Here is a 288,358-nt window from a genome sequence, read left to right on the forward strand (position 1 = left end):
AAAAAGTTGCTTACTTACACATTGAGCAGAGACAGACTTACATTATCTTTCATTTTGAGTCATTATCATTCATTTCATTCATTTTTGCTGTAAACAGCTGCCTACTGAGGCTGAAAATGACTATAAAATCAGAGGGAGTGAACCAGAACAGTGGCAGGCTAGAAAATGAAAGATTCTATCAAGCGCCATAAAATTGGGGGGAACTGCAGAGTCGTATAATAATTGGATAATTGGATCTTGGTTTCATCATTGCAAGTGACCTTACAAATGGTAACCGTTGTACATTGGTATCATACAGATATTGATTATAGCTGCTTTAATGCAAACTATCTGCAAAATCACACAGTAAAGTACACAGGGTGTTCACATCAGGTCAGTCTGTAGATAACTGATATACAGCATGACCAGAATAGTGCACATATTTAATGCTGCATATCTGATAAAGCAAGTTACTGTATGTAAATGAGGCATCACTGTCATTCATTTTCACATATCTGAATAAAAACCAACACCACAGGATAATGTTGTTGTGATGACTGATTTATTACAATCTACAACTCTTCATACAATTCAATCATTCAGTTTTAAAAGCATCACATTTTTCTCAATATTGGACAAACTACATAAAATCTAGTGAAGCACATACATTCTTTTGGAAATATGTGATCTAAAAGTTACATAATTATTGTTTTAAGACATCAATAGAAATGTGTAAAAATCTTTCACCAAGCATTTTCAAGGAGCAATAAAAATCTTCCATTATGCTAAAAAATGTGAACTGAGCAGCCATTCACAGCGGACATGATGGCAAAGTATAAGGACGGTATAAGTTACTCATAATAAAATGTAGTTCACATTTATTCAAAGGATGATATCACATATTCAGACAATGTATGGAGGAATGTTGGATGGCATTGTAGCGACACAGGATTAAGCTGAAATCATTTTCATTTCAGAGAGTGACATTTATGTGACAAATGAAAAAATATACACAATATATGATATATACATACCTTATAAGATAACCCACATTAAAATAAGAGTTCTTTCCAGTTTAAAGCCATCAGTAAATATTTCCCTAAAAAGAAAATCACAAATGATTCCCAAAAGGAGTTTCATGTTAGAAAGCAACATGTTGTGTATATCTTATTTTAAGGATCATACAGCTCTAACATATAATCTGTAGAAGAAAAAAGTTAGAGTGAATTACATTGAAATAAATGACCCAAAAGTAAATATATCTCAGTCCTGTGTCAGATGTTTGATCCCTAAACTGATAACTGAGTAAATTGGAGATAAATGAAGTACAGATTGTCAGGCTGGTTTTACAGTATGTGGCTTGTCCTGCTGTCATTCAGACGACACTTTAATGCTTTAAATGTTAATATAAAGAGGAGCGGATTATTAAATGAAGCATGATGATCTACGCCTCCTCATTTCCACAGGCATCAGACTGTAAGGGTCCACACGCAGACACACACAAAGGAAACCATGCCCACATATTCACAGGGCAAAAATAGCCAAATACACACATACATACACATTTTCAGCACGGTCCAGTTCTCTTTCATTGGCATATGCATCTTTCATTGTTAGTAGCACATTATACGTTTAATATCTGGGTTATAATAACATGAAGAGTAATATGAAGACTATATTTTACAGAACGGCCTGAATTTTGTCTTCTGCCAATAGTTAAACTGCTCTTATAATGTCATTATAATAATAAAAAAATGTCTTTCTTATGTCTCTTTCTGCGAAGTCACTATAATAAAAATCTGTGTGTGTGTGGGTGTGTGGCAGGTGATCTGAGATGCCCTATAGGTTGCTGAAGAGTTCATTTTTCTTGGTCCAGTCCATGGGTGGAGCTCTTTTGTTGGATCGTTTCTGGTGGGCGAGCTCTTTGACCTGCTGCAGACTCAGGTTGAGAGCTGGGATGGCTTCCTTGATCAAACCCTGGAGAAGATAAAACAGGAACAGCAAAGACAGGAAAAGCAAAAAAAAAATTTAAGAAAAACACGTTGCACCTTATGTTTTTGAAAATTGCACTAAGATTGTTACTAGTGACTTGTTTCTGCAACGTACCTCAGGTGGGGTGTTTGTGGGCGGGATGGTGAGCGAGGTGTTGGATGAGGCGTTGGATGGAGAGGGACTGACTGACAGCTTTGAGTCCCTCTCTGCCTCTTTGGCCCCTCTGCCATTCACCTGGGAACACAGACACTCATCAGCATCTCTTTCATTACACGCACTGACAGCTTAGGATATATATAGATGCGACCACGAGCCCATCTAGAAATGTTCAGCATGGGAGACACATTTGAAAAGTGCACTGGGAAACTATCATCCTTTTTTCCCCAGACTTGGTGCAGTACCACATCTCTCCACAGGGAGGCAGCCTTGGATTTAAGTTGTTTTTTCTACTGAGCACAAGTTTAATGTAACTTCAGGCTCCAGTGAAATGGTCTGCGCTTTTCAAACTCAAACTTTTAACAACTGATTAGTTTAATAAAAGTATATTCAGTGAAGTCTATGTAAAACTTAAAGTAAAGTGTAAAATCAATTAATGTTGATTTCTGAGTTTCTTTTTGTCTTTCAATAATTTTACTGTTTAACTTATCACATTTATTGATCTGTGAATCAATTGTATATGGAAGTTTGTACATCTGTGAATATGATTGGGGTGGAGGTCATTGAATCAGCAAAGGGAATGAAAACTGTGTTTTGAGAAAGTGTTGAGACACTCTTCCTGCTACTCTTCCTGGTTTTACTCTTCATATCATTCAGTGATTTTTCTGTTCCTTGTGTTTTGTAGCAGTTTGAATAAACTGATAAGATAGCATGGTGAGGCTTTGAACACCCTCTAAAAACCACATCTTTCACCTCATACACGACTGCTGCCCGACCTCCTGCCATCCCTCCTCCCCCTCAGCTCTTCAACCTTTTAACCAGCGTCTGTTACGCAACAATACAGGGAACATGTAACTTCACTGCTGCACATTCAGCCCCTGAGTAACGGGAAGCTGGGGTCAGGCGTCACTTTGCATATCTGGCCAGATGCCCAAGTGTGGAAGGCAGCCACAGTGCACACAGTAGTTTCTTTTAGTTTGTGTTCTGGGGTCTTCATACACGTCCGGTATTATCACGTCTTATCAACACTGATTTACATAAAAGTCTAGTGTGTTCACTGAGGAACAAGACACTCTGGTAACCTGAGAGACCCTCAAAAAGCATTCCTGTGATGTCACTGACAGCTAAGGAGGATGTAGAAAGTAAGCAAACACACACAGGGATACAGTGTGTGTGTTTTACAGTTTTCTACAGTACAGAATTTCAAGGGAATGGCTTGACATTTTGAGAAAGAACCTTTCTTTTGATGAGAAGGTTGATATCATTCCCATGTTCGTACAGTAAATATGAAGGTGACGCCAGCAGCCACTTAACTAAGCTTAACATTGTGTCCTACAGTGGTGGTAGTCATTCTGTCTCTTTTTGGATTACACCCAAATACTTCAACAGGATTAACATGAAGCTGCTACATTCTCCACGCCTCAGCTCGTAAGTGCAGCGTTTAGGTTTAAAGCACACCACAGAATGAATTGTGGGTTAAGCTACTTCATATACTGAATAATTCTTATTTTTTATTTACTCTCTGTCTTTGGTCACACCCTTTCAAATAATTCAGTTTATGGAGTTAATGGAATACTAGCTGGGTGGGGTTTTCTACACCACACAATACAATTAAGACCAGAGCGTTCAGACAATGACAGGAAAAGTCCGATCAGTCCACGTCTCTGTGGTTAATAACTCACTTCACCAGCCTCTCAGTTCTTTTATGTGGCAAACCACACCTGAGAAAAAAAAACCACAGCATGTTACTTTCAAACACTGCTCGACCTTGGACCGCTGTGCTGCAGTCTGTGCCACACGAGGAGCTGCAGACTGTTCGAAGCAGAAGGCTGAACTATTATTGTCCTGCTCTCTGCCAGGAAGGAGAGGCTCCATCGGTGAAGAGGGAAATGGCCGCAGTGGGAGATCGACAGTTCCTCGCTCACTTCAACTTCTACTTCTGGCTTTGCTCTAAAGCACATTTCCAAACCAAATGATAGCGCTGCACACTTTAAAGTGTCACCTTGTATCCCCCCCCCCCGAAATGATATTTTTGCTGCCGGTGAATCTTACCTTCTCCTCCATTCCTCCATTAATGACAGGTTCTGGCAGTGGACCTGCAGGCATGAAGATGACACAAGAATCAGTCATACGATCCGAAAACACAAACACTCTTTCTGTCTTTTCTCTGTCTGTGGGCATCAGTGTCTCACTGGTCCTCACTGTGTCATGATACCTCCAGTCTTACACCATCAGAGCAGAGAGCTCCACTCTGACAGATCAAGAGTCTTTCTGCAGCTCACCTTTCATTCCACCAACACCTACTCTATTACATAGCACAGGTATGAGCGGATCATCTATTATTCATACATGGTTCATCTTCTATGAGGTGCTCCTCTGGGTCCTCTCTACCTCCCCTCCTCCAGCTCCTCCAATGAAGCCACAGGCCTTTTACCTATTAAGATATCTGCAGTTTGGTCTCTTGTAGAAATTCAATGATGTTCCCATGCAGGCATGTTTTAACATAAACCTGACTCTGACAGGTGGCAGCTGCAGACAGACATCATCACAAAGGTCTGTCCCTTACCTTCCATCCTTCTGATCCTCAGCCGGAAAGTGTTTTTAGCTAATAATGAGCTATTATGGTAGATAGCAGCTGGTCCTTCAGAGTTAATCTGAGATTCGAGTCCTCCTCGGGTCTTTGCTGTGTGTGTGTGTTTGTGCCCCTGACTCTGAGAGGAGCCTCTCCAGGTCTTAATACAGCTCCAGCTCCAGGCTGAGAGGCCACTTGGAGCGAGCGCCTTGGAAACCAAACAAAGGTGCTGGCCAGCCAGGCTGCTGAGAGAGAGAGTGTGTCTGTGTGTGTGTTAGTGTGTGTGTGTATGAGTGTGAATGTGTGTTAAGTTAAGAGTCAGTGTAGGCAGGTGCCCTCTGAGTGGGCAGCATGTGAAGTGCAGGCAGTTACCTGGGAAACACCTCACTGGAATCTCTCTCCCCTGTCGGGCGTTATTATTTTTAATCCTGCACTGAAACACCAGAGGGTTTAAAAGTCCAGGAAATTATTATGAAACATCTGCAGTTTCATTCAGTGAAGGTACTTTACTTGAGTATTTCCATTTTATGCCACAGGAAATATTGTACTTTATACTGCACTACATGTATCTGCAGTGGTGACTACCTGGAGTCTCTTGTCATGTTTCAGATGGCTATGAGTTATCTTCTCTAGTTCGAGGCCAGTAGATGGAAATTTATCCAATATTTCTCAAAACCTGAGTTTCTCGACCCCTCACATTTATCTCTTGACCCTTAGGAGCTGACCCCTAAATTGTGATCTAACCTTAAATAAAGTAGTTCAAATTACAGCTGCACCGATTTGTCAATTAATCCATTCAAAATTAATCAGCAATTATTTTATTATTATTGTCAAATATCATTTCGGTAATTCGTTTATGGTTCCATGCTTTTTCTTTGCCACACATGAATGTAACATGAATATGTTTTGGTTTTGGACGGTTGGTGAGACAGAATAAGACGTAAAGACGTCACCTATGTCAGTAGGAAATTATCCAAGGGATTTTTCACTATGGTCTGATATTTTATAAACAAAATCAATCGATCAATAGAGAAAATATTCCGCAGATTCATTTCACTGCACGACCACTACCATGACTTTTCATTTTTTAAGTTTGTTTGCTTATAATTCTTCTGTGTTTTCACTTAAGTGGAATTTTTACTAGTAACCAAGTATTTCTATCTTCTTTTATTGGTCGGATCACTTAAGTGAACACTAAATTTATTGATAATGAACAAGGAGCACGGGGTAGGGTTAACTATCAACACTAACAAGTGTAATATCTCAAATATCATTATAAGAAGAATCAGTGTCCTTATTTTGACTAACAGCTCTCTCTTGGATACAGAGGGTTCCCCACTTAGCCAGGCTGTTGCCTTGCCAACAGCAGACAGCACCATGTCTGTGCAGAGTCAGACATTTGGCAAAGCAGAGAAAACATACACACCACCTGCCTGAAGATCAGCTGCTGGGGTTTGATGGGGATGGTTCTCAAACACAGGCATTAAACCACAGACTGTACTAGGGCTCCCCCTGGGGGGTTTGGTAGATATACCATGACCCTTGAGCAAAGCACTGAACACCAACCAGCCCCTGGGATGACCATGCCTCTTTGTTGATAGAGGGCAAAAAGATAATCCCTTAAATCAGTCACGTATGTAATTATTGAGCTTAAACCTGAAACTTATATACCCATGAATGATTACTTCTTATCACATGATGGAAATCACAAGATGCAGTTGAAAGGGACAGACATTTGCCATTAATTTGACCTTGTTCTAAAAATGTTTTCTCATGCTGTCCCATTACTGATTTAGAATTATTTTCAGATGTATTTGCAGTGTAATATATTAAAGCCTTTGTGAGAAAGAGATCTGTATTTAAACTTTCACACGTAACAAACAACACTTGTTCAGTCTGATCTGATCTATTTATGTCTGAAAGATTAACTTTCTCCACAGGACAGCAACATAAGGTGGGGGCAGGATGTGGCTCAGTCTCCCTGTCTATCTGTGTTTCTTGGCAGAGAAAGAAAGCAGGATAGTGTGGGAGAAATACAGACAGAAAGAAATAAAGGAGGAGGAAAAAGTAGAGCCATGAAACTGGGACAGACTTTTAACTTGTAGGAAAGGAGAGGAGACGACGACTAGTGTCTACGACACGTCTGTAACTACGGCTGTTGACTGGCAATGACCTTGGAGTGAAGTATTACGAGTTAATTGCAGTCATTCACCCCGTCCTCGCCACACAATTGCTGCTGGAACGTAACTTGTCCTGCCTCTTAGTGATGGTGAAATCGTCTTATCTGTGTGACCTCTCACCAGACAAGTGCTCCAAGGTGGGGGCCACTCTGCACCTCTTGTAAAAGGCGTCTGTGTCGGGGTCCACCACCAGCAGCCGGGTCTCACTCCCGCCGGCTTTAATGGCAGCCACTACCTGTGAGTGCGTCTTCCCCTCCACTGACACACCGTTCACCTGAGGAGAAGAAGAAAGGATTATTTGAGGTGTTTTTAGAAAACTTGTGGCATGACGGGAAATCCTTCAGAAAAGTCACTATTGTTTCTTTTTTTCGGCCCGTCTGTCTTTGTTCCCACACAGAAGTGAACAAACTGTTTTATCACTGTCAGGATTTCTTTCTCAATATTATCACTTTGTCTGCCAGAGGCTCCAGTGCAGGATATCCTGTGTGTCCACACCGAAATGCACGTACGCTCGCACAAACACACACACACACACACACACACACACACACACACACACTTTCAACCACTAACTTGCAAAACAAACTCTGTAAAGGGCTGGACAGCCGACTGTTTTCCGCCTCGTGTTCACATTTTACTTGGCCCTTCACTGTGTGACACTATGACAGCTGTACTTTGTGGACTACAGTAACTCAATATGTCAGGTGGTTCCCTTCCAGACCAGCTGAGCGCTGTGGGATAAAATCACCATGGGAAAGCATGTGAGAAATGTCTCTAAGGGTGTATGTGTGTGAGTGCGTTTAGGTCATAGGGTGGACCGGCATGTCTAAGCCAGTCCCACAGAGGAAGCTGGACAATAGCTGCTCGGCCAGTAACGGCAGTAACAATGGCTGTCCACTCCCCACAAAGCCCTGCTCCCCAGTGGGTGGTGTGTCTGTCTTGGGGCCCTGTTGGGGACTAGAAACCCCTCGCAAGACTCTAACCCAGACCTGAAAGTCTGTGGTTCGTTTAATCCCTCTGCACTCTCTGTCCTCATCCAGCTCTGATTCTTCCTCTTCGTTTTTCTCTACTTCTCATATTTTCCGTACAGTCGCTCACACTCACGTGCTGGGAGGCAGAAATGACATTCAGCTAGGGAGCGAAAGGAGGCGTGCATGATGGTCCACATTAGTGGACGTGCCGCCACTCTGGTTTGAGTTTGACCACGTGTTGAAAAAACCACTGCACTGAGTGAGTCAGAGACGTTCATTGTGAGTTGTTTCTGCTTCTACTGGCTAAATAACAGTGGGGAGGATCATTGGTTGTATATATCGTAACCACATGGCCTTGTGGTTGTCAAATCTGTGGACTGCAAGGAGAGTAAATAAAAAAAGACTAAAAACTGACAAAAAAAGTGACTGTCACACATAAAGTGAAAACTTTGTGAACAGTGTTATAGTTTAAACTTTTATCAAACATTTGAATGACTAACTTAGAGAAAACAATATGTTAATTAGTTCATTTTGAGCAGCCACACAGCATCCAGAACTAACTAGCCATTTGGAAGTAATTTGGAGATTTTTCAATATTTCACATTTCACATTTTTCATATTTTTTACATGCACTGTATGCCACTTGGACTCCCTTACGCACACATGTCTCTCTTTAGGCCAGTCCACACTGTAATGATGCAGGCAGGGCAGACCTCAGACCAGTTAAGAAGCTGATTGCTCCAGTGTGAGGCTGCTTGCAGTGACAGTTACAACCAAGTCCCCTTGGGGGATTTAAGACCCCACACAGCGGCTGTTAGTCCACATCGCATTCCTCTGAACACACAGTTAACTCTGGGAAAAGACCCGATCACTTCTGAGTACAGTATTGAACTTGCCCTTTGTTACATCTAGACTAGAAAATGTTTTACTATAATGATTTCGAGGTACAGATAAGGATGACATCGGTGCAGCTACGAGACCATGCCTACAAAGTGTGATGCAATAGTCGCACTTAAAAAAAAAAAAGCAAGAAGAATTTATGGCATTTGTGACTATTTTTTAATCAATTCAAGGTGGAAAAGCTGTGGTTATTTTATCACGCCATACTCTATGTATGTAAAATGAAGTACTAGATTACAGGAATCATTCTTTTGTTTTAACAGACTTTCTACGTCATTCTTTAGAGGTAGGTGAGGCCTGATTACACGCCACACCATTCTTCTCTATTTTTATCCCAATGAAAAAAGTTACTACAGTCTGTCTAGAGCGGAAGTATGGCAGACCAATCAGGATACGCTATTTGCATGGATATTTTTGGGTAACTCTAAGAACTGTAATCAGTTACTTCTCATAAAGATTACACTGTAACTGTAACTGTACTCTGTAACTATTTAGGGCAGGTGATGAAGCAAAGTCACTAAATCAAAAGGAAACTTCCTGAAAACTGTTCAGGATTTATAGAAATACTACGTACATACAAAAATGTGTAAGGACTTCTAGACTAGAAAATCATCTTACCAGGACAATAATAATGTTCCAAAATGTCCCTCTTCACACACCATACTGACTTACATCCCAGCATGCTCCCACAGTTCTCCAGCATTGACCCCATTAAAGTACCTGTATTATCCTGTCCTTGGCCAGCAGGCCTGCCCTCTCTGCTGGAGAGTCTTCATCCACGGCTCTGATGTACTGGCCCGGCCGCGCGCGCTCGCTGTGCAGGTTGAAGCCATATCCGTTAGACCCTCGCTGGATCACACACAGACGTGGCCGCGGCTCAGTACACACCTCCTGAAAGGAACCACAGAAGAAAACACGGGTTTTGTTAATACACAGTATGTGGCATTCAAGAAACATTACAACATTAGCTTTTAAAAAATACCTCCACCATGGGTGTCTGTTCAGGAAGAACGAGAGGCACAAAGATAACAGACAGCTCCAGTGAATCGTTAACCATAAATATGAAGCCGAGGTTGAACATGCAGGTGGCTGCTGCATGCTGATGTGTTGTGCAGTGTGTTTTTAACGATCATGAGTAAACTGGAGCTGCTGTTTGACTCCACGTGACTCCAGCTGCTCGCCAGGAAGGAAGAGGGTCTTGGAGGCATGTGATTGGAGGTCTGCTGGGAAGGTTTGTGGAGAATTTGGGTAGGGGGGCAGATGGGGGCTTTAGAGGAAGGGACCAGTTCCGGTGTGGTCCGCAGCCCTGAACGTTCCAGGCTCCGAGAAGCACAATGGAAGCTGGGCGTTGACCTCTGACCACCTCCCCTCGCCCTGTCAAGTCCAGTCCCTCTCTGGGATGGCAGGAAGAGTTAGAGCTGTATTGTCATCCAGGAAAAAACTCAATCTCGATCCCAGAACCTCCCTTCCGCTGTATGGATGAAGCAGTTTCTTTATTTAGCAGAGGGAGCTTTAATGGCTTTGTCTTCGAAGAGGTCAAAGCACAGTGTACGGAGCGGCATACAGGAGAGCACAGGAGACTTCGCTGGTCAGGATAATCTTTGTCAGAGTGACCGAATCCGACCTGACGCTCCCTCCCTCAATGGACAATGGACAACCTCTACAAATAAGTCAGAGCGAATGAGTCACTTTCTACAGAAAATACAGGCAGCAGGCTAATTGATTAAAAACATGACTGGACATAAATTAAGGGTGGACATTATAATAACTGAGGCCATCTGACTCAACATTTTCTCTCATACACAACCTCACACTAGCAATGAGTGATTTTCACTTCACTGTATTATGCAAGCCAATTGTTCTGAGCTAACGCTCCACCCACTCCACACCTCCCATCTCTGCCAAGAATGAACTTCTCTATTTTTCTCAGTAAATCACCTGGAAAATAAAAAAAGACTTTTCACTTTTGATCTTTGGTTCCATTTCCAGGAACAGCAGATGGGAAGCACAAGCATGTTGAGAAGAAGATATATTATTATCATCATTAATATTGTTTCCAGTTCAAGCTTTTAGAAAAGCAGAATTAGAATAAATAAAAATCATCTGGTGTGACAGCAGCAAACTGCACACATCACATCAGTTAATCAGTGTAGACGGTCTGTACGGTGGCCCCCCAGGGACAAAAACATACCAGAGAGCGAGAGAGCACAAATATTAGGGCAGCGCTTAATAGATGTTGTTGTTCTTTTCACCAAGTGGGAGATATTCCGATATCTCTGACTGAATAACCAAAAACATAGACTGACTGACAGACCATCACTGTCATCCCTTGAGATATGCTGCTGTCACGGCAACAAAACATATAAAACATTCAATATTAAGGCAGTTTTGCTGACAGCAGTCTGCTCTCATCACTGATGCAGATTGGCCACCTTCGTGTAGAACCCTGTCAAGAGCCTGCTGAGCATCAGGAGTGTGTGCTGAACATTTGTCCCGCTGATCAGATGTGCTCCTGATACGAGTTCTGCAGTCGCCGTTTCATCCCGCTGGTAACTGATTATACACAAATGGTCGCCTTTGATTGCTCGCTCTTCAGCTTTTCAAGTGTTATCTCCAAACTTCAGGTAAAACCACCTTCTTGTATGGTTACTTTATGCAAACAGAAGCACAGACTAAACAAAGAAGTGCTGTTTTTTCTGTGTTTTCTTCTGGCAAAGGCTGGAATTAACTAACTGAGCTTCCCGTCATGTATTCTAGATGTGCCATCGCAGAGTCTTGCATAAAGTCTGGCGCTCAACACAAAAGAAATAACAAGATGATTTCCTTTTTGAATTATCAAGACACTCATCGGGCGCTGTGGCTGCCATTAGGCATCCCTGCGCAGGGTTAGAGAGGGTGAGGGAGGCTCTGGCAGGGACAACAGAGGGGGGTTTGTGTCCGGAGAGGACAGGAGGGCAGAAGAATCTCCACGCGGGTCTGAAATCTGTGGAATCTGCTGAACACACACAAGGCATGAGGGGAACCAAGGACCCACTACTTGTCAAGTGTGTGTGTGCGTGTGTGTGTGTGTGAGCGTGCGCATGTTTTCTGCCGTACATTGCTCAGATGTCATGTTGACACATCAACAAATATACAAAAATGCAAGTTCTCCGTGAGGTTACAGCAGAAATCTGAGATACACAGTTACAAAATGAGCTGCAGATATACGGGCACATTAAAAAGGTAAAACCGCAGGACAGTCAGGGAGGCGTTCTTTAACTTACAAATTGATATCATAATGTATACAATCAGATTCACAGATCTGTGTTCCCAAATTTACACTGATACTACAAATAAGGAACATTTTTATACTTCCTCTCAGAGTCTGTATTTTGTTTAGAGCACTTTCCAGACCCTAAAGCGTCTGTGAGTACATCATATGCGGAGGGAAAACACAGACTAATTCATCTACTTGTGCTAACTCTTCAGATTTAGTTTGGTTATCGTATGCTTGCGGCAGGGCTGTGAGAATACTGGTCTCACTTCTTGTGTGATGCACCATGTAAAGCTCCTATTCATGCTTAGATGGATTTTCTCCAACTGATGAGAAAAAGGCTTCCGTGACCATCAAGCAAATCATTTCAATCACACTTAATGTGACATGACATCTCGTTTGGAATACCAGTTTTTCTCGTCTCGCTATTTCTAAGTTTATCACTTTAATATCAAAGTCACACAGTTTTCTATTGTGTGAAAAGTTCCTCTCTGCCCAGAAAAACAGCGTTTCGAGATCAACACGCTCTGTCAGTGACACAAACTTTCCCTTTGAGGAGGGAAGTGTTGAACAGGAACTGTTGACACATCTTCCTTCAGTACGCTTCCCTGTGTGCTGGCTCAACTTCCTGACATGAAAGAGAAATCAATATACAAACCCAGCCAAAGATATGTGCAAAAACGTGTTAGCACATAGAGGATAAAGTATTTGTAAAACGTAAATAAAAAGACATTTTAATCTCGCTGGAGAGAAAAGAATGACATCACTGTGTTTGAAATCTAATAAACAAACACTAGCACGACCACAAGGTAAATATGACACGGATTAACCTGCTGCTCCCCCCACATAAACACTAACTATGAGCTGACATTTAGTATGATCCTCAAACCCGAAACACACTGTTTATAAGGAGAGAGCTGGAAGGAGGGAGGAATGATGGATTGAAGATGGAGATTAAAAACACAAACAATGGGAAAGCTTCAATAAAACATTCTCCTTTAATAAGACAGATTTTTAGGTTATCCTGGCAGGACTGCCTGTGCATTCATTACCTCTGTGGGATGAGGAGGAGGAAGGAAAGAGAGTGACGAGGAAAAGTCGTTGTGCAGGGAGCCGAACAAAACCTGGAAACACGCTGCAGGTTACAACAAGATGGCTGAGTTTATAGAACATACAGATGGGCCTAATAATCTAATACTGGGCTGCACATAATAATTATGTTGATCATTGATTCATATGGGCCATATCTTTTTCTATTAAAAATGTATAATTATTATTGATCTATTAACTAAAAATAGTGAAAAATAGTAAGAAACTATTAAACTAAACTATGATGTGATGTATATGACTGTCTCACAGTATACTGTGTGTCATAATACCATCGTTACACTGGGTGATAAGTTTTACTGAGATTCGCTGCCCTAAAACATAGGTATAATTTTCAGTAACATGATATTTTGGTTGTCTAATGTTGAGCTGAGTTTGAGCCAATAATACTTTGCTTGGTATTAACTTATCCACTGGTGTTAATATTCATCTAACAGTAGCTACCATCACTGCCGCAGTATGAACATGACTTGGGTGGATACAAAGTTAAGTAACACTGGGCAGTCCAAGTAAAGTGAAACCAGTTTCTTTCATGTAGAAAGAAATATTGCGTCATATTTTTTTTTCCACTGAGACAAAAGTCTTTTCAACTTCACCCTTGCGTGTGCTGCTGTTAGACCACAGCCTCTTTCATTAAGACACACCGTCTCTCAGGCAGCTAATGTATCTGCTCTGCACAGACTTTGGCAACTAAAAATAAGAAGTTGCTTTGAATACCAATCACTCCAAAACAATACCAGGGCCCATCTTAATATTCTCTAAACACACCTCTGAGTCACACCACCGTCTCACAAAACTCACTACATCTGCTGCTCCAGTTACTCTTGTTTTTAAGATGCACAGTTTACAGGTTCCCAACCCAGAGGCTGATGTAACCCTGTTTTAGACATGTTTCTGGTTTCTCTCAGGAAGCAGCAATAACCAGGAGATAAGATACCAAGGCAAAATTCAACTAACATGAACTCTGACCAAACTGCAGCACCTCGAATCGCATGTTCTTGTTCTCTCTTGACTCGAAAATAAATCGCTGATCTCCGCAATCTGTTTTTGGTTAATAAAGTTCATAGATATTTTTGAAATGTAATGCTCAGTCCAAAAGTCCCTTTCTATCATGCAAGAGGCCTTTTTTTATGTAGAGATGCAAACCTGATGGGTCATGTGATAAGGGATGACATTGCTAACTACTGTTCATTATCTGTCACGCTCACATTTAATGAAGCAAGAGCCGATAAACAGACAAAAATGAGGCATTGTGCTGTAGACTAAGAGTGTCATATTAGCAGCTCTGCGGGGCTGTACATAGGCACAGCAGTGCTGTGAGCTAAATGCTAACATACTCACAATGACAGTGCTAACATGATGTTTAGTGGGTTTATTTATAGTTTAGCTACAGCCAGCTTATTAGCACCAAACAAAGTACAGCTGAGGAAAGTCAAGACAAGTCCGAGTCGAGTCCCTATCATCTGAATCAGAGTCCGAGTCTGAGTCATCAAGGTTGAGTCTGAGTCCAATTCAAAGATGGGCTCCGGTGCTCAACTTGATCAGAAGACCTAGCTATGGGTTTTAACAACCTTACTGTATGTTTTACTGACAAATGAGCATGTTGGAACAAGTCAGTGAGTATGTTGTGAAAGGGGATGTTTCTGCGGGGTCGTACACTGTGGTTCACAAACATCCGAGTTCAAGTCATCAGTGCTCTAGTCCAGGTCGAGTAACGAGTCCCGAAAATCAGGACTTGAGTCGGACAACACCGCCACCAACATCAAGAGGACTCAACCTCTGACCATGAATGTCTTTACAAGATGTAACAGCAATCCATCCAATAGTTGCTTTGATATTTCAGTCTGAACCAGTGTGGTGGACCAACAGAGAGACTGACATTGCCATCAAGTGCCATATGCTGCCAGCGAGTAAAATATATTAAATATCAGCATTTACATGAGCATTTCTCCAACAGAGCACAGGCAGACTGTCACCGTTTTTTGCTTCGAAGCTACTGACGGGTGAATGTTTGACAAGCCAGACTGCCTGATTTGCATCCCCTAAAGCTCTTCGGAGAGTATAAAAAGGCAACATATACCTCCATAATAATCCATCATGATCATCAGTCTCTGACTCAGCCACTGGAGATTTGCATCTGCCAGACTCATGCTGATTCAGTATGACAGAGGAACGCTGTAGCTGTGAGCGATTCAGTCTCTGGCGTGGAAGGAGCAGTCTGTGTGTGAAAGAGTGTGTGTGTGTGTGTGTGTGAGAGTGTGTGACTGTGAGAGTGATGCCAGAGGCTGCAGCCCTGCCACTCAGCCTGCCAGTTACTTCATATTTTCCCCCATGCTTGGCCAGACAACTGATGTGAAACTGCAGGCCTTAATAAAGAAGCACACATATGAGACATTTATTACTGCCGGCTTGTGTCATTCCTGCACAGCTCCTGGTCTCTGACTCAACTGCACGAAAAAAGGTCACAAGCTGAAAATTTCCTATAATTAAATAAACATATCACTGATGTTTTTCAGACGTTCTTCTTCTGTCCAAACAGCTGCTGATAACGTCCCTGAAGTTCTGCAAATCATCAACTGAAAGCTGTCACACTCAGCTGAGCTCTGCATGCAGATATGTCATCTAAAGCAGTCTCTCTTTCAACCCTCTGTATTGCCCTCTCTCCTTGGGCTGCTTACTTCATCCCCCCTGTTGCTCTAATAAGAGAAGGCAGCTCTCCCATGATTTCGGCCTGTTTGATCAGCATAAAGAATTACCGCCAAAGTGACACACTGCCAGGCACCACGGTTACTCAGTGACATGACAGATCGTTGGCCTCCCGGTCCTTGTGATTGCCATGTGTAGTTTTTGACGGAGATTAACGGCCTCAAGGAGAGGCTTAATAAATGTTTGACGTAAACCTGGTTCCTTTTTAACCAGTTTTGTCCTCTTGAATGTACGGAGTGCACCACTCCCTCAGGCAGGATGGGGGTGTTGGGTTTCAAACTGGACCATTTAACCAGCTGCGAGGCAGGCAGAGGGGGGGAACAAAGCACGGTACTGTGCCCCCCCCCCCCCCCCCAATTTCAGGATGGGACAAACTAGCTCTACAAAAGACACCGAAGAAAGGTTCTGCTCAGGGTTCCCATTACAATAGACTCTTTAGCAGGGAGGCCTGAAAATAGAAAAGTAAGTCATCACAGCAGGGGTACAGACACTGATAAGAACAAATGGAGTGGTTTTGATTATCAGACAGGAAGATCTTTGAAAATGATCTTGCATGTTGCGCCTTTGCTCAAGAGTTTTCGTTTTTAAAATCATGACTGCATTAAAATCAGCCCAACACTGACCGCCAACTTCTGTCCTATCTCTCTTTGTCCTATCTAGTCAACAAGTTTTATCTCCTAAGCCAGTCTTCCTGTCCCTGACCCCCCCCCCCACCCCCCACCCTTGCAGACCTTCACCAATGAGCTATCAAACTTTAGAACCTAGTTCCTCTATCCTGGTCATCACACTCAAGAATGATGCAAGAATATGCAAGTTGAGATAAGTTGAGATAACTTACCACAGAGGGTTGAGTCTCATAAAAGCAGAACCTCATTTTTATATTCAAGCGGAAGTGGAAATGTGATCACACTCAACGTTACATTTACATTAAAAGGGTTCATTTTATTCCCAGTGCCACTTAAGCTTTTCAGTTAAATAAAACCAATCTAATGTGTAATTAGTTAAGTTGATCTTCTAATTAAAAAAATTCCCCTCTTGTAGCTCTCCTCGTAATTAATTTAATGATTCTCTGCATTTCTCAGAATATTTTTTTACCCAGTTACTTCAACTTGACTTGTTGCATCCATCTTTTAGTGGGACATGTATTAGCAGGAGCAAAAGACTGATAGTTACCAAGAAAAAAGTCAGGCCCCTTACTCAAAGTATGCCTTGGAGCTGTGTTGCATTATTGAGACAACTCTCGATATAAAAACGTATATCTAATCTGTTTTCTTTTCTGATGGATGCTGCCTGGGTGACTGGTACATACATATCCTTGAATTTACCAATAGATGCAAAATGTAAAATGTAAAATGATGAGGCTGTTTCTCTTTGTAGCTGCACAGGAAACATTTCAACATCACAGTCAGTCATCTTCTTCGTGTGTGTTTGTTTATCAGAATCCAAAGAACGATAAAAAAGATTAGATACATTTTGTTGATGGTGATGGTAGTTTACAGCAAGTCTACAAGAGAGTGGCACGCTAGCAGCTCTATGAGGCTGTATGTTGGACACATTGTGTACAGATGTTTTTCATGTTCATCGTCTTACTTTTACAGGTTAGCATACCAAATGTTGGCATATGCTAACGGCCAAATGGTAGGCCCTTGCCATGCCCGAACCACCTCAACTGGTTCCTCTTTGAAGCTCCCTCCGGATGTTTGTACATTTGTATCCGCAATTTCAATCTTGCGGTCACTACCCAAAGATCAGGACCGTAGGTGAGGGCTGGAACGTAGATCAACTGGTAAATTGAAATTTTTGCGTTCCAGCAATGGTCTGGTACAACACCCACTTTAGTCATTAACCAAAGTACTGTTCAACTTTTAATAGTACCAGAGGCAAGGTCAGAGGATCAACAAAGTGCATGGCCAAAAATACCACCATCAAGGAAAGCAAACTATATTGGTTCATTTTAATGAAATCTTAAGTATTTTGTGATTGCTTTGTTCGCTGGATTTCCTTGGTTTGGTATTATTTTAGCTAATGTAAATATGCACATCAACATTGTACGTTTATTTGCTCTGTCTTGGTCATACCCAATATATGGTGCCTCTGCTATATACAGAGGGTGGAGAGGTGGATAGCAGGGGGGTGAGTCTATTTCAGGGTGAGCAGCGACTCATTTCCCCCTCCACCCCCGGCAGGGCGCGGCCCTCCGGCTCATTGTCCGGCCGGGGTGGTGAACCTTCAGCAGAATGGAGAGGGAAATGGAATGTGGCATTGTGGAGCCTTCATACAGCGTCCCATGAGACCCAATCACCAGCCACCACACACACACACACACACACACACACACACACACACACACACACACACACACACACACACACACCCACACACACACACACACACACACACACACACACACACACACACACACACACACACACACACACACACACACACACGCTGTTCAGGTTCCATTCCACCCCTGACCACACTGCCACACTGGCCTTGGCCTTGAGGACGGGACAGCGGTGCTGTTGTTTGAACTGACGTCACCGAGAAGTTTCAGTGAGAGAGAGAGAGAGAGTGCTCTGATCCGCGAAGCCGCTATCGATTATTTGTTCCACCCCCAATCAATAGAGCAATATAATGATCTGCTGTGATGTGGTACAACTTTATTTTTCCTTTGCTTGAGACGTAACTCTTGTGCCTTCGGGCAGCTCATCCTCTCACTAGTTTATGACTGTCTGACATTTAAACAATGGTACATACTATATGAATTTATGTTGTTTATTATTGTTTAAAAAGGCTGGTACCAGGGCATCCTGGAGGCTGCGGGAGTTTAAGATGTTGACCATGTAATCACAATGTCCACAAGTCTGGCCGTGGACCTTTGCTGCATGACCCCCAGCCTCTTCTGTCTCCCCTCATTTCCTGTCATCGCTCCACTGTCCGCTGTGTAATAAAGGCAAAAATGCCCTAAAAACCTTTATAAAAACCGTGTGTCCTAAATCTATCCCACTTACCCACACACAGAGTGTGTTCACACTGCACAACAAGCAGGCAAACAGTGCGCATAGTAAATACGGTAGGTTTTTGAGTGTGCTGTTGATGGACACTATTTATCCACAAAGTAACGGAGGAGCCGAAAGAAAACATATTTTGCTTTCTGTTGTTGTGTTTAAGTATGTTGATTCTTTTGTATACCAACTGCTAAAACAGTGTACTATGACAATTACCATATATTATATATTGTATAGAATTAGGATGTAGTATGAATTTGAGATACGCTGTATTTCCCATACATACCCTATACAGTACATTATAGAATTTGTCTTTTTAATTTTTTATAATTTTAGGTTTCTTTAGCTGTACATAACACACACACATACATACACACACACACCAACACTATGTCTTCTATGAGTTTAGAGGTGCTTTTATTTCTTCCTTGTACGTGTCTGTCTTGCAAAACACTGCAAGTAACATAATTGCCCTCGTTGTGATACTCGTGTTATCTTGGGCGATGTTTTATGATAGAATTGTATCATGAGTTTCCCTGTGATTCCCACCCAAAAGACATACAAAAAAAACTATTTGTCAAGAGGCAGATATTAAACTCAGCACCAACTAAACAGGGAATAAGGCCACTACCTTCAGTTTTTAGGACATATTGGGATAAAATACTAAAACACATCTCTTATATGTTACCTTTTCTTAATCTTAATTCCTCCATTACAGCACGGTGATACACATTATCTTGGTGCATTTCTTTTTATTACTGCTAAAGATAAAATATAATAAGATAAATAATGAATCACATCATCTCACAATCACGTTTTTCTAAAAATATTTGACTTAGTGAGAATGACTCAGGAGGGTGGGAGATATAGAAAAAACATTACAGTGTATGTAATTTACACTGTGATACTGATAAAATATATAAAATCCAATTTTAAGGATAAATATAAATGGCCTGTTTTTCATTACATTATATATCATATAATATACATCATATAATGCAGTCTTGGTGAATGATTTGCAACATTGCCTACAATGGCATAACTTTAACTTTTGAAGTAAATTTTTTTTTTTTAAGGAATACCGAAAATTATTATTTTATTAAATATTATATTATATAATAAATTTCAAAATCAATTTCAATTCCATTTTTCAAGCATAAAAGTTTGAGACCCTTTGTCAGATAAAAACAATTTGAATAAGATCAACTAATTGATTAATCAACTAATCATTGCAGCATTATGTGACTTCCTCTGAATGAAGGGGTAAAACAAAATCTCAGACAGCAGGAAAATGTAATATTTCATATCACAGTATTTAACATCACAAAGCTCAACGTCTTATCAGCCAGCTCATACATGTTACACACTTGAGATTGTACTCCTACACATGTTACACTTAAACCTCCACAAATCTGTGAGTGGAAACACAACGAAGTCCCGAACACCCTCCGCCCTGTCTTGTCATGCAGACAATTTCCCCTGAAACACGCAGCCCAACAATCAACAAAGAGGAGGGAAGGGAAGGGTGACTCCCAAGCTATCTCACACGCACATGCAAGTACATACAAACACCCACACAAAACATATATAAATGCCGCACATGCCCAAACGAACGAGCAAATGTCAAGCAAAGCGTGCGGCCAGTCTGAATGAATCATTATGTATTCCTCATCCTGTCAGACAACCACAATGACACACACTCCATTACCTAAACACAGCCGGAAACAATACCTGACTTTGTCACAATGGCTTTGATGATAACCAGCAAACACAGCAACTATCAGCTGCAGATATTGTTTACTTTGAACCATGATTCAGTGTCTGTTGCTGAAAGAATATCCTATTGAGCTAATGCCTCTTACATTTTATTATGCTATGAATGTTTTCATCGCCGCTGCTGCTCTTGGTCAGATACACAGTGAAGATGAGAGAGTTAATCTTGCCTTAATGTTACAGTTAGCTGTCTGACAATGAGCTGCTGGGCCTCTCACTGCAGTCCAGGGGGGTGAGAAGTGGATCAAGACAATGAGGTGGGGGAATCTTCCAAAAAAACAACAATGACAGGAAATCAGCACAAAAGTCCTGGGGTCTGCACACAGGCCAAGACTCCCACAGACACAGCAGCAGGCAGCCAGAAACACACACCCTGACTGTCCTGGCTCAAATAGTTAGGTGTGGTAATTTCTGCCTTTATAGCATGACAAATAGTCACCGAACGCTGACGTCTATTCTATTAACAGAAAGTCTTATCCACAGGCTATTCCTGAAGCCATTACATCAGGTATCAGTGAATGTGATAGCAGTTAAAGGTAAACTCTCAAAACTGAAGTTATTCTACCCTGCAGAACGAGGTATGACAGAACACAGATGAGAATGTCACATGAGTGTGATGTTACCCTCCCCGGTGCCATAAACTACGGACAAATATCCAAACCCATATCTGAGTATTTCCTGCAGAGGAAAAGACATTTCGCTGTCATAACTTTGAAAACACACAGCTAAATTCAGGGTTTGCTTCAGGACGACACACACACTAAACTTGACCGATGGCCACACATTTGAGAGTACACAAATACAGACCGAATCCTCACACACACAACAGCTCGAGGACGATTTGTTTAGGGAAAACGTGTCGTCCCATGCAGTTAAAGAACCACACTTTCTATGTAAAGCCAGGGAAAAAAATAAGCCGTCCATATGTGGTGAACACAGTGGAAGCTTTGAGCTCTTTAATAAGTAGGTTTTATATAAATGTGCAGATTAAAGGAGAGAAGTGACAACCAATGGGGAGATCGACATAAAGTCGCCTTCCTGTCTAATTTCAGGCCTCCAGTGATTTCTATGTAGATACTAGAAGGGAGTCTCATACACACACACCCACACACACACACACACACACACACACACACACACACACACACACACACACACACTCTTGGAAAGACCAGATCTCATCTAACCACAGTCAATTTCATCTGACACAACCACTCTTCCTCTCCTGTAATTAGTGTTTAAAGATTGGCTTATGTAAGCAGCCAACAGTGATGAGGAAGACTCCCAAACGCTTCTCACCCTCACACTCTCTGAATGAATCACTGGAGAGGTAAAAACAGTGTGATTAAACAAATGCAGCTCCTGGAAAATACATTTCAATGGGTTTAACTGCAAAATGAAATACTCCTCCATTTCTTGTTTTTCTGCTGTGCATTTTAAAACAAACACAGTGTGAAAATTAGCTTTTCCTAAAGTGTTGTTAGGAATTTGACCAAAAGCTGCGACTAATGATATTTTTCATTAATTCATTAATTAATCGGACTTTTATTTTCTTGAATAATCAATTCATTATTTTAAAAAAATGGTTCAAATCCAAGGATGTTCAGTTTATAACAATTGTTATCAATCAATTAATCAAGTGATTCATTTCAGCTATAATTTTGACTAGATTTTCTACAACCATCTCAAACACTCAACATTTGAGTAAGACAGAAAAGACACACATGTAAATTAGTTTCCACAAGTCTTCCTCTGGATGAGCTGATGGATGTAGATTTGCACTATGAGCTGAGAGAGAGAGCATCCGCTGCTACTTCACTGCACTCCACAACGGCTGAGAGAAAATTTTACTGCCTGGTAAATGAAACAACGACCTTTGGAACAGATGATGTGTTTTTGTGTGTTTTGTTCCATTATGACGACAGTGGCTCCTATTTTCTTCTCGGGCCGAGCTCCATGTTTTGACCTTCATCACTGCTCATCCATTTTTTCACACCTCCCCTGCACTGTCTCACTTTCGCCTACTTCCATCCTCACACATACATACATGCCACATGGATTGCGCACACACACACACACACACACACACGCACACACACACGCACACAACATCAGCGTAACCATGGCAACCTTGAGCAAAGCTCCTCGGTTTCCGGAGAGGGCGTTGCTCTTCGAACCCTCTTTTGTGTCGCTTCAAAGACGAGGCCAGACGGGCAGTGTGCGGACGTCAGTGTGACTGCTAAACCAATGCTGTGTGTGTCTTACAAGGCTGTACATGAGTGTGTTTGTCCTGTGTGAGCTTTGTGAGGGCTTTTGTGAATGTGTGCGTGTGTGTGTGTGTCATTGGCCGGGCCACAGGGCTCGGGCACAGGAATGCCGGACAGGATGTAGGGAGAAAATTCCAGAAAGAGTGGATGCAAAACAGACCCTGAGGTGCCTCTGACTGTAACATAGAGACACAGCAGCTCTAATCTGCATCCCTCGAGTCCAATTTACACTCTCACACACTCTATTGTGTCTTCTTCTGTCCCTAAGTAACTTCCTCTGCTTCTGAAATTGTGGTTTTCTACTCACTAAAGCGTTTACAAGAAAGCGAAATTCCCAACTGGGCTCACTGCTCATCATGGTTTGAACTGCTCTTTGCTCCAGGTGTGTAACTCTGGGAGCCTGTTGAAATTGAAATCCTAGCAGTGAAAATGCGTTTCTTAGGAGTGCTATTGTTTGTTTCGACGCCACTTCCCTCTGGGTTGCGTGCCAGTGTGACTTGTACTGCCACAGGTCCATTAGGCCATCTGCAGAGAGTATCGAGAGTAAACACAGGAACAATCGCTGTATATTCCTAGGACAAACAACACAGCCCAGCAGTGCTCGAGCGCTGAGCACAAGTGTGCGCCTTAAATACCAGAAACATAACTCCAAAAGGCCCTGCATGCTCTGCATATGTGAAAGCTGTTATTACACAGTTCTGGTGAAAAACAAAAGGCTGTAAGTAGGCAGTGAGTGGCCACCTATGACAAAATGTCAACCACTGCACTCAGTAATGACAGCGTGACATTTCAGTGAAGGAGACAGGACATTTATGTTTTCCTTCACATTTTTTCCTCCACATTACCACTGAAGGCTTTCTTGCAAAATAATGGTGAAATGGTCTCTGACAAAAAAAAAAAAAACAGAATTTGGATATGAAGACCATGCAGACAAAGTATTCTTACAAGATTCAACACAATTCACAGATTTTAAATTCCAGCTTCTAAAGTGTGAATATTTACAGTTTTTACAGGATTCCTCACCATCACTTTCCCTTTAAGTTCAAAGTGTCACCACCTTTCTGACCTCCCTGACCTCCTGGCAGCTTCAGCAAATCACAGCAGCAGCACACTGTAGCTACACGCTTGTCCGTGATCCCACCACTACCACATCATGTAGAAAAGCTTCATTTGGGGCTTGATAGAGAACAATTTAATTATTATTAATTTTCACCTCCATCAAACCACACAGTTGCCAGAAAGGTTGCTTAGTGTCTCAGAAATTCTGGACAGAGTTGGACAGCACATGGATGAACTGGATGTTCTGTTTCCATGCTGTTAGACACAAGACAGACAGAGTGACACAGAGGTAGATCAACAGCCAGAAGGAAGGAGAGATGAAGAGAAAAGACCACAGCAGGGTCTTATCTGCTTCTTGGCCAACGCTGCTGGCTGTGCACTTCTTCCCACCTCACTCCCACCCACAGTAATGTACCGAGGAGGAGAGTCAGGCACGGACAGAAACAGCCTCGGGGGTAAACATCCAGGATGCAGCGGCGAGGGGCACAGATGTTCCCGACTGGAGAGACCCCCTTCTCCTCTAGTGCTTTCTAATGAACCCACGTCCTGAGTTCACAGCCGCACAGACTGACAGCAGGGCAGACACAGCAACCAGTGGCCACTGCGGAGTCAGACTGTGCCCATAATGTTTTACAGATAAAGATCAAAGGTTGAAAAAAAAAAAAAATCCTACTGTGGGATTCATTTAGGGGAGATTTTCAAAAAAATGACACTAAATCATTTCCTGTTGTTTGTTGCAGAGTATTTCGCAATGTCACATATTTTGTTATGGTCTTTTTCTACAGTACACAACGCAAAGACACAACACCATGTGTTCTCTGGGTGTTTTCCCTGTCTTTTGTGCAGCCTGTCATTGTTGCCAACTTAATGCCTAACCTTGTGGCGTCACTGTAATAACAAAAGACTGAACGCTCTCACATTTTCAAGTGGTTGCTCTTTGAGACACAGGAAAACAGCTGCAGACAAACAATATCAAACTAAATAAGTTACTTGAGAGGACAGTCGAGGAACAGTTTGAGGTTCAGGACAGAAGGGTCACAGTCTAGTTTGGTCCCTGTTTTCATGAACCAGGCTGAACCAGGTTTTTTCTAATTGTCCTCCACCCACAGCAAATGTCCAGCCAGCTGACCCTGCCCCCAGCCTGGCAGCATCTGCAGCAAGGGGCATGTGGGTGAAGCTTCCAGTGTTGACCATGACACAGAGCACCCATTCTCTGTCCTAAGTAGTGCATTCAGCGGTGCACTTCTCATGTGAGTGTTTGTAGTGAAATGACTTGTTGTAAAGAAAAGTGCGGGGCAGGAGGAAATGAGAGGAGACATGATGCAGAAACTTTTCTCTGCACTTATTTGAACTCTCACCTTCTCTGAGCTGATGCTCAGCTTCTTGTCGACGTGCTCGTGGATTTCTCCGTTACTCTCCGGGACCGGCGTGGACTCCCTGGGTGTCATCTCCTGCTGCCGCAGCCGCTGCTCCACCACCGCCACCTTCTCCACCTCCTCCTCCGCCTCCTCCTCCACCTCGTCCTGCTTGGCATGCCGCTCGACCCCGTTTTCTGTCCCGTCTACCTCCCCGACCTCCTCCACCACGACCACCTTCTCCTCCTCCTCCTCTTCCTCTTCCTCCTCGTCGAAGGGTAACGGGACGCCGTCGGTCACATACTCCTTCAGACACTTCATGTTGTGTTTCTTCAGCAGCTGCTCCGTGTCCGGGTCCACCACTATGAGCTCCAGCCGGCCCACGGTGGCTCGTATCCGGGACACGACCTGCTGGTGGCTCTCGTTCTCCACGTCGTCCCCGTTCACGAACACCAGTCGGTCTCCGGCGCGGAGCCCCGAGGTTTCTGCCGGGCTGTCGGACTCCACTAAACGGATAAACTGCCCCGTCTTACCTTTCTCCCCGTGGAGGTGGAAGCCGTAGCCGTTGTCCCCCTTCTCCAGCGTGCACAGCCGGGGGCGCAGATACTGGCTTTTGCTCGGCATGGTAGGCTTCAGTCGCCTTCACACTGCTGCTGCTGCTTCTGCTCAACCTGTTGCTCGTTCACAGTGGAAATGACTAGAAGACCTGCTCAGGATGCTGCTGAGGAGGGGTGTGTGAGAATGAGTGGTACCCCTTAAAAAAAAAACACACACACACACACACCCAACCCCCGCCCTCTAAGGCAGATTAGTCCGTGGGAAACGGTGCCGGTGCTTGCCCCACTCTCCAGTCCACTTCCACAAACAACCAAATGTCTGATTTTAATCTTCACACCTGCTGTAATCCTCAATGGGAGCCCTCGCTATCAGGCTGTGTCTCCGTGGAGAGAGGGTCCTGACCTGGAGGACTGATCTGAGGCTGGTTAAACTCACTCAACAGTCGCTCCCTTTCAGTGTGGCGACGAAAGTAGAAAAGCCACTCAGGAAGAAGGAGGTGCGTTCAAGGAACAGCCCAGCCGACTGTTCATGCAGATATGGGACGAGTGTGGGATGAGAAAACACTAAACCAAAACAGTCTAGTAAAATACAGGATCTTAGAGTTTTCTCAAACTGCTTTTGCCATTAGTTTTATCAAACTTTTTGCATTCTTTCTCCTCTGTGAGCAGCAGCTTTTTTTTCTTTTTTTTTTACACATTGGGCACATACAGTATTTGTGCCCAGTACTGCGAACCACTCTTTTTGATGCAACACTTTCGCCCATTTTTTGAACCCTTTTTCATTTAGTTTAGTTTGCTTATTCTCTATAAACTCTTTAATTTTCCTCCTAGGTAGAATAAACTATCAATCCATTCATGTGTGTGTGTGTATAACTGTATCCATTGCAATGAGTCTGATATTCCACAGTGATTATGTTGTGACCTTATCACACTCAAAAGAATTTGATCTGTATTCATTTTTCCAGTGGTGTTTAGTCTGCAAATAAAACCAGAACTGAACTAAATGTATAGATGGCTGTTATACTAAGTTTCAGTTCTGGCTGCCAGTTTTGCCCCAGTGATAACAGTCACATAACTTAGGTATGCCCCTTTTGTCAAGTCCAATGTCCCTCTTCAGACAAGAATAAATTGTAATTATCAAGCACAAATTAGGCATTTTGCTAACCCCAACTACAGATAAATTGAATAATAATGATAATAATAGTAATAACGATCAGTATCAGTTTTAAAGTCCACAATCTTTTGATGAGAGTCGACACAGAGCCTTTTCTGGCCATTCAGAGACATAAGTGACATGACTGTGAAAACAGAGCGTGTTCTGGCAGGAAGCTGCAGAACCACAACTTTGGGCAGGATTTGACTTTTCAGCTGAGATTGCTTCCAGACCTGATAAGAGGACAGTGACAGGATATCTCAACACTCTCTGACCTGGAAATCTAAAGCTACTGGAGCATCAGTGCTGATAGCTACTGTGTGTTTGACAGATATAGCAGGCAGTTTAGCTGTTAATGGGAAGTTATCCAAATAATGAATTGAATATTTTTTCACAGTAAGGGATGGAGAATGTACAGGCACCTTAATGTGTCTGCAGTGTGACTCATAGATGTGAGTGGGAGAGGAGGCAAGCTGAATTCAGGTGTACAGCCCAGTACAGTGAATCATGAATGCTCCGTATAATGCCCACTGTCCTCGCCAAGCACATGAATACAAACCCACTGCACCCACAGTAGCAACACAAACTTCACGGTACAGATGTTGAGCAACCCTTAAAAAAACAGTGAACCTACACAGTGGAATAAAATAGACTCCAAAATATGTGTATTGTGTGTTACAACCTGTCTAATTGATAAAACACTTTTTTCCTGTGCCACGTACTGGAGAACAAACAGGGCAACTGCTGCCACACAGTGGCTTATTCACCTCAGCACATCCCACTGCTCCCACTCATCCTCTCCGCACACACGCACAAAGACACACGGATGAGACTGACTTCAATAAAATAACACCACATACATTACAAAATATACTTTTATATATATATAATATGATAACAAAGCACTTTTTCATGGCACTTTGTGATCACCGTGACGCCTCAGAAGAGGGACAAATGTGACATCAAGCAAGTTCGACAAGCAAACATTCATAATGAACATTGTACAAAGAAACGAGTTACACGATGCGGTGCGTGAACAAATACAGCTTCAGTACAGCCTAGACAACAACATCCATCGTTAAAGGAGACACAAGAATGTTTGGGAGTGCTGTCTGCATCTCTGTGTGTGAATGGCAAAAAGGCAAACTGCATGCTGAGAAAACTCTGAACTGAAGACATGAAAATAATGAAAATAATCTCTTTGTATGTAGCCTGGTGGGGTGATCCTCCAGCACAGTTACATGTACAGTACTTTGAATGAAGTTTCACTGGCCCTGAATTGAATGTACAGACAGACACACAGTGGTCGAGCACCCTCAAAACGTTGGCTTTATTCTATCTAACAGCAGTACAGATGTGAACAGACGGGATCATTTTAGCTACAATCTGACTGTGAGACTGAAGTCCACTTCTCAAACACACTAGATTATCAAAGGATAACGATGAAGACTGTAAGGCCAAAAGGGATTCAGTTCACAGCCTGGTAAAACTGGGATGAAACAAACTAAGAGCTGCATGGCAAAATGTTATATCCACATCAACAGTCGTATTGATTGTTCGTATAAAACTGCCGATTATCAAGAGCAGAATGATAAATCTGTTTTCTTTTTGTCCCTGCAGATGGATATAGCATTTCAGATTGTAACTCCTGACTTGTAGTTTGATACAACTGTCACCACAAAGACCACAAACATTTCTACGCATGACATAAAAGAGATTTAAATTCACATTTCATAAAAGGGATGGCAGCCAATCCAGATTCACTTCCATTCAGCTAAAAGCTCAGTGGAGAAGTCAAGGGGCGACCACTTCTCAGGTTTGGTGCTGGGATTGGCTTTTTGTAAGAGAGCAGACATTTTTACCTCGACCCCACTCCCCTCCCTCCCTCTCTTTCTCTTTCTCCTTCTCTATGTGTGTGTCTCTCTGCCTGGTGATCAGCATCAGCTACACCAGGCTACAGCAGCCAGACTTGTGCTTCTGGGACTCGATGTAGTCATGTATCTGGAACTTGGGCTCATTCGGCTGCTGTGTCACTCTGTGCTTCAGCTCCCTGACAAAGAGAGAAGAGAGAGAATAGAGAGAGAGAGAGTGGAAGTTAGGTACAGAGGAGGTGGATGTGTGGGATGGAGCACAGATAGGGTGAGCAAATAAAGAAAATGAGAAGGGAAGAGAAATAAAACAAGCAAGTGTGTGAGGGAGAGAAACATCCCTTTGTGCTTTTCAAAATGCCTCTGATGAATGAATCATCTAATCTAACTCGCATTTACAATACCAATCACATGAAGTGAGCCTGTGCCAAAGTAACAATCCCTTTCCTATTATTTCCTGCCATTCAATAAGAAAGGTGTGTTCACAAGGAAGTCCGTCAAAAAAAAAAAAAAAAAAATTACTCAGTTAATGTTTGAGATTTACATGGAGCCTCAAACATGCACAATCCCATTATAACAAGTCAACAGGAACAAACATCAAATTGGCTGAAAAAACATCAGGGTGCATTAGTTTCAGGAGTCAGTTTCAGGCTTGTGAGCATCAATGCTACGTTAGAGAAAAGTATAAAGATACACAACCCAGAGGACAAAACTAGAGAAAACTGCGAGACAGTTGCAGTATACAAATACAACGAAAATACACACCTCAGTTCTTATTACTCCAGAAGCATGACCCAAGCTAAATTGAAATTCGATTCATTTTGGTTTGTTTTGACCTTTCTATTACAAGCAGAAAAATGAGAAGGGTAAACTGATTAGTTCACTGTAGAGAACCTTTTCTTTTAAAAGGAGACGCAGCTTTTGAGGCGTAGAATATTTGTTCTGGAGATCACTTGTAGACGACTCTGGAAATAAGAAAAGCACTAATAACTACTCTGTATTATCCCCAAGTGTATTAGCTGTGGTTTTTTCACTCTCTTTTCTCTGTTAATGGATTCTTATTCCTCATGGATATCTCTTATTTAGGTGGGTGGTGGGTGTAGAGAAAGGTCTAATCTAAAACTTTCCACCTGTCGCTTCTTTCCAGCATCTTGTAACTGAAACATGAACAAAACTGTTATGAGACATAGATTTTTAACTCAAAATAAAGATATGACTGATCAACCAATCACGTCTCTAAGAATAGACTTTACATGTGCTTCTTTCAGGGATTTCTCCCCTCTTGTCTGTTATATTAACCACCCACATTTACATAAGAACTCTTTGTTCATGGTGTTGGGGGAGGGGTGACTTGGAATACTCGAAAATACTTTTAGTTTTTTTTTGTATATGTTCATTCAGTAATTCTGTAGAATTACAACATGAAACACACTCAAAAGTATGAGGACACCCAGACATCCCACAAATAATCTCTGAGCATCGATGTGCTGCTTTAATAGCCTCCACTCTTTTGAGAAGGCTTTCCATAAAAACCTGTTTTGGAACCTGGGTGCAGGGATTTGCTCCCACAGCCACAATAGCTGGATGGGAGCAAATCACAAGCGGATCAGTGAGGTCAGCCACTGATATTGGGTGATAAAGTCTGGCTCCAGTTTGTCCCAAAGACGTTGGATGGGGTGGAGGTCAGGGCTTTGTAAAGGCCAGTCAAGTTTTTCCGCACCACACTCAACACATTTCTATATGGACCTGGCTTTGTGCACGATGGCATTGTCATGTTAAAACAAACTGCTACTATACTGTTGTTTAAAATATCATGCTATGATTTAGTATTAGGATTTGTCAAAATAGGAATTAAATGCCCTATCTCTAACCAGAGTCAATTAGCCTTTTGCTAACTTAGACTGTCAGGATTGTGCTGGGCTGCAGGTAGTGTACAGACTTAAAAAGACTTTAAGACTTACTTTGCTCAGATCTCCAAGCAATCTGTTTTATACCGCAAAGACTCATACATGCACACACTACACTTTGTTGTCATTTTATTTTTTTATTTTTTTTTAATTTATGTATCTTTTTTGTAATATACCTTACTTTTTATTGCTGTTGTTAGTTGTTAGTTGTTTTCTGTTTATATTATTTCTTGTGTTTGTCAAGAGCCCAAAGGGTTAAAAGGGAGGTGTTGGGTGGGGCGGTGGGTTATGGTTATATAGTTTTTTGTAATGTATTGTGATGACTCCCAAAATTCCAAAAAAAAAAAAAACTTACTTTGCTATAGCAAGAAAGGCCAGCTCCACATTGACTCCTGTTTTCGCACTGGTCTCCATAAATGGTACACCATATTCCTAAGATGAAAAAGCATTAGAAGAGCAAGTGCTGTTGTGGAAAATATAATCACACGAGGCTATTATACATTACCTTGGCCAGCTTCTCTCCTTCCTCTGTCTTTACGACCCTTTCTGCAGCCATGTCCGACTGTAAGACAGCAGTGGAAAGTCATCGAGGCAGAGATGAAATGTCACAGATTCACCATGCCATTAGCTACAGTGATGCACCATCATGTCAGTGCGCACATCCCCTTATCTGGCTACCCTGCTGCCAGCTGCTGAGCCAGAACTCTCCTTTTAGACTGATGAGACGTCAGAAAGCCCACCTCCAGCAGAAGAGCAGGGCGCCCACAGACTGCTGCCACCAGTCCTGCTGCTCTCACAGCAAATGATCTGAGCTGCTGCTGTGTGACATCTATGACCCTGGAGAAGGGTGAGTTCCCTCTGCGCCACCAGAGGGAGCTTTCAGATATATTAGCAATGACTGCTGGTTGCAATGAGACATGAAAATTACTCTCCTCATCACCAGCAGCATTGTGCAGAAAACGGTTTCATGCATGGGAAGCTTGAATCAAGTGAACAGTAATTTACTGTTTTTCAAAGTATCCTTCCCGGTCATAATGATCATGTAACATTGGGTGATGGGTAAGACTTTAAAGCATTCATTTGTTCCAAAGCAACAATTCTGTAAATGGACCAAAATTATTTTAAATGCAGTATCGTTCTTTTCACAGGCAAGAGTGCACATAAAGAAACACAGATCAATGTAGACACAAAAGAGCAATTAATAGTGTTTAATGTGTAAACGTTAAACTAAGTGAGTGAGAGTTTGCATTAATGTGTGTGCGGCCCAGTGGAAGCATTTTCCGGCTTTTAAGCATTCTCAAGTCTGTCTGAATGTGATAAGAGTGTGTTAAAATTGTGCTAAGGGACCAGTTATCCTTCTGATCTTTTTATGTAACACAAAAAGGAAGCTTTGCTCACCTTGTTGCCGAGCAACATGATGACCACATCCTTCTGGGCATACTCGTGTATTTCAGTCAGCCAAGCCTTCAAAAGTACAAAAGACAGACAGAAACAGGAGGGGAGGAGAAAGCAAAATTGGTCTATAAGAAAAACAAATACCACCACTTAAAGACTGCATTTTCCCTCTCCTCCAGTGCTGTGCTGTTATTATCATCCTCCAATCAATCATGGTGATACTGAGTCATTCTTATCCTTGAACACTTTTATTGCTTTTCATTACTGGGAACTGTGTAGCCAAGCAAATGATAACATCATGTCATTTCCAAAAAGGGCTGTGAGAAAATGTTTGAGGCCCTCATAGTACTTTGCATGTAAATAGACAGAATGAAGCGTTAAGCTTGAAAGGGTTTAGGAGCAGGAAGTGAAAATGAAGAGAGAGTACAGAGAGAGAGATAGTAAAAGTGGGAGGTAGTGAAAGAGAGAAAGAGGGAGGGAAAAGTAATCTTACCCTGATGTTGTCAAATGACAGCTTGCTGGTGATATCATAGAGCAGAAGTAACGCTGTAAAAGGACATAGAGGAGCAGTTTGGTTTCACCTTTATTGTTATCTGCACCCTGTCTTATATAACACACACATCAACACCTACACAGGCTTTCTATGCACACTAATAAAAACTACATATCTTAGGCAGGTTGCTCCCTTACCTACACTAGGCCTTCCCACACAAACACAGAAAAACACAGACGCACACACAGACACACAGACACAGACGCACACACACACACACACAGACACAGATGCACACACACACAGAGAGAGAGAGAGAGAGAGCATGAGGAAGTAAAATGTAAAAAGCAATGGTTACCCTGGGCATCTCTATAGTAGGCGTGCGTTACGCTGCGGAATCTCTCTTGACCGGCTGTATCCCAGATCTGCATAACAAACCACAGTTACGCTAACGTGGGAAAACCAAACATCCTGAACAGTCATCATCACAAATCCTGCACACCCAATGACTAAAGCAGAAACAAACAACTTGATTATTGCTACATTCACATTGTTTTTTATTTGTTTCCTATAAATGAAATGTACTGAATCAATTGCGACAAATTAACATCTTGGTAATTTATCACTACTTGGTTAACTCATATACATAAGGCAGTTGGTCAAAGATGAATAAGCTAGTTCTGCTAAATGGAGGGCTAATTAGCCTAGCTTAGCATTGTAAAACCCTGATCAAACTTTGAAGCAAATCCTGCATTATTGTTCAAATTCAGTAACACATTAAGTCTAGGCCTGAATCTGAATGATTGACATTTTTTACATATAAAACTGATGCCACAATGCCACTGAGTATTAGACTATTTAAAATAAAACAGTTAAAAAACAAACAAACAAACAGCTTAAAATTACTTTAAAAAAACAAACCCCTGGCTGTTTCCTGGAATTGAGATACATTAATTTTGATGAGGCAATATATTGGCTAGGATAGGCTAGCTAGCCTGTTTCAGCAGACACCACCTCGCTCTTTCTGAACTGAAATTTTGAACAAACATCCTGGTTAATTATCTTATTGTTGCTACATTTGGTCGTAGAGAGTAAAAACAGCTAACGCTTCTGACTCTATAGCATTCACAATTTGGTGTGGTCAATACTGTCGATTCATAGGTAAATATTGACAAATGACAGATGGAAAGAACATGTCTCTACTGTCTTTTCTTCATATATATATATTTTTTTTTACAAAAGGCAGCTGCAGTTTTTAGGTTATACACTTTATCCAGTCAGCCTGAGGACCCTCATTTTTTAACCTTTTGTTACAGCTCTCTGCCTTTGTATGACAGTAGGCCTATAACGGTAGAGTCTGCTTTGGAATTAATCACAGGATTTTATCATGTGCTCGTGCAAGAGAAGAGAAGCTGAGGATTTACTCGAGCAAGCTGAGGAATCTAATTTTGGCACCTCCCACTTAGTGTTGAATGAACAGGTTTTAACGATATATAGGGTATGTGCCTTAGATTAACAGTGTGCTGGCACATAACCCTACAGAGTCCCTTACACTACACCATATCGCACCGAATGTACATCAGAGACTTTGATTGGATTAGCCGTGCAAACAATGACAAATTGGGTTATCTTCTATTTGTAAATTACTTTCAGATTCATTTTCATTCTACATAATCAACAAGGTGAATTCAGGTTAATAGATGGCTGGCAGAAAGATGAGCTGATAAGGCTCATGCTCTTACCTGGAGTTTGACTTTCAGGTTGTCGACATCCACCACTTTATTCTACAGAAACGAGAAGCGCTGTGAGAGACAATTCACCATATGCTTCAGAGACTGGAGTGATGTAAAAACTGTACAGAAATGAATGAAGAACATCATGGCAGACTAAAAAAGCTCAGACACAACATGTGGCAAAATAAACAAGACAACTAAAAGTGGCTTTGAATGCTGGCAGAGAAAGTAATTTGCAACACCCACACAACAACAAGGTCCTGGGATTAGACTTAATTACACAACAGTGAGAAAGACAACTGGCAGCAGAACAACTGACTCCCCCGTTAATTTCCTGCCGCCCCGTAGGGGTGCCCTCTGATTTCCAGTAGAGCAAAGATTGGCTCAAAATAGTTTAGGCACACGGGCTAAAAAGAGTAAATGTGGTGACTGTTGAATGGGCTGAAAGGGAAAAACTAGCAACAACAACAACAACAAAAAAAACTCCTGAGGGAATTATGGTTAAAGGTTAAACATGTAGTATGATAACATGCATGCTCAGACATAACAAGAAAACCAAAGATTCTTCTTTGTTCTCCTTAATAGGGGTAAGAATGTATTTTGGTAGTCTTGCATTACCGTGACCTGTTACAACAACGAGCATAGGTCACAACTGTATTTCAACGAGCAAAAACCACCAAAGAGAGAGAGAGGCTGAGATGAAGGAAGTGTGACTTGCAATGCAGCACTTCCTCAATCACTACATAGCTTCATATCAGTGACAGGTCATTACAAACAGCTCCTGCCCTTCCTGCGAATGCACAAAAATGTACACAACAAATGCAGACAAAGCTACACGGAAATAAAAGAAACCTGGGCGATGTGTGCAAAGCTGTCACTGGCAGCTAGAACTGCCACCTGCTGAATCCTCTGCCTTGGCAAAATGGACATGGTTCAACCGCTGCATTAGTTGCCATGGGTTTCCATTTTTCCCCCAATTATGACGTGAGAGGAGCCTGCATGCTGAGTAACTGCTACAAGGAAGCATGCCGAAAATAGACCAGCCATATTACAAGCTGCCACAGCAGCCTGGCTGCCTATCCATGCACAGAGGACAACCTCAGCATATTGACTCAACTGTTTCTGTTTCTCAGATGACTCCGTTTCTAAGCAGCTTCTGCCCCCTTTCATAAACAAGCAAGAAAACAAAAGGTAACTGCTTACATTAACAACCATTCTTCTGTAGTGTAAACCAGTTTCACATCACTTTTTTAATGCATTTTATGAATGGATTCTATCCGCAGCACCTGTTGCTTCTGCTTGAATGGAGCCAAACTGTGCTTTCGAATAAACAGCGTACATATAGCTCTACCCACCAAACATGCTGTATGCTGCCTTATGTCTACACCATGATCCAAAGAACACAATGCATCACTCTAGCTAATGCAACACAATTTCCTCTTCAACCCACCCGTACTTGACTTGCCATTAGTATAAGTGTTTCGCCAGGATTGGAGGAAAATGGGAGGTGGGGGCTGCAGACCACTCACTCTAGCCTATTTTCATGTTCAGCCCCAGTAGAGGAAGATATATGGTAGAAATTGGCTCCAAATAGTCAGTGTGCATGTGTGTGTGTGTGTGTGTGTGTGTGTGTGTGTGTGTGTGTGTGTGTGTGTGTGTGTGTGGGTGTGTGTGTGTGTGTGTGTGTGTGTGTGTGTGTGTGTGTGTGTGTGTGTGTGCATGAAGTGTATGTGACTATGTGACTAGGTAAGAGCTCGTCTGTGAGCAGTGTGACTCCTCCAGGACCAAGTTGAGCTGCAGCCAATCTTTCCAGGAGACAGGGACGTGGGCAGGCATCTGCCAAGACATTTATGAAGCCATCCACGGCGCCTTGCAGCACAAGTGGTCTGTGAACTTGACTGATTTGTGAGAGGATTTGTACATTTGGTACTATCATCGCAGAGTGACGAGGTGTTCGGCTCAGAGAAAAGGTGTTAATTGGTCTGATGTCACTCTAACAAGTGGATCCCTTGTTTCTCTCTGTAAATATCATTAGGTTGTTTTTCAGATTTCAGTATTGCCTCATAAATGTAACAAGAATACAACACAATTGACAAACAATTAATGCCTCATACAGAAATAATGAACAATATTATGAGTCATTCTGTGAGTCAAGACTGCTCAACAGTAACTCTCTCACCCTAAAGTCTATTCCAACGGTGGCTATAAAGTTGCCTCCCAGAAATGCCCCATCTTTAAAGCGCACCAAGATGCACGTCTTCCCCACGGCCGAGTCTCCCAGCAGCATCACCTAAAGCAAACCCACCACCGGAGAGAGGGACAACAGGTTACAGGTGGCCAAAACATGACTGACAGCCTTTACATGATGATAGAATAAGAATCACAACCCCTGAGAGGAGGAAATTAAAGTTGAGGGATGTATTGCGTAAATTATTTTGCAACTGAGTGAAGAAAAATATTTCACAACTGGGTTCTTGATGTTTGACTCAGATATTGCTGTTGCAAAAATACTTATCTTGGTAAGCTTCCAGTTAATGTGTCAGCTCATTAAAATGTTAAAATGATATGACAAACACAGCTACAGTATAGAGACAGTGTTGTGATCCACTGCTGGCTGAGCTGCCACCAACATGTTACATGCTGCCAATACTGGAGAGGGGATTCAAGATGTTTGCAGCCAACTCTGTAATTTTACTCTCATCATTTTTCAGCGTGCATCCTTCTCCAAAACTAATCAATGTAATTACAACAACAGGATGTGTAATTATACAATCCATCCAGCAGCAAGTGATGTAAAGCATATGTTATCCACACTGCGCTGGTGGCTTCACATGCAGTGTAAATGGACAGATAGCAATATAATTAAACTTCAATTTAACTTTTCCTTTTGTCTGAGAGTCTTTATAAAGCAGTTACAGGTGTGCCCGTGCTGCTATTGTAAATATCTAATGGGAGGGTTTGTAAAGAGCAACAAGTACACCCTCAGCAAATATTTGCATATCAGGCGGACAAAGCAACCTCGAGAGATTTCCAGGCTCATGGAGACTTAATACATATGAAACCATTAGGCTGATGACTTGGTGTCTGTCGGCAGTATACAAACAGTGAGCATGACCTGTTTAACAAGGAGAATGCATTAAGCCAGACTAATCAGCTGATAGTTGCTGCTTTTCACTTATGATCTGTGAGCGCTGCACATTCTCCACACGTGAAGAGTCAATATTCATGTTGTTTCTGCTGCTGCTGCTGCTGGTTGCTGCTGCTGCTGCAGGTACACCCAGTTGTTTCTGTGTCAAACCTCAGCCACAGTAAATTTAAACACCTGTTCCGCCGGCAGCACCGCAAAAATAACAACAAAATAAATTCAACTCACAATGCAAGACGGAAATACACACCTTGAAGGCAATATCATAATACTCGTTAATAGAAGCGCATCTCTCCAACACATATTTTGACGTTCCGTTTTTAGTCTGCTTGTCCGTCAACGATGTCTTTCTGTCTGTGGACATCGCAATGCCAAGTAAAGTGTGCAGGCAGGAGAGCCACACCACAGTTGTCTCCGAGATGTGTCCAAGAAAGACGCGCACGGTGTCTGAGAGATCTCTGCCTCTCAGTCCCAGTCTCCGCCAGCCTCCAGCCCCTCTGCTCGCATAGTACTGCGTTTGGCCACACAATGATCACCAAGCGCTTCCCAAGAGAAAAATAAATAAATAAATAAAAATTAAAAATCAGACCTTAATATCGCACTATCAAAAGGCGGAAGCGGACGATCAAAACTTAAAGAACAATCAGCTACGGCGGCGCGTCGGCGTCTACATCCACCGCCAATCAAGAAAGCTGTAATGACTAGCAGCCGGAAACATTTCTCAGATTTTGCAGAGCAGAGCGAGGCATCCTGGCGTGGGCAGATGAAGTATGAGAGGACGTCGACAGTTCCAGCAAACACTGTCTTTTCTTATGAGTGAAGCATCGGGCTACTGATATTGTCCCCCAAACAGCAGCACGGGGGTCGGTCAATAGCGCGGATGGCCTGCTCATCCGCTACAGGTGGTGCTGGATCACAGACAGGGTCAAAATGAGAGTGCAAGGAGTCACACAGGTCAACTGTGACCTGTTAGTTTAAATACACACGATGCACAATGTGAAATGAAGCCTAAATATGGATAATCTGTGCTTCAGGGGCGATAAAGGGATTCCACATCTCTGCTCCAAAAAAACAAACTTTTTATTTGCTCCTTTAAGAATATGTGAAGAAAACGTATTATAAATAAAATCATATTATAATAAAATAGTTCCTTTCTCTTGTTATTTTTGGCGCTTCTTTTGCCACCAATTTTTCCCTTCACAGCAAATGAACAATAAATACACTTCTATTCTTGTCAAGAACAGATGATTCTATAAATACCCCCAATCATTTCATTTAATTAGCATGCCAAACATTTCGAAAATGGTTTCACAGAGACTCAATTTCCAGATCAAGTCTGAAGATGAATCTTTTCCCTGCAGTGTTTGTCTCCCCCAAGTGTTCAAGTAGAGAATAGGACAGGAGCCTCTCCTCCCCACTCTCTCTCTCTCTGGTGGTAGTGACAGGCCTAATGACACATGGCCAGAGATCATTTATGTTACATAACTGACATGTCATTTTTCGTTCAAACATATGAACTCATCGCTCTGCACAGGCAGCTGCAGGCAGCATCTCGCCCTCTGACATGAGTATAATGATCAAACATGTGTTTGTACATGGAGTCCATTGGATGTGTGACTGATTTGATTCTGAACAGGGTTGCATAGAAGTTAGAGTTGTAAGCTGCACAACAGGGTGATTAACATTTGAGATAATATCAGCTAAACTGCCAACTCCTTGATATGCTGTGCTCTTGCATCTGCATTTTTACCTTGTACTCACTGCTTTATAATCCATGGTAGAAAGGAGAGAGACATCTCAGAATGAACAAAGAGGCTGAAAAAGCTTTAAATGCAAAATATATTAATTTATTCCAGCCGACTGAGCCTCGACAATAAATGCTGAAGAAACACCGGATACATTTTCACCTCTTGTGCATTTAAGACTATGTTTTGATCATCTGTGCCAAGCCCTATCAAAGTGAAGACAAAACAAAAATGATCAGTGTGTATTTGCAGGTGCCGTCCTACCCATGACTTTAAATCCAGTAAATGTGTGAGTAGAGTGATTTTTTTTCCCCGCAGCTCATTTTTCTAAAACCAATGCTAATACAAAATGGCAAAGCCAATTTTATACTCTCTCACAGATCTCTGCCTCCTCTATGCCGCTCTAATGGCAGTGACACCAAGCCAAAGGTGTCACCACCACAGCAGAAAAGTCATGCTCTAAATGAACCATACATCTTTCCTGTTTGTCTCCTTTTGCCTCCACTTGCCACACAGCGTAACCCTCTCCCCCTCCCCACATGTCACAAAGCAGAAAATCAGCGTGGTTTAAAACAGCTTTGTTACAAACATCCAGCAGCAAACTGCCTCCTGCCATGATATTCATTAGCTGTGCTCTCTTCACAGTAATTTAATCATAGCAGTGGAATCATTAAAGATAATAATGTTCCCTCAATCAAGCACCCACCCCCCCCCAACCCCCACCACAGAATGGTAAGGATTGTAATGAATGCAGTGAGAAAATGCACCATCCCACACTGGAGAACACCACTGATTCATGCTGCACTTCACTGACACACTGAGGGAGTCATACACTCCGCAGCACAGAAACAGAGACGATTTGCTTTGCTGTTATGTCACGACTTCAGTACAAACAGCCCATCACAGTGACAGTGTCCTTCTCATCACAGTGGTGAAGTCAGCATGACTTGGGGGGGGTGGGGGTGGGCTGGGGTGGGGTGGGGGGTTAGCGAGTGCGAAACAAATTCAGGGTGTGAGGGTGTGTAGGACAAGAAGTGTGGACTCACTGTGAAGCCTATGCCGACGGTGGCAGTGAAGGAGCCTGGGATAAACTTGCCCTGGTCGTACTGAACCAGCAGGGAGGTCTTGCCCACTCCGCTGTCTCCCACGAGGATCGTCTGCAGAGAGAGTCACAGAGAGAGGTGACATCACATAGGGCCTACATCCAGGCCTCACTGCTGCCTGTGTGCTCATCGCCTGAGGCCAGTACACTGTGTGGGCACATAGTGTTGCTTACTGTACATGTTCATCTGTTGCTCAGTGCACAGCCCTCTGGTCTGTAATGTAATGTGACAGCTGGACGTTTGCTTCACGTCTTCAGAAGGACAGGGCAATGTGCAGCGCTGAACTGGGAATGTACTGGGAAATGTGTGTGTGTATGTGTGTGTGTGTGTGTGTGTGTGGGCCTCCAACTGTATCACTATATCAGAGATGGCTGCTAAATCTCAGGCCAATGTTCTTGTTCTTTGTTTTCTCTTTCTCCTTTTTTTCACATATTCACCAGCAGTGGAGGAAAGCAACTAAGTACATTTATTCAAGTAACGTGAGACACAGTGAAGAATTTCATTTTCATGCTAATTTAGACTCATCTATAGTTACTACTGACTTTTCAGATTAAGATTTTATACAAAATGTTTAGTATTAAACCAGTGGTTCCTAATCTTTTTGACTTGTGATCACAAAAGCAGTCTCTGGTTGGTGGCCTGTCATGTTTCAGATGTCTATGAGTTATTTTCAGTTTCATTAATAGAGACATTTCACCTCTAAACTTTTCAGATGGGCTCATTTAAATAACTGTTTGAGACCCGAGGAGGGAAAAGTCTCCAATCTTTTACAAAAAAAGCAAAGATTACAGAAAGGTTAACAAATAAATATAAATTGATGTAGAACTTTGTTTTTTCTTCTTTTAATTATCTCATGACCATTGACATTTATCTAGTGACCCTCTGGAGGGGCCCAACCTGCATATTTGGACCCACTGGAATACTATCTATCTGTATGAAGTAGTGATGCATCAGTAATAACAATAATGATGTCTTTGATAAAGTCCTTAAATACAGGACTTTTATCTTTAAGCTGTTTTATCGCTGGTTTTACTTTAGTTAAGGATCTGAATCCTTATTCCAACACTTTTTACAAATCAAAGCTCACACACACACACACACACACACACACACACACACACACACGCACACACACGCACACAAGTAAAAACAAACAGCCAAAGCAGGCGTGATAACCATCATTTCTCATGGTCATGTGTCCCCCCAGCAGGGATCTACTGTTTTGACACCACAGTCAGTGCTGGATGTAGGCATCAATTTGCCTTGTCGCCATGGTTATCGTCTCATTGGGAACTGGTGGGTCCAGCCTGGAGCTCCTTCACAGCAGATGCTTGCCTCTTTTATTGACATTTATCAGCCACCCCCTCCTCCTCCTGCCCCTCCTTCAGCAGGCCAGCCAGCACTGCTGTTTGCCTCTTATCTGCAGTTTCAAAGTGCCCACATACAGCGCAGCATCACAGCATGCAGCGCTCTGCAACTCACAATACGTTCACTCCACAAGTTCTGCACATTGGGCTTTGCTCTCCCATTGAAAAGATAACTTCATGACAGTTTGAGCAGATGCACAGGATGAGAATTGGGTCCTTTAAGGTGAATGTTTGCTCTCACTGAAGATGTAGCTTTCTAAAATGCTGAGTGAAGCAACAGTTTTTCATACTGCAAATGCAGAAAAAAGCTTCAGAAATCCAGCAAATAGACTGTTATCTTTTCAGACAGAGTGTTCAGGACATACATAATCTTTATGTGGGATGCAGTTGTTTTATTTTTGAATAAGAAATGTTAAGCGAAGCGTTGTGCTGAGATCGCCTACTGATGTTCCTCCAGTGGGAGTGGAGCACAAACTGGCCCTCAAGTACAAATAACACAGACCAGAGGAGAGCTGCTGTTCGGATGACTCACTGTGTGAACGGGAAGTTTTGCAGTGTTTAGTTGGCCAGTGTGTAATCAACATATTACTATTTCATGGTTCCTTCATCAAATTTTGATAATAGCATGTAAACACTCTCAGGACTTACACTGTTAGAGCAGAGAGCAGGAGGAAGTTTATCTCCAGGAAGCACACGGGAACTGAGGAGGGTGTGTATGAAGTGAGGATGGAGGTGGGGGTTTACAGTGATGAGGGCCCTACAGCGAGGGCAGAGATGCTGAATCTGTCTCCATGGCAACATGAGATTTCTCTGTGTTGTTTAGGTTCGTCACAAGCGAGTCCCAGAGATCTGCCATAATGAGATAGTTGCCATGAAACTGCTGAGAGGAAACCCAAGACTCTCATATCTGTTAGAGTCCAATGAATCCAGAGGAGGGTAATGTAGCTCACATAGTCACGAGCATCCATCCTCAGGGAGATCCTGGTCGGCCAGCAGAGAGCGTATCAAACTGTATATGTATATTTTGTCCACAGTTTCAGGACGGATAACAGACCCAGACTGAGACATGTCTCTCAAGACTTGTCCACACACACTAATCCAAAGATTACAGGGTATTTCAAACAACTTATCATCTAAGAGCCAAGAGATGAAAAGGTTATTATGAAGCAGGCTATTAAACACAGATACCGTCACATTAAGCCTTCACATTAATAATTATTATTGAACCAAAAGGGATTTTTATCAGAGTTCAGAAAAATACATCATTCCATGTGTACCAAGTATCTTCTAGTACAATAATGAGCAGCTTTAGACTAGACAAGAGACATTTCTATTTATTTTCTAGTTTCTCATTGACACAGCTTCTCATAAGAGCGCTTAAAAGTTTTCTGGCTATTCAGATAACTGAGGGCCAACTGGCCCATTTCAGCCTGCAAAAAGCTGGAGCCATCTGCACCTAGTACACTGTGTAGTTTTCTGGCATGCTGTAACTGGGCAAAACGACAAAAATAACCACAAATTTAATTACTGAGGAAGCAGGAGCCTGTTCTAGGCTAGCACACAATGCACCACTTATTTTACAAATACTGCACAGATGAGTTTTTGGGGCGTCTTGAGGTTTATGAAGGGATCAAATCATTACAATTGCTGCAGTGGTGAAACAATAACATCCAACGTCTGTGAGTCTGTAGAGGAACGTTTGTCAGTAATTTGAAAGTGTGTGTTACCAGTGTGGGGTAAAAAGGAAAAAAGGTCAAACTGATCCTGCACATCTCCAGTGGAGACTTGTTGTTTTATTAAACCAGTTTTTTTGTTTGTCAGATATCAGAACAATTACTGTCCCAAAAGTATTCAATGCTTTTTATGTGATATTGGAACATGCTATGTAACCCACTGCCGTAATATAATCTGTGTTTGTTTGTGTGTGTATGCAGGGACCCAATTTTATTTTTATTATTTATTTTTAAAAGGCAAATGGCCATAATGTAAATTATTATAAATAATCATAATTTTAGGGTGAAGACTTGGTTTAAGGTTAGGTTTAAGGTAAGGGCTATGGCTAGGCATATCATGGTTATGGTTAGGGTAGGTCTCAATGTAAGTTGATGCAATGTCCTCTGAAGTGATGGAAACATGACTGTGTGTGTGTGTGTGTGTGTGTGTGTGTGTGTGTGTGTACGTGGATTTGTGCATCTGAGTGAGGAAGCTGCTGATTTGCTGCATGTGATACACAGAGGATTAACAAGATTTTAGTCATGAATACCAATGATGTACTAAACGATGGTGGTGTAACTGTGGTGAAGCTAATCCAGGTGAGGATTTTAATGTGAGCCAATCACCCACCCACACACACACACACACACACGCACACACTCAACTCAGAGGCATGATGCACTGTTTACAGAATTACATTTAAACATCTGCTGATGGTCAAACATCAAGACAGTGTTGTTGAGATTTATCTGTAAACACCAAAACTCATGAACTGTTGTGTTATTCTGTAAGAATCTAAGAAATGTGTGTTTGAACGCAGCTGTCATTTGGTAATAATCATTCTTGATTTTACATAAGTAACAGAAGTTGGTTTCATGTTTTATCATGGACTAAATATAAATGATGAGTTTATTAGGTACACCTTTACAATCCAATGCAATCCAAAACAACAGCGCTTAATGTCTTTGTTAAGCTTAGAGTATTCACTTTTGGTGACACTGTCAGAAAACTGTTGATTCAAGTATGTTGTCATTTCTGAGGTCATACAACCTGGAGGAGACTCATTAGCTGTAGGGTTTATTACAGAGATGTTCTATAGGATTGCATTCGATTGCACAGGTGTACCTAATAAATTGTGGTTCCCAACATGGCGCTTTTGCCATTGGGCTCCTTAAAATACTAAAACTAATCATTTGAGAGGGTAAAATCACTGTGGCTGACCAGCTATGGACTCAGAGTATAGTTAAGTTTGTCATGAGGGGTCACACTGAGAAGCTGCTTTATTTTAATGGGACACCAGGAAACCAGTGGTCTACTATGGAGCCCCAAAGTGTTCAATATTAAATAAATAAATAACTAAGCAATAGGTAAATAAATAAGTAATCATGCAGTAATTAAATAATGCAAGTACTTCACAGAAACTAAGTGGCTACACTTTTCAACAGTTACTCAGCTTGCTTGAGGGAGGCAGGGGCTGAAATGTGACAGGGAGGGGACAACAGCGCTGCCATGAAAAATTACTTTATTAAGTGTCATTAAGAAAAATGCCAGTATGAATTAAAAAGGGACTTTATTAAAACTTGAAAATAATTATATTGATAAAACAGTTATTAATGAATGATGAAATAAAGTTTCATAGTAATGAGATATAATTTAATAAAGTCACCAATTATTTAATTAATCAACACATAATTAATTACTTTTTACTTCATGATGCATTTATATTGATTTTAATATTAAACTTTATGGGGACCCCTTGGTTTACTGTATCTGGTATGGATATTAATTATTGTAGCGGGCATCATATGGAGTACAGTTACAAAAGTATAAGGCATATAGACTCAGATGGAGTGAATTACTAAAACCAGAGATCTTACAGATCATAATATTTACCAGGCAAGGTAACTCATTAGAAATAGAAGTTAAAGTCCAGTGCCTTGAAGATAAAAACTGGACCTAAAATAAAAAAAGAATATTTTGGGCCTGTGATTCTGGTTAATTTTGGCAGTCTGACTATTTTAGCCTTAGAATGAATTTTTGGACAACTCTCATCAAAAGTAGCACAAAAGAAATCACCTTATGCGTTAAATCCTCATTATAAGGGAAGGTGTTGGATGTGGGTGTCTGTCCATCCTCTGTGTCCGTGTCCACCGCAGATGACCCGTACGCGCTGTCCGAGCAAACCATCCTCATTTCCTCCGGCCTCTGTGTCGCAAAGGTATCATCCATCTCGCTGAGACTTTCTGGGCAGATGAGCTCCTGAAAATAAACTAAATGTTTAAACTTCTTCGTTTCCCCAGCCTGTCGCTCCTCAACTCTCTCCCTCCTTTTGTGCGGGTTTATATGCTCAACAAAGACGCACAATAACATTGAATCATGTGGATAAGCATGCACAAACCTGACTAAATATTTATATGAACGAGTTCCGGTTTGAGACCAACACGAAGGTGTAGCTTACAGTATTTATGAAGTAAAATCATGTCAAGCAGTTTTACAAGGAAGTATCAAGGAGGAAATGTTCAGCACCCTGGAGAGAGACTCTCCTCCTCATAAACATGTCCGACCCCCTCCATCGCTTTTTAAAAAACAGTATAGACAATGTAGACATGCAAAGAAAGGAAAATAAAATGAAATAGCACAACAAAAACCTTCATGTAAGTGTTTTTTATTGAGTCACCAGTCAGGATGCGTATCCTACGAGCTTTTCCAGAGGCATACAGCGACAGGCTAAAGTTCTCTACTCAGATAAGAGCCACAGAGCCCAGGATGACTCACCAGCCGCCAGACTGCTGCTGGTTATCACAGCAGCACGGACGGAAACCTCAACATCCCAACCCCCTCCGAGATAATCAAAAACAAAACAGAAGTTCTGCTTCAAATGACGTTGAACAGGTGGACTGTCATTTACAACACAAGTAGTCAGCAGTTTCTAATAGTTTAACAGGGTACTGGAAATGAACAGACAACACACAATTCCTCTCATAACGTGTAGAAAAATAACATCTGTTAAATGGATTACTCTGATCTCTTATCTCAATAAAACTGGGGCTTCACTGAAGCAGCTGTACTGTGCAAGGTAAACAAGGACACTTGAAAACTCATATGGTGGCCAACTATTATTTAAGTACATAAAAGATCACATAAAACTAGATAAAGACTAAGACACAGATAAGGGGGTTTACTGTCCTCTGAAAAGGCATCAATCTGCACATTTCTGGAAGCTATTATCCCGTATAAACCATTCATCTTTTCGGCTAAGTAAAGGCAGCTTAGATTCTCTTGATCACGGTAAAATAAAAACACAGTGTACCGCGTACCGTTTTTTGGTTGGTGGATTTGAAAACTTGAAATGCACCATAAGAAATGAAAAGAGAATAACCAACCAGTGAGGCAAACAGAGCGCACGCACGCACGCACGCACGCACACACACACGCACGCACGCACGCACACACACACGCACACGCGCACGCACGCACACACGAGTGACAATACTGCATTTAAACTAATACACAGGAGGTATAACATATAATGTCTAACCAGGTTTGCAGTTTGAAAGTTTTGCATTTAAAGGAAAGCATTGACATTTTGGAAAATACACTTATGTGCTGTGTTGTCTGGAAACATTAGGAAATGGCGACACTGTCTCTGTTCAAGGATAATAAAATCTGCCTACCAAGCATCTCTAAATCTTACAAATTAGAAATTAAAATATCTTGTTTGTTTAATCTGAAAAGAACCAGAGTAAAAAAAAAAAAAAAAAAAGTCTTGTTTTACGTACGGTTGGCAGGTTTCTGCCATGTTACTGGTTCCGACCAAGAAAGAAAAACAACCAGTTGTCATTTTTACACATATTTAACAAATAAGTGGGCTTTACAGGAGCTAGTGGATTTTGTTACCTGTGGACAGACCTATGTTGTTTCCAGTCTTTGTGCGAAGCTAACTTATTCTGCTGTTGGCTGTAGTTTCATATTTAGTGTATGGACATGAGATTGGTATCAATTTTCTCAGCAAGAAAGTATATTTCCCAAAATGTCAAACTTTTCCTTTAACGTTTCATCCAAATTCTCTTCACTTTGTTAAACTGGCTTTAGTTTAGCTAAATTTAGAGCCAAAGAGCAAAACTAAATTGTTTTTCAACTTCAACTAATGATTAGTTTAGAATTTTTATTGAAATATGACTTCAATAATCATTTGATAATAATCAAAACGTTGACGATTCCTGTTGATCGACCAATCGATTAATCGACTACTCATTGCAGCTCCAAATTATTTCAGAAGATTTGAGCATTGTCACATCAATTATCAAAAACAAACTCAACTCAAGGTCCACTTACTTGCTTGTTCTGAAGCTTTTGACAATACCACAAATCCTCCTCCGCCCAGCTGTCATGAAACAGTGCACCTGTTGAGTTGAGATTGTTTTATCAACTTTTTCACAGGAATTTTGAACGTAACCACATTGTCTCTGCAGCCTTGTTGCTGCAGCTGTCTAGGCACTTCCTATGACCAGGAAAACAACTCGGAGTGGCTTTTTTTTTTTTTTGTTGCAACAATGGACATCAAAGACAACCTAACACTTTAAACAGCCACATCAGGAAACTAACAGACAAATACATAAAAAAAATTACATGTTCAAAAATGATGTCACAGTAAACAGAACTAAAAATTAGGACGACTCGAAACCTAAGAACCCCACTCACTCTCTTTCCTTATTTCTTCCTAACCCAAGTTACTGATGTGTCTGTGCAACAGGGAGTCATGGTGCAGGTATTTGTCTTAGAGCCTACTGTAAAATGAAGACGTGATGTGACCTTATCCATGACTCTTTAACTTCTGCTCCTCACACTGTGACCGAGTGACCTCTGCGTAACATCACAGTCTTACAGTAAAGTGCACTTCAGCTGACTGCTCCATATGCTTACATAGTAATGCTTCAAAATAAGCACAATAATATGACTCAGAGGTTCCACTCTCCCTTGAAATGAAGATAGAAGCACAGCGAAGGAGCCTGTTGTTGAGTTTTGACAACTGCTTTCTGATTCTTTCAAAGCAGAGGAAAACTGAAAACTGTGCACAGGGTTGTCTTCGGGCTCCGTCCGAGACCGACCCCGACTGAAATCCTGTGTGCCAGCAAAATAACACAACAATACATCTGTCATCCATGGAACCATTGAGCAAACAATGACACAAGAGCTTTCCGCTTGCAATCTTCTATGTGCAAATTTTCCAGCAGTCATATCCTCTTCTTTTAAGTCTATATTACCAATTACTTCACTAAGGATATCTTGACTCCTCAGTGCAGGAAGTTTCCTGTTTATGTGCCCTTGAGCTCTGAGCAGACCTTGGGGACAATATCCGGTTCACACAGGTTCTGCTGGAGCTCTCCAGTGTAGGTCCAGCTCTCTCTCAGTCTTCCTGTGTATGTGTTAAAGTCTACAGTCCCTCCTCTCTTGGGGCTACCTGATCCGCCCATCACTTTTGACTGGGCCCAGTTCAGACTTGGGGTCTGGGGACAGAGAGCTCCAGGAGGTTTTGGAGCAAGGTCCCAGTGCTGGGCAGGATGAAGTCTGCGTGGTGCACAGGTCACCTGTGACCCAGAAGTTCCTCACACTGCTGTCCACCCAAGCTTCAAGAGCCTGGCCCACGAGCTGGGCGTTACGCTGGGCCTCCTGCATGGCAGACTCCTGGGGAGGCAGCTTCAACATGGAGCTCAGCTGCTGGAAACTCTGCTCCAGGTACTGATTCCCTGGAGGACCTACATGGAGCCAGCTGTCCTCTTCTGGAGAAATTGAAAAGGGGAAAGGGACTTTTAAAAGATCCAATAAAACACTGCAGATGAATTCTCACATATTAAAATTAAAACCTTCAATTACGCCTGGTATGTTTTTTTCTTTCTTTGTCAACAATCAAAATGTTTGTGTCTTCATTAGGAACCAACAGGCAGAGTGAGTGTGATACAATATCATGAGCCATATCATTTAAACTTACATACTGAAAGTCAAAAGCTCTAACTTCCCGTCTCACCTTTGCGTAGTGGCTCCTTATCTTTGAAGGTTAGCGGCATGACAAGAAAGCGAACTTCTGCCACGCGCTCCCATTGCTTTAACACCCGTACTACCCAGGTCCCAGGCCGCAGGGGGCGCTGCAGCGGCGGTTTGTACTGGGTGTACTCAGCATCCACATCCACTGTAATGTCGTATGATGCTGCCACCACCAGAGCTGGGTCAAGCCACACAATAGTGGCTGTGAGGTTGGGACCACGGGCCCACTTTTGGACTGCTAAGGGTTCATCCAAAGGCCCAATCACCCCACCAAAGTTACGGAAGATCCTTTCCTTAGGATCCCACTCTGTGCCAATCTGTCAGGGAGAAAGACCAAAAGATTCACAGTCTGCAGTGAGCTTTTTGAGGACAAGGTAATTGAATATGTTAGCACTTTCTGCACTAGCCTTCCTCCCAATATTAACATATTTTTAAAACTGATTAAACTTCAAAGTTCGGTTGTGGTCAGATCAAGCCCTGATAATACCACCCCAATTTTTATATATCAGGAAGAAAATCTTTCTACACAGCAATTTTCTTAGGCAAATTCATTTTTAAAGTTGCAGGATAGAAACTTTAACGACATAATAAAGAATAAGCATCTATCATGAGTCACACACCCCAAGAACAATGAAGAGTGTAAAGTAAAAGCTACTACCTCAGAGGGCACTTACTTCCAGATTCTTGAGCCTTTCAAACTCTTTAAGGTTCGTCTCGAGGACGAGGGAGGCCTGGGGCACTGCCCACATCTCCAGTGTCTCCCTGACCTTTGACCCCACAGCCTGGGCTTCCTGACGCACCAGGTACCCTTGGAAACGGTCATCATAAAAGTACAAGTGTACCAACAGAGGGTAGCCCACTGGTTCAAACCTGAGGTGACGAAATAAATAAATCATTACATTACATACATTTCTATGAAAGAAATGAATCTTTAACAAGAAAATACATTTGCTATATAAGTTACAGTAAAAACACAGACTGTCTACCTGCAGGCCTCCACATTGCTCTGAGTGGTCGCCAGATTCTTCAGGCCCAGGCGAAAGAAAGAAGTATAAGCAGTGAGAGCCACATCACTGAGAGAGCCGACGCCATCCAACTGCTCAAACAGGGACTCCCAGTATGCCTTGATGGCGATGGTGCCCGGAGCGTACTGGCCATAGAGGTGAGTGTCCAGGATGTCTATGGCCTCCTGGTTTACTGTTGACTCAAATTTACGGGCAAAGAATGTTGGTCTGGTCAATTGCTGTGGATGAGAAAAGAGGAAATAGCAAAACAACGCTGAACCAAACTAGCAGTAAAATAAACGTGAGAGTGAAGCTTTAAGCCGGAAAAAAAAAAAAAAAATGTTCATGAGCTGACTCTCTCACCTGAATACGGATGAGGTCTTGCGGTTTGAAATCATTGGGAGAGCAGCCACACCAGTCGACAATGTGCTTGTACTGGCATTTACAGCCCAGTTTACGATTCCAGTTGGTGACACGCAGGTTATTGTCCACCAGGGTGTCACACATATGACTGTTCCCCAGCACCGTGTGGAAGAAAGACTGGGGAGAAAGTGGAGGGGTAAATACAATATTTATACTGCACTCCGCAATGAAACAAAGGGATGAAGTTTCTGTAAACTGTCAAAGGTATGCATAAACAGTTTTTAACCCACTCTAAATTACAAAAGGTTACATCTGTATGGCACAACAGCGAGGAAACTGCTGTTCCTCCACAGAGACATTAAACCACACAGTCAGATAAACTCTAGTGAACCCTCCTCCCGTCTGGCACCTCTGCAGCACGCTGCGTCTGAAAGCTTAAAGTATTACATTATCTCCGCTGCTAGGCTCTTCTGACTTGGCAGGGGAGGACAAGCCTGAGACAGACTTGTATATCAAACTGTCTGTCTCAACTACGGGAGATAAACAGACCACCTAAGGCTTACTTACCTCAGCGGGGAGCAGAGCATAGGAATAGAACTGCTTCAGCCCTGACACCAGGTCATCCTGGGAGTTGATGACGTATTCCACGAAGCGGCGGGTGAGCGCAAACCAATCAGAGCCACCTGAGACCTCCAGGCCTTCTGGGATGTTGCGTTCCCCGAGACGCCACATGTGGTTGTCACACTCATGGAAGAGACGGTCAAGGCCCTGCTTCTTAATAAACCTTGAACACAGAGCGCGGTTGAAAATGATGGAAGAGCCCATGTGCAGCACTGATCAAAGTAAAACAAACCAAACTGTATTTAACAATGGCAGATGAAAAACTTGAAAACAAATCAGTTTATCTGGTTCCACAGATGCACAGATATTAAAAAGATGGAGTTAAAGTGTTCTCAAATTTCTGTCAAAAAAAAAATGAATAGAATTAACATATAATCAGAACTCTCTCTTTAATTTGTTAATTTGCCAAAAAAAAAAAATTCTTAAAAATACTTCAAAGGTTTGGATTAAATGTTAAGAGGTGTCACATTTAATTAAGCCAAATGCCAAGCAGAGCTGTGTTTTTAGCAGGTATGTTAAAACTAGCATCCTCACCGGGCATTCTCTCTTCCATGTGACTTGAGGAAGTTCTTGTCTCTGTGCTGCGACAGGAAAGCCACCAGTTCATCATTGGTCCTGTAGGAGGGTGTGAAGGTGAGAATTGAAAAGGAAAACAGTTAGGTCTACAGGGCTGTATGGAAATAAAAGGATGGATTGACTGTGGTGCTGACTGATAATATCCAAAAGTATAAAATTAGATGGACAGAATGTCTGTGTGTATCCAAGCAATCCAAGCTACTTCCCCTCGGGACAGTTCAGTAGGACAAGCAGCTGCTCTGATAGGGGTTCAGAGCTGCCCCTGAAATCCAGCCAAAACTGATCAGCAAGAACAAAGACTATTTACTGCCAGCTCTGCGATTCAGTGACCAAAACAATCGATTTAACGCTGCTACCAAAGTACTCTTTTCATCCGGCAAATGCTTTGGCTGCTACTATAGTATAATGTTGTTGTAAAAGACAGTCATTGCAGGACAGAAAGAGAAACAAGTCTCAACGCAGCACTGAAGGATTAAACCATCAGTGACAAACAAAAATTATCAACAAAAACTGGAAAAATTGTGCAAAACTTAACAACTTTGAGGAAATACACCAGAGAGCACCACAAAAATACAAAGGAGGTTAAGTATTTTGCACCAAACATATATAACATAGAAATACCTGACCACAGTAAAGGCTAAATGCAGCCGGTGCAAAGGTTCTCAGAGATACTTAGCGTGTTTTTGATATTTGATAATTCTACGGTGTATTGTGGAGTGTAATGTTACTGCACATGACTGACCAACCTGGTGGGGAAGTCTGTGGCGCTGAGATTGATGAAAAAATCCCATTTCCAGTCCAGCATGGAGAGCAGGTCCTGCATGCTGCGAAGATAGGCCTTCAGTAAACTGGCACCACCCCAGATGGTGACCATCCTCCAGGGCGTGGCACGCACATTTGGGAACTGCTGGGCTATCTGCAGGACCTCTCGATGCATGTAGCCGGATCGCTGGATGATTTCAAAGCAAAAGGTCAAAAAGTTCAAATGAGTTGTGTTTCTGCATCACAAATGTAATCTAGTTTTAGCTGTGTGGCAGTTCCCACAGATCTCCAGCTGCTACTGTGCCAAGACAACCACACAAAGCTGGCTCACGTTGAAAGAGAATTTGATCTGAGAGGAACAACAGCCACATGGTGCTTTGTACTGCAGGTCATGATGATAGAGAGTGAAAATCAAAATTAGCTGTTTTTGCCTTGTAGCAAGTTGACTTTATTTCCTTCTTCAAGTGGCTCTAGGTGACACCAAGGCAGAAAGAAATGAAACGGACAGTCTGGGGAAAACTGCAGAGCAGGGATTAAACATTAAGCGGGAATAGAGGATGAGATGGAGGAAGTCAAAGAGCCAAAAAGCTGTCAAGCTTTGTGCACAGACATTAAAAGTGGTGAGAGATATAACTATGAATGAGCATGTTTGACCATTTGTCTGAAGACTGCAGGAAAGCAAAATCTGTAGGTTCAAAAGACTGTTTTTTTTAATTTCCCCTTGCAGCTAAATAAGATTAATTACCAACTAATTAACGGGCATGTTTCCAAATAAACACAGCTAATAAAGGTTCTGAAGCGATAAGTGAGCAGCTTAAGAGAAAAAGACACTTAGAAAATATAACTGCAAGCAGCAATGTGGGGGCAGAGAAGACCAGTGGACAAGTTGCCATGGAAACATGATGTCATTACGTCAAGAGCATGGTTGTAAGCACTAACAGCAAGTTTTCATGTCAGGGGAACCATGATTAAAGATTTGACAAAATGGGTGCCTACGCTTTGCTACTTGGCACCCAATTAACTGCCATTTGCCCAATGGTGTTTAGTGATGCACAGACACTGTGCTGCTCACTCTGTCCTGTATTAAAAAAAAAAAGAGTGGACATTTGGTTCAAGGTCCTACAGATTGGACAAGAATCTATGGGTATCCTGGTTGTGTTCAGAAAGGAGAGCAGCAGCAGCAGCGAAAAGGCAGAGTGACAATCCTAAAATCACAGTCCTCACTTGTAGACAGCAGGAAAAAAGGAAAAGGGTTTGGGTAGTGGAGTGCAGAGGAGCTGGTAGACTGATTCTAGTACAACCTGACCTCTTTTACAGCCTCATCTCTCAAACAGGCTTTTGAGATTGTGTCTGTAGTGTGACTATTCCACTGACTTCTTATTCATCACTGCCTTCAGCAAGCCTCACCTCCGTCCCTTGGCAGCAGAACAGGGCAACTCCCCAGGATTCGTTAACCTTTCCGGCTACACAGGTGCACTGATAAATAACACCTGTTCCTGTGCCGTCTGTGCTCAACACACCTGAGGGTCTCTGCCTCTGTGTCACCGGCCATACATTTGTCTTTTGCCTTCCAACTGCACGTGATGGCAGACTTTTCCTCCACTAAATCCAGCCCCTAAGAATAACCACTCTTTACTCTATCCAGGCTAATCCCCTTTACCACACTGTGAGACCCGTGGGATAAATTTAACTTTCATAATGCAAGAAGACCTAACCGGTAAAAGCATTTGTGAGCTCAGTGTAGCCGGCACTGAGCAGGGAGCCAAATACACTGTTCAATGTTCAGCCTCAGCATGAATAAATAATACTGTATGCCAGTATGAATAGGGCAGCACATTTCAGAGAATATATAGTATTAAATGCACTGTGATTACCTTGTCCACATGGATGTAGTAGTAGTGGTCACGGTGGTATATGGCTTTGATGAGGCGCTTGAGCTGCCGTACAGCACGGCCGTGGACCATCAGAACAAAAGCCACCCTGACAGGGTTCTCCACTTTGGATAGGCTGTTGTCCAGCTCGCCAGCGGCCTGAACTGGATTTGATACACCTGGCCAAAGAGGACGGAGAAATAGAGGATTCAGGAATGTCTGGAGAGTTTCAAATAATAATAGCTTAAATGCTGGGTGTTGAAAAAGACATTGCTCTATGCGTAAAAATAGATTTCAGTAGGTTACATAAATTTTGATGTCTGAAGATTAAAAAGAACAGGACTAAAAATAAGGGGTTAACATTCTGTCTTTGTCTTTTGTTTTTTTTTGTTTTTTTTCCCGCTAACAAGCTTCCCACACACAAAGGCTGCCAACTAGGCGTGGGCTGTGTGATCTGTTCCAGAGCAACCCCAACACTATACTACAGTTGTGTACTCAAGCTATACACAAGTTCACTGGATAAAAAAAAATGACACATATGTGCAATTTGATTTCTATGACGTCTAACTTACTCGGTGTGCAAGAGAAACGGTGGGTGCAATACACATGGAGATATACGACATGTTCATTTTGTGGTTCAAATGTACATTACTGAGTCCTACTGAAAAAAATAAAAATTTACCCTTATCAATCTACACACAATACCCCATAATGACAAAGTGAAAACTGAATTTCAGGCAGAAACCTCCAGAAGGAAAGTTTGCAAAAAAGAAAAAGCACCTCAGACTGTGAGAAACTTCTCTCTGGTCTGATGAAACCAAGATTGAACTTTTTGGCTTCAATTCTTAGCATCGTGTTTGGAGGAAACCAGATATGATGCTTAGAACTGGTTGTCCTTCTGGAAGTTTCTCCCATCTCCACACAGGATCTCTGGAGCTCAGCCAGAGTGACCATCAGGTTCTTGGTTTCCTCTCTTACTGAGGCCCTTCTCCCCCGATTGCTCAGCCGGGTGGCCAGCTCTAGGAGGAATATTATTTCATTTATTTAGGCATAACAACTGTAAAACCACAATATTTCTAATTGAAAATTTTGTCATAAGTCTTTATGAAGAAAGAGTCAGTATGATTATATGAAATTATTTCTCAGCCCTAATTGGGGTTTAGAAAAATTGAGGGGCCATTTATTGATGTATGAAAACACTAACATGATTTTTATTAAAAATCTTTTAAGCCAAGAGGATAGAGAATTTAAATCAGTCAGCATTGTGGTTGTCTGGCAGACCAGACCAGATGAAGGTTTTTAGTCATCAGATATATGGATCTAAAGTTATCAGAGAAACAAGCTGAGCAAATATTAGTCAGCAGCTCGGCTCGCAGCCCCTATGACACGTCTGTTGTCTGCCAAACAGCGGCTGAGACACAATGATTTTATACAGTGAAACTGCTTTGAAACGTCTTTTTACAGGATTTGATCAACCAGGTTTGTTTTACGGGAGCTTGAGATCTCTGCGGATAATTCGGCTCCTGGTAAAAAAAACTCCTGAACAACTGATATTACGTTTAAACGATTGTTTGTTTTACAAAATGTCAGAAAATGGTGAAAAATGCCTGGCACAATTAATCAAAGCCCACAACAACATGTCTTTTTCGTCTGACCAACATTTCAAAACCCAGAGATATTCTGTTTACAATCACAGATTATTAAAGAAAAATTGCTGTTGCAACATTTTTCTGTTGTTCAACTAATTGATCAGTAAACTCAGGTATTGAGAAATGTATTAATTGAAAACGTATCAGTGAGTGATCAGAAATCTCAGTGTGTAACTGCTTGCACCTTTAGCATTATCACATCATCTGTGCAAACTTTAAATGGTTCTCACCAAGTTGGGGGCAGAACTGAGGAAGTGCGTCGGGCATGAGCTGACCAGCCTGATGCTGGCACACGATGTTGGCGATCTCCTGTCGGCACTGCTGTGACCCGGCGCGATGCAGGGCAGACAGAGCGTCCTTGCCTATGATATCACATTTAGGCACAAAGTCACTGCTGGGAGCTTGGTGTGCACCGTCTACGCTGCCCGGCTCCCCCGGTATGGCAGCAGCAGGTAGCTTAGCCGCCCCATCTGTGCCTCCTCGGGTCTCGCTGAAGTTGCGGCTGCTGGACAAGTCATGGGGAATGACACTGTCCATTCCAGCCCCGGTCATCCCCCGCTCCTGAGGAGACTTCAGCCTGATGCTGGGCTTTCCTCCTCGCCGGCTGGTTCCTCTCCTCAGCGCACTGGCTGCTGTGCCCCCTGTCCTCTCCAACCTGGTGCTCCATCTGCCCCTGTTCTTCCCTGACAAAGAGTTTTGTTTCTCCCAAAGTGCTGCGTCTCTCTTGGGGTCCTGACTGTTGTGGTCTGGCAGCTTAGACCGTCGTGTTTTTCTCTGAGGAGAGAGAGAGCAGAGAAGAAGAAAGCAGGACAGACACACAGAGAGAGAGAGAGAGAGAGGGACATAGAATAAGAATATGATTTAAATTCAGATCTGTTTCCAGTCATTCCATAACAACATTTTAGACAAATTCTACCTAGAAGAGGCATTGATTCACAATCCAAAAATGACATAAGGTAAACAAAGACCTCCACTGAGACAACAGCAGAAAGAGCCCAGAGGGAAGGATGTGTTTACTTGGTTTTGTTTTTTTCCCCACACACTTCTCTGATCTGGGTTATTTTTAGCTAAGCCTCTGCCTTTTTGTGGAGCTAATCTGCAAAAAGCACCGTTCTGGGTAGTCACACACTCAAAGACATATAATGAGCCCAGTGATTCACCATAGAAACCTCAAAAAACCTCTGTCTGCAGCCTTCGGCCAAAACTGCAAGAAGAATGCATCCACATGTACATGTAGGTCATGGGTTCGAAAATGCCTCATACGCACCTCAGACGTTGAGGAGGTGATGTAGAAAATTTCATCAGACAGCTGCTGTGTGTATGTGTGTGTGTGTGTGTGTGTGTGTGTGTGTGTGAGAGAGAGAGAGAGAAAGAGATGTGGTGAATGAAAATATATTTCATTCATCTTTCTGACATACAGATAAGAAAAGTATCGGAATGTGATTGACTGACTCCGGGGGCCAGAGACACAGAACTCTGTGTGGGCTCAAAACTCAAACTCTGTTTGCACAAAGGCAGGGGTGTGCATTTATTCAAGCCATGTATAGCTGTTTTTATTACTATGAGCAATAAATCTTCAACATTACTGAATATCGTCATGGCTTCATGATTTGCGTGTGAAATTTGCATCTTGATATCATCCACTGAGACTTCATATACTACCTAAAATTTCAAGACATGATCCTCTTACATCTGCTTTGAAGTAATAAAACCGTTCAAGTATCTCATTGTTGGAAAATTTAGCTCCAGAGTAACTTTCACACAGTTGTGGTTCAGTGAAGAAAGACATTATGTAAGGGAGAGCCAAACTCGGAGATGTGTTGAGCTATGTGTTTCCCCAACAGCAAATTAATATGAGCATAAATATAAGCTGGAAAGTTTTTCTTTTCAGTTCAAAATAGATATCAGCTTAATTTTGTGTTCTCTTCTAAAGAGTATGTAAAAATGGTGTAAAAATACTGATCCAATACAGGACACAACACAATCATCAGTCTAATCCGAGTCACTTCCAGCATCATGTCCCGGGTACACAGTTCGGTTTCAAAGCAAGAGCATGGAGAGAATCAGTCTTAACGAACACAAATCGCACCTCCAAAAATGGAAGACAGGCTTTGAAAAAACAGGTCTTGGGCCATTTTTAAAATCTTCAAGCCAAACAGCGTCACAGCTTTGGCACAGCAGATTACTGAATCCCACAAAAAGCCCTTCAGAATATGCACTTGGAGAGGAGGAAGAAGAGAGAACAGTGAGTGGGCTGAGAGCTTTCTGCCTCTGTCAGACGATATGGCCGAACACGGCTCTCTCGCCTCACACCGCTGGCATGTCAACAGCCCAGAGACGGTGGGAACAGAAGAGGGACTGGAGCTGCGTGGTCGGGACAAGGAGCCAGATAATACACTCCCAATGAACCATCTGCCAACCAATACAGCACAGTCAGCTACTGATTGCCAACTGCACTCTCGAACAGATTACAGTACGAGGCATTGTGGAGCTCAGTTACATACCAGTCATTGCAGAGCGAGTGTCTGTCCGAGAGTTTACATGCACTTAAATAACCTGGTTATTGTCAGATTTCTGCAGATGCCCAAAACGTCACCTGGACAAGAAAGATTTGTCCTGCACAAACACAACTTCTTGTATTCTAAACATTTACATGTTCACTTCCAGACACAAAAAGCATCAATGTGACAGCAGTGTCCTTGAATCTAAAATCTAATTTAAAGTCCAACAAAAACTGCACCTGAAACAAGTCCATCTAAAGAAGCAATGGCAAGAAATGTGGTTTTACAACAGCATATTATTGCAGTGCATGTAAATGAGTTTTCCTATTTCTGACTTTATCTGATTTCTAAGAATAAACCCATTTTTATGTGAACAGCCTTTACTGGAAAGCGGCAGTTTAACAGCAAAGCTAGAAAAAACAACATTAAGGATAAGACAAGTGCTTGAAGCAGTGTTCTCCCAATCATTCTGTCTAGCAGTGGTAGATGAGGGTCAATTTGACTTCAATGCCATATCTGTTTTGCTTTTGTTCTCAGTTTTGTTTCAGACACACATTTTCAACAGTGGCATATTTTCTTTCTGGTCGTGGCTCATAGCTGCAAAATTAATATAAACACTTCTGTGTGAAGAACATGTCGTCTAAGCGTATTTTCAGCTAACACTGATAAAGACACTACTTGCTTTTAGGCTGCTTTAGTGAATGTTCTCACACAGAAGACAAGCGTTCAGCAGGGGCTAACATTTTTCCTTATCGCTCGTTTTCAAAGCTTTTAATTAACGCCATAATGTCAAAAATGTATTGATTCAAAGGCAAGCTAGGCAGCCTCTTTACTTTCCAATTAAAGTCGAGTGAAACCATATCAGCATTGGCATCTGCTGAAGCGAGAAGCAGCAGCAAGCTCTCAGCTCTATAGGAGAGCGTGGGGAAACAGGCGATGATACAAGGATGACAGAGTCTTGTTCTTGTCTTGCAATCCTTTCATTCTTCTGTACAAGGGCTATATTATAACGCATATGGCTGTGTTCACACATGCACAGCAAGCAACCGATTAGAGCAGTTGTGAGTTAATGCGGAGACCACAGAGCATGGAGGAATCCAGCCACGCTCGCTCATGTTGCCTACATTGGCGAGTCTCCCTGACTCAATATGCACTGTTCCGAGGTGAAGTGATGATTTTCTGTGCATTTTTAAGTCTGAAATTTGATTCCGCATCTGTGAATCTGTAAACATGCAGGGGCCCTGCGTGCTTCCATTTGCATAGATGCTGCGTGTAGGGCTGACATACACACGAAGCAGCAGTGTTACATTTCCCCAGCCAGCATTCACACGGGAATGAATGGCACCTGTCTTCAACTTTAAAATATTAATTTAAAAAATGTAAAATGTAAATCAGATTATTAATAATATGAACAATCTGTTTGGTTTCTCAGTTTGGTTTTGGTGTCATGTTGAGCCCAAATCAAGTGCTACTGCATGTCCTTTCCCTTACAGCTATACAGTATATGCATTTATGTGTGGCACTGGACACCAAATCGCAACACGTAGTTGTGTTGAGATTTTTTAAAGGTGTGCACTTCTGCTCCTTTACAGTCCTAGGTGAGCTACAGTTAACCACAAACCCCTATAGACATATTTCTGTATCTTTGCTGAAGCATGTTTAAACCTGCATCTGATGAAGCAGCAGACAGCCTGGAGGCTTACAAAGCAAACAGGTGATAGAAGTGAAAATGAACACCTTTTCTGCAATGTGGTGAATCTCATGTCACATTTCCCGTTTTGTCACAATGTGTGTACTAGTGTGTACAGAGGAAATGGATTACTTCATAAAGGCTGGTGTAATTCATACTAACAGAGTTGCAAAGGGCAAGGCACTTGACTATTAAAATTTGAGTTTATTGATACAGCTTAAACCGAAGCAAATCATTTTACCGGTCAACACAGGGAGAGCACCGACCACAGAATCATGACCCTTCTTTTCCCTCCGCTGAGGACAGGGTAAAACTTCCCCCACTAAAGCCACTGTCACATCTGCTGCCTGTCTCCTACCCACCAGACACAGATCTGCAATCTATCCATGTTGGAAGGAATATTACACACACACTCATGACAGAGAGACAGCACGGTTCCCACTTCAGGTTTCAGCTTGCATTCCTGTGGCTTTATCAGTATTGGTGCAGCTAAAAAAAAAAACCCACTCGTGCACACGCACAGCAGTCCTCCACAGGTCACATCTGTTCACAACTCACCTTACCATATATAGAGGGAACAGACACTGCCTAAAGGTAGTACACTCCAGGTGTGCGAGAGAAGACTCAGAGATAAGGTTCCCACAGGAGGACTCGGCTAATGTTAAATAAATTATTTCAGTGGTATGTGAAGGAAACAACTCTCTGCTTAAGTTTAGCCTGTATCCCTGGGAAATGCTGCCTCCCTGAGTCAAAGCTTTGTGAAGGTCATATAAACAGAATAGAGATGCTGTGAAAGGCCACTGGTGGATATAAATAAGCAGAGTATAAATAAAGAAAGCAGAACAGATGCTGGATATCCTGGGACAGCTGTGTGAGGCAATCCAGCTCACATTGATGAGTTGTGTGTTTCAATGAATCACAGCTGAGTCACATACAAAGTTGCATCACTTCATAGACATTTTCCTCCTCTTAGCTGTGTAGTCAGGCTTTGTCTGTCTCCGTTTGCCGGGCATCACATTTTCTTAACACAACAGTGATTACAAATGAAATGTACACACAATCACCAGTGTTAAGACCGCTGCTGATTCTTAAACCTGCCAACTGCCATACAACTGGATCTACCTGAGCCACTAAGTTCATAGTTGTGAACATGCAGCACCTCGTACTTTGTGTCTAACCCTGTGGACAGAGGCAGACAGACAGGGCAGGGTTGGTCCGATTGAACTGAAATGTTTCTGAGAAGCGCTACCCCCCTCCACCCCCCAGCTGCTAACTTAGCTAGCATCAGCTAGCGTTACTGTATCATAACACACAGTGAGCTAAGCTAAGCGCTAACGGCAACCGAGTCACAGTCATACCAGAAATAATCGGAGGGACGGTTTCTCACCTCTGCCTCGCCCTCTTCCAGACTTCTCAGACTCCATACTACCAGCCCTTGGATCAGGAGGATGGTTAATGCGGCGGCGATCGCTAGTTTATATCGTCGGAGGAGCTTCTGCACTCGAGCGCTGGCCACCATCTTTTCGACTCGAGTCGACGGGGAACGCGTGCACGGCGCATTCTGAGCTGCGCGTGCACGCGGCGTCGCTCGCCATCCTCAGGTTGCACGAAGTTTGTCTCCAAAAGTTATAAATAACGCGACCCATTAACTTATTTATTTAGATATTTTTATTTAAAGCGTTCTGCTACTTTTGTTGAGTACACGGAGTTTGGTTTCTTAGCAAACTCCCAGCACTTCTCTAATGCAGGGCCAGGTGTACTGGAAAGGTCAACCGTGCAACCTCCTGGTGGTTCGTGACCACCAGGACGACGACCGGATTAACCTCCTAGCGGGCCCTAGCTGTCTGACCCTATTGACCCCCCTCTTTACTGCGATTTCATTATTTTCTCAGGAACCATTCAGTGATCTACAGCTGAAATTATTAGTTATTTCCTTGATTAGTTCATTGATAAAAAATTTTAATTTAAAAACTATTTTAGTTAGATTACTATTCAAGAGTGAAAATAACTCTTGGTTGCAGCCTTGCAGTTCTCCTGGAATGAGTTTTCTGTGTGTTAATTATAGGCTACTTGACACAAGTATGAACCAAAACAATTGAAGTCTTAAAACTAGATTTTGTGTCAGCGCCCCTTCACCAGATGAAGGATGGAGGACTCATCCTAACTGATATTGTTCTTCAGCGGTGCAAATTTATAATAAATTTGGATGAATCAAATTACGTAGTCAGAAAAGACTGAACTGACACAGTGAAGAGGCATTTGGGGCCCTTAAGGTTCAGGTGGTTGTCCACTTTACCTGGTAATCCAGCCTTGGTCGGGCCTCCAGGACACTTTGAGGATTTCCCACCAGATACTTCTGTTACACAGAAAAATGTAGTGTATATATTTTCTGATTTTGCTTTGTTGCAGTGTAATATGGGATGCTTACTCCTTTTAAAATCCTTCAAATAAAACAACCCAATAAGGGAAATTACTCTTTGGTTGAAATGCTACAACCTTATAGGTCCAGACTCAGGCCATAACTTGTTATGTATATTACATTCAGGGCAAGCAAAAATGTATATCTTTAAAAAATACAAGTCAGATACAGAATTTATTATTGCTATAATTCTGTTATTTCCATATGCCTTGTAAGGGGGCTTCTACAATACATTTTTAATAATAATGATTTCCTCTCTCTTAAAATTACAGAACAATAAACCCACTTATATACAAAAGATTTATACAGTGTTGTATTTTATCAACATTACCTCAGTTTCAGTTTCATAGGAACATGCCTGAAATAAGCATTCTGACTTTAGCATAATATTTCTTTGCTTTGGTGTGATTTATAGATCCATGAATGAATCAAATAAAAAAAAAAAAACATATTAGGTATATCAAATCAATTATAGATAAAGCCGTTTTCTGAAAACTCTTTCAGTTTGTTTCATGAAGGCCTTATCATAAGAGTTTTGAGACCCTAACAGTACTTCAGTTAAATCAAGGATTTTTCATCCTTTAAAAAAAAAAAAAAAAAAAATATATATATATATATATATATATATATATATATATATATATATATATATATATACACACAATGCGACCTTACAACGTAACTCTCACCCTTGTAGGCCTTTGTATCTCCATATCATCAGATATGGTTAGTTAGGGCTGACTTTCTTTTCTTCACATATAATATTTACAGCACACAGAGCTGCTTTTGGTCCGTTATATAATATAAAACCTGGGCCAAAGCCAAATCTGTGTAGCACATGGTGAAGAGATCTATTCAATCCTATTAAATGTGTTCTCTGCATTAAAAGGACATGATGCAGTAGTTCCATATCAGATGTAGAAAATCCAGCCTGTACACAATGCTGGATTTCTTTGGCTGGATTTTTACTATTGTCTTAGCTGTAGGCTACTTCAGGTAAGATATCATATTTAAGTGTCTAGCTAGACTATGTGGAGGATCAAGGTCATGGTCAATACAGATAGGCTAAAGATAAAATAAAGAGTCACAGACATTTCTCAGTGTTAATGGGTAGTCCAAGTTAAAGTTTACTTGCAGCTCCTTACCACTGTCCTCCTGCTGCCTTTGGTTACATTATCCTATCTCTCCTAATTTTAGGGCAGATCTGCAGTGCGTTATTTAGTAGAAAAGGAAGACATGTTTTCCATAGTTACCATCCATGAATACTAATGCAACATTTAGGCTCTTTGTCTGTGTAGAAATCATCCCAGGACGGGATCCCCACAGTCTCCGGGGTAACGGGACTCCAGCTCAGGCATCCAGTGTGTTAACCTACTGGTCTGGATGCAATGAATCAGACGGCGGAGGAAGCAGCAGTTGACATACTTCCTTAACAAAACTGGACAGTTTTGCCTGCATCTGGACAGTATAAGAGGAAATATCAGATAGTTGTCGAAATTTCACACGGAACTTAAGCCAGACGTGCTATTTTGCTGCTTTTTTTTTTGCTGAGTTTTTTTTTTTTTTTTTTGGGGGGGGGGGGGGGGGGGGGGCAACCCATTTAAAAATCCATGTATATTAGTGGTTCCTGCTCCCTGCCAGTGCCAATCCACAAACCAAACACTGCTGCCGTCCAGCGCAGAGCCAGAGCGACGTCACGCGGTTTGGAGAGGTGGACTCACACATCGAGAGGACAGAGTTTGAGATCTGACTCTCAGAGCGCATGTGGACTGTCACCCTGTCCGCGGGGACTGAAGAGACAATGACGAGGAGCGACAACAGAGCTGCTCTCCGTTTCTTCTCTCTGATGTGAAATAAAACAAATAATGACAGCCTTGGTGTTGAGGCTGATGAGCTCAGGAGGATTTCTGAACGGATCTTTGACAGTTTACACCGAAGACATGTCCACAACTGCAAGTCCAACTCTGCCCTCCTCACAGCTGACATCGGATCAACTCACAGTGGTCGCTGCGTCCTGTAAGTAAACCCATTAAACTGCCTTAGACATTAAAGACAAAGTCGATACCATTTAGAAAACTCCCTTTTAATCATAATATCTGTCTCTGTGGTTTGATTTCTACCTGCTTGCCTGCTGGATAGTATTTCAATCTAACCATATTGCTGCAGTATGATAAGGCTACTAGAATATTTTCATTTTCATTTTCCACATGTGATGACAGATTATAGCTAATTTGACTGCCACAAAGCACTCACATGATATGTGACACTGCATAATGACAGAATTAGTCTATCAGCTCTGTTTCTTTCATGCTGCCATTGTTCCTGACAGACAGGTAGAGCATAGGAGGGAAATTACCCTTTTGAGTGTTCAAAGTGTCAATAAAAACTGAGTAAACAGCTATTTCACTATAGATTGAACTTGTTAAAAGCGGCCCTGATTCTGTTCTTTTTCAAGTTGTGGCTACTGCAAGTTGCTGTCTGATTAACTGTGACTAACACTTCCTTCTCTCCTGCTTTCAAACAGTTTCTTCTCTCGTCTTCTTTGTGGTTATTGTTGTGCTGCTGTCCATTATTTACCGCAAGGATCCTCAGTGCTGCAAACTCCGCTCCTATCAGGGGCCTCATGCAGATATGGTAAGAAGAAAACAAAGAGGCAGAAAGTGCCTTTTGTGCTGAGTCGTCTTTCTTCTTTCTTTTTTTTTTTTAGAGTGACCTGCATGTTCAGTTTTGATCCCGATCCGGGACATTTGTTAGGATCACACTAACGGAGAGGACCTGGGCTCAAAGTCAACATGTGCACCCATAGTGCAGTGCCATTAAGAAGTGTCAGATTCAATTTGCATGGCTGTGGGAAAAGGACTAAAATAAACTCGATATGATCATTGTCAGGCAATGAATTTGCCTCAGTTGAACTAGCTGCTCTCCACAAATATCTCTGAGTGCCACAGTAACTCTAATGGAATTGGACGGAATTAGCACTTACCACACATATTGATACTAGTTCAGCACCAGTGTAATTAAATAACTACAAAATCAAATTTATTCTCCAACATTGACACAGCAGGTGAAGCAAAACACCCTGATCTTTTAAGTTTTTACACTAGGGTGTGACATTTTAAACAACACACATCCAACAGCACGCACCATATGTCTCTAGCTACTCCAGCTAACTGGTTGTGCGTCTGTAAAGCTGTAGGAGATGGTGCAGGATGAGGTGAAAAGGAAATGTAAACACTCCACAGAGGTAACTTTTCCTTGGTTGCCCATTCTCTCTGCTTCCTCTTCCTGACTTGTTTCTCACCCCCGTAAGTCCCAGGGGGGAAGTTTCAGTGTTATCTTTAGATTGCAGAGACACCACTCGTAACCCTCCCCACCACCACTACCCTCCTTCAACAGGCAGGAAACTCTGTTAAGCTGTGGTTTTAATGGAAGTGGTCTGTTGTCCCATTTAAAGAACTAACAGAGCGTTTCACTGGTACAAACTGTCTGTGCTGACCTCTAGTTACAGCTGCATCCATACACTGTGTGGCTGATAAGACAGCACGGCCTGTCTTACCTTACTGTCAGGTCAGAACAGTGAAATACAAATGACAGCTTGTAAACAGAGAGTGCCAGTCTGCATCCATGTTGTAGTTTCAGGGTTTATTGTCATTTGTTTATTGTTATGGGATATTTAATTTACTTAAATGTTGTTATTCCATGAGGGAAAAACACACACAAACACTCTCTCATTGTGTTCCTGTGGGACATTTTTATGTCCTCAACTTCATAGTCACATACCTTTCCCTGCTTCAGTTTGCACCATGAATAGTGGACAGACCCCACTGTGGGTGTTGGGGACACAAGGGGGACAATGGATCTCCTTTAGGTTGCGGCGTTGAAAAAGGCACACTGCCGCTGGGGTCCTCCCCCGACTTCAACACTGATTTTACACGGTTGTGCTTTTTCACACTGACTGAATCAATGGCTGGAGACAAAAGGACCACTCTCTTTTTTTTCTCTCTCTCCTGAAGACTTTTTTTTTTTTTTTTTGCTTCTTAAAAGTACAAACCAGTGAGGGAACGTGACCTTTGACATCACCTTTTTGGTGTGGTCTCTCTCTGTCTGAAATGATGTGAGGGTTATGGCAAAGGTCGCTAGAGTGCGTCACTCTAAGTGTGAGTGATGTCATTGTTTAAAGTGGCCTGGGAAAATGATAAATCTGATATTTTAATACTCCTCAGTGTGACTGCTGAACTCCTATTTCTGCTTCCTCTAAGTGAGAAGGAATCGCGTTAGTAGTTAGTATTAGCAGCAAATGTTGCCCTAACACCTCTTATCCTCTTGCTGGATTTAAATCTCAGTCAGGCAACAAATTGACTTTGTTGTAATGCCGACCCAAATGACATACGAGGCCATAATGTGTATTGGAGTGTGCTCGTTAAGAGGTACCTGCTGCAGTCACAAGGGGAATAGAGAGACGCTGAAAAGACCACACGGTGTGGTTTGTTGCCTAGGGACCCAGATGACACAGTGGGACATCACATTGTTCCCTACACAAAGGAGACTCATTTAGACCAGAGGCAATTACCTAGTTTTCCTGGCAGCCTTTTTTCAGGATTCCTGCACCTCATACAGTGAGACACTGACAGGTCTTGTTTTAGAGGGGGTGGGACAGGGAGGAGGCACGGAAATTGGAGGGTGGTCGTCTTATTGATTAGATAATTTATGGTATTGCTAAAACAGCCAGTGTCTACAGTGATTAAACAAGGCATGAACATTGGGCAATTGGGCTGAAATTAGTGTATTTCTGACTAATTGCAGACAGAACACCAGGGCGGTGCAGTGCAGATGACTTAGTTAAACTATGAACTGGTAAATGCTTCTAACTGAAACAGGTTGATTAACAACCCATGTTCGGAGACGCACTCGTTACAGTCTTTACTGCTTGTTTTACAGGGTGCTCCTCCTCAGTACTACAGCAGCAGACAGACACTGGTGGGATCTTCTTGTCTAGAGCAGACGCAGATCAATGATGACAACAACGCCCAGGTGAGAGAGTGCAGCAGTGAACTGGCATCATTCTGTATACATTATTGCAATAAACACACTCTCAGTTCCCTATTATTATACATACTATACAATACACATTGGGTAGCTTGGGCAGTGCCCACCTCTGAAGTAAATGTCTCAATGACTGCAGCATACTGGCTTTTATGTTTAGAGTGGGTATCAGTGATGGTGTACATTTGAGCCATTATTCACAAACCCTCAGCGTATAAAAGCTTCTGTTTCCTGTGTATCATAACCGTCCCTCTGTCTCTGGGCCTGTGTGTGTCTCAGCAGGCGGGTCAGCTGTTCTTCATCGGCCTGCCCTCCAGCTACAGCTTGCCCACACTGGAGGCCCCCCTGCCGAGGCTGCCCTCCTACGAGAGCGTTCGAAAGAAGGACCGCCAGAGGCAGATCCACATGATGATTGCAGACCGCTTCGGCCTCAATGGACCCATTGTGACTGAGGTGGGGTATATTAGGGATTAGGGCTGTGTCACAGCAATTGATACAGTCACAAAGACTGTCAGGTGCTGTTGTTAATCTTGGGAATAGAGAAGATATTTTACTCCTAGTTTCAAAGAATGCTAAAGCTCATTTAAACTCTGGATATTGTGGAGGCCGCTCAAATGTACTCTCACTATCAATGGAGACGGGTGAGAAGTAGGCGCTTTCTATTATGACCACGCTGTCATACAATATTGTAACAAGAGCGTGTTCAAAGATTAAACAGCATTCAGAGAGCAGTAAACAGGATGCCCTATCAGCTCATCTAAGGCTCGCTGCTGAATTGTGCTGGCAGCCGCGTTTCAAGGTTTTACCGCGTTGATCTTTCGCTGAGCTTTTGACTCACACAACGCTTGAGCAAACAAGGTAATGAGAAAAAGGCACATCAAACATAATTAAAGCCTGCATCCTAAGTGCAAACAGTGCCTGAGAATGCTGCTTTGTGATCCTGTCTTCTACTGTTTTTTTTTCTTCTTTGACCTCCCCACCTTTTCCTTAATTAAACAGTCCCCGGCATGACTGCCCATCTCTCTCACACACACACACACACACACACACACACACACACACACACACAAACAGAAAGCACATTCACACACAGAACTTCCCAGTCAACCCGTCACTAGTCACTGAAAGCCCCCTCCTCCCTTTTAGACTCTATTAGTAGAGTTTAAATGATGCCCCCTTAATTTCCCCCTGTCTGTCCTGTGGCCTGAGGCGGGATGGTAGTAAAAGTTTTTTCGTCCTGGTGTGTGTGTATGTGTGGTGCATGTATCAGACAGAGGGCAGGGTTGTAGGGTTGCTCTTGTCGCCTGAGGGTCCCCAAGCAATTAAAAGATAAGAGGACTCAGTCAGGGAGTGTGAATCTGCCAGATGTGATCAGAAAGATAATGCATTGGAGAAAAACATGTTCCAGGCGGCCGACGTGAGCACGGATAAATTGGTAATGTAAATACAAACATGTTCCACTGTGTTTTTGGGGGTAGACATCAGGCCTCAGGATGTTCTCCAAGCAACACACTCATCCTTGGAAATATCTTTTTTTTTTTCTTTCCAACTTCTAATACTTCCAGCAGAGTTTTCACTTTTAGTATTTATGCTGTGTCTGACTTCAAGTGTGTGAGAAAAAATAGAATAAAGGATCAATCATGATGATTGTACACTCTTCACGTGTAACCAAGTGAGCTGGAGGACTAAAGAAGTAAACCAAGTGAATGAATTTATTTATTGTAGCCTCACCAAATGAAACTCAACTTCTAGCAGTGTCAATTTATATTTTTTTATAATGTTATGAATCAAAACTGTGCAACATTGTTAAAGTGGTTGCTCATAGTGATGAACCCACAGAGAATCATCACCTGAGTCTGCAGCTCCACTTGGCTGTGCACGGCTCTATTTTGAGTTTAAGCTCATTGTTTAGCTGTCCACTACCATATTGGTTCACTCTCACTGCTCTCATAGTGCCATGAAGTAGCAGACAGACAGGTAGAGGCCAGCTGGTGAACATAGTAGAACATTTAGAAGCTAAACAGACATACATTTCCCTCAGAAGTTGGTAGAGACCAAAAACAGAGCTAAATGTTAATATTTGACTTAAGCTCATCAGGTGGACACAAACATGAAGGATCCAAATGATGCTAATGTTGTTGTGTCTGCTGGATGTGGATATGTAAATGAGCAACTGTTTGCTAACAAGTTTGCCACGTCAACTAAGAAGGGGATGAGAAACTGCAGGTCTTAAAACCAAAACAATGAGTTGGAAGATGCTAAAAAAAAAAAAGGTTCCCAGAGGTGAGGGGAACGACAGAGTTGGGTGATAATTCTCAGTGGGTTTATCAGCACAAGCAACACCTTTCACATGCAACATAATAATTGAATCTACTGTTAATTTGAAGATATTGATCAGTGCAGCTTTAAGGTTTTCTCTTTGCAGCGCTGGGTGAATCTGCAACGTGTCCCACTGACAATAAAATGAAATAACACCATTCATTGTAACACGTGATAAAACTTGTTGTTTTCACATGTCCTGCAGCCTCCTCCATCATATGAAGAGAGTATCCGCCAGTCTGTGGAGTTGCCGTACAACATCCTCTCATCCAGTCTGGACGTCTCTCCTCCTCAGAGTATCTACACCGACACAGGGCCTGACATTCAGACTGACACACCTCATCCAGTCAACCCAGACACTAACGGCACTGTTCTGCCTGTGTGATACTGATCAAGTTCTCAAGCTGCCTATGAATGAGAAAGAAACTCGATAGCTTTCATACAGATGAAGTCACCAAATGACAACAAAGGCTGAAGACTGATCATGATTGGATCCTTCACACATTCATACAAGCTGATTCAGATACCTCAAGACTGAGTTAATGTTGAGAGAAAGCTAATGTTGATTCATGAGCTGAGGGGCAACCAAAGAGGAGCTGCGCACCCCTCAGGAGAGGACACATTTGGCTGGAACATATAACTGTTAACAACACTTGAAGTGATGGTTTCTGTGCTGGTGGCTGGTACATCTTGATGAGGACAGAGGAAGAAGAGATTTGTGGACTACAGATACATACCAAAAAGGGAATCGCTACTTACTTTGCTGATTACACTTGTCAGTGAACATTTGTGTTTGATCTTTGCTCTCCTCTTTTGTTCTGCTGTTCCTCAGCCATAGACCTTACTGTCTGGTTTGTAAGGTTACCAAAGAGCTGCCTGAGGAGTTGCTGTAACACATGTCTCTGTACCCCACTGAGGCTATGTCATACTGCTCCAGCATGTGGTTCAGCCTGTGAGGGGGAGAAATAAAAAAAAGGTGCTAATGAGAGTGCCTTTGATGAAGTTATAACAAGACATTATAATAAGACAACTTATGTAATTGGTTTCACCAAAAGTGTTTTTACCCCAGTTATGTTTTTAGCTTCCTTATCAAATATTTTATATCATAATATCTTTTATTATTTTATGTGTTGAGTTTTATTTTTAACTTTTTTACTGTTCTGTTCTCCAAAAAGCTTCAAGTCCACAGCAGAGTGAATGTGAAATGAAAACAATGGAGAAATACCAAGTTCCTTGTCAAGACCTGTTTTGTTTGTCGTGATCCAGTGAAGTTGTTCTGCAACTTATCATGTTCACATGCAAAATGTTTGTCCTGCACATTGTCTTGTACTGTATTTATTTAAGAAAAACAAGTGACTCCACATTATTTCTCTGTGAAAACAAATGTAATAAAATCTTTTATTGTTTTGTTAATGGACTGTTATGATTACACAGTAGCAGCAGCTGATTATGATTTTTTTTAAACAAACATAAAGATTAGTCAGACTCATAGCAAGGCTGACCTTTGACATCTGATAGCCAGTTGAAGAAGTTTAGTGATATTTCCATAGATATACTGTGTGTGTGTGTGTGTGTGTGTGTGTGTGTGTGTGTGTGTGTGCGTGCGTGCATGCATGATTGAGTGAGTGAGAGAGAGAGCTTTGTTCAGTTTTTAAAATTTACTTATACTTCACAAATGCACTGTTTGTAAAATATGTCTGTTATTTGCTTACATTAATTGTCAGGGACTGAGTCTACAGAACCAAAAATATCAGTAAGTAAATAATTTCAAAAATAACACGCAGTTTGCTGCTCTGCTCCTGAAAAGTTGCCAGAAAGCCTGCAGCCAGTAGACTGTTTGTCTCCTGTGACTGAAATAGACAAAAATACCATTATCTGTGAATCACAGGAGTTTGTAATAATAAAACATACATTATTAGGCTATGCACTGTGAAGAGTGGGGACATTTCCTCGTCATCTCTGGCAATATCATCTAATAAAAATGTGCCCTATGCAACATGTTACAAACATTTCACCATCTGATTGCACGTTTGATGCAGTCACATGGGACCTTCTTCTATCAGACTCATAACGCTTTTGATATCTGTATTTTGACTTTAAATTCTGTTCTGTTCCAATTACAGTTAGTCACAAAACAGTACATGAACGTAACTTTTTGTTGAATAATAAGCAGCAGCACTACATTAGCCTGTTTCCTGTGTTAATAATATTTCACATATTGAGTCTATGATGGGGGCAGTATCTAACTTGCTACCATTGTGAATATATAGGCTACAGTATATCAGGCTCATACTGAAAAGTTCTATCTTGCTGGTATGGCCCCTGAGTTATATAATTATGTATTATAGAATTATTATTACTGATGTATAAACATGTAATATCATCTCAATGATGCATTTGATTGAAGTCCAGTTTATTGTAACAACTTTATTGAGAACTGTCAGGTAGCTCAGTCTTTCAAAATGCATTATGTTTTGTAAACTGAATGTTTTATATGTAAATCCTTTATCTGAAATATCCAGCAGCCTAACTAAAGCTTTGAAGTAAAAATATTTCCCTCTGAGTTGTGGTGGAGTAGAAGTGTAAAGTAACAGGGAAATGGAAATTACATCACGACTGCACTTAAAAACAGAACTACACTAAATGCACTTAGTTACTTTGCATTACATTAAAAGTCTCTGTGTTTACAGACGGATCTTTCCTTTAAGTGTGCGTAACATATGCACCTTACAAACATGGCGGCGCGCCTTGTCCACTGGAGAGTCGCTTTCGTCACTGGCGGAGAAAGCCGAACCTTCCCGACCACTCTGGTATGTAAACAAGGTCAGACACTGCAGCACACAGACAAAACACTGTCCTGGAGTCTGTGCGCTTCTGAGCCAAGAGGAGATCTACACTTTTCCACCAGCCCTCTGAGGACCAAGGTAAGCTGTGCGTCATGTGCACGTTAATACGATCATCCGTATGTTATTTGTATTGTTGTGTAGGACGCACTGAAGGGAAATATACGATGACATTATCAGGATAAATGTATGAAATGTGTTATTGTGTGTCTTGCACAGCTGCAGACAGATAAGTTTTCGACGTGCAGTCTACCTGTGTCTACAACACAGATTTGCCGCAAAGTCACACGGCAGGTGTGTGTTTACCTCATGCGCAGTCATCAGCTGGCCTCGAACTGGGTCGCTCTGACTGCAAAAGCTGCATGGTCATGTTTTCCCACGACATCAATAAATCCTTTCTAGCGGAGCCTTTCCTTTTTCATACTCTGGTTTGTTTTCTTGCGATTACAATATTGTGTCAATTTATATATGCAAATGTGACATTTTAGCCCTCAGCTCAATTTAAATCAGCATTACTGCATACATTGTATGATAACACAATATATGAACCGCATAAACAACCACTGTATATACAAATATCAGAGTGTTGCAGTTTTGTGGAGCTTGACTGAGCTGCAATGGGGCAACAGCGTCCTTTTTTATATTAACCAGAATAACTTAATTCATAGTCCAACCAGGGCTGTTTATGCTTGTGTTTAATAAAATGCAGATAACCATTAGTTTCTTAGAATTAGTGAAATGAATGTGCAGATAAGGTTTATTTGTGCCAGTGAATTCACCCACATCATCCTTAAGTCACGAGAACCCGTTTAGACTGGTCATCCTCAGTGCTTCAGCGCCAGCCAGACACAGACTGAGCTCGTGTATTTCTCTGCAATGGCGAGAAAGTGAGGGAATGACACAAAGAAAAATGAATGAGGAGAAAACAGAAGGAGAGAGAGAGAGAGAGAGAGGGAGGGAGAGAGTTGCAGCCGAGGCTTTGCACTGGAAGCGTGCAGGGCCTGTCACGTTTTGCAGTGTCTGCTTTTTATTGCTTGGTCCTGCTCCAGTTAATGATCACTGCTGGTCTCTGCCCCTGATGTGACCTCCTGGACACATTCCTCATATCGCACCAGAGATAATTTGACTTTATTAACTCAGGTAGTGGATCATTTATGTATTTGGCACTGCCAGCCAAGGCCAGGGACACAACATCCCTCACCTACTTAATAAGTTGTTGTGGTCAACCTCCGAGGTATTGTTTTCACTAAATGGCCATGTGAACTTTTTCATCATATGTTCAATGATTTACATGACATGCTGTAGTCTGATGAGACAGTGTCCCCTCTCAGAGACCAAAACTAATTATACATTCTGCTAAACCACATAAAGTCCAAATTTTAAAGGTGTGCCACTAGAAACGTGTCCTGAAATGGTTGACATATTCTGAAGTGGCAGTGGTAAATACCACCTTATTGTACACTACAAGCCGAGATGTTTGACTTCATCACATGAAGGACAATAGCGGAGCTTCTGCTGGTAAATAAGACGTAGTCATGTGATTATCTAAAGTCACATTTATTTGTGTTTCTCACTGTAGGACTCTCTTACAGACCAGCCAAGATGATGCAGTGTTTTCACTTCATGGTGGAGCCGGCCAAAAACTTCACGGCCAAGATAAAGGTAACATGTTTTGGTGTGCTCAAAAGGAACATTGTGTGTTTAATGTTCAAACCTGTTTTGTTCCTGGCAGGATGGTTTCTGGGTCACCTTGACGCTCAAGTGGGCAGTTGACATGACAACATTTTTGTAGTACCACACCATGTGACTGCACGCATTTCTCATCTCCTGGTTCTGTTTTTAACTAGAAACAGCTACAGTATGCAGAGAGTTGCTGATGAGATGAATCGAGGCGGAAAGGCTAGAAAGGAAGGGTGTCTTTATTTCTGCTGACAGGAACAGAGCCATGATGTGCATTTTGATCAGGCTGAGTGACCAGCTCCTTTCTAATTTGACCTTATTACTTTCTAAGGCACTTGTCAAGCACCACTTATGTCCTCCAAATGTCTTTTTCTTTTCTTTTCGCTGAAAACTTTTCCTTTTAAAAACAGTTTCCCACAGAAAATCCTTTTTCTTAATTTTTATTTCCCTGCAGGAATCACACAAGAGAGCAAAGAAGGACAAGAGGGAGCCTCTGGATGAGGATCAGCTGTTTGTGGTGGATCTGGCTAGAGACCTCAGCCGAGTGTGTCAGGTACAACCTCTTGAGAATACACCATGTACAACATAATGTATTCACCTGTTTGGAAACACCTGTTTGGAGCACTTTCAGAACTGACTTGTCTGTACTGAGGAGGTTAAAAACAATAATATATTGCTAACAATTCAATCATGAAATCAGATATGACATGAAAAAAAAATAACAATATTAGTTACAAACCATCTTTTTGTTGAATCTGGTAAAAAAGACCCTAAACTCTCACCAATCGAGTCATAGTGACCTTATCATCAGAAATAATGATGATGATGATTCTATTATATTTTATTTTCACCTACCCTGCGTTTCCCTACCTGTTTTCTCTCTGCAGAGGTCAGCAGTCCTGGAGCACATCTGGAACCAGGATGACACCTGGCCAACTCCTCTCTGCAAGGCTTTCATCCTACAGTGGGCCTCTATGCTGGAGAGCAAGGTGCTTATCTGTGAAAAAAAGACCAGGATATACATTAACCATGCTTAAGGTATATAGAGGTTTAGTCACTAAAGATGTGTATCTTTTTCTCTACAGAAGAGGCCTCTGCAGACTGATGGCTGGCCAGAGATGGATGAGGGCAAACTGCCAGATCTGATTAATGAGCAGGACCTGATGCAGGCCAAAAATGTGATTCTCAACTGGATCAAGGATGTGAGAGCTCAGCCTGAGGTGGGAAGTTCACATAGTTCACATGTTTCTTGTTCACCGGACTGATTTCTGCAGATTTGTTTTTACCCAATAGACACATTCTTTTCCCACTGATCATCTTGCAGCAAAGTGTGTGGCCTGGGGAACCTGTGGCAAAGGTTCTGGAGGACCTGCAGTCAGCCTGGCGTTGGGGCCGTGCACCCAATCTGCTGACTGCTATGGAGCTGGTCATGTGGACTTTAATGCTGCAGCGCCCAGATAAGGTAGGAGCCCATGTTAGAATACACACACATCTGCACTTCATCAATTTATTGTTCAGGTGTAATAGAAGCCCTCTTGGTGTGTTCCCACAGGACACCATCCCGCAGCAGTGGCTCATGTGGAAGCAGAGGACTCAGAATATTGGTTTGTAAATTAAAACTCAATTAAGTTGAAGTTTATTGTATATTTGTAAAATTTCACACCCCTATGAATCTGTTACTATCTCCTTTCAGGTGCCATATCCTACGTTCCTCAACCAGGTGAGTAACATTTAGTTAGCTCAGCATTTATAATGAAAACTTGATGTTTAAAACCACTGCATACAACTGCCTCACTGGTTTCAAGTTAGACTGTTAGACAAGTCTGCACAGCATTGTACAGTTTATGTACAGTATATAGGAACATCCACACGGCTCAATATTAGGTGTGTAGCGAAGAAGGTGGGTGTGTGTGCACATCCAACTTCAGCTGGGTACAAGCGCAGCACAAAAGAGAGCACACACAGGAAAAAGAGAGGTCGCCACACCCTGAAATATTCCAGCTCCCAAAGTTTGAATTGATGCATTATTTTGGCCTGCAGGGTCTTGGTCAGGCAAACATCCATGTGAACAGCAAACAAAAAATGATTTACAATTTACATGCACATAAAAAAAACACAAGTTTTTGAAAACATTTTTTAATTTTTTGCAATGAGAAAATTGTGTACAATGTACAGATTTTTGCATGTGTCAGGACTACTGTCTGGTCCACAGTCCTTTGTTTAGGACAGTGGCAACCTTTTCCAACTCATGGCCCACTTGAAAATCTCAAAAATGTAAGCAGCCCGCACCCAATGCTGTAACAGTACGGAGGCCAAATAATGCTGCTCAGAATACTTTTATTTTAATGAGAACGATCGAACATTAAGGACTGAGCTGAAGCAGGGGAAGCTTAATTTTTCTATTTTGTTTGACGGGAGAGATCAGTTGTTGATTCACTATCTGTCTCTTGACCCTATTTTCTTTCTCTCTCTCAGACTGAGATAACAAACAAGTATATGATGTATCCAGTGGCAACGTAAAATTTTCTATCACTGGCTTATAACAGTGACAGACCTTAATACAAGAAAATATTTTAGGATATGATAAGATAATTTCGTGTTTACAAATATAAAATTAAATTATTTACAGTAATTACAGTTACAAAGTTGCATCAAAAACAGTTTTGGGAGCTGGGAAATTTCAGTACAACCAATCTCTCATTTCTTCAACATTCTCATCTTCACAATATCCACTCTCCAGTCCATAAATACTGGTAATATGACCAATATCTCCAAACTGAGATACACAGTTTTTTGATTGTGTAAAACTAGCTTTGCATCATTATGTTGATGCATTCACTGTCATCTCTTACTCTGAAAGTCTTCTGTTTTTGCAGTGTGGGACTGGATCTCAGATGCCGCAGGTACAGGATTCATTCTATCAGTGTTTCAGCCAACGTAATCTCCTCTGAACCTGTTTGGTAATTCAGATTGTTACTTGTCCCTATAGTTGAGGTGACTCTGGATCTGGACACAGCCAACCCAGATCTGCTCATCTCCAGTGACGAGAAGAAGATGCGCTGTGGCTTTGAGAGGAAGGATGTTCCCAACTACCACCAACGCTTCGACGGCTGGTGGTGTGCTGTCGGGGTGGAGGGCTTCGGCTCTGGCCGCCACTACTGGGAGGTGGAGGTCGGTGAGCGGGACTGGCGGCTGGGCGTGGCTAAAGAGTCGGCCCTGAGGAAAGGCTTCAAGTCGCTGAACACCAATACAGGGTACCTGACCCTGCGGCTGGAGAGGGGCACTGAGCTGAAGGCGCTGACTGTGCCCTTCACTGCCCTGCCGCCGGGCCTCATCCCCCGCAAAGTGGGCATCTATCTCGACTACGACCACGGCCAGCTGTCCTTCTATGACGTCGACAAACACTTGCACATTTACACCTACAATGAGAGCTTCACTGAGAAGCTGTTCCCCTTGTTTGGTACAGTGGAGATTATCAAGGATCTGGTGATCAAGTCCCCAGCAGCTAAGACCCAATGTCTCTGCTCCACATCCTGCCTCTGGGGTTGAGCTTCCTTCTGTCACCTCTTCCTTCCAAATCCAGTAGACATCATGTTAAAGTATAATAAACCAGGTTATGTAATACTGTAATCAGAATCAGAGATCCTGATGTAAAAGACCATCAATAGCTCCAGTATGTGACCACGCTCTATGCTGCTACTGCTTCACTGTGATTGTTGCTGCCACTTTCTCTCTATAGAGTTATCATGTTGCCCGCGTAGAAGGAGTCTGTTGCGCTACAGTCCGTCCACTAAAACAGGTCGGACCTCTCAGAATAAGACAATATACTACACAGTTCAATGGGCCTCTTGTCAACAACTGAACCCATGTTACCATGTTATCATGTTTCCCTTTGCTCACATACATAATGTATTTTCATACATTTAAAACAAAGCCTATAGCATTAATGTACTGTATTGTGCAATATTAATCCTGCAGTAAGAATGCACTCTGTGAATATTAAATAAAGCAAATGTGTGTCTTAAATTCTAGTCTGTTTATTGGTGCAGGGCTGTTTGTTTGGTGGAACAGACAAAAAAGATGAATCTTAAATATATGGCAATGAGAACTGATGTGTGTAGTATATACACAAACCCAGTCCCTTCTAGTTCACACTATCTTGGGTAAATAAAGAGGTGGTGTCAGTTATCTGCCTCAGCATCTTCTCTTGTTTCTCTCTGCTCACAATAATTCCTCCTTTCCTCTCTTCCTTGTCTCTGCTAGGGTTATTTTATGTGCGTATATGTTTTATATTCCTAAATTACATCAAAACCTGTGGCTAGCAGTATTCCAGCTCAGATAGCATAGCAATGTCTGCTTGCAACTGAGGTAATTTATGAACTCTATTTTCTAAATAAGCTTTAGTAATTGTTCTGCATGGTTGTATTATACAGGATTTAAAAAAAAAACACTCCCATAGCATTCTGGGTGGAATATTTTTCTAAAATATTGACAAGTGTCTTCTGGCTCCCTTCACTTTTAACTCAGGTAGCAGACTAATGAAATGGGTTCACTTTGATTTCCTGGTCATTAAGCAAAAAGTGACTTATTACATGTGAACAGATGGTTGTTTGAAAGTTGTCTCTTCTGCCAAAATCACTTCAGTTGCATTATGTAATCCCTGATGATCATTCAATCTGGCAACCCAAATGTTGTTGTTATTCATGCATCATATGACAATCCTTTTTGAATGATCAGTAGCCTATTAAACCACCCAACAGTGTGTGAAGGTATTAAAATCAGCTTCACCTTGACCAGTTTCAGCATTAACATGCTGCTTGCATGTTAATGCTGAAGCATCGATAATAGCCTGATAACACACTGATGAAATATATATTATAGGAAAAATATATTTACATGTGGGGCATATTGTTGATAATTCTTACTTGAGTAAGGGACTTGCTTGGAATGGAGTATTTCTATAGCGTGAGATCTATATATACCTTTGGTGCCCAAAACAGGGATGTCCACGTACTTTTGGCCACATACTGGATCACATGCATGTGATCAGCTGAAAGTCGTGCACCAGCTGCACCAATCAGAGAGCTCTAACTGTGGCACCTGTTTTCAGCATATTAATACAAATATAAAACAAGAAGAGAACGTTTAATATACGTCATGAATGAATGCTAGGATATCACTAAACACATGTTTTTTTGTTTCTTTGTTTTCAACTTTTATTTTCCGTTTCAGGATATTGCAAGAATATGATGATGTCATCGGTGTGCGACGACGTTAGAAAGGGTTATATGAGAGAAAGACGATGACAACAAGTTTAAAACAGGCTTTAAAAACCCACTTTGGGTTCGACAGCTTCAGGTCTAAACTACAGGAAGATGTTGTCAAAGCGGTCCTCAGAGGTGAGTGAGTCAGCGGTCCATGTAACTGCTGTTTTAGTCTCTGTGGCTCTGTGCTAATTAGCTGCCGTTAGGTGGCTAACAGCAACAAGGAACCTTCATTAACGTTCAATAACATGAAGCTGAGTGTGAATTGTGTCTCACGGGAAGTGTTGTCGTTGTCACGGGGACAGTAATGTCTGACACGGTGTTGTTTTCTGTGTGTAGGTGACAGGGATGTGTTTGTGTGCATGCCTACTGGAGCAGGAAAATCCCTCTGTTATCAACTGCCTGCAGTGCTGGCTGAGGGTATCACTCTGGTTATATCCCCGCTCATCGCCCTCATTCAGGTCAGTCTCTATCCCTGGCTGTCCCGCAAACCTTTCAGACACCTGCCAGATTGTGTGTGCAGTGTCAGTTACAGTGGCAAGAAAAGGTGTGTGACCCCTTTGGAATGACCTGGTTTTCTGCATCGATTTGTCATTAAATGTGATCCAATCTTTATCCTCACACAAATGTAGACAAACAGTGCCCCTAATCACTCATCATACTCTTTTGTGTGCTTATTAAGCACACAGATTGAACATTCACAGTTCTGGTGGAAAGAGTAAGTGAACCCTTGGATTTAATAACTGGTTGAACCTCCTTTGGCACCAATAACCCCAAACAAACAAATAAGCCTTTAGTTGTTACTCTGAGGTCATTTCACATGTAAGAACAATACAATGATTTGTATGTTATTAGTTAAAATAGCTTGTGTTAGTTCATAATTGTAACTAAGATGAAGATCTGACCATATATTAGGGCACATTTATAAACAAATGGAGGTCATTCCAAAGGGTTCACTAACTTCTTTTCTTGCCTCTGTATGTGTTGCTCACTCCCTGTGTTTCTTCCCAGGACCAAGTGCAGCACCTGAAGGATCTGAATATCCCCGCCTGCTCCATCAACTCCAAGCTCCCAGCAGGCGAGCGCCGTCTGATCCTGACCGACCTGGAGAGCAGCAGCCCGAAGCTGAAGCTGCTCTATATCACTCCAGAGATGGTGGCCTCTCCCTCGTTTCAGCCGTGCCTGACAGGCCTGTGCTCCCGTGGCCTGCTGTCCTACCTGGCTGTGGATGAGGCTCACTGCGTCTCCCAGTGGGGCCACGATTTTAGACCAGACTACCTCAAACTGGGTGAGCTGCGTGCTCGCATGCCTGGAGTTCCCTGCTTGGCCCTGACAGCGACGGCACCCGAGAATGTACAAGAGGACATTGTTCAGTCCCTCAGGCTGCGCTTGCCCCTATCTTTCGTTACACCTGTTTTTCGCAGTAACTTGCACTATGATGTGATCTTCATGGAGCTGCTGCCGAACCCCTACGTTCACCTCCATGCCTTTATTAAGCAGGCGCTGGCACTGGACAGTGGGTCTAATGGACAGGTCAGTGGACTGGACTCTGTGAGGTCTCTGTGTTATATTTTTTAAACAGTAACATTAACATGTTGGAGCAGTACATAAAGGAACAGCTCATTTGAAAAGACAGAAACAAAAGGATCTAAAAATTATAGCTATGGTTGGACTAAGGTTTTCTCTATGTCATTTAAAGTCCGTGGATTCAAGCAAAATGAAACAAATCCTCTGTTAGGACATACTGATACTGTATTTTCTGGACAATACTATTACTATCTAAATACTACTGAGTACTGAATACTACAATAAAAATGTAGCAAAAGTAAGGTGATTATAAATAATAGAAAAGAATGAAATGAAACAAAAAATAAAATCTGTTTACAGACAGTTATGACAGTCTAGAATGAATAATTTGAAATAAAATATGAAGCATGAGAGAGTGACATGCAAAACTTAGATGTGACATGTGCAACCAATAATTAAATAATTTAACATTGGAGGTGGAAAGCAGCAGAAAGTCAGGTTTGATAACGGTACAGTTCACATTGTATGTCAAATCAGCTCTCAGCTCTCTGAATCTTTTCATCCCAGGATACATACTTGACATCCTGAAGAGAAGCCTGTTGTGACTATTTTCTTTGAAAGAGGAGCAATTTAATATGATGGATTTTAACATCAATCCTTATGTCAAATCTGAGGCATCTCCAGTGTGTAATTGTGACAGATGTAACATCTTACTTCAGATAAGTTTTGAGCCCTAAAAACTCTCAAATTCAACTCAAATCGGTGTGACAAAGATGCAGTATGTGCTGAAGGCAGAATATTTTACAACGGGACAATGAAACGGACTCAGTGCCAACATCGGCTCAGCTGTGATATTTAACAGTTGAGTATAGAGCCCTTTTCTGTATTTATGCAGCATAAAATTCTAGTTTGATGCAGAAGAATAATTTTTGGCTGATAATGTTTTCCCTGAGAATGCTGTTTTTCTCACACTATCTGATATTTGTGAACAGGGTTGTGGGATTGTTTACTGTCGGACCAGGGAGGGCTGCGAGACAGTGGCTTACCAGCTGACCAAACTTGGAGTCTTGTCTAAGCCTTATCATGCAGGTAGCAGTGTTTCTCTCCTAATGTGTATGTGTAGGATTAGAAAACATCAGGATTGGGGCTGATGTGTTTGACTTCTGGTTTTGCAGGTCTGAAAGCAGGAGATCGAACCGAGGTCCAGAATGAGTGGATGCAGGGGAAGGTGTTGGTTATTGTAGCCACCATCAGCTTTGGTATGGGAGTAGACAAGGCCAATGTCAGGTGAGGCAGTGAGGTTTTTGTTGCTGTATTGTTTTGTATTTGCTACAGTATTTAAGCTTTTATGTGCTGATGTCTCTGTTAATCCTGAAGGTTTGTTGCTCACTGGAACCTCGCTAAGTCTCTGGCCAGTTACTACCAAGAGTCTGGGCGAGCAGGTAGAGATGGACTGCCCTCCTTGTGTCGCACATACTACTCCCGGAGAGATAAGGAGCAGATTATTTTCCTCATCCGCAAGGAAGTGGCCCGCAGACAGGTCAGCACAGCAACAGAGGACTCTAAATGTAAGGAGTCAGATTAATGTCAAGGTATCTCAACATCTCTGAACAACTTGTCTATAGGAGAAACGGGGCTGCGCAAAGGAGACAGACAAAGCAGCCATTACAGACTTTGAAGCCATGGTGTCATTCTGTGAGCAAGAAGGGTGAGTGAAGAAATCAGTGCTCACATGCATGCAAGTCACTTTTTGTTTATTGCTTACAAATAAAAGCAAGTAGGCCAATAAGTGAAACGTCAAAACATGACATCATTACATAATGGCTTTGCCCTTTGCACAAATACAACATGCAGGTTTATACATTACACAACTCTGATCACGTACATGCTATTTCAGTTTGTGTACAGTGGAGGGCAGACTTGCTCTGTCTTTATGCCATGTTGTACAGAATATGCTGAGGAACACTTACAGCTCCCCCTCTTAGGCGGATCTTACCTAATTCCATGTCTGACTGCCAATTCTAATACCTTAGGAATGACACATGGTCAGCCTAAGAAAAAACATTAAAAAAACAAATTTGGCATTTTCCCTTCACGTCTAACTTTGTAACCCGCTGTTGGTCTTCTTCAGTTTCTTTAAACGATTCCCCACATCATATTTTGTCTGCACTGTTAAAGTTGCAATTGGGGTTGGCTCTGCCTTTTCCTCAGATCAGAGGCATTTTTGTTGCCCTGTAGAGCACAGGGATGCTCCAAGGAATGTGGATTCTCCTGAAAATCTGGCAGCTTTGGCAGGTGTGTCTGGCAGCCAGTCAGAACATCCTTCTCTGTGTTTGTCAGGTGCTTTGTTGTTCAAGGGTTGGGCCTCTTCAGCGCTCCTGAACACACCCGGTATGAGGCTCCACTGAGATAGACCTTTAATATTTACCTATGAATTACATGACCATGACTCTCAGTAGGATTTTTCATTGACTCTACAGGATTCATGGTGCTGCAGCGAAAGCCTGCATTTGTGGGATTTTTTTGTGTGTGCACCATCTCCTGTGCTTAGATGTCTGATGATAATGAAATGAAATTCTCCTTGTGTGGAGCACATTTGCTCAGATGTTTGGTCCCTTCATCTTGGTCTTGCGACAGCAGCAGCAGGTCACGCAGGTCAGCACTATCATGAACAGGACCACCACTGCAGGAGAGCAAATCAACAGTATCATGACTGGCTCAGTCTTAAAGAATTAAAAAAAATCAGTTATGACAGAGAGCGGCAACTCACAGATGAAGGTCAGCAGGATGGAGAAAGCTCCCACCTCTATAGCGTTGGCTCTGGGCAGACCCTGCAACTTTACCCAAATCCTGTTCAGGAGGTTCAGCGTCTCTTCTTTGGCATCCATCCTCGTGACGATGCAGAAACAGGGTGGATGTATTTACACTGAAGATAGTCAAGCTTAAATTTGGTTTACACAGTCTCATTTATTTGCCTGTGTTTAGTGTCATCAGGATATAACTTCCTGTTGCTTGTCACTGACGCCCTTAGTGGGAGGGGCACAAGCACATAATTTGCTGCTGTTTATCCATGAACATGATGAAGTTGTGCTGACTAACAGTTTCTTTACCTAATTGAGGTTTTGTGATTTTAAGAGAGAGTAGGAGGGTTACAGTGAGAGGAAGGCCGGAGTTTTACCGCCTCGGGTGAACTGATGTAAAGCATGTTTCTAGCCAAGTGTTTGTCTGAAAGTGAGTGTGTGTATCAGGGTAATGATACAGGGGGTGGGGCTGGTGGTTTAGGGCGTTCAGCATAAGTAACAGGTTAACCCTCTGTTAGGCTTTTGTAAGACAACATAATAAAAGTGACTGTAGCAGATGACCCCGATTGATAAATTATATTTCTGCACAGCCAGTGCTTGGTGGATGTTAATTTTAGACCTTGTTTAGACCCCCAATTTAGACTTTTCCACAGTAACTCTTTGTTAGGTTTAATAATGAACTTAATGAACTTAAACAGTGAAAAACCCCCTCAGACAGTACTCTGTCACTACAGTTCTCTCCTTATTTTAAAGAAGACTAGTTTAAATTTTCTCTGTGTGTTTGCACATAAGAAGTCTGTATTTTCAAACGCATTCTTGTCATTCTTCCCAGCCTGCAGTATTTCTCAGGTGCTTTGTCTCTCAAACACACACAAACAGATACAGACACACTCACTGTGAGAGGCACTTACCTATGAGAGTCTTTGTTGTTTTCAAACACTCAGCCAAGCCAACCCAGACTAACTGGTAAAGATGACAAAACAGAAGTAAGCAGACTAGTTGATGAGGAGGAGACAGTGATGAACATGACATTTTCCCTGAAGGAGTTACCTGCTGAATGTCTGACTGCTGTAAATCATCCAGAGGAGGAAAGGTGCTCAGATGCTGCCCAAGATTAGCAGTCAGGCTGAGATTAGGGTTAGGAGGGATAATGCCTCAGGTACAGATGATAGTCTGCACTTGGAGTTAAAGTAAAGTGAGACTACACACAAAAACAAATCCCAGTCAGTGCTCCTCTGTTGTCCTTTTTGAAGTTTTCCTTCCTTTTAGCCTTTTTATCTCTTCTGCTCTTTCTTTAGTTCGGTCTTTAGGGTTCCTCTCTTCTTTTTGTTGTTGTTTTTTTTTTTTTTTGGTAGTGACACATGTAGAGTAGTTATCTGCTGTGCTCCTCACATTAGTTTGTCTGCCTCCAAGGCTGTTTTCCCTCTGACGGTCCTGCCTGGGAGTGACTGTTGCTTCACAGACTCTTTGTGCGCCTCTCTGTCTTTCCCCACCTCCTTTGGTGAGACTGCTCCTCTCTCTTTCATGGTTGTGGAGACAGCGTTTCCATTTCCAGCAAGGTAGTTAGTATGTTGTTGAAGTGGCTCGTTTAATGAGCTGCTTCCCAAACACACTCTCTCTCTCTGTGTGGTTGTGGTGTTACATAATACTCGATCTGATACAGGAGTGTGAGGCTTTTTTATAGAAAGAGTGGAAACAATCACATGTAAAGCAGGGATCATAATAAAACACATAACATGCAGGAACAAGGTGAGCTCTTGTTAGAAATGAATAGGTTGTGTGTCCAAAAAAAACCTTAATGTGTAGGAAAATAAGACAGAAAATCACCTCCCAAATTAAGATTTAATTTGCTCTAATGCATTCTTTATATCAGTATAGAGGCTAATTGCCCTGTCTATTAGCAATGTCTATCTCTGATTGCCAGGCAGCTGTATTTTTTATGCCATGTGAAGAGGGAGCCGTGTTTGGCTTATTTCATAATAGAAACATTGATTGCGGTCAGTGTGTGATGGTTACACAACATCTAATAGATCAGTCATGCACCAGATAGCCTCACCAAACTACTTGTGTATGATGGAGAGGTGCTTGCTGTGTGCACAAAAACATCATTTGTCTTGACCATTTAAGTACAAACTCTATCATGTAGATAGCTTCACAATGTCTTGCATCTGTTTTGCTAATTTATTCTAACATGCAGGAGCAATGTCACCTTCCTGTCCTTACATGTATTTAGTTTGTAATACTCAGTTTGTCTCATCTACCCAACAGTTGTCGTCATGCTATCATCTCCAAGTTCTTTGGTGACAAGGCGCCAAACTGTGCCGGCGCCTGCGACTACTGTCGTAACCCTAAAGCTGTACGTGCCCAGCTGGAGAAATCGGCTGTCCTCAGAACCAAGACTGAGGCAGCTCAGAGCAAAGAGCCCAAAGGACGGTTTGGTTTCCAGTCAGACGCTTATGGAGGAGGAAAGAAAGGCTACGGCTTTGAGAGGCAGGAAACTTTAATGACATTTTCTGAAATGTTGATTTCATTCGTCCCACTATGGATGTCATATTTCTTCAGTTTGGATTCAAAGTAACATAAAGTAATGGTGAACCTGTAGATTAAACTAATGTCACACCTTGTAGGTTTGATGAAGGGGATAGTGGCAATAGCGATGAAGATGTCATAAAGAGGAAAAAGGAGTTTTCCGACCTCTTCAAGCAGCAGATGAACCTACGGAAGGTGAATCATAATATAATAATATAATATATAACCAACACACACAAACCTTTGTAGAAATGTAAACTTAACCAGGCTAGAAAAACAACTCAAACATTGTTTGCATTGTTTGTCTGTACATGTGTTCGCCAGCTGTGGGCAGCAGAAAGACGGGGGTTGTTGGGGCCCCTGTTAAGTGAGGCTTGTAGCAAATCGCTCCCACATGTTCAGTGGAACTGGCACAACACTGTAGAAAAACTATTCCTCAGCAGGTCCAAGTGGAAGTTGGCCACTTTTCAACACAGCAGAAATGAAAACAGGAATGTCATCATAATTGTATAGTAGTAGAAACAGAATTTAAACAACAAAGAAGTAATGATTGTAATGGAAATTAATGAGACCATTGTCACTTCACCGCTAAGAACTACATATAAATATATTAGGGCCCATATTGTATTAAGTGAGAATTCCATGTCTTCTTTGTATCAAAGAGCTCAGTCCACAGAGAAATACACACCACCTGTATTCAGAAACTGTGACTTAAAACGAGCCGTCAGGACTTCTGTAACTTTGTGATGTCACAACAAAGCAGTCACTGCTCTCAGCCATTCCCCAAGCAAAAGAGGCTCAGAGCCTCTCTTGTGATTGGCTCACTGACCTGTTGTTGTTTGAGCTTCTGAGAGAAGCCTGAGAGAGGAGATGTAAAACTACACCTGAGATGGTTTTTGGTACTTAAAACCACAAGTATGTCTTCTTATGGATCAACACTTCAAATAAAACACAGGAAAAGTGAAAAATACGGGACCTTTAATGACATTGAAGAGAATTACCAGGTTACGTCCATAATATAGAAATACCCACCCCTTACAGGCTTGAAAGATGGCAGTATATGCAGTAGTCATGTCTTGAATAAAGTATGACTGAACCATACTGAACATATGGATAGACAGATGGAGCGGTGGGTGAGGAATACTCTATGGACATTTTAATACTTATTTCTGCTGTGTCACAATTAGAAACAAGAGTAATTTACTCTTAAAGTCACTGTCAAGCTGACACGGGGTCTTTTTCAAATTCAAAAGATACATTTAAATTTAAATGCGCTCATTTGGCAGAGAGGTTCAGGGTGATGTTAATTATAAATCTCATCAGGAGTTGAGCAGTTATGCTGCAGAGATGGAGGAAGTGTGCCAGTTTCACTTCCCTAAAATAATACATCACCATACCAGAAGTGCACTGTTCGATTGGAAGTTTCTTTCATTTAGTAGAATATCTAGAACTAGCTACTGACTCCTGTCTGTGCTCGTGTGTCTTTAGGGAACTGAAGGTCAGAGGGAGGACTTTGTTCCCCCAGGTAATATAAATAAAGAAAGCAAATCATTATAAATGAATACTTTGGCCAATGTGTACGGTCATATAAGCAATGTGTCCCTCTGTGCAGATGCTGCCTGCCTACTCAAAGACGCCAGCAGCCAGAGGATCCCCAGGCTCACTGTAAAGGTACAATGGGGTACTTGAATGCCACAAACACATTCCTCATACCTTCTCCATTCATTAACAAGTCTATAGGAATTCAGTGACTCATGTGTCGCGAGATGTGAAGGGAGACATTGCAACTGAGCAATACAACCCCACCGCTGTAAATATACAGCACTTCTACAGCTTAGAAAAGGAGACTGCAGCAGATGAAAATAAAATACTGCCCCTGTGGCCCACCTATGTATTACAAGCGATGTCATTTTGCACAGTAGAAGTGGGAAGCTTCAGCATCTGAAATGTGGATATTTTCTGTTCTACTGAAACATAATTGATGTAATTAAAGAGCATATCTGAACTCATATGTCCACAAAGTTTAGCCATTTTTGCTCCTTTTTGCTTTGGTGTTGAACTGTGTGCAAACATATCACCCACTCAAATGTCTTTGTAATTGATTGAATTATTATAATTCTTCTGCTATTACCACCTACAGCCTTTATTTACACACCATTCTATCTTATCACTGTTTTTTTTTTTTTTTTTTTAATTATTCAGTTGTTAATTAACTTTATATTTCAGGCCAGAGAGCACTGCCTGTACCTCTTGGAAGAGGCGTTACATGGCCACCAGGGGGCAGAAGACACATTCAAGTAATTGTGCAGATACATGCTCCAAGAATCATTTTTATACATAGTTCATTTTCTTAAGAAAATTAATTGACACCTGACTTGGTCTTCATCTCCTCTCCACCTCTCAGCTGTGACACTCCGTCCATGGCGGTGGATCTCGAACACGAGGTCTTCAAGAACAGCAAGTCGTCCAACTTGTACAAAGCAGCCGTACTAAAGAAGGTAACTCCTGACTGTTCTGCTGTTCATGTAAGGAAAATATATGCCTTGACAAATCTCTTATTCTGAAGGTGTCAGAGCTGAAGAAAGGCGCAACTCCCTCAGCTGGAGGAGAAAGAGGAGAAGGTGACAAGACTACCAGCAGCAGTGAATCCAGAGAAATTGAGTCGAAACTCAAAGGGGAAGCATCCTCCTCCTCCTCTTTTTCATCCTTTTCTGAGGAGATGCAGGGGTTCACATCTGCATCTGAAGTCTACTCAGTAAGATCACTTTAGTAGAAACTTTCTTCAGCTAGTTTAGAAGCAATTAGTGTGGGTTCTTGTGGCTTCAGACTAACTTTCTGATATAAACATGTATCTGTTTTATCATTATTCCTCCAGCTGAAGCGTAAGAGGGTAGGGGCAGGCCAGAGGGGCTCTTCCAACCCCTTCCAGACTGCCAAGGATCTGCTGAAGTCCTCCATGTTGGACACTGCTTCTAACAAATGGTCAGAGAGTGGTGGGTTTTACAATGACAGCTCAGGAGGCTCTGGAGAGTCATCTGTCAAGGTGAGAATAAAAGAGATGAACACAGATACATCTTCGGCTGTAACATCGTCTATCAGAGCCAGAGCAAATGCAGTCGCTGCCTCCATGAACAGCCCGACAAAGGGGGGCAAAGCCATGAGCAAGAAGCAGCAGAAGCTGGCGGAAGCGGCAAAAAGTACCCGCAACATTTCCCAGTACTTTGCAAAGAAACAAACAACAGAAGAAAGCCAGGAGGAGCCGGGGGGACTTAATACTACGTTACCTCAAACTACCACTGTGATTCCTGAAGAATTCACCTGCCAGCAGGAACACTCACCTGTCACTGTGGACGCTGCAGAGAGCAGTCCTGTGGAATCAGAGACTCAGGATGTGATGCAAGAAGAAATAAAAAAAGAAGTAATAGTTATAATTGATGACAAGGAGGAGGAAACGTATAAAACAGAGACTTCAGAGCTGAAGCAGGTTCAAGACGCATCGGAAGATGATATAAGGTCTGCCGCAGAGTGATTTCAGCCATTTTATGACAACTTTGCTGGAAAAGTCCTCTTTCATCATCTTTGTTTTTCCCCCTCACAGACAAAACAAACCAGAAGAAGAAGCTAAACCTGCTCTAATACAAGGGGTAGGTGTCTGTTTCCTCTCCAGTCGTAAGATTTATTTCCTGCTCAGTAACTTATGATGATACATACTGTATATTTCCAGCTGACAGATGATATGAAAGCCAACAGAGAGTCGTCTCCTCCAGCGAAGCGCAGCCGCCCCACCAATGGCAGCACCAGAAGAGTAACCTTCAATCCTAACGTACAGGAGAGGGCCCTGCACCCGGTGAACGAGCCACCGAAGCCGGTGACGCTGAAGGAAGCGGCCGACATTGTGGTCCGCTACCTGGACCCTTTTTACACTCAGGGGAAGTTTGCCACCAAGGTGAGAGAGGCAATTATCATTTCATATTTGCAGAGAAGCAGCAAGGTGAAATGAAAAGACGGGCTTGACTTGTTTGCTGATGAATTCTCAGCGGTTGCTTTCTGTGGTTGTAGGAGCTGTTCAAGTCCTTTGCTCGCTACTTGTCTCACCTTCTTGCTGAAGGAAGGAGTCGGGGAAAAGGCCAAGGTAAGCAGGGGATACATCATTAAAAATAATAAACAACATCCCAGATTTGCACAGCTACAAACAATGGACTGTTTTCTGACTCTTGTATCTGTGTCCACAGTTAAAGCAGAAGCCAAAGCTCTCATTAAGAAGTTCTTCAGCAGAGTCCAGCGCTGCGAGAGCGAGGCGGACTGGAAGCACCTTAAAAGACCACACAGCTGTAAAACCACAGAGAACAAGGAATGACGCGAAGGGAAACGTAGCCATTTTTAGGGCCAAACACTTCCTCTTTGTCAGTGCCTCTTGTTTCAGTAATCTCAGGCTTCGTCACTGACGCCTGCCGACCAGGTTTATGGTTGATTTGCTGCTAGAGTTCTGCTTTTTTCCAAGCGGGTTGCTGCTACGGTAGTTTATGTCAATAATCGAGCAATAAAATATTGACTGTTAAAGCCTGCGAGAGCGGTGGTAGCACTAACATGACAAGTGTTCTTTATGTTTCACCCCATTATCTGAAAATTGTGTACATTTCAAATTTCTGCTGACCGAAGCATACAGTTTTACATCACTCCTCTGCAGGCAGCAATCAGACTTCATATCACAATATAGGAATGCTGTATGGGACTTTTGTGATACTGCATTCTTCTCTTTTTCCACCTGCACTTATACCTGCAGTAAAGCATGTTTCAAGTCTCTGCAAGTTGATTTTCATACAGAGCTGGAAAGTTTTGATGGTTTATCCTCTGGGGACCATGAATGTCTGAACCAAACTACATGACAATCTACCAAATAGTTGTTGAGGTATTTCAATCTGGACCAAAGTGGTGGACCAGCCGAAAGAACAACTGACTTCCATCCATAGAGCCTTACCACCATCATTGGCTAGAAAAACATTGTGCCAGTGGTTGACTCAAATGTGAAGTATACATACTTTGAAGTAAATGGGGATAAAGCATACAAAAACACTGGAACAATGTATGAATGTTTGACATAAACCAGTGCTATGTTTTTATTGCTGCTACATATTTTTTCTTTGCCTGCTGGACTACAGAACAGAGAGCAGGAAGCAAATGGACATAAATGACACATACTGTATGATGAAAAACTGACATGTATTTTCTTTTACTTATATACTAAGTTCAGATTTGTCATAGGTTGTCTCTCAGCTTTAGCAAGAGGATAATGTGTGCTGAAGGATGTTTTTTTTTGTCTTTGTTAGCTATATTGTTTCCAATGAGGGAAATGCTCTTTATGTTATAGTGCCTGTCAGGACTGTGAGAGGCCATAGCTTCTGTCTCAAGACAGGAGGAAAACCCAAAGAGTACTTGAGGCACTGATGGACACAGAGACTTGACTGTATAGAGTCTGAACAGCCATAGTTTGTCTACTCTTTGCTCCTAAATGTTTACAATAAAGACCATGCTGAACAGGAACAGACAAACAGTGTGAGACGTCCCTTATTGTGTCTTGATTAATAACTGCTCATGTCTTCTGTTGGACAATCAAACTTATTGGCGCTCTGGATGGGATGGAGAGGGAGAGAGGGAGGGAGGAGACGTCGGTGCCAGGGACGATGTCAAATACAGTCTATGTGTCAAATAAAGGGTGACGTCACCTCCATAAGTGCTAACTTCAGGCGCTCCATGTAATTTCCGACTTCTGATGTATTTTCATTCAGACAATTAAGTAGAAGGGTTGTAAATTATTTTAGATGATTATATTCACTGAGAAAAAGATTGGCACTAGTGTTTGTGGTGTTAGAGACACATTTTAAAACTAAATGCAGTCTAGTTTTTGATGTTGTCCCATCTTTGGCAGAGGAAATCCAAATGGCCAAAAGGTACTCACGGGAGATGAAATCAGCTATTGAACCCCTATTTTGTGAAAAAAGAAACCTTTCAAGATAGAATGTATATTTTTTCAGCTTGTAATTACCGATTATTTTGTGCTTAGGTCCACTAAATTGTTAGAAAATGTCTTTCTTTCTGAATATGGACCACTAAAACAGTATCAACTTAAATGATAGGGGTGTCCTGCATAATTATGTAATATTGAGGAAGGCCCTCGAGACAAAATCTAGTTTTTTGCTTAATGTTTCATATTACTAAACCAAAATGTTTAATTACCACAGAGCATATCTGGGGTCAAGCAGGACTACAGTATTACAGAGAAGGACAGACATGACATTAAATAAATAAACGCATGATTTTAAGTCAGTGAGCTTCACCAACGAGTGATGATGGAGTCAAACCAGTGTTCAGGTGTCTCAGATAGCAGTTATAAGACAAGAGGCAAAAGGCAGTGCTCTAGCAGCAGCATAAAGAGTTAAGGCGCCCACATCTCTCGCAGAATTTCCGACAGTGCTTGAACGCAGCAGCAGCGGCAGCGCTCGGCCACAGAGCGGTGAAGCCGGGCTGCCAGCCTGTGTCTGTAAGGCCCTGCTGCACATCAAAGACGGGTGAGACAAACAGAAGAAGCACTGTGGTCCTTTTTAGCAGCTGCGGCTCAGTCCAGTTCATTTCATGGCTGCAGCTCCGCTCGCTCGGTCTCTCTCATATCTGCAGATGGATCCAGAAGCAGGTGCGCTGCCGGGATTTTCTCCTTAGGTAATTGTCTCAAAGGGTTACACACTTGGGGAGGCAGCACCGCTGTTGTTTGTTGTCACTTCCGGGCAAGCCGTTTGTGAATTAGTAGATCACATCGCCGGTGAGGAGGAGAAGTTCATCAGCATCGATGCTACGCGCGGGCAGGATGGAGGAGTTTGTCACTGAGGAAGAGGAGCCGTGGTACGACCAGCGGGATCTGGAGCAAGGTGAGGCATCATTTCTCCTGTCTCAGGTTTGTGTGGCGCGAGCAAAGGGTGTAACAATGCCCCTTCCACAATATCCCTGGCTCCCTGGATTGGATTTTGGGTAAATGGATTCATGCAGGAGGGGTTGGATGGAAAGAAGGGAGGAGGTTACATCCATTTGTAAAAACACATTTCATGCACAAGTGCTCGCACTATGATAACTGTAAACCCACGTATCTGTCAGTCTCTGTCTATCCACTGAGCCTGGAGCTGCCTGCCCTCCATCTCTGCTCTCCTCTCCTGCCACTTATTTTCATCATGTCAGTGATGTTTCCCAGAATAGTCTGACTGAGTGACTCTTGCCTCTGATTCAATTCCTTCCCTACCGGGCCACATCTATAATATCCTAGCACTCCTCTGCTCTCGCTTTATCCTCTCTCTTTCTTTTTTTTTTTTTTTCCTTCAAATCTATCAAACACTTTATGTTCACTCTGCTGAGTTTGTGGGTCTGGATGGATGACAAAGAAGATGTGAAAATAGAGATCATCTGTGGGGAGGTAGTGACATGTAGGGTGTGCGTGTGTGTGCCTACCAAAGGTCAAAACAAGCCGGCCATTGTGGGAAGAAGAATGCAGAACATTTCCCCAATTTTGTAGACGTGGAAGTTTTTGAACAAAGAAAAGACTCGGCAAGAGCCACAACAGTGGAACAGGCCCCAGCCCTCATGTTCACTTGTTCATGTGAAAGATTTGACTATAGCAGGGTGGACGGTGATTGGTTTGTGACTATTATTTTTTAGAAGCACCTCGAGACAGGCCTGCTGTCAAGCCCTTAACCTTAAATAAACATGTGAGGCAAAAGCAGAGTTTATCATAATTATTGTGTTTGCAATTGTTGCCTTTTTGCTAATGTGAAATGTGATACAGAGTGTTATCAGCTCTCTCAGTAATGACTTAAATGGATGCACTTTCATGGGCAGCGCAGAGAAGAGATGAGATGTGTGTGTCCTCCTGTAGCGCCGGCCTCAGCATCACCCCATCTCCTGAGTACCTGCTGACCCAGAGAACTAAAGCAGCTTTGTGTCTCATCATCGCTTTGTACATAGAGAGAGAGAAGAGAGGCAGGTGGATATTTCTGTGTATGTGTGTGTGTGTGTGTGTGTGTTGCCATGCTATCTGTATCTCATCTCAGCATTATTCAGCAATGAGCCTGAAGTCATTAAGCCTCTGGTTGATCTGATTAGGAAGCCTCAGACAAGACCTCCTTAGTAGGTATCAAAGATTGCAGGCTTTGGGGTCAGATTGGAGGCAGAATTTGTGCCGTCAGCGCTCACCGCTCCAAACAAACGTCATTCTGCATACACTCATAGTCAGGCATCATTTCGCCCCAGAAATGATGCTGCTGTTATGTAACTTCTCTCTTCCTAGCTCTGCTGTTTAGTGACCCCTGTGTTCATTATGATATCGCAAACATATGAAGTACATGTGGGCAGATGGCGTGGCGTGGTGATGTCATGTTTGTGTTGCAGCTTCATCTGAGGAGGGCCTGTGATTGAACGTGAGAGTCACACATCAGAGAGCATTGTAGAGATGCATGTGCAGAAAGCAAATACACATGAGCATATGAACACAGTCATATACACACCTATGTAAAGAGGCCATGACTGTCTTTAAGGTCATAACAGTGCGCTTTGAACAGATGTGACGGCCTTTTTTGTGTTCATAGGTGCCTGGTGATTGATATTTCCTCAACATAGCTTCTTATCCGTGCGCATAATTCAGAAATTACGTAACTAAGATTCTGCATGTGACGGCCCTCCGGAACAGAAACAGTGCTGTGACTGAACTGGACCTGGGGGTGAAGGCTCTCTCTGCTTTCGACTCAAACACACACTCACTCAGCTCATTATCACTCAGAAGCTCAGGCCAGTGTTCTGTTATCAGTTCTGCATTGTTGAAACAGGAAATTACAGCATGTCCCTGCCTCCCTCTGCAGTATTGGAGTCAAATGTAGCAATGCACGCATGCACAGTGTGAGCTAATGAAGCTTGTTACATTTATCAGATAAAACCGAGGGTTTGCTACGCCACTCAGGCATGTATGATAGTTTACATGGAAACATAACACATGCACCAAAAGTAAAATATATCTAATATCTAATCTAACAAACGTGAAATGGAAATATCTAGTCCCTGGTGCTTTACACTTACAATGATGCATGTGTGTGTGTTCCTGTCACTGCTCACGCCACACACTGTGGTGATAAAACACTGTATTCATGTCCAGGGTGGATGTCAGTGAGTGCAGATTTTCAAAAGCACCAAATGTTCATCTTGTCCCCCTTCACTCTCACTGTTTCCTGCTGATGATGTCTGTCCTTCTGTCTCGGCTTCTTTCAGACCTGCACTTGGCAGCGGAGCTCGGCAAGACTCTGCTGGAACGCAACAAGGAGCTGGAGGACTCCCTCCAACAGATGTACATCAACAACGAGGACCAAGTGCAAGAGATAGAGGTATTGTCTCACCTTTTGTCTCGTGCATGCCCAAGTCAGTGCTATCCAAACAGATTTCATGCACATCCTACACAAGAAATACCTGGCATCAACTGGCCGCTCTTGATTTTGTGCCAAGCTAATTATCGTAAAATCTGGAACTCACAGAAGAGAGTACCAGAAGTGTTTGCTCTGTGAACATGAAATGATATGCGGAATTACTGAAACTGTCACCTCTTTACAGCTTTAAGACTCATTATTAGTCAGAAGTGTTGCTGAGGATGAGTGTGCTCAGCAACACAACTCTGAAGGGATCACATGAAACAAAAACTCACTAGAATCTGATACTGACATGAATCTACTGTATGATGCAGGAAAGTGCAAATGTCTGTTATACATTCCTCTGAAAATATATGTCAATATCTGTAGATTTACCTTACAGCTGAACAGACTAATTTACATCATATTAAATTTTTTGGGGAAACTCTTTTGTCCAAAGTGACTTATACTAAGTACATTCAACCCCCAGAGAAACAAGAACTAGATTTCATTACATTTACACTGATCAGTGGTTCCTGCCCTGTCACATGAACTCAAGTTCCTTTTAAATTGATTTGAAACTGGTTGTTGTTCAACTATTATTAATATAAAATTATGTATTGAGCTGTCAGTGTGTCAAGTTTGCATTTGTACCAATAATATATCGAATGGAAGCTGAATGTTTCAACCATTTATCTGTCACATTTACAGTAGCCATTATTTATGTGTCACGCCAGTTAGCCCTTTAGTTATTTCATACTCTCATATCTGCTCACAGATGTTAGTTTTCATGCATTCTTTATTTCAACATGTCATGTCCAGGTGTCACAGCTGACTGAGAACATGAATATATATTTTAATCCAATGTACCACCTGGTTAGAAATCACTGCTGAAGCTGTATTAAGTCACTCATCAAAGCACTTTAATGTTAAACCTGTTTCCCTTTCAGTACCTGTCCAAGCAGTTGGAAATGTTGAGGGAGATGAACGAGCAGCACGCAAAGGTGTATGAGCAGCTGGATGTGACTGCCAGAGAGCTGGAGATCACCAATGAGAAACTGGTACTGGAGAGCAAGGCCTCGCAGCAGAAAATAGACAGGTGATCCACACTGAGACTGTTGTCTTCATCATTTTCTGCTCTCCACTGTGGAAAAACACGTTTTTGACAAGGAGATTATTGTCATTATATCACATAAGTCTTTAAAGGAACGTTTTGAAAGCCAAAGAAACATAAACCAAACGATAGTACTCCAATAGTCAAGAAGTCGCTGTGTAATTTCTTTATTTTTCTACATTTTTGTTCATGATACAACAACTGTGTGATAACCTTCCACCACTGCAGCTATAAAGCACTTGTAAAACGTTTGCTGTCTTTAGCAATTTCATAATCATAATCAGGGATTAAAGTTCCTTGCAGATCAAAATACTGGACCAAAGGCTAAAAATATTTTTCAGTGGCTGCCTTTGTTCTTTCTAAATGTGCTCCTTCACATTCTCTGTTAAGTAACAGTGACTCATTGCTGCTGTAGGAGGATGGTATCTTGAGACAAAAGAGAATTGAGTCATTAATGACATAACAAGCACAAGTACAAACATTTGTGTGTGTGTTTGTGAACAGATTGACGGGCACCATGGAGACTTTGCAGGGTCAGGTGGACAGTCTGACAGCTCGGGTTGAGGAGTTGCGAACTCTGGAGGAGCTGAGAGTCCGCAGAGAGAAGAAGGAACGGCGCAAGACTGTTCACTCCTTCCCCTGCCTCAAAGAGCTCTGCACTGCACCACGGTGACTAACTGTTTGAAGCCTATTTTCTAATGTAGAACATGCATGTACATAAAGGCACTTGAGTTTGTCACTCCCAGGACACATCCACACTCTGCAGTCAGGTTTGGTTGTGATTTAATCTTGTTCACACAGATTAATATGTAGCTGCTTCAAGGGCGTAGGTTTGGTCTGAACATTGGTAGGTACGTAAAAACCCCACCACCCCTACCTAACAAAGGGATTGGAATTTTAATGCCGTCAACCAAACACTTTATTAACATATAAGACCTGAATTTAAATTCTGGAAGGCCCATACGCAAATAATACGGTAACATCATTCCTGATATAGGGACACGTATGTCATAAGTCATAGTATACTAAGGCATAAAAACATCATAGTATAAAAAGACATAAAAGGTCATTGTATAGCAAAGCTTAAAAACGTCATAATATAGTAAGGCATAAAAAGTCATAAAAATGTCATAGTATATATAGTAAGGTATAAAAACTATCATAGTATATTGAGGCATGAAACATCAACAAATGTCAGCCTAGTAAGGCATAAAGTTATGAAAACGTTATGGTTTAGTAAGGCATAAAACATCATATAAAGGTCAGTATAGTAAGGCATAAAAATGTCATAGTGTAGTAGGGCATAAAAAGTCTTAATGTCATTGTATACTAAGGCATTAAAACATCAAAAAACGTCATAGCATATATAGTATGGCATGAAACATCATAGTACACAGAGAATGCACGCAGGTACAGTGAGAACATGCAAACTCCATAGAGAAAGGGTTGGAATCCACAAACTTCTAACTGTGAGGTAACAGTTCTAACTACTCTACTATGATGCGGCCCTATAAAAATGCCTTAGTGCTGTGAGGCATGAAAAGTCACAAAAATGTCACAGTATTGTAAGGTACATATTGTATGTACTATACTATGACGTTTTTTGACGTTTTTATGCCTTACTATAGTATGAAGTTTTATGCCTTACTATAGCATGATGTTTTTTGACGTTTTAGTGCCTTTCTATACTATGACGTTTTTTTACATTTTTATGCCTTACTATACTATGACGTTTTTATGCCTTACTATACTATGATATTTTATGCCTGACTATAGCATGATATTTTTTGGCATTTTTATGCCTTACTATACGATGACGTTTTATGCCTTGCTATAGCATGACATTTGGTAGCGTTATACCTTACTATACTATGACTATACTATGAAGTTTTATGCCTTACAATACTGTGACGTTTTTTGACGTATTATGCCTTACTATACTATGACATTTTTTGGCATTTTTATGCCTTAGTATTCTGTGACGTTTTATGCCTTACTATACAATGAGGTTTCATGGCGTTTTTATGCCTTACTATAGCATGACGTTTTTGAAGATATTAGACCTTACAATACTGTGACATTTTTTGACATTTTTATGCCTTACTATACTATGAAGTTTTATGCCTTACTATACTATGAAGTTTTATGCCTTACTATACTATGACGTTTTTTGATGTGTTATGCCTTACTATACTATGACGTTTTTTGACGTTTTATGCCTTACTATACTATGAAGTTTTATGCCTTACTATACTATCACGTTTTATGCCTTACTATACTATGACGTATTTGATGTTTTATGCCTTACTATACTATGAAGTTTTATGCCTTACTATACTATGACATTTTTTGACAATTTTATGCCTTACTATACTATGACGTTTTTATGCCTTACTATACTATGATATTTTATGCCTTACTATAGCATGATATTTTTTGGCATTTTTATGCCTTACTATACGATGACGTTTTTATGCCTTGCTATAGCATGACATTTGGTAGCGTTATACCTTACTATACTATGACTATACTATGAAGTTTTATGCCTTACAATACTGTGACGTTTTTTGACGTATTATGCCTTACTATACTATGAAGTTTTATGCCTTACTATACTATGACGTTTTTTGACATTTTATGCCTTACTATACTATGACATTTTTTGACATTTTTATGCCTTACTATACTATAAAGTTTTATGCCTTACTATACTATGACGTTTTTTGACGTTTTATGCCTGACTATACTATGACGTTTTTTGACGTTTTTATGCCCTTCTATACTGTGACTTTTTTTTCCGTTTTTTGCCTTACTATGCTATGATGTTTTTTGGCATTTTTATGCCTTTCTATACTATGACTTTTTGTGCCTTACTATACTATGAGGTTTCATGGCGTTTTTATGCCTTACTATACCATGAGGTTTTTGAAGATTTTAGACCTTACAATACTATGACATTTTTGACATTTTTATGCCTTACTATACAATGAAGTTTTATGCCTTACTATACTATGAAGTTTTATGCCTTACTATACTATGACGTTTTTTGATGTGTTATGCCTTACTATACTATGACGTTTTTGACGTTTTATGCCTTACTATACTATGAAGTTTTATGCCTTACTATACTATCACGTTTTATGCCTTACTATACTATGACGTATTTGATGTTTTATGCCTTACTATACTATGAAGTTTTATGCCTTACTATACTATGACATTTTTTGACAATTTTATGCCTTACTATACTATGACGTTTTTATGCCTTACTATACTATGATATTTTATGCCTTACTATAGCATGATATTTTTTGGCATTTTTATGCCTTACTATACGATGACGTTTTATGCCTTGCTATAGCATGACATTTGGTAGCGTTATACCTTACTATACTATGACTATACTATGAAGTTTTATGCCTTACAATACTGTGACGTTTTTTGACGTATTATGCCTTACTATACTATGAAGTTTTATGCCTTACTATACTATGACGTTTTTTGACATTTTATGCCTTACTATACTATGACATTTTTTGACATTTTTATGCCTTACTATACTATAAAGTTTTATGCCTTACTATACTATGACGTTTTTTGACGTTTTATGCCTGACTATACTATGACGTTTTTTGACGTTTTTATGCCCTTCTATACTGTGACTTTTTTTTCCGTTTTTTGCCTTACTATGCTATGATGTTTTTTGGCATTTTTATGCCTTTCTATACTATGACTTTTTGTGCCTTACTATACTATGAGGTTTCATGGCGTTTTTATGCCTTACTATACCATGAGGTTTTTGAAGATTTTAGACCTTACAATACTATGACATTTTTGACATTTTTATGCCTTAGTATACTGTGACATTTTTTGACATTTTTATGCCTTAGTATACTGTGACATTTTTTGACATTTTTATGCCTTACTATACAATGAAGTTTTATGCCTTACTATACTATGACTATACTATGACTATACTATGAAGTTTTATGCCTTACTATACTATGACGTTTTTTGATGTGTTATGCCTTACTATACTATGACGTATTTGATGTGTTATGCCCTTACTATACTATGAAGTTTTATGCCTTACTATACTATGACATTTTTTGACATTTTTATGCCTTACTATACTATGAAGTTTTATGCCTTACTATACTATGATGTTTTTTGACGTTTTATGCCTTACTATACTATGACATTTTTTGACATTTTTATGCCTTACTATACTATAAAGTTTTATGCCTTACTATACTATGACGTTTTTTGACGTTTTATGCCTGACTATACTATGACGTTTTTTGACGTTTTTATGCCTTTCTATACTATGACTTTTTTTTCCGTTTTTTGCCTTACTATGCTATGATGTTTTTTGGCATTTTTATGCCTTTCTATACTATGACTTTTTGTGCCTTACTATACTATGAGGTTTCATGGCGTTTTTATGCCTTACTATAGCATGAGGTTTTTGAAGATTTTAGACCTTACAATACTATGACATTTTTTGACATTTTTATGCCTTAGTATACTGTGACATTTTTTGACATTTTTATGCCTTACTATGCTATGAAGTTTTATGCCTTACTATACTATGACATTTTTTGACATTTTTATGCCTTACTATACTATGAAGTTTTATGCCTTACTATACTATGACGTTTTTTTACATTTTTATGCCTTACTATACTGTGACGTTTTTTGACATTTTTATGCCTTACTATACTATGCCGTTTTTTTTACATTTTTATGCCTTACTATACTATGACGTTTTCATGCCTTACTATACTATGACATTTTTTGACATTTTTATGCCTTACTATACTATGACATTTTTTGACGTTTTATGCCTTACTATACTATGAAGTTTTATGCCTTACTATACTATGACGTTTTATACCTTACTATACTATGACGTATTTGAAATTTTTATGCCTTACTATACTATGAAGTTTTATGCCTTACTATACTATGACATTTTTTGACATTTTTATGCCTTACTATACTATGACGTTTTTTGACATTTTTATGCCTTACTATGCTATGAAATTTTTTTGGCGTTTTTATGTCTTACTATACTATAACGTTTTTTTACATTTTTATGCCTTACTATACTATGACATTTTTTTACATTTTTATGCCTTACTATACTATGACGTTTTCATGCCTTACTATACTATGACATTTTTTGACATTTTTATGCCTTACTATACTATGACGTTTTATGCCTTACTATACTATGACATTTTTTGACATTTTTATGCCTTACTATACTATGAAGTTTTATGCCTTACTATACTATGAAATTATATGCCTTACTATACTATGACGTTTTTTGACGTTTTATGCCTTACTATACTATGACATTTTTGAAGATATTAGACCTTACAATACTGTGACATTTTTTGACATTTTTATGCCTTACTGTGCTATGACATTTTTTGACATTTTTATGCCTTACTATACTATGAAGTTTTATGCCTTACTATACTATGAAGTTTTTTGACGTTTTATAACTTACTATATTATGACATTTTTTGACATTTTTATGCCTTACTATACTATGAAGTTTTATGCCTTACTATACTATGACCTTTTTTGACGTTTTATGCCTTACTATAATATGAAGTTTTTTTGACATTTTTATGCCTTACTATACTATGAAGTTTTATGCCTTACTATACTATGACGTTTTATACCTTACTATACTATGACGTATTTGATATTTTATGCCTTACTATACTATGAAGTTTTATGCCTTACTATACTATGACATTTTTTGACATTTTTATGCCTTACTATACTATGACATTTTTTGACATTTTTATGCCTTACTATACTATGAAGTTTTTTTGCCTTACTATACTATGACGTTTTTTGACGTTTTATGCCTTACTATACTATGAAGTTTTATGCCTTACTATACTATGATGTTTTTTGACATTTTATGCCTTACTATACTATGACATTTTTTGACATTTTTATGCCTTACTATACTATGACGTTTTATGCCTTACTATACTATGATGTTTTTTGACGTTATATGCCTTACTATACTATGACTTTTTATGCCTTAATATACTATGAGGTTTCATGGCGTTTTTATGCTTTACTATAGCATGACGTTTTTGAAGATTTTAGACCTTACAATACTGTGACATTTTTTGACATTTTTATGCCTTAGTATACTGTGACATTTTTTGACATTTTTATGTCTTACTATGCCATGAAATTTTTTTGGCGTTTTTATGCCTTACTATACTATGACGTTTTTTTTTACATTTTTATGCCTTACTATACTATGACGTTTTATGCCTTACTATACTATGATGTTTTTTTACATTTTTATGCCTTACTATACTATGATGTTTTTTTTACATTTTTATGCCCTACTATACTATGATGTTTTTTGACATTTTTATGCCTTACTATACTATGACGTTTTTTTACATTTTTATGCCTTACTATACTATGACGTTTTCATGCCTTACTATACTATGACATTTTTTGACATTTTTATGCCTTACTATACTATGACGTTTTCATGCCTTACTATACTATGATGTTTTTTTACATTTTTATGCCTTACTATACTATGACGTTTTTTTACATTTTTATGCCCTACTATACTATGATGTTTTTTGACATTTTTATGCCTTACTATACTATGACGTTTTTTTACATTTTTATGCCTTAGTATACTGTGACATTTTTTGACATTTTTATGCCTTACTATGCTATGAAATTTTTTTGGCGTTTTTATGCCTTACTATACTATGACGTTTTTTTTTACATTTTTATGCCTTACTATACTATGACGTTTTATGCCTTACTATACTATGATGTTTTTTTAAATTTTTATGCCTTACTATACTATGATGTTTTTTTTACATTTTTATGCCCTACTATACTATGATGTTTTTTGACATTTTTATGCCTTACTATACTATGACGTTTTTTTACATTTTTATGCCTTACTATACTATGATGTTTTCATGCCTTACTATACTATGACATTTTTTGACATTTTTATGCCTTACTATACTATGACGTTTTCATGCCTTACTATACTATGATGTTTTTTGACATTTTTATGCCTTACTATACTATGACGTTTTTTTACATTTTTATGCCTTACTATACTATGACGTTTTCATGCCTTACTATACTATGACATTTTTTGACATTTTTATGCTTTACTATACTATGACGTTTTATGCCTTACTATACTATGACATTTTTTGACATTTTTATGCCTTACTATACTATGAAGTTTTATGCCTTACTATACTATGAAATTTTATGCCTTACTATACTATGACGTTTTTTGACGTTTTATGCCTTACTATACTATGACATTTTTGAAGATATTAGACCTTACAATACTGTGACATTTTTTGACATTTTTATGCCTTACTGTGCTATGACATTTTTTGACATTTTTATGCCTTACTATACTATGAAGTTTTATGCCTTACTATACTATGAAGTTTTTTGACTTTTTATAACTTACTATATTATGACATTTTTGAAGATATTAGACCTTACAATACTGTGACATTTTATGACATTTTTATGCCTTACTGTGCTATGACATTTTTTGACATTTTTATGCCTTACTATACTATGAAGTTTTATGCCTTACTATACTATGAAGTTTTTTGACGTTTTATAACTTAATATATTATGACATTTTTATGCCTTAATATACTATGAAGTTTTATGCCTTACTATACTATGACCTTTTTTGATGTTTTATGCCTTACTATAATATGAAGTTTTTTTGACATTTTTATGCCTTACTATGCTATGAAATTTTTTTGGCGTTTTTATGTCTTACTATACTATAACATTTTTTTACATTTTTATGCCTTACTATACTATGACGTTTTTTTACATTTTTATGCCTTACTATACTATGACGTTTTCATACCTTACTATACTATGACATTTTTTGACATTTTTATGCCTTACTATACTATGACGTTTTTTGACGTTTTATGCCTTACTATACTATGAAGTTTTATGCCTTACTATACTATCACTTTTTATGCCTTACTATACTATGACGTATTTGATGTTTTATGCCTTACTTTACTATGAAGTTTTATGCCTTACTATACTATGACATTTTTTGACATTTTTATGGCTTACTATACTATGAAGTATTATGCCTTACTATACTATGACGTTTTTTGACGTTTTATAACTTACTATACTATGACATTTTTTGACATTTTTATGCCTTACTATACTATGAAGTTTTATGCCTTACTATACTATGACGTTTTATACCTTACTATACTATGACGTATTTGATATTTTATGCCTTACTATACTATGAAGTTTTATGCCTTACTATACTATGACATTTTTTGACATTTTTATGCCTTACTATAATATGAAGTTTTATGCCTTACTATACTATGACGTTTTTTGACGTTTTATACCTTACTATACTATGACATTTTTTGACATTTTTATGCCTTACTATACTATGAAGTTTTATGCCTTACTATACTATGACGTTTTTTGACATTTTATGCCTTACTATACTATGACATTTTTTGACATTTTTATGCCTTACTATACTATGACGTTTTTTGACGTTTTATGCCTTACTATACTATGACATTTTTTGACATTTTTATGCCTTACTATACTATGAAGTTTTATGCCTTACTATACTATGACGTTTTTTGACATTTTATGCCTTACTATACTATGACATTTTTTGACAATTTTATGCCTTACTATACTATGACGTTTTATGCCTTACTATACTATGATGTTTTTTGACGTTATATGCCTTACTATACTATGACTTTTTATGCCTTAATATACTATGAGGTTTCATGGCGTTTTTATGCTTTACTATAGCATGACGTTTTTGAAGATTTTAGACCTTACAATACTGTGACATTTTTTGACATTTTTATGCCTTAGTACAGTGGTTCTCAACCTTTTTGAGTAGCGACCCCAATTTATCATGCACTGCTGTTCGCGACCCCCCCCCCAAAATAAATAAATAAATAAATAAACCCACACTGTTATATTTACAAAAGAAGCACGTATGATCACATGACATGTAATAGTTTCCTTATTTTATTTTGAAACAATTTTGAATTTGATGAAAAACATAAATCAGCATCGATATCTTTTCAAACGAGATAACAGACAGATTTCGCCACATCCCATCATAGGCTACTGCTTATTATTAATTGTTAGTGTTATAGCCGCTTGAATGCAAACAAGTAACCTTTACTATTCTTTTTCTTAAAGAAAAACTATTAACATCGTAGGAAGTCGAAACAGAACAGCTTGGGGAGAAAAACAGCCCAAAACTCATTTCAAACGTTGTGTTGCTGAAACGTTAAACAGGAAAAAGAAGATAATAATTAATTAATTAATTAATAATAATAATAATAATTAGGCCTAACAAACTCCAAGTTCCAAAAAAATCAAATTTATAGTTTCACCCTCACTTTTGTGCCAACTAGGCTTCTCTTTTAATGTGATGGCTGGGCTTGCTTCTTTGAACAGAGCAATTGCATTCTTGGCTTTATTTTAGACATGGCCACACGCAGATCGCTCTCAACTCTGAGGAGTCGTGATCTATATTTGTTTTTCATATATGTCAGCGCAGAAAATGTCTTCTCACACAGATACGTTGATGCAAATGGAAACAGTACATCCATTGCAGCTTTTGACAGTGCTGCGTATTCTGTTGCTACTGACAACCAGAACTCCTCCAGCGTGTATGCCGTGAAAGCGGTCTGTAGTGTCCGGTCAGAGGTGAGCTCCAGCAGGGCGTCCTGCAGCTCTGATGGGAGGTGGTGCGCGGTGGAGGTGACAAAAGTTTGGCGTATCCAGTCGTACTTCTCCGGAGTGTCATCACTTGGGAAGTACTTATTAAAGTTTTCAAGCAGGCTTCTGAGGTGAGAGGCAATTATTCCTTTCATCGCTTGAATGGTTATATCGTAACTGTCCATAAAGTCATCAAGCTCGGGAAACATGTCAACACTCCCCCCTTCCACTCTCACAGCCCACCGCTCTAGCTTTCTCTTAAACGCTGTGATCTTATCAGAGAGAATAAGGACATTTGTGTTTGGGCCTTGTAGGGACAGGTTTAGGCTGTTTAATTTGTCGAAAATGCTGGCTAAATATGCCAAGCTCGCGACCCACTTTTGGTCAGTCAGATAGTCAGCAAGGGGGGAACCACAGTCCGATAAGAATATGCGCACCTCTTCACGCAGTTCAAATAACCTAGTTAAAACTTTTCCATGAGAAAGCCATCTAACCTCTGTGTGAAAGAGAAGTGCTTCGTGGTCTGATCCCATTTCGTGACAGAGTGTGGCAAAGAGTCTGCTTTGGAGCGGCCGTGATTTAATGAAATTCACCATCTTAACTGATGTTTGTAGAACGTCACGAAGCTCTGGCTCGAGGCACCTGCCAGCGAGAGCTTCCCTGTGGATCACACAGTGGAGGAATTTTACGTGGGGAGCTACCTCCAACACGCAGGCCCTCAAACCCTTCCTTGCCCCCTGCATAGCTCCAGCTCCATCTGTGCACACAGACACACAGCTCTCCCATTTCAGTCCCTCTTTTTGTATGTTACAGTCAAGTTTGTTGAAAATGTCCCGTCCAGTGCATGTTCCCTCCATTGATGAACAAAATAATAGATCCTCGTGCATTTTCCCTTCATAGCTGTATCTCACAAATGCCAGCAGCTGCGCATCTCCCGACACATCTGTGCATTCGTCAATTTGAAGGGAAAACCTTCCGCTCTTTCTCACTCTGTCAATGAGCTGATCTTTAATGTCATTTGACATCTCCTGAATGCGGCGCCCCATGGTATCATTTGACATAGGGATGGTTAAAAGGGTGCTGGCTATCTTCTCCCCATGCATCGCCCTCGTCATGGCAACAGCTGCGGGACGGATGAGAGTCTCCGCTATAGTGTGTGCCTTTTTAGACTGAGCCACCAGATACGCGACTTCATATGAAGCAGCAAGTGCCTTAGCGGGGACTGTAGAAAATTCACAAACCACTGATTTTTGTGTTTTCAGCTGTTGCTCCCTGCGCTGAAAAAAATCCAAGGGTTTGTGAACTAAGCTGCCGTGTTTGGTTTCCAGGTGTCTCTTCAGTTTAGCTGGCTTAAGGCTCTCATTCGCCAGAACCTCTGAACAAACAACACACTGGGGCTGTTCGATGTTATTTTTGGTAATGAATGAAAAACCATATTTTAAAAAGTCTGCCTGGTATTTTCGTAGCCGTGTAGTAGCCGGTGTCGGCCCCAGTGACATACGTTTTTCAGGTGGTGGTAGGCTTTCATCTTGGGACCCCCGCTGCTGATCATCTTGGGATGATAGAGTATTTTTTCTTTTCAGCCATCGCTCAATTTTTTTTTTTTTTTTTTTTTACAAATATATGCTAGCGAAACTGCTACTGTTGCTGCTGCTACCAAAACAATAACGCCGGCTTTGTTTATTTTTCCCGCTCTGTGTCACTGACCACTCTCACGCGCACAGTAGCTACAGATCATGCCGCTGATAGGCTACAATGAATTAGAGACAAACCATGAAGCAGTTATGAACTAAAAATAAAAAAAAAACTCCCTGTTTGAAATGATGTAATTTAATATTGGTATACTTGAATTTATTAAATGATTAAAATGATTTGGCGACCCCTAGAAATCATCTCGCGACCCCAGTTGGGGTCGGGACCCCAAGGTTGAGAATAGCTGCCTTAGTATACTGTGACATTTTTTGACATTTTTATGCCTTACTATGCTATGAAATTTTTTGGGCGTTTTTATGCCTTACTATACTATGACGTTTTTTTTTACATTTTTATGCCTTACTATACTATGACGTTTTATGCCTTACTATACTATGATGTTTTTTTACATTTTTATGCCTTACTATACTATGATGTTTTTTTTACATTTTTATGCCCTACTATACTATGACGTTTTTTGACATTTTTATGCCTTACTATACTATGACGTTTTTTGACATTTTTATGCCTTACTATACCATGACGTTTTCATGCCTTACTATACTATGATGTTTTTTTACATTTTTATGCCTTACTATACTATGATGTTTTTTTACATTTTTATGCCCTACTATACTATGATGTTTTTTGACATTTTTATGCCTTACTATACTATGACGTTTTTTTACATTTTTATGCCTTACTATACTATGACGTTTTCATGCCTTACTATACTATGACATTTTTTGACATTTTTATGCCTTACTATACTATGAAGTTTTATGCCTTACTATACTATGAAATTTTATGCCTTACTATACTATGACGTTTTTTGACGTTTTATGCCTTACTATACTATGACATTTTTGAAGATATTAGACCTTACAATACTGTGACATTTTTTGACATTTTTATGCCTTACTGTGCTATGACATTTTTTGACATTTTTATGCCTTACTATACTATGAAGTTTTATGCCTTACTATACTATGAAGTTTTTTGACGTTTTATAACTTACTATATTATGACATTTTTTGACATTTTTATGCCTTACTATACTATGAAGTTTTATGCCTTACTATACTATGACCTTTTTTGACGTTTTATGCCTTACTATAATATGAAGTTTTTTTGACATTTTTATGCCTTACTATACTATGACGTTTTTTGACATTTTTATGCCTTACTATGCTATGAAATTTTTTTGGCGTTTTTATGTCTTACTATACTATAACGTTTTTTTACATTTTTATGCCTTACTATACTGTGACGTTTTTTGACATTTTTATGCCTTACTATACTATGACGTTTTTTTTACATTTTTATGCCTTACTATACTATGACGTTTTCATGCCTTACTATACTATGACATTTTTTGACATTTTTATGCCTTACTATACTATGACGTTTTTTGACGTTTTATGCCTTACTATACTATGAAGTTTTATGCCTTACTATACTATGACGTTTTATACCTTACTATACTATGACGTATTTGATATTTTATGCCTTACTATACTATGAAGTTTTATGCCTTATTATACTATGACATTTTTTGACATTTTTATGCCTTACTATACTATGAAGTTTTATGCCTTACTATACTATGACGTTTTTTGACATTTTATGCCTTACTATACTATGACGTTTTTTGACGTTTTATGCCTTACTATACTATGACATTTTTTGACATTTTTATGCCTTACTATACTATGAAGTTTTATGCCTTACTATACTATGACGTTTTTTGACGTTTTATGCCTTACTATACTATGACATTTTTTGACATTTTTATGCCTTACTATACTATGAAGTTTTATGCCTTACTATACTATGACGTTTTTTGACATTTTATGCCTTACTATACTGACATTTTTTGACATTTTTATGCCTTACTATACTATGACGTTTTATGCCTTACTATACTATGATGTTTTTTGACGTTATATGCCTTACTATACTATGACTTTTTATGCCTTAATATACTATGAGGTTTCATGGCGTTTTTATGCTTTACTATAGCATGACGTTTTTGAAGATTTTAGACCTTACAATACTGTGACATTTTTTGACATTTTTATGCCTTAGTATACTGTGACATTTTTTGACATTTTTATGCCTTACTATGCTATGAAATTTTTTGGGCGTTTTTATGCCTTACTATACTATGACGTTTTTTTTTACATTTTTATGCCTTACTATACTATGACGTTTTATGCCTTACTATACTATGATGTTTTTTTACATTTTTATGCCTTACTATACTATGACGTTTTTTTTACATTTTTATGCCCTACTATACTATGATGTTTTTTGACATTTTTATGCCTTACTATACTATGACGTTTTTTGACATTTTTATGCCTTACTATACTATGACGTTTTCATGCCTTACTATACTATGACATTTTTTGACATTTTTATGCCTTACTATACTATGACGTTTTATGCCTTACTATACTATGACGTTTTATACCTTACTATACTATGACGTATTTGATATTTTATGCCTTACTATACTATGAAGTTTTATGCCTTACTATACTATGACATTTTTTGACATTTTTATGCCTTACTATACTATGAAGTTTTATGCCTTACTATACTATGACGTTTTTTGACGTTTTATACCTTACTATACTATGACATTTTTTGACATTTTTATGCCTTACTATACTATGAAGTTTTATGCCTTACTATACTATGACGTTTTTTGACATTTTATGCCTTACTATACTATGACATTTTTTGACATTTTTATGCCTTACTATACTATGAAGTTTTATGCCTTACTATACTATGACGTTTTTTGACGTTTTATGCCTTACTATACTATGACATTTTTTGACATTTTTATGCCTTACTATACTATGAAGTTTTATGCCTTACTATACTATGACGTTTTTTGACATTTTATGCCTTACTATACTATGACATTTTTGAAGATATTAGACCTTACAATACTGTGACATTTTTTGACATTTTTATGCCTTACTGTGCTATGACATTTTTTGACATTTTTATGCCTTACTATACTATGAAGTTTTATGCCTTACTATACTATGAAGTTTTTTGACGTTTTATAACTTACTATATTATGACATTTTTTGACATTTTTATGCCTTACTATACTATGAAGTTTTATGCCTTACTATACTATGACCTTTTTTGACGTTTTATGCCTTACTATAATATGAAGTTTTTTTTGACATTTTTATGCCTTACTATACTATGAAGTTTTATGCCTTACTATACTATGACGTTTTTTGAAGTTTTATGCCTTACTATACTATGACGTTTTTTGACGTTTTATAACTTACTATATTATGACATTTTTTGACATATTTATGCCTTACTACACTATGAAGTTTTATGCCTTACTATACTATGACGTTTTATGCTTTACTATACTATGACATTTTTTGACATTTTTATGCCTTACTATACTATGAAGTTTTATGCCTTACTATACTATGACGTTTTATGCTTTACTATACTATGACATTTTTTGACATTTTTATGCCTTACTATACTATGAAGTTTTATGCCTTACTATAATATGACGTTTTATACCTTACTAAACTATGACGTATTTGATATTTTATGCCTTACTATACTATGAAGTTTTATGCCTTACTATACTATGACGTTTTTTGACGTTTTATGCCTTACTATACTATGACATTTTTTGACATTTTCATGCCTTACTATACTATGAAGTTTTATGCCTTACTATACTATGATGTTTTTTTACATTTTTATGCCTTACTATACTATGACGTTTTTTTTACATTTTTATGCCTTACTATACTATGAAGTTTTATGCCTTACTATACTATGACGTTTTTTGACGTTTTATAACTTACTATATTATGACATTTTTTGACATTTTTATGCCTTACTACACTATGAAGTTTTATGCCTTACTATACTATGACGTTTTATGTTTTACTATACTATGACATTTTTTGACATTTTTATGATTTACTATACTATGAAGTTTTATGCCTTACCATACTATGACGTTTTATACCTTACTAAACTATGACGTATTTGATATTTTATGCCTTACTATACTATGAAGTTTTATGCCTTACTATACTATGACGTTTTTTGACGTTTTATGCCTTACTATACTATGACATTTTTTGACATTTTTATGCCTTACTATACTATGAAGTTTTATGCCTTACTATACTATGATGTTTTTTTACATTTTTATGCCTTACTATACTATGACGTTTTTTTACATTTTTATGCCTTACTATACTATGAAGTTTTATGCCTTACTATACTATGAGGTTTCATGGCGTTTTATAACTTACTATATTATGACATTTTTTGACATTTTTATGCCTTACTACACTATGAAGTTTTATGCCTTACTATACTATGACGTTTTATGTTTTACTATACTATGACATTTTTTGACATTTTTATGATTTACTATACTATGAAGTTTTATGCCTTACCATACTATGACGTTTTATACCTTACTAAACTATGACGTATTTGATATTTTATGCCTTACTATACTATGAAGTTTTATGCCTTACTATACTATGACGTTTTTTGACGTTTTATGCCTTACTATACTATGACATTTTTTGACATTTTTATGCCTTACTATACTATGAAGTTTTATGCCTTACTATACTATGATGTTTTTTTACATTTTTATGCCTTACTATACTATGACGTTTTTTTACATTTTTATGCCTTACTATACTATGAAGTTTTATGCCTTACTATACTATGAGGTTTCATGGCGTTTTTATGCTTTACTATAGCATGACGTTTTTGAAGATTTTAGACCTTACAATACTGTGACATTTTTTGACATTTTTATGCCTTAGTATACTGTGACATTTTTTGACATTTTTATGCCTTACTATGCTATGATGTTTTTTTACATTTTTATGCCTTACTATACTATGATGTTTTTTTACATTTTTATGCCCTACTATACTATGATGTTTTTTGACCTTTTTATGCCTTACTATACTATGACGTTTTTTTTACATTTTTATGCCTTACTATACTATGACGTTTTCATGCCTCACTATACTATGACATTTTTTGACATTTTTATGACTTACTATACTATGAAGTTTTATGCCTTACTATACTATGAAATTTTATGCCTTACTATACTATGAAGTTTTTTGACGTTTTATGCCTTACTATATTATGACATTTTTTGACATTTTTATGCCTTACTATACTATGAAGTTTTATGCCTTACTATACTATGAAGTTTTTTGACGTTTTATGCCTTACTATAATATGAAGTTTTTTTGACATTTTTATGCCTTACTATACTATGAAGTTTTATGCCTTACTATACTATGACGTTTTTTGACGTTTTATGCCTTACTATACTATGACGTTTTATGCCTTACTATACTATGACGTTTTTTGACGTTTTATAACTTACTATATTATGACATTTTTTGACATTTTTATGCCTTACTACACTATGAAGTTTTATGCCTTACTATACTATCACGTTTTTTGACATTTTTATGCCTTACTATACTATGAAGTTTTATGCCTTACTATACTATGACGTTTTATGCTTTACTATACTATGACATTTTTTGACATTTTTATGCCTTACTATACTATGACGTTTTATGCCTTACTATACTATGACGTTTTTTGACGTTTTATGCCTTACTATACTATGACATTTTTTGACATTTTTATGCCTTACTATGCTATGAAGTTTTATGCCTTACTATACTATGACGTTTTTTGACGTTTTTATGCCTTACTATACTATGAAGTTTTATTACATTTTTGCATGACATTTTTTGATGTATTTATGTCTCACTATACTATGATGTTTTTTTAACGTTTTCATGCCTTTCTTCACTATGACTTTTTAGGCCTGTTATGCATTACTATACTATGATGTTTTTGGACATTTTTATGCCTTACTATAGCTTGACGTTTTTATGCCTTTTCCAAAGTATGACATTTTTTGACATTTTTATGCCTTACTATACTATGACATTTTTTGACATTTTTATGCCTTAGTATACTGTGACGTTTTATGCCTTACTATACTATGACGTTTCATGGCGTATTTATGCCTTACTATACTATGACGTTTTTTGGTGTTTTTATGCCTTACTATACTATGACGTTTTTTCGTGTTTTTATGCCTTACTATACTATGACATTTTTTGAAGTTTTTATATCTTACTATACTATGAGATTTTTCTGCATTTTTGTGCCTTACTATACTATGAAGTTTTATGCCTTACTATACTATGACGTTTTTTGACATTTTTATGCCTTACTATACTGTGACATTTTATGCCTTACTATAGCATGACGTTTTGTAGCGTTTTTATGCCTTACTATATTTTTTGATGTTTTTATGCCTTGCTATACTATGATTTTTTTTGACGTATTTATGCCTTACTATACCATGAGATTTTTTGGCATTTTTGTGCCTTACTATACTATGAAGTTTTATGCCTTACTATAGCATGACGTTTTTTGACGTATTTATGTCTCACTATACTATGATTTTTTTTAACGTTTTCATGCCTTTCTTTACTATGACTTTTTAGGCCTGTTATGCATTACTATACTATGACGTTTCATGGCGCATTTATGCCTTACTATACTATGACGTTTTTTGGCGTTTTTATGCCTTACTATACTATGACATTTTTTGACGTTTTTATGCCTTACTATACTGTGACATTTTATGCTGTTTTTATGCGTTTTCCAAAGTATGACATTTTTTGATTGAAAAAAAAAATCATTTGATTGATTTTATGATGTTTTTTGATGTTTTTATGCCTTGCTATAGTATGATTTTTTTTTTACGTTTTTATGCCTTAGTATACTGTGACGTTTTATGCCTTACTATAGCATGAGGTTTTTTGACGTATTTTTGTCTCAATATACCATGACATTTTATGCCTTACTATAGCATGTCGTTTTTTGACGCATTTATGTCTCACTATACTATGATGTTTTTTTAACATTTTTATGCCTTTCTATACTATGACTTTTTAGGCGTTTTATGCCTTACTATACTATGATGTTTTTTGACATTTTTATGCCTTAGTATACCTATACGTTTTTTGAAGTTTTTAGGCCTTCCTATCCTAAGACGTTTTATGCCTTACTATATTATGATTTTTTATGCCTTAGTATACTGTGATGTTTTATGCCTTACTATACTATGACGTTTTTTGGCATTTTTAAGCCTTTCTATACTATGACTTTTTAGGCGTTTTATGCCTTACTATACTATGATTTTTATTGACATTTTTATGCCTTACTGAACTATGATATTTCATACCTTACTATAGCATGACGTTTTTTGAAGTTTTTATGCCTTTTCCAAAGTATGACATTTTTTGACATTTTTATGCCTTACTATACTATGACTTTTTATGCTTTACTATACTAAAATATTTTTTTGAAATTTTTATACCTTACCATACTATGACGTTTTATGCCTTACTATACTATGACTTTTTGTGGCCTTTTTATGCCTTACTATACTATTATGTTTTTTTTAAGTTTTTATACCTTACTATACTATGAGATTTTTGGGGATTTTTGTGCCTTACTATACTATACATTTTTTTACCTTACTAAACCATGACCTTTTTGACATTTTTATGCCTTACTATATTATGACGTTTTTTTGGCGTTTTCATGCCTTACTATACTATGAAGTTTTTAAAAATGTTTTCATGCCTTACTATACTATGATGATTTATGTCTTACTATACTATGACGTTTTTTGACTTCTTGTGCTTTAGTATACTATGACGCTTTATACCTTACTATACTATGAAGTTTTTTGATGTTTTTATGCTTTACTATAGTATGATGTTTTTTTGACGTTTTATGCTTTAGTATACTGTGACGCTTTATGCCTTACTATACTATGACGTTTTTTTGGTGTTTTTATGCCTTACGATAATGTGAGGTTTTTTTTATGTTTTTATGCCTTTTCCATAGCTTGACGTTTCATGCTCTAGTATTCTGTGACATTTTATGCCTTTGTATACTATTATTTTTATCACTATTATTTTGTCAGGTATGAGGATGGTTTCCTGTTGGCCAACCCGGGCAGTGTCGACCTGGCTGAGAGACGGCCGTTGGATGAAGAGAACGGGCGCCTGAGAGACATAGTCTCATCCCTTCGCTCAGCCATGGCCACAGAGAGGTCCAAGAGAGAGAGCGCTGAGCGGGAGTGTGCCGCCGTGCTGCACGAGTTTGAACGTCTGGAACAGCGTCTCTTAGGAGCAGAGGGCTGCCAGCTGCGGGTTCAGGAGCTTGAAGCTGAGCTCCAGGAGATGCAGCAGTTGAGGAAGTCCAGGATGTGTATGATTGGGGGCATGGAAGACGGCCTAGAGACACTGCTCAACAATGGCCCTGAGACAGACACCCCAGAGTTGAGCACAGGGCTGGAAGAAGGGGGAGAAGGAGGTGCTGGAGAGGGAGGGGCCACAGGGCAGCAGGGAGTCCCAGTGAGGAAAAGCTGCAGCGACACAGCTCTGAATGCAATCTCAGCTCGTGATGCCTCAGGTAGACGTCAGGGCAGTTACGCCATGCATGCCAATGGAGTGCGCAAACGGGGCATGTCCATCCTGAGGGAGGTGGATGAGCAGTACCACGCCCTGCTGGAAAAGTATGAGGAGCTTCTGGGGAAGTGCCGGCGTCATGAGGAGAGCCTGTGCCATGCTGGAGTGCAGACCTCGCGGCCCGTCTCCAGGGACCCCTCCATGAAAGAGTACAGCATGATCACCACAGGGCCTTCAACATCGGGGGCCATTGCCACGCCTCCCACACCCCCTCAAACTCCCTCCACCCCAGAGGCCCTGGAGGGGATCAGCAGGCAGGTGGAGCAGGTGGACAAACGGCTCAGCCAGAACACACCGGAGTACAAGGCGCTGTTCAAAGAGATCTTCTCCCGCTTGCAGAAGACCAAGAGTGACTTGAACTCCACCAAAAGCAGAAAGACTAACAAATGAGCTGGAGCTCATTATAACAGCTGCTGATACCACATGCACTGAAGACAGTAATTACTCAAGACTTATATAATTTACCTCAGTGTTTTGAGGGATTCTTGTTTAACATGATTTTAGGGGTGGATGGCTGTAGTCACATGGTAGGATAATGAATGATCTCTAGGAGGGAAGCTGCTGATTTGAAGCTGCCAAATGTTATAATTCTCCACATGGATGAAAAATCGTTGTCGATGTGGATGAAATGCCTTTTGTGAGAGACTGTAACTGACAAATTATCAGAACGGAAGGTCTTTTTTCTGACTAAGGACAATCTAGGACAATCTAGTATGTGATGTAGTATCACAGACTAGGAGTATTTGAGATGTACTGATGCAGAAATGATCTAATCTATTGCCATTTATTTTTCAAGTATGGAAAATAATTGAGCCAAATAATTAATATTAAAAAAAGAGAAAAAAACTGCCATTGGCTTTGAAACTACTTACATTTGAAGCATGTATCTGTCTAATAAACACTAAGTGCTAGAATGGTCTTTAAAGTAGGTAAAAGTAATTCACACTTGCTTTTGACCAGCTTGAGCTGCTTAAAGATGCAAGAGTGATATTTAGACTGTGTATTTTGAGTTGGTTGGATGGTATAAATCTTTCCAGACAGCTGCCAAAGTGTACTGTGCATAAGTGTTTGATGGAGTTCTGTTTGCTTACATGTGTTTATTATGAAGGAGATGAAACCTGAATGGGTGGAGACGCCTCTGTAGTGTTTTTACAGCATGCATTACAAACTACAGGGGACGAATGATCTGCATCTTTGTTTCAGGGATTTGTTTGATCATTTCATTGACAAAATAATCAGTTTTACACTGTGGTATCGCATTGTCAGTCATCCTTGTAGTAGTCTATTTACATTGTTCATTAATTAAAAAAAATGTATCAACCATGTTATATATTTTTTTTTGTTAAGTGCTCAGGGAGGCAACAATTCTCTATTATTACAATTCTCTATTGTTATAGCTAATCTGAATAAAACAACAGGACACACAGAAGCCCAGTCTGAACACTTTAATGTGAACACAAGATATCAGTAAACTGTAGGTAATACAAGTAGCACACAGAGTCAAACCCAACCCACAGAGAAAAACATCAGTCCATGATACATGACAGCTGAATGAATCTTGGACACCATTCACTTACTTATGGTGCGTATAAAAATGGAAACACTTTTATAAAGCACGGAGTGTTAACATTGGTGTCTGAGGACTGATGTCTCTATATAGGTTCAGAAGTCAATTACAGACAACGTTTCACCTCACTGATGTTGAGCACAGAGTGCTGCCAGGTCAGCAGGAGCAGCATGTGGTCGTAAGAGACTGGAGGCACAGCGGACATTGGTAATGCTGAACTAGAGAAATACAAGGTGAGCGGTTTAACAGTCCCTGTGATCGATTCAGGAAGGAACTAAGGTAACACCTCATACAAACTGGCAATATGGCCTCGGGTACTAGAGAGGAGACTGGGCAATACAAATCCATTAATACGACCCGGGCTCTGATTTAGAGTTATTGTAAATGACCTAAAAAAGTTAATTTGACTGATTACTGAAAACGACAAGTACTGAAATGAAGACGGTTTGTAAATGATGAAAGTTTGTAAATAGAGCTTACATGATTGACATCTATATGTAATGGCTTTTACAAATCTTCAAACCTGAAATAAAGGCGTTAAAAAGTCCTTAGTCCTGATTCCCTGCCCATATATTACAAGTATTGTTAAAAACAGGCTCACATGATGGTCTGGCAAATATCATCTGAAGGCAAATGGCTCAACTAGGTTTTTAATGTTTTCCTATGGGTTCTTAAGGCCACATGGCTGCTAAAATAACTGCCGAAATACCCTGATCAGAGGAACAGCCACACCTAAAGCAAGGGGTCACAAGGGGTTAGAGGTAATTTTGTTTCTCCCGTTCTCTCAGCAGATTTTGCAGGGTGCTAAACCATTTGAAAAAGGCATGGCCTAAATTCCAAATAATTTACCAAGTTTCTGGTACAAATAATCTGCTCAAAGGCTTTAGGAGGACTGTGTCCGAGAGTTGTGTCCAGCAATGATTGCTCAATGACCGTACAGTGGCCACATACATTATAGCACTACTGCTTCCTGTACTATGCTTTCCAAGGCAGATCACGGTAATCGTACAAAACAATCTGAAAAACAGAGAAAAAGAAAAGGGGAGAAGAAAAGAAAGCAACAAGCGACAAAGGGATTCACATAGTTCATTTTCCAACAGCAGTTAACAAATAATATTTTTTTTCCTTTTTTTTTTCCTTTTATAAACAAACCATAACTGCAAAATCTGGATTGTGCACATTGTTTGCTTTCTCCATTTTTAAAGATTTAATACTTAGCAGAAAAGGTTGGGTGCAAACAAATGAAACATTACTATGGGAGGAATGATCAAGTGACTGGAATTTAGAAAAGGGAAATGAAACTAAGAGCAGGAGGAGGGGACGTCAATGGACGGAGAGAGCAAAGTTTAAATCAACACATAATCCAGAGATGAATCCAGACAGAAAAAGTGGAATGACAGCAAGAGAAAGAAAGAGGGGCAAAGCAGAGGAAGACATTGATGGGAAGATGGCGAGGGGGAATCAGTCTTTCCATTCTTTCTTGATAGTGAGGCTCCACTCCCAGGAGAGATGATCGTGTTTGTCGTCATCAGTGAACTTGGACTTGATGTTGTAGGTGCCGCGGGCGAGCATCCCTCTGGGTGACTCCTCCAGGGTGGTGAGGAATTCGTATTCCTCATTTGGTCTGGGCCCATAGCTGCCGACCATGTAATCTGACTTGTCAACTAGATATTAGAGAGGGAGGGAAAAGGGGTTGTAAGAAGTTTCTGCACATCCTCAATTCCAGATTTAGCAAAATTGCATGCAAAGTTATACAGATTTTTTACTGTATGTCTGTATCTACTAAAATGTAGTCCAATACAGAAACATCGACTCAACCTAATCATCACTGATAAGTTTAGCAAACAGCTTTTAGACCTCACTGTTTGTACAGTAAATATGTGGCTGGAGCAGCAGTCGGCTTAACTTAACACAAAGACATGAAACAAGGGGAACGGCTAGCCTGGCTCTGCCCAAAGGTAACAAAATCCATCATATAAATCGATATCATTTCTCATCTGTAAAAACACAGTATGAAAACAATTCAATATTTTACACAGGTTTTATGTACGGGACTATTTCTTGGCTGGTTGCCTGGAAATCAGCAGTAACTGAAGGAAGTTACTGGTCTTAGCCAAAAAACAAAAACGTGTCTGGCAAATAACCCCTTGTACAACCATAACATGTTGAGATATAACATGTTAATCATTGAGCTTTAGTGGTGCTGGTAGGTGGATTTTATTAGCCGGCCCACCTGTTTCCCCCTGCTTCCAGTCTATATGCTAAGATAAGCTGAATGGCTTTGACTGTGGCTTCATATATAGTGTACAGACATGAGAATGGAATCAATCATCTTATTCTCAGTCTTGGAAAGAAAGCAAATAAGTGTGTTTCTCAAACTTTTCCTTTAAGCCAGAAGAGGCTACTGTTACATGTAAAATCTACCTAAGGAATTGCAGAGATTAAATGAAATAATTTTGGCAGTTTTACCTTTAACTCCTTTCCTGAATGATTGTTGAATGTACTTCAGGCCGGACACAATCTCCTTGTTGACCTGCAAAAAGCAACATGCATCATCTTGCTGAGCAGTTTCCCAGGACAAATATAGCTCACTGCAGCTGCAGTAACATCTCCATGCCTCCAACAGTCTGTGAAAACAAACAGAGACAAAGACCAGACTCTCTCACCTTAAAGTTGATCTTTATTCTGTATTCAACTCCCTCCTTCAGCACAAACGGGTTCTTCCTGAAGCCTTCCAGGTCTCCTGGCAGGGAAAAGCAACACAGCAGAGAAAAAAAAAAGTCAGTGATACTGACCACCAGGTGGCACAAGGCTTCAAGTGAGCTCAGGTGCAGTTCAGTGTGACCACCAAGGGAGGGCAGGGGTGTCATCAGGAAATGGCTAGTTAACCCACTTAAACAGGAATGATGTCATTACTAATTAGCAGACTAATGATCCAGCAGGTCATTAGGTCTATATCTGCACACAAGAAGGGGAGTGATTAGTGTTCATAATTAATGTTACTATGAGCCAATTCTTCCAGTGTGTTTGTTGTATGGAAAGACATCTGCCTGAATGAGGGTCATGTGCATTCAAGTGGAAAATTTTTCAGACATCAACTTCAAATGATCGGTTTTCACCCTAAAATCTTCTGTTGAGTTTTGTCCAGATTCCAGCCTCACACATACCAAACTGCCCTGTCTGCTCTACTCACCTTGTAAATCAAGGACCAGAGGCTGTGGTGCCGCCTCGCATACCAGAGTCATTCTTGTCACCTGGACATTGGGGGCGGTGGGATCTGAGACAGAGAGACACAGAATTAAAAATTATAACCATAAGATCATCAGTTTCTAATCAATTTATAATAAAGAAATGTTAAAGATGGATAATCTATAATCCAAAAAGTGATAATAGTCAAATAATCAAATTTATAGTAGAGTAGAGTGAAAGAGTGAAAAACAATGACAGGATATGTTTGTCATCATTTACAACAACTTTCAAAACCTTTAAGGATCTGAAAAAGATCAGTTATACTTTCACTATATCCGTTTGGTTCAGTCATTAAAAACTTTTGAAAATACCTGGACCTCCACATGTTGCTGGTAAATAGGTTTTATATCGGTACCAAAACACTACATGAACTGTATTTTTTAAAATATGTTACTGTGATGAATATTATTAAAATTTTTCCTATTTTACAAGGGTCATACACACTTTGACACAAATGTCAAAATAAAATGACAGTATGACAGTATAATGCAAGTAAAGAAGCGTTAACATTCTCACTTAACTTCAACAGTTTTTCAATTCATGTGTGCATCTGAATTGTTGTCACAACAAATAACAGTACACAACTTTGCACTAGTGGTAGACCAAACACGTAGAGCAGCAACTTTACCTGCATTTGGAAAGAATGTTATGGACACACACGCACACACGCATCTTTAAAGACTACAAAAAGTAAAGCGGAGATTTACTGCAGTGGTTTTTGCAGCAGGTGGCTGTACTAGTGACTGAAATCAAAATGTGTGCGCATCTACATTCGCATCAAGTGTGGTTAGTTAATGGTTTTGCATTTGTTCTAGAACACCGTGAGAGTTATTTGATTGCAATCACTAACCTGCAACCACAGCAGTGCTACCCAGCAGTGCCTCCTTGTACTTGCGCAGGCTCTCATCATCTTTGTCCAGCTCCTGGATCTCCTGTAAGCTCTTCTGGGCGGGAGGTTTGTAGTTGACTGCGCTGTCGGCCTCTTCGTTGGCTGCTGCCAGCGCTGCCAGCTGCTCTGGTGTAGGTTCCTGCTCTGCCATGGTGCTAACCACTGCAGGAAAGTGATGACATAGAGGATCAGTTAGAGGACAAGAGAATAAAGTAATAACGACTGATGGCAAGGATCCATACTCTTTACTTTGCTAATGAAATCTGAGCTATATGTGGGGCAAGGCAGAGCTTGGTTATTAGACATGCGGCTGCTAGATAAGTATTACAGATTACTTATGTTGAGGCAAACCTCAATGAACTTTGATTTGGGGCTATGGCAATGTAAAGCGGCAGTTCATGTAGACACACTGGAAAAATTATTTTCAGTTTATTTTGAAGTCTTTTTATTCTGGTATTTTCAGGCTCTACAGTATAATGGCACATGCTTTGCAAAAATTTGAAACATTTGACTGCATCTTGAAATCTTAATGAAATAAACAGACTCAGTGTGGCTTATAATGCGTAACGTCATTATTTTTGGCAAGAGACAAGGCAGTTTTATTGTGTTTTTGTTACCTTAGCGTATGCTTACACATTTCTGTACACGTGAGTGCACAAACATACACACTAGCAGAGACGAGAGCCAGGAGACGTGACATGCTGGTGCTCACAGTCTACTTGGCTGAGAAGCCAGTTTTTCTGAGGCCAAAGCAGTGACAAACAGGGGCTGGTGGTCTTAAAGCTAGGACAAACTGCTGTCAGGCTTCAGCACTGAGACAGCTGAGGAAGAGCAGTGCTAATTTGGCTATTTACACCCAGCTGCACTGTCATACCAGTCACTACTCATTAGGAGTAAAGATGCTGATTCTGAGCAGGAAGCAGCACATTAAGAGATCATCTTTATTCTGTGAGAACAAAGAGGCGCTTGGAGTAAGCTACACAATGTAACTGTTGCTTAGAAAATGCTGTAAAAAATGAGTTATCTGATAACATCTGGTGCACATATGCTGGGCGAAGCCTATGCAAAGCTGATCAACACCTGCAAAAGCTGGATGATGATATGCTCATAACACTTATTCTGTGCGGTCTGTTCTGGTTGTGCTCCCCCTGCAGTTCTTGGAGAAGTGACAACACACAAATAGGTCTAATACTGTTGGAGTTGATTTCATAGCAACCGAGTTAAACAAAATACAAGGTAAGTCCTTGTTGATACAACGTTAATAGTTTTGAGGCACTTTTCTAACGCAGACAAAAATGTGTTTGAATTTTGTGACAGTGACAAAATACTCCTCTAAGTTAACAGGCAGCTAAGGACCTCAAACCTCTACTCCTAAATGCTTTCGACATATGCATGTTGAAAGAACTCTACTTCCTGTATTTGAGTGAATTCAACCAAGCATGAACCTACACCATCAAACTGTAGAAGAGGAGTTAACAATATGAAATCCATTTTAGTGTGTATTCTTATTCATGCAATCTGATTTATATAGTATTAAAACCAACCAATCGAGGAATAAAGATCAATGCTTCAATGTTGATGATTTAATCAAATCTGTGTTCAGAAAAATGAACTACCCTAAAGAAAGAGGAAGATTACCACACAAACTGCTTCTCCATTAAACTCTTATCAAACTAAACATGTTCTACAGTTGCCATAAACAATCTCTCTCTATTAATAGCTTTGTTTACTGTTGCAAATCAGCGTTAACGTGCGAGTTAAAGGTTGTCATAAAATCAAGCTTACAGATCAGACAAATGCAAACACCAGATGACAAACAATCATAATGCATGACACTATATAAAGAAGGCTTCATCTGTTCAACACAAGTGGATACTCTGAGTAAAACTAACACCACACACACTATTTACAGTCTGAGGAACCACAATAAATCACACTACTGCAAACAGAATCACCAAAGAAACTGGTTTGTCACTCTTTCAAACCGTCCTCCCTGCTCTATTGTGTCCACCATATACAGTTGGGTATTAGCCAAACAGGAACTGAAAATGTAGAAACTTTTTTTTTTTTTTTTTTTTATAAATGGGGGCCTCTGTGCGCTGAAAAAATGAAACTCTTTTTCTGCCACTAGTTTTGCTTCAGCTGGTCATCAGTGTGTGAATGTTTCTGGTCGGAGAGAATGAGTGAGAGGCTCCTTGTTGCAGAGAGAGAGAGACAAGACAGGAAAACGCCACCAGATAACACAGTCATATCATTCTTGAAGTAGCAAGGAACAGGTTGTTTTTCTCACTTCCTCTCGCTTCTTGTTGTACGAGCACTATGAGTTGCACTGTGACTGCACCGTACGAAACTGTCAGAGGAGGAAGTTGCTGGGTCATTAAGACTGATGTGTTTCTCTGCTGTGGCTTAGGTACAAATAGAGTCTCTGAAGACACAAGTGTGCATGTAGCAGGCTTGCACTACATTTAAAGTACATAAAGGACTATAACTAATAATAATAATTATTATTATTATTAAACTGTATAATTGTCATATAGTTTTTTATTTCAGACACCCAATTAATCAACTGACTGATTAGTTGATCAACAGAAATGTAACTGTCAACTACTCTGACAATCAATCATTTGTCAGTTTAAGACAAAATGTTCTCTAGTTCCAGCTTCTCAAATGTGAATATTTGCTCATTTTCTAAGTCTTCTACAATAGTAAAGTGAACATTTGTGTGTTCCGGACAGTTGCTTGAGAAATAAAAAGACAGTGTATGACATCATCTTGGGCTCAGCCTCAATCTTCCCCAACAAACCATGCTTTATTTACTCAACCATTTTTGGCTATCTTGCCTTCATCAGAACCTGATCCTAGTCAACTGTTTAATTTTGGAAAATTGTATATTTTGACAATTTCAGATTTAATTTAGACAAAGCTCTTGTATGGCTGCATATTTCAGAACTTTTACCTATTACAGAATTGAAGAGTTACACAGACTGTATTTAATCATGTTGTATGATGGTCCTTTCTTACAGTGACTGTATCCATTTCTTACTGTGCAAAAGCCTGTGTATCTTCTCTGTAGTCTTTCACAGCAACATCGCTTTTCCCAACATAAACACTAGCAAGTTAAGATTAAATTGTTTAGAAGCATGTCAATGTCTGTGCATAGCCACATCACTCAGAAATGCCATCTTAACTAGGTATGAAATAGTTGATTCAGCAAATTAAAAAGGTCCACGCGCTCCATAAAATGGATTAGTTTCAACAATATTGACATCACCACCCTCATAATGATACACATTCCTACTGGCTAACTCTGCTCAAACAATGCGGGCTGTGGATAACTGGCTACATACTAAACTGACAGGAAAAGGCCCCGTCATTGTTCAGTCCCAGTGTCCGCTAAAAGACAACACAGAGGTCATGGGATCATACAAGCAAACACTGGATGTGCTGTTAAACCTGTCCACCTCAGTCTCCTGACCTGCACAGTCCTGCAGGCAGCACTCATAATCTGTTTGCTTGACTGGACTAAGCAGTGCAGTTTTACAAGCACACCAGGCTTGGCAGCAGCTAAAACTTCAGATTAGGCTTGTTCCTTAGCAACAAACTGAGCGGTGAGATTATAGAAAGTGGGATTACAGCTAATGAGGCGTCCAGGGATTCGAGAGGAAAGTGTTTGGAGGTGTCACTGGTGCATATCAAGAGGATTCTCTTGACAGGAGTCATTAGTGTCACTGAGATGTTACTGAAGATAATTGGTCAGCAAGCGGACCAGGGAATCCCTGTGGGATGATACAAGCTTTATGAAGTGGAATGAAGTGTGTGTGTGTGTGTGTGTGTGTGTGTGTGTGTGTGTGTGTGTGTGTGTGTGTGTGTGTGTGTGTGTGTGTGTGTGTGTGTAGGGGCTGTGACTGTCATTTAAGGAAAGAGGCCATCCATCTGCAGTGTGGAACTGGGTGATAGATCAATTCAACACTAATACTGCGAAACTAAACAAGATATTGATACTGTGATACTTTTTAAATGTATTATACTTAACTAATGCAATGATGCAACACTGACTTTGCAAGATGCATTATTGCCATGGACCAACACCACATAACTAATATAGAAACAATTTTTTTTATTAAAGCAACAAATTGATTAGTCAAAGAAATTAATTATGGTCAACAAATAATTTCTTTTGTGAAGTTTAACCTGGAAAAAAACTACAATAAAACAATGAATAACTACTTCTTTGATTTGTTCTAAAAATGTTCTGGCTTGTAAATATCTTCTTAAAGCATTAACAATCATTTCCAAGGTCACCACTTCACATTAAATATACAAGTGAAATAAAAAAAATTATTTTGACAATATTACCAAACCAGAGATTAAGTAAAGCTGAAGATCACGAAACTGTGGACCTACATCTTCACTGCCGCTTGATATGATCTAATGGGCTCTGTCTGGTGCCATTGATCATACAGTAAATGCTACAGGTCAGGAGGTTCACAGAGAGGAATGCTTGAGGAACAGCCACAGCAACACGCTGCAAGAGCACCAAATAGCGGAGCCGTTCTAAACAAAATATATACAACTTCCTTCCCATTAAATCTACCAGGAGCTTTGCAGTCCGACCATAGCTGCTGCATTTTTGCACAGTAGAGCCACCTCTACTGATGAATCGAGAAGTAAAAGTATTACAGCTGATGATTCATACCCTGGATTACTGTTACTGGGAACAAAGCACACATTTACCCCAGAGACAACAACAGGACATAAATGTTGTTTCACTGAAAGTGAGAATTGGCAACCTTTGTGAAGTGACATTTAGCTCTTTGCTTCACCTCCCTATTGAAGATGTCACTCATAGATCTCTGGCTGCTTTGATCTCCAGTCTCTGTTTGTAGTCTCCCTCATGCAACACCCGCCAGAGACCTTTAGAGGTGTCCCTTTTAGCCACACGCTTCTCCACACTTCTCTGTATCCTTCTCATGCTGCTTTAATAAGAGCTTATCAATTGTAGGTGCAACACTCATAATTTCTCTGCAAATAATCATTAATTCACATTATCACTTACTTTTCTGAATAAATAAAGTTCTGCAACAGTTTGAATGCACCTGGGGCTGTTGAAATTGCATTACATCCTTCACCAATTTGCCAATGTAGAAAATGCATCAACGAGTATCTTTGTATACCACTGTCTATCTATTCAAGCATTTTGCACTGACCATATTTCTGACCTTTAGTTAACCATTTTTCATCCATAAAATTGAAGAGAATTTGATGCATATCAGCTGATATTTCAGTGTCATCAAACTCTTATGTGCAGAACAGAACTAGCAGCACTTTAATTAAGTTTCTCTACTCTCTTCTTAGTGTTGATTTAAGTTTTGCTCAGTCACCTGAGTGGTGCAAAAAGCATATCAGCTGCAAATGCTGGAGCTTTGATAGGCAAGAACTGTGATTTTTTTTCAAAGAAATAAAAGCATAAAATGTATGACTGTATATCTGAATACTGCTAACCCCTTAGACTTGATGATATAGTGACTAAATAGTTGCACATACGTTTTACTTCAAGCAAGCGTATGTTGCATGTCAAGTTGCCATGGGGTCTTTCTGTCTCTCAAGAAATTACTGCAAACTTCCTTTTTTGGTCAAGAGCTTGATGATTCATATCCTTTAGAGCACTAAACCACATTCTGCAGAGCTGTGGCACTGCTCATCTTCTTAATGTTCTACCTATAACGCTAACCCACCCTAATCCCTTTTTAAAGATATTGTAATGATATAAAAGGACACTAGAACTGGCTATATGTAATGCCAGTAGATAAAATCATGCTCGGTCCCGCCAAGTTGAGGATATAGTGCAACACATACCAAAGCTTTGGGGAAGTGTTGCACCAAGAATTGCAGAGAGAGCTCTTGGTTGAGCTGATGCAATGCAGAGGAACCAAACCTCAACAGAAATAAGAAGAGAGTCAGAGAAAAAAATCTAAATGCAATAAGATTAAATTTAGAGAAGGAATATGCACGAAAAGTTGTTATGAGCTTGTGATAACTGATGAGGTGAAAAGCTATTGGAACGTTTTAACAACCAAGATAACTTTCGCAGGATATCTATTAAAAATTGTTTTATCACTACAGAAGACTAATCAGATCCACATAGAAAATAAGCGACAAAAAGAGGTGGCTCTGAGAGAAAGAGAAACAAAACACGCCTCTATCCCAGGAAGGAGCAGAACAAATAGGAAGCTTTAAAAATAGCTGGTGAGAAATCCCTGCGTACAGCAGCAGGAAGCGACAAGTGAATGGGATAGCCAAGGTGCCAGCTGAAAGGTCAGGGCTTATTCCCTTGCTCTACTCAGCTCTTTCAGTGACATGCCCAGATTCAATCTGCCTCTCTGGGCAACAGACTTAGAGGTAACAGATTCTACACCATGCAAGATTGCAGGTGTTGGTGGTTTGATGGTTTACTTAAAGAATAGAAACAGTCTGATATTATACAACAGATGGAATGAACATGTTACATTAGCATTCAAACAAATTAGTTTAAAAATAAAATTCTGCAGTAAAAAATGTGAAATACAATATTGATGGTTTTTACAGACATTTCAAAGCACTGAGGACTATCATTTCTGTGAGGAAGTGCTTCGCAAAGGCCGCCATTGAGGCAGAGAAAAGCCATGTTGTGGCTGAGGTGGACCAGACAATGTGAGAAAGGCGGACTAATCATTACTAGCTCTGACTGGTCCGTGAGTGGAGGGGCTGGCTAGCATCCCTGCATATATTCCCCTGTGAGACTGAACTATAACAGAGAGGCTTAAAGGCGTAAAAATGCAACTCAGAAGTATCATGCACAGAGAGGGTTGACTCTCACAAAATGTATTTTTTATGATAAGAACTAGACAAAAGCAAACTAATTGTAGCATTTGTTAAGATTTATATAAACAATTTAGAATTAACTTATAGCTTCTACACCATAGCCAGGATGCACACACCTTGAGTACAAGCTAATTTGTGCAACATTTTATGGTTCAGACCAGTTGTTTTTATATTATCTGTGAGCTGCTTGAAAATGTGCAGAACTTATTATACTGATGTCAGGAAAATACCTACAGTGAAATTTTTACAGACAAGCAGACAAGCAGAAACTGCAAAATGAGACATCCGGCCCACGCTGCAAGGCCACAGATTCACAAGTTGAGATGAAGAAAATGAAATGGCTGCGATAGAAATATGTTATCTGAAAAGTTCCCCACCTCTTATAAAGTGGAAATAAAGAGATATCTCCAGGCCATTTATCAGACACAGGAAGAAAAGGGAGGATTCACGGTTTGGTTGAGCTCTTTGAGAAATCACTTATCAGCCATTCAGCCAAGCACACGGCTTAACTATCAAACAAAAGTTGGTGCCACTTGAAGCACTTTTGATCTCAACAGATTTTAACCATGTGCACTTGACCGTGAAAACCTTCATAAAGCCAACATGGAGGCTGATTTTAGGTGTGAGCCCTCCGGGCCAATTCAAATTGAAAAAGAGATGAGTTCCAGGAAGTGTCAGAAAATTATCCTCTTATACCACATGACATGTAGGGTCTCACACACACATTTACAGTGGACTATGTCACCCATACGATTAAACTTGTGACTCTGTAGTCGGTGCATTCACTCATAATGTGTATTATTGTGATCAAGTGAATGCAATGGCTGACAGTATCGTTACCTAACGGCCAACAATGTCAGCGCAGATCAGGCTCAACACCCGGAAATGAACAACTAATGATTAATTCTTAACTTCTCACTGCTGCCGGGTAAGTTTATGACTCAACAATAAATTGAAGGAATTTGAGACCGTAAAATTACTACAGCAACCTGATAAATCTATATTTAAAAAAAGCCACATCCCCAACTGCAGGAAGTTGCTCTTTGATAGAGATACCCTTTCCATAAATGACGTTCATGGGTTTAAGTTAGCCAACATGTTTTTAACAAATACTTAAAGGTGCTAACTTCACCACAGCAGCTCAGGGGTGTTTCCTAGTCAGTTAAAACGAGTTATTAGAAGAGTTTAATCTATGTTTCATCAACTCTTACCGTTACACTGCTGGTAGGCTGGGACAGTCTCCTGTGAATGGTGGTGAGAGCGAGTGAAGTGGAGCGGTGGAGCAAAATCTCAGGCAACGACCGCTAACAGAGGACACCACGTCCGGTCCACCACCTTCAAAATAAAAGCGGGTTATTACAATGATTTTAGGAAAATTCACAAGCTAACCAGCAATATGTAAAGTAACTGAAATGACTCTCATCTTTACTAGCTACACCTGAATGTCTGAGTGTTATAATCAGCATACATTATTCTGAAGGCGGCCATTCTTCATAATAAATACTTATGGTACTAATTATATATTTTGATGTCGCACTTTTGAGTACGTAAAATTTTGAATTCATGACTTGTAACAGATTATATCTGCACCGTGCTCTTGATATTTGTAATTATGTAAAAGATGTAAGCACTCCTTCCAACTTAAAAATTCAAATGTCTCTGCATGTTAATACATCAATAATCCATTAATGTTAATATGTATAACACTTGAATCTACATAATGAGTACTTTTATTTTTCATGCCCATTTTGTCGATTATATTTATTTTCCTTTCTTTTTCGAAAGCAGTTGTTTGTTTTTATATTGTGGTACTACTACTTATACTTAAGTCTGAATATTTTTCCTCCAAGAACAATCATCAATGTTACAGGATTTTATTGGATGACATTATGTTGTCCGTCCATTGCTTCAGTTATTTTGTCCACCCGCCCATAGATAACGCCACTATGAGAATTTTGTGAAGACTCAAGTAACTCGTCTTCCACGATCAAAGGGAAAGAGAATAAAATCGATTCGCTTCAATCATGAAAAACTAACCGGAAATGGTATTTGTTCACAATTTAAACCGGTGTCTGTAATCACGCTTCCGGGAAAAATGGCTTTTGACGTGCGTGGGCATGCAGACCTGCATTGCACGCTCACAAATCGTTGCCTGTGGCGGTCCAGACATTCTAAAGTTTGTTCATTCCACTTCCCCCTCAGCTTTAGCTTTTTCAGACTTGACATCTCCAGTGCGGCAGTTTATGAACAAGCACATAAGTTTTTATCCACCGCGGTGATACATTCAAGCTATAGGCGAGAAGGTACAGATAGCAAGTACATTTCAGAAACTCAAATTGACATTACTTTTACACCATATATGGTTGTTACATGCATTGACTGACAACACAATGCCATCTAGTGGCTATATTATGGTGGTGCCATTAAAACAGTCATGGGGTAGATGTATTGTTTTTATAATTAAGAACATGACAGCCAAAGTTGCTGTGGGAAATTACTGATCCTACATGCTTGGTCACTTACAATAAATAGAAAAGTATATTTATAGCACTTATTTTGTTGTTGGATCTTTCAGTGGTTTCAGTTGTTGCTTCTGGGGAAAAACTGACGCTACATTAAAATAAGCATAAAAAGAAAAAACGTTTTTTTTTTTTTTTTTAAATAAAATTAAAAAAAATTACAAAATGTACTTAAATGGATTGCACTCTACTGTTGTTTATTCCCAGACATTAAAAGTATGTAGAAAATGGAATCATTTAAGCGTAACAATAATTATGGCATTTCGTTGGACTAAAAAACAAAAAAAAAACAAAAAAAAAAAACAATTTAAAAAAAGGACTACGAGAACAGACAAACAGCATTTGGTTAATATGCACTGCAGGTTTTATTACAAGCCTCAGTAACTACAGGGTAGAGGAAAGAACTGGGAGACCCCAATTCACATTAACCTACAGTCAAAACCATTTTCATCAGAAAAAAAGGAAAAAAAGAAAAAAAAACACTGGTAAAAAACACTTTGGAGCATTTAAAAGAAGAAGTTGGAACAATAAATTCAATCACAGAGGACAACCAAGTGTAAAATACTCTGCACATTTTTAACAACCACCCTTCTGTGCAGACAGGAAGGGGAAGAAACCCGGTGGAGCTTCATTTCTTAGCTGGTGTCCATCTGAGAAAACAAAACAAGAGTGAATTAGACAGCTGCCAAAACAAGATTGGTTAATTAGTCACAGGTACCATCATATTGACAGCTGAACATACCCTGGCATTATAGGCATCTAACTGGGCGTCAAGTTCCTCTGCTGACAGCTGCTGCTTGCTGCTGCTAGCACCACGGCCGCCTCCGCCTCGACCCTTTCCTCTGGCACCGCCTGCACCACGTCCTCCGCGGCCTCTCTGCATGCCCCCAAAGCCGCCGCCACGATTTCTGTTCATGCCTCCACCACCTCTGTTCAGGCTGAACATTTTTTTTTCCATCACATATAGTGTCCAAAGATTGAAGTCAACTTTCTCAAACAAAAAGACCACTACACTTACCCCTGCATAGGTCGCCTCTGTGTGTCAATCTGTGATGTGACGAGCTGTATGTTCATAGGCCGCCCTGGAGACAAAGATGCCATTAACGTCACATTTTGGGCCAGGTAGTAGTGCTCAACAATCAGTCGAGTAATTTAACAAACAAAAATGCCAATCACATAACATAAAGTTAACAGTAGTTGTTGCATTTCATTTGTGTCTGAGGCATACCATCAAGTGGGATGCCATTGTACTGTTTCATGGCCTTGAGGGCATCTGCCCTCCTTTCAAAGTGGACATCTGCGGTTCCCAGGCTTCTTCCTGATCGGTCATAATGAACTGCAGCCTTTTTCAGAGTCCCAAATTCAGCAAAAAGTTCCTGAAAAGGAAAGCAAACCCTGAGCAGCTATCTCGTTTCCTGTTCAGCACACCAACATACGGCAGACACGCTCCTCCTACTACAAACACAAATGGGTGAAGGTGAAAACCCAAATACCTGAATGTCTGCATCTGAGACTCCAAAGTCGAGATTGGAGACGAGGAGCTTCCCTCCAGTTTCCACACCAGCTCCTCCGCCACCACCAGCAGCGCCATTGAAGCCGCTGAAGCCATTGTCGAACATGTCATGCTGCCACTTATCTGGAAGCTGTTTAGGCTGCAACAGATGAAAGAGAACGCACCTGCTGACTTCAGGATCCCCTTGCCTCTGTCAATCACAGAGTCCACACGGCTGGGTGTTGGGGCAAGCAGGGGCTCCACTTCCAACAGGGCCAGGGTGCTCAGCTCCCCCAAGAGGGTCCCCAATGTTCCCTGCCCACCCCATCACTACAAGCAAGTGAATCAGTTCAGACAGAAGGACATACACAGGACAAACTTAGCCATAAAAGCAAGGGGATGTGATGTATATCATCGCTATTGCACACACACTCTATATATAATTTAGATGAATATGAGGTCTAGTGGCATCTGCCGAGGTTGTATTTATCAGTGACTATTAAGTCAAAACTGACCAAAATGTGTTACCCCAAACCCACCCACAATATCTATGACACCCTGAACAACTTGTACCAATATTGCCCATTGTTCTCTTGCCATCTGCGCCTCCACCAAAGGCTCTCCAGATATGATCCTCGGGTACACAGGGGGTCGCCATCTGAAGCAGCGTTGCCTCCAGCGTTGCACCATGTTTCCTGGCCCGCCCAAGAGTTCTTTACCAAGCCACGAAATTGGCTTTCACGAAGGGGAATTGTCCATAGGGAGTGGGGATTGACCAGAAAAACAACTAAAAAATGGGCAGCTATCCCCCTTTATGCGAGAGTGGATTATCTGAGCGTCCATTTTGAGACCACGCCATTTTGATTGGGACTTTGTTGGGTTTGTCTAGATACTCATTCACACTTAAGGAGTGAAGATTTGCCTTATATGAACACTATCAGGGGGGTTGAAGTCCACTGATCCATCCACAAGTAACAGCCACACTGGTTGAAAAGCCACCAAATAGGCCTTGTTGTGAAACCCGCCAGCCACTCCCGAACAAAAGGCCGCCAGGACGCTGCACCGGGACACGGACAAAAACTATGCTCCCAAAAGTGGTGAAAAAATCATTTGCGGGCGAATTTTCTCGAAGTGGTTTCCTTTCACCATCATTTTGACACTTGGGGTGGAAAAGATGTTACTGCCCGAGGAAGACTAGCTCTAATTTAAGGTGCTGGCTTCAAAATGGCGCCGCCAAGGCCTTCACGATCCAACTTTTGTTAGTTAGCCAATATGGCTAACACATTCGCTCTCTCCAAAAGGCCTCTTCTTGGAAAATGATGCAACACATATGGGTTGTGGGAGAAGGGAAAAACTATGTATATAACTTCCATAAATGCTTAACCGCAAATTATAGAGCTCTCCTCCGAGGGAAACTCGGCGGTTAGCGATTACTTTATTTGCTTGACTAGCAAGCTGGCTAGAAGGTTAGCTGGCAAGCCTACTGGAGAATAGAAGGATGTAACCCAGGCATTTTCAGGTTTGCCGAAGGTTTTCCTTTTTCTGCCCATTCCTCTAACTTTCTCATACCCTGCTGTAAGGCGTTGGTCTGCCTCTAGCGCGGTTCAGGTTCTGTCGGTTCCTCATGGGGCCGGATCCGCCGCCTCGGACTCCAAATCCTCCGCCGCCGACTCCAAGACGCCCAGCGCCTCCTCCTCTGCCACCGCCTGAGCCTCCGCGGCCTCGACCTCTTCCACCGCGGCCTCCACCTCTCTGCTGCCTGTTCTGCTTGATAATGTCGTCTAGAGACATATCCATTTTATCGGTCATGCTGCCCCAGTAATGCTAAACTGTCAACAAAATATAAAAAAATACACCCTAGTCTCGATTGGTCCCTCTCCCTGCCTTTTCACAGCTCCACGCTCTCTGCACCGCCGAAAAAATACAATGAGCAAGTGACCGTTGTATATAGACGAACTGTTCAGTACGTACTGCGCGTAAACTTGACGTCATCACGTAATACGAGAGCCCAAGGAACAAACGCTATCTTAATGCGAAACGCTACCAAAGATCCTCTATATTATACTGTCTACTGTCTCTGATGCTACTGTTATTTACCGCTAATGCAAAATGTAATGTGACATTCTCATATTATCAACGTGCATGACAGGATCATGTTACTCAGTGACTAATATTCATAGTTTAAGTTTTATTTCCCAGATTCAATTAATTTGGAGCCGAAAAAGAAAAGGAATTTGCAGCTATTTCATCAATCACTTAATCATATAAGCATTTTTTAAGCAAATATGATGTTTTACTAGTTCCAACCACTTAAATAAGAACATTTGCCCATTTTTATTTTAGCTTTTCATTACATCAAACTAAATATCTATGGTCAGACACAACAGCCAATTTAGATGTGTCAACTTCAGCTCTACTTTTTTCTGATAAGTTATGCCCCAAATGATTAATCAGTTAATTTTGAAAATGTCAAATAATAATGAAAATAATCATTAGTTTCAGCTCTGAAATCAAAATAACCAGGTTTTTGCATGATTCAGGGTGAGTGTCATTAAGTTTTCTTTCTCCTTGCTGATTCCTTAAAGTACTGAGGACATTTATCTTTTATTTCATCATGCACGAAACACATAACATTTGTGTAGTTGTGATGTCTGACGTGACGCACCAACAGTGATATTCAATCTGTTCTATATTTATATAGGATCAATACAAGCAGGAGTACTGTAAAAGTCCTTTATTCAACATTTTGTTTTAAGGTTTTGGGAAGGTGGGGTTAACCAAGGGTGGCATACTTGGGGAGGTCTCTACTTAGTAAAGTCCATTTGAGGGCAAGAAAATTTATAATAAAAATGTTGGCCTTCTACATTGCATTTGGCTTCCAAAACTTGCCCAGGAACTGTGTATCCAATGTGACAATTTCATTACTTCTACAATTTATTGATCAAACTATCTTCCAAAACAAACTAAAAAAAATAGAAGTCAGCCCTTTCGCATTTTCCTCCAAAGTCATATATGTAGCAGTAGTAAAGAAAACAGGGTTTGTATTTAAGACTGCAGTCTTTTGTGTCCTGTGGAGAGTGTCAACAGTTTGTACCTCAGCATCAGATGTCAGCAAATTTTGATGAAAGTTTGCATCAGTCCCATCCACATAAACAATGTATATATGAAGATTTTGTGACTTGAAAAAACATGAACCAAGAAAGGGGAGAGTTTGTACTCCCTGAAATCCTGGTTCTTTTCTTCTTAGTCAGTTGTAGAGGATAAAGAAAGAGACGGGGGTCGTTTGGGTCCGGAGTTTAGAAACAAGATTGGCATTCTGTGCTAGACTGGCCATCAGGGCTGACTTTCTGGCTGACGGAGGACTGATGGAGGAAAAGTTCTTGAGGATAATGGGTGGAAAAAAGCGACCGGACCATCATGAGAAAGACTAGGACTTTTTGGAGTCCTGTGTGTTGCGTTTCTTGAGGTCACTCAGGTCCACTGGTGTAAAAGCTGAAAGAACAGACAGAAACAAGTTGTTAACTTGCCTGTGCTTGATGATTTAATCCTTCAGTGTGACATAAAAACAAAACCCACTTCACTACTAAGTTACACCATAACTTACAATGTAGGTTAGGATTTGGGTTCTTCTCCACATACTCCTGTGGTCCACGGTCATTACGTTCACTATTTTGTGTTGATCTGATGTCTCTGAGCACACACTGCCAAGCTGAGGAAGGGTAAAGATGATAATGCTTTTGTTACATTTAGGAAATCTTATCCTACCCTGGAGACTTGATATTAATGACAAGACAGACTGAAGGTAAATAACACATTCAACTTAATAAAGATGAGACATTTAGTTTAAGGGTCCAGTCTCACAGAGACTCTGAGACAGTGTTCTGGCATTTAGTAACTTGAAAACCTATTCTGAAGTACTTTCAAACAAAGTAAGTGCTTCAGTGCCACTACTGGTACAAGGCCTGCAAAGTAAGTTGTCTGATTCAGATACTGGAGCACCACTTACTTTCCATTTTTAATGATGATGGTTGACATGATCAATGAAAACCATCTGAAGCATTGTCTATGCTAATTTGATAGTCCTGCTATTGGTGCCGCAATATTCCACTGATTTGTAGGTGGAGGTAACACAACTAGATATGAAGCAATGCCTAGCATTTTTTTTTGTCTCTTGAAAAAGGAATTGCATTCAGAACATTTGTTAGACCCCATGGATACAAACAGTAAGTTATGGTGAGTAAGACTCAATGTAAACACGTTTTGTTTATGTACAAGAAAACTCCACAGGGCACCTTTCACAAATCCAAACAATAAACAAGGTGTGTGCCTTGGTTTAGACTTATCATCCAGTAGTGTTGAGAATGAGTGACTGCTTAGAGTGGCCTCTTGCACTCTAAACAGTCCCCAGGCGAAAATGCTATAATGCCGTTGCTGTTTACAAATAATGCCCTCACATTCAAGTGGGCACATAACCTGTTTTCTTGATCTATAGTTGTTTCAACTCATTTAAGCTATGGTGTTACAATGTTATGTTTAGAATAACCTACTATATCAAGTAAAGTAATAGACGGACACATTCATGTTATTTAAAAAGGAGTCTCTTCAGTTAATGACAGCAATCATTTTACTTAAATACATGATATGTATTTTGAAAAAAATGCAAAAAGTGTACTTCTAGATTTAAGTGATATGAGATGGAGTTACACAAGCATTTCCCATGTTAAGTGTTTATATGTGAGGTAAACAAAATGATAGGGGTTGTGTTTACATGTTGCACATTAAGTGATCAAAATGAAGAGTCCTGGCTTGCACAAAATACAAAATACAGAACCACAATATAATCTAATTTTTTAAATGGGCTTCCATTAAGCACAGTGATTGACTTACTGCTGAGCTTCAACTGAAGAAAAAGTTTTATCTGAATAAATTACTCTTGCAGTTATGGAACAGGAGAAAGCAAGTCACTTTCAATGGACCTATCAATATCACCCAACTTAACTCAAGTGTGCAAGCATGTGCATTTCTAACAAGGTATGTTAGAGATTCAAAAATAAAAGATCTAAACAGGTCAAAGTTTACTTTCATGTTTGTTTAAGTCAATATTCTGTTCTAAGAGGTGTATTATTCTGACCATAAATAAAATAAATGGCATAAATTATTCTGAAAGAAAATTCAACATATCAATGTTAAGAGACTATACTCACTATCATGTATAAAGCGCACATTTTCCTCGTGTGCAGGGGTGAAGAGCTCCCCAGTGTTAGTAGGGGATCGGGGGCTTGAAGTCCGCTTGTAACTATTCACCATCCTGGGAGCAGATGAGCTTCATAAACATGAAAACAGCAAAGATAACAGCATAAGCAAACATTCATTTCATTTGTATTTTAATCACTGTTTAATGTAAACTAGTCTTTACATAGTACTTTTCGGTGCCAACACAGTACATACCTACAATTCCATTTGATGAAACTATAATGATCACTGTTAACACTACTCCATTTGTACTTGTTTATTAGCACTTGAGTGCAGTAACTTTTTCAGACCTGGTCATTCTGTTTGCAGTCTGTACTCGCTCCTCGCTCCTCTATGGTGAGTGGATTTGAAAGATACAAAGGTTCGGAAGTCCTCAGCTGGATTCTAACAATAAACAAGAGTGACAACTTTAGCATCGCCACATAATCTAAGAAAACAGTTAATAACATTGGTGGAATGTAACTATGCATGTTTAGTCACATACTGCATCTGAGTACAGTTTTGAGATACTTGTACTTTACTTGAGTATTTCCTTTTCATGCAACTTTATACTCCACTACATTTATCTGACAGTTTTAGTTACTAGTTATTTTACACAATTAAGATTTTTGCTTAAAATATAAAAAAGTGCTTATAAAATATGAAGGTTTGTTACAAATGAAACTACCCAACAGCATATACAAAGCAAAATAATAAGCAACTATTTTGATAATTGATTAATTTTTGAAGCAAAAATAGTGAAACAATGCCAAATACTTTCTGATTCGAGGCTCTCAAATCAGCTGCTTTTCATTGTCATATATATCACTATAAACTAAATATATTGGGCTTTTTGGACTCTTGGTCAAACAAAGCTAAACATTTGAAGATGTCACTTGTGGCTCTGCAAAATTGAGATGGGTATTTATCATGTTTCATAGACTAAGCAATCAATTAAGTGACAAAAAAATCAGCACATTATACAATAATGAAATATTAATTGCAGACATGTAATAGTACAACAGTCACAGAACCCATTTTTCTGAGTTGGGTGAACTTTTAAGTATACTTTCTTGATTATGCTTACATACTTTACCTCAATTTTACTTTAACTTAAATCCAGGAATTGTACTTGTATTGGAGCACTTCTACACTGTGGTACTCCACTGTTATCTAAATGTCATAACACAGACTTACACTTATGGGAAAGCTAATCATTAGAAACAGTGCATTTTTAACACTGCTGGTTAACCAACAGAGTTAAATTTGTTAGCTACTTACAATACAACTAAACCATATAATCTGATGGGTTCTGATAAGTCGAGTAACATTAGTAACAATACGAGTGTTGTTAACTTATGGTTGCAAGCGTTAACTCATTTCTTTATAGCCAAAGTACGCCAAGCGTCTGTAGAAAATGAACAAATATTGACCTTAGGAAACCAAGAGGCTTTTGTTTACGTTTTGCCTTCAGTAGCTTCAGTACTGTTAGCAGCAGGCTACAGAGCCAAACCTAGTATGTTAACCACTGATCGAACTCTCATGAACAATGTGAATTGCTTATAAAATCATTTCTGGTTGTTGAGACCTGTGTTAACCTACAGCTATGTCCTGACTTACGGCTAACTATAGATTTGCTGACACAATAGTTTTAGCTAACTTTAGCCAGCTAGCTGGTGATTTACATTGTCTTGTCGTAACGTTAGCTTAAAACAGCTAATAATTCTCCAGCGTTACCGGTACAAAATATTTCTTAGAAAGACGCTTAACCCAGTAAGGGTAATTTCGAGCTACCCAGTAACGAACACAGTGTTAAAATATTCAACAAACCTTTTTTATAATCTTTCCTTTCGATTTCTTTATACAGAGACTGTGTACGCCGTCAGACCTGGCTAAAACGTTGCCAATGCCAACCAATCATTTCCGGGAAAGGACACGGAAGTGAAAAGGCTCGCAAATGATATGATATGATATGATATGATATGATATGATATGATATGATATGATATGATATGATATGATATGATATTATATATATATATATATATATATATATACTAATGATATTATATGATTATAACAATAATAGCAATAATAATAACAACAACAATAATAATAATAATAATAATAATAATAATAATAATAATAATAATAATAATAATATATTAACACAAAAAATGTGACAGAGTATCTATGCACTAAAGTTAAATAGTCTTTTTTTTCCCACCTACTTTATCACATTTATTAATAAAGAAAACACAACATTACATTAATTTATTCATTATTTTTTTGTAATTTCCATTTTTGCATTCATGTCAGGATATCAGGATGTATATCACTTCTGTTCTGATGTACTTATATCACATTTTAAAGCAGCAGCAGAAAAACCTGACTAAAGCTGAGGGCACACCACAAAAAGGAGGCTGGTTGAAAAGCTGCAGCCTGAGGTGATGGTGGTGAAAATACCAGTGTGATGTCTATAGTACTTGTAATGCACTTTCTATTTTCCTAAACAGACTACACAACTGCAAGTCAGTCATATTTATAAAAGGTGTCTTTATTTATGAAAACGTACAAAAATAATTGAAGAGAAAATTATAAGACTTTCATCACTGATATTCGTATTTCTACCACAGAAAACAACAGTAATGCATCAGGGAAGAAACACTGCAACATTAGAAATGCTTGTACAGCATAAACTTAATGTAATTGTAACTCCTGACCTATCAGTGAAGTATCAATTATTAATTTGGATGATCCTCTTTCTGCCCAGCAGCGAGGATACATAACTCTTTGTATAAGACACAAACATCTAGGCCCAAATTCAGTGTTGTAAATTCAATATAAGGCATGACTACAGTCTGGAAACATACAGGCTGTGGAGTGCAACCAGCTACTTAACTGCATAACACTAACACAACTGATACAATGCTTAAATTTAGATATTTGTGAGAATATAAATGAATCAAATTTTCTTCAGAAAGGACTAAAGATAACAAGTAAAGATCACATTTCGATTCAGTGACACATTGTTGGCATTGTGGTACATGAGCTGTGCGTGAAGACAGAGATATTTGTAGACTAACATTTGAAGCATAGACACAGGCAGTATGAAAAATACACAAATGCACAAAATTAACTAAAATAAAATGAAATATTGCCAGAATCCGACAGAACATGAAATACAGCTAATTGCTTCATAGCAAATAAGAAAATAAAATCTTATAGCAATTTGTGCTAAAATTTTGAAACCAATAAGCAGACATGTTCTTGCTTTACAAGATCAGTGACATGGCCTGAGCTATGGCCACATTCCTTCACCCTGTTTGTATGGTATTGAATACTGTATCATCTTCATATCATCTTTCTTTCTTCTTCTGTTGATGTTGTCTATTGGGTGCATTTGGTGACCAATCACACACAGCCAGTCTCAAACAATTGGGCGAGTTCTTTGCAGTCAGGGTCGATGAGGTCTGCAGGCTTCTCTCCGCTTTCATTCTCTGCCTCTGTGCTGGCTCCCATCGACAGCAGATAACTGAGTGGAGAACGAAGTAAATTAATGTTAAACAAATGAGGAAATTCCACAACAAACATACATGAAAACCTTACTTTTCATTTATCATTTGTGTAACTGGTTTTCTCCAATAGCTGTGGCTCATTGTGTCCCTGTCTCTACTTTAGAATAAGGGGAACTGTCAAAATTCAGAGGTATTAGTACAGCTCTGTGCAGTATGGAACATTTTATGACCATCATTTGAATTAAATTATGTCACTGTTTCATGCATGTTTTTTTTCAAGATACTTATCCATTTTAGACCTCTTGCCAATGTTCAAAGCCAAACTACAACTGACATACAAAGATAAATTCTGTCTAGAGAGGCTCTCGTTCTTTGCATGTTTCCAGCATCCATATGTGATCTCATTTTGAGCGTCACATTAACCTGGTCCCAAATGCCTCTAATTGTTCCGCAGTATGTTAGAATTAAATATCTATGTTTTATAGGAAACAACTTTCTTTTGCTTTTCAGAAACCAGCAGCAAATGATGAAGCAAATAATGCAAACGATGATTTAGTCTGTGTCACTAAAGGGTGAAAATGTCATATGTTACCTGGCGATTTTTGGGTAGCCATCACTGCAGGCCATGTGAAGTGGCGTCCAGCCATCCTCGTCTCTCTGATGAACATCAGCGCCATATTTCACCAGCAGTTTCACCACCTCAAGGTTTCCCGTTAGCACGGCTTCGTGTAGTGCTGCCATACCTGCATACAAGACTAAAATTAGTTCTCTGCAAGAGCACTGCAGCCATGCAGTCAGGTCACTGTTTAACATCAAATGACGTCATGGTTGGCACTATCTCTAATGTCAGATCTAATTAGTTTAGTGTTTTGAATGCCAGCAGGGAATGTTGCTGTACCATGGGTAAAATAGAAGCTGTGGGAAGTTAACTAACCTGAGTGGAAGATTGTATCCACACGAACCTTCCTCGCTCTCATGAACCGACCAATTTGCTCCAAATCTCCTCGTCTAACAATATCCTGGAAGATGATGTCATTGGGGAAGTGCACAGTTCTCTTTGCAGGTGCGACTGGTATTACAGGTGCAGGATTCTCCTGTGCTTGTGTGCGATGTGTTGAACTGTACCGTGACCCTTTGCTATATGAAGGGATGTATGTTGATGCAGCTTTGTAAGAGGACGTATAATGTGACGGAGTGTAATGTGTTGTGCTGTACTGTGTCGGGGTGTACTTTTTTGCAGAGGTATATGTGGATGTGTAGTGCGTTGGTGTGTAATGTGAAGGGGTGTAGTAGGTAGGTGTGTGGTATGTTGGTGTGTATTGTGAACTGCGTGTGTACGTTGACACTGGTACATGGTAGTTGTACTTCATCACTGCAGTTGTTCCGGCTCTGCCTCCCCCTCTGCTGTCAGCCCAGGAGGACGGAAATGAGAAGTCCAAGAGAATGCACCAATCCAGTAAAAGAGCAGTATCCTTTGCTGTGTGTCCTTTTTGTCCTCTCCTCGCTTGTCTCTTATCCTTTTAGTTTCCAGCTGGAGTAGCCCCTGCTGTTACTCACTTTGCATAATGCAAGCACTTTTCAAATCCTTTGCTTCACTTCACTATGTCCCAATCTCCTTCTTTTAGCTTGTGTTGTCCTCTTTTTCCCGCCTGCTGTGAATTTCTCCCATCTGAATTTGAAAAAGGTTTGTCGCACAGTATGTTTGCTGTTGCACACAACCGACGTCTGATAGGGCTGGTTGGAGAGGACCCCTATATACTTTCTGTCGGGCTATTTTGGGGCCTAATATCCAGTGACTTCAACTTAGAAATGAGTGGCCTTTGTCCAACTCCTCCCACTGTACAGTCACATGTTCACTGACACTGCACCCACCCCTAGATCATAAAAAATGTTGACAACCAAAATGTTCTCTTTGACTCTTGCTTGAGACATCTTCCCACACAAACATCTAAACAACTATGATTAATATAAGAGCCAAACATGGCCAGAAGAAGGAGACTTTGCCTCAAATTCATGTTTGTAGTAGGTTTGGAGTCAAGTCCCTATTTTGAGCCATTGCGATTTGTTATTGATGTCAGTTGACTGAGAGTCATGTTGTTCTGGTGTTATGAATGTATTGCAGGAAAAATAAACAACGTCCAAGAGCAACAGCACATGATTTCATTTTGGCATGTGTGTTGTTGACTTGTCTCCTTACGTCATATCTTGATGGTGCAATATAATCTTAGCTATACTGTTTCGATTTTGAGAACACGTAAAGAATGTTTCTAATTTTATGATACAGAGGAGATTTTAAGTAATGTGTCATAATTTCCCAAAGTCAGTCAAGTGCGTGTTCGGTGAGTGTTTTCGCTGCTGTCGTTCATGTTCACTCTTGTGTTCCCCATTGACCTGCAGGTTTGTCATGTGACACTTCAAGCCTGCCCTTTGTATCATAACCGGATACACTAATAAAATTCTCCCACTGAGGTTATCTGGTGAAGTGCAGTTATGACCAGCTGAGGGGGCAAAGCGAGCAAATGTAACCTCTCCCCTCAAATGCCAGTGAAAAGTCACATGGTTGCCAGAAACGCAGCTATTTACAACATTGAACTTTTGCCATGCACTGCAATACAGGCAGATAAATGATATGGCCCTAAATTGTCTGAGAAAAATGCGACATTGATATCGATGACTATATGCTTAGATGAACTTGATTTATAAATCTAATATTCAAGATGTGGAGTAACACTGATTTTGACCACTGTGTGACATGCAGTATGTGTGAATGGTGCTGTAACATCGTGGTGCTGGCACCAGCTGTCCCCAGACACACTTCTAAGATGGGCAGAGCTGGTTATAACTGGTTCATGAAACATTTGGAAGAGGACTTGGGCAACTCACAGATGCTGCCGATGTAGCAGAAGAAATAGCATAGCTCAGGTATTTTGTTTCTCAACACTACTCCAGCTACTTAAAGTATGACCTTGCTCCGAACCTTGATCTCCTCTGTTGTAATTTGCAACTATTCCAATGTGTTGCTGCATATTCTGCCTACTTTGTTATTCAGGGACATTTTCAGACATTCAGTCTACATCACTTTGAAGGCTTGTGCTCACCCATCTTCACCTTTATAGCAAGGCTGTCACTCAACAGTTGTGCTTCCAAGACTGAAAATGCAGAAAACCTGCAGCTAGTTTAGTTTCAGAACTGAAAAAACTAATGATTTATACAATAACACGCTTTGTTTCCAGCTGTTTTACAGGATACTTAATTTCTGTTGTGTTAAGAGCTCTGAATGCCATTGTGAATAATTATTCATCACCTCTCTGCACTACTGGTCCCTAGACAGGGGGGACAGAGGAAATAGGCTTAGAGCTCATGTCTGGGCAAATTGAAGGGACAGTATTTGAATGTTCACAGCTTGAGGGAGAGACTTTTAAAAGCAGCTATCATGTTTCACAGCCTCTTATATGGTATTGTGGGGGTGCAGGGGCGTCCCTGAGCAATGGTGATACTCCCTCCAGATTCCCTCGCTCCTCTCCACAGCCACTTCCTCACCAGAAGAAACGAGAACCTCAGCTTGTGGAAAATGTTTGTTTGTTACAGCCTGGTGTTAGGCCCACTCTTGGATACATGCCAGAGAGGGGTCTCATACGCTTCCTGCTATACATAGTCTCAGGCTGCCCTCCCCCCACCTTTCCCCCCTTTAGGGTGCATGTTTTGATCTGTCAAATAACCAAGAAGTCAGAGCTGAAAACATTCAGGTGTATGGAACTTTGCTAAATACATTATCAGCAACAGCAGTCTCTGAATGTTACTGGTAAAGTTACTGCTTTATAAAGTAAATTTAACACCACCATGTTTTTGTGATTAGAGTAAGGCCCAGGGAAGCAGTACTGCCATCCAGTTTAGTAATCCAGTGCTACTGCTGTTCAGGGCTGTAGCCAGGAGTATGGTGCGTGTCTAGCTGAAACAAAGTGGATATATCAGATATTTGAATAGTAAATATTGTATTAATTCCAAATTCATACAATTAACACATTTCTTAACAATTATTGAAAACAGAGCTGTGTTTTAACTTCCATGTGGTTGAGTAATTAACAGAGTAAAAGTAAATGCCTGTTTGGCAAATCACTCAGGTGTAATGAAAATGTATTCAGAACATTAAAGGTGTAGGTTTGGTTTTTACTTTGTAAGGAACAAACAATATGTGCAGCTGTGTGTCTGTGTGTTCTATAACTATATTTCTCTTCTAGGCGCTCACGTTTTTTTTGTTTTTTTGTTTTGCATTCACTTGTAAAACTTGTTCATCATATGAGTTTTTCTCCCGTCTTAAACATGTTTTTCATTTTATTTTATAAGTATAAATCTGGGGCTAAAATTACCTGTAATCATTAAAATTTGGTGCACAAGTTGCTGCCACTAACAGGATTCTGTCAATAAACTGGTGCATCTACACTCAGAAACAGCCTGTTAAATTATGCATTCACCTCTTCAATTGTGAGAAGTGGCTCTCTGCATTACATGTATATACACGCTTTTCAAAATAAATAGTATCGCTACTGAAATCAGTGATACTGGCCCAGATTTTTATCTTGTATTGGACCGAAAATACATTTTGTAGTACCAGGCTCTTGTGTCTTGATGCTTTCATTCACAGATGTTCTTGCTTCGTTGAATCTTCTGGGTTAAAGACAACTTTGAACTGTTACAGCATTATACCTGAGTAATGCTGATGTTAAGACTTTTGTTTGAGTTTGTGCCTTTTTACACCTGGCTTAAATTGGTATAGACAACTTTACTGGCTTATTATCAACAGTGTCCAAGCCCTGTACGCCCAGGTATTCTGTGACAAACAGTTCAGAAGACACAAAACTGAAGCCAAAATAATGACAATTTTAATAGTGATCCCTTTACACTTAACTGACTCGTGTGATGCAGGTAGGAGGCTGCTTGGTGACTCCATCCTCTAAAAATAAGAGCTGTGAAGCATCCAGTCTGTGTATAGCATGTTATGAATGCAGGCTGCCATCCTCATAAACATTGTTGACTAAAAAGGTCAGTGTAACACAAGTCTTATGTATCTCTGAAAATTCTGTTTGAATAATCCATATCTATGCACACACATAGTTTCACAGCTTTGTTTTGACTCTAAGCAGGTATTTTAAACAGAGCAAGGGCATAGGGGGTTGAGAAAATGCAGACCTTCTGCTAGGTTGGTGCCAGGTATATTTTTACAAAAACACCACCCGTTCTTGTCTGCACCCTCTTGTGTGGCCTAGCAAACCCTTTCTTAGAAACTACCCTGCTGTCCTGGGCACACGCAGTCCCATGGGTGACAACAGGAGTATGTTTCTTAGCAGGCAGCATATGAACACACCTACATCACTGGACAGTCAGCACTGTTGGGATTAGTCTGTGTCTGGATCCCCACAGGCCCAGTGGGAGATACTCACTCGGGCTGAAAAGTATCTGGTTACGGCACGCGCAGTGGGTAGAAAAAAAACAAAAAAAAGAGTTGGAATCTAAACCAGGAGTGAGTAATCCTCTGTCTTTCAGTGAGAAAGAGGGACACCAGAATCCCTGCTGCAGTGGAGACAGTTCATCTTCATTCTTTCACCAACACAAGTCAACTACTTGTTGGTGATTCAGAGTTCACAGGTGGCACATTTGCCGTGACACTCAGTTTCAACATAAACAACCCAGAATAGATATTTTAGACCTCACAAAATTTAAATATGTGGTAATTATCTTTATTAAAAGAGCTTGTATTGCATCTGCTGCTAAATCAGCTTCCCAGCCCCCAAGGCAGAGCTATAATTTAGCATCAGAGGTATTAGATGCAGCAGGGCGCAGCCTTCTCTTTCTGTTTTAATTAAAAGTCACTTAGACAGCTACACAAGCACAGCCAACAAGTCCTCCAAGCTCTCGCATGTACTACTGGAGTTACATCCAAGTAACTTCTATAGAGCAATGGTACCCAGTTTGGTTGAATTATTTTTAGACAGCTGATGCACCACAGATAAAATTAAACTGACAAATATTATGGATATATGTAGGTATATATATATATATATATCCATGTATGCAAGCATGGCTACAAATATGGCCTCCACTGAACAGAAATGTCATCAGTAATACATTTATTTCCTCTGAGGTGAAAGAAGCAAATGAACGTACTCTAGGGTGAAACAACCAGCAACCCTAAATCGTTTCATTCAAATGCAAATTCTTTCCTGAAATACTCCATATACGTATGTAGACTACAAGGTCAAGTGGCATGAGGTGAATTCATACACGGATGAGTCCCTACACACACAGCCAAGTGAGCACATTAGATAAGCCAACCAAAAGTAAATTGAGCCATTTGCTGTTGAAAATGAGCTCAACTGCCATCTGGCCCTACATACATGGCATGACCCTCGTGGTTCCCATACCTCTGGACTCTTAAGTTGCTGAACCCTCCCAGTCATGAGCGCATAGTTTCCATGGGAATTGGTCCATATTCATTACCACAGACTGAATGAATACATGTATTCTTTAACATCACACTATTCAAATGATATATGTTTGAACCTTTTCTAGCCTTCTCTAGATTTTCTTTTTAATTTCTTTTGTTTGACATGAATTTCATACATATAGTACCAATTATAATAATTGGCCAGATCACCTTGGTTATACTTTTGAGCTTTTTACAGAAATATGTATTTTTTTATACAAACTAGGCTCATAAATTTCATTGTCTTTATTAACCAAATGAGATTATGGCTGCTGAAGACAATAAGTGTGTGCTTAATGGAGAGCACACTGAAAGTCAGTGTGAAATAGTCAAAATATGTCCGCTCAACAAACTGAACATAGCGGAGACCATCACTGTAATGAAGTGCGACATGAGTCTCTTCACCCATTTTCATAATTTTCCCTAAAGATCATCTCACTTTACCTCATAATAGCAGCACCACATGATTCTCTCACTGGGCGTTAGAGATTCCTCTTCGCTGGTGTACTGAGGTTGGAAAAAACTAGCTGGCACTTATGTCTCAATTAGAAATCAGCTCATCAGTGCTCCCATGTTGTTTGACTGGCCAGTAAGAGCTTGATGGTGTTCCTCCTTACCAAAAGTTTACACAACGTGTTGTTCAAATCTACTCCGAAGATCTTGAAATATAAAACAAGCAGACATGAATGGACAAAAAGATATAACCTCACTTTCTACGACTTTGAAACAACTGGCCTTGGGCTGCATTTTAACAACGAAACGCGAGAGACATACATTTTTTGAATCAATTAAACCAAATTGAAATTGTTTCAAGGGGCCCTTTACACATTAGTTGATTCTGCTCAGCCTGTGAAAACAGTTGTATAATATATTCTGTGATCTGTAGTAGCTTTCTAAAGTTTTAAAGAACTCAATAGAGTGCATACCTTGGCTCAGGCCAAACAATCCTACACATCTTTTGTTCTCAAGTATAGCTTTATTTATGTATTGTCTCTAATCCTTACACAAGACAGCTGTACAGTTTTATTACCTGTTGTGTAAAATGATGACGTCAGCATTATACAATTCGTAAAGCTCTACAGCTGTATGAATTGCGACCACCACTATAGTGATAGTGTAACGGATTAGTTGAAATACTGATGTAAGCATTCCTAAATGCTTCTGGTCCCATATGAACTGTCAGTTAATATAGGTACAACAATGTGGACGCAGCATTTTTCTTCCATAAGTTCTCGATTATTATCTGGATCTGCACCAAATTGTACAAAAACTCATAGATGAATCATCAGATTTTTTGAGTGAAAAAGTGTTGGAAAATGGTAAATATCACAATGTTAAGGAAGGTGATAACTGGATCTGCACCTAAACAGAATGGGCTCTTCCCTGGCCAATGGACCATCCCTCCACCAAGTTTGAGGCAAATCGGTTAAGTACTTTTTGCGTAATCCTGCTGATGAACAAATAAACCGACAAACAGACATGGGTGAAGACATGACCTCATTGGAGGAGGTAATAGCTCTGATGATGTCATTAGGGTCAACATTTTTGAATCCTGATCTGTAGGGACTGAAAGTCAGGATATGTTGAGTTCTTTTGCTTTGATTTTGATTATTCTTAGACAAATCTTTTTTTTGTGAGTCCCCCATCTTTAGCGATGTGCAATATCTACTCGAGTACCCCTTTAACATTATTGTAATTCTGTTTGTGAAGATGAGTGGCTGTGTCTCATTCGAAGTTATACAGACTGTAATATAATTAATTACCCCATACCAGTATCAGTGTTACATACTTGTTTCTGTTCCTGCAGAGGTCATTCACGGTCATAGAGAGCTGCCGTTACTTTAGACACTAGCAAGACATGATTGTGTGTATTCTATTTTATGGACTAATGTACATGATCTGTTCAATTCTTCTGGGTTTCTGGTGAGGTACGGGTATTTAAATAGTTTAAAATCATTAATTACTTAATGTCATTGCTATTATGTAGGCCTAAACAGTAACAGGTGCAGACTGGTGGAGGTGAATGAACTCTGCAGGCTGCCCACTGGGAGTGTAAATGTGTTTTTTGTCTCAAGAGAAATATGACAAAAATGTTGGCATAAGAAAGGGCAGAGCATTTGAACCCAGGCACCTCCTGACTCCTCATAAACACTTTAATATTTTCCAGTGACCCATGTAACCCAAAATTAAAAGGCTTCCAGTACAGCTGAGAATAAATTGTCCCATGGGAAGGTTAAAAGCTTTTATAGACTGTTTAGAATAGTTATTAGTATGCCATCCAGCAGCCCAGCTGAAGACAAGGTAAAAGAGCTTCTGTCCCATCGAGGGACGCTGTTGCTGACATTAACCAAGTATAAAGAATGCTGCGCTGCAAAGAGGTAATGGCAGTAAACAGGAGCCGCAGCTGTCTGGGACACAGTGAGAGCAAGCGGGCTCAGACTTAGCACAGAGGGGAGTGGGAGTAGCACCGAGGCTGGCTGACTGTTTGTGTAGGTATAGGGTTACCTTAGCTGAAGCCGGCGCCCATGGAAAAGGATGTCAGAGGTTAAAAGTTGTGCTTAATTTGTTAATGCTTGATTGCACAATGGGGGCATGTGTTTCAGTCTGGAAATGGTCAGTGGTCAATGAAGAGGAGGATGTGTATCCAGTGAACCTCCTCCACTGCTGTGTGCTCTGACCAGGTTGCACAAGATTATGATGAATTAATTTCCTGGATCTGTGAGAGCTTAAGCAATTAAAGATGGAGGACATCAAACAGGTGGATGTACTAATTCTACCCTTTACTTGGCATATGAAGGACAATGAAGTATCACACTTTAACACAATGGCATGCGTAGGCAGGCTGCAGCCTCTATATGACGTGTAGTTGCATGTCAATGACAAGAATAAAAGAAGTGCATTGTATGCCTATGTTAGCGATGCCAGCTTCAAAAATGACAGTTACCTCTTGACCTTTACTTCAACATTTTCCCATCAGGAAACTGATGTGTCAAATGCAGCATTATACAAACACTAAAGTCCTTCTTCAGCAACATTAATGTACCGTGCATTAGATTTCAGACCTGGGCTGTGCTCTACTGCAGGTGCTCATATGCAATGCCCCTGCATGACTTCTTAATGATCCCTGTACCAATGAGTGGTATGTAGGACACAAAATAGGCCATGAAATATCACCCTCCTGTTAAATAACTCTATGGATACCAAATTAATTTCACTGTAAGTTAGTTTTAAGGCTTGACATTGAATTAAGGTCATGATTTGCATATTGTGCAGACCAATTTACATTTTCAAACAAATATTCTAAAAATATATTAGAAACAATGTCGCCTCACAGCAAGAACGCTCTGGGCTCCAACCTGCCAGTGAATGTGAGTGTGAATGTTATTTGTTCTACATGTGATAGACTGGCAAACTGTCCAGCGGTACCCTGCCTCTTGCCCAGTGTCAGCTGAGATTGGCTCCAGCACCCCCCTGTAACCCTCAAGGATAAGCGGTACTGTAATACTACTGGCTGTATTATGTTTCTGCAGGAGAGAAGTAGGAGATCATTATAAAAATAAGTTTAAAGTTTTTGTAACTACGTATCTATGGACGAGATGAGGTAATAACATATTTGTGACTGTCATGTTACTTACTAGTCTCATTACATCATGAGGATTTCTGATGATTGTATCTATGGAATTTTATACAATATATATCTGGTTGTGGTTTTATCATAAAAACAACAAGGGATAACAGTTAGATAACCATTGTATTGTTATTGCATATCAGTAAAAATGAACTGAACGCTTCTCAACTAATTTGTCTAATTTGTTCTTTTTTTCTCTGTTTACACTTATTATTAATTCGAGAATTATTTCTGCACAACTTGACTTGAGTTATCTGGATAGACAAAATATCTAATGTACAAAATACATAGTATGTTTATGTCCTTGATTTGAATCTGTTCGGCCAAACTGCAAAATGGTGTAAATTTGGTTAACATAAAACATATGCAAAGACATTTTGTGTCAAACTGTGGTGATATTCTATATGAAAACAATCCAACATGCAGTAATTGCTGCTGTTCTCCAATGCAGCCATCAAGTTGTAAAAAGGCTTTAACCTTCACTATTTAAATATTTGAGGGAAGAAGAAGCTGAACAACTTTTCTACTGCTAATTTTTTACATAATTTCAATGCTGTTTTCAATCTATGAAATAAAACTGATACTTTTTGAAAAGGTTTGACTCAGTTATTGGTCATACAAATTATCAGCCATCAACATAACTTTTGAGTTTTCCTTTATCTTATTATAACACCAAAAAAAGCAATATTTTTGTTTTAAATCCCTGATCCCTTAACAGAAAAACACACAAAAATAAAACTAACAGCATCAGCATCAAAGAACAATAAGTGCAAATCTTGTGCAAAAGTCTCTAGACTGCTTTTTGGCAGTGAAACACCTGTAACTTAGCTACAGCTGATACCCATTTGATTTTTGGGTGGGGGGGGGACTAGCTACAGGTGCAGTGAATCTGGCTCCAAAAGTGGAGGGTGAGGAGGAGGAGGAGGAGGAGGCAGCTTTGGCATGAGCAGAAGTACTTCTGTACTTTTCTTACCCTTACTGCTGACAGGACCTTCACCGCTTCCCTCAGTTGCCTTTCCTTTTGCTTGTCATTGTTCTCCTTCTTCTTCAGATGATTTTGGTATTTCACAAGGTCCAAGCTCCTCAGTCCAGGGCTAATTTCCATTCCACATTTTCCTTGTTAGCATTCCTGTGGAATTTGAAAAATAGCTAAGTCTTCATGTGTCTCAATCTACAGTCTGACCCTATCCGTCGCAGTTATGTCATCCATGATATTAAATGATCATTCAACAAGAGGGCGAGTGAACAATAACAGAAGAGCCTTTACCAAAGAAGGAGAATGTCATCCCTCCCTACTCCATCAGTCATTGTTGATCTGTGCAGTGTTCTCCTCAAAGCATTTGGCCTATGCTCCTACATCTGAGTCAGTCTGGTAGACTTGTACTCCTTCATCCAGTTGACCCAGCTCCTCAGATTTCATTGCATCTGACAAGGCCTCAGCCAAGGTGTTGAATTTGAACTAATTTGTGGAGAATCTCTCTTTCTCTGATCTGAACATTAAGCTTCAACAAGGGTGGTTTCAGTCTTCATGAACCTGGAGAGTAGTTGCCTGACCAGAGGCACCATCTTGGCATGCAGCACGTGGACCAGGGGCTTTTCATGCTGCAACTGCACCTGGAAAGATGGAAGTACTCCAACAGTTAATGGCAGTTACTCCTAGCAATTCTTTCCTGGTCACATAGTAACATAATCTTCCTATAATATTGAAAACCTTATCAGTTCAGTTCACAGAAGAACAAGGCTATTTTTATTGTTTGCTGTTATTGCTCCCTAAAGCTGACAAGCTCATTACAATGATAAATAACAGCAATTTAAAACTGTATTTAGGGTTTACTCAGTTTCCATTTAGAGAAAAAATATAGAACAATAAGGGGTTATACACATAAGATGTCTTTTACATTAAATACATACATTTCTTTCCACTGAACTCTGAGAGAAGAGGGCAGGTGTGTGTCTTCTAGTTTGTAGTTGACATCAGTTCCAGTCCTTGCAAATTTTGACATTTGCTGTCGCAGAAGAATGATCCTGGCTTTCTCTTCAGATGTCTGCATGCTTATTAAGAGGAAAGTCTGTGCAAGAGCTTCAGCCATTGTTGCGTTTAAAAGATAAGAGGTTATAATACGTCCTCTGAGCAGTGCTACATTTCCAGGGCAAACTGGAGGCTACAGTGACTCAGTATCAGGAAGTGACGAGATGGTCTGACTGGGCTGGAGCTAGCTGGTTAGCATACTAACTTTACTAGAAGAAAAGAAGTGATAGAAGTAGAAACAAAACAAGAGGGTTGATTCCACCATTGGAAGCAGCTCCTGGCAGGTAAAGGTATGAAGTTTGAAGCTGAACCCACAACCTTTCTTCTAGACGGCTGTTAATGTTAAGTTGGCTATGTAGCAATAACAAAACTTACCAATAACTCCTTAAACCTTGTTTAAAATAATATAATTACAAGTGCAAAAGTATAACCACATACATTTTGGATAACAACATCCTGACTGAGAACATCTCTATTACATAAATGTTCCTTTGCAGCAAGAAGAAAGATGGAGTCTACATGATGACCTCATTGCTACATCTGAAGACCACAAACAGCACTGGCCCCATAAGGCCAAGTCAAAGACAGGATATTCCCAGAATGCATTTCACAGGGGTCAATATGCTAATTTTAGCGAAGCAGCCAATGGCAGTTCAGGAGTTGTGCTCCAGATTCAGACGGGGTTGGATCAGGTTACGTGGCGGAGACACGAACAGTGTATGTGCAGTAATAAAAAGTGGATGGAGGACTGTACTGGGTCTGCAGGACTGATCTAGCACTCTTACCATATGCATGTAGCCAAGCCCCTTTCCTTAGTTACGGCACTACAGGCACCATAAGTATTGATCATGTGACAGCATTACTCTCTGGGGGTGGTGATGCATGCCTCCTTGTAATATGAATCCTAAAGGTCTGGCGGGGTACATGACCTCACACATCATAACTTTGGGAACAGTAGTAAATCCACCATCTTCACTGTGACAGGGTGGACAGACAGTGATGATCTGAAGGCAGAACGACACCATGCTTGGGCAAAGTCTGCAGTGTCTAAAATGACCCACAGGAATTTACTCAAAGCACTCACACCTTCTCTGCCAGTTTCACACACTTTTGCAGCAAACACACACGTTGTATGACTTAGTGGTTTTGTCTTTTGGTTGCATGCATTCAAAAATAAAACCAATGCAACTTCAGGCTATGCTTTTCTCTTCCCACTGTTTAATTACTTCCAAACAGCCTCTTTCTAACGATACTGTATAACTTACACCTCTGATATTCATGTAACACAGTATCAGCTCCTGTGTGCCTGATCACTGCTGCTCAAAATATGCTGTTCCCTACATCAAGGCTGACCTCCTGGTTAAGTAATATGATTAATAATACATGTGTCGGCTGAGATGCAGTTCTATCCTCAGAGCGGGAGTGAGTTTTCATTTTGGCACCTAAAAGCTGAAGCCATATCCATTCATAGTTGCCTCTGAGGACCTCACAGCGGCCAAGACACACACGTATCATTCTGCATTTGAGAGCTCGGGGGCTTGAGGGAATGGTGCAAACCCTGGAAATATTGTACCACACCCTGGTGTCACATACTGTGCACACATTCATGAAGACTTAGCACAATTGCATTATTGAACAAAAGCTCAGAGGTAGCGGAAGAGGAGAGATCAGACTGTTCTTTGAAGTGGCAGAGGACACACACGCATAGACAAGCACACAAGGACAAATGGCAGGCAGAAAGACAATGAAGATGTGGGCCAGTCTATACGTTTGTCTGTGCTAAGAATGGAGATGAAAGCATGGTTGTTGGTGGCAGGCTGTTGGTGTTAGCTCTGGTGTCAGGTGTTACAGATTCCCACAAGGATTTGATCTGCTGTTCTGTGTTCCTAAGAGCTTCCTGTCAAAAAGCAGATCCTCATAATCCACACTGTCGACAGCAGTTGTCATGAACTGAATGAACCCGATGTATGCTCTTGTATTAAGGTCTAGTGCAGCCCCTTTATAATTTGCTCAGCTTGTCCCCAGTTCACCTGCTGGCAGGTGAAAACCTTGTTCCTTCAAAGTGTCAAGCTTTCAGGAACTGAGAAAATCATGACTTAGGCACTTTGAATTTATGCAGGAATCTGAAAGAGGTCAGAGAATTTCAAGAAGCCTTACAAACATATAAACAAAATCCGTAAGCTGAAGTGAAATCATGGAAATCAATAAAAATAATGAGGATTTACATTTCTGATGTTTTAATGTAGTTGCACAGCTATCGTTTCAGGGAGGTTTTTTATCAACCTTTCAGTACAGTCTGAACAGGAGTAGAAGTAGTAGTAGAAGTTCATAAGCATAAACATTATCATATATTACACAAAAGGGATTCCCCCCTTGTGTGTAATATTTTTTAGGTAATGACTCCATATATTACCCCTCACTTATTTTAAATAATTCTAAAATAGGACATAAAGAAACATCAGACACTGGCACCACTGCACTGAAGTCACTGTTCTGGTGTGGCTTAATGCTGCGGTTTAAGGGGTCAACTCTTACAAAATGTTTATTGATAACATTTTAGTGCTTTTGCTATGAATTATTCAATCATTATTTTAGCAGGTTTTGATCATCAATTCATCATTTAAGTCATTTTAAAGCAAAATGACCAGAAATTCTCTGGTTTCAGCTTCTTAAATATGAAGGTTTTTGTAAAATGAATATTGGGTCGTGGACTGTACAAACACATTGTGACATGCCTTTTTATTTATTTTTACTATTTTCTGAGAGTTTATAGCCTAAATGATCAACTAACACAGAAAAACGGTTTAGTCCAATGAAATGAAATGTTGCAGTCCTATTTAATGCACTTTAACATATAACTCAGACATGTGAGCTATGTTGTTTCATCATGCTGTGAGCTTGTGTCTTGGTTCAAACCAGTTAATTACTTAATACTCCGTGTCCTCCTCTGATGTCATGGGTTCAGCTATGTGTCTTTGTGTAGAGCCCACAGCCTTAAGAGACCTGCTAAACATATCAGTCCTCTGTTTATGGAGACCTTGAATAAGTTCATGTTATATCATGCTTTCAAACCTTAGATAATGGAAAATGACACTGATATCTCCTGATGCGGTGACAACACAGTGAGAGCCCTTCTCACATTAAAGGCGATCACAGCCAGATGGCACTAAGTTTCCATGCAGCGCTGCCGGAAGTCTGTCCTCTAGTGGTTTAAACAGAGGCACTGGTTCTCACAGAGCAGAGGGCTCTGATGAATGTACTCCCAGCCTCATCACTAATGAAGTAATTATCACTACTATGCTTGACTTCAAATACTTCTCTTCCTATTTAGATTCTGCCACGAATGGAAGGATAAAGATTGAATGTCTTTTTCTCTGGGGTCACCACACACATTCTCTTTTTTTCGGTGTCTTGGCAGGAAAACTACCAATGAAGGAAAGAGAAACACATAACAAAAACATTTTATTTGCTCTTCAAAGGCAAAGCAAGTGAATTTACAGTGTGGAGTGTTCTTTGCAGAGTGTTACAAAAATACCAAAAGTACATACTGTAATTGCTCAGGGCTGTTTAAGGACTTTCAGCACAAAAGACTCCAGCTACATTACGGAGCTGGATAAATAAGGGAATAAATATTCTTGTTGGTCAGTTATCAGTCTGGCTTTGGGTCATGTTTTCATTCCCCATGGTCAGCAGTGTTGGTGTCAACACTGTTGTCAATCACATCTATGTGGTCATCTTGGACAGAGTGGTCGGTGTGCTCACCATGGTCGCCATGGTGATCCGTATCATGATTCAGCTGCGCGTATTCTACTGACCCCTGCTGAGAGGGGACAAAAAATGAAACATGAGGCGCATGTGAAGAAAAAAAGGGCTCTAATTTGGGCTGGATCACTGAAACCGATACTGGTTACAAGATCACTCCATGACACTGTTGCCTGTATCGTTCAGTGTGATAGATGATTGATAATATGATGTCAACTCATTCTGAGTGTGTGAATGTATCCACTATAACATACATGAACATAATTAGTGCAAAATGACATGATTCTTTACAGAGTATTTCCCAGGTAATTATTAGACTATAATTAGACTATAATTATTAAACTATAATGAATTCATGAAATTACATTACTTTGAAAATAATACTTTAAGTTACCTGTCTGCAAATAATAAAAACTGACTCCACAGGGTTTCCATTTATTGTACCGTGTCTGTCCATGAGAGGTCTCCCTGAGCGAAGACACGACAGATTCATGTGTGTGTGTGTGTGTGTGTGCCTATTTGTAATATGTGCCTGCAACTGTATGCATGAAGTGTGTGTGATGTGTGGGCTGCTACTTACACCATCAGCCTGCTCTGGAACACCTGCAAAAACAAAGCCAGAGGACATGCTCAGGAAACACAAGGAGTCTGAGGATTAAAAGAAGGCTTGCACACTCATCAGCACTCCAATGAACGGCTCCCCACTCCTGGCAGCTCATCATGTTTCGTACATTCACACTATTACGTATCCGCTAGTAGGTTTTTTCCTGTGTGCAAGGAGCACATAGAGCAAAAAAACAAACCAGACACATGTTCTTCTTCACTTCTGCTGCATCACTATGTGACTCATGATGACGTGCAAACTGCTAGGAGTTATTAGGAGCCAATGACTGAACAATGGGCAAGAGTTTCCCCCAGGAGTATCAAACAATGGAGTATGTTTCTCACTTCGTCTTAACGGATGTACCCGCTGTTTGGCTCTGATTGTTGGAACAGGAAGTTCTTTTTGATGAAAGCAGGAAGTGAACACCTGGCGACTGGGCCTTCTGTTTTAATGGGACATTCTTTCGCTAACAATACAGATGTTTACAGTATGAGCTGATCCTGTTTCCTGGCGCTTTTTTTTCAAATGTCAGCCAGTGGCCTGATTTCTCTCACCCTGTAAGTGGGATTTGAATGAAGAGCAGGATGTTAGTCATACCTTGCTTGGAGTTCCTCACTTCGCTGTACACAGTGTTTGTGCCCGTCTCCACTGGAGCTAACATGGAACAAACAAGCAATTGTTTTAGGCAGTGGTTTTCATGTCAAATTGATTCAATTTAACGACTGTTTTATGACTATACACTTGAAAAAATATCAAAACTCAGAGGCAGTTTCACCTCCGTTCGGATCTGCCTGTCTGGTCTTCACCTCTTTGTACTGAGGTTCTGTAGCAGTCACACTGTTCTGGTCATCGGACTCTATAGCAACAAAACAGTGACCAGCATTAATAAATTTAAACTTCATTGCATTTCATATTATTTAATATACAGCAAACAATATAGCAGTCAAATGAAGTAATATGTAAAAAATATAGATATAGATAAGATGAAGGCTGGTGCTATTCTATATTGTTCTTATTGTTATTAAATGTAGTTAATTCTGAGTTCCACATACACCACCCTGCTGCTGTAAATATCCACCAGTCCACCCAATCTGTATTAATCCGCAGCTGAAAATAGTCCCTCACTAATACATTATCTACTTTAGTTGAGTAAAAACTACAGTGCTCAGCTGTTGAGGAAATGAGATGGGCTGAGGATCACAGACAGGGTAGGGACGTCAGAAAGTATTGAGAGAGACAGACTGACAGACTGACACATTGTTGGTTTTGACGGTAAGAAAAATACACATTAATACCAGTCTTACCCTTTCATTAAAATGTGCATAAAATTAAAAACTATGTGTCTACTCAGTCTACTCACCGGAGCCTGACACATGTTCACTCCAAACACTTTTTCCGATCATGCCTGGTGTGACTACACAGAGAGGACAAAAACAGCACTAGCTGTTGAATCAGTATAAACGTACATCACTGCTTCAGAATGAAGAGTAAACAAAGAGAACATGTTTGAAACTAGTTTGCCCTTAAGCCCAATTTGCAGCCATGTATTTGTATCAGTATAAGAGGCTTTACCGTTTGCAGCCTCATTGACCTCTGCCTGGGTGAGGCTCAGCCGCTCCACTTTGGTGCTGGCTGACTTCCTAAGACGAGGTGGACACAATTAGCTTTTTAAAACAGGAAGCTCCTATGGGCGTCACCATACTTCTTCTAACTCTTATTACTTCACCTTTAAAATATTGATTTTTGATAAGAATAAGAGCAATGTTACTCACACTGACAGCTTCTTTGCTGTTTTCCTTTTAAATGGAAGGAAACGTGTTTTAATGGCGATAACAAGGACCAAGGCCAGTATGAGCAGGATGCAGAGGACTGCAATAAGACCTTTTTTCCAGCCGGCCATCTTCACTGTAGAATACATATGAATCAAAATGATAAAACTCAGCATTCAAAATTTAATCACAAAACCTCAAAACTTCTCTGTTTTATGTAGTTTACCTCTCACAAGTATGAACATCTCATTTCATAATCATGTTAGAATTCAGATAAGGTTATTTCAGTCTATAAATCTAAGTCTATAAATTGCCTCAGGGACTATACTTCCAACTTGCTATGGCTCAATTACTAATATTCTAGTTGTATTCTAATGAATACTGAGTCAAAAAACAATAAGTGTGTCCTGATGGTGTAAAACAAAGTGAAAAACAGTTTGTTATTCCTCTTTTTCTAATAGTACAATGTTATATACATATATAGACATATCAGAACACATTCACGGCTGTTATCACTGCTATTAACTGAAGATAAAACACACCTCTAATCATGACAGTGTCACTCTGTTTGGTTTCGTTGGCTGGGTTGGTGCTCACACAGTAGTATCCTCCTTTGTGCTCTCCCCTGACATTTTGTATGAAGTAGGATCTTTCAAGCGTTTTGGAGGTCTGCAAATCGAGAGCACCCTTCATCTCAGTGTGGTACCAGGTGAAGATGATGGGAGGAGTGCCTTTCTTAACAGAGCAGGTGAGAGTTGCGTCCTGACCCTCAGACACTTCCCCCATGCTGGGGACAATGGTCAACTTTGGTACTGACACAGGCTCTGCAGAGAATAAAATGTATGTGAGACTCACAGTCCACAATCATTTGACATTGGTTTAAATGTTTGTCACTGTTCCTGCATCAAACACACCTATGATGTTGATTGAATGGAGCAGCGGCTGCACTAATCCTACTGCGGGAGGCCTGTGTTGACTGTTTTTCGCGTGGCAAATAAACTTGTTTAACTCAGAGCTCTCCAAAATGGCTGGGGAGTTAAAGATGGCTTGTTCTCCAGGGTTGCTCACCACCACAAACTCCTTCGAGTTGCCAGAATAGAATAGGGTGTACGTGATGGGCAAAGTGCCAGTGTCACTGTGACAGAGTAGCTGGAAGCTCTTTCCCAACACCAGCGTACCCCCCACCACGCTCAGCACGGGTTTTGAAACAGGAACTGGAAATAAAGATAATCAGCCAGTTAGTCAGTGCAACAGAAACAAAGGTCAGCTCAGCAGGTGTAATTTTTACCATGTTCACCATCTTAGTTTAGTCTATGCTAACATTTGCTAATTAGCACTAAAAATAACGTGCAGCTCAGGCTGATGGGAATGTCATTTGTACTTCGTCATAACCAACATATCCAACAAACTGAAATTTTGACCTGGTGATGGATAAATGAAAAGTCAGGATTATCAAAGTGATTTCATGTCATCCTTAGAGGAACGTGGATGTCAGAACCAAATTTCAAGGCAATCAATCCAATAGTTGTCAATAGCGATAAAAATCCAAAATGTCAACCTTGTTGTGACTCTAGAGCATAAAGGTCGTTAGGCATCAATGAGTGTCTGGAACAAAGTGGTGGTCTCCACAAAAACATCCAGCTGTAATGATTGCAATTTCAAGTTCATGACTTACTTTTGGCTTTAACAACAAGCGTTTGGCTTTCTTTTTCGACATTGTGTGTAAGAGAAGTAGTCTCGGCTCGACAGGTGTAGTTGCCATTTCTATCAGGGTGTGATATACTAATGAATGTCTGTGAAGGGATGAGCCTGTTGTTGTCTTTGTAGATGGAGAACTTCATTGTGCCATTCCTGATCCTCTCAGGAAAGTAGACAGAGACAGAGCAGGTCAGTTTGAAGTGGTCTCCCACAAATAGGTCAGCAGGCTCCAAAGTCAAGCGTGGCTTTGAAAACAGCTCTGTTGGGCAGACAACAGAAATCAAGCATTGCACAATCTTTGTGCAGCAATATGTTTTTTATTTATTTATTAGGAACATAGAAAAGCGCTTTAAATATCAATGAGAGGGTTCTTAATGAGGAGGGTACACAGTACTTGCCTTGGACTGTGATTTCCTTATAGGTTTCTTTCTGCACATTGCCCCTCTCCGCCTTACACACAAGCTTCCCAGAGTCCTTTGCTATAAATCGATGGTTAAGGCTGACTCGGGCTTTCTTGAGGACCTTGCTGTCCTTCGTCAGGAATACTTCAACCTTCTCCTGTGAAGTGTTCACTTTGCAGACCACCTCCATTAGGTCACCCTCAGTGACATTAGAAGAGGGCAGCACATTCATGGATGGGGAAATTTGGACTCCTGCAAGACACATATCGAAATAGTTAATCACACATCCTCCTGCAGGAAATCTGATCTTTTCTTGGCAACATAACAACTCTTCTAATCACCTTCAATTTCCACTTGAATCTCGTTGCTGTGGTCGGAGGGGCTGGTCCCAGAAACCAAATTGATCACATAGTCGCAGTACAGGGAGTAGTTTCCAGCGTGTCTCAGGACCAGTGTGGTTTCTGATGAGTTCCCAGTCGGTGCTACCTGTTTCATCTTCTCAGGTTTTTTGTTTCCAAATCTTTGGAAAAAACGGAACATGAGGGATCCCTTCTCCTCCGGAGCACCGCAGGTGGCTATGAAGTCATCACCCTCATAGAATGTAGTCTTATTCAGATACAGGATGGGGGTCTGCAGGCCTGGGGAAAGGAAAACCCAATAGGACAGTGGAAAGCAAAGCCATTACTCTACATACTGGCTGTTCAGATATAACAGTACACATACATGTGCTGCCAGGGTATAGGGAATGTATCACTGTTGGGCATGTGAAAACCCTATCTTGCCAAAAAGAAACTTAAACATGACGATAAATAATCCAGTTTTTGTGTGTTGCAGCATATCAACTACAAAGGATTAACTACAAAGGTGTATATTTACATTCTTGACAATAATTTTAAATAAATAAGTTTGCTTTAAGTCAAAAATACTATTCTTAATGGCAGAGGAAACTAACAACATGTTTTCTATAGCCTCAATAACTTCTTATTGTTTGTCCTTTTTAGCGGCTGTATATTAAATACTTAATGTTGGGAGCTTCCTCGAACACAACGCCAAGGCAGCATTTTACAAATCTCAACAAAACCAAGTGATTATAACATAACTTTTGCAAAACAATAACAGAGCCAAAATGTTCTCTGTGATTGATATTTAACTCAAGAAAGTTCCAGGTGTCTGAAAATGGTCATTTATACAGTGGAATGCAGGAAAATATTCTGTCATGCTGTGGAAATGGTAGGCAGTGGTGTGAATTATTCATCAACTGGAGAAAAATATCAGTGATTTTGTCTTACTAGTTTAAGTTGACTTTTTCTCTCCACCTGATATATGGAAGACTTTTGGGTATATTATTACCTTTTTCATATTACCCATACCAGACAAAAGCAATAATAAACCCTGGTTTGAGAAATTGAACCTTTACCTATGACGTCAAGTTTCTGGCTGGAGTTGGTTCTGCTCTTGTCTTTGACTGTGACCCGACAGTCGTAACTTCCAGAGTCGGCTGCCCTGGCTGGGTGGAGTTCATATACAACTGAGTCTTCTGCGGTGGTAGAGGAGTGGATGACAACGTCGTCCCGTTTAAGCTGGAAAGTGTGTGTCAGGTTTGGGATGTTGGTATGACTCACTTTGACCTGGCAGCGTATGGTAACCGGTGTCCCACTCTCAACGGTCTTGTTGGGTAGGATTGTAAGGCCAACGGCATCTATAATGTATGCTGTAGGTCCCAAAGTTGCACAGACACACAAACATGCACGCATATTAGAAATAAATTATTTCATTTGGACTTCATCTCTTGCTTATTTAAAACCAACACAAAAAGAGTGAAGTTATAATACAATACAAGAGTCAGGGTCTATTATTCTCTCCACAATAAAGGTGAAGGCGCTCCCTGGCCCGCAGGCTACTGCACAGTGACCAGGAGCAGCTGAAGGAAGGAAAAGGCTTCAACAAACAGTGTCTGACCCTCTCCTTCCCCTGGGAGAGCTCTGTTGATTTATCCCTGCCTCTGCTCTCTCTCAGCAACAACACTGTGTGACCTGCCTCAACAGCTACAAAACAATCACATAGTCCACATCCTCAAAGTACTGCTGCGGGTTTGTGCACCAGGCTTGGTGATGTAGGTGGCTGAGGCGGTGAATACCGGGCTCATTCAGCCGCTGTAGAAATAGTGCATATATATACAGTGAGAAAGTGCATTCTTGACCTTGATTATTTTGACAAAGAACACATGTAGGTGTTGCAATTTTCGAGAGATAGTTGAAAAACACTTATTCACTGTCTTGCTGATAGTTAGATAAGAACATTAATTTGAAACATGCCCCTACTAGCACCTATAAAGTTCATGAATTAACATGTCAGATCTATTTTATTTAATCTGTAGAAATCTGAAGAGTAAAAATGATAATTAGCCATTCATTGGGTGGGTATGTGTAAGGGCTATTTCTTGACTGGGAGCAGTAAATTCCTGATGTCTCTGCTGGTTATTTGCAACCTCAAGGTCACAACAAGACTTCAGGTTGATTAGTGAGCTTCAGAGGTGCTGGTAGGTGCTTTTCTTACCTTTGGACCTCTATACAAGCCAGCAGTTTTCCCCTCTTTTCAGTTTTTATGCTAAGATTAGCTAACCAGTTGTTGGCTATTGCTTTATATTGAGTGGACAGACATGAAAGCGGTGTCAATTTTCTCATCTGACAATTGGCAAAAAGCGCATTACCCAAAATGTTAATTTATTCCTGACTGCCCCTGTAACCATCTAGAACTCCAGATATATCTTGTGTCATTGAAGTCATTAGCATTTTAGTTCAAATTCATGATGTTTGCAAGCTATTAAAACAATTGAGAGGTTCATCCAAATTCATGCTGACGTGAAAGAAATACCTAACCTCACCAGTGACAACTAAAAATAGCTTTGATGAATCTCATTAAAGACTTGCGAATATCAAGGAGGCCAGGAGTGCATAATACAATGCCCATTTCCAGCAAAAAATAACCGTGTGAGGTATAAATAGCTTTCTTGTCTAGTACACCAAGGACTGGATAACATCAAACTGTCTCAACACTGGAGAAAGCCCTGAACCAGTTATTAAACAAGAGTCAGATATACAGTATAGTATAATATAGTTATACTTACACGACTCTCCTGTGGCACACTGTGCTGTGTCTGGAGTAAAAGAACAAAAAAAATAGAAGTGAGACTCAAGAGATTAGGTTTAACTGAAGGGACAGCCTTTATCTTTGAAGCAGCACAACAGTGGGTTCTTACCGAAGTGCAGGAGGCTGGTGAGAAGCAGCAGCAACGGCAGGTTGGGAGGTCTGGAGTCCATCCTGAGTGATGGTGGTTCACTGCTGTATGATTAAAATACAGCTGCAGCGGGCCGACGAGACAGGGGGGCACTCAGAAGAAGAGGGGAGGGCTGTAGGAAGGGAGAGGTGGAGAGTGTGGAAGTGTGGCTGTGGGGGTGGCGATGGGGGGTTCGTCGCCTTATCATACATACTCCTTGTGTTGCTTAACTGATCAGGAAATGGCTGTGACTTCCTCAGGAAGACGAGCATTTGCAGTGTTTTTATTAGTGTGTGAGAGAAGAAAAGTTTCAACAATGCTGCGCAGGAGCCTTGAAGAAACTGCCTGGCCTCACAACCTCCTCAGCTCTCTCTCAATATGGATCCAGTTTCTTACATGATTTAACACCTAATTACGAATCACACTCATGTAGCGCTATGCTAACTGCATGGTCCATGACTACATATGGTAATATTAGAGATTAGACTGTTGCTTTCCTCTGATAGACGAACAAAAACAACAAACACATCAGGAATTATGCAACAACCTGAAGGCTTTGCTCCACTTTGCTTGGCCCACAAACTCACCTCTTAAATTGTTAATGTCATCTGCTGTTTCTTTACTGAACTGCAGGGATTCCTACTGAGTCATGATCCAATCTCTAATTAAATATATTAAGCATAATCAAAACATTCACCACCTTATACCCCAAGTTTAATCCTCTCTCCAGTGCTTGGTGCCCGCTTGTTAAAGCTGTGAAATTATGATGGCGCCACTGAATCATTTATAGGATACAAACTAAGATCTTAGCAACTGCCAAGCTTTAACTGCAGAGTGTGTACTGATGTTTTATATATCATGGACACGTGCAAAAAAATAAATAATCATCAAGTGTTTGGGAGATTTGGGGGGAAATGCACAACATAAGGGAATGTCAGATTTAATCATTATGGTATCAGTCCTTCAGTTCATCTACTATCCTGCCAATGACAAATTAGACTTGAGTGGGGAGACAGTGTTGTTGATCAGCTGCTAATCACACAACAAATATTGTGGTTATCAGGGATGTTTCCCAATCAAATAAAGCTTCAGAAGCCTTGGGCAACAGGATTCCTCTGGGGAGCAGTCACTCCACTCATCACTGTATATTTCCCACAGAATCACTGGTAGTGCACAGAATATTAATATCAGTCTGCAAATGATCGTTTTAACTTTTGTTGTCACAGATGCAAAATTGTGCAAATAGTTTTAATATTGAGAAGCATTTGTGGTTCCAGATTAAGGTATGCAGTGTGCAGCACCTTGCAATCCTTAACTACAACCACTAAGAGGTGCTGAAGATTAACATAAAAAAAGGTGCTTGAAAACCCATATACTCAGTATACAGTTTTATCTGCATAGTGCTCTCTTTCACTTTCATTTGTTCCACATTTGACAAAAAAACATGTTTTCAAGCGGCACAGAGGTGTAGCGTGTCTTCTAGAGAGCTGCTATAGGAGTGCTGCAGAGGTGACCTTGGCAGGAGACCATTTCATTCTGCTCAAACTGTTCTGTCTGACTTCTGCTTTACCACTGCAAATCATGAATGGTAGCAGTCAGCATCAGGAAAGAGTAGTCTGCTCAAGCAATTTCCCATCTGGTAAGTGAATTCATTGTGATATCAAATTATGTTAAATGTCTGATTGCTAGTATACACAGCGTCACCTAATGCTTTTGTTGGTTAGCGGCACAAAAGAAGAGGTACAGACTTGTTAACCCTGCTGTTGATGAATAACAGCACTACCTGGCAATGCTAGCAGGTTAAGTATAATGAAGGGAGCATTTGAAAAGAAGGAGCATGCTCCGCTTTCCAGGCATTTGAAATCTGCCACAGAGGGTGCTGCTCTTAAATTTGAAGCATTTTACACTGAAGAACTACTGCTGGCCCCTTCAAATTAAAAGCCAGTGGTCTTCCAGCAGCATCACATCTGGCAGTGGTAGTTTTTCTCAAAGCTTCTACAAATAGGTTATCATACAGAAATGCTAACTCACCACCTTCTCACTGGCAGAACAATGTCTCAAGGCAGGTTGGGCTGGAAGGAGGTAATGACTTGATCACTTGACATTTTGACGAGACTCATTCTGCTGGATGAGAACGGAGTGCAATAGTGTCTGCATGCGTTTACTGTATTTTCATGACTGTAAGTGTAAGTGTATTGCACTGAAGGGAGTGATTGATGGTGGCCATGGTCGTACCACTGACACCATTGGGTCTTGGTGGATCAAGGGCGGCGGTGTGATTGATGTCTTCGCCCTGGGCTCTATTCTGCCACCACTTCTCTCAGACTGCTGAACAGCTTCTGGGTCTGCTGGTTCTGCTGCACACTGTAATATGGATCCCAGTGAGATAATATTCAACCACTGCAATGATGCATTTCATGTATGAGGTTTTATTAGGTGCTACATAGATGTACCGCATGATATAACTGTTTTCAGCTCATTTCAAACACAAACAGTATGGCGTCTGCCAGAGAAGGGTCATGAATCACACAGGGTTTCTTGTGTGGGAATTTTTTTTTTTTATAGGAATTTAAAACTGAACATAATGAACTGTGCTGATGTTACCCTCAATTACACAAGCACATTCTATCGTAACATGCTAGTCTGAAGAGGAGGAGAAAATGAAAACCTGAGTAAGAAACTAATTTAGACTCCTACTTTATTTAGGCCTATGGGAAATGTTTCTGGATAATAAAACACTCCATTGAAAGATGAGAGATGGGAAATTTGTTTCTGCTTGGAGGCAAACATCTTGAGGGCCTAATTACGAGCAATCAGCTAGAGTTTAGTAGAAAATCTAGCATGTTCATTCATGCTATCATGCTTTAAGGGGACATATAAGAGAACAAATGGTTTAATACTACAAATGTAAGAGAAGAATTTAATGTCGGACTATGACAGTATATTGTATTAAAAAAATCATCTGCAGATTGTTTGCTGTCTGTAAATCTATCAGACTGACTCTGCCACCCAAAGCCAAATGTTGACTTTACAAAGCCACTCTCCATCTTATGCTCCCTGGCATAGTGTGATTTGACAGACAGCAGCCAATTGCATCCCCAGGGAGCTTCTGCACCTTACTTCAGGCCGGGTGACCGAGGACTGGGAACACGGTTGATGAAGGACGACATGGAAATGTTTCTGCCTCTGGCACAACAGCCTGCAGGAGGCAGGGAACGTGTCACTACAAAGCGAAGCTTTGAGGCTATCTGCCCCACACAACCTCACTCACCCAACCACAACTCCATCTCTGTTTCACCAACTATCTGTTCAAGTGCCATGACCCTTCTGTTTCACTAATTTATCTCAATAACTTATCTAAGTGCTTATCTCAGTCTCTTGATTCTTTTCCCTGCCGTCTTTGACTTTGTTTTTTCTTCTTCTAACTGTTCTCTTCTACGTCACATCTTACATCTACTTATTTTTTCTAAATAGGTCTCACAAGTGACTTTCCTTCACTTTCTCTGTCTCTTTCTGTCCTCCTTGCTCCACCCACCTCATGTCTGCAGAATCAATAATAAATGATCCGAGAGGCTTGGCTGTGACAGGCTCTCTGCATCGACTCTCTCAGGGTTACTGGGGGAGGATCAGACAATGCTCCAGGTCTGGGAGCAGCAGCAGGTTTACAGTTGGACAGTGAAGCAGAGGGGACACAGAGAGAAGTCATGCTCATTGTTCCGTACTGCAGAACATTAACGGTAAGCTCTCAGGGATGTGTGCATCACGGCACAGCCGGCCTTCAAACCTCCACTCGTCGCTCCTCGATACAGCACATGTAATTAGGCACGCTGTACGTGGACAGCTCCATCTGAAACTCCTCAGGGGGCTGTTGCTCTCAGACACCTGCTGTGTCCTCACTCTCCACAAAAACCTGGATCCAAGGTCTCCTCTGTTCATATGCCAGTTTGAACATGAGCCTAATTCTTTTTCGCCCTTTTTCTTTTTTTGTCAGGCTCTGGTTAGATCCACCTGCTGGAGTGTCCTTGAGCAGGACACTCCAGGGGTGTTCTTCTGTAGTAGATCCTGGTGAGATACAGAGAAGCACAGAGAGAGGGAGAGGATCACATCTGTGTGACTCTCAAAATCTATTATGCAGGCATCAGAGAACATAAACACTAATTGCCCTGTAACTCAATCACTTCTTCTGAAACCACTTGTTTTTTCTCTCAATAGAGCTACAAAAAGGACATGGCCTTTGAGGCTGAGATCTGAAAGGTATCGGGATGCATGTTTGGTGGCACAAATTCTCCAGTTGCCATTAAACCACTGCAGAAGAAGAAAAAGTTGTTATTAAAAGAGTGCCAGCCAAAACTCAAGTTCAATGAACATATGGGGCTTATGTTTGTTTCCTGTATAAATTTGAGGAATTCAACAGTCTCATCATTGTTACAAACAGGTGAAGTATAAAGTAACATAAAATGTAACACCTCAAAATTGTACTTAAGTACATGACTTAGAGTAAGTGTACTTCCACCACTGCCGATACAATTAACTCAGCCGTTAGCAGACAAGCTCCTAAATTCCTGAGTGAAAACAAACAGAGTGTCTATTATAGAAGCTAATATCAAAAAGGTAAAAGACTGGCTAAACCACTACAGCCACACAAAAGACTATTCAAATTAAATAACAGACAAATAACGGACATGAATTTGAGAAATACATTGTAATATTTACGTAAGAAGGATATATAAATGTTTCAACCCCACCCAAACTGTTGTTTTTACACATGATATCACCACGTGATCTGTATCGGATACAAATTTCTACCCTCATTGTAATCGTTAGTCAACAAACATGGCATGTACCAGGGGAGTAGAAAGCTATGCTGCAGATGGCGGTCACTTTTTGTGAGGGGAGGCTTGTTAGCTACTGCTACTACGAGCAGCTTTAGCTGTAGGGCAGAGTTAGGTGACCTTTCAGCTTGCTTTTTTTCCTCACAATTGTGATCGCGCTGTATGGATTGCGAGTATACCTGGCTGAGATTGGATCACAGTCCAACTTGCGAGTTGCTGATCAAAGTAGAGCTGTGGGTTTCTTACAAACAAACCAATACCCACTCATAACAACTGGCCTTTCTCTACCAGAAGTACCACAATAAGAACCAAAACTTGGAGAGTCTTGTTTGGAAAGCCATGTAGAATCAGACAGGAAAAGTGCCAACGAGAAGCGCCACTTAACAGCAGTGTGTGGGTTGGCTGAGAGAAAGCTCTAAATAGCGTTCTTAGAACAGAGGCTCTCCAGAGAGGGGAGTCTTTCTTTGGGTTCTCATACATCACGAGATGGGTGATGGTTCATCCTCAGAGTGCAGTGCTGACACAGCCAAGAAGATTCTGCACAGCGGTGAGAAAAGGCGGAAGAGAGCCTCATGATCTGTCGTGCAGGCCTGTTTCTGCTTGCAGTGTCTCAAAATCCTCTTCACTGGTTAGATTGTGGTTGTTCCTAGCACACATTTAGTTGTTGGGTTTGACCTGATGTTATGTGCTACTCCCACCAGTCACTGCAGTGTCAGCCAGTGAAGTTATCAACCCGTGAGGGAGCAGGGCTGCCTCAGTTAATCAGGATAGCTCTGATTAAAGCATGCATTTCACCCCAGTTCAAACCCCAGGGTCCCTTCTCACAGTGGAGGGGCATCTGGGAGAGCCCACTCACAATCAATATGAGCATTATGCTCATTCATGGGATAAAGACAAAAGACCAGCTCCTCTGTGTAATCACACTACTCAGGACTCATGTAGAGTTATAGAAACTGTAAAAACCTAGTTTGGATATGTTTGTAAAAAGAGTGGAACTTTTAAGCTTTTTTTTTTGCCACTGAAACTTGCAGCTACTCTGCAAATACAGACAGGAATACAACTGGAGGTACAAGCTTTGACATTTTTGCTTATTTCCTCAGTAAATGTCAATAACAGCTCATTTTAAAAAGGAAAATACCAGCACACAGGAGAGAAGTAGTTGGAGAAAAGTGCCTTAAAAGTAGAAGGGAAGTGAAGAGTAAGTCGTTTATTACAGTGAGTTAGCATGGAGCGTTATGTAACTCCTAGCCTTTGCTGGCACTGGCCTTTATAGCAGAACAACGAGTCTCATTTGGGAGGAACGCTAATTAGCTGGAAAAAAACCTGGTGCAAAATTAAGTTAAAATGGATGTTCGAGGCTCAGAGTTGCCCTTTGCCACCTCTTGGAAAACAAAATGCTGAGAAATGGCATCCTGGTTTTAAGGTGTCTGTATTTATTTCAGTGGAACATAAATGTAGCAGTTTCTGTGTTTCTCATCAAGTCAATCAAAATGTAGAAACAAAAAACTTTCTTATTTACTGCCAGCAAGCCCCTGTCACATGTACCCAGAAGTGACTGAATTTTGAATCCGTGGAAACCAGTGACATTTTATATGGTGTAAGGACTTAAAGCTGCCCAAAATCTATCTTTTAATATCACATTGATTATAAACACTCCTTATAAAGGCATGTTTGCAAAGTAGTTGTAAAATGATTGTAGTTTGCTCCAGTGTTACAGTGGATAGTAGCTGCAAAACAAAAACCATCCTTTTTACCCAAATGTGGCTAAATACACGTGCGTGTCAAATGGATGTATTGATTTGTGCACATTAGCACACCTGCATCCTGGATCCTCCACTGGTCAGAATTAGGGATTCACCAATCCGATCTGCTTGATTAGTATTGGCAATGATACTGATCTTATTAAGAAGATGTACTGGTATCGGCCAAACATCACCTGACCCGGATTAAATACTGCTCTTTGTTCTACTATGTTCATTGGCAGTGTTAAGCTAATGTGTCTGAAATTACTGCTGATACCTGCGGTAACATGCTGCATGATGAAGGCATTGTGAGCGTGAAGACTCAGTGTTGCCAGCGCCAGTCCGCACTTTTTGTGAGGAGGTCATTTCGCAAATTGGATAGATGGAATAAAAATCAGGGCGGATGTGACATCTAATTAATAACACTTTGGAAACTTTGTTGTTTAGCAGGTTGATTTTTGTTTGGTTTAGTTGTCAAGATTTAACCAAACCACACGGTTATGCTGATTTTTTTTCATTTGGTGGTGAAGCCATTTGTAGTACAGTCTTGCAAGAGCCTGACCCTGCATGAATAAAATTTGATTTAATTTAACTGCCATCTATTTCTCTGGATACCTATGTTAAGATTATTTGCTTCATTTCATCATTTTTACTTCTTATTTCATCACCTTTATATAAAAGCGTAGAGAGGATGCGCTCTACTCAAAATTCAGTCTCAAGATGAGTTACAAAGGTTTATTGGAATACCCCACCACACACACACATTCATAGAAATGTATTTCTTAAGCCACAAAAAAAACAACAAAAAAAAAAACCTTTGATATACACAGAGAAAAAAAAAAAAGGCTCAATTTCAAAATATAACAAATGTGAGTGCACAGCTTGAAGCCATTACACTGACAAGGCTCCGCAGGAGGAAGGAATAAATAGCATAGGTGAGAAGTGAAGAGAAAACACATGAACTCCAGCACATGATTGTCTGTTCAGCCTGAGGAGACCGATTACAGCGCTAAGTGGAGGAGAACGTCTCTCAGACCCGACATGGAAATGAGACACAGGATGCAGACGGATTGGACAGATGGAGAAATATGGATGCTGGAAGAAGACGAAGAGCAGGGGAAAAAATAAATGAATAAATGAATAAATAAATAAATAAATAAAAGGGCTTAACAGGGCCATTGCTTTCCTTGACCCTTTTCACCTGAGAAAATATTACAGAGCAGATAATAAGAACAGACCTGATGAATGACACCACAAATTAGTCTCAGAGTTATTTTGTGCATCAAAACTTTTTGACAAAAGGAATCCTTGCCTTGGCCTTGACAGTGTTGGTATTCAGGCATGAAACATGTAACGTGTTGTGTTTTGAAACTTTATTCCAGCCATTCAGATGTGACTTCAATGAGACATGTTGCATTCCGTCTATTCATTCCCTTTCTGCCTGGAACATTTACAGACAAAACACCCCAGACAACGAGGAATGTGCAAAGTGACCTTGGTGCTGCTTTATGGTGTATCCAAGCACAGAAACTATCTAGTGAATGACAGGGATTTTTGTTTAAGGATGATTACAGAGAAAAAAATTTGACCAGACAATAATGAAACTGTAACTATAGTAACGGCTCTGCTGATAATGAGGAAGCTGTCAGATGGCCTGTCTACCTTTGCCTATGAACAACAGCTGGATGAAAAGATGGGAATGAATTCCTTTGATTTCAGCGGTTTAATAGGACCAACTACTGGAAAGGGATAAACCTGTGTTATGCTGGAGGGGGTGTGGGGGGTGTGGGGGTGGCGTTAGGTTGCAGGAGTTGCGGTGCTGTGTCACCTCATTTTGAATCCAACCTCAAGCACACAGTTTGTTTTCAGTCAAAGAGCTTTCTTTGAGTTTGAGTGAGAAAGTTTGCTGGCAGCGTGGTGTTACGATCATTAATGTTAGGCTGTGGGTGAACAGACCTTAAAGAGTTATGAGTCCCATCTGTCTCACCAGCCTGGCACCCAGTGTTGCATCAGCCTGCGGACATTCATGCTAACTTTGAGGCCGGCAGTGGCAGCATTGAGTGTACTGTGGCTGTGGACCACTCCAGTCAGGGAGAGAGGAAGAAGCACTGCATGATCTTGGATTTTACAAAAGAGAAACCAATCTGAGTTAAACCCTATTTTTTTTTGTCACTAAGAAAACTGCCTTCATGTTTTCAGCATTTCTCCCTTAACAAACCCTTGAGTGACTGAAATATCTGTGTTCTGTGAGATGTCCATTCGACTAACTTTGAAAATGAAAATACAATGTAAAACAACTTTTTAAACACAGCATTATTATGTGTTTTGTGAAAAAAAAAATTCTGTAAGCGGCTGATTGCTTGAAGGAGAATGAGCAGTGATTCAATGTAGGTCTTGAATTATGCTAGGGCAATGGAGTACTTGCCCATTGAGCCTAATTTAGCTTGCTGTTCTTGGTACATAGATAACTGAGTTAGCTTCATCTGATTGATGAAGTCTAGATCTTTCAGTTCTCCATAGCTATCCTAAACTTAATCTGCAGCTGTCCCCTGAGCAACAAGTCTGTCTGAGAAAAGTGGATCTCTAGTGTGATCTTGTCAAGTTGCAGTGCACAATGCACAGTCAAGGTGCCACATGTCCAAAGTATCCAAGGTGCATGTGAAAATGGGATGGGTTTAGGAAGAAACTTTTATTACATGTGTCAGGGCCTGGTAACAGTAACAACCAATCACATGTAGTCATCTCCTTTAAAAACAGTGCTCTCTGCACCAAGATATACTGACTGCTGAGTGATCAGAGTGAAAGGGTGAAGCAGCATAATGTCTTTTTACTGAAAGTCCAGATGTCATTATCTTTTCCAAGTGTTACAATAACAGATTTGGTTTCACAATAACCCACACAATGACCACATTTGGAGTTGTACACTAATGTGCTACTATAAATGTCCTATTAGAGTATTGTGGCCCCAGTAGGTATACAATAAAAGTATGAAGAGAAATCTACAGACAGAAAGTTAAGAGAAATTTGGACAAATCAAAACCAAAAGTAATCTTTTCTCAGATACTCCATGTGAAAACCCATGCTGACTTCCCTCAGGGGCTCTAGGAAAAAGCCTTCACTCAGGGTCTTTCAACTACAGCAAAGCACAGAGGCCTTCACATGCAGCTCAGATTTCGTCTCCACAAAGAGGCCTGGTGGCACGGGAGACCATGTGGGAGGAAGGCAGAACAAGGCAGGGACATGCTGCGTCGGCTTCCAATTAACTTGAAAAAAATCTCATTGTTTTAAATCACTGACACTTCCCTATATGCTGTCCTAAAGCAATCCCTCCCAAACACACACACACGTGTGTGGCTATGTGTCATAGAAACCATAACACTGTCTGTGCTCTACCACACGCTCTGGTGGTTACTGGACTTGTTAATGTCATGGCTGCAGATGAGTTTTTGCATCTTTTCTTACCATTAGGTCAAAGTATAAATGTGTGTGGTTTACTTTTCTGAGTTATCTGGTCCTGATAGATGGTTCACCACCACCGCTACTGATGAAACTGGAGGTTAAAATCAGCTTGTTGTCCTGTTTGGATCCTGGGAGCCTTTGAAGTCTCTGTAGCTCAGCGGGCGGTGCTGAGCTGCAACACCAGGTTGCATTCACAATGAAAAGCAACAACTGCACCACCCAGTCTGACTGTTTACTTTCCACAACACACAGCCTCAGAACCTGTATGGGCCGAGTTCGGTATAGGAAAACACCAACAGCTGGTTTATGCCTTAGGATCTCAGGTGGCACACAGACTAGAGGGGCGTCTAAAGTTCAGAGATATAACTCCAGGCCAGGCAATGCAAATGTATGAGTACAATCGCCTCTAAAACACCTGACAGCCTGTGAAGAAATCTTTAAGTGGGAGAGACAATCTGCTTGCTTTTAGCTGTTTATCTCTTTTTCATGAAGGCTTGTAAACAGCACATTGTACATTAGTAGCTAAGGTGAGAAGAATCAAAAGTGCGTACAATCCTTTCTTTAGAACTGATTTTCAGGATAGATCTAATTTTAGATTTCAGAGACAGACAAAAAGCACTACTGAACAAGCTTTTTAATCTGCAAGCAACTATATTTTAGTTTTACAATGCGTTTACACCTGTGTCATTCATGCTAATCATCACCAGCAACAGAAAAAAAAAGGACTTCCAGTGAAGTGTAGGCACATTCAGTATAAACTCCTGTCAGCTCAAGCCTAACTCATCTTCCCCCATCCTGGTCCAATCTGGTGCAACCCAGCTCCACAACAGTTAACGAGCTCTGTCTTCTGGGCTGCTCGAGCAGCTGGAGATGTGTGTGTGTCTGTGTGTGTGTGTGAAAGAGAGAGAGTGAGCAGTGGCTGACAGCTCTAGTAAAGCGTCAGCCACTATCAGGAGTGGACTTGCACCTGCTTTAAACCCGCCTCCTCGGTTCACCAGAAAGGATGCTCACAGAAAACATTCTACTTTAACAACGATTACAGCACTCACTGCTTCTAATTAATCCAGTGTGAGTAGTGTTCAACGTGCATGAACATACAGTGTGCAAACCCCTCATGCATAGATAAAGAATATGTATGCAAAGAAATAATGAGTAAGGAGTTGCAGGCAATGAAGAAGGCTGCCATCAAAGGGGTGAAGAGGAAGCATGTGGGGGTAAAAGGCTGCCGTTTTCCATCATTATATTTCTTAATGCTCGATAGATAATGGTCATTATGCAGAACCTGCATACAAGGCTGAGAAACACACAACTCCGGCTTACTTTTATTTATTTGCCCTCTATCTGAGCTGACAGGGACAATAAACAGCTGCATGTACACATGAAAGTGTGTGTGTGCGTGTGGCTGAAAGAACGCACACCTGCCACAGACAGCGGCAGAGCTGACAACAGCTTTGATGACAGGAGGTTGAAAAGACTCTTTGGCTGTGTGCGTTTGGGGGAAATGGCCTCAGCCTCCTGACTGATGGATGAACATAATAACCCGGATAAAAACTGCTGTGAGCTCATCCACACTCAATATTTCAGATGGACATTACAGGTGGTGCTATGGCCGCTGCCGCACAGCCTTATTATTTGTGAGAAAGAAAGAAGAAGAAAAAAAAAAAATCAATGAAAAACAGAAAAAGGAGATTGAGCTGAAAGTGTAGGCAGAGTCATCCAGCTGAGAAGAGACAAGCTGACACGGATATTTCTGTGATAAAGATGTTAAAGGAGGACAAACCTCTGGCTGTGCAGCTGGTAATTACTGTATGAGATACTGTACGACGTGTGCATGGCATAAACCCCCCCGCCCAGGCTGCTGCGGAGAGGCCGGGGACAGAGCAAAGCACTGGCATTCACCCACAGGTCTGTCACTCTGTCGTGAGCACAGCTTTACACCGAGCATAATGAAAAGAGCATGACAATCATATTCACACGGCTGACGTATAGCAGCGGATGGTGATTAGAGCAGAGAACAAAAACATATAATCCCTCAGGTTTCAATTATGGGATTTAATTAGAGCAACAGCTAAGCACACTTTATTCATGTCTGCTGTGTGGTATCAAGCTAAATACATGTATATAGAATGACTCAAGGGAAAATTTATGCAAAGTAATGCAGAGGCAGGAACAACAGGCCAGTGTTTGCTGTGTACTTTGCAGTGATACACATGAGGAGGTAAAGTCAGATAATGCTGTGTACACTTCTGTGTCCTGTCCTTTTGTTGTGTGTGTCCTGCTTTAGGTGACTGTTGTCTCCTTCCATGTCTTTGCATCCAGCAGCAGAAAATGTAACATTTTGCCAAGGTTATTCTGTTAGAAAAAAGGCAATAGTCAGTAGTTTGAAAAGGCTAGAGCTATTTTTTCTGAATCTTGCTCAGCCTGACAAACCAGTGCACTACTTGACAGTCCATATTTGGGTGCCTTTTGATCACAATTTTAGTTAGCAGAATTTATTATAAGAATAATTCATGAGATGCAGCCAATTCCACTCTGGTGATCACAAGTCAAAACAGTGTTGAAGAGAGAGCAGAAATCAGGAGCCACATGCATAAATCTGGGAGTTGACAGGTATAAATTAAAGAGCACTGTGTTGATTGTGCTTTTTGCTACTAGATACATATTTAAAAAAGAGCTAAATTAAGTTGTAATTCTGTAAATTAACAATGTAGGATAGACAAAGACACACAAGCGCAAAAAAAGAAGCAAAGCATTATCATATCTATTCTATTTTAACATACAGATCATTTGCTTTTATTAAGATGCTGTCTCCATCTATCCCATATAATCCTGCACTATATGAAATAAACAAAATACATTAAACTCAATTCTTTTAATTCATAGGAAGGAAAAAAAAAAAAAAAACTAAATTATGTGGTACAAAGTATCAATGAACTGACATCTGCTGAAACTTCACCCCCTAACAGCCTTCTACGTCCTTAATTCCTGATTTGAGATACAGAGCAAAGAGCGAGGGTTTAAGCAGCAGCTCTCACTCACTGAGAGGGCGAAGCACTGCATCTGATAATAAAGTGGCTCCTGTGCTGAATTATTAATAATAAGTGCTATTCTTCCAAAGAACAGAGATCAGCGCTCTGCAGGGGGTCCTCTGTGCAGCCGAGCCCTGAAATATCCCAACTACAGTACTTTGTTCAGCTGTAATTGTGATACCCCAGACTGGCTTTGTAAAGCACCATTACATTATTGGATCCCTTTTATGCATCACTGTGCTATAAAGTCAGCCTTTTAATCAGTGTGGGACGAAGATGCACATGAGGTGAGAGTTCTCATTGCTTTAGCTGTATTAGTGACTCAAGTGCACTGGAGCAGAGCTTCTTTTGATTTGATTCATTTCAGTAGGGACAGGTTTTGGATTTGGCTGCGTCAGGTCAACCTCCAGAAAGAACACTGATATTGGAAAAATTAACCCCAGATTACTTTCATTGAAATGCTTTTTTTTTTTCATGTACGTTGTCAACATTCTTAAAATTGTCATGTTATATATAATATTGTTATATAATATCCACATGTGATAACTACTGGTATGTTTAATGTCAGGGAAAGATTGTAAATGGCAAATAGACAGTAATTTAAACCGTAATAAGGCTTTTTGCTGGAATCTAAGGCCAGATCATCTTATCGTGACTGCAACAACAGTAAAAAGTTCAACATCAAAAGTGCAGCATCTGAAAGCAGTATCTTCTTTTAACTTCTGTGCCAGCTCTGCTACACCCAGTCCCCTGGTAATCTATCTCATATTTTAGGTATCAAGTGTAATTTACTGTTTGATACAAGCAAGCATGTCTTTTTCCGTGGGTATTCATAAAATCTCTGGTAACTTGTCAAGGAAATTGAGTTTAGAATTATTGTGCCTCAACACAGATATGGTGCATTTGTTTCTCTTTTAACCTACAGGGAATTGTGGGAGTGTTGAGAGGTCATGAAAATGTAATAACTCCAATATTATCATTATCCCCTTGGAAAGTCTCCCAAACTCTGAAGCCTTTTGTAGGAGCGTTGACATTAGCTCTCACTTTCTACTGTGCTCCTAACAGACCCAAGATTTATGTGCTGGTGTGAGCTGTCATTGATAATTCCCCTTCACTTTGAAGAGAAGGATTTACTTAAGACTGTGAGAGAATTCAGTAAACAGTCTCCTGTTTTTCCTTTCTCTGATCCAAAACTTAAAATGCATGTGGTGAAGTGAGTCAGAGTGAAACAAGGATGCAGCCGGACGCTACTTTTCTTATTCCTTATCCTCGCCTGGAGTTCCACGACTCCAGCCAGGAGCAGAAATGAGAAGCATGTTACCCATACGACAGTAGGGAAGCCCCCACTGGCTCAGGTATGACTTCAAAAGGTAACAGAGTGTTCTGGCACGTACTCGAGAAGGCTTTGAGAAAGTGAGACGGCCCTCCCTCAATCGGTCCAGTGCAGGGAGGCATGGAGCAACCTGAAGAATAGTGGAAAAAATTCACCTAGCCTTGACACGCACCTTCCTCTGGGACAACCTGACAGGACTCCCATCAAACGAGACGCAGAGTTCCTAAACTTTCTTGCGCTTTTCATGTCTTTGTTCTCTTTTTTTTGTCTCAATCTTAGTGTGGACTGTCCTGTGCAAAACAACAGCACTTTTAGGGAGGAAATAGAGTCCCCCCCCGTCCCCTGGTTACATCAAGACAGTCAGTAAATGTTTATGAGCATCTCCATTATGGTTTGATGATCAGTAAATGTAGACATTTCATTGTCATCTGCTTCACTGCCTTTTTTTTGTCAGCGCTGTCAAAAAAAGTGCCGGAAAAACGGATGTTGATGCTAAATTCAGAAAGGAGGAGGCCTGACAACACCCCTGCTGAGCCAAAGAGTCGGGCTGGACAGAGCCCCAATTAAACGCTGCTCCAACATTCATCATCGTTGGAGAAAAAAAAAGAAGAAAAAAAAAAAAGCCCGCTCTACAACAGGAGAACCGCAACTTGTCATCAATTATTCAACCTGCATGTCACCAATACCTGATCTACCATCAACAAAAGATTTAAGGCCTAAAGAGGGAGAGGAGTGATACTGAGAAAACAAGCCTGTGTATATTCTCATTTGTCCAGGTCATAGTATCCTAAAGGAGTTTTTTAAATCGAAAACAACTGGACTAGGTTATTTGTCTGGGAAGACGTTTCACCTCTCATCCAAGAGGCTTCATCAGTTCGTGTACGCATCTGACCAGGCTAGGACTGGTCCTGACCTGGTCATTTAAAAAACTCCTTTAGGATACTGAGAAAACAGTAGCAAGAGGTGATTCAACAGAATAAAGAGTACAGAGTAAAATAAATACACACTCACCCAGCACCATGCTAATACTGGGTAGTTCCTCCCTTTGCTTTGAAAACAGCCCCAGTTATTCGTGAAACTGATTCCACAAGATGTTGGAAATCTTCCTTTGAGACTCTGCACCATATCGACATGATTGCGTCACATCATTTCTGCAGACTTATCAGCTGCACACTCATGCTGCCAATCTCCAGTTCTACCGCATCCACAAAGTGTTCTACTGGATTCAGATCTGGTGACTTAGGAAGCCATTGCATTGTTACATTGTTACGTTCATGAAAGCGGTTTGAGACGACTTTTGCTTTGTGATGCACGTGGTCGGCAGCGTTATTCAGACTGAGACATTCAAACCATGGCTGACTGGTATTAAGGGACCTGAAGCGTGCCAAGAAAACATTCCCCACACCATTGCACTACCACCAGGCTGGACTGTTGGCACAAGGCAGGTTGGGTAAATGGATTCATGTGGTCAAAGCCAAACTCTGATCCTACCATCTGCTGCCTCAGCAGAAATCTGCATTTTTCCAGTCCTCATCAGTCCAGTGTTGGTGAGTCTGTGTCCACTGCAGCTTCAGATTTCTGTTTTTGGTGACAGGGGTGGAACCTGATCGTGTTCTTCTGCTGTTGTAGCTGATCCACCACAAGGTTGGACATGTTGTTCATTCTGAGATTCTTTTCTGCTCACCACAGTTGTAAAGAGTGGTTATCTGTGTTACTGTAGCCTTTCTGTCAGCTCCAAGGAGTCTGGTCATTCTCCTCTGACCTCTCCCATCAACAAGTCATTTCCATCCACAGAGCTGCTGCTCACTGGATGTTTCGTGTTTCCGGCACCGCTCTGAGTGAACTTTACAGACTACAACAGCTGATGATGATTCCTCTGCATGTCATCCAAAATCTACAAACCATTTGGACAACAGTTTTTTAGTTTGTTTCTTAATTCAACCTTAATCGTCAGAATTCATTTTAACTATTTATTGCTGTTATCCTCTAAAGCTGCTGGTTGGCCTAGACTCTGAAATTTCCCTTTCAACAAAAGTACACTCGCATTTTAAATGATTTCCTGCAACTACAACAATTGTTACAAATAGAAGGGAGCTGCTGTGTTTTCACATTGTTATCTTTAAGTCAAACAACAGAAATACTAGTGAGAAGGTCGTGGGGAAACATGGGAAATAGACATTCAGCCGCTGGACAAACCTCCTTTGAATCTTGAGTTGAAACCTGTTCTATAAAATAGCAGGCAGGCTGGTCTCTACCATTTAAATTCCAGGGCTGAACTTGACAAACTAACAGCACCCTGTTGACTTTCGCTAAACCTCATCGTGCATTCCTTTCCTGCCAGCTCTGGAAAGAGTCAGATTGATGAATCAATCATAATCATGATTTGATGATCCGAGGTCAAGTGAAAGGTTGTTGGATGATTCATAAACATTTTTCCATGCAGGAATTAAAAAATGTTTTTGCTGAGGCACATAAGGACAAATCAGCAGATCAACCCGGCCACAATCCCACCAGTCCTGATTTGAACCTGCCACTGAGCCTGTAGGAACAACCTGCAGAGAGAGTGAATGGCAGATTAAAGATTCATCTCAGCCCAGGTGACACCCACCTGTTGGCATAATCGCATCTATTTGCTTTAACCTTCTATATAGTGAACAGCTTAAACTGCCTTTGCAGTCACAGATCTGCAGGCAAACTGTACTCTTCACTCCTTTTCTTGCCATTTCAAGTTGAAAGCAGCAGAGACGTCCCCCTCAGCACAATACATTATGGGATTTTTTTGTGCAGAGTCTCTTGAGTGCATACCCTGGGGAAAAGATTCAGTCCTCTCCTCCCTCACTCATGGGAGTGAAGAAGCAGGAGGAAGATGTTTAATAAAATGGCAGGTACTTCAGAAATGAAATAGGCACCTATGAGGGATATTAGGACAAAATAGGCTAGTGTAGGTACTGACGCCACTCAGTATGACACATGAACACTAATGTGATTTTAGAAATCAGTGTGTGCTGTGCCAAAGGATAGGTTTGTGTTCATGTGTATGTGTGTGTGTGTGTGTGTGTGCAGTATGTGTGCAGAGCGGCTCAGGAAACAGTCAGGGCTTGTTGTTTCAAGGCCTGCAGGGGTTCGGTGAAAGCTGAGGAAAGGTGAGAATGACAAAGAAAGTCCTGCAGGAGGAAACAAAAAGAAACTGGAAAAAAGAAACAAAGAATCTAAAAAAAACCCCTCAAAACTGTCACGCAGAGAAAACACAATTGTAACATGTAACCAGTTGATTGAAAATTATTACAGTATAACAGTAATATGGGTTTCTACAAGCTTGCCTTTCAAATGTGTTTCTCTGCTGCAAGTAGGCATAATGTACAATAACATGATAGTATTCACACTTAAAGAGTAAAACTAATAAATGAAATCTAAAGCAAAATCAAACCAGTTTTACTAAATAGCACCAAATGCTCTAGCCACTGTGGACTTGTTTCTTTTTAAACTTAATCTATGAGTTTACATCCTAGTCTAGTCATTTAAACAGGCAAAATATATGCAACCAGAAGCATCCTGCAGCCGGCAAAGAAATAGTCTGACTCAATACCTCTTAAAAAACCTTAAACTGCCATTGAACAACTGCGCATTACACAAACAAGAAATAGTTTTAATTTGTAAGCCTCCTGTTTCCAGTGTTTGTGCTAAGCTAAGGTAAGCAGCTGCTGGCTGTAGCTTTTAATGGACACATATGAGAGAGGTATCCATCTTCATATGTAACTCGACGTAGTTGTTAGAACAAGATCGAGATTGTACATAAATATTTAAGTAGCAATGTTCAGACACACAAAGATACTTGTTAAAGTGTGATTGTGGATTATCTTAAACTTATGAAACCAGCGATAAAACAGTGAATGAGAAAATTATTGAATGTCATCAACAAGGGAATCAGATGTTTCTGATTTCTTTTCATAACTGTTCTGCTCCAGCTGACAAGGACATCGCTTTTTTCATGCTCAAAGGCTGAGGGTCTGTTGAAGGATATCTAAATTCTTCTCGGCACTCAGGGGTTAGGACTCACTCCACTGTTGCGGCTCCATGTCATCCAACACTGCAGGCATGGTTAAGCTAGCCAGTGCTTTGAGTTTCAAGTGTCTGTAACTGTGGATGCTGGCAGCTTTTGGATTCCTCCAGGAATGCTTTAGTTACATAACAATGAAGGTTGTGTCGCCTGCAGAGTCAGATCCTTGAAGGATCAATAACACAGGAACCCCTTTCAGTTTTTTCTTTCATGTACTTAAGGCCAAAACATGCAAATACAGTTGCTTTGATGCAAATCCAATCAAAGCTATAGAAACAATTGCCACAGCACCTGAAAAACAGGAGCACAAACTCATAAAAGTAGTCTACGCAAAAGGGATTTGGAGTACAGTACATAAGCCTGTGGGAGTGCAATCAGGGTTTTGAACATGAACATGTCCTTGGGATAGGAGATGTCTCTGGCTACATCATGACTCTCAACATCCAATAATGCTGTGCCAGCGAAAACCTCTGCTCTGTTTCAGCTGTCTACCACAATAAAGTGCAGGGAAACCTCCAACGGCTCAATAAGCCCAATCAGGGATTCTGCGTTTATATCTCTGGGGCTGAATTCCATTAAGAGCTGAATAAAAATTGCATACAAAGTACAATTCATCTCTTATTTAACATGAATATATTACAATTAAATTGTAGTTAGAGCAAACTATTTTGTGTTTGGGATTAAAAACAACGTGTATATAAAATGCAGTCTGACACTAACATTTTCAGGATGCTTTTATCACTAATTTCTGAGGCAGAGTTGAATAATAATCTCCCCATATCAGACTCTGAAGATCATCCATAGGACAATAACAATATTCTGCTGTATTCTACTGTATAATAGATGTAGAATATTAGATTAAAGTGTCATCATTACACCAGATCTAATCAAACAAGACATCTTCAGTAGGCTAAAAACATCAGCTTTTGTTTTGAGCAGCCTGCATAGGATGACTCATTAGCCTCATTTTCCAACATTCTTTGCCTTGTTATAAGATGTAAGTAAATGTTAACGAACTATTAAGACAAAACACCATCAACACTTCTATTTTGCTTGTTTAAAACAGCAGACGTAGTCAGGCCAGCGGAGAAGAAGCTTAAGTGTTTGTCCTCAAGAGTTGAACCATTTTCCATTTTGTTTGCTTCGAGCATCTCTACAGAACTTGCAAGGCATGCTGGGGTGGATAAAAGTGAGGCGCCTGGAGCTCAAAGCTACACTCAAAATGCTTCAAAAGATTCAAAGCAATTACAAAAGGTGCTTCAAACTGCTAAAAATGCACCTTGTGTTATCACAGCCATCATTTCTTTTGTGGGAGTCAGGAGTAACATCACTGGTAAATGGGTAAGCCAAAGGCCAAATAAAATACCACAGGAAGGAATTAAGAAATGCACGGTTCTGTAGAAATACTGTCTCTTACCTCTTTTAGATGAGAGGGTAATGTTTCATTTACTGAATAAACTTACACACAAAAACAAATTACTTGCTTAATGACAAGCCCATCAGCCTGGTGGGCATGTCATTAGTTTTGCAGGTATTAAGTCATAAAACAAAGTGTTGGACAGAAAAAAATAATTTTTGACTTGATGGTGGCGCTAGAAGAAAGTAAGAAGATTATCAAAGTCATGACAGTTTATCCTTAGGGGAACATGAATCAGTGCACCGAATATGACTGGACTCCATCTGATGGTTCTTGAGGCATTTCACTCAAAGCCACGAATGTCAACCTCATGGACACGGAGGAAAGGCCATGATCTTCAAAGTCAGTAGGATTCATCCCCTGGGAACCATGAATCAACCACGAATCAACCATGAACAAAATGTTGTTCAAATCCATCAAGTAGAAAAATTGAATGGCAATCTACCTAGTATAGTAGTTGTTTGGGATATTTCAGACTGAGCCAATGTGGACGATGAAGATGAAGATCAGATCACATTTAATGACCAATTAATGCAAAAAATCAGGTCATTCCAAAGGGTTAGCATAATTTTTCTTGCTACTGTATATGTAACACACCTCCCAGCAGTAGTAGAGCTGCCTTGTCTTGCAGCCGAGGCAAAGTCTGACAACAACTATGGCTGTGAGTTCTTGAGAAATTGCCTGGTGGCTTGAAAGAGTCATTAATGGTAATTGTGAACAGGGGGCTGCAAGGAGTCATATTGGAAACACATCTTGTGATGTTAAGGCCACAGGCTTTAGTTATTGTGCAACGATATGGTTCACTGGCTCACTGACTGAAGGGGAAAAACCTTTCAGGCAATACCAGGCAAGGGCAACCTCTTCAACAATCTAATACAGACTGCAGTAATATTCCTCCACATGCATAATGCAATAGCTAAATTTAATAACAATAGAAACAGAATGACAAGTAAAGACCCAGCTTCATAACTGTAACAGTCCACTATCATAAAAGCAAGGGAGGGTGGAATTATGAGTCTCTGCACTTTGGTTGACTCTGACCCACCAGTCACCTTCCTGTAATTCACAGATTAACATAACTTTAAATAAAAAAAAAAACCACTATCAGATCCAAGACTTAAACTCATATTCAATGGACAGATCTAATAATCATTAAGAAAGCAGAGCGGATAGGTAATAGCTGCCTGATAGAACCATTAGAAAGTGAAATCACCATTAAATGTGTGAAGCAGAAAGAACAATCTGTCTAATAGGATGTTACTCTCGGTATTAAATTCTGACAGATGGTGAGAGAAATGTGACTGAGAAAACACTTGGTTGGCACAACGGAGAAGACCAGAGAAAAACAGAACTAAATGCAAATGAATGGGTGGACTCCACTGACCTCGAAGTTGTCTTCCAGAAATTACTGTCTAAATCATCTCATTTGCTGCCTGAGGCGATTACTGAATCCAATTTAACACGCTGGAAAAAAAAAACAGGAAAGATGAGCCTTTCAGTGGCAAGAAAACCATTATACTGTATCCCCTGGACATTATGTTTGCATCCACCATATTAAATGTAAGACCACGGGAAAACAACTTTGCAGTACATGTCATCATATCCTTACATGAAAACTACAGAAGACTTACATGACTTACAATACAATACACGAATATACACATGAAATATATTAAAGTGTATATGATTATTTAGATGTAGTAGATCATAAAGTTAAACAAATTGTCTGTCTTTGCCTTAGTTATTTTCAATTGCACATAAAAAGACACAAAACTCGGTGTGTGACAATCCTTTGACATAGTTTACCACAGGGACTTCAACATTGCCATCCAAAGCAAAGATAAGTGACTTTTCTGCAGATACATGGTTTTGTTTTGACACAAATAATGATACTGATTGAAGGAGAAACTTAATCAACTACACAAGAACACAGGTGTTATCTTGCTTCTTCTGGTGCTAAAGATGAGCTTCTGTATTGGATAATTACATTTTCTTGTAAACCCATACAGCCTCAGATCTTTTACAGCTTTGCTAACAATAACACAGAGCTACGCTAATAATATTCACACTCCCTAACAGAAAGTCAACAACACTGTTTTCATTGCTTTTCTCGACGCCTAAAGGTGCGAGCATGAACGGTAACGCAGAGGACTCCAAATCAAATATCCAGTTTTAATGTCACCACATTTTTTAAACTTTGCATGGAGCTCTAATTGCCCATTAACTCTACAACACATATTACTCTTACGCAACTCTCTCTCCTGCATCAGAAGAATAAGAAGTCAAATCATTCTGGTACTTGACCCCTGAGGCGATTAAACAAACATGACCTCAATCTCTCTCCTGCTAGCTCCTTGGCATCTGCTGGCAAGCCACCTGTTTAGCTTACTGCTAATTTGACTCTCTTTGGGGAGATGATGGATGTGTGTTTGAGAGCTAGCTGACAAGAGAATCTTCACCGGTTCACCATGCGCTATTGCCATGCAAAACCCTCTCATGGCCTCAAGCTATATTCATCAAAATATTCACACTGAGTTGCATGTGAAGGCATTTGAATACAGCGAGGGAACAGTGGTATCAGTAGGGGTTTATTCTCTGCTGGTGCCTACTGGGGAAACATACTGATATAATGTGCTATATACCATTGCATGAGGGAAATAACAATCTGGCAACAACTTGGCATCTAAGTGAATTCATCATGCTTCTGATCATATCCCTTCGTCCTGCTGCGGTTTCCTTTGATCTTTACACCATCCCGACTCCGTCTCTTTTCCCTCTCCTCCTTTTAGCCTCATCTTCCTCAACCGCCATCGAAGGTCATGGGTACGGATCCGATCTGATCACACTTTATATGTCAGGGAGCCTGTGAATTGTCATTATTCATGAATTCACAGCAGTGAGAATTGGGCCTCTGGGCTCCACATGCATCAGGAAGAGAGGACAGGGAAGCTCCCAGAGGAGCTGAGTTCAAAGCCGTCAGCTGCCCCGACCGAGACCACAACGGAGAGATTTCAGAACTGTTTCCCAGTCTGTGTGTGCATATGTACTGTATGTCAGTAAAGTTTCATAAGGATAAAGGTATGAAAGGCAAAATCCCATCGTGGTGTCTACGTAAGTTGAATTTGTTTTTGAAAACCTTTGGGATTTTTGATCCTGCTGTTTGAACATGCTGATTTTTATACTGCTACATGTCCTCGAAGAGCCCTCTTGCTGCAACACTGACATGACTATGAACCAAAGTCTGGATCACATTGATTTTTCCAGGCCCAATAGACAGGAGGTGTCTGCCCCAGTTGATTAGTACTGAAACGTTATAAATCCTCCTAAATGAAATGTCATGGCCTGTCAAAACAACATCTGAGCATTTTCAGATCTTATTTGAAAATCACTGCCACTGCTATGGTTACTACAGGCTACTGGTGTTACTGCAGGTTAGTGGTGAAAAGATAAATTGTAGGGCTACAACTTACTTATTTTCTCGATTAATCCTTTGGTCTATGAAATTTCTGAAAATAGTGAAAATGCCCATCACAATTTCTCACAGCCCAAGGTGTATTCACATGTTTTGTTCAGCAAAATGTCCAAAACCCAAAGATGATGAAGCTTTTGACATTTTCAGTGCAGGAGGGGAACAACCAGCCAGCCTCATCTCGCCTCCACCGATATGATCTGACTCTGTGTCGCTTTTTCCTATAGCCCGATGATCATCTTACTTTACTTCTTAGAATAATATCTAAAACAGCTTGCCTAGATGTTGACTGCCATGACAGTCTGTACTGCTTGCGACCTTGCCCCTCCACCACCACATGGCCACTGGTGTCTAAAGCCTTGTGTAAGGCTCCCTCTGGGGATCTCAGATTGGCTGCTGTTCATAGGGCTCTATCCCTCTATATCTCTTTAATCGATGGGTTCAACGTCAAAGTCTTTTTTTTTTTTTTTTTAATATTTTTTGGGGCTTTTGTGCCTTCATTGGACAGGATAGTGGAGAGAGACAGGAAATGGGGAGGCAGAGAGAGGGGGAATGACATGCAGTAAAGGCCGTCCGATGCGGGACTTGAACCAGGGGCAACTGCAGCGAGGACTGTAGCCTCTACACATGGGGCGTCTGCTTAGACCACTACGCCACACGACGCCCCCAATTGCTGTCTCACACCAACATCTCTTTTGTTGATTGAAAATTTTTACTCATTTATTGTACTTTATGAGCAGTTGATTAGATGAAAATATGAGAAAAACCCAAAGAGGAACCACCTCATCGGAAGTGGACAGGGCACAAAGCAGAAACCCAAATCCAAGCCCAGCTATGAAGCTAAATATGACACTATGACTTGTTAAGGCAGTTTTTCTTGCATTGAAGAAAGTGACTCGACCAAATATTTTTACTGGAGTTTGAAGACATCACAGATTCACAACACACATGCATGTTACCCATTCATACATTGTATGTGTCTTCAGCTCACATGCAGAGCAGGTGACAGAGAGGCAGTGACAGGTCAGTGAATGGCAGGGTTGGTGTAGTGTCATTACTCAGACCTTACAGTAACTGCTTCTTTAACGATCATCCACCAATTCAGACTGTGAGCTTTTGTCCTGCCTCTCTGCAGGCCGTGATGCGATATACACTATACCTCTATAATTAGAGCCTATGCGGGAAATAACGAGCTACCTGGTCGAGTGCCCTATCAGCACTTCTCTCAGAAGGTTTGACATTTACTGCTCTCCCTCTATGTCGAGGTAAGTGTGCACTCTCTGTCTTCCTCTGTAGGCTCAGCAGGTTTACTGCAGGGCCTGAGCTCAGGGCGGTCTGTACACACACACACACACACACACACACACACACACACACACACACACACACACACACACACACACACACGGAGGGAGGGTGCAGCTGAGCCTGAAAATATCCCACCTGTCCAAGTCTATGTATATTAGCCAGTAATGCGGGAGGTGAAAATGAGAGAACGAGACAGAAAAAGGAGAGAGTGAGTAAAGGGTGGGGCAGTAGTGGTTCAGCCTACAGGACAGATGGTGATGAGCAGGGAGGGGATTTGAGCTGCAGGTTGAATGCAGGCACAGCAGGGAAAAATGGAAAAATTCAGGTTAATCCCCCCGGTAGTGTCATACCATCTGAGCCTGTGGACACACCATCAATGTATTAAATCATATATTATTTTATTAAAATAAAAAACAGCAATTTAAAATGCTAGATATCATTTCGGGCAAAAATGTTACCTGCAGTCGATTTCTGATGTTCAGTCAGAGGATGATGACATTGCGTGAAATGTTACTATTCATAAGTAAAAAGGCAAAAGAGCTCAGCTTCAATAATGTTCAACAGTGAAATTCACATTTATGCCAGCAAAAGTCAGACGACGTGATGTGTTTTTAAACAGTGGGCATCTCATTTTAGATGGAAACCATCAAGCAGTATCCCTCAGCTGAAGTTATGGTGAAAGCGTCCTACGATACAGTTTGTCCAAGAAGGGAAATCCCTCAGTTTCGCATTTGAAACACAGTCAGTATTAGTTTTCAGCCATGCTAGCGGTGTGGATCGAAGGACGCCCCCACATGTCGGATGGATTGCCATTAAATTTTGTAGCAACAGACATTCTCTGTCCTCAGAGGATGAGGCCCTCTGGCTTTGGTGATCTCCTGACTTTTGCTTCTACAGAAATATCTTGATAACTATTCAATACATTGCTTCAATACTTGGCACAGAAATTCATAGTTTACGGATGAGAAATGACTTTAGTGATCTTAGGACATTTTATTAAGTGCCACCAACAGGTCAAACTTTTCAATTACCCAGTGAAATATTTCAGCATCTACTGAATGGATCGGCACCAGAATTGTACAGAAATGTATGGTTCCCTGAAATTGATAAGAACTTTGGTGATCCCCAGACTTTTCCTTAAGCACCACCAGCACAGAGAATTTTTTTTAGTTTTGAGTGAAATATCTCAAAAGCCTTTGAACAGATTATCATGAAAACACATGTCGCCCTCAGTATAAGGTGTAAAACTTTTCATCACAACATTTTGATCTGTCTAATATTAATAACATACAAATCACATTAGTGCTAATTAGCAAATGTTAGCATGCTAACACAGTAAATTTTGACGACTATATTATACCTGCATATTGTCATAGCATGTTAGCATGATGATATTGGCTAAAAGCACTGCTGTGCTAAAGCACAACCTCACTGCTATACTATAGCAAATGTTCCCTTTTCTAATGTGAGTTGTGGCGTGTTGAGCATTATTGCTCTATTAAAGAGATATTGGTCAAGATTTTTCAAGCATTTTTGCCTCATTGACAGTCAGGAAGTCCTCAACTCAACATTGTTGTCAAATTTTGGATTCTTTGTCTCCAAACAACTGAAGAGATGGCAGCAAGTGGAAAACTCAACCTCCCGCCTGCAGAGCTGTCTTTTCAGAAACTAGCACGTGAAATTACAGCTGCTGCACGTTTGTCTGCAGGTTTTTAACCTCCATACCCCTCCTCCTCTGTGCTTCAAAGCAACCCTTCAGTGTGTGTCACAGCTCATTTTAATCACATGCGCAAACCAATAGATGACTGAATCATTTTCTCTGTGTTGAGCTTCAATCTGTACCATGCAGCACAAACAGCCACATTTCATGCTGATGCATATTTACTGTATACAGTAGCAGCCTTGTGGCCAAGTGTTGCATCTGATGTACTGTACACTAGGCTACACTCTGTCTTCGGTTGCAGTAATTCACACTGAACAGAGCCATGGGTGGTAGAAAGGATTGCTCGGTCCACCTGCGTCTCCTTTCCCCCAGATGTCATGATGGAAAGTCAAAGCTGCATGACGCAAATGCTCCTCCTCCTCCATCACCACGCTGATTTGTTCTTTTTCAATCCCTTCTCTTCTCTCAATGGATTACAGATCGTCTACCTCCTGCTCACGTGCGACTCTCACAAGGTCTTAATCCCTCGTGGTTTTATTCACAGTTGCAGAGGATTGCTCTGTGAGAGATTCTCTCCAGTTAGTTTAGTCAAGGAAATCGTGACTAAAGTCAAACTCTGTTTTTTCAAAGCACACAATGGGAGTAAAAGACCCTGACAAATGATAATTATAAGTAAAGTCCTTCTCAGTAAAAGCAGAGGGTGATGTGATAAAATATATATACTTTTACTAAAATACACAGTTTTACTTTTTCAAATTAAATACTTTCTTCAAAAGTATTAGACATTTTTAGCCTTTATTGGACGGTAAATGTAGAGAGATGACAGGAAATGAGGAGACAGAGATGGAAACAAAGATACGACAAACGTCCCGGACAGATGCAAACCGGGGATGTTGCAGTTCATGGTCAGTATGTTAACCCACCAAGAATGACCTACTGGAGACACTGACTGCTTTTCCAAGTAGTAAAAAAGCTTTAACAGAGGTTTTGATATGATTTCCCTTGTTGTTAAATGGCTGCCACGTTTGAAAAGTTTTTCTGATGAGGCTTTATTTCACAGATACCACAGTTTCCATTAATGCCCTGGAAACTTACTGATATTCAAAATTACAGGCTATTCCCTGGAAAGAACTGTGTCATTTAGTATGTATTATAGGGAACCATGGCTGTGTTCAATTGGTGTACTGCAAGTAAATTAATATCAATTCATTCCTAAATTCATTCCTATCACAAACCTGGTGAGTGAGTTTGAGTCAAAAATGCAAAAATGCAAAATATGTCAAGTTTTTTCAGATAATTAATAGTCAAGTCAAGTCACTTTTATTTATATAGAATCAAATCATATCAGAAGTTATTTCAGGACACTTTTCATTTAGAGCAGGTCTACACCGTACTCCTATGATATTATTTACAGAGACCAAAGATTCCCCCAGGAGCAAGCGCCTGGCGACAGCACCAAAAAAAACTTGTTTTTTAACAGAAAGAAACGTCGAGCAGAAGGAGGCTCGGGGCGGCAGTCTGACTCGACCAGGTGGGTTGAGAGAGAAAGAGAGAGGGCGAGATCTGCAGGCGAGAACACATGCAGATAGTAACAGGAGGAGAGAGGAGAGACACGAGAAAGCACTAAACTGAGTTAGTTGTATTAATGGGGCATGAGGGCGTACGTTTTTTCTGAGCCAGCCAGAACTATAAGCTTCATCAAAACGGAAAGTTTTAAGTCTACTCTTAAACGTGCAGGTGTCCATCTCCTTGACACAAACTGGAAGTCATTGGTTTCCACAGGAGGGGAGGCTGACCGCTCTTCTGGAAATGAATAAGTGCTTATAAACGCTCCAGAACAAGTTAAACTGTCTCAGAACTTTTTACATTATTACATCGTTCTTTCCCAGAAATGTTCAAGGAAATACCAGACCCATAAAATAAAAAATAAAAAACCCATTCTCATGTGACATTCCTTTTATCATGTAAAATAACTACAAAATAAAGTGTTAGATAAAATGAATAAATTATGACTAAACTAAATGTCAGAGACTAGACTCAAATGTAACCAGATTTAACAGTAATTTCAATAAATGAACATGAATGATACTCTCCAGAACTATTAGTTAAACTGGGGCAAAGACATAAAGCTAAAGCTGCAACAAAATCCAAAAATGTGGGTTTAAAATGAACTCTGCTCCCCTGGATCAAAGCCTTATGAGCAGAATAGATCAGATGGCACACAAACACTGACACAGCAATATATAGCGAGGTACACATGCACACAACCACGCACATGCACACGCACGAACCAGACGAGAGGAGATAAATGGCAAAACCTCCACATCTTGGAGCACGGACCCTGCCACCGCTGGGATTATCTTCTTGAATGATATTTGATGAGAGCTGAACCTGCTGAGGCAGAAATCCATGCAGCGGTGTCACCAGACCTGAGCAGCACCTTTGCTCTGTGTGACAGGCGTCATGTGTGATTTATGACTTGGTTATGAGAGAACACAGTGGTCAGTTGGATAAAGGTTACAGCTCAAAATGAGATTACGGCAACTCCTCATGACATGAGAAGACAAGGGTTTAGATACTGAATCAAGCGGAATCGGCTGATATGTGAATTGAATTCATAGGAGAGAGATTTTCTATTATATCTGCCAGAAATACATTTGAGTTGTGTGCAGAGCTCATTCATTTTTATTTTTATTTCAAAAATTGGAAATGTATTGGTTTTTATACACAGGCTATTTAATCAACATTTAAGTAAGGTAAATATTTAGTTATATTTAGTTCATACCCAATGTTAAAAGACTTGGATCAGGGCTGAAAAAGCCTGATCAAGACACAAAGTCTGGGTGAAAGCCAGTTTCTATAAATGAGTTCTTAATCAGTTCTTGACTGTGGCTCTTTATGAACTCAATCGCACTCGGTCAAGCTTGGTGTCCCTTGAAGGCATGCGGACCAAATGAGTGGGAGGTTTTAAACACCAATACTCGACAGTACAGTGAGCTGGGTCCCGGCTAAATAACCCCCCACCCCCGGGTGATTGATTCTTCCCCTCTGGAAACAAAGTGTCAGGGTTGTCTCTCTGCTGACTGACTTCTGAGTATCAGTCACTGCTCTCAGGGATTACACATTGCAGACGTTGTGGTGCACACAGCAAAACAGGGAGAGATGGATGGCATTGATGATGAGGGTGAGGACTCAGCATTGTCACAGGATTTACTTTAGAAAGCCTTCACAAAGCAGTTTGATGCTGCAGAATCAATGTCAATTCTGTAGGAAAAAAACAGCAAATTTGCCTCTCAGCTGATGGTGATTTATCATAGGTCATCTCACTGATGTAAGACGTGTGAGGTGGGATTGTGTAGCAAGGTGCAGGCTACAGGTTGGGATCAACTTTACTGAGGTGGTGCATGACAACTGGAGGTGGGGTATCCTTCATAGTGACAGTACAGATCAAGTTACGATCCACTACTGCACCGTCAGCAGGGCTACAGCTCAGCACTGGTAACTCTGGGCGATGGACTTGCCAATAGACAATTAATCTCTCCTTAATGAACCATATCAATAATGCAGATTGCGAAGTAATGTAGACAACAATGTATATGGTCCTTTTGCAGATCTTTACAATTCTACTTTAACCCTGTAGCCGTGTCGTTATCATTTTAGAGAACTTTTGAATTGCAGCACTGTGTCAAGAAAACCTACAACTCAAGAAAAGTACGCAGGTAATAACGTTATGTCGGTGTTGCTGATAACATGCATGTCGTGCATGAACACACAGTACTTGCGGCATATTTCTAATGTCAGTCAAAAGTCACCGCAGCTGCAGCGTCCTCATTTCTGCTGATCCCATAATCTCCCAAATATCAGCATGACTGTGGGAACATGAACTCGCTGTGTTTTGGCACCGGAGCTGAATGAGGCATCAGGTTGTGATGGGGCCAAACACAGGCTCATTTAAAAAAAAAAAAAAAAAAGCACCATAATTTAAGCTGCTGCTGCTGCTGCTTCTGCCACCCTCACTTGAGCTGGAATTAGACCAAGATCAGAGACCAAATAATTCATCAGACTGCACAGTATCTGGGTCAGACTACCTGCATGCCCGGCCAAGGGAAAATTCTCCACTGTGAAATTCAAGATAAATGGAATTGGAGAGGCATTCACTTTTGGGGGAGCCAAACGTGGCACAAAATCATGAAACTCTCCAGTTCACTCAACACCTTTAATGCATAGTCTTGGCATCCAATTTCTGTTGCATCATTATTTTGCTCTCAATGTATATGTGTACACAGGTCTCTCATGTCTAATCATTTTGCTTGATGGTGGAGATCTTGTTAGTCAAGTGTCGGGTGATGCCGTAGATCCCATGTTTGCCCACCTCATCATTCCCTCTCCATCGGGGGGCGCATATTTCATGACCAAGAGCTTTGTGATTGTTCCGGTACCTTTACCACAGCTGGCAGTCTATAATTTACATCCTAGCCCCCCACCCTTCCACCGCTGTCTTGTATGTGGGAGCAGCACTCATAAAACATCAGTGAGTGGTGGTGCGGCTGAGAGGTGTGGCAGGCCATAAAAGTCTGGGGCCAGCTGATGATAATGTGCTCACCAACGCACCGGGTCCTATCAGGCTTGTTTTATGACCCATCATGTGCAGTACACACACAAACACACACACAGACACACACACACATACGGACACACTTATGCACAGGCTTAGATGCTCACAGGCGCTACAGCAACGCAGAGCTTAACAAATGTGGACATTCTGCACATTGCAAATGGTAAAATGGTAAATGTTGCACAAAGGTAAAAAAAAAAACCCAAACAAAAACAAACAAACAAAAGCATACAAACACACACACACACACACTCACACACACACACTCATGCATACACTTTTACTGCAGGAAACGTTATGGATCAATGGCTGTCGACAGGCTGTGCATCATGCATTTGCGCATACCCAAACACTCCCACAAGAAATGTATCCACCATCACATGCAGTACCCAAACACTTGGCCACAGTGTTAATCCTTTGTGCAAATTATTTACAGCAGGTAAACAGCCTATAATTTGTTGACTCTCAAGAGGAGGATGCAGGTTTGAGAGAAGGAAGAAAGCAGAATAGTCAACTTTTATTCTAAACTGTAAATCTTGCTACGAGCAACGGTAAAAGCATCTTCAGCATTAGAGATTTCATCAAGGGGTGCAAGAGAGATGTGAGATTCAGATGGAAACACTAAGCTGGAAAGGAAAGTTAGCAAATTTACAGTTGGGTTTTTCACTTCAGTAAAAGTGACATTTCACATTTTTGTTTCCAAAATGCAAATTCAGCACAGGATAACAAATGAGTAAAAATTTAAATGCTGTCCTGATAAATAAGTGATAAGGATATAAAAGTTCTACACTATTTAATCACATTAATATGGCCACTCGCAGTTAAAATTAGTGATTACATCAGAATTTATTGAACACTTTCTCTGCTGGAGACGGGTCATTACAGTTACTTTCTACTGTACCGCCTCATTATCCACTGCAGGGATGTGGCATTGACATGAGTTGCAGATGTTGGTCACACGCCTGCATTTGCATGTGCGATGTACATGTGACGAGTTGATGGATCACCCCATCGGTGGACCCCGCCCGTAATTAGGACCCAAATGGCTTTACAGTGACTAATTATTGATGCAGCCAATATGTGACAGCTGCTAATAAATACCCATGCACGCTGGATCGTACAGATAAGGACAATATTAATGATCCACTGGAAGCCCGGAGGGGAAACGTGCAGAAGCAAGAGAGGAAGAAGAAAGAGGATGGAAGGGAGAGCAGCCAAAGTATGTATGTATACAGTATGGCTTGCAAGATGACAGTGAGAAATTGTCTCAATAATTCTCAGGTAAAGAAGCTGGAAGAAGAAAGATAGTTATTTCAGGCATCCTCATACCGTGAGTCTTATAAAATGTCAGATAAAAGTGTAACCATTTGCTTTTTAAAATGAACTTTTTACTGCACTAAAAGCATTTTAGTCTCCTGTCTGCTGTTGTCTCAGCAATCTTAAAACACACATACACACACACACAACACATCTTCAATGTAAGTCTGAGTACAGGTCCACACCATCTGGCCCCATTGACTTCAGACTGGTTGCACTAATGTAACACCTCATGAAGGAACTGGAGAGACTGGTTCTGGCCCACTTTGGACCACAGGTGAAATCTGCTCTAGACCCTCTTCAGTTTGCTTACCAGCCTAATGTGAGAGGTGATGATACTGACATCTATTTTCATCTACCCTCAGTCTGCTCACCCTCACCTGGATGGTGGTGTGGCTGTGAGAATCATGTTCTTCAATGTTTTCCTGTGCTTTCAATACCATCCACCCACTTCTGCTGGAAGCTGCTCGGGGACAAGACCAAGGAGATGGTGGTCAATTTCAGGAGGATGAGAACCAAATGCCATCATGATGGGTAAGGAGGTTGGAGGAACTGGACTGGAGGACCAACACTGATGCTGTGTAAAGGAAGGGGATAAGCAGACTTTCTGAGGAAGCTTAGAATTTTCAATGTATGCAGCAAGATGCTGGCGATCTTCCATCAGTCTGTGGTGGCAAGTGCCATCTACTGTGCCGTGGTCTGCTGGGGGAGAAGCCAGAGGATCACACCCAAACTCTTTCACAGGGCCAGGACCGTCTTTGGTGAGAAACAGGAGACGTTCGAGTCTGTGAGGAACACGAGGTCACTGAACAAACTAGTCTCCATCATGGACAATCCCTCCCCTCCCTTCCCCTCCACGGCACACTGCAGAGACAGAGGAGCTCCTTTTCTAACAGAGTCATTCAGCTCCACTATCACAAAGAGCGTTTCAGGAAATCATTCCTACTCTTCACCATAACACTGTACAACAGCTCACCTCCCGTGACAGGTGAACACACTGCTGCACAAGACATACTGTCTATATTATACTTTGACTTTATTTATTATACACTGTCATTTTGCACAGTTCTTATTGCACTTGTTTTAAACAGCACATTGTATTTCTGATTAAAGCTGTTTATGATGTGTATATTTTCATTTAATGCTGTGTCTGATGTATAACTTATATTGTGTATTTTTATTCAATATCTGGCTCTGCAGGTCTGCAATTCTGCAGCTGTGGTTTTAATTTTTAATCATATTGTTTTCCCCAGTCTGCTGTTACATGACAATTTCCCCTCACAGGGTCAATACCAGTGGGTATCAATAACCCAGTAGGAAAATGAATACATACATTATCGTATTATTGTTTGTTCTTTGTGTCTAAGAGAAAACTATAATTATCTTTCAAATTCTGTCAAATCTGTTTTTCTCAAATTGTTTTGTCTCGTTTAGATCACTCAATACATGTGGTGACACTTTTTATTACAGCCCTTTAATTGCAATGTAATTTCGTTGTATATACCTAACTCACTATTGAAATTTCTGTTCAATGTAAAAAAAAACATTAACCTGCACTTTAAGTGGGAAATCATTATTTGCATTTCTTAACAGAGAAATAAATATTAGTAAATAGAGGTTTTTTTGCATTTTATCTTCCACAAGCAGTTCATAGGTTTGTACCTGTGGATTAAAAAATCTCATACAAATCTTGGATTATTTTAATCTTTTTTAACTTTAAGGAGGCAGCTGATGAAAGAATTCAAGGCTGTTTTATTTATCATGCAGCACTAATGGCCTGCACTCAGTGACTGTGTGATATGAAGGAAGAGGAGGTGGCAACCTGGATTGTAGTGCACCAAAAAAATAAAATAAAAAAAATAAAAAAAACTGGATGTGATGAAGCTGAATAATTAATAGTGACAATAACTAAAGCTGCCCTGATGTATTAGTGAACAGCAACAGCTACACTGTTTCCCCTACTGTATTCATCACACACACTCTTCTTTCTCCACACTTTCATAGTTTGGTCTGCTTCAATTTTCCATCTATCTCGGTTTTTATATGTTTTTTCTAACTGGCCAGCTTCTCCACCATGAAAAAAAAAAAGAAAAATTCATTACATCACAACCCCCAGAGAACTGAAGCCTCATCAATGCATATTCTGATTATAGATGAACATAAAATGCAATGCCAGAGGCAATGAAAATGAAATTACAGAATGCAGAAGTAGCTGTTTGTAAAGTGTGAAATGTTGTTTATTCCACATTATTACACCACAGAGATTGCCTTATATGTCTCATATCAAAAAACTGTTTCTATCAGAATGGTCACATGTTGAAATGTGATACTGGATCAGCAAATTAGGACGCAGCAACTGAGGCTTCCCGGCACGGGCTGTGTTAATGGATGTCACACAGCATGTACTCGTTAGTAAAAGATTGTCCGTGTTTTTTTTTTTGTTTCGGTTATATCAATACAGTAAACGCCTCATGTCGTCTGTTTCAAGTCGCTCCCGACTTTGACTGCTACTGGCTAACTTCTTCATAATAAAAGCATCCTGGTGGTATGTCAGTGGAAAGATTTTAATGTGAAGCAGACACATCTGGACATGTTCAGTTTGCATCAGCAATGACTTACAAACCTAAAATAACAAAAGAAGAATACAGGAGTGAATTGAAACTCCAAACCACAGAGACTCAGAAATTACAAATGTACTGAGAACTGAACAAAGACAGAATTTCTCTCAAAAGTTCTTCACAGACACACGAGTTCAGATGCCAAGTGCACAGCTAAGGCGAGGACACTGTCATGGGTCAGCCATGTTCGCCCCTGCTAACAAGCAGGATTAGTAGTGTGACTCGTTGCTGCTATCGCCTACTGAGACATAGTAGCAGAAGCACAACCAAATCCGCACTCTCTGATATACCTGGCTCTCCTGGGTTCAAATTTGCTAAGCACTGACAAGTCAGCATTGTCTCCATGACCGGAAATTGTGATCAAATCCGACAACACTGGATTCAGAAGCTGAAAACTCTGGGCAGAAAAGAGGTCAAGGTTAATCATCTATCAACACTGCTGGCCTGTAATCACCCAACACACTGGATTCAGGCCAGAGAGCAGAGATGGGCATCAGCAGGGAAATCATTGACATAATCCAGTGTCATAATTACCACTGAGAAATTCTTTTGCGGAGTTCTTGGTTGAACTCGCAAATGCAAATTTCAGCAACAGTTTGTTCTCTGCAGGAGTGAGTGGGGGAGCCGATCCAACCTATTAGAGAGCAAAGCCTGTGTGAAATAAACTGCTCTCTCAAAATGACTGTAAGGGGAAAACTACAAGCATATGGAAGCAAATATGCATCATGACCATGCTGTGATAAAAATCAAGTTGTTTTTATCAGAGCTGAGCTGAATATGTTCCTCATTTTTCATGTCCTCATTTGTAATCTGCTCCTCGCCATAAAAGTCTGGCTGTTACACTTAATGTCAAATAAGAGAGAAATAGTCGACTGAGGCTGGTGAAAGTTTCTTCCAATAGACAGCATGAGGAGACTCATTGCCCATGTCGAGAATTAAATTGAATGCCGTTGCAGCTCAGGTTATTGGTTGTGCAAATAACCTCAATGTAAAAAAGTTTACTTTGTTGTAAATGTAAACAAGCAAACGAGCAAGATACACGCAATACATAATTATCACAGAGACAAGATCAAAATACTGAAAAGACGATGAATATAAAGAGATTTAAAGTGAAACTATTGCTGAGATCCAGACAACTCGCAACTTGATAATTCCCAACAGTCCTACTTGAAAAAAGTCTGTTGGAATAGAGGACTGAGCTCAGACCAGCAAACTCAGGCCAATTTCATGCATCTCAATTTCCCCACAAAGCAAATACTCTGACATCCTTCAGTGTGGCAGCGTCCACAGATACTGACTTTAAATGGTGTTAAATCAATAAAATGCGTGAAATAAAGACTGCTTACTTAGGCTGTATTAGTAAGTGACATTTGAAATAGCAATCGTGTGTAATAATAACTAAACTGAAGTGAAATACTATGTGTGCCAGCCTCTTTCCATATCAGTCGTTTATGCTCTTCTGTTTCGTTGATGTATTACAATGCAAACATTCATATGCTGCCTGCATAAGAAGACGGGTCTCTTGCAGTCGGCCATGTTGACTTTTCACACGTGGCGATGCGAGTTGTACAACATTTAAAGCTCAGCAATTGGAAATTTCCGCCAACTGATGTGAATCGAATGCAGCATATGTAATGTTTACTGAACAGTAACCACTGTGAACATTGACTTTTCCTTAATTTGGTAATGTTTAAATCATCATCAATAAAGATGTCAGCATTCGCTTTACCAAACATTTACAGGAAGAAGTAAATTGATATTTCTGATTGCACAAAATAAATTGTTTATTTTTTACAATGACAGTAACTCAGATAAAAAATATTGGTAAATGAATGTAGTACTGATGAGGTACGGTGTCCTTATTTTTCATTTTACTTTAAAAGCAATTAAACAATTGAAATGCTTATCGCTGACATCCCTAAAACGTTGTGTAACCAAAGCACAAGTCGAGGAGTCATAAAGCCTAACCCTTTGTAAAGTAAAAGGGTAGAAGCGCTTATTATTTTCATATGTCCTACATTTCATCACAGCCATTATAGAGATTTCATGCGAGAACTTCAGGGAAAAAGGCGGAGAGATGATATTCAGGTCTGTTTGATGTCGTAGTCATGTCAACAGTGTTAATGCCAGCTGCCTATGTAAAGGAATTTCCCCAAAGAAGACAAGCATGACAGTAATAAGCATGAAGTCTCTTACATCAATGAACCTGCTCAACTGCGAGATTCAGAACATGGAGTGAATAATACCTTTAAATATGGAGGACTGGGACAGTAACCAGAATACTATTAAGATTAAAGCTCAGCATGACCTCTGAGTCTGCCTCAGAAATGGCAGTGTATTCATAACTCTGTGTACTGACACAATTCTCAGAGGTACCTTCCCATTAATCGTCTCTCACAATACTCTCTATATGGAATTCTCCAGCGTCCCTGAAAACAATATATCCCTCAATAACACTGTCAAGACGTATTCATCACTGCGAGCCCTGGTAGGCCACTAGCGTCCAATCTTTACTTATAGATCCATTTGTTATTAAAAAACACAATCTGCATCGAAGAAACGGTCGCTCAGAGGCGTCCTGAAGTGTGAGAGGGAAAGCAATTAGCTGTGCCGAATTAGTCCGAGTTTCTAAAGGCGGCGAAACAAATGAGAATCCTGATAACTCCGTGAGTCGAGATACTGGAAGCATTAAATATTCACTGGGGATTAACCGATATGGACATAGAAGGCTGATACAGAAGTAGATTCTCTAATTTGACCAAAAAATTACAAGCACTTGGGTTTTCACCCCAGAGCTGCAATTTTGTGAGGGTGGATGAAGCCCTGAGACAGCATGGAGACCATTATGTGAAAATAAAGCTCCTCCCCACTCACATTAGTGTCAGTGGAGAGCAGTCAGTGCACAAACTGTTTGAGGGTAAACAGCTTTTGTTGGGGAAATGTGTTGAATAAATTAGGACTTTAAATGAGGAAATACAAATTCAATGAATAAAAAAAGTTGTTCCTCACTCACTCAATCAGACAAATTGTGGCTTTACACCTAAAGCAAATGATATAGCGGTGCACCTAAATAACAATTACATTTTAAAGGCCTATTTCTGCAACTGTCAAAAGATATTTGCGTGCTTGAGTGACATTAATGGATTGAGCTCTCAGGCTGCTTTATTTAGGAGGTCAAGTGAGGAAGGAAGATGGGCTGCGGTAAAATTTAATCACGTGGTGTAAATCAGACAGGATGTCAGCGGAGAACATGTCACTGCAGGGAACAAAACCATGTTAAGTGCAACATCATCTCTCAGCCATGCACGCACAGCCCAGACAGCCCAAACCTCCCAAATGGTTCAGACCATGGGTGACACATAAATGTGTTTTATGAGACAAGGATTAATCTCTAAATAGGTTATCCCTGTTGTATGTCGGAATCCGGTCTGACAGCAGAGTTCAGCAGACAGGAGCAGATTTGAAATCCATCAGTCTCAGTCTAGCAGGTGTAATGTGCTGGATCCTCACACAGGCTAGGCTTTGATCTGGAGCACGCACGTCTGGATCACCTTGGATCTACTGAAGAGGTTATATGATCAAGACTATGATATTAGTGTCACTGTAATACACAAATACTATAAAATAACATAAAAGTGCTAAAAATCTAAATTATATTTTAATCTTTTCATGCAGGTGACATAGTTCAGTGGTTCTAAAACATTGTTAACCCACAGCCCCAGTCAGGGATTTTATGCCTCTGTGCCAGCGTGACAGCCAGGGCCAGAGGCATTATGTTTTCAGCTTGTCCATGTGTCTGTCTGTATGAACGTACGTCCGTCCTTTGTGAACGTGATATCTCAGTGATGCCTCGAGGGAATTTCTTCAAATTTGGCACAGGCATTCATTTGGACTCAAGGATGACCTGATTAGATTTTGGTGGTGAAAGGTTAAGGTCATGGTGACCTCACACACTTTTTAGCCATAACTCAAAACTTCACACAGCAATTATGACAGAATTCACACGAATGGTTAACATGATTCTGGATAAACAGGGATGTAACCTGAAACTAGTTTGAGTGGTGGAGGCTTACAACCACGAGGCGGTAATTCTAGATTTGCATGATTTTTTCATTTGTTAACTTTCAATGAACAAAATAAGTAGGCCTAATGATATAACATACGTGACATATGAACTAACATTATTAAAGGAAATGGTATGGACCTCAATCACTTTTTAATATGGTGATTCTGAATTGTTTTGCTTGGTTTTCCTGCTTTTATATGTTTGAAAATGCAGCTAACATAAAATTTGTTTTCTATGTGATAATACACTATTATAAGGCACAATTAGTATATGGAAATGAACAAATCTCTTGGCCTTTTGTAAAGGAGTAAGGTCAACTTTGGGACCCACTTGCACAGTTTCTCCTACGCGTTGTGGCTAAAGCAATAGCTTGACATTTTGGGAATTACATTTATTTGTTTTCTTGCCAAAAGTTAGACGATAAGATTGACACGACTCTCATGTTGGTTTGGTAAATACGAAGCTACAGCCAGCAGGTGGCTCGCTTAGCTTTAGCATGAAGACAGAAGACAGAGGGAAATGGCTAGCCTGCCCAAAGTACAAATCTACCTACCAGCATTCATACAAAAACTGTGTTAACAAAATAATTTGCTCTTGTATGCTGGGTTAGGGCTAAGGTTCGCAAATCCCCAGGATGCTAAATTGTTGGCAGTGGCTTCATATTAAGTGAAAAGACATGAGAGTGGTAACAATCTTCTCAATGAACTCTTGGCAAGAAAGCGAATAAGCGTTTTCTTCCTTTTAAAGAACCCGTTCCTCCTGCTGACGTGTCCTTTAGCAAGACGCCGCATGTCTGCCAACTGCAGCACAGCTGCTCTGCCGCTGACCCTGCACTCAGCGCTCCGTCTGTAAAACATCACATTTAGCAGAAAATATTATCATAAATTATTGTTACTCACTCTAAGAGGATAATGGATTTTTAGTGCACTACCATTAGGGAGGGCTTTTGTATTTTCCCTTACCCTATTTTATTTTAGTGCTGGCCTCTACTGTGATCATCACATTGTAAAAGTGAGTGGTCAAGCTTATGCAGCATTGAGCTCACTGTGAGGACCTATATCTTACTGTTTTGGACATACACATGTACTATTTACCCTTGCTAAATTGTGGGCATTTCTGTATAATATTAAAGCACTAATATGGTTGTACTCAGTGTTTCTTCAAATATAATAATTGCTATTTTCTTCAGGCAGAACAAATTTCTACAATTTGTAGGTTTTGATGATATTGTTTTAAATTCATTTTCCCTCTTTAAACAATGAACAATGATACTCCGGCCTCAGGGCGAGCGCTCATTGTTCAGGATGAAGAGAGTCCCTCCATTTTTCAGTCACATGTGGTTAAGATATATTTTTATTCATTTTCCTTTCTATGTAGGGGATTCATTTCTAAATAGGTAATGTAATCCCTGCCACTGCACCGCAAATTGAGTAGGACAAAACAAATAAGGGAATCAGTGTGTTTACGGTTACACAGTTTTCCCAGTGACCTTGAATGCTGCCTTCAATCAACTACAGTATGCTGTGTATGAGGGAAGAGTTTTTTACTGAGAGTTTACTACATTTATTAACCCATGTGCTTCTGTCTGTGCAAATTGCATAAACAATATTTTTTGTCATAGGCAGCTTCCTTTATGGCCTGAACAGCCAGGATCCAAATTGGTAATCAAACTGGAGGTGTTTTAACTTTCTTTGATTACAACCACAGCATAGCTGCCTCTCCTTTTTACAGCTCTGTAATATACAGGCATTCCTAGAAGAAAACTAATTATGTTTTGATGAAGCATGCTCTGAAGATTTATAACAGAGGAGCCTCTGCTAGAGCGATTTGTTATCTTAGATTTACATGATTTAAGAAAACAGATAAGACAAAAAATAAAGGTGAGGAAAAATGTGTAATTAGCTCAGTAATATCTTTAACATCAATTGAATCTGAGGAGATTAATTACTCCAGTGTTGTGATAATTTTATTACAGAAAAAGTACTAAAGAAGTAAAAAGTGAAGTACTGAAATACCCTCCTTCTCCTTCAGTAGAGGTAGTTTTGGGGATTTCACTGCTTTCACATCAGCTGAAAAATTATATGTACTTCTCAACAGATGGATAAATCAACCAAAACTTTAAATGATGACTATTATGTGTTGTGTATTTGGACTGAAAGTAGGTTGTTTGAAAGGCGATGGAGATAATTTCTATCAGAGAAAAGCAAAATTTTATTTTAAGCAATAAGTCTGAATCTGCAAAATAACTACAGCTAATGTAGATAAATGTAGAGATGAAAAGAGTGAAATATTTCCATTTAAAATGTTGCATACTAAAAGTGAAAAGTCTAAATATACCTAAATGATTCTTTCCACCTCTGGTAATAAGTAGGTTTTTTTTTTACAATATACTTATATTACTTATATTGTGCAGCTCTGTGTTCAGCTGGCCCGAGGCAAAGGTGAACTCAGCTGCTCTCTAGCACCTCGGGGGGCCGCCCCCCCAGAGGGAGGAAATGACAAATTGGTGGTTACAAGTTGAAACTTTGAATCTTTAAAATGTCAACTTTTCAGGATCTGGCTGGATGACAGTTCAGTTTTAGGATCAGGATTTGAAAAGTTTTGAGAGGGTTTGATGTGCTAAACAAGGATGAAAAATTGTTTCAGTACTTGAAAGAGCATGAAATTCTTTACATAGTTTGAAAACATTAAAAATATAATTTACATGAATAAAATGTAACATCCTTTGTTCCAATTTTTGAGTAATTCCTTATTCCTTATTATAAGTAATATTCATAGCACATTTTAATAGAGCACCTGCAGTGCATGAACCCATGGTTAGAGCAACATGAGCCTGCGGTGTCACCGATCACAATATTGACATGATAATGGAATCAAACAGTTCAGTGACAGACACAAATGGATTCCTTGCAGACTCCCTTCATTTTTACATAATATTCGTCAGCTACAAACACACTGACAGATCTGAGCAGAGAGCTGCACCGCATCACATTCACAGCAACTTGCGCAGTCTGTAACGCCTGAGGTCTCGCATGTAACCTTCACACACACCTTTGCTCACATGCAGAAGGCTGAAGCACGAACACATGAGGCTTTCATGGCCGCATCCCGCTGTGTAGAGGGGGCAGCAGCGCACTTGCAAGCAACACATAGCAGCAGTCTTTCATGCACTGATAAACATTACGACAAAGAGTGAAAGGTGTGCATTGCAACTAACCTCACAGCACACAAGGATCCTCTCGCAGACTCTGCGGGCTTGTAGGTATATGGGCACCATGGGTAAGATTGGCTTGGCTAAAGAAGTACGTACAAATTTCACTGTGCAGCTGCGCAGCAGAGTGGAGTGTGGGCAAAACCTACTAGAGGGCGAAGCCAGTGTGAAATGAAACAGGTGTTTCATGCTGGCATCACGCATCATTGATGGAATATGTGTTTGAGTGTGTGTGTGTGTGTGTTTGTGTTTGTAGGCAGCATCACAGAGAAACAAAAGAAAAAACAAAAAAAAAGTAAAATAGTGTAGTCAGTATTACATAACTGTAGTTCATTACAACAATAATTATACACCGTTCTGTGCCCAGTGCAGACTATATCCGGTATATTAGACACACAAAAACGGTTATTCAGAGTATCCCTCAGGCCAGTATGGGGAGGATGTGGAGATAAAGGCAGAAAAGGGGCTGCAGCAGCGACGGTGGCTGATTTAACAAAAGGATCCCTGACCTTAGCAGCTACCAGCAGCATTTAGAGGGACTGGAGGAACAGGATCGGACCAGAGGTGAAGAGATAAAACATGATGATAATAGTAAATAGGATAAATAACAAAGTTCACTGGAGGTGTAAGCAGATGCAGAGTAGAGGAGATGGTGGGTGGTAGAACCCTAGAGGTTGCGACTTATTTATATTTCCATGTTTATGCTTATTTCCATTTTTTTCCCATCCCTCTCTCTCTAGGAAATAAAACCTGAGGCTCTCATCTGCAACATCAGCAGCAGTGTGAGCAGAGGTGCTTTCTGTCACTTTGACAGGACGTAGAGTTGCTATACAGAAAGAATATAGGAAGGCTATTATCCTGACACACAGCACACACAAACCTACTGTAGAAGCAATTTCATACATGAAGATATACTGTAACTCAAGTCCATTTATTTCCATATGTGCAAGCAATAGGGGAATATCACTCACATTCATCCATGGGGCTGCAAAACAAAATAAGAAGAGACTATATTGCCCAGCTCTCTTTACAAAGCGTGCCGTGAGCCTGAGAAAAACCTCCTTTCCTTATAGCTGTTCATGCTCTGACTGGTCACAGCAGGAGGCCGCTCGGCTAAGAGCCCCTTCTGTTACCCAGGTTGTTATACTTGCACTTAAACACACTAGATCTCCCTATCTGTATGGACGGGACACGTAACAGATGCATGAAGAAGGAGAGCAGGATAATTACATGTGTAAATGAACACACACACACACACACACACACACACTTCTGAGGGTAGCAAATTTGCTCACAATATCCTTTCTGGCTCCTGTTGTCACCCTCAACTTAGATAGTTTCTGCAGGCCTCTCATGATTTCTAAGCTTTCTATTCTGTCCATGATTTAGCATTAGTAAATCATTCTGTACATCTCAGGTTTAAGTTGCTAGTATGTTTTATAGAAGCCTATTGGCTCCATTTGGTAAAGACATTCATGGTGGAGGATGAATCCTAATGGTTTTGGTGAACCACTCGCTTTTTATCCAGCACCGCTATGAGGTGAATAACCAATTCTAACATACCAAGCTCAAATGATGATCATGGTAAACATATCTGTTAAAAATCAGCATGTTAGCATTGTCCTTGTGATCCTCTCAGCATGCTAAATTTAGGACTATAAGTCAAAGCACAGCTGTACCTCAGAACAGCCTGATAGAGCAGCTAGCATGGCTGTCGTAGCTCACAGTGAGGTATTCACAATCACAACAAATGGCAGGTTCAATGTGTTTCAACCGTTCTCTTGATATTCATCATTGCATTACTGGATTATTTTCTTCAGGCAAAAGGCAACTAAATGATGCATACAAATGAAGAGTTTTATCCTAATATGATTCTGTCTGACGCAGAGTCATGGAAAATTTTATGACACATTTTCAGATGGGCTGTTAATTGTGTTAAATTAAAGTTGTAGTTTGATTAACTGAAATGCCACGCCTGTTTGGCGCAGGAGGAAATGTGCCAGACAGACCAGAACACAACAGAAATGTACAATTAACCACTCATCAGTCAGTGATTGTTGAAGCTAATGCCACATGTCTTCAGAGCCATTTTGAATGGTGTGTTGTCACAACCGTAGATCTCCTAAAGATATTCCTTTAAGAGAAAAAAAGAAGTGTAAAATTGATTCATCATTATTTTATGGGAGGTAATGTGCCTGACGATGTTTTGGCCAGGTGCTGAAACTTTCAGGAGCCTCCACTCATCTCCCCCCCCTCCCCCTTTTAACCCACAATGTGTCTATTTTATTTTTGATTTCAGTATGGATCTGGCAGCCCCTTAATACTTACTGTACAGACATGAGAGTCGCATCGATCCTCTCATCTGACTCTTGGCAAGAAAGCACATAAGTGTACTTCTCAAAATGTCAAACTATCCCTTTAGGAAATGTCAAGATTCAGCCTCCTCTGAAAATGATGTTGTTACTCATATTAACTTACTAACTTTTTTCTGTATATTTTAACGAAATTATCTTAAAATCCAAATAGCTTTCCCGGATCATGAGTTAAACTTGAATGATTGGTTTTATTTCTTTATCAAGGGGTACTTTTCAAAAAAACTTTTGTTGTTAGAGTTGAAATCATAAGCAGCATGAGGGTGTTTTGCCTCAAGAGAAAATACCAGGAGGGACCATTAAAATCAATGTCTCATATTACTAAACTATGTTGCTCAGCAAGGTCGCACTTTATACGCCGCACTAAGCAGCAAAAATTTATGAAGAAAAAAAAGTCCTGTTGATTTTGTCGGGACCATAGGTGGGTCCTCAGTCCACAGAGATTAACCCTGATCTTTACAAGTGCCTGAACAAACTCCTGTCCTCGTCCACAATGATGCATTCAAAGCTTGATGCAGCACTCTTGTACAATAACAAGCTGACTGCCTTTAACATCAAACTGTGTGCAGAATTTTGAATCACAGCTGCCGAGAGATGGAGAGATAAAATAATCCTCACAGGTTCCCTAAAGGTTTGAATTTTCCAATGCAAAGGCTAACCAGGGTGGGTTTGTTAAGTAAGTTTAATAAATGAGATATACTGTATGATCACAGAGAGAATGTTAAACCCTAAGTGGCAACCACAAACCATAAATGACATGTCTGATAGGAGACAAAAATCCATCTGTCATGGTCTCTTTCCCCAAACATGTCTTGCCACAAAAACAGCCTTGTCTGAATGGTTTTGGTTTCATTTTCACCGCAAAAATAATTCATCTTTGCCACATGGGCTTTTTGCAGAATCAATATGTGGTCGCACTGTGGCTTATTTGTCTTTCTACAGTCGGGGTTGTACTTCCTGACACTGGTGCAGTGTGACGAAACATCAGAAAAGATATACAACATACAAACATTCAATTTTTTTTAATTTTTTTTTAGGCTCCTCTTAGTCTGAATGTTCTCAAAATCGTCTGCTGTGCTTTAAAACTTTCAAGTAAATTATTGAAGCAGTCTATAGCAATGAAGGCAATTTTCAAAAATACACACAAGGGGGAGAAGCACCCAGAGGAAAGAGGTGGTGTAGGGGAGGAGAAAGCAAACCAAACCTTATGTTATTATTAATTTATTTGATTCTTACCGCCCAAAGATTTAAAAGGAACATGGAATGAAACCGCTCCAGTCGGGTTTTTTAGCAACTCAGTTCATTTATTTATTCATCCCTCTTCCTCTCTCTTGCCCTCTCTCCCACTTAATGTATTCAAGACACGTATCGACAGCAAGAAAACACAACTCGTGGATCTTTGCACAGTTCAACATAGCACTGAGCGAGCTTTGATGTTTTAATATGTGTGGGCTTTCCATTCGTGAATAGGCAGGAAGCCTTGTGAATGTCCTCACAGAATCAGAGAAAGAACCCAACCGGTCTTTGAAAAGACCTCACAGCTTAACCTCTGTTTTTCAAGGACTGCAAATGTGTGATTCTTTTTCAGCAGATCAGTGCTTGTGTAGACTAGTTCTGCCTCATGTACGCACACACACACAAACACCCACCCACACACACAGTGCAACAAACTGTCATTAGTGGCCAACTACTGGTCATGGAAATGCAAAACAATCAGCTACAGAAAATTATATATATATATATATATATATATATAATGGTGGCAACGTAAGGGACAGAACAATACAGAAACATGTAGTTCAACACTCCTTTTTTAACTTGCATTTTGATTTGTGTGCACTTCTGAATATTCTAAAATTGATCATTCCAAGCCGACAAAGATATATTGTATGGTTATCCATCATGCTGTATCACACTCCATTCTACAATATCCTGTCCTTTCCTTTATTGTTCTGTCTCCAGTGTGACTCAAGTGGCTGCGAGTGCCAGTGTTCACAGATATGGCACGTGAGTTTGTCGAGCAGCTTTCTGTCGACCGCAAATTCCAACTGTGCTTTGACCACAAGCCATCAATTACCAATCACATTATAGGAGATCATCCATAAAGAATTAAAGCTAAATGCAATGAACAGATGAATACGAAACACTGGCCTATATCCACAAGGATGGGTCAGCAGTGCTGATGGTGATAAGCCTGCTGTAGGTGTCAGGTCTGGTGGCTCGCCAGTGATTTGATTCTAGGACTGTTGACCGCTGTAGCTACAGTGCGTCATTTTGCCGCAATTACCAATTTGAAAACATTTCTTTTCTGAATTTTTCACGTTTTTTTTATTCTATAGACGTTTTTAAAAACTCAAACAAAGAAAAAACTGTTAAATTACACATTACTCATCCTATTTCTTTGGACATTATATAACTTACTTCTCAGCGACAACATGTATCACTCACACTGCTTGTGACATTATTTGCTAAAAAACTAATGTCAAAATTACAGGAACTTCCTTTTGTAATATCATATTGACACCTTTATTTGTACTTTTATATCATATCATTATATACAGTATATCATTTTAATTATGACATTGGAAATTTTCTGGCCATTAAGTGAAAGACTGTTTTTAGTACCGAACTGCATACAGAAATTTGTATCACAGCTGCTGAGAGACAGGGATATAAAGAAATATTCTTTCCGGCAAAACAGTGTGTGCTTACAGTATTTTGGAGAGCTTTTTCCTGAAAACTGTTGGGATCTTTCCGTGAGAAAAATACCTGGGTCAAAATCATATATTTTTACAAATACAAAGGACAGTAGATAGCTGGTTTGGTTATATAGGGTTAATTCAGATATATGTTCACACAGAGCTATATTCTGCTTTGACTGAAATTCCTCTCAGCGCCAGAAGAAAATGAAACCCTAAACAGCCAACAACAGAACAACAAAAACGATGACTATAATTGTAGAATATAATTCCACTCAGGTCTGATGACAACTATCTCTCTTTTCCTCAACACATATTGCCATGGTGTCATTTTCCCTGTAATTTTGCCTTATGGGCCTTTTACAGAATGCACATTTATATCACAATATTGTTGTATATTGTGATATTATACATTTTCTGGGAGATTAACTGAGAAATTGTTGAAATAACTTGGCAGGAATGTGTTTTTCTGTTTTTTCAGCCAAATTATATCAAGGTAATTCATCACATTGACGTGAAAACTGACAAAACTCCAATACTGCCTTAAAGCGGTTCTGCTCATTCATTTGCAACATTGCTCACAGTGGTATAAACAGTGCAGCAAAGTCTCTGTGGGCTGTCAAATTTATGCCTTCTCACAGGATATATCCTGATATCGCCCACCAGGACACATTTTGGCTAACTCGCCAAAATATTGTTGAAGTGAGAGATAGCAACCTCGCTGAAAGCCAAAAAATACCACCTCTTGTGAGAGGAATATATCATTGGTGTAAGTGTTCATTAGTTAACACCAAACATTTCTATATATCATTTAAGCACAAATGTTGGATTGAATCTTGAGACTCCTGTCAGAATGAAGAAATAAACTAAAAGCATCCTGCAACATAGCTCCGATGTGGGTCCTCACGCCATGTGTGAGCGGTGCCATTATTGTAAAACATACTGAGCACAGAGTATATTATAATGTTTACTCTGTTGCATGCCTTCGCATGAATGGCCAGTGGATCAATACAGTCTCAGCAGCGCACGCTACCTGTCAGTGTTTTATGAGTGTCATCACTTGACTGATAATTTGCCTGAGATGAAGGAATCCCAGGAGGTGGAGGAAAAGACAGACAACCTCCAAGATAATGTATACAGGCCAGAATATGAATCCAAACCTTAGTCTCCCGAGGATATTTTGCATTGGGAGTATATCTCGGGAGGGGTCTGACTGAAATAAACCAGGAGCTTTTTCATCAAATTCAAAACAGCACAAAATGATCTGTAAATCTGTATTTCAGATCTCCCTCTGTCAAATGCGAGTCGCTGCCATACTGGCGTGAATATACACAAAGTAGGAACAAAAAGTGACCTTTGACAGTGAAATCTGCCTTGGCGGCTTGGTTAAGTAGTGATAATGGATGATTAAAATTCAACTTGTTAGTAGAGACTACGAAGGGATTGTCTGAAATCAGGACAAAGGCAGCAGACTGAAAGTGCATGTGGATTATAGGTGCAGGTGGGAACGTGCAGAGTGAGCACATGGAAACGTGGAGAGAGAGGGGAGGGAAGAGGTCGAACAGACGAGATGGTGCGATGACAAAAACTGGGAGCAGGTGCTGCAAACACATGTTTTTCTAAATAAACAGAAGATGCATAACCCAATGCAACATGTACTTAATAAAACATACAAAAGACTTAAATTCCAATTAAATAGTGCAGTACTGATACTTACTTTGCAGTTGTCAAAGTCTGACCAGTGAGCATCTTGACAATGCCTTGCCCAGCAGATGCCAGGAGTCTGCAGAGGAGCCAGGGTTTTCCAGCTGGTCAGGGACTCCCATATGGTCCAGATGAATAACTGGCTCCTGCATGGTCCAGTCTACACCCTGTTCAGGCCTGAGCTTCCCTGATTGACAGAGGGCCAAAGCCTCTCTGTTGTTCCAGATGGTGAATCTCAAACTCCCAAGAGAGACCTGTTGAGTATTCCAAGTGGCTGAGAAACTACTCAGAACCAATCATTGCTAGGCATGAATGCGCACAGGAGTGTGTCTCCGTTAGCTCTGCTATTGTGTGTCTCTTTATGGCTGGTAACCATGACAGTGTCTCTGCTTCTTGAGAGCAGGCCTAAAGAGTGCACGTGATCCACACTGTCTATCCAAATAGGACCAGTTAGGCCTATAGGCATTTTTCACAAGGAAAAGTTTTCTTGCCGGCTGTTAAATGGGAAGATCGATACCAAACTGTACTAAATATGTAGCTAGGGCCAACGACAGGTTAGCACAGCTTAGCATGAAGATAACTTGGCTCTGATTCCAAAGGTAACAAAAATCTGCCTATCAGCACCTTTAAGTGGCAAGAAAGCAAATAAGCTCATTTCCCAAAATGTCAAACTACAAAGATGATTTTGTTTGTTATTTGAGGGGCTTAAATTTATAGTTACTCTACTTTTAAAAAACTTCTCCCAAACCTTGCTGGAAAACCTCTACTCTGATATGATTTGTTGCATCTGTTGAGTCAACAAAAAATAATCTTCTGACAACACTAGATTTACTCTCAAAACACCATGAAGAGCTCTACCCTTGTCCTGAACAACTGCTTATTTGAAAACAAAAATATGAAATCTACAGATAGAAGTGGCAAACAGCTGGGAGGCAGAGAGGCTGCGTGGGTGACGAGATGGCAGAGCCGAGGTTGAACACCGCTCAGGAATTCCCTTTGACTCGAGTGGAGAGCTGGAGGAGGAGACGCTCACATAGCTTTGTATTAAAATAAAAACTGCTGTGTGACTGCTTACTAACAAGAGGGTCAGGAAGAAGGAAGCCAGGGAGGGAAAAGTGTCTCAATGATACATAACAGTCTGGTGGTATAGAGAAAAAATATTGGCATCAAATTTACATTACCACATCTACATATTATTAATTCATGCCTCAAGTCTTAGCAGTTAAATCAGGCAAGCCCACTCAAACATAATCAGAGGTCTAAATTCCAAACAAATCTTGTGTTCCCAAACTATCATGACTCATTCCTTTTTTTCCCCTCATACGTCCTCTCTTTCTTCTCTGCGTCTCCCATCTTGTTCTCCCTTCTTTACTCCCATCGCTCTCTCTCGCAGAGAGCTTCATAATAGGATGCAGCCCACTGTATCTCATCCTCACGGAGAACCTCTTAACTCTTTTCTTTATTTCCCACCAACCCAAACGTCAAGTCTGAGACAAGCTAGATGTCAAGGTCACACAGTGTCAGGCTGAGGCTGACCTTCAATAGGTCTGGCTCTGATATCTGATTCAAATCATTTGCACAATTTAGAGTAAACCTGTGGTCTGTGGTTTTGATAACCACAAAGAAGTGGTTCTAAGTAGTAACTGAAAACAGATGCAGCATGTCCTGAATGGTAATGAGAAGAAGTGCAGTTCTTTCAATGTTCATCCTGCAGGGGGAGTTCCTTCTGCACATCCTAATGCATTCGGGCTTGAAGATGGCACTGCTGTGAGGAACTGCATTTAGGCAGCAAAAAAAGAAAAGAAAAAAAGAGAGCAGAGCAAGGTGATTAAATTTGAATGCATGTGCTGCTGTACATTGAGGCGAAGGTACATCCAAATATAACCTCAAATTTAGTTCTGCTTGTGTTCCCTTAAAGGACCAGAGGATAACTTCTCTTAAAAAGGGCATGTTTATTTTTTTCACATGAGCTTGATAAGTAAACCAATATGAGCTGAAGATACACACATAGACACATTAAAAACAGTCACACCGAGCTGCTCCTCTTGGTCAGCATTTCACTCTGTTACATAACTGTCTGTTCCCTACAGCGGAGGCATTTTGATGCTGTTTTAATCCACTGGCTTATCTCTGCTGAGTCTTGACCAGAGCTGTGTGTGTATGTGTGTGTGCATGTGTATCACATTCATTATGCATGCATTTGTAGACCCCCTGCAGCTGCTAATAGATTCTCTATTTTTAAAGAGCTTGTAGCAATATTACACATGTAAGAGAGCATGCAAACACGCTGAGGCAGGCTGAAGCACACACACACGCACACACACACACACACAATAAAGTGGATGATGTGTCTGCACAATAAAGGGGGTTAATATCATCAGCTCATGGAGTAGTAGTACATAGACAAAAAGGACTACAAGAAATAGCAAACACTACACTCAAAAAAACTGCTGAGTTAAAAAAAATAACCGAACCTTGACCCCACCCCCTGGTAACTATGAGGCAGAACACACGCTGGGTTGGTCTGACCCAAGTGCTGGGTTTTACCATTTAACTCAGAATGCTGGGTTGTTCGTTTGACCCAACCTAGAGAGTGAAATTAACTCAACTGCTGGGTGACACATTACCCATAAACTGTGTTATTTCCTATCTTACTGTCTTGATACTTTTATATTCAATAATAAATATGACAACAACGGTATATTATATAACGCTTATGTTGTGTACTTAACTATACAAAAAAAGGCAACTGGGGCTATTCATGTAATGACATTTTACAAATTTTCTTCCAAAATTAGGTTGCGATGTGATATTATGCGTGAATACAAATAACATACAATACACTGCGTGCTAGAGAAACTCCCAGGTAAGGAGGCACCGCTTGGTGTAATTGATGTCAAACAGGAAGAAAGAAATAATGTGGAAGGTCTGGCCTGTCGTCACCTCATCTCCAAGACACAGAATGTGCAGGAATTGCTGACTGGTCTCTGCTTTTTCCAAATGCTTGACCATGTTGGTCCCCACGTGTTAACTACACATCAGTCACTTAGTGCTGCAATATAAGTGACATTTAAGTTATCTAGCTTATTTTGTGTTGCTTTCAAAATGCAAAAATGTTATTGAAAAAATAATATTTTATGTAGAGAGTAACGGCCAATTTAGCAGCTAACGCTACTGACATTTGTTCACATTGCATTGATTAAAAATTCATTCTGCTATCATGTTTTACATTTTGAAACACTGGCAGGTAAAGTACCTGTCACTCTTTCATTTCACATCAATATTGAATTTGTGATTAGCAGCTAATGTTAATGTCACTTTTTCATTTTCCCATGACATTCCCTCAATACCCTTTATCGCCTTTGGTGGGCCATGCTAAACGTAACGCTGTACCCATTTTTTTCAAATGCACTCCTGATGACCTTCAACTGTAATCTGCCACAGGTCATGACTTCCTCTCTGTCTCGGTCTGAATGGGCTCTTACCCTCTTATCTTACCAAGAGGACATAAGCCCCTCAATCCTCTCATCCCTTCCTGATGATGTCAGAGTCCTCAGAGACTCAGACCACCACAGGCTCTAGAGAGCAAGATGAGGAAAGAGGGTGGACACATCTTTGGCAGCCTAATTTGGTTTGCCTAGGCTCTTTTTAAATGTGTATGTGTGTCTTTGTAATGGGTAAATGCTAACAGCTCATCATAATCTCTTCATTCTCATTCCACGCCATGCTCAACTGCACCACCCTCCAAATACCTCCCTGATAGCCCCAGAAAACCCTGCACCCAGTGTGGGAGGAGATGAGTTATTGGAGAGGATGCCCAGCTCCTGGAGGATGATTACTTTGTAAGTGATTAGTTACAATAGAGTTTGTTGGAGTGGATTTTACACAGCAAGGCAGCATGTACAGCAAATACAATGCCCCAATGGGTTCCTTGTGGTCAGCGGATGTTGACGCATTAGTTATAGTAATGAACAACAGTAGCTAAATGTATACAAAGTGTACCGCGCTGTCTTGTTTGGCACACAAGCATTTTTGCCTCTGGTTCCTAGTCTATTCAGACTGACATATTACAAACAAACCAGGAGCGTAACATAAATGACCAGGGATGACAATACCTCATTCCCTGTGCAGTTTCTGGGACCAATCATGCATTATCAGTACAACCTGGACTCAGTTCTTATAGTGACTGACAGCACAATCCGCTTCTCATAAAGATATAGTTCCACATTTTGGTAAATCCACTATTTTGCTTTCTCGACAAGTTAGATTAGAGGATTGATGCCACTTGTCCGTATGCAACATATATAGCCGGAGGCACCACCTGCTTAGCCTAGTTTAGATTAATGACTGGAAATGAGGGAAACAGAAAGCCTGTCTGTGTCAAAAGATAAAATACACCTATCTGCACCTTTATAGCTCAATGATTAACATGACACATCCAACGTTTTTCAAAATCTCTACAAAAACCAAAGTTTCTTAGCCAGTTACTGTTCCCAGCAAAGTTACAGTTCTTGGCCAAGCAAATATTAATCAGTCAGCTTTAGAGGAGCTGTTTGGCAAATTGTGTTACCTAAGTAATGCCAATTGGCTAGTGGCAGTAGCTTCATTTTCACTATACAGACATAAGAGTGGTATCAATCTTCTCATCTAACTTTTGTCAAGAGAGCTCACAAGTGTATTTCCAAACATGTCAGATGTAATATCTCTTCAACCATCCAACGAGCACTTCTGATGGTGTACAGTGGAGCCAAAGTCGAGCATTGATGAGAGCGGGCTTGGAGAAATGAGACAATGGACCGTGACAGGCTTGACATGAGAGGTAAGGACAGATGTCCATGGAGTGAGAAAGGTGTAGGCAAGGTTGACCACCTTGCAGACAGCCGAAGGTCACAGGCACAAGGACCTACACGTGGCCAAGGCTGCCAGCTTGCACAACTCAACCCTGGGAAGCAGATCAAGAGGGGACAGGTAAAACTAACTTGCTCATGGCTTCTCCTCTGCTCAGGAACCAAGGTAATAAGGACTAGTGTAGGAACTGGGGAGCATTGTGGGCATACTCTACCCCAAAGGAGCTTGCAGGCAGCTGGAGGGCAGGTGCAGAATCGTAGGTCCGGATTAAAAAGAGAGGTTAGTATGCACAACACAGAAATTAATCAAAGCAAAAGAGCTAAGAGAGGAGGATGGAGCAGCTGTCTCCATGACAATAGTTTTTTCTTTTTCAGCAGGGTTTCTGTTCAGTGTTTGTAAATTGACCTTGTCTTTAATTGCTCGCAGGAGCAGTTTCACTTCTACATTTATGAAAGAAATGATCAAAGAAATTGATGAATATGATGAGTAACATTCTGGCTCAGAGGGGAGAATTGTTGCCTCAAAGCATAAGGGACCTTAGGTTTAAGTAAGGATCTTTCCATGGGATGTTGTATGTTTTCTTTTCGTTTATGGGGTTTCCTTAAGCAGTCCGAAGACATGTGGGTCAGGTAAGTGGAAAACTGAATTCCCCTAGGGATGAATGCGCCCAGCTTTTGACAGCAACCCATCCAGGGGGTTTTCTTGGATAAATATCAGCGACCCTGTGACCCAGCAGGAACAAACAAGTGCAGAAAATAGATGCATGCACGCATTTTTATCTTTCCTTTACCTTTATGCTCTGAGGTGCTTTATTCTTCTTTCTCCTTTTGTTCACATTTGACAGAAGATTCACCTTTTAGTGTATGACTTATCGGATTTATCACCCATCATCTCTCTCTCTGTCTGTCTGTCTCCACTTGTTTCCTTTCTCTGTGGCTGAGGCCACGTGCTCACCCAGCAGGAAGCGGTTGCTGTGGCAGGTGTCGCGGTGAGAGCAAGGCTCACTAGCTAAGGTACCAAAGATTATGTAAACCTCAACAAGCTGACTGCCAGAAAACTACAAACATGGGAGTAATGCTGACAAAGGCTTGCTTCATCGCGAACAGATTGCACCTTCATAATTTATATCTCTTTGTGTGAAAGAAGGAGAGTGAGATGAGAGATGTTTTCTTTCAGAAAATGTCATTATAAACCACTTTAATCTAGTTCAGTCAGGGATGGTGATTTATCAAAACGCTGTTGAATCTCTGCTTTTCAAAAATGAATTTTAGTCAAATAAGTTTGTGAGTTTTGTGTACAGAGTGAAAACAATACAGCACAGACAGATGCAGTGGCTTGACATGACATAAGAATTTATCATCGTGGGCATGTTTTGTTTCTTATAGATGGCATTGTTGGCTACAGAATGAACAGATTGCAAAACAAAAATAAAAGTGAAAACTATTTAGTCTCTCAGTTTGAATCCCACCTTCCCTGAGTCACCGTACATTTCTACTGAATTATAAAGAAACAAAGTCCTGTGAAACCAAACTTTTTTGTTTGGCCCTTAAGTGTCGGCTACAAGGACGTCGACTTTAAGAAAACAAATATCATCACGAAACAATAAAAGAAAACAACACAGCCCAAACTTACAAACTCAACAAGAATAAGAAGTTTCACAAAGAAACAATGATCCCATATTGGGTATATACACTGTCGATGCACATGAAGCATGTGCAAAGGCATGTTTACTCGCTCATTTTCAAACAGCACTGGTGAGGGTGGGTCATGACCACACCAGGTCAGTATTCCCATGGAAAACCACAGGGTGCTGGTGCAGAATAATTTCTATATGAAGCCAAAATCAATGGCATCCCAGCCAGTTTTCCGAGTCAGCCCCGTTAAATTCACTATTATGAGGCATCTTATGTTCAGATAGCCTTTCACCTTAAAAGTTACAGGGAATGTGAATATGTAGTAATTTCTTAAGATTTTGCAGTCTTGGACAGCGATGTTGTAACTTCACCCGATTTCCATATAAAAATGTCTAGTAATTTCTAATACGCAGTTTAAATGCAATCTCAGTGTATTTGATAAGGGAATGTTTTAAAGCTCACACACAATTCCAGCAAGTCATTTGTATCATATGTTACAAAGCATGTTGTGCTTGCAAGAGCCTGTGCATGCATCCATTGTGACTCTTGACCCTGATGACATCCACTTCCACCGATCAAATCTGATTAAAACCTATTCCCCTCACTCACTCTAATTATTTTTTCATTTATACCACAAAGGATTTTTTTCCAAATCATTTTTGCATTATAACACCAGTGAATCACTATTACCTGTCACCATGATCCCAGCCTCTCAAAGATATCCTTTTCCACCCGTATGGTAATTTGCTTCAATGAGTAGACCCCTCTCTTTCAATGCAACTGTCACTAAGACATGATAGAAGTGTAGTCAGGGGATTATGTTGTGAATTGTCTTGGCCCTGAATATAGAAAGGAAGCGCGTGTGTGAGGTTAAGCAAAGGACAGATGTCTCGTAAGTGGTTGAGGGTCTGCGCTCAGGAATGAGCTGCAAACACACAACCTCCCTGGAGAACAGAGAGAGAGAGAGAGAGCACTTCAGAGATGAGGCAGATGAAGAAGAATACAAGGATAAAGATGAGTAATAATAGAAGAGATTACAATAGTTGTGACTTATTTGATGTGGCAGCATATTACAATAAGATTAATGCAAGACTCAGAAATTCTTACAAGCCATCAGACATAATATTACACGCCAAAAGCAACGTTTCTCCACTGCTTTTCAAGGAGTTTTATCATCAAAGGTTATGATAAAAAAATCTAAAAACATTTTTAGAGGAAACAACAATGACTGTTTGAACAACAACATGGCAGCTGGGTGGATTGTCCCTCCAAATCACCTGCGAGGTGATCCTGAGGCGGGCTGTCACTGCTGATTATAGCCCCGCCACTGATCGCCCCATTTCCTCTCTCCCACTGTGGATACTCTGGACAGACTTAAGCAATACACAGCGTCCTAATCCTGGCTGCAGGGAGACACGCTCATTTACACTAACACACACACACACACTGGGTAAGAATGCAAGCAGTCATGCATGATGTACTTGGACAGTTGGGGGATTAAAACACCAGAGGTGGATTCCAGTTTTAGTTGCATACAAAAGATAGAGACAGGAAATTATAACAGCACGTCAATTATATAGCTGAAAGTGGAGATGAGAAGTGAGGTGCCAAAAAAAAAAAAAAAGGGCTTTCCCTTTTCAGGCTGAGCCAAGATGATTGGTAGCCCGTAACTTTGGCGCTGGCATTTACAACTTATAATGAAATGTACTGATACAAGCATAACATCATTTATAGAATCTGTCCTGTTATATCCAGTTTAAACATTGAATTATATCACTGTATTTCATCTCTTGATGGGCATACAGCAGGTGACCAGGTCCTATACAACACTCTCTGTGAAGCTAACCTTTAGTGTTAGAAATTCATCAATCCTATTACACCTTGTCACCTCACTAGATTGTGCCTCTTCTTCTGTCACCTGCCACCTCCTCTAATACACTCACTCGGGTCCCCTCCAACGTTCCTATTATATATATTGCAGCAGCATCTCGAGTGGAGTGTACGTCATTAGAGTGTGATGCTCTCTGAGGAGCCATCCACAGCACTTTTACCACTGAACCTCAGACCACGTTGTCAGAGCTCTGCAGTGCGTATGGGTGCGTGTGAAAGGGCTTGAGTATGCATGAATGTACAAACACATAAACACAAGTGTCTTCCTGTACGTCAGGATGGAAGAGGACATTTACTGCATGAACAGGTTTTCAGATAAACAGGCATGATTCAGGGAAAAGGAAAAGAGAAAGAGAAGAAGACGGCAGTTTGAACTCTGTGATTGGACCCCTGTTTTCTTTGTGCTTTTACCAAATAATCTTACACAGATTTTCTGCCAGAAACAGTGGTTGATTATTTTCATTACTGATTAATCTGTAATTACTTTCTGGATTGAAGATGCCCTTTGGAGTGTTCTTGTCAGCAAACAAAAGTATGTCTTTATTCAAAATACAACAAAACAACAAAATACATCTGTAAAGTTGGTATTTTATACATTTTGACAGCATTGCATTGGTTACATTTATGTTTACTCGCTTACGCTCTTGTTCCCTGCATTTGTGTCGTGTCATTTTTTGATGCATTACTGCACATTGCGGAAATGTGAAACCATTGGCAGGACTGTATGTATACATGTGCATGTGCGTACTAGTATGAATGTACCTGACAAAACAGGGACACATTCATTAAAAATGGAAAAAAAAAAAGAAAAGGCTCCATAGAGCTACCAGAGATCCAAAACTCTACAGGGTACCTTTCATCGATGAAATCTTTGGTAGATGAAATGTCAGAAAAATGAAAAATGCATGTCATATTTTCTTAATCTCCAAGTTGACTGCTACAAATGTCTTGTTTTGTCCAATGAACAGTCCAGAATCCAAAGATATTCAATTTCACAGTGATATTTAACAGAGAAAAGCAGCAAATCCTCAGTTTGGAGAAGCTAAATGCATATAATTTTATTTATTTTTTTATTCTGTTCCAAAACAGTGTGCTCGAATCAGCACTGATTTATCATGATCTCAGATTCAATGTTTTAAGAGCAACAGATCAGCATGTGATGGCTGGGTGCATACCGCACTGAAGCAGGCAATGTAAGGAATGGGCAGTTATTATATAAGTGTGTATTGCCTTAAAACATTATTATCTACCTCGAGGCTCTTTCAGTGTTTTGTCAAAGGCAGGACAGTTACACAATATACGCGACTCCTTACCGAGAGCCACAGGGGCCCGGCCTAGTTAAACACCCCTGGCTTTCATCCAGTACCAGCTAATAAACTCAGCGCGGCCATGAGACTGCGAGAAATTGCAGTAATATGCAGCAGAGGAGGACAGATACACACATCAATGCACAGACACTCACACACATACACACAGGTGACAACGCTTCCCATGGGCATACAGTTATAAAATTAGATATAAAAGAAAAAGCTGTGTTGTCGACTCGTGTTCTTTTGCTCTTTTCATCACTCTAAAGCGGAGAATCACACATGCACACAACTGCTGTAAAATAACACATACGGTATGATATCCATTTTACCAAACAATGTTTTTTCATTATAATGTCATTTTATTTTTAGTAGTATAACAAAGTGTGTTAACTAAGAATTGAAACTGGTGCAAAGCGGCTAATTGCGCTATACGCACCAATGCCCCCATTTTCTCCCCTCAGTTCTGCCCTATGTACAGTACAGTATCCTCCAATTACTGTACATGAAGCTGCTGCGAGGTCGCCTGTGGCTCAGTCCATTAGTGTGTAAAGTAAGGGTGGGGAAGAGAAGACTGCGTCATTATGCTTTCAAAGAGCAGAGCTTGTGTGCACTCTGCACTAATAAAGGAGCTGTAATTGATGAGGATCCTGAGCTCCGTCTGAATCAAAGGCTACACGCTCTCCACCGTACAGGCAGGATGAAAACAGCATATTACTGCATCAGCTGCTCCTTCTTCATCAGTGGAGAGGGAGCAACACCCTCAGTGATTAGGAATAAAAGACACAGCTGGTTGGATTAATGCTGTCCGCATTCAACCAACAACATTCAATCCGACTGCATAATAGGACAATATGTGTTAGTAACAGTGTGTACATAAATCAAAACTCCCTCTTATCAGTATTTCCTGCCTTCTGACAGCAACAGACACCTCCTAATGTTTTTAACAGGCTCCAAAAAGCAGAAACTGGCAGATTGCAGAGGGATGACATGCAACCAGAGGAAGCCTTCAAAAAGTCTTTTAAGTATTTATGAATGATGCGATGTTGGGAGTGAGGGCATATAAAACCATATGTTGAACCTTTTGTTGAAATAAGACAGCATGCTGTTAATATATTCTAATGCAGTGATCAGGGATCCAGGGCCCAAAAACAGCACTACACTGAGATTTCAGGGCCCAGATGTACCGTTCACATACAGAATAATAATATGCATATGCAATTTCCCACACATAAAATGGTATTTATATGCTTAAGATCATTGCTATGCATGTTCTCCTAGAGCTCTGGGTAATATGATAAAGTGGGGATGGATATCAACAAAATATCGACTAATCAAAGGCTAAAAGGCTAGAAGACCAGAAGCGACTGGTCAAACCAGACCAAGTGAGGCTGTAGCAACTAAACCCTCGAGTGTTTTCTGCAGCATCTTTGATCCATTCAACTGAACAAAATCATTTATTGCCTTTTTTGACACCAGCCAATGACAACTGCCTATAACTGAGGCACATACATGTTATAAATAAATGATACAAGAGCCATGAGTAGCCACAGCTGAGTGCCTTGACTGCAGGTAATGATGGCTTGTTGGAGGACCTTATGATTAGACACAGTCAATGAAATTGCATTATTACTTTTCCATCATTTTCATTGATAATTCTATAGACAGGCAGAGTATCATCATACAAACATGTGATTTACTGCTAATTGTGAGAGTGGAAATCAGGTTTGTGCACATATGCCTGAGATTAATAAAATAAAACAATACATATGCAAGGCTTTAGAACAGAGGCAAAAATTGTGTACAGTGTGTGTATTTCTAGTTTTACTCGTGATTCTTCAACATTTTATACATCTGACCCCAGGTTGGACCTTAAACTCACTCTACAAAAAACGTCACTTCTCTCGCTGGGTTTTTTTCTGCCAGACAGTCTGTCTGGAGTAATAATCTTTCCATTTGATGGCCTCTGTAGCTCATCCCTCCGGTGTCCACTAACACTATTTGTGTCTCAACCTCACATACACACAAAGCCACTCACATCAACATGCACACTGGCACAGACAGCCACAGTCTGAGCACGGCAGGGATTGACCCCAGGAAGTCTCGGGTGTTGATTCTTGTATTGTTAAACGCATCTGCGGTCTCAAAAAATATAAATGCACTGAGCACTATAAGATGATGAAAACTCAGTGGATACTCATGACTGATGGCCGCAATCACCTTAGCACAATGAAAAATGGATTGCACAAGGAAACAGAGCAGTGTGATAAAAATATCACACTGCGAAACGGACGGAAATGTGTCATCCTGTCATCCAAAAGTGGTGCATGGATGCCGTCCCTGCGGAGAGCCGAGTCAATCACCTCTTGTTAAAAATGACAGGCAAGGAGACAAAACAAATTACGCAGATGGAGACATGTTGCTGACAGGATGTAGAGAATGGACCAGACTGACAGATACAGGAGGATAAGAGACACAGTGGCAGTCTGGTGAGATCATGATTCAAGATTCAAGAACTTTTTTGTCATTGTGCAAGAACAATGAAATTGCAATTGCGTCAACCTCAAATGGTGCTTTTATATTTAAGACAAGAAATAAAGAAGACTGGAATGAGAAAGAAATATAAAATATCTGCAATAAAAATAACATATCTAAACAATATAAGTTCAAAATACAACCAATGTAAAATACTAAAAAGTGTAAAATACTATCAACAGATGAATGACAGTTGAATTACATGTGAAGTTGGTGTAGAAATATTACACATAATCAGTGGCTTAAAATGACATGTAAAAATGTCACATGCTCCAATGATGGCAGAACATCAGTCTTCACTGAGGAGATGTCTGAGTTCAATAGTGCCACAGCGTTTGGAAGACGTTTTTCTGTTATTTGTGTGTGTGTGTGTGGATTGATCTGAAGCGCCTGCCTGATGGGAGGAGCTTACACAGATGATGCCCAGGGTGTGTAGTGTCTTTTATGATGTTGTTAGCCCTCCTCACACAGTGTGCTGTGGAGTCGTTCTACTGATGGAAGCTCAATGGTAACAATGTCCTGTGCTGTTTTCACAACAAGCTGGAGGGCTCTTTCGTCAGCTTTGATGCAGCTGCTGTACCAGGCTGTCATGCAATTTGTTAGGATGCTCTCTGTAGTGCATCTGTAAAAGCTGACAACCTGCTTTTGAGGGAGTTTGGCTCTCCTTAGCTTCGTCACAAAATAAAGGCGTTATTGTGCCATAGCCACCACTGCAGAGGTGTTGTCAGCCCCGGAGAGGTCTTCTGTGATGGTGACTCCAAGGAACCTGACACTGGGGTCCACAGCCTCTGAGTTGTTGTCTACAGGATCACGTTTTATCTTCTTGGTAGTCATAAAATCCATGATAATCTCGTAGGTGTTTTTGGTGTAACACATTGTCAGGTTCTGAACCTCTTCTCCCTGTATGAGGCCTCATTGATGTCTGATACAAGTCCAAGGACTGTTGTATCATCAGCAAACTTAGCAATAATGTTTGAGCGGTGGATGGCTCAGCACACAGCCCTGGGGGACGCCGGTGCTCAGGGTGAGGGTGGAGTCTGTGTGCCCAGTCTGACATATTGCAGTGGTTGAGTAGGAGAGCCAGTATCCACTTACATATGTAGTCAGTGCTAGTGTGGGGAGTTTGTCGACAAGCTTTTTCGGTATGATGGTATTAAATGCAGAGTCGACAAAGAGCATCCTGACTGTATTGAGTGCCACACAGATGGTGTCCTCGGTCGATCTGTGTGCCCCATTGGTAAACTGGTGCTGGGCTAGATCAGCTGGGACAGTGTCTTTGATGTGGATGAGTACCAGTCATTGAAATAATTTTGAATTGAAAGGGGTTAGAGCGACTGGTCTTTAGTTGTTGGGACAGGTTATCATAAGTGTTTTGGGGACCGGCATGATGTTTTGATGATGATATGAGGCATGCAGGGACGGTGCATGAAAATAAAAAGAGGTTGAAAATGTGTGTTAATACCTCTGTGAGTTGGTCGGTTCAGGCCTAGAGTACACACCCTTGTACACTATCAGGTCCAGCTGCTCCCCATGTGTTATGGTGTCGAGGGTCCACTGCAAGTCTGCGGGTTTCCCAGCAGTTTGAAATTGACTGGAGTTTGATTATTGTCTATGTGAAACCCAACAAAAAAGTTAAGTTCCTCAGCTAAGCAGTGTTGCTGCTGGTGTATGCTATGTGTTATTTGTCCTTTTGTGACCCATGATGGACCAGATGCCTTGCCACATCCTCCGTTGGTTGGATTTACTGTTGAAGGCCTCCTCTATCTGTAGTTTGACCAAGTTACTGTTGATGGATAGATAAAAAACGGATCCAAAGGTAAACAGACCGGGAGAGGAGCAGGCAGCTGAGTAGGTGGCTTGATGACTGCACCAGACATGGTGGACAGACAAGATTAAAATAGTGAGGCTAGACACACACTGACACAAGCCAGCCAACCAAAGGCACTTAATGCATCACAACTGTGTCAGACAGCAAAACGCAAACTGCCACTGTGACATCTGGAGAGGACTTGGAGAAAGTTGGCTGTTGGTTAGGTCACATGTCCAGCCCTGGGTTAACTACTCCCAGCAATAATCGGCTTGGACAGGGAAGACAGGCTTAATGAAGGCTAAGCCATGCTTTCAGCCTCTCCGAGTGGTCAGTGGTCAAAGGTTAGGAGCTTAGCAGCGGGACACTGAAACAAACAAACTCCAAACAAAGTGGAGGGCACACATAGGAGAGTGTAGTAAAAAAAAAATTGGGTATTAGCATATTTATGGCTTTGAAGTGACCACACTCATGCATATGAAAATGCTACATTTCATTGCTCTGAAAGCATTTTTTTCTTCTGCCAAAAAAGGAAAGCTGCAGCAAGAGTCATGCAAAGAAGTCCTGCATTTCCCCCGTCCCCCATGTTTTATTCAAAAAAGAAAGGAGAGATAAAAAGGAGGATAAGAGGAAGAAAAAAGGCAATCGGGGGGAAATGAGGGGAGGAGAGATTTCCTGTCCCATCCAAGGGCATGGCAGTGTTCATGTTCTCAGTCGGCACCATCTGCTCCAGGAGCATGTCCGCCTGCCCGTGAGGGGAATGGTACAAGCGTCTGCCAAAGCATGCCGTAACACCAACACCACCATAACAAACAAACAAACAAACCTCACGCCACACACAGACAAGCACACAAACACACACAAACACACACACACACACACATATACACACACCGCAGAGCAGCACATTAATTCTGCTCCAGCAAGTGTCTGCTGCAGCGTTCCAGCTATTAAAAATCTGCAATCTCTCTGGGTCTGCAGATATCTGTGAGACAGCAAAACGAATTTTCCAGGGGGGACTAACACGATGATGCAAAATAATTACATTTCTCCAGGACAAATAAATTAAGATGATACGGTCTTGTGAGTCGTATCCAGGTGCGGTGAGGAGAAACCGTCGGGGCCGGTGGCTGGTTGAGTCAGGCCCGAGGTTGCAGCATATGAGAGCACCCATGAGGGACCAGCAATGTGTGCCAATGTGCTACAGTCAGCTCAACTGCTGGCTTCTCTCGGGGGGGATTTTTGTGTGTGCTGAGTGTGCACGGATGTCTGCGTGTGTGTCATTGTGGCTAGGCGGCGGTGTGTATTCAGGGAGCACTGAGAGTTTGTGTGTTCCTGCTGCTGAGTCTGTCTGCCGCTGGGAGGGGGGTAATGAAGCGAGCTGCACCAGCCTAACACCAAGATATTTAGTAACCCCACACACACACACACACACACACACACACACACACCTATATGCACACAGTTGTTACCAAACAAACCCCAGGTAAGCTGCCATCAATGGACGAGTTAGTGACATGAATACATATCTGTCTTGCAAACAGGCAGCCATGTCATTCATCTGCATTCACACGGGGACACGCACAATCTGTCATACAAACATAAACACACTGCTTTGACCCACTTATACTGTAGACACCACAGTCGACCTAGATATCAGCTGACATTCATCTCTTTGTAGAGGACTGCAGGCATCTGTCTATTGCCAACAGACATCTAGAAGGCACAGAAATGAATCACTTGTCAACACGTTCAATAGAATCGAGCAGATGGACACTCCACTCTGGACCTCGTCTCTGAGTGCCTGTAAAAACCTGACCCACACTAATGCTCTCACAGATCTCAGTGATTGTTACAAGCCTCTTGACAAGCAAAGACGAAGGGCAAGGACACTTGAATGTACGTGGAGAACAAACACACACAAGAGCGCAATGTAACATCGTTAAACATCATTATAGTTAACGTATATATATATATATATATATATATATATAATGACGTAACTCATTTCACTGATGAGGCTAAAAGGCTTCACTCACTCAAATTATGAAAATAAATTTTTTCTAAAATAAATGTAGCAGCTGATTTTCTTTTTCAAAAGTAATTTTCGAGACTGTGAATCACCTCTCTTGCTTTAGAATGGAGGTGGAGACATCAGAGGCAGATATCTCAAAACCTCGACAAATAAAACCAAAACTATGCGCATGGCCAGATCTCACTAGCAGTGAGAGAACATACGCTTTTATGTCTTTTAGGTGAGCCGACCCTTTCATCTTAAAGACAATTTTAATGAGTATGTACACTTTCAATTTCTTCCCAGTTCTTCAAAGCCAAAAAAGGGAGGGGAGTGAGGGAGCTAGGTGGGGGCCATTCTGGTTGGATCTGCAGGCTGCACCTGGCCTCGATGAGTGCACAGAGGTCCAAGAGAGGACAGGAGACATCAAGGAATGTTACAAAGCTAGCTACTGTTAGTTCTCCTTAGCTTAGGTGATGATAGAGCCATGTATCCATCGTGGCCATTTTCACTTTTCACTACTTTCACTACTTTCACTATTTCGGTATTAGCTACCCTGACAACTGGCATTATATTGTCTGTAGAAAAGACAGAGCTAATGTTCCACTTTTTATAATTAGCGAGGCACACACTACCACAGTTGGGAAGTCAGCTGCAGAAACATACCACAGAGCCTTGGCTGTTTTGTTGCAGCTGTGGAGGGACCACAGAATTTCAGCTCCAGGGAAATGCATACAAGCTACTGTAGTTTGGAGCAGCAAAAGCAGTTATCGCACTCAATATGTGGATTTTTGGAAAATTTGTTGGTATTACCATAATACTCAGAGAGAAAATAAAAACCTGGAAGCTCCTCTTTAAAGAAAATACACACATAGTGGCCAAGATAACAGTAAAGTAATAATTTAACGATATACTGTGTATTAGGAAAGTATTCACTGTATAACTGAGTTCATTCTAGGTTCACTTACAAACCATTACCTGATTAAAAAGGAGAAAACGGCAACAATAATTTGATATTTCTATGAATAAAATACTGTACAAGTTTGATTCACTGATGTCTGTCATCTGTGCAGTTTTACATGTCTTGGTATTGAGCTATAAGGGTCCACAGAGTGTATCTGCCCAAAAACGTGTGTGTCAGTCGTTAAAAATCTTTTAGGTGATTGGGATGCACTAAAAAAAAATTAGATTTACTACAATAAAACACTGCAATAAAAATATTATAATAAAAATATTATGACACGGAAAGCGTTCTACACAGGAAGAATACAGTGTGCTTACTGCATGTCTTCCTGTGGGGCTGAAACCCTCTAACCAGATCTGTCTCTCCTCAGCCAAGGTCTCACCCATCCACGGATGACATCCCACTCACTCCTCTACGGGGGGGAGACAAAGTGCATAGACAACTTGTTTGTGAAGATTTATTACAGAGGTAAGCCTGATGTTCACATGTGGCCGGAAGTACACAGGATTCAACGCACACAAAGTTGTAGGTTACAATGAACTTTTCTGGTGGCATTATGCAGAAGAGGACAGTATAGAAGTGAGTCAAACATCCAGATGTTGATTAAAAGCCACCTACACTATTCAGTGCATACTGAGAGATTTGGAAATCTTATTTTTTCTTATTCATTTAGTTTCATATATTTGCATTTTCGACGCCTTCTTAATGTCCATATGCTCAAACCCACAGAGTTTGCAACAGGACAACAAATCATTAAATCAATTTTCAGACACATATGTTCATCATCACGCCACTTTAACACAGAGAGAAATAGAGGAAAAGGAGAATAGAAGATGAGGCTCACTTTATAAGAAGTCCCCCTGTTGCTGAGATCCACATGAAATATGAAATACATCACTGTACTTCTGCTTTCCTGGAAGTGAGAGACACGAACAGTGTGAGACAATACATCAAGGGTACGGTTACTGCAGACACAACAGCAAACAATCTACACTCTGTTACAAAAAAATGCAAATGTAGACACCTAGAAACACTGATAAACAGAACAACTTACCAGTTTTGTAGGTTATTTCTTACCTAGTGTTATTTATATCAATACTGAATGATATGACAGTGCTCTTGATCCTGAAATAGCAGTTATGGTTAAAGAGCGTGGCTGCAGTGAGTGGCTGCATCATTTAAGTGGCTATATGTCTGCATGAAATCAATAAATTAATTACATCAGTAAACACAGGTAAAATATATGTAATGATATCAACCACAAATGAAATATCTCACAACTTAAACCCAGACTCATGTCCAAACATGTCAACGATTATTTATCTTATTCCCATATTATTAATGCTGTTACAGTGTATACTCCATGTGTTTTGAACTGAGTGAGTGTGTGGTACTCTTACATGGTTGACCATCTCAAAGGCTCACACTCCTCCCACGGTCAGCTGACAGCTCTGACCCTGGCCCTTTCTCCCATAAGCTCCCTTTTTATAGATCTACCACTACCACTGCCCAGAGAAAAGTCCATAGCAATATATTTCCCCTCTCATATCTATCCACTACAATCACTAACGATCTCCTTCTCCCCTTGGGCTGCAAATTATCGGGAAAAGCCAACGACTAGCTGAGCGGTAATTTGTGGAGCAGCGGACCCTCATCCCCTTGACCTTCTCTCCCTCTCTCCATCTGAGACAGCTTGCCTCTCTCCCATCAATTCTTCTATGTAATTTTTTTTTCTCCCACTGGTGAATGTCACCCCTTTTCTTTCTTTCTCTTTTCCACTCTCACTTTCTCTCAACCTTTCATTTTTTCCTCTCTCTCTGCTTCCTCTCTCCAGCCTCACTTTCCTGTAGTGGTTTACACACTGCCTCCACAATAAGGAGGGAGGGGTGGGGTTGGGGGTGAGGCCAATCTTAAATAACAATATAAATTTTTTATCAGCAGCGAATTGATTGATAATTCAGAGGGAAAGGCTGACAGCTGCATGGCTGGAGAAAATAAAAAGCAATACTTGAGGATTGTGTGTATCAAGTCCCTGTCTGTCTGGCAACGCAGCTGTCAAACTCATACTGAATTACCAATCCACACACCAGCTCTCCTGCAAAATCACTTTGAAAAAATGCATTGCAGAACAAAAACTGGCAGCACAGGTCGCTGTCACATGACTCGATAAGTGTATTCCTTGGAAAGTACAGTTAAATGTGATCATTGATATGCTGAACGCACACACATACAGCTTTGTAAGGAGAGAGGAGGAGGATGGAAGTGTGTGCAGATTCTGATGATTAAATCTGAGCTGAAAAAAACAACACAAGCTCATCTTTAGCAGCAGTGAGCTTTTCTCAGCGATTTGGCTCCAATGCAGATCAGGAGGAGGAGAGCTGTGTTATAAGAATGAGTCAAGTTCATACACGCATTTGTGGGTGAGAGTGCGCATTTTACTGTGACACCCACATCCTCAACACGAAGACCTGCAGTGGGCTCGCTATTACAAACAGCACTGATTGATCCGTCTTTTCAGAAACTCAGAATAGGCTACAGAATGAGAATAGCGCGCATGCACACACACACACACCATAACTAAACTACTGACCTGCCACACCACACCTCGACAGGAGGCTTATATAACATTGTGCCATACTGTTGTAAACAGACAAGATCATATTTATCTCTCTGTCACTTTGTGACCTTTTTAAACACCCCCCCCGCCATACCCCCGCCACACCCACATGCACGCACGCGCGCACACGCACACACACACCATAACTAAACTATTGACCTGCCACACCACGCGCACACGCGCACACGCGCACACACACACACACACACACACACAACACACACACACACACCACACACACACACCACACACACACACACACACACACACACACACACACACACACACACACACACACACACACACACCACACACACACACACACACACACACACACACACACACACACACACACACACGACACAGCTAGTTAAAATCTGCTTTACCACTCACTTGGTGGGATTTTTTGTTTTGTTTTGCCCCTGCTTGTGCCCCAGCTATAAGTGACAAGAAATACAGTCATTAGCCCAAATTGTTACTATTCCCCATATACTGTAGCTATAATGACATCTTCCATGGACTCATCTGATTTCAGACAAGGCGTCATTATCTTGAACCAACATTAACCACATAAGACCAATCAAACTAAATCCTTTTCAGTTAGGATTGTCAGATTTTTGTTTCCAAGACCACCCAAAAGAAAAAAAATGAATCATCACTCATTTCAGCAAGACATAAGACAGATTGTTTCCCATTTTCCTCCCCACAGCTAAAGAAGGTTTCTTTAAACCACGGCCACAATCGTTCCCCCGACTTAGAGTGGTTATTGTTGTCACCACGATGACCCACTTCCCCTCGCCTTAATGACGTAGTAATTTTGACCCAAACCACGATCTTTCCCTAAACCTAACCAAGTCGTGTTTGTGACTAAACATAATTTAACCTTAGCCACAGTGGTATAACATCAGATAAAAGAACAGATAGCTTAAAATGGCAATACCATCCTTTCGTGGCAAACAAGTTTTTTTCATTTAATTTGGAGGACTAGTTGGTTTCAAAACTCACTCAACACATGAATCAAACATCCCCCTCGTAGAGTCATCTCTGATCTCTGCTACATTTGCAGGTTAATTGCTGGACCGTGTTAAGCTTCCCCATCTGACCAGCTGCTATGTAGGCCATTGATCCCTCCAGCTGGCTGCAGCCACGTGACGCCAGCATCTGGTATCTGGGCCGTGGCAAAGGTCATAGGCCTCCCGTCCTCTACCTTGCACCTGTATCATTAACACCCAGCACACATACACCTGGTGCTGTGCAAGACTGAAGACCGACAGCAGGGTAAGAGCTCTGGAACAATGGTACTGTAAGTTTTCCAGTCAGTTTTTTGCTAAAATCACATACAAATGTATGAATGTTTAATGTCTTTTTTTGAGGAAATTTAAATCAATACTTTTTCAAACTTTTCAAGGCCTACAGATATCCTGGAAAGAGACAGCAATACAAAAAGAAGTGAGCACAAAAGGAGACAAAAACACACGAAATGTTTTCATTGTGAAACATTTTGGGTGAATACATTAGGGCTCAAGACGCAAGAAAAAGTGAGGACAAGGAAATGTAGTCACATAATGAAACAACCTTCAGGCTTCCTGCCTCTTTTGTCGCTCGCTTCACCGTTTGTGTACTCGAGCCGAGACTGAACAAGAGAAGCTCCAGTAGTCATTAATTACGTGTATGTGTGTGTGTCCAGAATTTCACTTTGCCATTCTAATTCATGTAAAGGTTCGACTTTCAGAACAAGACCATGGTTACTGAGAACAAACACTTATTCTCCCTTTCCACCACTGCAATGCAGGGCCAGCAGAGCGCTTTGAATAACACAGAGAGCTTTGAATAAGGCAGGCAAATAAAATGCTAAAAAGAGAATTTAAAAGTTTTCATCCTTCAAAATATTTATGAAATGAACATTCTAAATCAGGAAATCAGGAAACAGCAGCATCTCATAACAGAAACACAAATACATTTTAACTTTGCTGTATGAGAAATGACTGGTGGCTAAATAATTCAATTCCAAAGAAGGATCAGGTGATGAGAGAAAGAGAGAGATATTTTAAATGTTTTTACACAAGAAGAACAAGAACAAGGAAAAGTGGTACAAAGAAACAATTTAAAAACTCTCAAACAAAACACGACCTGTACGTCAGTGTCAGTTTTGCATCGTGACTGAGGGGTAAACACCATCAGACTCTGAACACTGTATGGATGACCTGAGCTGGGGGTGGATTAAATGGTGTTGTAGAATTTGTCATCTTTAAAACTGCGCTCCCAATACACAGCGAGTCAAATGCCACACTGATTCACTGGCGCTTTTCTCAAGTTTTCAAATAATGATATCACTGGGCAGAAGTTTTGCGCCCGTTTGTTCTGCCTCCAGCTGTATGTGAAGCGCAGATAAAAGGTGATGGAGAGGCGTTCGCTCGACTGCATCTCAGAGGATCAACAGTGCACAACCCACACACAGCTGTGCTGATGAGGAGAGTCCTTTACTAATAATACAACACTGTCCTCCAAATTTGGATGGACACAGCCTGGGGGGTGATGGAGAGAACAAAAGAGCGAGATGGGGAGAATCTGTCAGTCCTCAGTGTGTGAGTGCTGCAAACTTGCATTAGATTTCCTTTTTTTTTGCAACTCTTCCCACCTCTCCTGGGAGAAGTTTTTTTTTTTTTTTTTTTTTACTTTTCTGGATGTAAATATAAACTCATGAATAAACAGAAGGATGGTGCATGTGGATATAAAAACACATGGCTCCAGTTGGTATAAATGAAGATGCCTCTGCAACAGAAGACTTTAATTGGATTGTGAAGATATTGAGTAGTGTGCTGTACATATATGAGTCAGAACAGTCAGCAGTGGTATTTTACTTGTCCATGACGGAAGTTCACCGGGAGACCTTCTGGTTCTCCTCCTGTGGCAAGGATTGCAGTGGAGCTCTATAGGTCCATTGATGACATTTAGTCAATTTTTAATGGATTCAGTTGTATCAAATTTTGCTCAGCATGCACATGGCATCATGTTGGATGAGCTCTCTCTGTGGTTTATATCGATGTGTTCTGCCTACGAAGCCATTCCTTTAAACCTCTGTGTGGAAACACTAGTGGTTTCTTGGAAGCTCTCTAAAGCGGCTGGTGATCCATTTTTCAAATCGCTACAGTTCTTCACACCATCTTTTTGCACACCATCTCAACAATGGTGTTCATAAATGTAACTGTGGTGTGCTAAGATAAATGAGAGTTTTTAGTATGAATGACTACAGCACACACCAGTAAAGCTGTAGGATCAAATTCCACCAAACTAACTCTGGACACTTCTGCTTTACAGCTCTCTGAAAAAAGGGAAGGTGAATGTGCTGCCAAATAACAGAAATGCTATTTCAGCATTAATGCTTTTGTGTTATCTGATACAAAGTGTATGAGTCCTGCATGGAGAGAAACAACTGTGTCGAGCCCCAGCTAGCCTGACAGTGTGGAAGAGGAGACCTGTGAAGTCCAACTCCCAGTATTGATTTATGTGAAGAACTGGGTTAACAACATGCATTTGGGGTGTCTTGCTTTGCGCCAAAGTTTCTCGATGTTCCAGACAGACTTTTTTTTTTTTTTTTGAGTACAAAGAAGAAAACTTTCCAGAGTAATACCAAAAACAATCACAAGAAAACACTGGCCTCCAGAAGAAGGATGGAAGGTAGATGTTTCACTAGTGACTGAGTTCTAGCCCAGTGGTTTACAATCTGGGGATAGGGACCCTCACAAGGGGTCACAAGATATACCTGAGCTGTTGCAAGATAATAAACAGGATGGGAATACAGAAAAAAAGGATTTCTCTGCTACACAAATTCATGTTTTTTTCCCAGACTTGCTTCAGTTTTTCCTTATAAATTACTACAAGATATTACATCTCTATGCCTCAAACCACATTCAAATCAAACAAGGACAAGGCAAAGTTCTGTGTTAAGACCTTCAGTTGAAATCCAAAAGATTTTAAAATGCATGCTACATCTGATTCAGAGTTAGATCTTTCAATGGTTGTGGCTCCTTGCACCCTTAGAGACCAATATAATATGAACAGCTTCTGAATGATTGTTGACACCAAACTGCGTAAGATTCTGGTCACTTATGTGAGGGTTTGCACGATTATGGTCAAAATGACAGTCATAGCTTTTCCCAGTTAGAATTGAGATCATGATCTGATGATCAGACTTGATCTGACACATTTTTGTTGTTGCTAATAACCTTTCTTTTCTTTTTCCTGTCGAAACGTTGTGTTAACGCACACTTGTCATTTGTAGATGCAGTTTGGGGAGAAAATTGGGAGTGCTTGGATTAAGGCAACAGATCTCGCTGCTAATGCAAACACAGCAGAAATGAGATCGCACAGAGGCATGCAATCTTAATACGATTAATCATGTAGCTCTACCCGTGGATATAACCGAGGGAAACAATGACAATTGGATTCCTCCTGTGTGCAGAGCTTGCTAATAATTCAACCTCTTGTTAAATCAAGGAGGGAAAATATTTTCACTTTGCTGAACTTATCTGTTTATAGGATTCATTGTTTTCAGCTCTGTGTCTGAGCTCAGTTTCCTTTTCAAGTGTACGGAGCGATGCGGCAACCGGGCACTTGAACAATATCAGCTTAATTCTGTAAAATTCAGTCTTAATTTCAACATATTATTATAGACTTTGAGACCTGCGCTAATGTGGAGTATGGTGGACTTCTACACCGGCAGTCATATTGTATGGATGATATGATGTGACCAGGGTAATAAAGGCAGTGTTGACAATCAATCACATGAACATGAGGACTGTTTTCTATAATTAAGGCTGAATGCTTTGGGCTGCTTTAGGCTTTTCTTGAGTTCCCCTTTAATTAGAGACAGAACATATGTTTCAAGGACACTTTGCTCTGTGCTGCCATGATATGAAGTGCGTAGAAACATGCTGGGTTTGACAGTCTGAAATCCACTCCACAAAGTCAGAAACATGCTCTGTCCAAGCTCAGAATGACCTTTAAAGACCGAGGAAAGATAAAGGTCACAATTAATAATCTAATACCCTCCATTATGCCAGCTTATCTTCTCTCAGTACCTTCCTCACACCAGGTAAGACCAAAGCCGTGTCAACAACCCCTGGCAATAATCACTTATGATGATAAAACACTGAAAACTGGATCATTATTTGAAGACATTGTAGAGCACAATCATGGTAATTAACAAACAAAGCACACATTTTCTTTTCACTTTCCCTCAGAGACAAGATTGTTGTATTCCCGCAGGTGTCTCCTTTAAAATAGCACATTGGCAATTTGCACTTGCCCTAAAAGGAAACTCTACTCTGTCCATTTGAAACAAGAGGAGAGAGCAGAGTGAAATCTTCCTGATAGAGTCAAGCCAAGCCTGGGTCAGATAAACAAAGCAGCAAGAAAGGACAAATCGAAAGGTTGGGATAGGTCAGGAGTTAGCAGGGACAGAGAAAGTAAGGTTAGGTCAGACCTAACAGTGCACAGTGTTTCTCTTTGGTCACCCATTTACTTACTGACTATTCGTAAGATTCACTCTAAGAAAACAACAAAAGAAGCAATTTCTGCCTCCTTAACTTAACTTCTCAAATGTTTGAGAGGCTATTCAAGAAAGATTTTGGTGCATCTTTTGAATTGCAACTGTGTTGCAATTCAAAAGAAACTCTTTTTTGATAGTCACCATCAAACAGAGAAAAACAGGCAATGACATGGGAACATTTTCAGGGCTTGAGATGAAAGAGATCACCAGCAGGTGTATCTATCACAGATGCATTAGCCGCTGATATTAAAGAGTGGGCATTGAGCTCAGTGCTATTCAGGCTGCATTTCCTTCCACCGCACTCCCGGTATTATGTGGGAGGGTCATGACCACTCAGCCAGAGCTACCTCTCCCACCAGAGATCAGGCAGACACAGCAGGCCGTGCACTGTGACCACACCACCTTAAATAGCACACAGAGATGCCTGCTCACACAGACACACAGTGAGTCACTACAGCACAGAGCTGAAATGCAGCTCAGGGTAGCGGGGAGAAAAATGACTGTGCTGATGATACTTTTTCTAAGTTAAACTTGTCTGGTCTTCACACATTTGTCTTAGTCCTGCCCGCTTGTTTTTGCTCTTGTGTTTGCAACAAACATGATTAATCAAAAATGAAACTTTTATGGGTGGACAACCCACAACTTTAGATACATGGTAATATTGCTCATTCTGGCTCTTGGAATAAAGACGCTGCTCTTTAATATCCAACGCAGGTAAACTTTTGTTGGGACTCAGTCATTCAATAGACCAAATGTTTCTTTGCTCCACTGGACAAAGGAATTCACACCCCACAGTTCCTCACGGTTCACACCTGGGGATGACCCTTCCCCCCCATGGACCCCACTGGCCAGCCAGTGTGGGCCAGCGTGTGACATGTGACCCCCTAAGGTGTCACAAACAAAACCAGTCTTCTAGACCCCTTCTCTCTCTCTTCCCTTCTTGGCTTGCTCTGGAGAGCAGCTCCAGCCCTCTCCTCTCGGTTCTTCAAAGGGCAACAAGGCCCCAGCCCAGGTCAGCTCTGCTACCTGAGAAACTAGCTCTCTCGCCGGCCTGCAACCAGCAGCCTGCAAACACTCTTCTCCTCCACAACAGCGACCTGCTTCGGATTAACTGTGAGTGAACCAAATCCTCTTCAGAATCAGCGGCTACAACACAAGGCCAGCTGATTTTCCAAGCAACAGGAGTCGTAGCAGAGTTAGCATGGAACAGCTAACTCTGTGAGGGGAACAAAGGAGATACCAGCAAGCAACACAGCCAGACAGGACTTTATTCCACCAGGAAACCCCCCAAACTCACTGGACTTTACAAGACACTGGAAAGGACCTCTTTGCTTGTTCCAAGGATTGGGTAACGTTAACGGACTGGGCCTTACCTCTCCCAGCACAGCATAGCACCGCATAGCTAATCAGCAGAAGTCTTAACTTGTTAATGTACTTGTTGATTGATGTCTTGTTGTTGCAATGTTTGCTTAGGTTGTGGTCAGTCATACAGTTAATCGAGTACTCGTATGTTCACACACATTGCAGTACGTCTCAGTCCTAGAACCTGCATGAAGGTAACCTTCCCCCTCTAACCTGGTACCTTTAGATTACATGAGCTAGGCTAACAAAGAAACTCACACCTCCCCTCTCACACACACTAGGTGGTCTCAGCGGCCATTTTAGTAGTTTCTTTGTTTACCGCCATCTTTGTAGTCTTCTTTGTTCAGGTCATGTGGTCACAGTGACCACTTTGAGTCGGCCATCTTGCCTTTGTCTGTGTCCCGACACACACACACACACACACACACACACACACACACACACACACACACACACACACACACACACACACACACACACACACACACACACACCTGTATATGCTAGATTAGACATTGTACTTTACTCTGCTCCATTGTAAATAAATGCCTTTTAAGTATAACTACTGGTGTCTTTAATGTTGCACAAGCGTGAATATTGCCAACCTCTACTCGGTAGAATTCCAATCCTTCAACTGTAACTTACTATTGACTTGGTAATTTGGTTATAGTTAGTAAGCTAATGGTTAATCAGAGTTCCAGATTAATGGTAATAAATTGAGACTAAAACCATATTGGCTATTTTGCCTATTAGTTTAGGCTGGTGCCCCGTGAACTTTAATTCATTTTATTATTCATATTCATATTCATATTATTTAATATTAATATTTTTAATATTAATATTTCCTTAATTTGTGATAGCCAATAAATTGATAAACAACCGAAATCTAACACATTTGGTGTCCAGCTCATGAGGTAGAGTACTGTTAACATAATGGTGCCGCCCGTGTGAGGCCGAGTACTAATGATTTCCAGTTACTAATAGAGCTCAGACCCAACACTTTATAAAGAATTTTACACTGATGCAACTGACTGGCCTCATAAAAACAGGGTCCTTGTTTAAACATAAGCTGGTTTGGATCAATAAAGGTGAATTATTGCACAGTTTCCTTTCTGACGCACACATTTGTCAAGATTCAAGTAAAAGTCAGAGGTAACCAAAGTCATTGAGATTCATCCTATGGGAACCATGAATGTCTGTACAGAAGTTCATTGCAATCCATCCAAAATTTGTTGAGATATTTCCATGTGGACCAAAGCAGCGGACTGACCGACCTTTTCCATCCCTACAGCTGCTGCCAGGGTTTAAAAAATGACTAAACAGAGAGAACACACCAGTTACACAATGAGTAAAGAAGACAAAAAGTTACACATTATTAGAATAAATAAAAATACAAAAATAGAAATACAAAAAAAATATTATATACAACATATGCAGTGTGTTGGTGTGTGCAGGCGCACTCAAGTAAGCACATGCATGCGTTCGTACAAGCACAAACACACAGAGTTGTAAAAGCTTTGCCTGCCAAATAACAGAATTTCTGAGGGCGGAGTAGTCAGTCTTTTTCAAAGACAAAAGGGATAAAGTGCAGTGCATTGTGGCTCTTGCTTTATACCGAGTCAATGAAAGTGATCAGAAGCAAAGTGTCACCACTCTATCTCTTAAAGAGGACAGATGGCAGAGATGAGCAGCTTCTAAACATGCTTCAACAGATTTACAAAATACACAGACCAAGCTTGACCATGCATGCTACCCTAAGTGGTTTTGTGTTCAGTTTGCTGATACATTGCTTGTTGACCGTCTCATGCCAGCAATCTCAGACACGCGCACACGCACACACAGACCTGCATGCACATACTTTATTGTGCATACTGTACAGTGCCCACAATCACAATGGTTTGTTTTTGGTGCCGGCTCAGCCCTCTGAAAATATTGAGCCTCCGGTGAGTTGAGAGACTGGTCAGTTTGACTTTGCAGAAATGTGCAGTATTGCATTTTGAAACCCTGGCAGGCGGTTTGCTTTGATCGATGCACAAAGGCTTATAAGAGGCAGAGTGGAGCTGGCACCTGTGAGGCACATTGAGTTTGAATTGACAGCTGCTGAGCTCTGAGGTGTGTCTCTAGTGTAGACAGGCAGCTGAGCCTCAGAGCACTCCTATATTCCTGCATAATGTTGAAATACTCCAGTTCTCTAGACAGCTGTCTTAAATACAGCCAGTGTGAGATCAATAGACTGTAGTAGTGTAAAATTAAGAATTTGGTACTATATTAAATTAGCCTTACTGAGGCTAATACAATAAAACTTTCTACAAAAGCTGCACATGGGATAAGTAAAAAGAAGCTTATTCTCCCATTCACACTTTGAGTCTGAATTATGTAAACTCATCTGTAGTGAGCCAGTGTATGTCAGTAATCATTACTGTCCCAGTGACTGAATGCCTTGTAAGAGAAAGGCAGTTGACAACAAGATCCTTTGGGTACGCTCATATTCCAAAATGACAAAGTGCATTTTTTAAGTATACACTTTAAAGAAGATGCTGTTCTGCCTGGTCTTCAACTATTCCGAAAGCATCCTGAATGCAGAACCAACAGGGCTTTTAAAGAGTAAATATAGAGACACTGTTTTATGTGCATGTAGAGTACCCGCAGGCCGTTTGTGAAGATGTACTACTGGAGAATATGGCAATGCCCTGTAAAGTCTACTGGGAGAAAGCGGCTTTTAGCATTCGCCTCAGCACAAACATCCAAGAACTCTAAGTGATGAAATTCCACTTGTGTAGCTACAAACCGTCGGCATGCGTCTCTGAAATCCTGATGTAATTGAAGTTCTTGTTGAGCAAATGTACAAAGAAAGCCTAAAATAACATGGGCTAAGTAGGCAGCATACTAATGGAACATGGCTCCTCTGTTTACATGGTCTCATTGCTGCAGCAAATTATGCTTACAGTGGAAAATTGAATGAACATCCACCAACAGAGACATCAAACACTTGCTACAATTGCTTAGCCCAAATTGATTGAACATGTGGTGGAAAAGAGAAAATGGGAGAAGCTGACGGAGCAGACAGACATGAACTGACTTAGTCAAGGAAGGAAGGAGGGCAGGTAAGAGAAAATGAGTGGTGGTAAATAATTGAGGACATCTAGCAACTGCCCCAGTGTAATACTGAGATATTTCCTACTGACCACACAGGGCCCAAAAATCAGTGAAACATTACCTTTAACTCGGACATACTCTGGTTCCCCAGCTGCTCGGATCGATGGCCTCTGATCATCCTCCGTGTTTGGCTGTTAAGACCATTACCACCGTTGACTCCATCGATCACTGGAGAACTGTGTGTGTCCTGGTCCCAGCTGACGATACATGGTTTCCGTCCAAGGTCTGCTGTCCCTCACTTGCTTTGCGTCTTCCACCCATCTCCGGGAAAACTGGGACACAGAGAAGACAACCGGGCTCAATAACAATTAAGGGAAGGGGGAGTCATTAGGAAACAGCGCCACGCCAAACCAGTCTCTAAAAAAATTACATTTATATACTATATAACTGATTTACCAAATACATTTTGAAGGTTGTGTAATTGATGCCTTGATTATGTTCACTGGCAACATGTCTTTGAGTTCAGGAAGTGTTTCATTCTTGTATTTGACAGACATTGTAAGCAGGTAATTGGGGTCATTGGTGATCGTAGTGCAGGACCAGAAACTGGGGTTTGTGTCCAGTGTGTGGTCGGGTTTAAACCACTAAATCACTTTGGCTAAGGACAGGGATAGATTGAGGTTTAAGTAAAGTATTGAAACGCTTTTGTATATTTTGAACTTTATCTCTATTTTTGTTTGAAACCACAGCCTTTGCTTAACGTCGGCAAGCACTTTTAGTTAGTGTAAAATAAAAGACAAAACAGAATATTTAGGAGTTGGTCACATAGTCCTGATGAGTACATGCACTGTGTTTGATGATGGTGATTATTTTGTATTGTTTTATACAGTTTGAGATCGTTTTCTCCACTTACAGAACATAGAGTTAATGAAGCAAGGCAAGTGAATCATACTGTGTACACTTCAACTAATTCAACGTGTTGAGAGCTCGGAAACATCTAAAAGAATTCACAGTGGATTAATGTGTTACTCACAACGGACTGCTGAAAGAAAAACATTTGAAGAAGTTGCTGATGTGATATGATAAGAAGGCTGAAGGGGAAGCATGCCTCCGCCTACACTCATGCCTATGACACAGCAGAGCGTGGCATCATGATACATTTTCACGAGTGAGCACATCTCTCCTTTAACGCCAGTTCAGTTACTGTACAAACTGTTGTCAGAAAGTTTCAGTCTGAATCTGCACTTTAACAGGCAATACGCCTGTATTCTCCCACAGATTTAAATTTCAAAACTGTGTTCAAACTTTTCACTTGCGAACAGACAGATCTCTCTCCGAGGTTAGCGAGGAAAAGAGAGCCTGTGTGAGAAGTTCAGCCTTCTGAGAACAGAGGGCTTTATGCTGTGATTGATTTTGAAGTAGGTAGACTGGATCCAATGCTTCTGAAAAGTCCCTACTGGCGTCACGATTCTGCAGTTGCATCAGTGATATTTATATTTCAGAAGTGAAAATCTACTAATGCTTGGCTAGAAAAAGCTTAATTTCCTTATAGTATTACGTATTAAGATCATTTTATAGCACAAACAAACTATTTCGCAAAAAAGGATGCGGTACTTGACTTCAAGTAATTAAGAATTACAAGAATACAATGAAGAATTGTGCATCTTTGTTTGGACTAATGGGATTACATAACCACTAAACTCCACTGTGTGCTGTACTTTCTGCCTTAGCCTAAATTAGGATTCAGTAAAGCATTTCATTGTAAACATGACCCAGACATTATTTGATGATAAAACAAACTCCATCATCATCAAATCAAGATGTTGTTCAGGTAAACTGTGTGCTGATACAGTGGCCTTGTACAAATACTACAGTAATCCTGCTTGCCAAAACCAATTTGCACACCTCATTACACTTCGCCAGTGAAAATACGTTTGCAAACATCTTAAGACAATAACCTCGAATGATTTATGAAGCTAAAACAATGAGAATTAATCCATCGTGTACCAGTGTTTGAAGTTAATGTATCAGTGCAGAAAGCTAAAAAGACATGAATAATGAGCAAAGGGAGAGCTAAAGTGTAATGCTACTAAAGAAGTTAATACACAGAAGGTAAAGGCATTCACGGCCATTGTTTGTCGATTAAGAAAAATGGAACAAAAGGAAATTAAATGCGTCACTGAAATGATATCCCAGGAGTTCCATCCTGAAATATTTTTGTTTCCTGCAGTTTTAATAATCTTTGAAGTGGGGTTATTAAGACAAAAGCTGCTATTATTATTATTATTATTAGATGGGAACTTGCAGAGATGAAGAGATGCATATTATAATTGAAGGCAGTGATGGGTAAGCAGGCCCGAATCCAGCATCAGCACTATTTGCCCTTCAGCAGGTACAGTACCTACAGTATGTGTCCCATTAGGACACATTATATAACAAACACTAAGTCAACTCTCAGCAGAGCGTTCCTCTCCTCCTTCCCTTCAGCGCTTCGGAAAAAGTCCTGAGAGGAAGGAGGAGAGGCACAGGGTCAGAAGACATTAGCAGACTGAACCACAACATCAGCCACAGAACTAAAACTAAGACAAACACAGCAGCAGCGAGGTGCACTCAACCACCTCTGAAATCACTTCCCACGTGAAAGGAAACTCAGATTTGCTCAGTTGGAAGAGAATCGCTTATGAGAAATGAGGAGACTGTTAAAATGTATGACGCACGATTGACTGTGGTTTGAGCAGACACACTAGTTTCAATGTGCATCTCCCTTCTCCTTGAATTGCTGGTGACAGATTAAAGCTCACACACACTGATTATGGTAAATGCCGTCATCTTGTTTAAAAAACTCTATAATAGTAGAGGATGCAAGAACACAACTTTTTGATGTACAAACAAAGTGCTTTGTTTATTGAAGAAACTACAAGTCAAAATCACATCAGGCCTGAGGGAAATACAAAACTGTGATTTCTGCTTTCCTAACAGGAGTCGTGAGTGATAGAGAGATCCAGTAAAATCCAGTAGCAGATCAAACTGAAGATCATGGTTAATTAAATGCAAATAAAATTAAAACCATCTGGTTTTTCTGCCTTGTTATTTGCTTTTATTCCAACTTCTTGTCTCACTTTTGCTTGGATGATTTCTTTCTTCTGCTGAAATTATTTTAATAAGTCTCAGTAACAAAATGCGCTTTTCTAAGTTTGTGGTTTCATATGGAAAAAATAAGCTGATGAGTTAAGCGGAGTTTCAGTGGGACTGCATTGGTTATATACATTTCAACAAAAATATAAAAACAGAGTTCATAGGACAACAATGTACAAGGAGTAAGGTGCAGGCCATCCCGTATATAGTGAATGTGGCTATTTACACACAGGTTTTAGGTTCTCCTGGACCATTTCAATGAGTCACATGAGAGAAGTTCTGCCTGATAGACTTTCTAACAGGTGGTTAATACAGACGTTTAGAAAACCACCTGGAAGATGGCGCTTATTAAAACAGTGCTTTGCAACAATTTGACCCGGCCTATACATCATTTTTAATGATGCAAAAAGCAAGGTGTTCAGGGAGCCATTGGGCGTCACATTTGGATGTAAATAGCTGCTGTGTGACTATTTTCACCCCCAGCTTCAGAGACCTCTGGAATGTTTGTAAGCAGTAAGAAACTTGAGTAGTAAAAATAAATGATTTTTACTGTTATTATTTCCTTTGGTCCAAAATTTAACTTTTAGAAGTTTGATAAATACAGACCCTGGCCTACAATCAAACATTAAGTAAAAATATAAACATGCTGAGACACACTGTAAAGGCCTGAGAGGAGGTATAAGTTGGCCATGGCGTGGAGAACGATTTGAAGAAATGGCGTTTGTGGGTTTGGTGGGGACAGAATATTTGATGGGAAATAAGTGGGAAGTTGGAAGCGGAAACTCAACTGTTGACATCTTTCCTCATCACCTATTTAAAGACAATGAATAGAGAAAAGGAGTAAGAGAAAGAGATAGAGAGATAGAAGGGGCAAATGAAATATTAAACAAAAAAGGAGGTCTATTTTTAGAAGCAAATGGTGATGGTGGTGTGGGGGGTGCTTCAGTTTTATTATTGATGTTGCTGTGCAAGTGGGGGCTCTCTGGTTCTCGCCTGAGAGAAGCCTGGCAGAGGTGTGTGTGTGGCGTGTGTGTGTGTGTGTGTGTGTGTATACTGACAGTGGTTTGCTATGGGGAGTGGTCACTGCATTAACAGGACAAAATGGAGAAATAAAAGAGAATGAGATTGTTCTTAGAAAGAAAATATCAAGTTTAAATCTGGGCAGAGAGACCACTAAACAGAAAAAAAAAACATTTGAAAAAAAGAGATGTAGAAAACTGAGAGACTGCTCAGTTGTCTGTGCTCCGTTTCCCCTCAGAGAGCGCCGGTGCTCAAAAATATTTGTCTGCACTTTTTGACACGATTTTATCATTCCACACAGATGCGAGGCTGGTTCTTCTCTGGCAGAGGTTCAGGGAGGGAGCCTTCATGTGGAGGCACTGATCCTGTTCTCTCTTTTTTTTTTTTTTTTTTTTAAAAACACACACACACACACACACACACACACACACACACACACACACACACAACACACACACACACACACACACACACACACACACACACACACACACACACACACACACACACACACACACACACACACACACACACACACACACACACACACACGCGTCTGTGCAAGCTTGCTGGGTTACAGGGTTCACGGAGTAAAGATGTGGGAGAATCTCAGAAGCACTGATTTTATGCATTGTCTTTACAGCATTTATTAACAGGTTGGTGATCAGTATCATCTAGAAGCATTAAGGCATGATTCATTTAAATTCTGACCTTTAGAGGCTTAAAAGTTTATTTGAACAACTTTGTTTTTTTTTGCCACCAATAATTCTGGCTCTCTTCTGATTTTTCATGGAGAGGTGCCGTATGCATCTCACTGTGACTGTACTGAGCATCAAAAGCGAGTCGTGATATCTCCAGCTCAGCTACGCCACAGTCAAGAAAGACGTTTCGTCTCTGCTGTGTGTGTACTGTGCCATATCTTCAGTTCCCCTCTCCACATACACACACAAAGAGGGAAAGACATGAAAAGAGGAAGCGACCTTGATGTACTAAAAAAAAAAAAAAATTTTTTAAAAATCAATACATCTTTATGTCAGATTATCCTCTCCCACATTACAACACAGTAATATCCATGTGCTTCCAGACGGTTTCATCCATGGTGTGTCCCCGTGGACATGACATACAGCCGGAAGCCTTTAATGCCCATAATACTTATGGAGATGGATTGATGAGGAGTAATCAAATCCAGCCGTATGTCATCTGAATGTGACCGTGTCTGACCTGAGCGAGGACATAAAGGAGATCTGATGGTTTTAGATTAACTGGTGTTTGAAGTATATTATCTACATATAGTTGTGTTCGGTCAAGAGATGTTAGACTGCAATACTTTCTACTTCTTCGTAAATGTTTGGAATGTTGAACTGCATCTCTGGTAACAGCTGGTATATTACTAGATAATCAAGGGTGTCGCAAAAAAATGTTTTAAAAGACAGAGGTTTCTCTTGCACCTTACGGTACGTGACTGTGGGCATGTGGCTGTGAGCGTGAGCGTGCGGGCGTCTTGCAGCCAGCCTTTCTCCACCACACTGAAACATGTGCAGGCTATTTTTGTTAAGACTCAACCTGTTACCCATAGACAACATATGGAAGATAAGGCTTCCCTCAGACAATATCCTGCAGTCACCTTGTTTACATAGTGTTTAACTGAGACTATTCCCTATAGGTTACACATTGTGTAGCAGAATGGCCTTATGGACAACAATGCTGGTCTGTGAGTCAGCCCACCACTTAGGATGCTATTGGACTTCTCTCCATGAGAATACGGTAAAAAATATTCATGTCTTCACTATAATTAAATTCACACGTTTCCGACAATGTCACCAAAAACAGAACATTATAACCTTCGTAAAGTTAGAATTTATGGCTTAGCTGTTGTAGTGAATCGTCTTAGAGATTGTGCAGGTGTACCAAATAAAGTGGCCACTGATTGTGAAACAAGACTAGCACTAACGAAGTGAGTCAAGTTTTAAAGATTTTTTTGAAACAACTCTAGTTTTTGTGAAGACACTCAATCATCTCACTCAGCAGCGGCATTTCACTCAATCTTTATGTGTTCTTTTGACGATTGTAATTTTGTTGATTTGTAAAGAGGCAGGAATCTTCTCTCTGCTAACACTGTGTGGGAGAATTTGAATCTTAAAAAGTTAGTTAGGCATAACTTTTTCTTCTGGAACCTTTACTCTCTTTTTTCTCTTGCTAGGCGTGATCCACTATGATGTCTTCAGTCTCTGCTGCAGAGAGAAGGTGCCAGACAGAGGCCTTGAGCAAGTCAGTCACTTTCCTTTTGTGTTGCACAGCAAGAGTACATCCCTTCATTAGACTGCATCTCTTGACAGCACTTCATGCCTCCACAGCTTCTTTGACAAGTGAGTGGTGCACAAGCATGAGGCTCCCACCTACACACTGCTCATGCCTGGCTAGCTGCTCAGAGCCATGGACACATACCACAAACATTCAGAATACACATCACCATAGACCGTATACTGCGGTAACACAAGGCTGGTGAATAAAGCTGCTTTTGAAAAATAATGTCAAGAAATCATGTACTAGCTAAAGGTGAGCATTGGCGTGGACGATGCAGGAGTGTGCTACAGTGTGTGGCCTGAATTAACATTGTATTTTACTACATTTACATATCATTTGTACATTATATCGAGCCTTCACTTATATCTGCCACTTTGCATGCAAAACAGAAAAATAACTGTGGATTAGGAGGATCAAAAAGTAAAATGTTTAAATCATGTGCATGCAGCATGGTGGTTTAGGGTGTGTTTAATAATAATTCACAGTTATGGTTGAGTAAAAAGCATCCCAAGATCTTCTACTAGACGCAACATTTCCTGTGGGAAAGCAAAAGGAACTGTTTGATTTAAAGCAATAAATGTGAGAAACATAGAGTTTGTCGAGCCTTCAACAGTGCTGAAGGAATCTGAGCTGAGATTGAAATCAAATCCACAAGGCCGTTTGTGATGTGAGCCTGGGAATGTCTGATGCCTTATTCATAATGTAACATCCCTTCAGGTACTAAAAGACTACTGTGCCACTTGCATTCATTCTAAAACAAAAGTCAAACACAATAGCAATGGCAATGAGAAGACAAAGAAAAATCAATGTGCTGTAGAAACCGAGTTCTCCTGGTTACTGGTAGATAACAGAACTCGGTAATGGCTTAAAGACGTCTACACGTGGAGCCGACAATCTCATTACAAATGCTAAGTTCAAGTAGCATCACTGCTCACACATGGGTCTCAAATACTAGAAAAATGATCTGAAACATCAGAAGTCCCAAACACTGACTATTAACTTGAGGAGAGCTGCAAAAGTAGCAGAGGCTGAGATATCCTGAATTTAAATAGTGCCAAAATAATGGATCCTACACTTCCCATAGTGCAACTCACTAGTGTCTCTTCATTAGACCTTCCCTACCTGTTATAAATTGGAAGTCTCTGAGCCCACGCTGAGATTTCACAGGGGAAACCCCCCATGGCAATTAATGTGTATAATTAGTGCTGTGTCCCTTTAATTTAATTCAGTGTTAATATTACTTTGTCAATCCCTGTTATTTCCCCCACTTTACATGAGTTTCAAAGAAATTGAAAATGGCCAGTATGATCTTATAATTTGCTCCTACTTACAGGTCAAACAGTGTTTAGATTTAGAAATTAATATTCTAAAAACACCCAAGAATTCCCAGACATGATCAGCTAAGCCTGAATGAGTAAAAACCACCTACATTTGCAAAGAAGCAAACACACAGCCACTGTAAACAGAGAGTATTAAAGCCATAAAAATTGATAATCTATAAAATCCAAACATTTACAGGAGAGCAAAGGCAATCAGTGACGGTATGAGTACATTACAGGAAGCCAGTTTGCTTATTCACACACCAACAGTAGATCATAATGCTTTCTATGAATATGTGAGTGCTTCACAGTTTGCATGATCTGACAGCAGATTAGATCAGAAGAATTAAATGATGAATGAGTGAGTTGTAAAAGAATCCCACTGCTCATGCACAACAGTAAATTTAGAGATTCTGTATCCAATCATCACATACTCTGGGCAATGGGATAGGGGGAAAGAAAGACTTCCACATGCACATTGTTATATATTTCCTCATCTTCCTCTGCAGGACGAGAACACTGTCACATCAGCACAGAAAATGATCCCAATGTCAGATGATGCATTGTATCAATTTCAGATGGTCGCTCAGCTCATGGAGAAGGAAAAATAATTAAATCAAACCTTCAATAAAACATAAGGAAAGCAATCATACAGTATGAAAAACTCCATCTGCACACCATGAGGGAAATAAGTAAAAAAAGAAAAAAAAGAAATGATCATTAAAAATGTCTTTGTCTTAATTAACCTCGATGGGATATCTTTTTTACACTGTGCCGGCGACTGCCTGACATTTTCTTCACTCCAACCAGCCACTGCACACTAAAGTTCCAGTGACCCCAAAATGGCAGCTGTTTCCCTCCTCTGGAATGGAGAGGCTGGCTGTGGCCTGCTACACAAAGGGCAGCTTAATTAGGCTTTTGTTTATGGAAATTATGAAATACCTTTTAGTATTTATGAGGAACAGTGTCACCCAGCAGTTACATCGACATGGAAAACACCCGACCTTTGGTCACTTGAGGCATACTGTAAATATTTTTTACACAGCTGATTCTCTAGCTGGTGTGACTGAAACAGGTTCAGGGTTTAACTAAACCGTTGTGATGAGTCAGAGCGATTGTTGCAACATAACAAACGTGCAACTTTTTGGTTACTCTGCAGTTTGAACCATGTCAATATCCTGCTGCTTCTGTGCTTCCATTTTAAACTTGAACATAGAGTATCCACCATGTTTTCCACTGTATTCATGTTCAACAACAATGTCAATGTCAACTAGCGCTGGATACTAATCAGAATTTTTCTTTTTTCTATAAACTATTTTTTACATTAAGGAAATATGCCAATCAACAAAATACAGGCAAAAAACGAGATAATAAGGAAAGATCCAAATCAAAGAAACACCAAAATTTTTATTTATACTTCAATGGTGTTTTTGTACCATATTTGTTCTGTATGTTACCAGGTCACGTGCTGCGTTTATGTTTCTAAGAGTTAAAGCTAATTTTCAATAAAGGGCTGTCTGCTGCGGACACATTTCAATGGATACCCAAAAAGAAGTTAGATGCTCAGCCCTAATGTCTAAATGCTCTTTGTGAGAAATGTGAAATAATTTAAAACACAATTAAAATCTAAAAAGCCTTGGATGGTTTTCCCCCCTGATGTGCCTTACCGCTCAACAACAGAAGGTGGGAAAGAGGGAGAGAAAGTGAGTCAAGGCAGGATGCCAATATGTGAAATTACAACTATTGATCTCTGTTGCTGGAGAATGCATTTCCACTGTGTTTGAATGCATTATTAAGCAGATACTGCTCACCACAACAGGTGGACAGCAGCCCAGGGCACAGCTCTAACAGAACCGAGGTGATACTAAGCGCAGGATTGTGTTAAGAGCTACTGGCAGTTGTTTGTATGAGACTAGTATCTCCAGTATCACAGACTGTTGTGCAGTCATGCCTAGCACAATGACTTGAACAACAAATAATCATTTCATCCAAACCTTATTATTATTTCATGCACACCACGGCTAACAACATTATAAATTCAACAGCTGTTACGTTGTTTTTTTTGTTTTTGTTTTTTTTAAATCACAGCATAACACAATATGCTTACAGGCCGAACTTGTGGCATCCAGAGGAAACGTTAATTTGAGAGATTGGAAAGGTTACAAAACAACAGTGTCTACTTGAGTTGGGTTTTATATGCCCGTAGGAGGAGAGGAGGGGAGGGGAAGGGAGGGATGGAGCAGTAGAGGTGACGGGAAGAGCCACAGTTTGTTTCTGAGGGACAGAGGAATGAAGGTTTTTCTACTTTAAGTGTATAGCTCTGAGATGTGTTTGTGTGGGAAGCACTGAATAATGAATTTATAATGAGAGCTAGACTTTGGACATTGTTCAATGCTCCATTGGCCCCAAAGGGTAGAAGACATCTCGGATGTTCTCCCTGTTTTTACTGTACATACAGTAGGAAAAACCCAGACCAAATGATTAAAAATGTTCCAACTGCAATTCAGTGGTTTGTCTACTCGGTTTATTATTGATTACAACATTTGAGCAAAAGTTATTTTGGCAAATCACTTTTGTGGAAGATAATATGTATACAATGAATGGCCTTTGCAAAGAATTAGAAAATGCTGCAGACTATTATGAGTAATTACATAACCAGCAGAAATGTACCAGGTGGTTGATAAGGTGGAGAGAAAAGGTTGTGTACTGACATTTCTTGCTCTGCATGTTAGGGTGGTATGCTAGTGCCAAGGTGCATGGCTTCATGTTCCATAACATCTAATAAAGTTTCAGTTTTGTTTCTTTTTTCCTCTTCATCTTTTTATATTTTACCCAGGGGCAATGCAGCTAAAAGGATACTCTGACTCTGCGTTTTCTACATTCCCTGCTCGGGTTCCCGTGAATATTTTTGCTGGACTTTCACAAAAGAAAGTCTGATTGATCTCTGCTTGATCTCTGATGAAGTATATGACTTCTTGGTGTTGCCCCTTGACCTGTATTTTCCTGCATTGCTTCATTATTTTCCTAAAAACCCCTGAAGATAAGCAGCCAACCAGTGTTACACAAACCATGGACAGTTACATCACCTAAATCCACTTTTCCTTATGACTTTCATGCCTCACTGAGAGAAATTGTTTTCTCTCGCACCTGTAAGCTTCAGTTTTGTTTATCACAATATGAAAAAACACTCCATCAACTTTGGATTAAGAACACAGAGTAAAAATCACTAAGCCCCTCTCCCTTTTCACTCCTCTTGGATGTTGTTGCATCACTTGAACAATAATCCACACAAAAGGTTCAGGGGGCAATAGACAGACAAAGCATAAATTCTAATGCACTTTAAGATTGCTACGTCACATTGATTTTCTTACTTAAAATCCAAAAGCTGTTGGTGATTAAATGAGAGGCATCTCTAAGATGAAGAATGTCATGGAGACAAGTGCTGTAACAGGAAATATTTGAAAGCATGATTCAGTTTAACACTCAATTGCACCATTTAGTTGCTTCTAATGATTACGACTCACAAAGGATATTTGTGCAGTAATACCGTGTATTGCACCAGCTCTTAAATGATGCTCTTGGTCTTTTGAAACGAGGCCCTTCCTCCTGAAAACAATTTAATCTTTTAGTGTTAATATGTGGCCTGCAGAAGTCACCTGCAGCTATAAACCACTGTGCTTTAGAGACATGGAACTGATGACAGTAATTATATCATGATCTATCTAACCTCCTTACATAATATCCTTGCAGACTTTTGTCTCATGCTGTGTGCTTAATCTTTCCATAGAAATCAATTTTAATCTGAGGGATAATATGTTTTCATGACTTATTCAAAATGTTTTCATTTTATTTTCAACACTGACTGAATAAATAAGAACAGAGTGGGCAACAGAAAAAATAACAAAATTGTCCTTCCTGAATAATTGATAAGGTAAATTTGCTTGGGGACAGATTATCATTTTAGAAAGTGAATTATCGAGATGATTATAACTGATGTAGAGAACAGAGCAGATCGCCACTTCAAGAGGCTCTGAGGGAATAAGGTGTGTGTGTGTGTGTGTGTGTGTGTGTGTGTGTGTTTGGGGGCATGTGGTGGGTATGAACCAGGTGAGTCTGACCTGGGAAATAATCTATGGTACTCGGATTGAATTTTCAGTTCATCATCAAATAAACATGTTGAATGTAAAAAAAAAAAAAAAAAAAAAAAAAAAAAAAAAAAAAAACAGAAAGATGAAGAATGAAGGAAAAACATGAAATGCTGTCTTCATGTTCAAATAAACTGAGTTCACACACACACACACACATACACCAGTCGCAGCTGAGCTGAACAGAGAGGCAAAAAAAGCTCCAACAACTGAGAAGTAAGCAGCATCTACAGACGCTCCTCTGCTGGCTGTGATAATGTGGCCAGAGCTGTCCTTGGTGCTGAATCAGCGGGGACCACAAACTGCTGCAACTTCTGATCTGCATTCACCTACAATGTGTGTATGTGTGAGAAACATTGTGTGAGTGTGTGTGTGTGTGTGCGAGAGAGAGAGTTTTCAGTGTGCACAAAACAAACACAGCTGGCTCTCTTGGCACCCCGCCACGCAAGCAAACCCCTCTTCACCGCCTACAAATCCGCGTTTTCCAGATGAATAATAAACAGCGAGAAATGACAAATAGTCTAAGTGATGAAAGATTTAAGATGTGGGAGCCTGAAAGCAAAATGGGTTTCAGCTCTTGAATGTGACGCTGCTTCTGGAGCCGATTAAACAGGGACAGCGCGATTCCCTCCCCTCCCGTAGTGATGCAGTGAACCTGCTCTGCGCAGAACCAGGCTCGCTGTATATAAACGGCTGCACTTCAACAGACGCGAGTACAACAACAAGGGGACGCGAGCGCGAAGTCACTGCGGCTCATCAGCCACAAAAAAAAAAACAAAAAAACAACAACAAAAAACACAAGCCAGCACAGACGACAACATGCGGGCCACGAAGAAGGCAATCTGCTGGAGACTTTTTCTATGTTCCTTCCTGTTTTTGGAGAGTTCTTCTCAAGACTTTGGCGGACAGACGCAGTTCATTTGCACGTCCGTACCAAAGGATATGGACATATGCGCAGCCACCTTGCAGAACAGCGTGCCAGGAGAGGACTTGAAGACCACTGTTATGCAGCTGCGGGAGACGGTTTTGCAGCAGAAAGAGACCATCATGAACCAAAAAGAGACGATCAGAGAACTCACCTCAAAGTTGGCGCGGTGCGAGAGCCAGAGCGGCGCAGAGCCTGGGGACGCGCGGGCCGGCGGCAGGAAGAAAGAAGCTGGGACCAAAAACACAATGGGGGATGTATCGAGGGGGCCCGCGGACACTTTGACGCAACTATCACAGACTTTACAGTCGCTGAAGCAGAGACTAGAAAATCTGGAGGTAGGCTGCTGCTGCTTCTGAGGACATTTTCAACACTTTGGTGACTGTGCGCAAAGCTCTGTCGACCAAAATACAAGCACTTTTGTTGACTAATGTACTTTATACAACAACAATAATAATAATAACAATAATAATAATTGTGAGCACATAAAAGAAAAAAATATAGGCAAATTAGGTTGTGTGTCCAGCTATACTGCAATAATGCTCCAGAATAAAAGTTAATCTAGAATTATATCCATTTAAAGCCATTCTTCACATTGAGCTAAATGCTTTGCTTTCCCCCTGACAGCAATTCAGCAGAAGTAACAACTCGGTGCAGGCGAACAGCCTCAAAGACCTGCTCCAAAGTAAAATCGACGACTTGGAGAAGCAGGTGTTGTCTCGGGTCAACAGCATCGAGGAAGGCAAGCCGGGACTCCGGAATGAGACAGAGCAGCGTGGGAGAGTGGAATCCACCCTCACATCTCTACACCAGAGGATCACCGACCTGGAGAAAGGTGGGTGTGCAGAGATTATGGGCTTCCGCGCGAAAAAAAAAAGTGAAGGAGATCTGGGAGGGATTGGTGGGAGAGTTGCTTTAAAGATGAGTGTAGTGGTGGAAGCGAGGCTGACGAGCGGTTTCTATCAGTGATCAAGAGGAGATATCAGATCGCCACAGTGCAGCATAACGATTTGATGTGAGGCTGGAAAATGAAAAAGAACCTCCGTTTGCATATCCAATTTGGCACTACAGGGTTTAATGACCTCAGCTGTCGATTTAATGTTTACTTATCCCCGGAAAGCTGAAACACACGGGCACATTCGTCAGTTTCCTGCTCTAATTCATGCAGATTAAACCATTTCAAATATGCAGTGAAAGACCTATCTCTCCATTCCAGCCGTGAGCCATTTGAGAACTTGAAGCACTATGCGCTCTCGCTTTGGGACACCTCTGATACCATGCAGCACAGAGCTTGTGCAGTAGTAAAACAGAGAGGTATGGGTGGAGAAGAAAACGAGAGATGAAGGTTAATAACGTCACGGTTACTCCTGTGGTGGGTTTATCAAGGGAGATTAAAGCAAATCTGGAGCGTCACGATTGTGGATTTGTTGTGTAACATATAATTCCTATGTAAATCCACAGGATGTGTGCGTTGGGAATGGCATATCCATGTTTAACAAAATGAAAAACACATACTGATTCTGCAAAGCCCAGAAACAAACTGTTTTGTGTTTTCTTCTTCACAGGTCAAAGAGAAAACAGGCCCCTGGATAAATTCCAGCTCACGTTCCCTCTAAGAACCAACTACATGTACGCAAAAGTGAAGAAGAGTTTGCCGGAGATGTACGCCCTCACCGTGTGCATGTGGCTCAAGTCCAATGCGTCTCCTGGAGTGGGCACACCTTTCTCCTACGCAGTTCCTGGTCAAGCCAATGAGCTGGTCCTCATAGAGTGGGGAAACAACCCAATGGAGATACTAATAAATGACAAGGTAAGACTGAGCAGCCTTGGAAATGTTGCCATGTAATGATTTTAAAGTGTTATTCAGGTTCATTGCAGCAAATATTCACATCATGTTTCTGCGTTTGAAATCCCTCCAAAAGGTTGCAAAGCTGCCATTTCTCATCAATGACGGAAAGTGGCATCACATCTGTGTGACCTGGACGACTCGTGATGGTGTTTGGGAAGCTTTCCAAGATGGTGTCAAGAGAGGGAGTGGAGAGAATCTGGCTCCATATCATCCTATCAAACCACAGGGCCTGCTGATCCTAGGTCAAGAGCAGGTAAACACATCACACATCTGTTTCAGATGCTTTCTGTTCTAAGGAACTGAGCTTTCAGCAACACAAAGGCAACAAATTCCACCATAAGCCACAAACAAACTTTTTCTCACTTTACTCCCTGATATAATCGCATGTTGGGGCAGAGGCTGGCCATGAGATATCACTTTGTTAAACACAAGACCTTTATAATATGATTATCATGATATGGAAAATTAGCTGAAAAGCTGGAGTAATTTTTCCATTTTATTGTGGCATAAAAAAATAAGAATTAAATTTTCCAATCAACGCTTTGCTGTAATTCACATTATAGGCTTAATAAGGTGATTAGATCTTTAACTGGGACTCATCAAGAATCCCAGAGGATTGAAGATACATATTCCTAATTCAATTTAATCAGTCCAAAAAGATTCCAGATAATCCAAGAGGCAATTCTGTACTTTCCATAAAGCAGCCTGAGGGGGGGAAAAAAATCATATCATCCTTGATTAAATCCATTTGTCTTTACCACAGGACACACTCGGAGGAGGATTTGATGCCACACAAGCTTTTGTTGGAGACCTGGCAAATTTTCACATCTGGGATCGGAAACTATCTGTCGGAGAGATTTATAATCTAGCGACTTGCAGCAGCAAAGCGCAAGTGGGCAACGTTTTTGCATGGATGGAGACGAGCCTTGATATTTATGGAGGTGCCTCGAAGTGGACATTTGAAGCTTGTCGCCAGCTCAACTGAACTTGCAGGGAGGAGAAGATCAATGCAGTTGTTAAAGCCACTGTTGTCACAGCATCGGTAAACTAAAATGAAAGATCAGGAGGCGAGTGTTTCAATAAATAGCATCTGGATTTGTTTTAGATATTTGAAAACATCATTTGTGGACACCTTGATAGATTTTTACCAGATTCTCTTGAGGGACAGCTCAGTGGAAGGGGACACTTTGGCATCCTGTGGTGCTTGACTGCACATCAGGCCTACTTGCGGTTTCATTTGATAAAGCAGCTGATGCCACTCCGGAGGGCAGAGGAGGTCCTCGGAGATCAAACCAACAGGCCAGCATCAAAAGTACAGTAGGAGGTCATGTAGTTTTTAGTGAACAGATGTCTCACTCTTCAACAAAATGACTTCAAACGTCTTTTCTGTCTCGACTGCCAGGGATTTTCACTGTGAAAAAGGAAAAGGTGGACTTCTTTAAAAGGAATGTGTTCTTCAAGGGGTATGAAAAAGACGGCATTGTTTCTCTCTCACTCTTCTCTCTCCACCACCACCTGCTTGACGTGATTTTGTGTAAAAGAATGACGTATTTATTGCCAACATTCGAGCCTGAGTGCCTTGGGCTGTTGAAAAAAATCTCAGCACATTCATTATGATTTGCAGAGTGTTTGTGTTTATTTTCTGTAAATTAATTTCAAAAGAGGTGTTTCGTGTAACACTTTGAATGAGGTTGAATTAGATTGTTTAGTGTAAAATGCAATTCATTGATGACAATGGCACATTTTGCAGATGTTTGTACGTCAATGGGAATGTTCTCTGTACAGTAACAGCATGTCTTAACTTCTGTAAATGCTGTGTCAGCATCTATGATCTTTGCTTTTACCTTCCTACTTTTAGGTTGAGATTTTATACTGTATTGTTATATGCTTAAAGCATGGCAACACCGACAGATGAAAAAAAAGTTCTAGTTTTTGTAATAAATTGTGATACTTGAATCATAAACAGGTGTTAACATATATTTATTTATTCCATGAGACTGAAAATTTAACAGTTTTGAAATGTTGCACACCTATTGTGACATGGATCTGATGAAATATGGTCTCAGTTGGAGACATGGGGCACTACAAATTCAAGTTCTAAATTAAAAAAAAAAAAAAAGATCACACCTCCGAAAACTAAAACTTACTAAACATGATTTATATTAAATGTTGTACAAATGTTCTCCTGAGTGAGCATTTTAACTTAGCCAAGTGGACCACCAAATTTCAGCAACATTTTTATGAATAATTTCCACCAAACTTAGGGCCTTAAGATAAACTTTATAACCATTTTAGTGTTGCTAGTCTCGATTATTTTCTTTAACAGCTAATTTGCATGTTATTTTCTTAAAATTAAGTAATTGTTCGGTTGATTAAAAGTCAGCACATAAAGAAAAATGCATCACATTGGACAAATCCTCACAATTTAAAAGGTTGAACTACAGATATCTTGCTTGAAAAATGATCAGATAAATGACAGCTAATATGAGCAAATACACTTACAGTAGTGGGCATGGCGTAGCAAAAATCTGGCCAACACAAAGCTAATCTACTGTCAAGTCAACACAAAACATGGAATCTTTTCTGGTGGTACAATACTATCTTCAAATCAACCTGTCACAGGTCTCAGAAAAATGGGACCCAAGAGCAAGACTCAGGAAGCAGATGTAAAAGTAAAGAGGATAAACAAGGATACAAAAATTCAAGCAGACAAAGTACAAAGAGTCAGGTTGAAGGAAACATCCAAAAAAAAAAAAACAAAAAAACAAAAACATGATCAGGATCAAAACAGGCAGGCAAAGAACAGAGCGCTGGAAAGCTAAAGCACATGGGACAAAGACAATCTTGCAGAGAGGAAATGGAAGCGGGTGGGTATATATAACAGGGAGCTGATGAACGAATGGGGAACAGGTGAGTCGGGAGGACGACGACGAATATAAACAATGTGGAAATCTCATTTTAACTCCAGTGGTTTATTATTTTGATAACCAATCTGCACCTACCTAGAGAGCCGGTGCACCTAATATTTTATTACCACGGACCAATTAAACTGAACAGCAAGCCTGAGACTGGACATGACTTATAACATAAATGACTTTGACCACTGAACGTTCGTCTGTTTTTCACAAAACCTGACTCAAATGTATAAGGGAGCGCAAAACATACGTACAGTGAATTTTTTATAAACTCAAACATGTCTCCCACCACAGCTTTTCATGACATTCAGTATGACATGATTCAGGCACATACATGAGACTACATGGGGCGGGGTGGGAGTGACACTAAATAGCAAAATATGTTGGGTGGTGTGTTCTTCACCACAGTCCTCACTATGCACAGTGCATTTAGATTTTCACATTTTGTTATGTTGCAGCCATGTGCTAAAATAAAAAATATTTTTCCACTAATCAATCTACACTCAATACCCTGTAATGACAATGTGAAAACAGTGTTTTACAATTTTTTGCAAATACATTAAAACAGACAAACTTTAATATCACATTGACACAAGTATTCAGACCCTTTGCTATAACACTTGAAATTTAGCTCAAGTTCCTCTCATTTCTCTTCCTTCCCTCCATTTCCAGAAGAGAAGACCCTCCTCCCCCGCTTCCTCAATTTGGCCAGGCGGCCAGCTCTAGAGAGAGTCATGGTTGTTCCACACTTCTTCTATTTAAGAATTTATGGAAGCCACTGTGCTCTTGGGAATCTTCAATGCAGCAGAATTTTTTTGTATCCTTCCCCAGATCTGTGCCTCAACACAACCCTGTCTCTGAGCTCTGCAGGCAGTTCCTTCCACCCTCTTGGTTTAGTTTTTGCTCTGATATGCATCATCAGCTATGAGACCTTATAAAGTCAGCTGTGTGCCTTTCCAAATCATATCCCAATCAACTGAATTTACCACAGGTGGACACCAATCAAGGTGTAGAAACATCACATACTTGTGTCAATGAGATATTAAAGTTTGTCCGTTTTAATGTATTAGCAAAAAAATCTAAAATTCAGTTTTCACTTTGTCATAATAGGGTTTCTTTTTCATTTTAGCATTTTAGCATAAGGCTGCAACACTTTCTGAATACATTGTATGTCTTACGCAAGACTACATAATTGTGGTATAATCTTACTTAATCCCACAAAGAAAAAGTCCCATAGCATAAAAACCATGAAAACCAATGAATGTGACATTGCCATAACTCAGTGAGCATCTATTACTTTCAAAACATCAAAAAGGTTTGCCATGAATACAAACAGCCTGTGCATTGTAAATGTAACAGGCACACATCTGCATGTGGGATTTGAACTTTTGAACAGCGAGAATGACAGCAAAGAACCAAACTCAGGTGGCGAAGTTCAAGAAAACCACTGCAGGTGTGAACTATAGACAGCAGTGTCTAGACCAAACAGAAACCACATCTGCTAAGGAGCAAAGACACATCAATAACATGAACACAGACTGTAATTACACACACCATATTGTAAACACATGGATACCGCTGTCAACAAAAGGTTGGCATCGAGGTCATACATCTCAATCCATAGTTTCCCAGCAAATGAATCATAGCCGACACCGCTCCTTGAGAGGATGCAAGGTCTGAAGGTCTTCCCTTTGTTGTTAGTGAGGTCGTGTTTGGGCCCACAACAGTCAGGTGATATGTCCCACAAATTGGTTTCCATTCTCTACCTCTGAGAAAGGGGGGACGTCTGCACATCAATATTCTTTCCCCCAGACACCAGACTAACTACAGCTCATACCGTTCACACAGCCATTACAGACAGCTACTGTGACACATCTGGGGTTGGATTTCAGTGCAAATCTTTTCTGTGGAGAACCAAAAGTCACTCAGAAACACACCTACATACCCCCCCACACCCCCCCCACCCCACACACACACACACACACACACACACACACACACATACACACATACATGTACAGGCAGACGCACACCTACACAGTATAATTTCCTCCTGAGTAGCCACAGGAGGCTTTGTTAGAAATCGACTTCCACACCTTCATCCACATCCACCTGACCTTGTTGACCTCCAGACCACATTTGTTTTTTTTCGTGACCTAAATCTTGGCAGGTATATTTTTGGCACAAACAGATAATAGCCAGCCTGTTGACCTCTCCACAGCTTTCCTGAGCCCTAATTGGTTTGTGTCTGCATGCACTCTGATTCAGATTAGCAAAGGTCTGATGTGAGGTGATTTTTTTTCCACCACATCTGGCTGCACTTATTTCACTCTGTCTGTATAGCACATGGCATAAATTCATCACATCTGTTGTTTTGAAATGATTCCATGGAAAATTTGTCTATGTTACTGTCCTTGAAATAACATGGAGGTGATGCAGACAGAATTGAGCTATTTCAATGAAGGTGACAATATGGATATCAAACCTTTACCTTGTTCAGAAGAGCACGTATTTGCTCCATGCCATGTTATCATGCAGTATCCGCATTCAATTTCATGGTTTAGGCTACATTCTACATTTCTGGACAACATCCCCGTGTTGAGGTGGAAGATAAGCGCCAACTTTCTTTTATACATTTTTCTTTCACCAACACGCATCAACAACCAATCCTGTTCACGCTGAACACAAAAATTAAGTCACCATGAGATCCCAGACCTGTACAAGTTATGTAAGAAATATAAATCTTGACTAAGGGTCTAGAGCCATGCTCACACCTGTTAGGCACAGTGGTTCTTTGAGCTAAACATTTGCAGCTAATATGCCCATATTTATTAAGTATAAAGTTCACCATGTTCACCATCTGACTTTAACATGCTACCACACTAACATCTGGGTAGTAGAAAAAAAGGTCAGGCAATCAAAGTTACTGAAATTCATCCTCTGGGGACCATGAACGTGTCTGACAGATTACACTGTAATCCATCCAATAGTTGTTGAGTTGACCAAAATGTCAACTTCATTGTGGAGCTAAAGGAACAGTCAGAGGGGCGGCAAAGACATTGGGAGTCATCTGGAAAACATGTATATCCGTAAAACATTTCATGTCAATTCATCCAATAATGACATTTCTATATAATGAAAATTAAAGGTGAACTCCACTGATTTTACACATAAAACTGTGTTTACAGGTGTTGGGGAACACTACTGCATATGAGACAAAGACTTTTGCGGCTCCAGTTGGCTGAGCCAAATCTGATAAATTGCCTCAAATGATATCACTTAAGGCAGCGCAGTTGGGTCTGAAGGGTAAGTATGAAATTTAAAAACATCTGGGGGTGTGGGGTTGGAAAAAAGTGAACCTCTCTGATCTCTGTAACCCGCTCCTCATCTCTGCTTGAGGCTCGTGGCCCGAGGCTAGATTAGTCACAACCAGCATCACACACCTGAATCCAGACAATATCTCTGGCTTTGATTCTTTGATTTAGTTTTTCTTTTTTTTAACATATCCATCGTGACTCCCTCAGTGTCATGGGAGTATAATGCCAAATCTGTAAGGTGCTCTTGTGAGAAATATCTATCAGAAAGTTTTGTCCAACTTATTTAAGCTCCTATGAATACTTACAGACCTTTTCTCACAAAGCAAGCAAAGGAAAACAGGCCATAAGTCACTTTGAGACCCTGCCTCATGTATTTAAAAAGGCACTGTAGCAATGGGACAGAGGAAAAAATATCCCCTAACCAAAGACTGCTTACTGTGCTTTATAAGGCAAACACATGAAATGTCTCATCAAGTGGGTGATGAAAAATTCATGATGAGTGAACAGAAAAACAAACAAAAACTCTGTGTGGGCGTGAGAGAAATTTAGCTGTCCCACTGATGCTGACTAAGAACCGTTTTTGCTGAAAAAAAAAAAATATATAATATTGGTGGCACAGGCAATCTGTTGATAAATGTTGTTTGAAGAAATGCATTTTTAATGGCAAAGACATTATCTGCAGAAAGAGGAAAACTGTGAGAGTTTGAGTGCATCATTTGCGTAAACCATGAGTATTCTTTTATTAGATCATATTCTGCTCACTGCAAAAATGCTGAGGTGTTTTTTTTTTCTTTTTTCAGCATTTGATAGTTCAGAGAGTAGAGTGAGGGGAATACGATTTATAAGGTGCTGACTTGAATACAATCCAACATTGTAGGTCTCTCACAAAACACAAGTATGTCTTTTGGTTCATAATTTTGTTCTTTCTACCCAGTTCTGATCCACTTCTCACCTCAAAGGTGTTATGAGTAATATCTTAATGCTCCACTTAAATCTCATACCAAAGCTTTGACCCGCTGCACTGCTGCTGAACCGATCTGCAGCCATTCAAACAATTATCAATACAGAGTAATTGTCAGTTTTAAAGCTGCTGATAACAGGCCAGTGGTTGTTTGGCAGAGAGACAAGAGGAGTTTGGCCGGCATGATGAAACAGAATATACATGAGACACACATGCATCCATACTTGTCCTTAATCTCACAGCTACTTCTGCTGCTGTCAGGGTGGTGTTCAACTCTCCATGCCAAAAAATGACTAATTGATTTCCTCCTGACATGGGAAATTCCCTTCCAGAGTATCACCCAACAAGCCTCAGTACAAATATATACGTATTTAAAAAAAAAAAAAAAAAAAAAAAAAAAAAAAAAAAAAAACTCCTTCCACCAGGGAAATGAAATCACAAAAATCATACTTTTTCTTTAATGCTTCCTTGAAGTGTTTGCCAGATGAGTAGGTATCTAATTACTTCTCAGGGGGAGAGATTATTTTGGATTGATTAAAGTGTTTAAGCTTTAGCCACTCAATTTTGAATCTACACACATATTATGGACTCTACAGTGTACACTTGCGATGTGTACTGAGCAGCATTGACAGTTTGACAGGCAGAGTTGTATCTGATGGAAATTCAAGGGTGTTTTCAATTCCACAGGTGCTAAAGTGGCACTTAAAGTGTCTTATAAAGCCAACACAACTGCAAAGAAAGTGTTTTTGTACATTACTCAATCTAGACAGTTTGTTCGTGTTGTTTTTGTATTTTGTGTGTATTTGTTCATGACTCCAATTCATCACACAGGCTCTATACACCACACTGATTGACCTCTCACATCCCGTGTGACTAAATAAACCAAACTCCAGGTCAGATTATTAGTTGGTTTGGAGTTTTCAACAAGTTTCAAGTCCTCACAGTCTTTATGGAAAATGGAAGTGTCATCACCTAAGCATAAGCTCATCATAAGTCATACTAAAACCAAGGTCAAGAAGATCTTCTGTATTAAAACTCATAACCTAAGGCAAACTGAAATGGCCCACTAAAATATAAATAAATAAAAGAAAGAACTCGAGGTAACAATCAAACCCCGGATGAGGCGGTTGTCTCTTTTGGCATTTTGGCTATAAGAGCACAAGTATTCATAAAAGGCGACGTCCTGACAGCGCTGTCCGAAAATGTCATTTCAAACGGCCACATTAAAAAGCAGGGTGATGAGTCTGCTGTCAGAGAAAAGGGGTGAGACACATTATCCTTCAAACAAGACACCCTTCTATTTCTGACATCAGAGAGGTGTGGGGCGAGGGGGTTTAAAAGCTATTTGTCCATCCAACAAGTACTTCTGTTGGATTTTGAATTTTGTGCTGGAGTTTACAGTTCAATGAAGCCAACAGAACCACAGTACATCAAGAAGCAGAAATTCAATCCTCCACTCTTCAGCTGAGCATTGAGACAGCACCAGTGAAAATCACAAATACAACCACTGATAGGCAGAGACCAACACCCAAAGAAAATACACTCGTGGTAAGAGCTCTCACTCAGATTATACAAGGACCAGGTGGCTTGAGTAACAGCCTTGGAGCCTGATACACTCGCAGCACCCAAACAAACATAAGCCTTCTTCAAATCAAAATGTAGACTCAATGAGCAAACTCTCATGATTCCTTCAGTATCCTTTCAAGAGTGAAGAGCTTGTGCACTTTTCGCTGACCAGCACCGACTCCATATCCAGTATGGCATAAGATTCACCACCAGCAGTGTGATATCCTTATAGTTGGATTAAACAACCCGGTCCCCCTTCTTTTAAAAAGTGGGAACCACCAACCTTCTGTGCATGTCCCTAACCACCATTTATAACAAAAACCAAAACACCACAACAGTGCTAGTGCTTATTACAATTCGAAAGGTAAAAGTTTGAGAGTTTGAACTTGTGTGGCCAGTACATCACAGTTTCTCTTGTCTAAGGGATGGCAGAGCAGATTAATGGCGCAACACTTCCTGGCGGCCTTCCTTTGGCTGAGCGCCCCCCTCTGCACCTCATCGCTCGTTGCTGTTGCATTTTTCCTCTCCGATAATGAGAGTGAAATGAAGATTATGAGTAGAACATATTCATCAGTGCTCATGGGCGGTGTTGGCTTGCCCAGAACTGATAACAATACATAAAAAAAGATTGTATTTCGCAGTATTTGTAAAAAGTAATGTGTTGTTCAATCTATGCATTTTAAACTGGATTATATCCCATCTATAGATTCAGTTTGCTCTTCCTGAAATAACTAAACAACACAATGACAGACACTGTACACACACACACTTTCAAACTGCTACTCTTACTCTACAGTAATTTGAATTGATCGTATTCTAAGAACTTAGGTTTTTATAATTGTGAATTGGTGGATTTTCTGCTTTGTTTCCCACCTTTGTTACACTTCCATAGTGTGCAATGCAAAAAAGGAAATATTGGAACCTGCCAACATCCCACATACTATGACTGTAATTACCAATATGCTGACATTAATAATATTTACCATAAATCTGTGATGACATAAATGCTGCATAATTCTGTCTTCTCTTCATCATCTATCTCCCTCTATCCCTCTCTTTCCTTCTTTAAAATGCCCCCTCTCTGTCTCTCCCTCTCATACTCTCCCTTTTGGCAGTCTGCCATGGCTGAGCTTTATCCACAGGCATCTTGTGACAGAAGCCGGCACAACAGGAATATTTTTCATGAAGATGCCACAATCTCTGCACCCTCTGGGAGCGATGCCAGGGGCTGTTTTCCATAATCAGGTCAATCACAAACAGCCACTGCAGAGCCCTCCGTCCTTTAACTCCACCCCACGCAGCCCAGGTAGAGCAGTGCGAGGTGGTCTGCTGTGTGTGTGTTTGTGTGTTAGTGTGTGTGAGTGTGTGTGTGTGTGTGAGTGATCACTAAAAAAGTGGCAGCAGCGCTGAGGCAAGGAAGGGTGGAGGCAACACAGGTGTCCTCACCTAACCTGACAGAGCAGGTGCACCATGAGGCAGCAAAGTCCAATTCTACTGTTTCTAAAAAAGATAGAAGTGAAAAATAAACTTGCCTATAGCCCAGAAAAGTAAAGTGATCGATGTGAAAGTGTTGGATACAGTATCATTTTTTTCTGAAGTGCGACAAAAGGTAGCTGTGAAGTTTATTATAATGCCAGAGAGGGATGGTAATCCTAGGTTTGTAATCAACTGAGCTGCTTGACAGGAATTCAAACATCCCACAGCTGTGCACACTTACACAGCTTGTGTGTGCGTGGTTTTCTTTTACTATATTCATGGGGCCCAAAAACCAGGAGCCCACTATACTGCCTACAGCCTCATGGGGACCAAAATACTGGACAAGTGTGCTTCTCATAGGCTGGGGTTAACTTGGGGCAACTTGGGTGTGGTGCATGTGCTTGTGTGCGTGTGTGTCTGTCTGTGTGTCATGTTGGAGTGAATAAAAGAAGTCAATAGTGAACAAATAAAATTTCTGTCAAGGTAAACTGACTTCAGTCTCCACTTAATAGCTTCAGTATTCAAAGCATAAAATGTCACAGTCTGTTTTTCCAGCAAAACAACTGAAGGTCATGTATTTCTGGTATGTACAATAAAAGCGAGTGCATAACCTCTTTTGTCTTCCATGTTTGAAAGCCCTATGATGGTAAGGTGCAGTTACAAAAAGAAAGACTGTGGAGAGGGCTGCAAAAGAATGAACATGTCAAGGTTTGATACATGGCTCCAAACTCTTCACTTCAAAACTGTTTTTCCAAAGGATTTTACATCAGAACAGAAAGGTAAGAACAAGTGAATACATACAAGGATCTAGTTAATAAGGATTTGAAAACAGAAATCTTTTATGACTGAGTTGCATTGGCCCTATAGCTGCAACACCTCCTCTTTTGAAGTGCTGCATGTTCTGAAAATGATGAGACTTTCTTCGGCTTTGAAAGATGTTTACTCCAACAACCAATAAAGAGAAAAAGAACTCTCGACCATTATACAGCAGTTTTTCCTAAAAAAAAAAAAAACAACTACAAAAAGTGATCAGTTCAGAGTTTCCAAAAGTGAAAACAATAACATGTTGAGAGTTTAAAAAGACCTGGAATAGGTCAAGATGGAGTGTACCGCCAAGCTGAAAGAAGAGGAAAACAGGTGGCAATAGAAAGGGGGGCAGAGAAAATGAAGGAGGGAGGAGGACATCAAGCAAAGGACTGATGACAAAATGAGGGAGTCTTACACGAAGGGCACTTCAGCAGATGTCGGCCCTACGCACTATGAAGGAAGAAAAAGCCTAAAACTGACATGAGCATTAAAAAACCAAATGTGAAACTGGATGAGAGCTTCACCAAAGAGATGATGGAGGGAGAGCTGAAGATTACGGCGCAGACAAGGACCATAAAAAGGACCAATGCTGCAAGACTTCCAATTCAGCCTGTCACAATGTAAGAGTGCACTGTCTCAAGGACATTACAGAGGGTGACATGACCAGGTTATAAAGAACCTGGGCGCAGACAGTGGAAGTCTGTCGGCAGGACGTCAACAAAAGCCAAGGTCAAAAGGCCTTGTCTATTTGTCAAGACAGGAGGAAGCACTGAAAACACCTGATGGAGTTCATCAGGTCTCTTGTGACTTAACAAACAGAGGGAATATTAAAGCTGACCTTGGCAGGCAGTATCCAGTTTCCCAGAGGATGACATTGCTCCACCACACACAGTGATGTGGTCAGTGGCCACAAAGATCTTCTTCCTCATTAGGGGACTGAACTAGCGAGTGAGAGTGCACACAAATACAATAACATTGGGAAAAACCACTATAGAGAGTGGGGTCCCCACAGAGAATTTCAATTTCAAATTGTGGTTAATGACAATTTTGACAAAAGTGGAACACAACTCAAATACAAAGCAGCTTCCCAGTTTTAACTTAGACAATTTACAAAATGATAATTACCACAGCAGAGTGTCATAAAACAGTGATTTAGATGGTGAAGTTGATTGAGAGTGGTTTCAGTAGTATGTGGTTATAGCCACAAACTTGGTAAAACATCAAAATGATTAATGTATCTGGTGTGTCTTTCTAACTGTTTTTAATAAGTGCTCCAGTCTAACTTTTCCACTGGTTTCCACTGGCACATGATTTGGTCACACCCTTCTTTGTGAATGGGAGTTCCTCTTTCCCTCTGTTATAGGCAGTGTAGATCTTCACGACCATTTCATTCTCATGTGTTGAACGATAACTCTCATCTAACATTTGAAAAGAAGTGGGGAGGGGCTCAGTGTTTCGGGTGATGCAGGTTTTGTGCTTCTTTTTTCTTTAAATATTCAGCTATAGACCACTTCATCTTTGGAACAAGGCAACAGCTAAATGACGTGTACGCGCACACTGATAGTGAAAGTGCAGGTGGGGAGAGACAGACTGAGCCAGTGAAGAAGACAAAGTAATATTTTCAACCACAATGACCAATGGTGCCTGTGCCAGAGGGGCACCAACACAGCCATTATCAACGATCACCACGCACTTGCACGAATGACACCACATATATATTTTAACTCGCAGACTCTCAAAAAAATTGTCCAATTGGTACTGTGTTGGCAGCAGTTTTATAATGAGGGTGTAAATACAAACAAAAGGCTGATTCCAAGTGATACAATTTATCGCTCATTGATGGGTTCTGTTCGCTGCAGAGGCAAACGGCGAACAAAATACACAATACACTGAATATTCCACAATTAAAAGAACCTGCAATGCAAAGAGATGAATGGTCAAAGGCCTCCCTGACCACGATGAAGACCAGCACTGAGTTGATATACAGTAGCAGATTGCTGATTTCGACTATGTAGCCACTATAATAAAAGGTACTTGTACTGGGATATTTACTTGAAAAAGGGGCATCTCCGGTGATATCAGTGCCTGCAATAGTCACCTACCAAAGGACACTCATTTCTCTATCCTGATCCAAGCTGCACCCCTACGTCTTTTTCTTATTAAAAAAACAACCTAAATCTAAGGCGACACATAAAAGAAGCTGTTTTAGCTTTCATGATTCCCTTTTTATGCCCCAATATTGAATATCATTTGCACGGAGATCCTTGTCACTGCTTACTCCTTTTGGCCTATAAGGACAGGGAAGATAATAACAAATCACACATACACAAGATGTCACAAAGCATTATTTTGTGTTTTTCTGCCTGAAACTGTGAGAGCATGTGCACGTTAATTCAGCATATCAGTATGTAGAGCACATGTAACAAGCTGTGATGTAGAAAAAGACTAAACTTCTTTGTGCGAAGCATGTCATCTGTTTTACCCATTCAGTAACCAGACCTGATGCTGATGAGGGGGTTGTCAGCTGTTATGACTCTCTTTGTGAACACTGACTGTGTTTGTCGTAATTGCTGGTTGATTCAGAAGTGCGTCGGCTCAATCCGCCTTTTATCAGAACCTGCCAACAACCGGGTACAGACATTACAGGATTATTTCATCATTTCAACCTGTGGAAAGTCCACAACGAACCACCTTTTTATTCCTGCAATGCAGAAAAACTAGAAACAGAGAGGGGGTCAGTGGCTCTGTTGCCACCACATTAAATCTCTTTCTATTATGGTATGGCAAGTAAATGAAAATGCCTGTAAAAGGACATTTGTTTTCTATCTAGTAATACAAAGTACAATGACAAAGTAATACAATCAATGACGTATGAACAACAACAGCATTACAAGAGGCTTAGAGATCATTTCACTGTATTATTTTTGTCACTAACATCCATCACCAGTGATCATTCACCGCTATGAACTCTGGACAGATTTTTTTTCCGTTGACCTGATGCAACCGGCCCTGTCACGCTCACTGGGATATAAGCCACACAATGGGACTGCGTCATCTCCCTCCATATCCCATGAATAATCCATGACCTCAGAGGCACCGGGAACAGCTCTGGGTACTCGGCGAGAAGCTTTCACTAAAACAAACTGTCAAAACAGGACACAGGTGTTTACATGCACTCGACAGAAGGTGAGAGAAGCTGCACAACAGCAACACCCTGTTTTTTTTTACTCAACACTCGACAAGTGAGGTTTTTGGGGGTGAAAGTTTAATTTCTCCACTGTATTTGTCCTCTTAGGTAAATGAGAGTCAGTGTGTTGTTCAAGGACATTTGAGAAGGACAAACACAGAAGCTGATGAAAATGTTTCATTATAGGGCAAAACTGGAATTACTGCGTCGCAGTTGTACGCCTCTGCTTAACAGTCAAGTAACTTTGTTGCTCTTGTTCTGCTGTACGTCGACTGCATTAGAATATAGGCTCCTTGATGGAAACAAAAAACAGAGTCAGATTCCTTGTATGTGTTCACATTTGGCCAATAAAGCGGATTCTGATAGAAAATGGATGTTGCTGCAAAGATGATACAACTTCTAAAACGTGTCGACGCTTCACACTGGGAGCACAGTAGATCTATACAATCACCAGACTATCAAGGAGAGCACCTAAGATTAGTGTCACCATTTCAGTAGCAGACCAAATGGGACACATGGTCACAATCTCCCCTTCTGTTCCTGAGTGACAGTGTTACATAAAAAGGTGTTTCTGCAGAACATTATGATGTGAGGCTGACCTTTGACCTTTTGGAAATAAAATGCCATCACTTCATACGCTAATTATGACACAATTTCATACCATGTTCAATAGGATAAAACCATGAATTCATGAGTTTTGGGAAAAAACATGTTTTGTGAGGACACAGTGACCTTGACCTTCAATCTCTGCCCACCAAAATCACATCAGTTCATCCTTAAGTCCAAGTTAGCATTTAAACTTTGAAGAAGTTCCCTTAAGGTGTTACTGAGATGTCTGTCCATCCATCCGATTCTCTTGGACCCTAAAACAATGCCTCTGGACATGTCTGTCACTGGTGCAGAGGCATAATTATGTTTGGGGCTGCAAGAGACATAATTTGCAGACAATACACGTAGGCGTATAGTCACTTGTGTGCTATCAAACACATTTCCTGCCATTAAATTAAGACAATGACTTTGGAATAACATTATTACCATATTATTACCATAATTATTCCAACATCAAATACACAATTCGGTGTTGTGTTTCAGAAAATTTACTTCTGTGACAAGTTGCAAGTATTTTGTACTCACAGAGTACCTTGTGACATACAGCATGGGACATGATGATTCATCATTCCTAGACACAATTAAAACCTGGCACCCAAAAGTAAATCTTATACACATACTGCATTTATGCTACATTCTTCAATTCATCAGACACATATTTAACATGGGAGAAAGCCAGCAGATAAAAATAAACAAATACAAGTACAGGTTCATGGCCAGAAGTCAAACCCACTTCGTTGTTGCTGTGAGGTGATAACCACTGACATACAGCGTCGACTACAGGTTAGCAACTGTACTGCTGCTTAGACAACAGTTACCACAGACTCCAGAGGATAAAACTAAAATGTTATGTGCTTTCCCTAATATAGTCTTCTCTGACAGGGAGACTATAATAGCACAGTCATCTGCTTCACCTGGTGCAGAACACTCCTCTGGCAATGACTGTCCCATCTTTCCTCCACATTCTGCAGCACAGCACTGCAGCACCAGCCAGGTTCACATACCAACTCCCTGTAGCACGCTTAATGAGCAACCTGCAGAGTGTGTGAGTGTGCGTGTGTGTGTTTGTGTGTGTGTGTGTGTGTATATATATATATATATATCACGATTTCAACTTTTTACAACTTGCGTCTTCCTTCAACCCTTCAGCATTGTTTCCTGGCTGCTTGCCCACACCCATGTGTGCTCAAACGCCCATCGTGCTCAACTTTAACCATGACAGAGACAGCCTGATGTAGAATTAATGAGTGTGTGTAGTCTGTATATTAATACATTTTTAAAAATGCTGTTTAGTCATTGAAGAACAGCTCTTGTTAGAGAAATACTTATTTCTGACATGCAGTGCACCAAAAAAATGGTTTTTGCCTTCATTTACTGCTCTTGTAAGTGACAAAAAGAAGAAGTATCTTTTACCTGAATAAAAAATTGAAGTATGACATTGCACCACAAAATAAGTAAACACCATACCTATATTCATAGGTGGAAGGTGGAACTATCTTTTCCTAATTTGTCCTGAGTTTTATGGACATTATGACTGACTGATCATCTTATAAAAACACATACTTCCACTTCCTCTTAATTGGTGTTAAGATGGAAAAGATCCATTTATGTGCAAATAGACCAAGTAGATCATGTCAAGCTAATTGACACTGGAGACTACATGGAGGATCATCATTACACTAATGGAAAACAGCCATTACTGTGTCTGAGATATAATCTGTCTTCAGTGAATTGCTGCTATCACGGAGGGCAGAAACCTCTTGACCCGGTGTCAGCTCTCACTGTGAGCTTTGCTGTGCTTATGAGTGAGTTCTTTCTGTTATGTAAAACTGGAGGTATTTTGGTATTTTGCTACTGAACACATCTACAAATAGCACAAACCAAAAGAAAAAAAAAAATGATGCCACTCGAACAGATCATGACATGAGCTGAACATATGCACACTACATACACTGGAAAGAAAAGGAAAGAGAGATTACAAAAGCTCTCTGTAGAATAAAGGAGACTGACATGAAATGGTGCTCTGGGACTGCAGGATAACAGTAGCTTGCCACCATTTACTTTGTCTAACCTTTAAGCACATTAAAAATTGGCAGTATCCTTGAATAAAACTCACACACTCAGTTTTGCCCTTTCTTGCTGTAACCTCTGTCTGGGTCCTCCTTCCAGGGCAAGTAGCGGCTTTGTCAAGAAAATGTTAATAAAGCTGGGTTTCGTTAAAGTCTGGCCTCAGGCTCCCCTGTGTGTTCCTGTGTTGTGCTGAATATAGGATGTGGCTTTTGGACAGTATGGGTTTCAGCGCAATTAGCTTCCCTCTGTGACAGGAGTAGAGAAGGGGAAATACACACTGAACTAATGATCCAGAAAAAATCCTTTAGTGAGGATGTGAGTGAGTGTCCATCTGGGCACACATCCTGTAGTAATATAGTAGTAGTATATAAATCATGCATAACCAGGCATATTTTGTAGAGAATTGTAGCTTTATTTGTGCAGTATGTCTCCTCCTGCACAAGGTGACTTCTACTGCCAGCTGACTGCAACGACAGCAGCACCCTGCAAAGAGACAAACTTTATCAGGTCTCTCAGGAGGAGCCGCAGCTCTTCAGGAGCCAACAACCACACGTCAATCATACTGTAGCTACAGTCCAGTGACGGTCTGTACCACTACTACATGAACTAAAGTTATCCTGTTTCCTTCTGGCACACACCTGTCTACTGGAAAGAGGTGAACAGTAGGTAATCTGACGTAGTGCTGAGTGAAAAATCTAATAATAATCAAAGACATTGTTGTTTGAAAAGTCACAACTTTTATGATAAAATACAGGCGACACCTATCTTTGCCTAAAAAAAGAAATTAAAGAATGCAGAACTAAGATACATATAAGCTAGATACATAAGCTACTTATTAGCTTTTTGCTTTCAACTGGTGCACTCTTGGGTCCTCTGTGTAACCTTCACCTCAGAGTTTCGTGGGAGTGTTAACTAGAATTATCCAAATCTCTCCTCAGGCACACAGTTTAGGACTTCAGGACAACCGGTATAATCCAACCAGTCGAATCAAAAAGCCTGCAGCTCTGCTGTTTTTACCCACACTGCCTGCACATAATCTGGTATACTGAGGTAAAAACAGCAACACAGCAGGTCAAAGACATCTGTGATTGACTCAAACCTAGAATTACCGCCTCACGGTTGCCAATCAGCCAAGTGGCAGGAAATATAGTCACAATCTGACCTTCACTAAATAATGGCAAGTGTGTGAAGTGTTTTTGTAGAAGTTTTTGATGTCACAGTTTAGTTCACCTTTGGCCTTTTGGAGATAAAATATCATCACTTCATCATTTTATCCTATTAGACATTTGTGTTACATTGTTTTACAATTAGCGTATGAATTCCTGAGTTATGACCAAAAATGGTCACAGTGACCTTTGACCTTTGACCACCAAAACCTAATCAGTTCATCCTTGAGTCAATGTTTGCGCCAAGTTCAAAGAAATTCCCTCAAGGCGTAACCGAGATATCGCTTTCACAAAAATGGGACATACAGACTGTTGTAGAACCCGAAAACATAATGCCTCTGGCCCTGATAACTAGTTTACCATAATACTACAGTATTCAGCTCAAAATCCCTGGGTCCATTTTCAATTCAGCTCAGAATCTTTTACAAATGCTCAAGTGTTCTGTGTGACTCTCACCTCAACAAGCTCTTCCACACCTTTATTGCCCCTGCATCATTTTCTGTAACATTTCATACTGGCTACATTCAGGCTTTTCTATCCGGCATTAAACTAGATTCAAATGCTGCAGCTACTCAGACTCTAGGTTTCTTTTACTGCTTTCCTTTTAGCATCAGAAGTGAGTTCAAAATCTTCTCGTTTGACTACAAAGTCTTGAGAAAAAGTAAAAGAAACAGAAAAAAACATGAGATCCTCCAAAATCTCCTGTTGCAAGATGTAGCACTAAATGTTCAGCTCTTCTCAGCTGCTGCCCCAAAATCAAGACATTCCCTTCTTCTATTTGATCTTTTCCTTTTATTGAAGCTTTCAAGACTCAATTTTTTTTTCGCTCTCTTTTTACTTTTTTCCCATTCCCTTTCTTTCTCTATTTTTATTTTATTTCCTGTATAAATGTAAAAATTTGGCCGGATGGATGAAATAAGTGATGAATTTGATGATTAGTAATGTGAAGTCCTGCAATAAAGTAATATAAAAAAAAGACTCAATTTAAAAACACTTTGACTTACTGTGCTTTAAAAGTTTTGAGTTTCGTGTTCACTTCAAATGCGACATGCCATAGCGTATATACTGTACATCTGTAGCTATTAATCAATTGCATCTACATTTTTTGCAGACAGATGATGTATCTGAATGACACATATTGACAGTCATATTGTTTTTCTGATGAAATGTGACAATGTGGCTATCAAATATGTCTTCATCATGAATGAGATTTCACTGTGACTCATACCGGCACAGATGACAGTGTAGCTGCTTCACGCTCAGTTGAGTCAGAATTTAAATGTGTGTTTTAGTGAATCTGATATGACAGCTGCTGGGGATATTGGATGTATTAAATACTAAAAAATAAAGAGCTTTGATATACTTTGTTATGTCACTGACAAAACTGATGGGAGCAAGAGACATGTTGATATTGAAGGTTTGCATCAGTTAAACTGGGTAGGACACAGTACTGTTATTTAAAGTTATATTCTGACAACACCCAAATGACTGCAATGTGTAACCTTAGAGACGGTTTGTGGTACAAAACTTCTCGGATAAACTGACTTGTCCTTGACTTTCTATAATCTCCCAAACCTCAAATGTGTGCTGAATCCTGCAGGGATTTGCCTGTCCACAAAAATGTGGTAGTAAATAATCCTGTGTGCGATATTGGCAGAGTGGTGATTTACCATAATCCCAGGACATTGGCTCAACCCCCAGGTCAGTGTGGAGGGGCCAGGTTCTAATCCAAGGTCACTTTATCAACCATGTCTGTCCAAGCTTATCATTATGTTACATAATGTTCACTTTTTGGATAGTAGTGATTAAAACCACTGGAATAGTCCTGTCAAGGTTCAAATTTCATCGGTCACTTTGTTTGGAAGTGCTCTTAAGCATTACATCACCAACAGAAATGGTGTGCAGGGAAGATAAATCCATTTATTGCAAAGCTGATGAATAAAAAATAGAAACAAATCTTCCTAGAGATTTTCTGTCTGACTCAAACCACAGAGGAGAGTCTGAACAAATATCAAAAGACTGTCGCAAAAAGCAGACAAAAGAAACAGGAAATGCAAAACATAAACACATTGTTAAAGTACATTGTATGAGGATACAAATGCAGTGCTTCCACACTGCCCTCTATTCCTACAGGAAGAGTTAGTACGTTGAGGGAAGGCTATCCAGTGTACAAAGTGGATGATAGTCAATGACAAAATTCTCCTTTACATACTCCTTACCATGTCCTGCAGCTTTTGCTATTAGGTCAAAGTTAACACATCTAACGTATCCAGTTGTTATAACCTGACAACACAACAGCCGTGTTTTTTTGTGTGCATTATTTGCCACACTCAATGTCCAACCAGAAAGATCCAGAGGAGGCATGACGTGTAAACCTTCCTTCTTTTTATCATCACCCCCCCCCCCCCCCCCCAACAACAACACATCAACCATCAACAGCCTACTGCTAATGAGAACACGCAATTGCTTTTAGCCCAGCTTTGATGTGTATAATACAAAATGCTAACAAGATTTTGCCCGCTAACCTCTGCTTCCTCTCAGCTTATTCAATACTAAATTGCTTTGTGGCTGATTCAATTTTTCAAAGTTCCACCAATCACATATTTGTGAACAAACATGTCAGTGACAGCCATACAAGGTAAACAGACAGCGCCAAGCAGTGCAATTAGCATTTGTTAAGACTAGAGCCAAAGCAGAAAAACGCAAATTGGATTTTCCTGCAAATCCATCTTCCATCAAACCTACTGTTAGTACTGTACATATCCTATTGTAAATTTGCCCTCGATAGTCACACACAGAGAAATTTAGAGCTGTATTGCAGAGTTCTTACTACAAACCCAAAGCTCCTCAATCTACATCCCCTATACTATACCGCCATAATATATAATATATAATAATAAACATGTGATGGTTTACTTTGAAATGTATTGGATATCAATTAACACATACATGAAAATGATATAACAATAATCAAATTCTTTAGATTTGGATGGATAGGTATTCTAGCTCATAGAAAGATAATATGATTTACCTATTTTTACTTTTGTTTTTGAAGGTACAGCTGTAAGGCTCCATAAAACCAACAATAGTGTGTGAAAGTTAAACAGACCATATGGGCAAAGATGACTTCACTGCCTACACCAGTCTCTGTTTCTGTGACTCACTTAATGATGCTGTTTTAGTCCTGTGTCACCTCAAAGGACCTGGATTATCACATCAAGAAACTCATTTTCTTTTCTTTATTTATGCCTATATGCACCCTCAGAGTTCTGACATCCAGCCATGAAGGACAACTCATAAAAAAATTCTCATATGGTGATGAGTGAAGTACAAACTGAAAAAGCTGGTATTTTTTTTCCACAAATAAATGCAATGATTTCTTCACAATAATAGGCCTTTACAAATGTGGACTCTGTGGACAAAGAGGTCACATTAGAAACCATCTGCCGAAAAAAACAAACAAGTAATGTAAGCCTAAAAATTCTATAAAAGCCATAAAGGCCAAACACAGTAGTTCTAGGTAGCTCATGTACAAAACAACTGTTAATAAACACTCCCTTTAGTCCTTTATCAATTCAGACGATCTAACGTTGTGTTCCTTTATGCTGTGCGCTCTCCCCAAATAACAAATGGTTGCCGAGGTTTAACAAATTAATCAACTCTGCAGATGAGAGAGAGTTGGTACGTAATGAATCACACTGCCACCCACAAAGCAGACTCACACAAACGTGAGCACACAGACACAGATGATTTCAGGAACACACAAACAAAATAAAAAGAGCAATGGGGTGTCCTTGGGGAGAGGGCCAACGTGACTGTTGTGGCTCTCATTCAATGGATGACTCGGTCCTCGTGAAAACATGGGAATATATATTTATTTGTTTCCCAACTAATAAACTGATTGTTATTTTCACTTTGAATAACAGGGTTCATCAGTGTTGTTGAAATGTCTCACGTGTTGATGAGGTAGGCAGCATTGTCTGAGGTTTTGTTGAGCATGCAGACAAATGAAGCTGTGGTAGGTGGGTCGAGTCAAGCTTTTGAGGATAATTTAGGTGGGTGCATGTGAGTGAGGGTTCATTGATTTTGCTGACAGTGCATGTTCCTGATGATGACCTTTTAGCCCTGCGAGTGATAGACCTAATGACAAACACTGTCAGGCTGAACCGACAAGACTGCGTCACCGACTACAAGAACTTTCATATTCAAAGGCTCTGTGTGCTACGTGTGCACATGTATATGTCCGGGAAGCGTTTGTATTAGCAACAGCACTCATAACATCAATCTCCACATTAAAGCTTCCACATTACCAACTTTGAAATATCATTTGTATTCTATAAGTGGGTGCAAATGTCTACAATGCATATACGTCTTAAATAGTTTTCTGTTGTAACCACTGGTTTCTCCAACAAATATACAAGGACCAGATTCATCATTTCTCTTTCTCCCTTTGATTCTCTCTTTGAAAAACTGTACAAGCTACAGTCAGTTGTTTATGAATTAAAAAAAGAGAAACAAAAATATTACATCACCAACCTGGATGCTTCTTGTTTGGGGTATTCCAATAATGTATTTATATTTGGCTACATACCACAATCTGTTGAAGGGGTCTGATGGGGCCCAGGAGAGCCGAATTTTCACTAGAAGGTTCTCCTGTAAAAATATAAAGTTGGTCAGATTGGTTTACACTGAACACATGCTAACAAATATAGACATGACACTAGAGCTGCAAATAAGGCCAACATAACATATTGAAATTGTCTTTTATTTTTTTCCAACCAACAATGCAGAGACCCAACATTTACTATCATAAATGTCAAAGAAAAGCACCTATCATTTTTCTGCATGTTTGTCTGAAAAATGACACAAAATTATTAATGAATTATCAAAATAGCTGCCAATTAAATATCTGTCAATCGACTATTTGTGTCATCTCTACATGACTAAAACACAGCCCATAAAAAAAAAGTATAATTCATATCACATTTAAACCTCAGATCATTACAAGAACAGTTAGAAAAGCAAAGTCAACATGATAAATGCTTGATTCAGATTGACCATGGTGTCACACACACACACACACACACACACACACACACACACACACACACACACACACACACACACACACACACACACACACACACACACACACACACACACACACACACACACACACACCACTTTTATGGTAAATGAACACTAAGATGAGTCATTATCTTACATAAACCTTATGACTGTTGTCTAGGTAGAGCTGAAATTCACCTCCTTTCTTTGTTTCCAGCTGTCACTTCATCTACAGTCTATTCAGACTCAGAACCATTGTTCTTTTGTCACAAAAGGCTCTGATGCAATATTATTCTCAAGGCCCCCTGGATGGAGAGGGTGGCGCTGACAGCTTTCATCTTTAAATCACTCGCAGGCTCAGTTCTTCTTACAAACAAGAGCTGAAGACATCAGTGCTTCACTCTCTGGTTTGTGGTGAAAAACATCAAACATGCACAAATGGGGAAAAAAAAAAAAAAAAGAAAAAAAAAATTACAGACAACATCCAATCTTATTTACGCTTTGATCAGGAGCAAACAGCGGCTTTGCTGCAGTCTCTTGCAAATGGTATCGCACAAACATGTAAACTTAGTCAGGAAATGAAGTATGCACAGGATAAATCCACCACCGCCAGCAACGCATTCACTGTTTTCTATCAAATTAAAATATAATGTGAATAAATTTTCATCCACTGGAGAATGTGTATGCCAAATGTATGAAAACATGACAATACTTCCCTCTTTTTGTACTGGATGTTAATTAAATGTTATTTACCGAAAGCTGAGGAAAATGAATGCACCACTTTGGTTTAAATCCAAAAACTTGGACCAATGGGAAAAAATATATAGCTCAACTTTTATTGGTCATTAATCATCTAAGCCTGGCTTTAACAGCATAGTTACTGTGAAGGCAGTATGCACACAGAAACAGTTTTTTCACTAGGTAAGTGAAACAAATAATGAATCTGAATTCCTGTGTGATCATCATACCGACATGACTAAATCTAAGTTTCTCATAATGTGTAGGTAACCTGACCAAGACAGTAGGAGACACTAATGCCGTGACAACACTGAGTCATGAAGGAGACACAACTATGGGAAATCAAGCTTCGGGTCTTTGAGGAGGTGGTCAAGAACTTTGTCTCCTTTCCATACTATTGACGTTTTACTTATTAAACCTAGTACTAGCATTGATTAATTTTACAAAACATAACCTTTACACAGGTTCCCTCAAATGACTAATGATTCTGTCTAATTATTAAGTTAATTATATGAGATTTCAGTTAACAGATCTTCATCAAAAAAAAAGCTTAAAACAAGAAGTGAATTTAGAAGAGTATTCTATAAATAAGACATTTTTGCTTACTTTATCCCCAAGTCACCATCTGTCCCTGTTGTCCATTTTTCAACACAAACATCAACATCCCTAATTACATTGGCAGTCAGAACATCCAGCCTTAATGCTATTAGCACACCTGAGATCAAGCACACAAAGCAGATGCCACAAGAGAGCAGGATCAGTGGCTCAGTCAGAATCTGTGATTCAACGCAAACTCTCATTCCCTTCTTCGCTCAGCTTTGAATCTTTATCCATTCCTCAAAACCTGTCATCCTCTACTGCATTCCTGCTCCACAGCTTCTTTTAATAACCAACCTCTTTATCTCTGTCTTATGTTTCTCCCTACTGCCTTCATGCTGCACACATGACTCACCTCTAATGACACCTGAAATGTATAGAAATATACTAGTGTATTGTATCTGGACCAATTATGAGTCAGTAGCTGAATGGGAATGGGTTAGAGGCTGACTAGAGCTATTTCCCCACATAGTTTGCAATGCTATTGATTAGTGGAACAGCACACTGGTAGAGGGGCTCAGCAGTGTGAGAAAACATAAGAGGGCCAGCAAGTCAATAACAAATCTAACTCAATGTTTACACACAACAGTATGGAGAAATTTTAGGCATGGGGTCAGCAGCGGGCTGTTTGACATTAATTCAGCTAATAACAGCTAACATTGTGATGAACAAGTCTATAGGAAATCGGTAATGAAAATGTGGAGCTAAAACTGAGTTGGGTGATTAATTAACAAACAAATAATAAAACAGGCTAGACAGAGCTTAGACACTTGAGATCCACATAATGACATGGAAATGTCATTATGTGGAAGAGAATTTATGACAGGTCTGACTGACAGTTGTGTTATGGCAAATCCAATTCACAGTACACACAGGTCTGCATGGTCAATAAATGTTACATCAACCTTTTCTTTCCTCTGTGGCAGCTCTCATGTTCAAGACATGGCAGACATCCAGAGAGCTGCGCTTCCCTCTGCGTCCTGTCCCACCCTTGCCCCAATGACCCTCATTAACAGTGCCCACAACCACCGCTGTGCGCAACTGAACCCAGCCCCAATAATTTGTGCCGCAGGAGTGGAAAGCCATAAATCACCTGTGCTCTGTTCTTTTTTTTTTTATCTGACAAACAAGTTTAAGTGTGAACAAAAAAGAAAAGAGGGCAACACTTTCATGTGAAACCTGTGATTTACAGAGTAATTTTGCTGTATAAATTACATTCCAATAAAATGCTTTCCAGTGCCTACTGATAGTTAAAAGTAGGCACAGTGGAAGAAAACAAGCCCATTGGGAACAAGGGAGTAACAAAATTGAAGTTTGGGGAAAACGGTGTTAACAACAATATTATACAGTAATTATGGTAAATCATATTTCATAGTAGTTATAATATGCTACAAAAACTGTGGGGGAACAGAGACCCAGATGTTTCATATGTTCTTAAATAACCTCTCCATCTGCGATTTTCTGAGCCCCTTTCATTACCTCACTGTACTCTTGCAATACATAATAACATAATTTATTTATAGGGCCAGGGAGGCCAAGGATATCAGTGTTGTTGTACTGGTACCTGATTAATATAAAGAAGTTACACACTATAAATGCATTATAAAGTCTTTCCAAAAAGACCATACAATGTTATAAAAACATCCATAAAAAGGTCTTTCACTTGTTAAGTTGCATTATTACAGGTGTTGCCAGTCTTCACAGCTGAGAGCAAAAAAACAGACTGATCCCAAGGACTGTTTCATTAATGTTAAGTTATCACAGTACACCTGCACAGGCAATCACAACATGTAATTTTCTTCACTCACTGTTTTATGATATATATACTTGTACTTGGGTTGGGAAAAACTTTCTGAGGCACCAAAGCAGAGTCTGAATCTGCTGGTGTAAACGCGTAGACGTAAGACGTAATGTCTTATATAAGAAATGCTTGCATTGTGGTTTTCCTGCACAGATGTGTTTGACTAAGACGGCCCGAGAATCTATTGCTGATGTCTTCTTCACAACAAAATATTACACTGGCAGCACATATTGTAATTGATTCCGTAAGGAGTAGACACGTGTACTGCAGAAATCCTCTGTTCCCATTAACAACAAACAACAGTTATGAAAGTGATATCTTTTATATCTCACTGCAGTGATCTGATCACAGCAATATGTGGTCCGTGGTTATCAAACATGGCAGGTAAATAAAACACTGCAGTACGACCCAACAGAACACAACCAAGAGATAATTGAGAAACGTAGCCTGACTCACATGTTACGGTAGAGTCAAATCTCTCAGTACAAGCCAAGACCTCACAGGCCTCTGGAAAACTATTCAAACTGAAATTGTGTTTTAGTGGTGCAGCCCCAAGAGTGTGCGAATGAAATTCTGCACGTATCCTGCACTCACCTACGGCAAAAGGCTGTAATGAATTTTTATTGCTGCACCGGCAATAAGTACTGACTTGAGAGGAGATACGAGCAGTTAAAAACCTAATTCAAATGTGTCACAGAGGTGGGAAAGGTGAAAGAGGGGCAGCCCAGCTTAAATGATCACAGGATGGAAGGATCATGAAAGGATCACTGCCGTAAAAATCACCAGTGAAACTTTGCTGCCCATCAAGTGATGCAACTTGGCAAACAATTAAATGATCAGAGGTCTTCGATATGGCATGACAGATATTCATTTAATAAGAAATTGCATTATAACACTGTAAAGTCTTCCTCGGTGACTCTAATCAGTCTGAGATAGAAAATCCAAGTCTTGGCTTAGGTTCAAGGCCTCACACTCTTTAGTTACACCGTCCCCTGCTGAATAATCCCATCTCAGCATGGAACCTTTGATCCATAGGCAGAAAGGTAATCTAAATTCAGATGTAAGAAATTGTTTGATCCGGACATGGGGATTTCTTGATTGCAGCTGACACAACGCTCTTTCTGATCACTTACAGGCAAAGGGTGGAACAAAGGACTACCAGCTTATGAGACTGTATGATAGCAGTCACTTTACAAGATATCGTACCAGATATGGCCTACCCAGGAGTGTTACAAAGACATGAGAGCTTGATCTAAAATACAATTATCATTTTAATGGCACGTCATCACAGTTTACAGGGGTTGTGAACTACTCAATCAGCTCTACAAAGTGAACGGACAGGCTTGAGGTCATCATCTCATCAAGCTCTCACTCAACCTTCTTCTCCCTCTTTTGCATGTGCTTTAAATAATACAGCATTGCATAATTTAATAGTTCAAATTAAGGTTATCCAGTTGCATTACTGTGAATCAAAGAAATGTTTTAAGCATGAACAAGTATTTTCTGCTCTGTACATACATACAATGGCAGTCGAGTAAATGAGAAAAAGAGGGAGTTGTGATCCAGACTTACAGCACATTAATAAGTGTAGCTAGAAATCCATTAGTTTTATTTCAAAATTCCCCAAAAATGGCAAGGAAGAGATATCATATTTATAAATTAACTTTTCAAATGGTGCTTGCACATGAGTTAAAAATGTGGCAAAGGTAATCTAAAATCTTAAGGGGCAGAATCTACAGTACCTGACCTCTCTGCTCAGCCCTCTGTAATATTTACAACACTGACACATTTACAAACCAAAAAGTCATAAAAACACACAAATCAGATGCATCCCAATAATTTAGCCAACAGCCATTTCCAATTCATATTAACTTCCTAACATAATACTTCCACTGTTCAGAGTGCACATACAGAACTGAAGGAGCTATAAACAACAACAGATGCAAAACCCTGCAGGATTCCTTGTTTAATCATATGACATGGGTCCAACTATACAAACAACAGTGCCTCCTCCACATATGGTGACTGCCACATACACCCACACACACAAAACTGTGTCTGGTAGGAGTGATAGGAGTCAAGTTAAATTATATATATATACACGACATATACAAGTAAACATTTACTGCCCACTCCTTACACTCTCCAGCAGGTAGTACTGTATTTACTGTAAGACCTTAAGAATATACTGTATGTTTTTTACTATGTATTAATCTATCCACTCATTTTCTTGCTGCTAAATCTCT

The 288,358-nt window shown here is 40.4% G+C and overlaps 13 protein-coding genes and 1 long non-coding RNA gene across 23 annotated transcripts; 5 read left to right on the forward strand and 9 right to left on the reverse strand.

Moving 5' to 3' along the window:
• Nucleotides 1–519: 519 nt before the first annotated feature.
• On the reverse strand, nucleotides 520–26,703 carry nherf1b (NHERF family PDZ scaffold protein 1b). Its single transcript, XM_056400392.1, has 6 exons — nucleotides 25,285–26,703; nucleotides 9,471–9,641; nucleotides 7,000–7,153; nucleotides 4,180–4,223; nucleotides 2,086–2,205; nucleotides 520–1,956 (listed from the first exon to the last, which is right to left on the reverse strand). The coding sequence occupies exons 1-6, from the start codon at nucleotides 25,903–25,905 to the stop codon at nucleotides 1,819–1,821; spliced, it is 1,248 nt and encodes a 415-aa protein (XP_056256367.1). The 5' UTR covers nucleotides 25,906–26,703; the 3' UTR covers nucleotides 520–1,818.
• Nucleotides 26,704–27,848: 1,145 nt separating this feature from the next.
• LOC130184469 (ras-related protein Rab-37-like) lies at nucleotides 27,849–45,774 on the reverse strand. 2 transcript variants are annotated; one of them, XM_056400394.1, is made up of 9 exons: nucleotides 45,537–45,774; nucleotides 40,324–40,434; nucleotides 34,397–34,438; nucleotides 33,013–33,079; nucleotides 32,655–32,707; nucleotides 32,165–32,230; nucleotides 31,272–31,328; nucleotides 31,122–31,198; nucleotides 27,849–29,041 (listed from the first exon to the last, which is right to left on the reverse strand). In XM_056400394.1, exons 1-9 carry the CDS (start codon nucleotides 45,687–45,689, stop codon nucleotides 28,936–28,938), a joined length of 732 nt encoding a protein of 243 aa, XP_056256369.1. In that variant the 5' UTR covers nucleotides 45,690–45,774; the 3' UTR covers nucleotides 27,849–28,935. The 2 variants fall into 2 exon arrangements, with proteins under 2 accessions (XP_056256369.1, XP_056256368.1); XM_056400393.1 differs by lacking the exons at nucleotides 40,324–40,434; nucleotides 45,537–45,774 and adding exons at nucleotides 36,567–36,677; nucleotides 37,783–38,415.
• A 335-nt stretch (nucleotides 45,775–46,109) lies between these two features.
• xylt2 (xylosyltransferase II) lies at nucleotides 46,110–62,094 on the reverse strand. The gene is made up of 11 exons (XM_056400391.1): nucleotides 61,927–62,094; nucleotides 56,579–57,122; nucleotides 54,703–54,878; nucleotides 52,813–53,015; nucleotides 52,025–52,105; nucleotides 51,437–51,653; nucleotides 50,870–51,046; nucleotides 50,489–50,745; nucleotides 50,177–50,372; nucleotides 49,486–49,819; nucleotides 46,110–49,240 (listed from the first exon to the last, which is right to left on the reverse strand). The coding sequence occupies exons 1-11, from the start codon at nucleotides 62,056–62,058 to the stop codon at nucleotides 48,918–48,920; spliced, it is 2,640 nt and encodes an 879-aa protein (XP_056256366.1). The 5' UTR covers nucleotides 62,059–62,094; the 3' UTR covers nucleotides 46,110–48,917.
• Nucleotides 62,095–64,566: 2,472 nt separating this feature from the next.
• si:ch73-364h19.1 (uncharacterized) lies at nucleotides 64,567–71,733 on the forward strand. Of its 2 annotated transcripts, none has more exons than XM_056401842.1 (5): nucleotides 64,567–64,974; nucleotides 65,483–65,592; nucleotides 67,897–67,989; nucleotides 68,281–68,454; nucleotides 70,526–71,733. In XM_056401842.1, exons 1-5 carry the CDS (start codon nucleotides 64,824–64,826, stop codon nucleotides 70,703–70,705), a joined length of 708 nt encoding a protein of 235 aa, XP_056257817.1. In that variant the 5' UTR covers nucleotides 64,567–64,823; the 3' UTR covers nucleotides 70,706–71,733. The 2 variants fall into 2 exon arrangements, with proteins under 2 accessions (XP_056257817.1, XP_056257818.1); XM_056401843.1 differs by having other exon boundaries at nucleotides 68,284–68,454.
• Nucleotides 71,734–73,091: 1,358 nt separating this feature from the next.
• On the forward strand, nucleotides 73,092–78,869 carry si:ch211-120g10.1 (butyrophilin subfamily 3 member A3). Of its 2 annotated transcripts, none has more exons than XM_056402482.1 (10): nucleotides 73,092–73,244; nucleotides 74,743–74,825; nucleotides 75,298–75,396; nucleotides 75,731–75,832; nucleotides 75,929–76,063; nucleotides 76,168–76,305; nucleotides 76,396–76,447; nucleotides 76,537–76,563; nucleotides 77,720–77,746; nucleotides 77,833–78,869. In XM_056402482.1, exons 2-10 carry the CDS (start codon nucleotides 74,766–74,768, stop codon nucleotides 78,390–78,392), a joined length of 1,200 nt encoding a protein of 399 aa, XP_056258457.1. In that variant the 5' UTR covers nucleotides 73,092–73,244; nucleotides 74,743–74,765; the 3' UTR covers nucleotides 78,393–78,869. The 2 variants fall into 2 exon arrangements, with proteins under 2 accessions (XP_056258457.1, XP_056258458.1); XM_056402483.1 differs by having other exon boundaries at nucleotides 73,119–73,244; nucleotides 74,756–74,825.
• A 1,127-nt stretch (nucleotides 78,870–79,996) lies between these two features.
• Nucleotides 79,997–92,513, forward strand: recql5 (RecQ helicase-like 5). The gene is made up of 19 exons (XM_056401180.1): nucleotides 79,997–80,242; nucleotides 80,447–80,568; nucleotides 81,119–81,640; nucleotides 82,627–82,723; nucleotides 82,810–82,921; nucleotides 83,012–83,174; nucleotides 83,260–83,342; nucleotides 86,704–86,925; nucleotides 87,063–87,159; nucleotides 88,453–88,489; nucleotides 88,577–88,635; nucleotides 89,191–89,261; nucleotides 89,369–89,462; nucleotides 89,531–89,719; nucleotides 89,840–90,477; nucleotides 90,563–90,608; nucleotides 90,689–90,910; nucleotides 91,024–91,096; nucleotides 91,197–92,513. The coding sequence occupies exons 1-19, from the start codon at nucleotides 80,146–80,148 to the stop codon at nucleotides 91,319–91,321; spliced, it is 3,069 nt and encodes a 1,022-aa protein (XP_056257155.1). The 5' UTR covers nucleotides 79,997–80,145; the 3' UTR covers nucleotides 91,322–92,513.
• Nucleotides 83,372–86,345, reverse strand: LOC130185013 (uncharacterized). 2 transcript variants are annotated; one of them, XR_008830087.1, is made up of 4 exons: nucleotides 85,486–86,345; nucleotides 85,347–85,398; nucleotides 84,405–84,560; nucleotides 83,372–84,317 (listed from the first exon to the last, which is right to left on the reverse strand). It is a non-coding gene; the product is annotated as an uncharacterized LOC130185013 (long non-coding RNA). The 2 variants fall into 2 exon arrangements; XR_008830086.1 differs by having other exon boundaries at nucleotides 84,405–84,523; nucleotides 85,486–86,340.
• Nucleotides 92,514–93,267: 754 nt separating the features above from the next.
• Nucleotides 93,268–118,949, forward strand: cdr2l (cerebellar degeneration-related protein 2-like). Its single transcript, XM_056401181.1, has 5 exons — nucleotides 93,268–93,884; nucleotides 96,262–96,374; nucleotides 97,343–97,491; nucleotides 98,011–98,175; nucleotides 117,080–118,949. Exons 1-5 carry the CDS (start codon nucleotides 93,806–93,808, stop codon nucleotides 118,014–118,016), a joined length of 1,443 nt encoding a protein of 480 aa, XP_056257156.1. The 5' UTR covers nucleotides 93,268–93,805; the 3' UTR covers nucleotides 118,017–118,949.
• A 107-nt stretch (nucleotides 118,950–119,056) lies between these two features.
• arhgdia (Rho GDP dissociation inhibitor (GDI) alpha) lies at nucleotides 119,057–131,561 on the reverse strand. Its single transcript, XM_056401185.1, has 6 exons — nucleotides 131,404–131,561; nucleotides 123,293–123,493; nucleotides 122,387–122,470; nucleotides 121,860–121,936; nucleotides 121,663–121,726; nucleotides 119,057–120,857 (listed from the first exon to the last, which is right to left on the reverse strand). Exons 2-6 carry the CDS (start codon nucleotides 123,480–123,482, stop codon nucleotides 120,655–120,657), a joined length of 618 nt encoding a protein of 205 aa, XP_056257160.1. The 5' UTR covers nucleotides 123,483–123,493; nucleotides 131,404–131,561; the 3' UTR covers nucleotides 119,057–120,654.
• A 1,491-nt stretch (nucleotides 131,562–133,052) lies between these two features.
• On the reverse strand, nucleotides 133,053–136,153 carry alyref (Aly/REF export factor). 2 transcript variants are annotated; one of them, XM_056401182.1, is made up of 6 exons: nucleotides 135,773–136,153; nucleotides 134,205–134,363; nucleotides 133,940–134,087; nucleotides 133,730–133,793; nucleotides 133,454–133,649; nucleotides 133,053–133,361 (listed from the first exon to the last, which is right to left on the reverse strand). In XM_056401182.1, exons 1-6 carry the CDS (start codon nucleotides 136,010–136,012, stop codon nucleotides 133,347–133,349), a joined length of 822 nt encoding a protein of 273 aa, XP_056257157.1. In that variant the 5' UTR covers nucleotides 136,013–136,153; the 3' UTR covers nucleotides 133,053–133,346. The 2 variants fall into 2 exon arrangements, with proteins under 2 accessions (XP_056257157.1, XP_056257158.1); XM_056401183.1 differs by lacking the exon at nucleotides 135,773–136,153 and adding an exon at nucleotides 134,777–135,766.
• Nucleotides 136,154–136,922: 769 nt separating this feature from the next.
• On the reverse strand, nucleotides 136,923–141,358 carry mcrip1 (MAPK regulated corepressor interacting protein 1). Of its 3 annotated transcripts, none has more exons than XM_056401187.1 (5): nucleotides 141,266–141,358; nucleotides 139,747–139,840; nucleotides 139,408–139,511; nucleotides 137,808–137,912; nucleotides 136,923–137,695 (listed from the first exon to the last, which is right to left on the reverse strand). In XM_056401187.1, exons 2-5 carry the CDS (start codon nucleotides 139,752–139,754, stop codon nucleotides 137,631–137,633), a joined length of 282 nt encoding a protein of 93 aa, XP_056257162.1. In that variant the 5' UTR covers nucleotides 139,755–139,840; nucleotides 141,266–141,358; the 3' UTR covers nucleotides 136,923–137,630. The 3 variants fall into 3 exon arrangements, with proteins under 3 accessions (XP_056257162.1, XP_056257161.1, XP_056257163.1); XM_056401186.1 differs by having other exon boundaries at nucleotides 139,408–139,526; XM_056401188.1 differs by having other exon boundaries at nucleotides 139,408–139,526; nucleotides 139,652–139,840.
• Nucleotides 141,359–141,971: 613 nt separating this feature from the next.
• Nucleotides 141,972–144,697, reverse strand: ppp1r27a (protein phosphatase 1, regulatory subunit 27a). The gene is made up of 3 exons (XM_056400573.1): nucleotides 143,888–144,697; nucleotides 143,546–143,696; nucleotides 141,972–142,970 (listed from the first exon to the last, which is right to left on the reverse strand). Exons 1-3 carry the CDS (start codon nucleotides 144,321–144,323, stop codon nucleotides 142,850–142,852), a joined length of 708 nt encoding a protein of 235 aa, XP_056256548.1. The 5' UTR covers nucleotides 144,324–144,697; the 3' UTR covers nucleotides 141,972–142,849.
• A 13,843-nt stretch (nucleotides 144,698–158,540) lies between these two features.
• pecam1a (platelet and endothelial cell adhesion molecule 1a) lies at nucleotides 158,541–166,728 on the reverse strand. Of its 3 annotated transcripts, none has more exons than XM_056402380.1 (15): nucleotides 166,585–166,728; nucleotides 166,453–166,482; nucleotides 164,743–165,036; nucleotides 163,667–163,963; nucleotides 163,323–163,577; nucleotides 162,902–163,183; nucleotides 162,141–162,440; nucleotides 161,769–162,050; nucleotides 161,230–161,362; nucleotides 161,030–161,097; nucleotides 160,818–160,871; nucleotides 160,233–160,313; nucleotides 160,055–160,111; nucleotides 159,434–159,456; nucleotides 158,541–158,908 (listed from the first exon to the last, which is right to left on the reverse strand). In XM_056402380.1, the coding sequence occupies exons 1-15, from the start codon at nucleotides 166,643–166,645 to the stop codon at nucleotides 158,765–158,767; spliced, it is 2,361 nt and encodes a 786-aa protein (XP_056258355.1). In that variant the 5' UTR covers nucleotides 166,646–166,728; the 3' UTR covers nucleotides 158,541–158,764. The 3 variants fall into 3 exon arrangements, 2 of the variants coding, with proteins under 2 accessions (XP_056258355.1, XP_056258354.1); XM_056402379.1 differs by having other exon boundaries at nucleotides 158,541–158,911; XR_008830198.1 differs by lacking the exons at nucleotides 158,541–158,908; nucleotides 159,434–159,456; nucleotides 160,055–160,111 and having other exon boundaries at nucleotides 161,030–161,093.
• A 91,031-nt stretch (nucleotides 166,729–257,759) lies between these two features.
• nptx1l (neuronal pentraxin 1 like) lies at nucleotides 257,760–261,798 on the forward strand. The gene is made up of 5 exons (XM_056400481.1): nucleotides 257,760–258,324; nucleotides 258,614–258,821; nucleotides 259,552–259,796; nucleotides 259,909–260,088; nucleotides 260,599–261,798. Exons 1-5 carry the CDS (start codon nucleotides 257,881–257,883, stop codon nucleotides 260,818–260,820), a joined length of 1,299 nt encoding a protein of 432 aa, XP_056256456.1. The 5' UTR covers nucleotides 257,760–257,880; the 3' UTR covers nucleotides 260,821–261,798.
• The last annotated feature ends 26,560 nt before the right edge of the window (nucleotides 261,799–288,358 follow it).

Source organism: Seriola aureovittata, chromosome 17, assembly GCF_021018895.1.
Source record: "Seriola aureovittata isolate HTS-2021-v1 ecotype China chromosome 17, ASM2101889v1, whole genome shotgun sequence".
Lineage (NCBI taxonomy): Eukaryota > Metazoa > Chordata > Actinopteri > Carangiformes > Carangidae > Seriola > Seriola aureovittata.

Excerpts from the sequence above, each read along its gene's own strand:
- nherf1b (XM_056400392.1), bottom strand. The coding sequence starts at position 25,905 with ATGCCGAGCAAAAGCCAGTATCTGCGCCCCCGGCTGTGCACGCTGGAG. Across the intron at positions 2,206-4,179 it reads ATGGAGGAATGGAGGAGAAG|GTGAATGGCAGAGGGGCCAA; the intron begins GTAAGATTCACC and ends CTGTGTTCCCAG. Across the intron at positions 1,957-2,085 it reads CCACAAACACCCCACCTGAG|GGTTTGATCAAGGAAGCCAT; the intron begins GTACGTTGCAGA and ends TATCTTCTCCAG.
- LOC130184469 (XM_056400394.1), bottom strand. The coding sequence starts at position 45,689 with ATGGATGATACCTTTGCGACACAGAGGCCGGAGGAAATGAGGATGGTT. Across the intron at positions 33,080-34,396 it reads ACCTGAAAGTCAAACTCCAG|ATCTGGGATACAGCCGGTCA; the intron begins GTAAGAGCATGA and ends TTTGTTATGCAG. Across the intron at positions 31,329-32,164 it reads TCATGTTGCTCGGCAACAAG|TCGGACATGGCTGCAGAAAG; the intron begins GTGAGCAAAGCT and ends GCTGTCTTACAG.
- xylt2 (XM_056400391.1), bottom strand. The coding sequence starts at position 62,058 with ATGGTGGCCAGCGCTCGAGTGCAGAAGCTCCTCCGACGATATAAACTA. Across the intron at positions 54,879-56,578 it reads TCAGTTCTGCCCCCAACTTG|GTGTATCAAATCCAGTTCAG; the intron begins GTGAGAACCATT and ends CTCTTTGGCCAG. Across the intron at positions 51,047-51,436 it reads ATGCTCTGCTCCCCGCTGAG|TCTTTCTTCCACACGGTGCT; the intron begins GTAAGTAAGCCT and ends CTTTCTCCCCAG.
- si:ch73-364h19.1 (XM_056401842.1), top strand. The coding sequence starts at position 64,824 with ATGACAGCCTTGGTGTTGAGGCTGATGAGCTCAGGAGGATTTCTGAAC. Across the intron at positions 65,593-67,896 it reads AGGGGCCTCATGCAGATATG|GGTGCTCCTCCTCAGTACTA; the intron begins GTAAGAAGAAAA and ends CTTGTTTTACAG. Across the intron at positions 68,455-70,525 it reads ATGGACCCATTGTGACTGAG|CCTCCTCCATCATATGAAGA; the intron begins GTGGGGTATATT and ends CATGTCCTGCAG.
- si:ch211-120g10.1 (XM_056402482.1), top strand. The coding sequence starts at position 74,766 with ATGATGCAGTGTTTTCACTTCATGGTGGAGCCGGCCAAAAACTTCACG. Across the intron at positions 76,064-76,167 it reads ATGTGAGAGCTCAGCCTGAG|CAAAGTGTGTGGCCTGGGGA; the intron begins GTGGGAAGTTCA and ends ATCATCTTGCAG. Across the intron at positions 76,448-76,536 it reads GCAGAGGACTCAGAATATTG|GTGCCATATCCTACGTTCCT; the intron begins GTTTGTAAATTA and ends ATCTCCTTTCAG.
- recql5 (XM_056401180.1), top strand. The coding sequence starts at position 80,146 with ATGACAACAAGTTTAAAACAGGCTTTAAAAACCCACTTTGGGTTCGAC. Across the intron at positions 80,243-80,446 it reads TGTCAAAGCGGTCCTCAGAG|GTGACAGGGATGTGTTTGTG; the intron begins GTGAGTGAGTCA and ends TTCTGTGTGTAG. Across the intron at positions 82,922-83,011 it reads GTAGACAAGGCCAATGTCAG|GTTTGTTGCTCACTGGAACC; the intron begins GTGAGGCAGTGA and ends TTAATCCTGAAG.
- cdr2l (XM_056401181.1), top strand. The coding sequence starts at position 93,806 with ATGCTACGCGCGGGCAGGATGGAGGAGTTTGTCACTGAGGAAGAGGAG. Across the intron at positions 97,492-98,010 it reads TCGCAGCAGAAAATAGACAG|ATTGACGGGCACCATGGAGA; the intron begins GTGATCCACACT and ends GTTTGTGAACAG. Across the intron at positions 98,176-117,079 it reads GAGCTCTGCACTGCACCACG|GTATGAGGATGGTTTCCTGT; the intron begins GTGACTAACTGT and ends TTATTTTGTCAG.
- arhgdia (XM_056401185.1), bottom strand. The coding sequence starts at position 123,482 with ATGGCAGAGCAGGAACCTACACCAGAGCAGCTGGCAGCGCTGGCAGCA. Across the intron at positions 121,937-122,386 it reads TCTGGTCCTTGATTTACAAG|GAGACCTGGAAGGCTTCAGG; the intron begins GTGAGTAGAGCA and ends TTTCCCTGCCAG. Across the intron at positions 121,727-121,859 it reads GAATAAAGATCAACTTTAAG|GTCAACAAGGAGATTGTGTC; the intron begins GTGAGAGAGTCT and ends TGCTTTTTGCAG.
- alyref (XM_056401182.1), bottom strand. The coding sequence starts at position 136,012 with ATGACCGATAAAATGGATATGTCTCTAGACGACATTATCAAGCAGAAC. Across the intron at positions 134,364-135,772 it reads GACCAACGCCTTACAGCAGG|CCTAAACAGCTTCCAGATAA; the intron begins GTATGAGAAAGT and ends CATCTGTTGCAG. Across the intron at positions 133,794-133,939 it reads CAATGGCATCCCACTTGATG|GGCGGCCTATGAACATACAG; the intron begins GTATGCCTCAGA and ends CTTTGTCTCCAG.
- mcrip1 (XM_056401186.1), bottom strand. Across the intron at positions 137,913-139,407 it reads TGTGCGCTTTATACATGATA|CTTGGCAGTGTGTGCTCAGA; the intron begins GTGAGTATAGTC and ends ACCCTTCCTCAG. Across the intron at positions 137,696-137,807 it reads CCCAAATCCTAACCTACATT|CTTTTACACCAGTGGACCTG; the intron begins GTAAGTTATGGT and ends CTGTTCTTTCAG.
- ppp1r27a (XM_056400573.1), bottom strand. The coding sequence starts at position 144,323 with ATGAAGTACAACTACCATGTACCAGTGTCAACGTACACACGCAGTTCA. Across the intron at positions 143,697-143,887 it reads GGATACAATCTTCCACTCAG|GTATGGCAGCACTACACGAA; the intron begins GTTAGTTAACTT and ends TCTTGTATGCAG. Across the intron at positions 142,971-143,545 it reads GGCTACCCAAAAATCGCCAG|TTATCTGCTGTCGATGGGAG; the intron begins GTAACATATGAC and ends TTCTCCACTCAG.
- pecam1a (XM_056402379.1), bottom strand. The coding sequence starts at position 166,645 with ATGGACTCCAGACCTCCCAACCTGCCGTTGCTGCTGCTTCTCACCAGC. Across the intron at positions 163,964-164,742 it reads CCAGAAACTTGACGTCATAG|GCCTGCAGACCCCCATCCTG; the intron begins GTAAAGGTTCAA and ends TCCTTTCCCCAG. Across the intron at positions 159,457-160,054 it reads AGTGAGGAACTCCAAGCAAG|GTGTTCCAGAGCAGGCTGAT; the intron begins GTATGACTAACA and ends TTGTTTTTGCAG.
- nptx1l (XM_056400481.1), top strand. The coding sequence starts at position 257,881 with ATGCGGGCCACGAAGAAGGCAATCTGCTGGAGACTTTTTCTATGTTCC. Across the intron at positions 258,822-259,551 it reads GATCACCGACCTGGAGAAAG|GTCAAAGAGAAAACAGGCCC; the intron begins GTGGGTGTGCAG and ends TCTTCTTCACAG. Across the intron at positions 259,797-259,908 it reads AGATACTAATAAATGACAAG|GTTGCAAAGCTGCCATTTCT; the intron begins GTAAGACTGAGC and ends TCCCTCCAAAAG.